At 32.5% G+C, this 288,358-nt stretch overlaps 8 protein-coding genes and 1 long non-coding RNA gene across 17 annotated transcripts; 6 read left to right on the forward strand and 3 right to left on the reverse strand.

Moving 5' to 3' along the window:
* Positions 1-419: 419 nt before the first annotated feature.
* LOC145324054 (neo-calmodulin-like) lies at positions 420-41,224 on the reverse strand. Its single transcript, XM_080166681.1, has 8 exons — positions 41,150-41,224; positions 34,979-35,037; positions 24,736-24,773; positions 8,440-8,477; positions 7,817-7,884; positions 7,398-7,458; positions 1,348-1,423; positions 420-1,028 (listed from the first exon to the last, which is right to left on the reverse strand). Exons 1-8 carry the CDS (start codon positions 41,209-41,211, stop codon positions 960-962), a joined length of 471 nt encoding a protein of 156 aa, XP_080022807.1. The 5' UTR covers positions 41,212-41,224; the 3' UTR covers positions 420-959.
* On the reverse strand, positions 15,366-18,143 carry LOC145324653 (uncharacterized). The gene is made up of 3 exons (XR_013881296.1): positions 17,267-18,143; positions 16,294-16,385; positions 15,366-15,508 (listed from the first exon to the last, which is right to left on the reverse strand). It is a non-coding gene; the product is annotated as an uncharacterized LOC145324653 (long non-coding RNA).
* Positions 41,225-65,664: 24,440 nt separating the features above from the next.
* Positions 65,665-110,726, forward strand: LOC145324654 (uncharacterized). 6 transcript variants are annotated; one of them, XM_080167237.1, is made up of 28 exons: positions 65,665-65,740; positions 67,143-67,238; positions 67,813-67,892; positions 87,553-87,615; positions 90,578-90,668; positions 94,760-94,818; positions 95,412-95,503; positions 95,908-96,004; positions 96,444-96,502; positions 99,793-99,875; positions 100,547-100,609; positions 100,787-100,867; positions 101,215-101,294; positions 101,821-101,921; positions 102,259-102,322; positions 102,875-102,946; positions 103,519-103,572; positions 104,014-104,073; positions 104,353-104,463; positions 104,928-105,080; positions 105,450-105,515; positions 105,748-105,887; positions 106,364-106,471; positions 107,217-107,267; positions 108,019-108,061; positions 108,485-108,523; positions 109,131-109,193; positions 110,169-110,726. In XM_080167237.1, exons 1-28 carry the CDS (start codon positions 65,684-65,686, stop codon positions 110,182-110,184), a joined length of 2,142 nt encoding a protein of 713 aa, XP_080023363.1. In that variant the 5' UTR covers positions 65,665-65,683; the 3' UTR covers positions 110,185-110,726. The 6 variants fall into 6 exon arrangements, with proteins under 6 accessions (XP_080023363.1, XP_080023364.1, XP_080023366.1 ...); XM_080167238.1 differs by lacking the exon at positions 108,485-108,523; XM_080167240.1 differs by lacking the exon at positions 103,519-103,572.
* An 8,321-nt stretch (positions 110,727-119,047) lies between these two features.
* Positions 119,048-137,503, forward strand: LOC145324656 (uncharacterized). The gene is made up of 4 exons (XM_080167243.1): positions 119,048-120,210; positions 120,591-120,891; positions 133,781-133,962; positions 135,188-137,503. Exons 1-4 carry the CDS (start codon positions 119,722-119,724, stop codon positions 136,352-136,354), a joined length of 2,139 nt encoding a protein of 712 aa, XP_080023369.1. The 5' UTR covers positions 119,048-119,721; the 3' UTR covers positions 136,355-137,503.
* A 2,426-nt stretch (positions 137,504-139,929) lies between these two features.
* On the forward strand, positions 139,930-154,881 carry LOC145324657 (putative imidazolonepropionase). 2 transcript variants are annotated; one of them, XM_080167246.1, is made up of 21 exons: positions 139,930-140,081; positions 141,164-141,225; positions 142,471-142,542; positions 143,000-143,066; positions 143,949-144,002; positions 144,882-144,934; positions 145,212-145,258; positions 146,386-146,427; positions 146,940-146,985; positions 147,550-147,611; positions 148,303-148,378; positions 149,010-149,065; positions 149,857-149,961; positions 150,749-150,839; positions 151,315-151,394; positions 151,782-151,815; positions 151,976-152,049; positions 152,865-152,882; positions 153,435-153,528; positions 154,072-154,131; positions 154,598-154,881. In XM_080167246.1, exons 1-21 carry the CDS (start codon positions 140,051-140,053, stop codon positions 154,652-154,654), a joined length of 1,281 nt encoding a protein of 426 aa, XP_080023372.1. In that variant the 5' UTR covers positions 139,930-140,050; the 3' UTR covers positions 154,655-154,881. The 2 variants fall into 2 exon arrangements, with proteins under 2 accessions (XP_080023372.1, XP_080023371.1); XM_080167245.1 differs by having other exon boundaries at positions 139,931-140,081; positions 154,072-154,127; positions 154,594-154,880.
* Positions 154,882-219,122: 64,241 nt separating this feature from the next.
* Positions 219,123-220,845, forward strand: LOC145324055 (uncharacterized). The gene is made up of 5 exons (XM_080166682.1): positions 219,123-219,170; positions 219,571-219,600; positions 219,932-219,998; positions 220,319-220,408; positions 220,578-220,845. Exons 1-5 carry the CDS (start codon positions 219,144-219,146, stop codon positions 220,742-220,744), a joined length of 381 nt encoding a protein of 126 aa, XP_080022808.1. The 5' UTR covers positions 219,123-219,143; the 3' UTR covers positions 220,745-220,845.
* Positions 220,846-224,096: 3,251 nt separating this feature from the next.
* On the forward strand, positions 224,097-235,307 carry LOC145324658 (uncharacterized). 3 transcript variants are annotated; one of them, XM_080167247.1, is made up of 22 exons: positions 224,114-224,167; positions 224,271-224,300; positions 224,426-224,489; positions 224,757-224,846; positions 225,184-225,576; positions 225,803-225,937; positions 226,097-226,228; positions 226,448-226,579; positions 227,142-227,276; positions 227,897-228,028; positions 228,237-228,368; positions 228,701-228,835; positions 231,776-231,907; positions 231,999-232,133; positions 232,269-232,400; positions 232,704-232,835; positions 233,002-233,139; positions 233,417-233,548; positions 233,635-233,769; positions 233,924-234,055; positions 234,613-234,747; positions 235,158-235,307. In XM_080167247.1, the coding sequence occupies exons 5-22, from the start codon at positions 225,450-225,452 to the stop codon at positions 235,202-235,204; spliced, it is 2,310 nt and encodes a 769-aa protein (XP_080023373.1). In that variant the 5' UTR covers positions 224,114-224,167; positions 224,271-224,300; positions 224,426-224,489; positions 224,757-224,846; positions 225,184-225,449; the 3' UTR covers positions 235,205-235,307. The 3 variants fall into 3 exon arrangements, with proteins under 3 accessions (XP_080023374.1, XP_080023373.1, XP_080023375.1); XM_080167248.1 differs by lacking the exons at positions 225,803-225,937; positions 226,097-226,228 and having other exon boundaries at positions 224,097-224,167; positions 225,184-225,313; positions 226,446-226,579; XM_080167249.1 differs by lacking the exons at positions 224,114-224,167; positions 224,271-224,300; positions 224,426-224,489; ... (2 more) ...; positions 227,897-228,028; positions 228,237-228,368 and having other exon boundaries at positions 225,424-225,576.
* Positions 235,308-237,310: 2,003 nt separating this feature from the next.
* Positions 237,311-239,596, reverse strand: LOC145324659 (uncharacterized). Its single transcript, XM_080167250.1, has 7 exons — positions 239,537-239,596; positions 238,751-238,780; positions 238,499-238,616; positions 238,314-238,403; positions 238,115-238,228; positions 237,882-237,998; positions 237,311-237,565 (listed from the first exon to the last, which is right to left on the reverse strand). Exons 1-7 carry the CDS (start codon positions 239,561-239,563, stop codon positions 237,393-237,395), a joined length of 669 nt encoding a protein of 222 aa, XP_080023376.1. The 5' UTR covers positions 239,564-239,596; the 3' UTR covers positions 237,311-237,392.
* An 8,873-nt stretch (positions 239,597-248,469) lies between these two features.
* On the forward strand, positions 248,470-250,920 carry LOC145324056 (uncharacterized). The gene is made up of 4 exons (XM_080166683.1): positions 248,470-248,517; positions 249,171-249,200; positions 249,930-250,052; positions 250,540-250,920. Exons 1-4 carry the CDS (start codon positions 248,491-248,493, stop codon positions 250,792-250,794), a joined length of 435 nt encoding a protein of 144 aa, XP_080022809.1. The 5' UTR covers positions 248,470-248,490; the 3' UTR covers positions 250,795-250,920.
* The last annotated feature ends 37,438 nt before the right edge of the window (positions 250,921-288,358 follow it).

The raw sequence follows: 288,358 nt of genomic DNA on the forward strand, positions 1-288,358 counted from the left end.
TCGTTTCAAACCATTCAATAACCTGAACCTGAAAATAAAATAGCTAGCTTAAAACCATCACAGGACCTATGTCAAGAATACCTTAAAAAAGAACCCAAAAGTGTTGGTAGTTATTGAGATTTTTAGCTTCAGACAAGATTATTACTTCTTTACATATAGGGACTAGCGGCTTCGACCCTAGTATCTAGCGGATCTGTATATAGAAAGATATACATGAAAAATAGACTTACCCCATCTAAAGGTTTAAATCTAAAAAAATAGACAAAACCAACACAGTTCCTATATGAATCATCCCTTTTAAAGGAGAACTAAATAATTTCAGTAGTTACTGAAATTTTAAGCTTCAGACAGAAAAACTTACTACTAGTATTGTATACAATAGGCTAACACAAATTTGAAAGCAAAAATAACAATTTTTCTATAAAATATATTTCATTTTTTTATATTTATATAAGTTATTGATTAAATACTGTTTAATATAGCGGCGTGCACAGAAATCCACCAGGGGGGGGGGTGTTAAACCATTAGGAAGTGAAAAAAGGAAAGACAGACCTTACCAATTTGAAACTAACGAGGGGTATTGACACCCCCTATCGCACGCCACTGCACTGGTTTAATATTATAATATTACTCAAACATATGCTTGTACATTTTTTAAATTGACAAAAAAATATTGTTTTTTAACTTTCAACTACTAGTAAATAAATATATATAGGTTATGCATGTGAACTTATAATTTAATTAAAACCCATTAAAGATACTTTATCCCCTTTCAAAAATTGAAAAAATATCTCTTTTTGTTGACAATAAGAGCCAAATTATTTTTAAAAGCATTGGGCGAAATTATTTTCTTCTTTTGAAGTATATATGTATATGTAAGCAATATAATTATAAATGTTATGATAAATACTGTATTTTATGTAAATTTTTGTTGTAAAAAAGTAAATTTGAATTAAGAATCAAGAGACCCTCCATTTGATGAGAAATTCTACAAAACTGACTCTTCCGTCTTTGTCTAGATCCATCTCCTAGAATATAATTTTCATTTTAATACTTCTAGTAATCTATTTATTCATCTAAACATAATCTATTTATAATCAATCTAGATCTATTGATAGATTTACCTTTGCACATATATATAGATTTATTTATAGTTCTATATATTGATTAATCTATAGATCTATCTATGGATAACTTATGGATTAACTTATGGGTCAATCTATCTATCAATCTATATTTATACATTAATTCATCTACCTATAAATCGATCTATAAATCTAGTAATAAATCAATCAATCACCAGTAAATCTATGTATTTAACAATCTAAAATCTAATTAAAATGCCACCTGTATACATTTTTCCGCCTCTTGATCTGCATCCTTTATGCTTCCAAGTCTGGTTAGAGCATTCACCATTTCATCCCTTAATAAAATCTTAATATTATAATATTAGGACATATGTTTTCTGTCTAAAATTGTTATGTTTATTATATTTGTGTTGAATTATTGAATTGTTGGACATACAGGCTGACAAACAATTTGATAAGGTAGCTTTGCCACTATAAATAGGTAAAATATAGGGAAGGGAGAGGACAATGGGCTGTTTATTACACTACTCCCACAAGTGTTATTTTAACGTTTTCTTATTTGTAGGTATTTGATTGGGTGGTTCATTAAGTTACATGCCTAAACGTTTCAATCAATAATTGTAATCTACAGAAGGGGTAAATTTGTGTATCATCATTGGGAATAAACATCAATTTATCAACCATTTTCTTATCCCTGTTAACATAGACTTAGATAAAACTAATCTTTAAAGTAACAAACATTATTTATAGAGTAGCTGCGCATCTCAAAATAGGTAAATAATACGAGATTTTGTATTTAGAATATACAATAAAGAATGCAATAACAAAAAAAATATCTGCAACGTTAATGGTGTATATTATTACGTTTCCAGGGTCTTTATTCCTTTGGAATCACAAAAAGGTAGAGCAAATACAGAACATTGGTACCCAAAGTTTTATATAAAAAAAAACTTGGGACAATTTTTTTTTATAAAATCTTGATTGGTTGCTATAAATTTTCACAAATAATTAGCTAAAATGCTAGGTATCCATAAGGAAAAAGAATTTATTTTTTTCTCTATATAGGTAACTTAACTATTTAAACACTTTTCATGTTAATAAGTTTTGACCAACTTTTTATCATGGTAGAAATATCCTAATTCTCTAAAACCTTTTTTCATTAATTCTTTAATTAGTCTTCAAAAGTAATATTGTTTTTGCAACTTAAACTACAATTTAAAAGTAAATTTTCTTGGATTATAGTCAATATTTTAGTTTAAGAATTTATAATGGCTATTGCTAATATAATTAAAGAACGGTCTTTAGAAATCACCAGAATCCTAGATGGTAGATTAAAGGTAAGTGCATAGTTAAGTCTGAATACCTTTCAGTAATTTAGGAAAAGTTATTGATAGTCACAGAAATAGAAATATTTGACAACTTTAAAAAGAATAATGTAATTATGACTTTAAAATATTGCAAAAGACATTCAATGGATTTTTTTGGGAGGGGTGCTAGTTTTTTCTTAGGGTAATTTCTCTTGAAGGCAGGCTTATTGAAATAGTAATAACATTTGCAGGATATATAAGAAGCTTCACTGTACAGGAGAACCATACAAGTCACATAGACATACACACAAATTAGTTTATACTAATATATAAATAGATTTGCTCAATGATATATGTAATTGCAATAATCTAAAACAATATATATTCTTTTCAAAAATCTAGTCAGGCTTTAAACTCTGTCTTTTCAAGTATTGAGTTGAAAATTTACCTATACCTACATTTTGTAGGTAAATATATGTATCATGTTGCTTTTATACCCTCAGATATAGCTAAAAATATCCTATTATTATAAATATAATAGATATATGAAAAAAGATTGTTCAAGGAAATTATTTGAAGAATTAGGGTAGGTACGTCAGACGGACCATTTTTCCGTATCAAATAGGTCTGATCATTTGAGGCATATTTCAATTGAACTCTAAAAACCAATCTTGTCACAAAGGCTCTAGCTACTTATAAAAGCGGGAAGTTTGTAAATATTTTACTCAACACACTAAATTGTTACAATTTTCATGAGAAATACGCATTTTATAAGGCATACAAAACGCTCTAATTTTCGTTCTATTTAACGTAATTTTGTAATTTTTTTTGCTGGTTATTTCATTTTACATATACTTTTATCATTTTATCAAAAAAAAATTTATCTTTTTTCATCATTTTTTGGAGAAATTAATGCTTAAACTAAGGGTATCTTTAAACGCAAAATTGACGCACTTAGAATTAATAATGCGTATTGGGTACAAAGGGGGGATAATTTCAAGACATGCATGTTCCAAAGATATCTTTTATTCCATAAGATTTTAATGTTTAGTCCACCGGAGATTACCCTGAAAATCATACATCAATTTAGGAAGATAATTTTTGTAGAATAGTTACTGAATTTACAACTTTATGTACTTTAAAAGTATAGTTAAGATCAAAGGCGTGCAAAAGGTTGGTATAGGGGTTGTTTACACCACCCTTGTAAAATTAAGGGGGATGGATACACCTCCCTAGGTGTCCACCCATGTCCACCCTCTTGACAAGAGCCTACACCCTCAGATACACCCCTCTATAAATTCCAAGGGGGTATAAAGGAAATAAATTTACACCCCTTAAAATAAAGTGGGGTTGGGGGTGTTTAAGGAGGGTGTATTTAAGCAAGTCACTGATTCAGATAATTCTATGCTATCTATTTTTAGGTAAATTAATTACCAGACTTTACTAAAAAAATCTTGCAATATTCTGTACAACTGTACTGTACAACTTTTAATTAGTAAATTGAGACATGAGGAAACTCTCATACATATGTAGGGGGAGGGGGGGGAGTTAATGCAACCATCCCATAATCAATTAATCCAAATTTTGTTATGAAAATTGGCATGTGTAATCCTTAGTAGGTCTGTTTTTCAAAATTTAACAAAAAGTTAAGCTTAAGGGGGGGGGGGGGGTTAAGGCAACCATCATGTAATCAATGCACAAATGGCACCAAAAATTCGAATTTCATTACAATACTTGGCATGAGTAATCCTTGGTAGATCTTTTTTCCCAAAATGGAACAAAAATTTGGAAAAGTAATGGCTAAGGGCTGTTTGCTCAGCTGTTTAGCCAGTTTTGGGCTATTTTCAGGGCAAATCCAGCAATAATTACGTAGGAATCATCCATTAGGGATAGGTTTTAAGTGGTGTTGAGCTGAAAAATACTACCAAAAATAGTGGCAGCTGGGTAATGGCTTATAAGGATATAAAAAATTGAATATTTCCATTGAATTAAACTTTTCTTAATTAACATTATAACTTTATGTCATGGACAAGGACATATTAATAAAAACACTTTTTTAATTTCTAGATTTCACTGCCAAAAATGGCTGAGAACAGCTGTCAACAGCCAAAAGTATATATTGTAGATTAAATCATCCCACCATGAAAAAATTTTTGCCCCCAGTAAAAATGTGGTTGATTTAAGCAAAAAAATGACCCATGCTAAATATTTTTTTCTGTGATGCAATAATTGTGACCTCACGAACACTTCAAAGTTTTTGAAATCTGCAAAAAGAATGTTTTTTTAGTTCTTTTGTGTGATCTCAATTTTAAAGATTTTTACAAAATTTCAATTCTAGTATGTCAATATAATCCTGAAATTTACCAAAAAAATGGAGCAGTCTCAATAATAACATATGAAGGTGTAGCAAGAAATCTGCAAAGTCAAATTCCATTTTTGCAGTTTTTCTTACCTAACTTAAAAAAAAATTTTAATTTTGTTTTTCTTTTAGATGCAGTAACTACTGGACCAGGTAGTTTAAAAATTTTAGCTCAATATATATCAATTTTGCCCACCCTCCAGCACCAAACCCCCCTTTATTGATAAGAAGACCATTAATTTTATTTTATTAACTTTTAAAATACCACAAAAAAATTCATTTGGCAGCTTGCTAATGGCCGCAGCACAGCTGGGAGCGGCCAAGAGTAGAATGAGTAGATAGGGCTTGTGACGTGTCTCTAGGTAGGTTTTTAACAGTCTGTGTAACAGCCCCAGCTGCCAAATGGATGGACCCCCACTATTTATAGTAGTATTTTTGAGCTCAGTAACAATAAAAACCTACCCCTAGACATGTCACAAGCCCTATATACTCTTCATACTCTTAGCTGCTCCCAGCCAGTTTCAGCCAGTTCTAGCAGCTGGTACAAGAAATTATAAAAATGGATATTTAAAGCAAAAATATGTTTCAAAAAGTTGATTCCTATGCAATTAATGATAGTTTCGCCCTGAATATAGCCAAAAACGGCTAAATGACTGAGCCGCCAGCTGTTAGCCGTCACTTTTGCAACTTTTTGTTCCATTTTGGGAAAATAGATGTACCAAGGATTACTCATGCCAAGTTTTGTAACAAAATTCGAATTCTAAGTGCAATTTGTGCATTGATTACGAGATGGTTGCATTAAGCCCCCCCACCCCTCAAACTTGAGTTAATTCCTTTAATGATCTTGATAGATATATGTTTATAACTTTTAATATATTTTACAATAGTTTTTAAAGTTAATGTTGGGAGGGAGATATATCCCAATCATCTTTTTATAAAAAAAAATTTTAAAATGTAATAAATTTCTTATGTAAAGTAGGTTTGGTAAAATCTTAATAAAATCACCCTTGATTTTAGTTAAAGGGGGCTGTTAAAAGTCATAAGTGGGGTGTCAAAAAATTTAGTTGTTAATAAATTAATGGAATATAACCTGATATTATAAATTTGAAACATATTTTTGATGTACAAAGAGAATAAAGTAACATGTATTACACTTTTTTTCATAGAAGAAATTGAATCATTTTTTATTTGTTTTTTTTCAACACAAGGTTATTTGTGTATCTCTTGGTACAAGATACCACCATATTATTAGTTAAATCTAATTTTTTATAAATTAAGTGAATAAGTCTGTTAGACCAAGGGTAGAAACTCAGTAGATAGACAGACAGACGGGCAAGAAGAATTATCAAAATTTTACTAAAATAGACAATTAATTAGATAAAATCCAATAGAGAACCTGTGAATGATCAGACAGACAGAGGGACAGACAGAGGGACAGGTAAATAGTAACAGAGAGTCTTTGAGGCATTAACAAATTACAATTAGGCTATGCTAGATGATTCATTGAAATCCAAAAGAGAGGCAGTTAGACAGATAGACAGACAAGTGGTGGGACAGACAGACAGAGGGACAGACAGACAAATGGGTATTGCCTAAAACAGTTTGGCTGCTATATGAATCATTAAAACCGACCGTAGAAAAGAAATTTACATTAGTTTCTTATTTCGATACTCAACGCCCACCCCCCCCCCGCCCTCCCCCACTCAAAGGGGTTTATTATTTCTTAATATCAATAAGTGACTTTTCAGCTTAATAAAATTGAATGTACTTTTTATTTCATCAATTTATCTTAAATAGAACGAAAGTTATAATCATTTTATTGTCTACAAGATATATGCTTTGAGTAAAAATCAACATAATTGTCAGTAAAAACGTCATATTTATGCATATTTACACAGTAAATACATTTTAAAATTGTATTTTACTGTAATGAATAACTTAAGGGGGTTGTATGAAATATCAAAAACCTAAAAAAAACCTAATTTGGTTAAATTAGTCCAAGTAATGATTGATTTAGTACAGTACGTATGAATAAGTTGTCTATTTCCTACCAGAGTCCTTGTGTTGTAGAATGATTTGTGAAACAGATAGGTAATTTTTAGAAAGCGTTGAAACTCTAAATTCTTTTCCAGAAATTCCGTGTGTCTATAATCAACACAGGAAAAAATAGATGAAAATATCTAATTATTACACTGTAAAAGAGTTTAAAGTAAACAAAATCAGTATAGACAGCATTTTAAGTATGAAATTTAAAAATAAAAATTACAACCAATACAATAATATGCTATGCCAGGGTAAATAATATAATAAATGAAAATTTTAAAAAGTAAAATATCTATATAGCTTAACTCTAATATTCAGCATCTAAGTTGCATGTTCAGACAAATAAAAGATACCAATGCAGAGAATATCATATGAAAAAAATAGTATACAAATTTTCCAAAAACCATTTAAACTCTTAAACAAAACATAGTTGCAGTTTAATTGATTAAATTCAAATGATTTTTCTTCATACTATATAACTACAAATCTCCCCATCAATTAATATATACACATCTCTATCATCCTATTAGTCTATCTATCTATAAAACAATCTTTCCATCTATCTATATATCTTTTCATCAATCTTTCTATTAATCTTACTTTGTAATATAACCATCACAGTCCAAATCATAACCTCTGAAAGCCTCCAAAATTTCTTCATCTAATAAAAAGAAGTAAATTTCAAAATTATAAGAGTTAACAAATTACCATTCTTCCCCTTCCCTCCAGATTTCCATCATAGAATAATAATATCTTCTTTGATTTCCATACAAGAAAATAGCTGAAAACAAGCCTAAGAATAATACACAAAATTCGAATAAAAAGTTTGACCTTGCTTTTGGGATATTTAATAGAACTTGAAAAGAAATACATGCAACTGATATGGTTTATTTGGTTTATTTTAAACTTAATTGCTTGAAAAAATGACCTTATAGCCAAAAATACTACATACAACAAACTCACTAATTCTTTGATTAAAAATAATTTTTCAAGGGTCATATACATTTTTTTCATCTAACCTGGTTCAAAATCTTCAGGACTGTCCTTGAATTTTCTCCAACATGTTAAAAATTGCTCCAAATCTAAGCTGCAATGATCTCCAATAATATATTATTTTAATTGTGCCCTACAGTTTAAGTCCCCTAATAAACAGTTTCCAATAAATTTAAATTTATATCTTTAGTAATTTCAAAGCAAGGATTTTAAAATGTCTAAGCTGAACAGACATTTAATATGTACAAAAGTTATAGTATCAAAAATAAAAAATAAATTTAACCCTAATAGCATTCCCAATTACTGAAATGTTAATTTATTGCTAAAATCAGGTAAATATCTGCGCCCCTAACGATCAGGGTCTCTGCATTCATGGGGGCAAGAAAGGGAACAAAAAATAGCCAACAGTTACTAAAAATAAAATAGCCAAAAACCATCATAAGACTTAAGTAAAGCTTACAAAAAAAGGAGAACTCATTCAGTTCAGTAGTCATCGAAATCTTAAGATTCAGACAAAAAAAACTTTAATATACTTTATAAAAAAGGATGTATATTAGACTTTAAGGAAAATTGGTACATTTGTGCTTAACTACATATTAAAATTGCCAATCTTATTCTAATAGTCTTTAAAACAATATTTTAAAGATTCCTTTTATCATCACTGATATCACAAGCTCGGATTAATTCCTGAAAGAAAAAGAAAAACATTTTAAAATCATTTTTATACTTAGTTTGAAGCTTTTTATTTAGGAAATTTACTTTTAGAACGACGGACATACTAATACATACTATGTAGATGCTTTTGGAACAGGTGACTTTAAAAAGTTATATATTTTCCCACACATAATTTCTTCTAGAAGGACAAACGGACGGACAGACATTTCTAATTAAGAAGAAGCTTTGCAGAAGATATACTCATATAGCAAGACAATGGACGATAAATTGATCTACATTCCTAATGATGATAAAGTATTATCCTTTCTGTCGCGATTAAAACTATTGTTTGAAAAGTTTAGACACTAGTAAATAGTTAACCTACAAAGCAAACTTCTATAATGTCATCAAAAAGTTTTGAGCTAATGAATAGGCTAATGTGTTTATGGGTACCAATATAAAATACAGTCCAATATCCCCATCCTCCCTGCCATATATTGACATTGAGATGTTTAATAAAAACAAACAAATCTGAATTTCTTTGTATATTCATAATTTTAGCAAAAAGGTTAATTTTTACAAGTAAAAACAAATTCTGAGAAAACAAAGAAATAATACACAAGGATAATTATGTCTAGAAGTAGCTGAGTAACAAGGTATTTGAATATGAAACAAAAAAATAATGTTGCATTTAAGTATTGTTAAATAAAAAATTGGAGTGTGTTTCTATATCAATAAAGTAACAGGATATTTTTTGTGTATCTGTCTGTAGCTTAAGATGGACCGATATGTTTCTAATTCATATTTAAGCTTCTTAAGGTCTAGGGAAGATTTATAATTATTTTTGGGGAAGGAACATACCCCATTCAAAGAAGTATCGCCCAGGAAACTGAAATTGCATGTCCACCTGTGTGGGCGTAGGCGCTAGTTTTAAATGAATACAACAAAATATTTGAGAATGAATGTACATACAAACAATTGTGGTATTCACCATCCAAGTTTATGTATCTCCATCCCTGTCCACATTCCTATACTTCTCTGGCTGAGTCAGACCTCCACTTGTAACCGCCACTATACTCCATCCTGCTGTGTTGAGGGCTAGTTGATTTTATGCAGGCCTTGTGAGAACATCTCTCCCTCAGCTTGCACTTGGTAGACTGTATACCTATATGCTAGGTTGTCGACAGTCTTAGTCCCATATTCCCGTGCACGTGGTTTTCTGTCCTGTACAGAAAACGAGACGTCCAAGCCTTTAATTGATATCATATTAAATATATCCTATAATAATAATCCCATTAATCTGCCTATTCTAACCAGTTTAATTGCTTAATAAATGTTGTATTTTTTAGAAATACCTTTGTTATATTATTGATATTTAATTGTATCGAAGCTACTCTATACTCGTATTCTGGTCTGTCTGTACATCCCCTCATACGTCATTTTGGCGCAGTCTTGTCTACCACTCAATTTTTGAGGGGGGAAGGTATAGATAATTATTAACGTACAGACAAAATTAAATTGTAAAGTAGCTTCGATTGCAAAGTGAAATTAATATTTTCCTGATAACTAAGTTTATTCACGGAAACAGTTTATAGTAACAATTTGTTACAGAATATTTCTAATAATTATTTCGTGGCAAACTGCCAAATAAAGATAAAAAGGAACCCGCCTTTTATTTTCACACTAGTATTTAATTTCACACATTTCCATATTTTCTCCCTAAAACAGGAAGAAAGGGATATTTCCAAGTTCTTAAAAAAGTTCGTGGTAGACAAAGCAGTGTTAACGAACACTACACTCCAGCACCATGACCGATAATGCCAAGAAAGGGGATAATGATAAAACCAAAAATCCGCCGCCTCCGCCGGCTCCGGCCGTCCCTGGTACCTCGCAGCAGCAGTCTGACCCGCTTTCCCCTGAAAAAATCAAAGAACTCATAACGGAAGCGTTAAATGTTAAGTTAAACGAATACTCGTCACATTATAGAGATATAATAAAACAAGAATCCGAGATTATGAAGCTCGAAATAGAAACAAAATGGGCAGGGTTTAAGGACACGGAATCACATCGCAGATTATTAGCCGACACCGACATCTTAGATCTAAAACGTAGAGTATCAAAACTCCCAGCGGACGGAAATCTTGGCCCATTGTTTGCGGAAAAAACGTTAAACGAAAGTCTTAACACGACTCATTTTAACACCATAGGTGATGATTCAATTAATGCCACTTTTTATGACCGGCTATCGGTCCAGCAAAAGATAAACGTGATCGAATGGGTTGCCAAGGATAGAATTACAGCCCCAGGTTGTATGGCCTATTCAATTGTAGGCTTTATAGGTCCGGCGGATAATGACAATTGGATGAATGTAAGAGAAACTTCTCTAACGGAATATGAAAAAACCTTATTAGAAAGGTTTCCCTTTATCCCTGATAGGATTAAGTCGTTAGAGCCCCTCCGTAGACCTACACGGTCTGCACCCAATGTAGCAACAAGACCCTCTACAAGAAACACACCAAACACAGGCACATCCGCGACGGCAACAACTAGCGCCGCCGACGATGATTTTATTAAAGAATGCTTTATTAAAGGACAAAAATGGGATTCCGATTTTGCGAGGGATGCCCCTAGGTGGGACGGCAGGGCCGACTTTGATAATTTCTTTTCTAATTTGTGGAGGGTTGCAAAGACATACAAAATCTGTGACCCAATCCTTTTTAAGGATATTTTATACCAGCGAATTTATGACTCTAGAGGGGAACGATTAGGAGACCTAATTACGCCTGAAAGAAATCAGGCCTTATCTGCCTTAAGTTATTACCTGATGATTAGGAGGCTGGTCACTCCTTTCTCGGATCCAGAAGTAGCCTCGCAGTACTTCTACAACCTAAAACAGGAGACTAATCAACCCCTTGACACCTATTTTGAAAACAAACTTAGGGTGTTCAAACTCATGAATCCTGGCCTCATACCTAAAAAGAAGTGGAAAGAATTCTATCTTAACGTTAGCAAAAATCTGCTGTATACCAACCTTGCCATGGACATGGCCAATTACGTTGAGAGTATGCAATTTTTGGACGATTACAACGCTTACTTAAATAAACTTATTAACCTCGGACAAAGATACGTTAATTGGGATGGGTCTGGCCATATTAGCAAGGAAAACCTTTCGGCTTGCTATTCCCAAGCCATGGAAATGTTCCTACCTAAAAATTCTGCGGAAACGAAAAAACAACCCATAATCAGCATTATCGAAGATAATACCCCCACTAACACGGCAATGTATAAGGAAAACTTAACCGAAGAACCTGACGAGGTTCCCTCTTGGGTAGATCATGAGGATGATCCTATTGCTTGGGATCAAATCGAGGGCGTTATAGGAGCCTTTAATGGGAGGAGTAAAAATATTAAATGCTGGCATTGTAATATCCCTGGCCATGTAGTGCAGAATTGCAACAAAAAGAAAGCTGGGGAGCCCCCACATCCTGAGTCCCGCTTTGGTAAAACACGGAGCAAATTCACACCACCTAGAAAAGCTCCAGGTAATAGTAATAAAATACCTGAGCAGTATGCACGTAAAACTATCAACCAAATGGATCAGGAAGCCAGTGAGGAATTTGAAATAGATAAATATGTACAAGCGATTGTTAAAAATCACGTCCATTAGATGTAAAAAAATAAGTGGATATATGCGATATTAATTGTCCCTATCCCAGAAAATAAAAATTTGCTGAATGAATTTCATATTTTGATATGAAAGATAAACAAAATATCCCATGTCAAGCTAAACTTGCAAATTCCTTAATATCAAATATCCCTTGCCAAGCAATGCTTTGGCGCGAAAAAAATAAAACAAATTGTTATTATTAAGTCTGACTAAGCAACACAAAATAAACTCCCTCCCCTCCTTTCCCTATCCAAATGTAGCTGATACAGGAAATTGGGGGAAATAGGGAGGTAACCTGAGGAGCATTTCACATGCACTTAATATTTCCATTTTTTTAAAATCTAATAGTCTTTATAAAGAAGCCAACAAGTGAATACCTATTTTCTATTTAGTAGTATTTATTTTTAATATCGCATGATCTATCTAAAATGTAAATATCGTATATTTAGAGTGTATATATATAAGAATCTAAAACATTCTAGTTCAATTTTTAACCGCTAGGGGACCTTAAGCGAATTATCTGTATATAAACAATGATTTTTGAGTTAAATCCTCAGTATCAATTTTATCTGAGAGTTGCACACTCTTAGTCTCTGATTTTTGTAGCTGAAATATTTCAGCAATTATGTATAATAACTTATTCATATGGATAAATATCATTGCATTTTGTACAGTGACAATAATAGAACTATATTTAATTTATTATGTATCCGAAAGATGTCGCCTAGAATGCTATCGCGGTCCATATAAGTAAATAATAAGAAGGGGGGGGGTCTACTGGAAAATCTGTATAAATACGAGCGAATTTCCAAATCTAATTCAGTTGTTCAGGAAGATTTTTAATTATCTTTTCCTCTCTGATTTTTTGAGCTGCAATCAAGCAGCAGTTAAAAATTAAAAAACTTTAATCACTTAAAACGTGATTAATAAAATCTTAAAACATTTTGATTAAATTATTTTCCGCTAGGATTACTAGCAGAATAAAATAAACTTAGTTCTATTAGCTTCCGCTAGGATTACCAGCGGAATAAAAAGTCTATATAAAAGTGAATGCATATTATTAATCAAGGCCAGTTACTATCAAAGCAGTTACTACAAACCACTTCTTATTTTTGAAGCTGACTTCAGCATTAATTATACTTTAGTAAATATATAAACTTGTTCTACCCCATAGGTGGAAAAATTAAGTATAAATACTAACAATATCAGAATAATAAATCAGTCATCATTGACCCTCTTTATTAGTCATATCTAATATTTTTTGAGCTGTAATTCAGCGCTAACTTTATATTATTTGATATCGTGAATCAAATACTAACTAGTAAAACTATATTTTGTATAAATACAGATATAAGTCAAAAAATAAGTCAGTCTGTTTTTAATGTCTTGTTAGTTGCAAGCTGAACACTTATTTTTAAGCTACTTTGTAGCCTTTCAATCTTTCGAAAACTTTTTAGTCCAATTTTATTCCGATAGGTTTTTATCATATATCCAAGTATATAAATAAGAACCCGTATTAAAGTTTAGTAGTCTCTTTAGAACTATCAACATTCTCATGCTTATTAAGAAATTTCTGGAGCTGAAAAGCGCTTAATAAAAACTTAATGAAACCCAGAAAGTTATATAAAATTATTTTAACAATTAACCATATTGTTAAAACATTTCATTATTTAAAAAGATTCGACAGACAACTATACCTGGAACACAGGAAATCTCTGTGTGAGGATTACCATCGTCTAACCGCTGAGGTGGGGATCTTGGAAAATATGCATCTTAGGCTTCGACTAAAAATATAATTTATTTTATAATGCCTATCTGTGCAAAACTAAAAGTTCTTAATCCCGTGGGGGGGGAATTCCTGCAACACGCTGTAGTGGATACAGGAAACAACTTTAGGTCCCTTATTTCTAAAGAAATCTTAGACGATAATAAAATCACATTCACCCCTGCCAATCTTAGCGCTCTGTCTGTAGATTTAAAACCAGTAAATATCATAGGACACGTAAGTTTAAAATTCAGCTTTGATGGGTCAGATAAAATATTCGAAGAAACGTTTTACATCCCTGAAACGACGTCTAAAATTATAAATCTAGGATATGAATTTCTCAAAGTTAATCGAATTAATTTGTTACTAGATAAGTTGTCCTTCGAGCTCCCCACTGGCGAGCAAATCCCAATAGAAAACTCGACAATTAACATAGTTGAAGAAAGTAAAAACATACCCTTGATTCCTACAAATAATGTTCATACGGAACAAAACTCCCTTATCCCAGGAATAAATTGGAGTAACCAGGGGGGGACTGGGACATTAAAACAAAATAAAACATGCGTAAAATTAGCAAAGAAAACAACATTCTTGCCGGGGGGGAATACAACGGTGATAACAATACCTATCCATCAAAAAAATAGGAAGCTGTATATATCCCCAAATAATTCTAAAATGACAAGCCATAACGGCTTGATGCTTATGGAGGGTATTTATAATGTAAATGAGAAGGGAGAATGTTGGGTAAATTTTGTCAATTTAGCAGGAAAAAATATTACCTTATTGAATAACATTAAAGTTGGATATTGCTTTGAATTTGAATCAGATTCCCCAAATTCCTGCAATAAAAATATTAATCAAATAAATGAATTGTCAGGAACTACACTTCTTAAAAGAATTAAATTCATTAAAGAAAAATTAGACTTAGAAAATAGTGATCTTATCAAAAATAACCCAGGGATGAAGGAAAAGGTAGTAAAATTATGCCTTGATCATTTCGATATATTTTCGGTTGACGATGCCGATATCGGTAACTGCGATCTCTTACAGTATAAAATAGACTTGATCCCCGGGGCTAAACCTATTAAGGCTAGAAACATTCAATTAAACCCATTATACGAAGCCAAATTAAAAGAACAAATTGAAAACTGGCTAAGGGGGGGCGTCATTGAGGAGGGCTACAGCGAGTGGTCCTCCCCAATCTTTGCGGTAAAGAAAAAACCAACGGCTGGGGGGGAAGGCAAACTTAGGTTCGTTATCGATTTTCGTGCGCTTAATAGTGTAACACGAAAAATTAATTGGCCCCTTCCCTTGATTTCTAGTAATTTAGAAAAATTAGGCACTGGCAATGTATTTACCACCCTCGACTTGACTAGCGCATTCCATGCGCTAGCCATTTCGGAGGAAAGTAAACACTTGACAGCGTTCACAGCCCTTAACAGGCAGTATCTTTTCAAGAAACTGCCGTTCGGACTGTGTAATGCGCCAAGTGTTTTCTGCCATTTGATGGACAGAGTCCTAACCCTTATCCCTGGCTTATACGAATTTATAATTTCTTACCTTGATGATCTTATTATATTCTCAAAGAATGTTGAGGAACATCTGAAGCATCTCAGAAAACTCTTCGGAGTCCTAAAAATAGCAAAACTTAAGTTAAATCTAGCCAAATGTAAATTTTTCACATCCGAATGTACATATTTAGGTCATATAGTCAGTTCCCAAGGACTTAAAATGAACCCCGCATATTTAGAACAAATTAAAAATTGGAGCAGGCCCAGGACAGGCAAGGAACTCCAGCGTTTCCTGGGCTTCTCCGATTATTATAGAGCCTATTTCCCATCCTATGCAAAAAATTCTTGTACCCTAGATGAACACAGAAACGATAAAGTTATTGAATGGACCGATTCCCTATCAAAAGATTGGGAAAATTTCATAAATATGTTTTCAAATTCTATAAGTAAAGGCTATCCCCAGTGGGATAATCCTAACCCCTTTATAGTAGATGTAGATTTTTCTACAAGTTATTTCGCTGGAATTCTCAGCCAAAACCAGGGGGGGGAAGAAAGAATTATTGGAATATGTTCCAAAAAATGTAACGGGGCAGAGAAAAATTATCCAAGTTATAAAGGCGAATTAGCATGTCTAGTATTTGTTCTTAAAACCTTTCTTCATTATTTAAGATTTAGAAACTTTATTGTACGTACAGATTCGATTTCCTTAGTTCATTACAAAAAATGGCAAAAAGGAACAATAAATGGTGTAACTCTGAGATGGATTTTCTTTATCCAAAGTTTTGACTTTACAGTAATTCATAGGAAGGGTAGGGACCATTGCAATGCCGACAATCTATCTAGAGGGCAATTTTTATGCAAAGAACATAAGGAAACCGATTGTGAAAAATGTACTAGCTCATTTACCTTGGATCCTTATGAACAGGATTGCCCCTACCAAGACCAGATTTTTGAGTTACATGCGGCTTCGGAAGTCGGTGTGCACAATGTTTGGCAATCTGAAACACAAAAAGATCAAGTATTATCTGACATTCGTAGGTGGATATTCGAAAAAAAGAAGTTGTCGAGTTTTGAAAAAGCTGAACTAACCGGCCGGAAAGAGGTCCTTTTTAAATTAATAGAACATTTATACGTTATGGAAGGACTTCTAATATTTAGACAACCTCTTAGCAATGGAACATTCATTGAAAGACCCGTCGTACCCATTGGATTATATAATAAAGTTTTTGAATTAGCACATAATAATATTATAGGTCACAAGGGGGTTAACGAAACAATACGCAAGATAAATGAAAGATTCTTCCTTATAGGAATTAATAAGTTTGTTGAATCACGCATCAAAAATTGTATCACCTGCCTAAGAAAAATAGGACAGGTACCTAAACATAAACAACCTATCACCCATTCAGCCATTAGTCACGAGATTTTTGGCCAGGTATCAGTAGACCTTATCGGTCCTTTAACCCCTAACTATTTCCAAGGACAACATGTCCGCTACATATTTATCCTAGTTGACCTATTCTCTAGGTACATAATCGCCCACCCCATCAAGGACGCCACCGTGGAAAGCACGGTGAAGGTCATCCTTGAACAGGTGGTACCCACCTACGGCTTATTTCGGTCATTGAGGAGTGACAGGGGAACAAATTTTACTGGGGAAGTTTTCAAAAAAGTTATGGATGAACTAGGTATCGAAACTAAACTTATTCCCCCAAGAAACCCTAATAGTAACCCATGTGAAAGGCATAATCAAAGCATTTATGCAGGTCTAAGATCTGATGACCGATTCGAAAGTAAAGACTGGGCAAGAAAATTAGCTTTGACCACTTTTGTAATTAACTCTAGTACGTCTAGAAGAACGGGGTATACGCCATATTACCTTATGTTCGGCAGACAACCAACTCTCAATCTCGATTTCTTTTCTCCAATCCTGCAGAAAAGGCAAGACATTGATTGCAGGTCTTACTTAAACTACCTAAAAAATTTGGAAGAAATTATTGCACAGGTTTCCAAAAAATCTAAAATCTATTTAGAGTTTCAAAATAAATCTAGAAAGGCTTCATCTCCCCTTTTCGTTAACGACGTATGCTTTGCTTTTTTTAACCTAGTCAAGATAGGGGTCAGTAAAAAATTGCAATCTTTCTATGGGGGTCCTTTTATTGTAACAAAAAAATTCTCAGAGGCCCTTTTTGAACTCAGTCCCTTTGGATCAAATCCAATAAAAACTAACCAAGTTGTTAGTAGAGATAAAATACGAAAAATAGATTCTAAAGTAGAATTATTGGGGGAAACACTTTCCTTTAACGTCTTTCCAATTGAGGAAATTGTCCCGTCTGAGGAAATAACCTTGACCATAGATAATACCGGGCAAACCGAAATAAACGATAATAAAGGTATGGAAAATGACGATTTTACCTACCTAGATAACGATGGTGACGATTTTATAGAAGAAAACCCTGAAACTAGTCAGGACTTACCCCAGGGGGAGGTGGATTGTGATGGGGGAGGGGATATAATGGAAAAAAACTCACCATTTGAGCCACAGCCCAAAGACCAAGAACCCCCTGGCGCAGATCGGTCATCCGGTCCTAACATCCACGTCGAAAATAGTTTCTTGGAAGAAACCGTCCCGTCCGAGGCTTCTTTCTTCGCACAAAGACCCAAACAATCCAGCCCTGAAAAGGTTATTAATGTTAACAAACAAAGCATAGTACCCAAGTATATATTAGAAGAAGAAAGAAAAACTAGGTCACAAGGGGGGGATAACCGCATACATGTCCAAATCGGACTGCATAACCCAATTAAAAGGAAGAAATAAAATGTATATAAAATGTATAATTATATAAAACCAAGGTGGCAAATGTATATAGCTTAATCTACGTATGTATAATAACGAAAATAAACAAAAAATATATGTTAAAACTAACTAATTAACATATTTCAGAGAAAAACAAGAAGCATAAAAATAAAATGCAGCATCATTTGGCAAAGGCACCAGGAGCTCGAGGTAAATTTATTTTGGGATTCTTGGGGCTTTTTATTATTTTGGCAAAATCAAATGCGTCCGAAATAATACAAATAGATGCGACTCAATGTGTAGCAAACGAAAATCTGCGTTTGAAAATCTCTGAATGCGCTGCGTTTCTTAATATTACCAATATTGAACAAAAACAATTTCACCTACTTCAAAAGGTTGAAAGAAAAATTATACCTGGAATTCGTTGCCACCTCCGAACCAGTACTCATTACTGGTATTGTGGCAGATATAACCACATCCACCTCGCTGCTCCAGCACTCGTGGAGATACCGAGCCTCGTAACTTATGAAGACTGTTACACCATGTCCAAAACTAAAATATTTAACTTTGAAGGAAAATCAGTCTCAGTGTATGAACACCAGATGTCATACACGCGTTTCCTGGTAAACGGGACGCTTACTTACCCCAACGACCTCCTTAACGGCATCGACCCCGCCTGCGAGGGAAACGGCGTAACCATTAACGGCATTTTTATCCCTGGGACATTTGAGGAAAAACAAATAGGGGTCCAGGCTGAGCCTGTTGAATTATTACAAACAAAAGCGGGCTGTTACCTGGGCAGTCACTGGGTGGGAAACAATTGTTTAGATCACAATCTTAGAATAGGCTACGATAGAATTATCTCAGATGATAAATCTGATAACGCACAAAAATTCACTTCTCCTTGGCGAACGGTAGACATCTTTAATATTTCATTGTTTACATTTGAAGGAGAACAGGGTGCCCAAAAATATCTAGTGATCGATCCCCAAATTACGCTAGCGCTAGAACTTAAAGATAAAAAACATTTTGAAAATCTAATTCCCGAATTATCTTATTACAAAACTAATATTGATAACTTAATGGTATGGTTCACAAACTCTGTAAAACCATATTTCCCACTTTTAAACGCTAAGGAAAAGGATGACATGTTACCACTAGAGATTTTCTATTCCTACCAACAATATAGTAAATTAATTGTCCCCGAAACTCGCTGTTTACAGAACCATTTTCTGTCTAAAAGTAGTATTCAGACTCATCGTAAAAAACTAGTTAGGGCGCTCGGTGAACTGGATTTAGTAATACAGTGCGATAGTCTTAAAATCAATGTTTCTTTGGGAGAAAATTTACCCTGTTTTGTGGATCATTTCTCGGTTTCAATCAATAATAAGATTATGGGAATATCACCATTTTCACGCAGATTGGTTAACACCACCCATTTAACTCCGACTAAATGTTCCGAAAATCCAATTTTCTTACATTTGTACCAAGGAAAATTCCTTGGGAATCAAGGGCAGGGTATGCAAATATTTAATGTAAACCAATATCTTATGGATAAACCGATTAGCCTATTTCTTTATCATTCTTGGCAAAGCCTAGAAAAAACTAACTTCTCAGAAAGTGCCGAGGAATTATACCTCAGCCAACTTGCCGCAGACTCCAATAATTTTGAAGTAAAAATAACTGACTCCTGGTTTATTCAAACGTATCATAAGGTGGTTGATTTTCTATCTAGTACTTGGTATCATATAGTGCTTGTAGTAGCAGCCATCCTTACAGGAATAGGGTCGTTATTATGCGTCGCTTTTATCATTTATATATTAGCCTGCACCAAAATTCATGCGTACAAAGAAGGAGGTACGAGTGAAACACACGAATTGCGGGATTTTACAAATAATGGGGAAAACTAATCTCCAAAAAACGGACGACCTGTAAACAGACATATATACCTATAGGATTGTCGTCCCTAAAGGTCGTCTTTGTAAAAATATTTCCTTATTCGGTATAAGGAATTAATGACCCTTAATTTTAAGTTTATTATTTTTATTTTAGGATATCCCAGGCGGAATTTTTCAAGGGGTTTCCACCACTCCCATGGGGCCGGTCACTCTTCATACCGTCGAGAATATGAAGAGGCACCCTTCTACAATGAAGAGGACTATTATTACGACAGCAATCATGGCTATCCCCAGGGCGGCCCTGAGGAAGCCTACTATGAACCTGACGAGAACAGGTATCAGCCGCGAGTAAAACCGCCACGCAACCCTGAAAACCTCAGTGAACTTCAATGCGTCTCAAGATCGATCCACGTCTACCGCACCGCGAGAAAAGATGTTCCAAAGGAACTCCTTGAATTGCAAGAAAAATTGCGGCAGGCTAAAAATTTAGAGGCCAACGAATATCCCGATAAAGCCAGGCCTAGGGCCAGGCCTCTAATGGAACAAAATAGGGGAGGGGAACCGCAAAAAAATCGGGTGGAATCGCCACCAAAACGTAGTGCCTCACCTGAACTGGAGGTAGTCGCCGTAAAATCAGCCCCAAAAGCGGTAGAAAAACGTCCGCCAACACCAACAGGCAGCGGCGGCCCAGCAGCCAAGAAGGCTAAGGTGGAAACTCAACCGCCACCATTACCCCCTAAAAAGAAAGAGACATTAGCAGAAAGCAAAATTGAGCCTAAGGCTTTTTGGGTGACTGCTGAGGAATGGAAAAAAGTCCTATCCTCCACTGTAAAAGAAGCAATGGAGGAAGCTCTTCTCCCCTTCCAGAGAAGCCTGGAATCTAAAATTGCTAGCAATGCTTCATTCGTTGAGAAAGCATATATACAACATGGCAAGCGCCTTTTTGAAATTTCCGCAGAATTACTGCGGAACCGCAAAACTTTGCGCGAAAAAATTCGCACTGTCTCTGAGGACTCGACCGTTGAGTTAAAATCACGAATGACCACGGTTATTGAGGCCACTAGTCGATTGTTGGACCAAAACTCTGACAGGGTAATTAAATATATTAATACTCGTTGTAATATTATGAATGTACCTGGGCAGAATGTGGCGACCATAGAGGCATCCCTTCCCGCTGAGGACGTATCCCGGCCAGATGATGATGGAGTTGAGCTGGTTTCCCACTATGGCGGTTCTGAGTGCTCTGATGAGTACAGGCCCACCGATAGAGAAGGCAATCCCGAGGTCCTGGATCCTGCAGAGGAAAACAGTGACACAGAGCTCGATGCTCAAATCAGTGAGCTCTTTCCATCTGGAATTGACCTGCCTCTTAATCCGCAGGCTGGCGCTGCCTCTGAAGATCCAGTGGCCACGGCTCCCTGTGAGGGCGTGTTGGCCCTCCAGAATGCTGTTGCTCCAGAGCTTCCAGCAGCTCCAGAAGATCCTACTTCCTCAGAACCCAATCCTGTTGATATCGTAAAGAGGGCTATGGCCGCAATCGAAGAACCTGCGAGCACAACAGCAACCCGCAGAAGCAGGCGTGCAGGTCAACTGTGAGGGAATATTTCATATTCCCTCAGAAGGGGGCGAGTGTGGTATTCACCATCCAAGTTTATGTATCTCCATCCCTGTCCACATTCCTATACTTCTCTGGCTGAGTCAGACCTCCACTTGTAACCGCCACTATACTCCATCCTGCTGTGTTGAGGGCTAGTTGATTTTATGCAGGCCTTGTGAGAACATCTCTCCCTCAGCTTGCACTTGGTAGACTGTATACCTATATGCTAGGTTGTCGACAGTCTTAGTCCCATATTCCCGTGCACGTGGTTTTCTGTCCTGTACAGAAAACGAGACGTCCAAGCCTTTAATTGATATCATATTAAATATATCCTATAATAATAATCCCATTAATCTGCCTATTCTAACCAGTTTAATTGCTTAATAAATGTTGTATTTTTTAGAAATACCTTTGTTATATTATTGATATTTAATTGTATCGAAGCTACTCTATACTCGTATTCCGGTCTGTCTGTACATCCCCTCATACGTCACAATTACAAACATAGAAAAGCTTCGTATTAATTGCAAGAATTTTAGTGTAAAAAGGTAGGTAAATTAGGTCAATGTGAATGTTAATTTCATTTTTCTGAAATCAACTTTCTCTCGTCTTTGTTAAGTTTTTGTTATTTGTTGTTAATTTGATTTTACCATAACATTTGATAATATAAATATAAACTAGGTAAGAAAAATAATCAGGATATTTTTATTTGTAAGGGGGGGGGGGGGGGGAAGTGTTACTTTTTCTTTATAAAAGATACAAATTATAAATAAAATTTTTGACGTCTTCTGACGGAAGATTAACCCTACTCTTTTAATTTTAGATATGAACTTTAATAAAACAAGCTAAACCTATTAAATTCAATCCATCATTACAAATAAACAAAGTATTTTTTGTATACTTAATTCAAAATTTCTAAGACAGACATATGTAAGTTTTATTTGAATTTTACTAAAAGCATTTTTCGCCTTAGGTCTCAGACAGCTTTCATCCCTGAAATTTATAAAATAAAAGACATGTCTGAGCTTTTTAATGCCTTTAAGTGCAATTTCCTTAAAACATTTCATAAAAAAATCCTAGAGATAAAGCTTAAATTATTTTAGAAAATTCTGTCTTAGCTATTGTAATGAAATAAAATAGATTTATTCGACTTCAATATTAACAATGTCTCTAAAATGTAATTTATTTAGCTTCTATATTAGGTAATGCATTGGAATTTAAATTTTATATTTCCATAATTAAGGTAATTTAGTTTTTAACTTATATTATCTTTTACATCTGTTTGGTTGATTGAGATTGACAGGTAATTATGGATGTTATAATCCTTGTTTAAACATATGCTAAAGTTCCTCAAAAATATTCGCATTATCTTTCCACGTATACTAGACAAAAAAACTAAATTTTCAGACACCAAAAAATGTGGATTAATGCTGAAACAAAAAGTTTGTAAAGAAAAATGGTTAAATAGTTTTCTACTTTCTAATATGTTATAGGTTTTTCCCATCTGATCGATTTAATCCATTTTTTTCTACTCTCTATGGCTTCGAAATCGATTAATATCCGCTGGATTAAAGCCGGTTCTTAGTCATACTGAAAAATCATCTAAAATACCGAAATATAGAAATTTTTCACGAATAATAAAATAAAAATAATAAATTTAATACCAATTTTGTTAGCCCCGGACTTCGACCCTTCGGAAGGTAACTAAACTTGTTTTTTTTTCATTTTAATATTTGCGAAAAGCTATCTTTAATACAATCCGATAAATAACAAATCTCCGTCATAAAATTGAATGTTTTAAAGTCAGTGACTTACTTGTTTATTGACGATAAAAAAATAAGAATCAAACTATATTAAATATAAATTTCGTTGATAAATAAATGATTTTAAAAATTGACACATAAATTTAGATTTTCTCTTACAAATTTCGTTTTTATAATGAATATAAGTTTTATGAAGTTAAATAATTTTATACAAAATTGTATTGCTTTTTCAACATATTCAATTAATTGCGAATGTAGGTGTCTGAGATCTTAATAAACAAACAAACATAATATTGAATGATAGTAAGAGCGTCCTGGAATGAATAGATGGGAGATTGCCTCCCGTTTAAATACCCTCACTTTAAATAATGATCAAAGTTTTAGGGTGGGGCGTGTGGAAAAAACATTAAATGTACAGGTGTCTTTAATTTATAGCTATCTATAATACAAAGTATAACGATGTCTGTCCGTCTGCCCCTTAAGATCTCGATAACCACTGAACCGATCGGATTCTACTCTTCAGGGAATATACCTACTGGTCCTGTGGTGGTCCTAAGCTATTTTCTTCAGGGTAGGGACACCCACAACCCTCAAAAACATTTTTTTAAAAAGAATTTTTACGAACTTTGCGAATTAGCTATTTATTCACGAAAATTTGACATCCATTCGCATTTTTTTCGGCTTGGTAGGTAAAAGGAGATGTAATTATACCTCTTGGGGCAAAGCCCCTAGAGGCTAGGGGGGAAGTACCTTAATATAAGTAGTAAGGTTTCTAGTCAGAAGCTTAAGATTTCAATAGCTACTATATTGTTTAAGTTTTCCTTTTTATAGAAGCTTCACATAGGTTAAGGGATGGTTTAACTTTAAAGCTATTATATTTTTATATTTAAAAGCATTAGAAGGTGTTAAGATATTTTTCTGACTCATTCTGACTCTTTTAATATAGAGCTCCTAGATGCTAGGGACATAGCCGCCAGTATAAATAACAGTATACGTTAAAACTTTTAATTTCCTGGTATTTTTGTTTATTATAATTTTTGGTATAAATCAATTTATCGTCCATTGTCATATCCATTAATATTTTTAATTTTTACCTGTTCAATGGAAATAGTTTACGTGGATATAGGGCAAAATTTGTTGTTAATTTAGGTTGGTAATATGAACCTCATTAATTAATAAAGTAGGAGGAGATAGGATGGGGTAAAGGGGGTATTTTTATTTTAGCACGCTGTAAGACTTTAGTAGAGTACAGAATAATCTCGTTCAACTTCCAAGAAATTATATATCTATTACCTGTACATGGGTTGAGTTTATTTGTCCTCCAAGAGATTCTAAAATTTAAGAAAATATAGGATCAAATTATATACAATTTTACACAAATATTATAATAGAAATCTCAAAATTAATAGGATTTTTGTTCACCCGCGCCTTCGTTCCCACGGGTCTAACAAAACTTGCTTAATCTTATTTTTCATAAAATATCCGTGGTAAGCTGTCTATAATACGACGGGATAAATAAAGACAAAACAAAGGAAGGTATATAGAAAGTGAGATAAAGAGAAAGAGAGATAGATAAAGACAGAGAAGGAAAATAAGATAAAAGGAGAGAGATATATAGAAAATAGAAATTTAGCGAAATGCAAAAAATCACGGATGGAAAGACAAAGTGAATTACAGAGCAAATATTCAGTGGTCATAAAAAGAGAGTTGGGAAAAGAATAGCAAGAAATGCTAATTTAATAGAAGAGAAAAGAAAAATTATGAAACTTTCATAATATACTTATATATTGTAATATGTCCGATGGACCGACTTGCCAAGTAAATAGTATACTAGATGTTGATTGAAAAGAGTTATTTTCACAACAACAAAAAGCATGCATCTATCTTATTTAGCAGATTAGAAAATTATAATTTCCCCATATCACAACGGACTGTCCGACTGACAGACAAAGGGAATTTTAGAGCAGCTTAAAAACACCAGAAGAAAATTTAATTCCCATACATCGTTTCTTATCTATAAAATAATTAAGTTTTTGCAAGAAAAAGTCATTAATTAAATTCAAATGAACTTTTGAGGAGCAAAGCTACTTTATAATTCAAAATATTATTTTATTTTATCGACGGATTCCTTCAAAGTGCATAGTCGAGTACAGTATGCTTCCATTCCTTATTTTAAATGAAATTGAAAAATAGGGGGTAGTGGTAGTTTTTTTTATGTATATAAATATTGCTATTTATTTACATAACTATGCTACTTGTGGATGTTGTCATCCTTTTACATGTTTTGTTTACATTTTTATCGGTCAGCTTTCGGCTAGAAATCAACCTTATTCGACATTCACTCAAAGCCCCAAAAATAATGGACTTAAAAGTGTATTAAACTGTATATAAGACATTTGCGAATATATTGATACCATTAATTTGCCTCTTAGATAGAAAAAAGTATGTTTTTTTAATATTTTTCTCTTGCTACAAATCAAATTTCAAATTTGAGTCACCAAAAATGCTAAACTAATTTTTGCTCTAGAAGAATCAATTTTTGGAGTAAGAAAGTGCTTAATACCTCATTTTAATCGCCTGGCATTGCTTTATAATATACAGGTAATGACTTGGTTTTTTATGGAACAGCTGACTAAAAAATCGAGGTTTTGTGATAAACCCACTTTTGTTGTTGCTCCATAAATGATATTTTTTTCCCCAATTTTTTTGGCTGTAAAGAAGCTTTATATATTCATATAACATCCACCTAAATTTGACTTTTGGTATTTTATTTATAACATCACCAGAGGCCATTGAATTTTGGAAAAGAAATATCAATTTATATTTTACGCTGCTATGCATTGTTCTTGTTCTTGTTTCTAAAAAAAATTATATTATAAAAAAGAGAATTATTTAACGCTTCTATAGGTATCTTTATCATTTTTCTAGGCTTAATATAACTATAATTACACCAATTTAAAGTTAGACATCATAACATTTTAACACAATTATTGAATCGGTCTGTATTATTAAGCTGGCAACTCTTAAAACAGCTGCATTTCATTATCCTATTATATAAAGTAGTAATCTTTGTTGTCTTTAGCTTAAGATTTTGACAATTACGGTACCTATTGAGTTCTGTGTTTTATGGATGCTTCCTATAGGACCCTGGATAGTTTTGGAATTTTGAAAATAATATCAATTTATATTTTACACTGCTATGCATTGTTCTTGTTCTTGTTTCTAAAAAATATTTTTATAATTAAAAAGAGAATTATTTCTATAGGTATGTTAATCATTTTTCTAGTCTAAATATAACTATAATTCCAGCATTTTTTAAACATCATTATATTCAAGTTATTGTAATTTTTAAATAAAATATCAATATCAAGAACTATTGGAACAATTTTTACCATGCAAAACAAGGTGTTGTAAAGTGTAGGATCCCTCATAATATCTATCTGTCTGTCTATAATGCATTACACATGTAATGCTAATAGAGAGGATGCTATAAGAGTGCTCTTATAATGTGAACTTCTCATAATTGAATGGGCTTCCTGAAACCAGAGACCATAAAGTTGGCCTAGTAACTACAAGGGGGAGTGCAGGAGTATCCAGGGGGAGGTGCTTGTAAAAGGGTAATTTTTTTAGGGATGGGGGTAATCACCCCCCTTAATATATTATGGGGGGTATAAACCCAGCCTTTTAAATTTTTTTTAATAGGAGTAAAGAAAATCCTTAAAACTTACAAATCTAGGAATCAAACTAGCACCCCAACCAATAATCGGTTCCATGCCAAATGTAGGAGTGGAAAAACATTGAAGGGACAAATGCATGAGTCCCAAACGTCAGAGTGAAACAAACGCAGGAGTGGGACAAACGTTGGAGTGGACAAACGCAGAATTTTTGGGACAAACGTAGGAGTGGACAAACACAGGAGTCCCAAACTTTTTTTTCAATTTTGAATTTTTGTTTACAAACACAGCCCCCCCTACCTTCGTCCCGTTACTTTTCTTAGTTAGGTTAGGTTAGGATATAGGCTAGGGGGCTGAGCGCTGCAGCCATAGTCATTATTTTGTAGACAGGGGTATAAAAAATTTCAAAATTGTAATATTATTAAAATAGTAGACACTCCTAGGTTTTATTTAAGCAATGTCCACTCCAATGTTTTCCACTCCGACGTTTGTCCACCTTGATGTTTGTCCACTCTGACGTTTGTCCCATTCTTACATTTGTCCGATCCGATGTTTGGGACTCCTGCATTTGTCCACTCCGATTTTTGGGACTCCTATGTTTGAGGTAGAACCCCAATAAGTAAATCTCAATAAAACTTGATAAAATTATGCAAAATATCAAAGTATTCAATCCCTGAATTTCAACCATCTATCTTGAATAGGAGTAGAGAAAATCATGAAAACTTGAATTGTAGGAATCAATATAGCCCACCCCAGTTTTTTGGCAAATCCTAATGAAACTTGATGAAAATATGGAGTATTGATAGAGAGAGAGAATATTCAATCCATGAAAATTTAAGCCTTCTATCTTTTATAGAAGCCGAGAAAATCTCGTTTTCCCATTTCTGTCTCAGACAGACAGACATACCAATGGACAGACATACAGATGAATGGACAGACAATGGACGGACAAATATTTTGAATTATAGAGTAGCTTCACTACTAAAAAACTAAATAGGATAATTGTTGTACACAAATTGATTTCAGTATGTTTTAAATGAGCTTACATAATCAAGGATGTCCAAGCTTTTTGATTTGGGGGGAAGGGGGGAGGGAAATTTGGGCATCCCCATGTTTATTTTGTGGGGTAATCTTTATATAAAAAAGGCAAGGACGTCAAAGCTTTTTATATTTTTTTTTTTGGGGGGGGGGGGAGAGGGGAAGATTAAAAATTAAAAATTTAAAAATTATGGGGTTGCCCCAAATTAATTAATAACCCTTAACCCCCTAACCCCCCCCCCCCCCCACCGGGACATCCCTTTACATAAAGTAATGATTATAAAGTTGCTAAGTACCTTACTGCTACAAAAATCATCTTCCAACATTTAAGATTAATTCTAAAACGACTGAATTAACAATAAGAGCTAACCATGCACAGTGCCTTCGAAGGTGCTTTGACTTAAGTGTCAGAACCTAAATTGGGACATAGTGCATTTCATTACCCTAGGTTAGGTAACTTCATTTCACTTTTCAAAAAAATCTAAAATGCAGAGGTTTTTGAGAAAATTAGATTTAAATATTTCTAGTTAAATTTTCACCCACTAGGAGTTACCGCATAATCATGACAAGAAAATCAAAGATTATTTATTTAATATTTTGAACAACTTTGCTTTTATAAAGTCAGTCATAAAACCTCCCTATATATGATTTATTTAAGGCTGAATTTCTGTGACCTTAGCAAAGCAATTGATAAAAATAGCCATTAATTACATCACTTCAGGAGTGGTTTTATGAAAAAATTTATTAGAGCAAACTTGTTCAAAATTAAAAATAAATAATCTTTGCTTTTCTTGTTATGATTATACAGTAACTCCTAGTGGGTGAAAATTTAACTAGAAATTTTTAAATCTAATTTTCTCAAAAACCGCTGCATTTTAGATTTTATTGAAAAGTGAAATAAAGTTACCTAACCTAGGGTAATGAAATGCACTATGTCCCAATTTAGGTTCTGACACTAAAGTCAAAGCACCTTAGAAGGCACTGTGCATGGTGTGGATATACACATCCTAATTGTAAAAATGTTTTGCTTTTTAAAATTGTAAATCAATTATTCAGGAATCGTTTTACTTTGTTTGTTTACTAGCAGCTGCGCTCCAAACATCTAGGAGCTCTGTAATTAAAGGAGTAAGGAAATTAGTAAAATAGCCTTATACTTTACCGAAATCTTAAGCTACAGACAAAAAAGCTTTATATAACATGTATTAATTTGTAAAACTGCAAATGATAAAATATGACCTATTTTTTTCTCTTTAAAAATTCTCTTTAAACACCTCCCCCTTTTTATATAAAGATGCTAATTCCCCCCTAACCCCAAGAGGATATAAGCAGTAAAATCCCCGCAGGTGGCACAATTTTCTAACACTTCTTTCTTATTTAGTCTTTTAAAAGGATTCAAAATGCATTGACATATATATATTTTTTTTAACTCTTATTTTATACATCTTAATTGGAACTGATGATCTATTTTTATAGAGAAACATATGTATTCCATCAATAAAAAGTTAAAAAATTAAGTGTGTTTCTACATATAATAATTACTATATATAATAGGATAATGAAATGAAGCTGTTTTAAGGGTTGCCACCTTAATAATACAGACCGATTCAATAATTGTGTTAATATGTCAAGATGTCTAACTTTAAAATGGTGTAATTATAGTTATATTTAGCATAGAAAAATGATAAACATACCTATAGAAGCGTTAAATAATTCTCTTTTTTATAATATAAATTGTTTTAGAAACAAGAACAAGAACAATGCATAGCAGTGTAAAATATAAATTGATATTTTTTTCCAAAATTCAATTCCCTCTGGTGATGTTATAAATAAAATACCAAAAGTCAAATTTAGGTGGATGTTATATGAATATATAAAGCTTCTTTACAGCCAAAAAAATGGCGTTGCTACAAAAGACCAACTCTACAAAAGACCAACGCCTACAAAAGACCAACTAGTCGGTTCTACAAAAGACCAACGCCTACAAAAGACCAACCCTACAAAAGACCAACGCCTACAAAAGACCAACGACTACAAAAAATCGTAGAGCTGGAAGGTCTATAGCTGCAACTGGTGTAGCATCATATTTGTATTTATCAAATTAATAAATATAATGAATATAATGTATGCTTTAAATAGATTTTAAGCGACACAATTACAAGAAAAAAATTGTAATTATTTTTTTGTATCAATGTAATCAAATAATGGCTTGAAAATCTTCTAAATTTTAAAGGAAAAATCTTCCAATTTTAATGATATCCAATATGGCGATTAAAACACAAGGACAAAATTCAAAACCGAAATTTCTTTCTTGAATAACTTTGTCCACAGGCTGAATTTTAAAATTCCGTCCGACAGTTTGTCCAAAGTCTGTGTTTGCTACGTAACGGAATAGTTTCGAACCCGATACAACCTTGCTTTTAAAAAATTGACCCTTTTGTAATTGTTGGTCTTATGTAGGTGTTGGTCTTTTGTAGGCGTTGGTCTTTTGTAGGCGTTGGTCTTTTGTAGAGTTGGTCTTTTGTAGGCGTTGGCTTTTTGTAGAGTTGGTCTTTTGTAGGCGTTGGTCTTTTGTAGAGTTGGTCTTTTGTAGCAACGCTAAAAAAATTGGGAAAAAAAATATCATTTATGGAGCAACAACAAAAGTGGGTTTATCACAAAACCTGGATTTTTTAGTCAGCTGTTCTATAAACAACCAAGTCATTACCTGTATATTATAAAGCAATGCCAGGCGATAAAATGAGGTATTAAGCACTTTCTAACTCCAAAAATTGATTCTTCTAGAGCAAAAATTAGTTTAGCATTTTTGGTGACTCAAATTTGAAATTTGATTTGTTGCAAGAGAAAAATATCAAAAAAACATACTTTTTTTTATCTCAGAGGCAAATTAATGGTACCAATATATTCGCAAATGTCTTATATACAGTTTAATACACTTTTAAGTCCATTATTTTTGGGGCTTTGAGTGAATGTCGAATAAGGTTGATTTCTAGCCTTTCATCAAAATTTACAATTAACAAAAAATAACTCATTTTATGTATACAAGGATAAGATAATGGAAAATAATCTTTTCTGAAAACATAAAAAGGAAGATAGAACATTTACTGTAAATTATTCTATAGCTAAAAATTTATTAACAATTGTTCTCTAATTGGCGCATTTTTGGTATGAAATTGGTTGGTAGTGCACCATAAGATTTATATAATGGGTTATTGTGTATATCATATTTTAATTGTCCATCAATTTATCGTCCATTGTCTTATCGCTTAAGATCCATTAGAACATTTATCATAAATAACCTAAAGCGTAATTTTATCTGTACCCGTTGGGGCCTTTGGGTTTTTCAAAAACCTTGAATAATTGAATGATGTCTAGTATTTACACAAATAAAATCTATGAATTTATGTAAAAACAAGAATGATAACATTCATTAAAGCAAAGCTCAACAAATCAGACAATCGAATGGATATAGAATATACTTGGATATTATGACAAGGGATTAAATTGTTGTAAAGTTAGGATGCTAATGTGGTACTCGTATATTGTTTAATTCGTTTATCAATTAGGATTGGAGGAGTTGGGGTAATGGGGGTTAATGTGAGATATCGTTATTTTAGCCCGCTGTGAGTTTCACTTTATTAGAGACCATGAACATCTGGTGTTACATCAAAATAATAATATATCCATTAGAATACATAATCGCCTAAAGCTTTAAAAAGTACGCATTGCTTTTTAAACAAGGATGACAACATCCATAAAAGCGAAGCACTGAAACGGTAGGACAAACGGACATTAACACTTGTAGAATGTCAAAACTGAATAATCAGAATATAAATGTATAAGAATCTAAGCAAAATTGTAAGTAAAATTGTTGAAAAACTGCTTGATACAGAATAATGTTTAAGGACATACTTACAACTTTAGGACTTGATTATTGAGTTGCTTCGCTTAAAAAATTGTACTTTGTTGTTCCAGGAATCAGTATACCAAAAATCAGATCAATCGGATTATTAGATTACATAAAAACTAGTTGTTAAGAAAGTAATAAAAATTAACATGTTTAAAATGGACGTACGGACATTCTGGTAATGATTATAGAGTTGCTACGCTTTCTAAATCGTACCTAACTACTACAGAAATCACCATGCAAAGTTTGAAATCAATAGGACAATTCTAACATGCCTAAATTAACGAATAAAGCTATCCGTTACGGACGGACGGACGGACGGACCGACCCTAATTATAGAGAAGCTTCGCTTTAAAAAATATTTATGTCTATAAAATTAGAGTATACCTAGCATTTGTTAATAACTGCTATCAGGGACGTCCAAGCTTTTAACTTTGTGGGGGGTAAAATGAGGGGTTTCAAAGGTTATTGGGAGATAGTCTTGTGATTATTTTAAAAATCAGAATGGTAAAATAATTTATATCAAAGTTGGGGGGTGAACACCCCTTCACCTCCACCCCACTCTGGACGTATATGACTGCTATATTTAGTACGAGAGTTGGCTCGATATAATTATCTCCCTATTGGCTAGTTTTCTATATGCATATATTTCTCAATAAATCTATTTTCCTCACCCAGCATTACTATCTAAAAGAAAGTAAATATTTAATAATTTAAATGATTTTTAAAAGATTTTTTTAAATTATATTTTTTTCTTTACATTACCATCACCAAAGGGTTAATGATGATGATTACAATTTTAGTTTAATATTTGAACACACAAAATGTCGCCACAATCGAATTCTTTTAAAACAGAGTTTTCTTAAATTTATCATATTATAAATTTAAATTTTCTTTTTTATGATTAGAAATTAAATACATCAATATAAGGTAAATAGCAACATGAAATGAAAAAAATGAATTTATTTTTAATAAAGTAAAATAATGGGTCTTATCGTTCTGGGCAATGAGAGTTTATTATGGATTATTGGAGCACTATGAGTTTTAATCATATATTCCTTGGAAAACTTGAGCTCGTTTATAGACATTTATTTCCTATATAGATCTGTCATGGATCTTGAAGCAATTAAGCAGGCCGTTTTGTACATGTTAAAAATTGGAAGATTTCATTAAATAAAAGTAATCGCAAATATACTTAGTAAATAAGTATTTGCATGCAGTATGGCTTTTGAAACTGATCAATAACCGCTGGATTATTATATTTAACATTTAACATCCTATAGAAACTAGTACAACTTTAATGTAAATTGACAAAATATACAGAACTAAAGTTCCTCAAAAGAAGTTGTATCAACTTTTTTGCTTTTTATTTAAGATAGCTAGCCGGTCCTTTCAGTAAGTATTAGATGTAAAATTTTTCATAGAATTCAGATATGCAATCGGTTTTTTTGTAGACCTCTTATTTTTTAAGTAATTTAAGTTTTTTATAAAAATAATTAAGTCGGTTTTAAGGTACTAAAACGCAACAAAATAAAAGAAGAAAATAGCCAGTATAAACAAAAATAGTAAGATCTTTAATTTGACACCTTACTTTTAAAATTCTGTTGAGTAATTGTTGAAAAAATCTATTTTTTTAACCTCGGTTTAATCAAAACATTAAACCTAAATATTTTCTCATACAGACATAAAAAATATGGGTTCATATATACCATTAGAATGAGAAAAATAATATGAATACATTGTAAGCAAAATTGAAAAAGTTTAAAAAAATTGTAATAAAAAATAGAAAAAATAAAAAAGTTATTTTAAGAATTGTAACTACTAAACTAGCCAATCACAAATCGCAAAAATTGACGAATCGGGAAGCTTAATCTATAAAATTAACCTATAGAATTGCCAGAAAAAAAGGAGAACGTTCATACAATATATACAATAGATACTACAATAAATATAGTGATATTAAAGAACATGTAAAGAATGAAAAATTATGAACAAATATGCATCAGTCTGTTTATAAACTTCAAAACAATGCAGTTAAAAATACATTATTGTTTCTTGTGTTTAAAAAATATCTGCTACATTGCATTGTCTTTTGTTTAGGTTTGGTTCAGGTTTGGTTCAAGCTAACCCTTTAAAGCCGAAAATTATGATTCTTAAAATAAACTTATTTTTTTTATTATAGTTTTATAAAACTTTTTCAATTTTGCTTAGAATAGATTCGTAATATTTTTCTGATTCTAATGGTATATATGAACCCATGTTTTTTTATGTCTGTTTGAGAAAATATTGAGGTCTAAAGTTTTTATTAAACCGAGGTTAAAAAAATAGATTTTTTCAATAATTACTCAATAGAATTTTAAAAGTAAGGTGTCAAATTAAAGATCTTACTATTTTTGTTCATACTGGCCATTTTCTTCTTTTATTTTGTTGCGTTTTAGTACCTTAAAACTGACTTAATTATTTTTTTAAAAAACTTAAATTACTTAAAAAATAAGAGGTCTACAAAAGAACCGATTGCATATCTGAATTCTATGAAAAATTTTACATCTACTACTTACTGAAAGGACCGGCTAGCTATCTTAAATAAAAAGCAAAAAAGTTGATACAACTTCTTTAAGCAATAATGTACTATTATATAAAGTACGAATCAAAAAATATTACAAATTATTATTTATATTAAACTATTTAAATAAAAAAGCAGTGTGCCATATATCATTTCTTTAAGAATATGATAAATAAATATTTAGGGTCTTACATAATTAAATTATTTATTAAAAAAAAATATTATTAAGTTAAAAAATATTTTACTTCTGATACAACTTTCAATAAGAAGAAAATACAAAGAGATACCTAGCGGCTGTTGATTAAAAAAGATAATTTTAACCCTTTATTGACGAAAAATAAAATATAAAAACATTACCTGTAAGTGCTAAAACTTCGTGTGCATTGATTTTGTTGTCTTGATTTATATCAAATAATCTAGAATAATAAAAATATAGTTTTTGTTTGTTCAATATGATCTCGCTACCCATTATAGAAATTAAAATCTATATTTACATGGAAAATCTCAAATGTCCGAGTTAGTTTCAGGCTATTTTTAAAAAATTTAATCTTGAGGTGGCTTTAGGCTATTTTTTTTACTGTCATCCCTCTTTCGGGGATCCCCTTTAAGTATTATTTTTCTATGTAGTTTAAGATTTCGATATTTACTAAGTTGATTTAATGAAAATTAGGATGGTCTGAGACTATTTATTAAAAAAGTAGTAAATTAAATTTAAGTAAATACTTAAAATGATGAAAAAATATATAAAGATAACTGAATAGATGGATCACGGCGGCTCGCTCACTTATAGAAATGGGAAACTTATAAAAGTTTTACTCAACACACGAAATCGTAACAAGGGAGAGGTCATTTTCTAGTAAATCCCGTAAAGGTGTGTGTTATAAGGCCTAAAAATAGTAGTAGAACGATAAGGTGCTCTAGATATATGTATTCCCTATTGAATAGAACAATAGGGAAATTTTTTTTTTTTTTTTTGATAACCGTACCTGGATTATCTAAAAAAAATACGAAATTTCTATCAAACGCTTTGTTTGGCTCAAACTGACAAAAATTTAAAAAAATATAATTATAATAATAATATTTTCTATAGGTACAAGGTAAAAGTTAAGAACAATCTATACCATTAAACAAAGGAAGAAGTCATTCTTTACAGGTTGATTTATTATAATTATATTTTTTTTTATTTGTGTCAGTTTGAGCCAAACAAAGCGTTTGATAGAAATTTCAGATATTCCAGGTACGGTTATCAAAAAAAAAAAAAAAAATTTCTTCCCTATTGTTCTATTCAATAGGAAATACAAATATATAGAGCACCTTATCGTTCTACTACTATTTTTAGGCCTTATAACACACACCTTTACGGGATTTACTAGAAAATGACCTCTCCCTTTTCATGAGAAATACGCATTTTATAAGGCATACAAAACGCTCTAATTTTCGTTCTATTTAACGTAATTTTATCATTTTTTTTGCTGTTTATTTTATTTTACATATACTTTTATCATTTTATCAAAAAAAAATTTATCTTTTTTCATCATTTTTTGGAGAAATAAATGCTTAAACTAAGGGTATCTTTAGACGCAAAGTTGACGCACTTAGAATAAAAAATGCGTATTGAGTACAAAGGGGGGATAATTTCAAGTCATGAATGTTCTAAAGATATCTTTTTTTCCATAAAATTTAATGTTTAGTCCACCCCACGTCACCCCGAAAATTATATATCAATTTAGGAAGATAATTTTTGTAGAATAATTACAGAATTTACAACGTTATGGACTCTGAAAGTATAGTTAAGATCAAAGGCGTGCAAAAGGTTGGTATAGGGGTTGTTTACACCACCCTTGTAAAATTAAGGGGGATGGATACACCTCCCTAGGTTTTCACCCATGTCCACCCTCTTGACAAGAGCCTACACCCTCAGATACACCCCTCTATAAATTCCAAGGGGGTGTAAAGGAAATAAATTTACACCCCTTAAAATAAAGTGGGGTTGGGGGTGTTTAAGGAGGGTGTATATAAGCAAGTCACAGATTCAGATAATTATATGCTATCTATTTTTAGATAAATTAATTACCAGACTTTACTAAAATAATCTTGCAATATTCTGTACAACTGTACTGTACAACTTTTAATTAGTAAATTGGGACATGAGGAAGCTCTCATACATATGTGGGGGGGGGGGGGAGTTAATGCAACCATCCCATAATCAATTAATCCAAATTTTGTTATGAAAATTGGCATGTGTAATCCTTGGTAGGTCTGTTTTTCAAAATTTAACAAAAAGTTAAGCTTAAGGGGGGGGGGGGGAGGGTTAAGGCAACCATCATGTAATCAATGCACAAATGGCACTGTTTGCTCAGCTGTTTAGCCGTTTTTGGGCTATTTTCAGGGCAAATCCATCAATAATCATGTAGGAATCATCCATTAGGGATAGGTTTTAATGGGTGCTGAGCTGAAAAATACTACCAAAAATAGTGGCAGCTGGGTAATGGCTTATAAGGATATAAAAAAAAATGAATATTTCCATGGAATTAAACTTTTCTTAATTAACATTATAACTTTATGTCATGGACATATTACTAAAAGAACTTTTTTTAATTTCTAGATTTCGCTGTCATAACAGCTAAAAACTGCCAAAAATGGCTGAGAACAGCTGTCAACAGCCAAAAGTATATATTGTAGATTAAATCATCCCACTCTGGAAAAATTTTGATAAAAGTTTTGCCCCCAGTAAAAATTGGTTGATTTAAGCAAAAAAATGACCTATGCTAAATATTTTTCTGTGATGCAATAATTGTGACCTCATGAGCACTGCAAAGTTTTTGAAATCTGCAAAAAAAAATTTTTTTTTAGTTCTTTTGTGTGATCTCAATTTTAAAGATTTTTACAAAATTTCAATTCTAGTATGTCAATATAAACCTGAAATTTACCAAAAAATGGAGCAGTCTCAATTATAACATATGAAGGTGTAGCAAGTAATCTGCAAAGTCAAATTCCATTTTTACAGAGTTTTTCTTACATAACTTAAAAATAAAAATTTTAATTTAGTTTTCATTTAGATGCAGTAACTACTGTAACCAGGCAGTTTCAAAATTTTAGCTCAATATTCAATCAATTTTGCTCACCTTCCTACACTAAACCCCCTTTATTGATAAGAAGACCATTAATTTTATTTGGGGTTTCCCTCAAAGTTTTTACACAGATAGTGTTAGTATTTATAGTAAATTGTGACCTAAAAAATTGTATTATACATATATATTTATGCAATTTTGACTTTGGAAGATGTGACATGTCTAGGGTAGGTTTTTTTTTAAAAACATACTTTTGCTTTAATGTATGTTAAATTATACCAATAACCATATTTTAATTTTCAGTACCACCCACTTAACAGCTAGAACTGGCTGGAAACAGCTGGGAGTGGTCAAGAGTATGATGAGTAGATAGGACTTTTGATGTGTCTAAGGGTAGGTTTTTATGGGTGCTGAGCTCAAAAATACCACACACATCCATATGGCAGCTTGCTAACGGCCGCAGCTCAGCTGGGAGCGGCCAAGAGTAGAATGAGTAGATAGGGCTTGTGACATGTCTCTAGGTAGGTTTTTAACAGTCTGTGTAACAGCCCCAGCTGCCAAATGGATGGACCCCCAATATTTATAGTAGTATGTTTGAGCTTGTACCAATAAAAACCTACCCCTAGACATGTCACAAGCCCTATCTACTCTTCATACTCTTAGCCGCTCCCAGCCATTTTCAGCCAGTTCTAGCCATTTAGCAGCTGGTACAAGAAATTTTAAAAATGGATATTTAAAGCAAAAATATGTTTTAAAAAGTTGATTCCTATGTAATTAATGATAGTTTTGCCCTGAATATAGCCCAAAAACGGCTAAACGACTAAGCCGCCAGCTGTTAGCCATCACTTTTCCAACTTTTTGTTTCATTTTGGGAAAATAGATATACCAAGGATTACTCATGCCAAGTTTTGTAACGAAATTCGAATTCTAAGGTCAATTTGCGCATTGATTATGAGATGGTTGCATTAACCCCCCCCCCCCCCCCTAAACTTGAATTAATTCCTTTAATGATCTTGATAGATATATGTTTATAACTTTTAATATATTTTACAATAGTGCTCAAAGTTAATGTTGGGAGGGAGATATATCCCAATCCTCTTTTTATAAAAAAATTTTGAAATGTAATAAATTTCTTATGTAAAGTAGTTTTGATAAAATCTTAATAAAATAACCCTTGATTTTAGTTTAAGGGGGCTGTTAAAAGTCATAAGTGGGGTGTCAAAAAATTTAGTTGTTAATAAATTAATGGAATATAACCTGATATTATAAATTTGAAACATATTTTTGATGTACAAAGAGATTTAAGGAACATGTATTACACTTTTTTTCATAGAAGAAATTGAATAATTTTTTATTTGTTTTTTTTTCAACACAAGGTTATTTGTGTATCTCTTGGTGCAAGATACCACCATATTATTAGTTAAATCTAATTTTTTATAAATTAAGTGAATCAGTCTGTTAGACCAAGGGTAGAAACTCAGCAGATAGACAGACAGACAGGCAAGAAGAATTATCAAAGTTTGACTATAATAGACAATTAATTACATAAAATCCAATAGAGAACCTGTGAATGATCAGACAGACGGAGGGATAGACAGACGGACAGACAGAGGGACAGGTAAATAGTAATAGACAGTCTTTGAGGCATTAACAAATTACAATTAGGCTATGCTAGATGATTCATTGAAATCCAAAAGAGAGGCAGTTAGACAGATAGACAGACAGGTGGTGGGACAGACAGACAAAAGGACAGACAGACAGAGGGACAGACAGACAGACAGACAAATGGGTATTGCCTAAAAACAGTTTGGCTGCTATATGAATCATTAAAACCCACAATAGAAAAGAAATTTACAATAGTTTCTTTTTTCGATACTCAAGGCCCCCCCCCCCCTCCCCCACTCAAAGGGGTTTATTATTTCTGAAAATCAATGAGTGACTTCTCAGCATAATAAAATTGAATATACTTTTTATTTCATCAATTTATCTTAAATAGAACGAAAGTTATAATCATTTTATTGTCTACAAGAAATATGCTTTGAGTAAAAATCAACCTAACTGTCAGTAAAAACGTTATATTTATGCATATTTACACAGTAAATAAATTTTAAAATTGTATTTTATTGTAATGAATAACTTAAGGGGGTTGTATGAATTATCAAAAACCTAAAAATAAACTGATTTAATTAAATTAGTCCAAGTAATGATTGATTTAGTACAGCACATATGAATATGTTGTCAATTTCATATCAGAGTCGCAGTGGGATAAACAGATACTTGAATAGATAGATAAATATATACTTGAATAGATGAATAAAGAAAAACTTGAATAGATGGATAAATAAATACTTGAATAGAAGGATCAATAGATACTTTATATATGGATAGAGATAGACCAGTGTAAAATACATAGAAAGATAGATAGATAGAAAATAAAAGTGAAAAAGGCCATATCTAGTTAATTTTTATTTGACAAGGCTGACATTTCTAATCAGTAGGAAGTATTCAGGGGAAAAGGTTTCCTCAAAAAATGGCCTCTAGAGGCCTCTAGGGGCGTATCCGCAAATAAATATAAAAGTAAAGAATACATTTATTCAATAAATATTTACTAAACAATTATGATCTAATCCATAAAGGCGAAAATCAACAAATAAAAACAATATTGACAAATATAAAATTCAATATTAATGATATCTTCAGACTTCAAAAATTTTTTTAATCAGTATTAAAAAATCAGATGTATATGCGATTACTAAATCATTATTAAAATTCTACATGGAATTACGATTATTCAAGAACTTAATTTAGAATTAATATTATAAATTTTAAGTAACTATTACAGGAATCGACATGCTAAGTTATGATCCCTTTATTCCTGACCGCAGAAAGTAAAAGTTTAAGGATAAAGTAAACAAAATGAAATAGAAAACGTTCAAAAAATGAAATTAAATCTGGCTTTTTAAGCCAAAGCGTTTCTAGTAAAATTTTGTTATCTTAAGGGGTAATACATTGGCCAATAAACTGATGTACATCCCCAATGATGATAAACAAATTCACCCCTTTCTGTAGATTATAATTAGTGGTTAAATCGTTTGGATACTCAACTTAATGAACCAAACAATCAAAGTTTACAATGTTGTTAAACCAAGAAATAACAAATAACAAATAGCAAATAAAAACTTTTGGGACTAGTATAATAAACAGCCTAAATTAAGAAAACAGTAAAAGTGTCGAACTATGACGTCAGAAAAAAATTAACAATTAACCAATAAGAGGCCGCTTTATATTTTACCACAGTAAATACTGGCTTCATATTGGTTAATTGTTAATTTTTTCTGACGTCATAGTTCGACACTTTTACTGTTTTCTAAATTAAATTCCAAATTATGAAGGAGCTTTACATATAATATATTGAGAAAATAAGGACGGTTTCAATCTAATATATCGATTCAATCACCTGAAAGCTTGTGTTAAAAGATCTTCACTGTTTAATGTTAACTTTCTTTTGGGTCCTGACATCTTGATTATCTTAAACAATTAAATTACATACAATTAAAACTTAAAAGATCGTGCAATCAAAGGATTGGTTATCTGTTGGATGCTAGATGATCACTTGAAATCAAAGGAGAATTCCGTCCCAACGAGGTAAATAAAGGTAATAAAATCCGTATTGTTACACCTATTGTAAACATGGTTTTATAAAGGTATTACATAACTGACTAAATTCAATAAAGCATTATATAGTAAAAGCCTGTTCCTTAAAAATATACAAAAAGCAGTATTGAAGTAATTTTATTGCATTTTTATATCTTTATATAATTGAATTTTCTTGTTTTAACCAATTTAAAATTATGATAACTTTTTTAAAATGGCCCATTAAAGAGTGTTAAACCTATAATATTTTTACAACTGAACTGAATTTAAAAATGTTTATATTAAAGTTGAGATTGCAACTTGTAAGTAATAGCAAAAATATATCTCAATGATATTTTAAGTATTGAACCCAGAATGTAAAAGTGTTAAAATTAAAGTGAAAATGGTGTCAAATAGCTTGTTAGTAATGTTAGTGCATTACTTTTTTCCTTTTAAGGGTTGGGATAAGGTTTATGGGAAAAAATATTTTTTATAGCATAGTATTTGGATGTATGATATATTCATAAACCATTTAGAATTATTTAAGAAACAAACAAATAGGGACATTTTTATAGAACTTTGGGGACCAGTAATCTCAAATGTCCTCTCCTTTCTTGGGGAGCTTTATAAATAAATAGGATTTAAATTTGTTGTACTTGGATCCTTATCCCAAGACTTAAGTATAAAAATGAAATAGCCTAAATCCATACCAGGACCTTTGTAAAGCTTCCCTAAAATAAAGAACTCAATCGGTTCAGTAGTTAATTTTTAAGCTACAGACAAAAAAACCTTACTACTTTATTTAATAACTTTATTTCATAAAAGATTCGCTTTTAATGACATAATTAAAAATGTTTATGGGATGTAAAAAAAAGTTTTCCTTGAAAACAAAGCTTGCTTTGTTACTGTTAATATGTTAAAGAAACTACTTATATTATACAGGGAGGGAGGGGACATTGGACTGTAAATTTTTCTAGTACCCAAAGTTTAAGGTCTGTGTTATACATTTGTTGGCTCAAACTGTGGGTACTTTCATTGAATTTTGATCGGTTATTTTCAAAAAAGTTTCCCAACTTTTTAACAAATGATTTGTAATTTCAAAAGGGTAATCTTGTTAATAATCATTGGGCATGGATATCAGTTTATTGTTCATTGTCTTATCCCTTTAGATCCCTGATATTATAAGTAACGCGGCACTAATACAAAAATTTCTCAAAACTCAAACAACAAATTAACTTAAAGTTGTTTTTAATACAATATTTTTCATTATGGTTTCAAATTAATACTTAATATGAATCAATGATTAATAAATGATTAAATGACAAGATTTAAAAAAAAACAAAGCTGGCTTTGTTGACTAAATGTGTTTAAAAAAACTTGAATTTATTTTGATTGCTTTTCTGCCGAATTATTTTTTCTGATGTTTTTTATTATTCACTGTAAAGTCTTTGTCCTGAAAGTATTAATTAATCGTCGGACCCACAGACAAAGTAATTTATGTACTGGATGGTCATTGGTGAAGGATTTTTTTAACAATAGATTTAGCTGCCTATCTAAAATAGCAGAAGAGAAAATCACAGTTACTTCACAGCGTACAGACGAAGAGACGAAGTAAATTATAGAGTAGCTTCACTAGTAAAAAGAATACTTTGTGTCGCAGATTTTGATAGTATCAATAGAAATTTGATACGCAATTTCTTTTAATACTTTGACGCCAAAGAAGATAAAGTATAGAATAGAATCCAGGTAGAAGATTATGCCTGGCTAGCCTGAAGTAAAATTGGAACTTTTGAAAGATCAAAACGGCTATAAGGCTGTTAGTAAATAACATGATTTCAGTAATTATTCAAAAAAAATATTCAAAATAAATTCCTTTTGCAATAATTTACTAACAGCCATGTAGCCAAGAATCCATCTTTCTCTTCCCTAGTCACAATGGATTAAAATGGAATTTTATGTGCAAAGACTTTAAAAAATTTAATCAAGTAAGAAAATTATTTTTAAAAAATGTACCAAAAATATTGGTCTTAGTATTTTTATTATAGGTTGCGCTCCTATGTTTGATTTCAAACAACTGATTATACATACTAGCAACTACATCCATACATGAACTTGAGGTAGGGGGGGGGGGGGGGTTTGACCCATTAAGCTGACCCTTAAAAATTATAAATGTGGTCAATCATATTTATCAAAATCAAAACAATAGTATGTACATTTACATGTAACATTTCATCTTTGTCTAAAACAATCAAGCATTATCTGCTGCTTTCACCCTCAAATGGTGTGTATCAGACGTGGAACTCTCTTAGTTAGACACTATTTTTTAAGGGTCATTGATTACCTTTCACTCATTGAAACTCGATTCAATATTTTCTAAATATAAACACATCACAAAATTTAAAAGCATGAAAATAAAACAAACATTTAACAGTATATATTAGAATTTAAAACAAAATAAATAATTCTAGTTTTGTCCAACTAGTCATTGTGATTTTTACTTTAGCCTCATTGTCTTTACTGCGCAAGTCAAAGATTCCTTCAAATTTCCCAAAAATACATAGGGTTTTCATTTCTATTCCTCCTTATTCTATGTTTGACGCTTCTTAAAGCGTAACTACTTAAAAGTTTAATCAAAGGGATTAGACAATGGAGGATTTGTTTCAATCCCCATTAATTATAAACAAAATTACCCCTTCTGCAAAACAATATTATTGGTTGTAAATTGTTGATACTATTAGTTTGGAAAAAAAACAACCAAAATTCAATAAAAGTACCCAAAAGTTTAAAGCCCACAAACAAAATAACTTTAAGTTGTATATAAAGGAAGTTGAAAATATCAAAAAGTAAATAACATGATAAACCCACTGACAATTTTTATTTACAAAATTGCATTTCAATAAAATAAAAAGCAGATAAAAATAATGTCCAAACTTTTAAATAAACCAATTCCGTGATTCATCTACATATAATATTTATTCACGTTTCGCCTTCCTTGCTAAACTGCTCACTCTGACCGCTTCGCAACAAATGACACTTAAGTCTAAACATACTTATACACTCACACACACATACACACACAAACATATTAGTTTAGATTCCTGTAGACAAATTTAAAAGAGCAATCACAGTAACACTTTGAAACCCATAAAAATTTGTTTTGGCATTATATATATGCCAAAGTTCATAGCCCATTTTTACAACCATTATGTTCGGTTGGTTTTATCTCTTAAAAAACTAATTAAAAAGGGTATATTAGCCCTCATCCCCCTCCCCATGTTAGTTTATCCGAAGAAATTATTTTAATAAAAAGTATAAATTAAAAATTTTATCTTTTACTGGATATAATTGTTTGTTAGAAACCGCCTAAGAATCGCTTTGCAGGAATAGAGAGATTAAGAGTAGCGACTAAAAGTTCATAATCATATACAACCATTCTATCTAATCATTTATTGGGGAAAAGTTTATTTTACCATCCATTGTCTATTCCCTACATCCCTGAGTAACACAGCAGTGTATACACCTCTGTTTATAAACACACGCAGGAATCTGAAGGGATAAGACAATTGCTGGTAATTTTATGCTCATCCCCAATGATGATATACAAAATTGCTCTTTCTGTATTTTTGAACAACTGAACTTTCAAACCATATTTCAATAAAAATGCCCAAAGTTGTTAAGCCAACAAATAAAAACGTTCTTATAACACTTTTGGGACTAGTGTAATAAATATCCCAATGTCCCCTCTCTACCTGAAACATAGTACTAAGCTAAATACAAGCAAAGCTTTTAAAGCCGAAAAAATTCACATATATATCATAGGCGTTTCCGGATTTTTAAACTTTTTAAAATACTGTGCACCGCAATTGTGACAAACAAAAATAACTTTTAATAAAATTTTATAACTATTTTGTGGGTGGGTACCTACACCTTCCCAAGAGAACTCACCCCTAGAATAAATGATTTTTACTTAATTTTTTTATTTATTTTTCTCTTTTAAACTAAAATTAGAGACCTCTAGGGGCATAACAGCTAGTTAATGACTGTAAAATAAAACATGCATGTAAACTATTTTTAAAAATATCATAAATAGGGAAACTGCAAATATAAACTGCGGAGGCTTTTTAGCTTTCTAACTGTATGTAGAGTCTCTGAAAATGCGTCTTCTCGCGTTTATTTGTTTACAAAGTCTTTTCAGGGCGTGGAGCGTTTAGAAGGGAAGCTACTCTACAATTAACTTTGTCTGTCCGTTCGTCAGTCCGTAAGAGAAATGCTGTTTAACCCTTAACGGTCGGGGAGGTGGGGAGGAAGGGGGGGGGGCTTCCAGCCTCCAGTTTTTTCAATCTCATTTTCCATGTGTGAAAGATAGAGAGATATAACTGAGTGACTTTTTAAATATAGGTATGACACATAACTGAGAGATTGAATTTTTAAATATCACCATCCTAGCGGGCACAGGATGCTAGCAAACCTTGCAGGGTCATCCTAGTAAAGAGCAAATATATTCTTTTTACTTAAAAAAAGTATTTTATCTAACCAAATACTAAAATATCCTCTAGTAGTAGTATATGAAATACATGTAAGATAGGAAGACGAAGAAAGTTGCTCAAAAAAATTCTGACGTCACAAAATGAGGGATTAGGAGGAGGAGTGGGAAAGAAAACCCCTAAAAAAGAGATGGATAATCCCTCATTTGTATGACGTCACATTGAGCGACTTTCTTCGTCTTCTAAGATAGACTGCATATTTCTTTTCTGAAGATACCACTACCAAAGCACATCAAGAACATAAATTTACTTGGACGGTCAGTTTGTCGGTCAAGCTACAAAACAAATTTATATGTAATGAAAGAGATAGATAGACAAACAGACAATGTTATACTTAGCATTATATATTATGGCAAATTGTTTCAAATTTCATATTATGATGACTATAAGACTGTAAATATTTTTATTAGAGTTACTCATATGGCACTCCTTTTGTTAGTAACAAACTACTTAATAATAATTCTATTACTAATTAGATTTAGATATTTAATTGAAGTTACACTAAGGATTTGTTGTCTTTAGGATATTACTAATCATATTGTCCTTAGAGGTAAAATATATTGAAAATAAGGGGACATTAGGTTTGTTTGGTTATTACTTCAGGTCGCGTTGGGTTAGGTATATATTCGTTACTAGGTACACCCGTAGGGTTAAAGCACCGCAGCTATGGTTCAAATTTTCATTAAATGCTTATATCAAAAATAATCATTAAACCTAACTTAAAATGATCTGTTTATAAAATAGAAATTTACATAATAATAATTATATAAAAGTTATGCTTCTATAAAGCAATCACTCAAATGATTTAAACATTTTTAGAGAAAACATTTTTTCAAAACATTTATTAAATGAAATGTTGCCCTCTAGCTTTATTATATTTACATGATAACAATTATACATAAGCTTCGCTTTTATAAAGCAATCACTCAATTAATTTGTACATTTTAGAGAAAACATATTTTTTACACATATATGTTAAATGAAATGTTGCACTGTAGCTTTCAAATGCACGACTAATATATGTAAAAGTCATAAACAAGAGTAAGTTCTTTTCAAAGAAACACAAGAAAAGTTTTCTGTTTATTTATATTATATTATTATTCTATTGTACTAGCGGCTTCGCCTGTATAAAATGAGGGGTTGAGGTCATTTATTCTCAAGGGTGGGTGGTTGTACCCTCCCTCAAAAAAAATATTAATCTTTCCAGGACATATGAGAAGCTACACTGTAAAGGAAAAACATATCGGTTTAGCGGCTTGCGATATCCTTCGGTGCACAATGACTTACATCCTGTATTTTCATATAAGGATTTTCCTCCATAAAAATAATAGTATGTCTGTCTGTCGGTCGGTCTATCGGTATAGTACTCTTTTGTTTGTCCAAGTGTCTGTCTGTACGTATGTATGTCTGTCTAAATATCTGTCTGTCAACATCTCAATATTTACTTCATATCTGTATATCTAGCTGTCTGTCTATCTGTCTACCTGTCTTTCTGTCTATCTGTCTATCTATCTAAATATCTATATGTCTGTCTATCAGTCTGTCTGTCTGTCTATTAACAAAATTAAGGAGAAGCTATGCTCAATCTATGCTCCATGTTTAAATGAATCACTGTGATGCAACCTATTTCAATGTTTACCTTATATTTGTCTATCTGTCTGTCTGTCTATCTGTCAGTCTGTCTCTCTATCTGTCTATTAACAAAACTATAGAACTGCTATGCTCCATGTTTAAATGAATCACGGTAATGCAACCTATTTCAATGTTTATTTCGTACCTGTCTATCTATCTATCTATCTCTCTTCTGTTTGTCTGTCACCAAAAATAAACTATAGAGAAGCTAGGCTCCATGTTTAAATGAATCACGGTGATGCAACCTATTTCAATGTTTATTTTAAATACAGGGATCTAAAGGGATAAGACAACTATAAATTGATAATCTCAATGATATAAAACAAAATTATAATTACTATGTCTATAGATTAAATATTATGTTGAAAAGATTGATTGGAACTAAGTAAGTTTTTGAGTTATTGAGTGGAATAACGAGGTTATAAATGTTGGGTAATAGTTTAATTTACAGCCCAATGTCCGCGCCCTCCCTGCTTAAATATAACTGCAGGATAGGCCGAGATATCACAGAAAGAGGGGGCAATGGGCTGATTATTTCACTTGTCCCCAAAGTTTTCTTATTCGTTTGCTTAACAACTTAGAGGAATTGAGGGATTTTGTTAGTTGGTTAATGAATTTCAATGTTCAAACATTTGAGTTACTTATTTTAATCTACAGAAGGGGTAATTTTCAATGTGTCAATTTTCTATTATTGGGGATGTACATCAATATATCGGTCATTGTCTTATCCCTTTAGATCCCTGCCTAGATGCAGGGATTAGACAATGGAATACTTATTATAAGATGCGTAGCATCTCTATTAGTATATGCTTCCCTCACTGACTAACAAAAACTATAACATTATACTTATTATATGTACTTAACTGTATTCAGAGTAAGCCAGAAGGGGGCATTTCAAGGGTTAAATATAATAAAGGTGGACTTTACAGGAATAAGGTAGCCAACAAGCGAAATACGTATAAATCAATATATGTGGGGCAAATATGTCGTCAATTCTACAAAAGATTTTGCCCCCTAACGACAGCTGAAAATAAAGTATAGGTTTTGTGATTATTTTTTCGGATAAATTTCATTCTTTGCATAAGCTGGGGGCATATTAGTATGAGTAAATGTTTAAAGATATGGTTTCCATTTATTTCCTTTTTTCTTCTTATTTCTTATTTTGTACATTTTTCTTCTAACTCAAATTTCAATTTATCATTTCCAGGATTTCAAATCTATTATTTTAGGGAGGGAGTGGACAACGGCGATGAATTTTAGTATACATCCCACATCCTATTACACAAAGTAGTAATGTTTTTTTTTTTATGCAGCTGTGTAAGTAATATTATATTGTTTAAATAAACTAAAGGGTCTTTGTTGTTATTAACCTCTGTAAAAGCTTTATTTCGTTCAAGGAAGATTTATCTCAGTCAAATACATAATTGTATACTATGTTGGATGCGTGACGTTAAGAGTTAGGGTAGTAGAGAAAGTAATGGCCAAAACAGACCGTTATGACTTCTAAACAATGGTCATGCAAAAAAGTTGTTGATTGGATAATAAATTTATCATCCATTGTCCTTTCCTTTCTACCTAATTCAACCGCCGATTGCCTATTTTTCGATATCTAAAATATTTATCCTTTTCTATCCTTACATATATATACAATATATTCTAACATGTATTTATTGGTTAGATTTAAATACAACAAAAGTTGGATATTTTGTCCAATTTTGTGTTCTTTATATGAAATCAACAGAATTTCTGTGAGTTTGTCTGTGTGTAATTTTGTCTTTACTGAAGGATCTTACTTATCACTGGAACGATATGGTCCTCCTAAGAAAAATCACCAATGATAAAAATACCCCCCCCCCTCTCAAAATAATTACTCTTTAACACTAAAATTTAAAGTAAAAGGGTCGAATTTTGTTTATTGTTATTGGGTATGTACATGAATTTATCGTCTATTATATTATCTTTGAAGATCCCTAATTTAGCTATTAAGAATATATTATTTTTGTTTGAAAATAAAAACATTTTTGTACATATTTTATACATAAATAAATATACAAATAAACCAATAACCATGGGCTTATATAGGCTAACTTTTAGATATCCACTCTAAAAAATATGCACAAAAAAGCCATTAAAAACACTGTAAAATAATATCTTTGAATATACATATAAAAATTAAAAATACTAAAACCAATATTAAACATAGGCTTATATAAAAAACAAGGATGACAACATCCATAAAAGCAAAGTTCTGAAACAGTAGGACAAACGGACATTAACACTTGTATAATGTCAGAACTGAATAATCAGAATGCGAATGTATAAGAGTCAAAGCAAAATTGTAAGTAAATTTGTCAAAAAACTGCTTGATACAGGATAATGATTATGGACATACTTACATTTTTAGGACTTGATTATAACGTTGCTTCGCTTATAATATTGTATTTTGTTGTCCCAGGAATCAGTATACCAAAAATCAGACCAATCGGATAATTAGGTCACATACAAATTTGTTGTTAAAAATGTAAAAAAAATCAACATGCTTAAAATGGACTTACGGGTATTCTGGTAATGATTATAGAGTTGCTACGCTTTCTAACTCGTACCTAACTATTACAGGAATCACCATGCAAAATTTGAAATCGATAGGACAATTCTAACATGCCTAAATTAACGAAAAAAGCTATTTTAAAAAGTAAAAAAATCAACATATTTAAAATGGACGTACGGACATTTTGGTAATGATTATAGAGTTGCTACGCTTTCTAAATCGTACCTAACTCCTAAAGGAATCTCCATGCAAAATTTGAAATCGATAGGACAATTCTAACATGTCTAAATAAACGAAAAAAGCTATCCGTGACGGACGGACGGACGTACGGACGGACGGACCGACCCTAATTATAGAAAAGCTTCGCTTTTAAAAATCTAAATAAAAATAAAATTGTATTTAAATTTTCTGCAAAATTGCCTAAATACCGGATTATGTTTAAAGACTTACTTACATTTTTGTGACTTGTTTATAGAGTTCTTATTTTACATTGTACCTTGTTGTCCTTAGACTCATAATTCCAATTGAAAAGAATGATTATGTGATACAATGAATCACAGATCAGAGCTATCTATTATAGACAAACAGACGTGCAGATGGACTGCTTCTTTATATAGAAAATTTTCATTTTTATAAGTTTCCTTGTTACATAAAAATAACAGGATGTCTGTCTATCTTGTGTATCTCTCTAATTTCTGAACCAATTTGGTTCTCCTTTACAATGTAGCTTCTCACAGGTCCGGGTATAAAACTATTTTGAGCAATCTCCTAAGAGAAATCGTTCTTAGAAAAAAATGACCTCTCAAAATTTTTAAAATTATTGTTTTTAAAACTCAAATATATATTGGGTAGGATAGTTTCAATTTCTCCTAAAGGCCTCTAGGGGCGTAGCTGCTAATCTCAACCAAAGTATTTCATCCTTGGTGTATCTATTCAGAGATCTAAAGGGATAAGACAATAACCAATAAATTGATGTACAACCCCAATGAGGATTCAAAACTTAACTCTTCTGCAGATTACAATAAGTGGTTGAAACGTTTGGACACTAAACTAAATAAACCTAGGAATCAAAATTCAATAAAATTCCTCAAACTTTTTAAGTCAGGGAAAAAGAAATCTTTATTGTAAAACTTTTAGGACTAGTGGAATAAACAGCCCAATGTCCCTTCCCTCCCTGATCTGAATTTATTTTCTTTATTCCTTTCCAATACGGAATAGATGTTAAAAATTATAGCCTGCTACAACATTTTATATTTGTAAAATGTAAGACCCGTGCCTTTTAAATTCAAATACAATTTATTATCTATCTTTCTATCTATATGCCTATTTATCTATCTATCTATACATTTATGTTACAAAATAAAATTTAAGTTTATTTTACCATGTTAATTCTAAAGTAGGATAGTATAGTATGATAAATTTGTGGTTTCCCCTAAAGTACCAAGTTAATCACAGAACCTATCCTCCATTTTTTAGGATGTTTATATTTAGCTTCTACTGTTTAAGTAATGCTTTTTTCCTTTTCAAAATTTTTAGATTTCAATGTTAAAAAAGTAAAAATCTTTAAATTTTATTTAAGTTTTGCGTTTTTTTAAACATAAAAAAAGAAAAAAAATTCGGATCATATGAATGAAATGAAGTTGCAGGTTTCGTGATATTTTCACAATAGCTTTTCTCCTAGTTCAAGCCCCTGCGGAGGGCTCTTACCCTGCGGGGCAATTATTAACATTTACATAACCTAAAATAACCTTTCAAAAGCTACTGTGAAAATACGACGAAACCTACAACTTCGTTTTCTACACATGACCCAAAAATCCTCATATGAAAACAACCAATAAGGTTAATCTTAATATTTCTAGTGTTCCGTGTTTAATCTTTTAAATAATGGTTTTTTTGTTTTGTTTTTTGCTTTTTCATTTACTTTTATTATATTTTCTTCTTAATGAGCTTTTTAGAAAACAAATATAAAGAAAAGTAATGTCTAGGGTAGCTTTGCTAAAAATTATGGTCACATAGATACATATGGAAAAAGTGAAAAGTTTAAGTTGTCAAAAAGCAAAAAATGTTTGGGCAAGGTCATTTTTTCTAGTTGCGATTTCTCTTAGTAGGAGGGTTGTGGTAAATTCTTCCAAAATAGTTATAAACCTTTCCATTACCTATGAGAGCTACACTGTAAAAGAGAACAATTTTGGTTCAGTGGTTAGCGTGATCCTTTGGTACACACAGACACATATCCTGTTATTTTATATAAGGTTATATGGCACACTTTTTAAAATCTATTTATATATCCCTACCATCCTAATAGAATAGAAAGATAGAAACACCCTAAAAATCGGCCTTGAAACACCGCCTTACTTAAAACTGATTTCAAACCTCCTAATTGTATAAAATCACAATATACTTAGTGCGTCAGAACTCATGTTATTCTTTTGTTATTAAATCAATTAAAAAATCTATTGAAACCGCTTTTGCTACTAACCCTGAAACTTCAAATTTCTGGTTTACTTTGAAGAAAACAGTCAAGGAACAACTTTTTCATATTAGCGAAACGTACTTTACAAAAGCTAGCAACAATAATTTCATTTTAATTGCCCTGTAGTATATTTTGTACAATATATGGGACAGTTAAATGTAAATTGTACTGGTCCCCAAAGTTTTATAAACATATCATCCCAATTTTAGGTCTGACAGATTTTGGGACGTTTGTAAAAGCATGATTGGGTTGTGCAAACTAGCAGTGCTTAAACTTATCCACCATTAACACTCTTGTTATGTAGGATGCTGTGTGTATGAGACTTTAAAGGACATACAAAATTATATAGATACTATGCTTTTTGCATCTTTATTAATCTTCGATCCTATTTTTTAAAAATCTTCTTCTAAAAACCAATTTTTGTCTGGTTTAAAAAATATTATACCTACTTGGTACAGGAATCTTAAAACTATAGAATGATTCTACCCTTATTTAACTTTTCATATGAACTCTCCAGATCATAAGCTTTACTACCCAGTTTTTCTGCTCCAAACAAATTGAATTCCCATATAACAATGCCTCCTTGTATAATGTTATAGAATATGTCAGTTTCGTCAGTTTATGTTGCTAATATAGTCCTCAGTTATTGATCAGTTCCTCCATTGTCATGGGGAGAGGAAATGGCAAAGTGTTTTATATTCATACAAAATCAAATCTTTCCTAATTTTGAAATAATTTTGGTTTATTTTAGTGAACATTTTAACAAAATTTGTAGGTGTCTGATACAGCTTTCAAATATGCTTCAACCCAACAACACCCGGGTGAACCATCACTCCCTCATATAAAGTTCAGAAGTGCAGAAAGACACAATAGCAAATAATAATAATTGCTATCAGTGATCTTAAAGGATAAGACAATGACAATACATTGATGCACAAAATTACCCCTTCTGATTACAATTATAGTTGTTGAAACATTTGGACCTACACCTTTAAGTATCAACTAAATAAAAAACAAAACAAAAATCAAATTCCTCAAACTTTTTAGTGTATAACCTTGGGGACTAGTGTATTAATTTCCCATCGCTTCCTGCATTGCTATACCTGCGCGTCTTTTGGATAGCGTGGGAAAATTCGAAGTAGCCATTGACGGAAGCTATGGTACACCAACTAAACCAACTTTGCCTTAAATATTAGAAGAATATTATATGTACATTTTGCGGAAATTGATTTCTGGAAATTTTGTATAAAATAATGATGACTAGGAAAAGAGGGTATAATTAATCTACACCCCTTTTATTCCCCCAATATATCAAGACAGTGATTTTAAAAGTACTCTATAAGTCAATCTTTTGAATAAATAATCTACATTTTTAATTTTCTATCAAGAATTGAAAAAATTATTATTATGCTTTCCAAGTATTGTTTAAAAACCAAAAGAACAAATCAATTATATCAAATTTCATATTTCTATTGTATCAAAACAAATTGGTCAAACGTTTTATTAATACATCAATGTTTAATAAATTGACAATTTTCATGGGAAATATTGTTTGTTCTATACATTTGCAAGCTAATAAGGGATCTTAAGGGATAAGAAAATGGACGATAAATCAAATTATGATAAACCAAATTACTCTTATGTAAGTTGTTTGTGAAAAAGAAAAACATTAAATTTAACTTACCTCAAAAGAATGAGAGAAGGTGTTTATAAAACTTTGGGAACTTATTAAATTTACAGCCCGAGGTCCCCTCTTTCCATGAACCGTGGTTAATTTTTTTTTACAGCTAATTAGATTACAAATTCTTCTTCTAACACACTGTTAGATATTGTGGAATTTGGTTCTTTTTATTCTTTTAGTTTAAAAAACATTATAAGAAATGTTTCATGTAAAACTTCTGAACAGAAGTCGTTTAATCAATAGTTAGAATGTAAATAAATTATGATCTATAATAAATAAATGCAATTAAGAAAAAAATATTCTTGTTTTATGTTTCTATAAATTTACTCTTTAAGTTACGATAGTCAAGGGAAAAACAGTATGGCTTTGAAACCGCTGGAAATATCCGTTGGATTAGTACCGGTTCTCAGACATACAGTAAAATCAAGTATAGTATCTTGTTACAGACAATTTTCCACGGATTGAAATACAATATTATCAATACCAGATTTATTTTAATATCCACGTATACAATAAAAAAAAATAGCTATTCTTTAAATATCAATACTTTACCACTAATCTTAATCAAGCTAGTTGTTTTATGCCATTTTTATGCAAATTAAAATATAACTTGATTGGCCATTTTCATAGATAATTCTTAATAATAGTATAACACCACAATAGCTGGCATACTTGGATATATATTCTATTGTTATTCTACTGTATCTGATAACTATAGGAATATATTTGTCATTGTTGTTAATTGGCTTTGATATACAAGTACTACTGTTATTCTAATCGTATCAACAATTTTAAGATTATATATATTTTTATGGGGGAGAGAGGAGACATTGGACTGTTATTAATGCTTACCCCTTATTTTTAAAAGAAACTGAAAATAAGGAGATAGGGTAGTTTTTTTTACACATGAACCCTGCGGGGAGGTCCTAACTCTGAGGGGGCCCATTCCTGCGGTGCCCTTATTATTTGGTGTTATACTGTACGCAATATAACCTAACCTTACCTGACCAAGTATAAAATTGCAATGATTTAAAAGTTTTGTGCTTTTGTGTATAACTGCTTTTCAGTATCTTTATTGTTTAGATTATCATTCTAGCTACCATTTAGCTATATATCCATAGCTAACATACTGACTATCTATCTAACTATCTAGCTAGCTATCTAAGTGCCTAATTGTTATGATTTACAAGTTTTGTTGTTTCTAAGTATAACTGCTTTTCTTAGTTTGACATTTTCATACTAAAATGGTCGGTTTTCAAAAAGTATTAACCATTTGTTAGTAGCGAAGCTACTTTAAAAAATTGAACTTGTATCAATATATCTGTCTAACACTTAATCATTCTGTAAATATTTTTATCTTTTAATATGTAAGTTCAAAAAGCGGATATTTTTCCTTTTTATATTGAAAATATTGGTTAAAACGTTGGCCACATTCAACTTAATGAACCAACCAATCAAAATTTTTGTGTGGGTAATAGCGCAATGAAAAGTCCATTGCAACCTCTCTACGTGATTCCAGGGATTTTAAGGTAAAAGACAATAAGTTGATAAATTCTTTTACCTTAATCATTATCATCCTAGTTGTTTTTTATGTCATTTTTATGCAAATCAAAATATACTTAGCCATTCTCATAGTTATTTAGAGTTAGAGTACTATAACATCACACTAGGAGGCTAACTGAGATATAAATTCTATTGTTATACTGCTGTAACTTAATTCTATAGGAATGTATATTTGTCATTGTTCTTAATTGGCTTTGATATACAAGTACTACTGTTATTTTAATCGTATCAAACAACCTTTTAAAGAATGTATAATATATTTATTAGGGACGGAGGGGACATTGGAATTTAGTTTAAGGTGGTCTCCAAAGTTTGATTTATACATTATTTTCTTAGACCTACCTGGCTATCTATCTGTCTAAGAAAAACTAAAACCCTCCTCACGCTTATTTAAAAAAAAATAAACTGAAAATAAGTTGATATGGTAAATTTTAATATTAATAGCGGCTTCGCCCCTTTTTTAATTTAAGTTTTAAAAAGATTTTTTTTGGGGGGGGAGTGTAGTATTTTTCATTTTTTTGGAGGGTTGGGTGTGTCCCACCCACCAAGAAAATAGCTTAAAACCATTACAGGACCAGCAGAAATATTCCCCGAAGAGTAGAGCCCAATCGGTTTTGTGGTTACTGAGATCTTAAGCTTCAGACAGACAGACATCGTACTACTTTGTATTATAGATACCTAACCCCTGCAGTGCGCCCTTGTTCTGACGGGGCTATACCTGAGATGTCATTACTACGTGGGGCTATTCTATACACAATACAACCTAACCTTACCTGACCAAGTATAAAATTGCAATGACTTAAAAGTTTTGTGCTTTTGTGTATAACTGCTTTTCAGTATCTTTATAGTTTAGCTTATCATTCTAGCTACCATCTAGCTATATATCCATAACTAAGATTTTGACTATCTATCTAACTATCTAGCTAGCTATCTAAGTCCTTATTTGTTATGATTTACAAGTTTTGTTGTTTATAAGTATAACTGCTTTTCTTAGTTTGACATTTTCATACTAAAATGGTCGGTTTTCAAAAAGTATTAACCATTTTTTAGTAGCGAAGCTACTTTAAAATTGAACTTGTATCAATATATCTGTATAACACTTAATCATTCTGAAAATATTCTTATCTTTTAATATGTAAGGATAATTTCTTATTTATTCTTTCTTTCATTCACCCCATTGATCTTAAGGACGATAAATTGATGGGCGATTCCAATGCTGATATTTTCCTTTGTTATATTAAAAATATTGGTTAAAACGTAGGCGACATTTAATTAATGAACCAACCGATCAAAATTTATGTATCGGTAATAGCCATCATAATGAAAAGTCCATTGTCCCTTCCCTTCCTGACTTTTTCATGATTCTAAGAATTTTAAGGGAAAAGGCAATAAATTTATAAATTACGAAAACTAAATTATCTTTTCCGTAGATAAAAAATATTTTATTAAAGTTTGCCCACTTCTAGTTTGTACCAACCAATCAATATTTTTTAAATACATTGACAATTAGAAGGGTTGTATTGAAAGCCTAATCCCTGCGAACGTCCTTACCCTGCAGGTTCTATACTGTACCTAATATAACCTAACCTAACCTGACCTAAAGTAAACAAACACACAAATAAGAAACCACCTCAATTTTTAGGGCCCAATCCTTGCGGGTTAGAAAATCTACTTAACTTAATCTCCCCATAAAAAGAACATGAAAAATATTTCTTAAAAACCGAGCCAAGGGTTGTGGTATAATTTTTGACCGTATCAAGTATCTACCACTAACCATAGATAGATAGATAGTTGGATGAATAGATAGATAGATAGATGGCAAGTGCAAAGGGACAAAGCGTATTAATCCCCCAGTTGAAACCGGGCGCTCCAAGCGTTCACATCATATTCATTCGTTGTGTGTGATTGAAACTTTGTAAGATTAGGGAATGTAATTATTAATACACAAAAAAGTTGTGATAAAATGCAATTCTTATAAAATTTTTATTCAATCCTTATTTAAAAGTAACAGGATGTCTAATTTCTATGTGTACCGCTAAACTGATATGGTTCTCATTTACACTGAAGCTTCTCAACGGTCCTTGAAAGGTCTATAACTTTTTTGGGAGGGGATACAATAACCCTCCCAAGAGAAATAGCCTCTATAAAAAATGACCCAAAAATAAAAAAAAGCAACTACTAGCTATATTTTGCAATTAGTTTAGAAAATACAGTGCAAACGATTTTTGTGGATTTATAAATATATAAGATTTCAAAATTTAACAATCAAAGAAAGGTATAAACAATGTTAACTAAAATAGTTTGACTTATATTGAAGATAAATTTTATTAAAACAATTTAAGTCAAGATTATCATTTTGAAATGTCTAAGAAGTTTAGAGTTATGAGTTTAAGTCTAATAATACTATAGAAATTGATAGATTCGTAGATAGGTAGAAATTTAGATAGATTGACTTTAAAAAAAAGATTGATATTAATGTACGATTGGATTGATAAATTGTTTTTAAAAAGTCAAAGAATTTCTATCCAAAAAGTTTAGAATTTTATTAGAAGTTGAAAAATCCTAATATTTAGCACCTTAGTTACACAATTGAAAAATACTTGACAAGTTTCTTTTTTATGTTTATTATGGTTGTAAAAAGTTTTTTAAAAATTGAAAAATTTTGTGGTGTAATTTTATCAAAAAAAAATTCAATAGTATGTTATGGATAAAAGAAAAGTTTTCTCCAGTTAATAAACCCCTCGCTTTATTGTTTTTGTACGTAATATTAATTAATATTTGATAAGCTATAATATAATATAGAAAGTGAAAATTATAGTGGCTATACATCTTTACAAAATTACACAATTCTAATAATTTTAAAGACATGTGCAATCATTTAAAGCCAAAGGAGTTTCCTAATGGAATATTTCAGTAAATTACAGTGTAATCTGATCTTTTTTTGTGGTGTAAAATCTCTTTAACGGCCCGTCTATGGGAATCCCATTTACTTTCATTTATTAAGCTACAAGCGGTGTGAAGACAAAAGTGCTAATTCTTATATAAAAAAGTAACATGATGTGTGTCTGTCTATTTATGGGTTTGTTGTTCATGTGTCTTTCTGTTCTTTAGTGTGTTTGTTCTGAAAAATCTCGAAAACAGTTGGACCGATTGGGAAGGTTTTCATATATTTTGTTGAATAGTACCACCTATCAAAGAAGTAGCAAATTCATTTACTGTATCATAGTTTAATGTTCTTTCTTGCATTATTGCATTTAGATTATTATTGTTCATTGTTCATTATTCATAAACTTAAAAATAAAGGAAAATTTTGGCTTTTTTGATGATTTATTTCTTTGTTGTTTTAAATGTTAACTTGCTGTAAGTTATTAAGCTGCTGTTCCCTAAATTGTTAAAGTTAAGATCTCACAAAATATCAAAATAGTCAGAAATTATAAAGAAGAATAAGAAGATATCCTTACAATATATTAAAACAGGATGTTTGTCTGTCTTTTTTTACAGAAGGATCTTGCGCTAACCGCTGAATCGATAAGGTTCCCCTTTACAAGGTAGCTTTTCATAGGTCTAATAAAGGTTAACGACTAATTTGTGGGAGGGTACCCACCTTTTCAAGAAAATCGCCCCTAAAAAAAAATATAAAATACTCAACCTCCCCAATTATTTTAAACTCAAAAAACCTCTCCCCCCCCCCCCCAAAAAAAAGTTGGTTTTTCGAACTCAGCTCCCCTCTCCTCAAGTTCCACTATAGGCCTTAGGGGCGTAACCGCTAGTTTAAGATAAACTAGTGATTTTTTGTGAAGATACCACACTCCAAAGATCATCTAATATAAAACTTACTTGGTCCATTAATTTGTCGGTCATGTTACAAAATACAATTTAAAACATGATTTGTAAAAGTTTCGTGATTTTCTATTCAAAATCTTGTCTTTTCATTTGTGACCACTGAAAATCTGCTCAATAACTCCTGTTGTCATCCAATTGCCCAATTGCTTATTTTCATATAAAGTATGATTGTTTGTTTATTTGATAGAGTTGTTAATTTTTAAATATCCTGAGACCTCTAGTCTACTTTCTTCTTACTTTAAATTTATACAAATGTGGTTTACACTACGTAGATAGATTGGTACATAGTGAATACAAAGCTTTTCTGAAAATACTGTTAAACTCTTCTTTTTATTTTGAGCTTTTCATGATGATTCCTTCAACAGTTTAGTACAATTAAGAAAGCATTATGCATTTTTAATAGAATTTTTGTTTAGACTTATAGATTTTGATTAGTAAAAATTGTTGTTACTTTTTTTATTTCATTCCATTTTATGGATGTTTTGAATTTGATAAAATATGATATATTGTGGTTTTTATCATTATTATGAAATTTTATTTACTAAAAACTGCTAGATTATATGTGAATTCAATTCCGCTCATGTAATACATTTTAGCGGGGTGATTTTTCCCGTGATTTTTCTTGAGGGGGTGTTGGTATTCTCCCCCAAAATAGTTATAAGCCTCCCTTGTAAAGAAAAGCTACACTGCACAAAAGAACCATATTGGTTCATTAGTTATCGAAGTCCTTCGGTACAAACAGACAGAAAGACAGACAAATCCTGATACTTTTATATAAGGATAAGGAACCAAAACTTATTACAATAGGACAAACTCTCTAATCCCCTTTGAATCCTAGTGCTGTTCTGTCATGTACACCTTATTGCACATATATAGGAAAATGCTTTGGCCCAAAATAGGTGACAACTATGCAGTATGTAATTGTACAATGATGTCTTTCTGACAAAGATTGTGCAATCACATGATGGTTTCCTGTAGGACTTTCAGAATCATGCGCATCATTAGCGGTTAACCTGAATATTTATTGCTATTGTGTTATTTTGCTATAATAAGAAACAATATGCGAAAAATATGGATATGTGGAAATTTATGCACACTCCAGATATCATGCAGAAATGTTGACCTTAACCATGACCAAATATTTCATAACATAAATGTTTTTTTTAGTCCCTTAAAATCTATCAAACAGACAAAGTTAAAACATAACTATTTTTAAGAGCAAGACGGTACACTGAGCTGTTTATTACTATTGTCCTCAAAGTTTGATAATAACTTTTTTCTTTTTTGTTAATTTAACAACTTCGGGGAATTTTGTGAATGTTGATTGATTGTTACATTGAGTTGAGTGTTCAAACGTTTCAACCATTAATTTTAATCTACAGAAGGAGTATCTTTTTTTGTATCGTCATTGGTGAACTACATAAATTTTTGGGCCATTGTGTTATTCTCTTCTAAATAGTATACTAAAGTTTTGGATTGAATCAATGAGACAAATTAAGTTCAAAGTTAATTGAAGATAAACAAAAATCTTTTTAAGATAAGTTTAAAGTTGGACGAATTATTGTACCTGATTGACCATCTAGGGTAGTTAAATGTATATTGTAATATATCCTAATGTACGAAGTAGTAATTTTTTTTGTCTCATTTTTTGTGGATATTATGACTAAGGCAAATTTTTTTTTTCAATCTTGGTTGCTGACATGGAAATCATTTATTGGTCAGCTGGTTCATCCATATGCAGGAGAGGGGATGGTGGAGATTCTTAATTTATTAAGCAACAACTTTATTTGAGTTATTGACAATCTGGCGTCTAGACCCAAGTAATGGTATATCCATTATTAGAGTAAAGGTCAAATAGCCTATTTTAACTGTAGCACAAATATTTTAAAACTAGAGCATGTCATTTAATCTATACGTCTATGAGTTAGATTTTATCTGCCTTGCTTGTTAGCTTGAATAGATTGCTTAAAATTGAACAAGCTTATTAAGAAATATGTCATATTTGATGATTTATTTACAATACCTGTCAGAATAATCAAAAATTAAATATTTTATAAGTATAGATATATAATACATATATCTACCCTGAATAGTAGAGACCATTTTTGTCTGCTTGCAAATTGTTTTCTTTTCTTTTGTAGGGATTTGGCTGTTTTATATTTACGACGCTATTAGCTGACCAATTACAAATTGGTTCAGGACCCTAAACCTGTGGGCAGATCTGATGCACCTTCTATATCTTTACTTTAATCCTTTATTACTCTGCTGCTTATGAACATGTTAATAGTTATTAGGTAAACATATATAAAGGCTAAAAGGTCAAATAGCCTTTACAGTGATGTCAAATGTAAGAAAAGATTAGGTCCCCCAAGGACATTTTTAAAGTGTGTTTACGTTTTAGCAAATTTATATAAACCATTGAAAAGTAATAATTATTTATCGCATAATATTATAGACAGCTTTCCGCGGATATGAAAAATAAGATGACTCCAGTTTTGTTGGCTCTGAGATACCGGAAGCCCAGGCTTCAGTATGGCTAAGAATTTGTTTTAATCTAGAGGAAATTAATTGGTTTCGAAGCAATACTGGAATCAGATTTTACATTTCTTTTCCTATGTGATTCATGCATGTTCGTATGTTTCACTAAGATCCCAGTAACAGCTGGATATAATCATAAAAAAAACCAATATCGTTTGTCTTATGCAGATTTAAGCTGTATAAAAATGTTTCAAAGACACAAAAATAAAGCTTTTTTAATAAACACTTTACTTAAGAAGAAATCCATGTAAAGAAAAAGCCAACGCCTTTTGGCTATGGTTGACATATATCTATATATCTAAATCTATTTATCTCTGGATGTATCTATCTATCTAAAGGTAAGAGCCAACGCCCTTTGGCAAGAGTTAACATTTGAAAATTATTTTTTCTAATGATTTATAAAAAAAAGTTCTCACACACATTCTATACTGTTTATCTCAGAGAATGAGAGATATGATATCTAAATAAAAACTATTTTTTTCTTGAGTTTCTTTCATTTAAAATCACTTCCTCACCCAAATGGAAGGACAAATTAAAAAGCTTTTTATAGTGCCTGTAAAAAAATGATGTCATACTAACATACCATTGGTCAATTAAAATGAATACTGGTCTGCCATTGTTAATTTACTCTGTGTATTGGCCTATCATTGGTCATTTTAATTCTAAATCATTAAATGTTTTATGAAATAAAATATATAACTGATTAGTTCTAAATATTTTTATTGAAACTGTAAATCCTTTTACTATGAATTCCCACATTACAATTTAAATGTAATTCTTTAAATTTTCTACAAAGATTGATCACAAAATTATCATTTTCGATAATGGATATAAAAGCCTAGATGAATTATACATTTATTGGGCCAATATTTTGTTAAAAAGTGTAAGCATTTATTTAATTTCCTACTTACTTTTAACCTTGTTTCACAGATTGTTGTGTCTGATTGACCATCTTAATAGTAATATATTTATTTTTGCTATAAATGGCAGTTTTAATAAATATAAACTATAGATGAACAAGCCATACATTTGTAAAAGAGTGGTAGGACAAAGACCAAAGTGTGTCAAAAATTAGCTATGCGAAGTCAAACAAAATGAAGTTAATGAGAGGAGAAGTGGGCAAGAAAACCCCTAAAAAGAGATGGATAATCCCTCATTTTTATGACGTCACATAGCTAATCTTTGACACACTTTAGGCTTTGTCGAGTGGTAGGAATAATCAGACCACACCAATTGTTAGAAAATGTAAACATTTCGTATGAAAAAGCCTATTCTATTCCATTTCATCGATCCTTATTTTTTAACGGATAGTTGCGTTTGATTGTGCATATTAATAAATCTGTTTTGTCAATAAAGAACATAATTAATGCATTTTAGTTTCAATAGTATATATTACAAGAATGATTTTATATTAGATGTTAAAGTAGGAATGGCTTGAATTTGAAAATGGGCATGTTTGATCCTTTTTGAAAAATAAACAATGATTTTGATTAGTAGATCAATATAAAGATTAAACACTAAATTTACAGGTTTTTAGAATTAAATTAAAAATTGTCAAACTTCAAATGTCATTAAAATTGCAAAATTAAAACCTGGTCTTTATGTTTTTAGATCAGATAGCAAAATTGCACCAAATAATAACAAGTAAATAAGTTCTTTATAAAATTGTTGTCATCCAATAAAAAAAGAAGATTTAATATTATGATTTTTGGTTCTTAATTGACTTTGGATCTTAGAAGCTATAATAATGGACAATAAATTCCCAATAATCATAAACAAAATTAGCTCCTCTGTAAATTTTAGTAGAAAAGCTTCTCCATATTTAGATTTCCGTTACTCTGTCAGTCTAACACTATATATGGAGAAAATAACATTCGGTGTGTTCGAAAAAACATTTATGTATGTATAGTTCTAAAAGATTTTCTTAATTTTCTAATATTTTTAATATAATTTTTCTTCATTTCTTTTTCATGATCTCTGAACATCTGCTCTTTATCTCAGTTTGTTCATTTGTTCACCCAAGATTATTTTTTAAATTTGCTAATTATAACTTTTGTCATCCTTATTTTAAAGGTTAAACTTATTATTATTTCTAGTATTTTCTCGTTTTGCAAAGCATCTGAACTGTAACCATATAAATGTGCCACATCTGTAAATACACTATAATTCATTTTATTAATTATATTCAATTATGTTTGCATATTAATTATTTAACAACAATAAATAAAACCAAATTTTAAAGCGGCTTAAAAGCAGTTAATAAGCGGTCCGTCTGCCAACGCTATTATTTCATCAACAATGCCTTAATGCAGTAGGATCCACTTTTAAAGTATTTGGTTATGACACGGTTTTTGGCCAAGAATCGAACCTATCACATTCCTGCTATTTGTTACGCCACAGTCGCTGGTTTAGGGGGACAAATTGGGAATCCCCAAAGTAGTATATATACATATGTTTAGTAGCCACTAAACTAATAAAGTAGACATATTATGGATACCAGGAAGTCATTATATTGATTAAATCTGCCTAACATTAGACCTAATAAATACGGATATGTATAATTAACTATGATGTCAATTTAAATTTACATATCGAAGCTTAATAAAGTGTCTTAAAAAATTAGCCATGTAACATCATAAAAATGAGGGATTATCCATCTCTTTTTTTAATGTTTTTCTTTCCCACTTATTGTGATGATAACCAATAGTATAATACTTAAACAACTACTCCATAGTTATTCCAATCTAATGTTAACATGCTATTAAATTTTCTTGGCTAACAAATAAGGTTTAGTAATATTAGTTATGGACAATGTCTAAAGACAATCTGTTGCATTTGTGTTACAGCTCAAAAGAATGATTACCTTTGCCATAATAATATCTTTATTACTTGCTCTTTAAAAGCGAAGCTTTTCTATAATTATGGTCAGTCCGTACATCCGTAACGGATAGATCTTTTCGTTAATTTAAACAGGTTAGAATAGTCCTATCAATTTTAAGCTTTTCAGGATGATTCCTATAACAGTTTGGTACAATTTAGAAAGTGCTGCAAATCTAAAATCGTTACCAGAAAGTCCGCATGTCCATTTAAAACAGGCTGATTTTTTTATGTTAAAATTATCTGACTTATCTGTTTTTTTTAATATTGATTCCTCTTATAACAAGCATCTCTATAATCAAGTCCTAAAAATGTAAGTATGTCCTTAAACAGTATCATGTATTTAAGCAGTTTTGCATAACATTTTATTACAATTTTTTTGGACATAAGAATTAATATTCTGCTTATTCAGCTCTGACACTCTACAAATGTTTAAGATCGTCTGTCCTTCCATTTCAGAGCTTCGTTTTTATGGATGTTGTCATCCTTGTTTTCATAAAATGACTGACATGATACTTGAATACAGAATATCTTAGACAAAATAAAAAAAACACAGTAATGTGTAATTATCTTATATTCAGCTGTTATTGATCTATCCACATGTTATTTAATTTTAAAACTTTTAAATTATTTATGTTTCAGACATGATATAGACTATAATGTTGAAAACAAGTTTAATATTTTCTGCCTGTTTGGCCAAGCTATCTTTAAGTCAGGTAAACAAAGGTTTTGCGATTAAAGTGGCAGTATTTATAGACTTTACACCATGTGATAAAGGTTTAAAAATCAATTACCTTACAAGTGTCTGTGCCCCTAATGTCTAGGGTAGAGGGCAAAGTAAAACATTTCAACCAATGAATTACAAAATAATCATATTTTGACAAATACAAAGCTTTCCTAAAATAGAGAACCCAATATGTAGCAGAAAAAGGATCTAGCTAACAGCTGAAAGTATATAGTTTTCTTATCGATCCAGGGAAGGTTTTAAAACTTTTTGGGGTAGGGCACCTCAACCCTTCCAAGAGATATCACCCTACCGATGTTTTCTTACTTTCATATTTTAAAGATGAAATTTTTAAAAGATTGAAATGTCGTCATCCCTCCATTCCCACCTCCAACAAAAAAGTCTCTAGGGTCGTTACCGCTATAAGAAATATAAATTGTAAGAATGAATATTACAATATGAACATGTAGGGAAATTAATGACTTCAGATCAATGCCTAGGCGAGAAAGTTAATGATCATATATTACGGTAATTTCCCTTTACAACGCAATTGGACCATATGATACCCACACTCTCCCAACCCAACCTTCTTAAATATTAGCTTCAGTTTCAAAATGTGTGACAAGAAGTTATAATTTAATCAGAAAGAACGGAACAATGGGCTGTTTATTACAATTGGCCCCAAAGTTTTATAATAGCGTTTTCTTATTTGTTTGCTTGACAACTTTTGGGACCTTAGTGAATTTTAATTGGTTAATTCATTAAGTTGAGCAAATACACCCCAAATAATGATGAACAAAATTAACCCTTCTCAAAATTAAATTCATTTGTTAGGAAAGGTTTGGTCAGTGAAGGTTTTACAACCCCATGAAGAAGTAATAAAAGTCCTTTATAAAACTTTGGGGACCTTTATTTCCTGTAATATTTTTTTGTTGTGTGGGAGGGGGAATGAGGGTCTGTTAAAGGTTTGGCCCACTAGTAAAATGCTATATTGATAATTTATTATATACTTTTTTTCTGTGTAATGTATATTAGACCCACATTTTTATATAAAATTTTTACATACAGATTATGTAATATTACTTTTAGCATTGTAGTAGCTTAATCATTCCTGTTCATTTGGATATATCTTCCAGATTTGGAGAAAAAAAATATATTTTTACCTATAATTTATGATCTATAAAAATTGTAAACATAAGTGTTTATTATTTATTCATTTCTGTACAGTATATGTTTATGTTATGTCCTAATTATAGTTTATTTTCTTTGATATTATAACATTTTTATTAATGTTTATGCTCACAAATAGTGCAGCTATCACAAAAAAGAAACAGAGCTAGTAAATTTAGTTTTGCACATTTTGTCAATAAATCACAATAAATGATAAATTTTAGGAGTACTATGATTATGTGTCTGAATGTCCTGAAGAAAATGGTTTCTTTGCTGATGCCATTCAGTGTGATAGATACTATGAGTGCCAGCTGGGAGAGGTAAGAGGGATAGATTTATATATTCTTAGTTAGTTAAACTATTTGATAGACTACCCATTAGATTTATTATTGAATTAATAGATACATTGATAGATTCATTGATAGATTTTTGGATAGATTCATTGATAGATTCATTGATAGATTCATTGATAGATTCATTGATAGATTCATTGATAGATTCATTAATAGATTCAGCGATGGATTCATCGATAGATTCATCAATAAATTTATCTATAGATTCAGCGATAGATTCAGCGATAGATTCAGCAATATATTCATCAATAGATTTATCAATAGATTCATCGATAGATTCATCAATAGATTCATCAATAGATTCATCGATAGATTCATTGATAGATTCATCAATAGATTTGTTAATAGATTCATCAATATATTCATCAATAGATCCATCAATATATTCGTTGATAGATTCATTCATAGATTGACCTTTATATATTTATGATTAGATTTTACTTTAAATTCATTGTTTAATTTATCTTCTTTAAATTTATCAATGAATTTTAATAACATATTTAAAAGCTAGAAAATACCTAATGAATATTTATCTATCTAGGTAACTGAAAAGTTGTGCCCAGATGGTCTAGTGTATGATGAATCCAGTACAGCATTTGCCAAATGTAGCTTCCCATTCAGGTATAAATATAGTGTTCCTATGTATAACGTTTCAAATGTATAAGCCCAAAAATTTGATATTAAACTTAATATTCTGGTAGTCTTAGGGACAGAGAGGGGGTAGAAAATACCTTAAAACCATCCCAAGATTTAAATCTGGAAATAGAATAGCATAAATAGAAAACCCAATAAGTACTTCTGTTATTGCGAAGTTAAGCTTCAATTTTTTTATAAGGATATGGGAATCACAGTGGCTTCTGAAATTCTGGTATTTTCCTTTTAGGAAATTTTTCTCAAAATTTGACAATTTTTATGAAGAAAAAAATTCCTAAGATGATAACGACGAAATTCTTTAACTTACTTTGTCCGTATGAATGTATATCCAAAAGAGTATGTTAGCAATTAGTGGCCGCCCCTCTATCATCTAGGGTCCAGTGTTCAAAGGGGAATAGATGGGTAGTCAAAATAGCCTAAAACCAAAACTCTAAAAATAAAATAGACCAAAACTTCGACCTTAAGTTTCCCTTAAATTGAGCACAGAAATTATTTTGTTTTGAAGTTACAGACAACAAAAAACCTTACTAATTTCTATAGTAGAATAATATTCCATAAAAAAATGTTCTTAGGACTCTAACTCTTCTAACCAATTGAATGCATCTTTGGACAATTTGAAAAGTAAAGGTTACAAGAAATTGTTTTGTGTTGGTATCAGGGATGGGATAATGAATTACAATTTAATAGTTTTACAATTATGCCTTCGGTAGCCTTAAAACTGTATTTCTTAGAAAAAATATTGTTATAAGAATAATTATAATAATCAATTTATTGTTGCTTTCCCCAAAGTGCATAGACCCATTGGAAATGAATTGAAAATAAAAGGGGTAATGTACTTTTTTACAGTTGTTGTTTGTAACCTACGACTAGGTTTGGTTAGGTTATATTGGATACAAGGTATTCCTGCAGGGGTAGGACTACCCCATAACCCTTATTTTCAATTCATTACACAATTAGTAAACAAAATTTTATGTATCCCAATTGGAAGGAAGCTTAATTTATCTTCTAATGTCACCTTTCCCTGGTTCAGTTGCATTTTTAATCAACTCAAATTCAACTTTCTTTGCAAGAGAAAAAAAGAAAGGGAAGAACAGGCAATTTTGTAATGCTTTGTGGTGTAGTTTTAGGTAGAAATCAAGGATAATTATGTCCATAAGTAACGCAACAACAAAAAAATAAAGAGGAAAATATGACATCAGTTCAGGTTGCTAACATGAACAACACTGTTTGGTTAGTTAGTTTATCTATTAAAGGCAAAGCCAATTAACGGCTAAAAGTTTCACTTTATTAGAGTACATGACAATCTGGTGTAAGATCCAATAAGTAATAAATCCAATATTTTTACAATCAAGGTCTAATATCATACAAAAAAGTTTTTTAAGCTAACAAATAGGAGAACGAGTTTTTAAACTTTTGTAGATTAAATTTGGATACCGCTATTTTGGAACCAAAAATCAAAATTCAATAAGTGTACAAAAAGTTTCAGAAACATTGAATAAGATAATGACGTTAAAAAACTTTGTGTACCAATTTAATTCATAGTCCAATGTCACCTTCCTTCCTACATACAATCAGTAGTAAAGCAATAGATAAATAGATTATTATAAAGCAAAATGGATGGATAGATAGAAAGCTTTATGGTTAGATAGATAGATAAGTATCCAGGATGCATCTGTTCTGTAACCAGCACAATTCTGATTGATGGAGGCAAAACTTTCTTTTCTTACCAACTTTATATCCTAGATAGATAGATAGCAACTAAATAGATAGATAACTAGCAAGATAGATAGATAGACATCCAGAACTTTTACTTTAACAAATCTTGATTTGCCCACAAGGCCTGGTTTTAAAGTTAAAATTTTCATTACTATTACGGTAAAATAGCAGGACTGTTAAAAGTAAAGCTTTTCTATAGTTAGGATATTAAAGTAAAAGTATACATTTATTGGTGAGTGGAGAAAGACGCTAAAAAAATCAGCATGTGACGTCATAAAATGAGGGATTATCTATCTCTTTTTTAAGTAGTTTTATTTCCAACTCTTCCTCTCCTCATCCCTCATTTTTATGATGTCAGAATTTTTTGGGGCGACTTTCTCCCCTTATCATTTTTAAAATGTCGCGCTGTGATTTGCTGAAATTTGGCGCACCCCGATCTGGTTCACCACTAAAATGATTTAAAGATCCAGCTCTGATAATTTCTAACTTAGCTATGTTATAGAGTTTAAACCCTAAAGGAGAATTCCTATATTATTCCAATACTACCAATAAATGTATAGAATTTTAAGCCAGATAACTACCCGGATCCAGTGATGCCTGGTAGGGACCTTTTTCGTCTACTAAAAACTGCTCTCTTATCTTTTGTAGCGACTTTACTGTGGTAACATTTCCGAAGTTATTGGCTGATGTTCAGAGACAATTGAAAGTCAACACATAGTTTACAGGGGGGGGGGGGGGACATACATTTGTTTATCCCCTTTCCCCTGTAATATTTTAATTTGTTCTACTGTTATTCTTCAAATGAATTATCTTTGGATTCTATATAAAGTTTAAAATGTGTAGTGTAGAGGCACAATAAACAGACATTGCAACTATATAAAAAAGTAACAAGGATGACAACATACATTAAAACTTTCTTTCAAAAACGAGAATAGAAGTTAATTTTATCACAGGGCATACAAGATTTGAATAGTTATTCAATCACTTACACCAAATTAAATATTAGTTTTTTAAAAGCTAAGCTTTTCTATAATTAGGGTCGGTCCGTACGTCCGTCCGTTAATTTAAGCATGTTAGAATTGTCCTATCGATTTCAAACTTTGCATGATGATTCCTATAACAGTTAGGTACGAGTTAGAAAGCATAGCAACTCTATAATCATTACCAGAATGTCCGTATGTCCATTTTAAACATGTTGATTTTTTTACTTTTTTAACAACAATTTTTTATGTGATCTAATTATCCGTTTGATCTGATTTTTGGTATATTGATTCCTGGAACAACAAAGAACAATATTATAAGCGAAGCAACTCTATAATCAAGTCCTAAAAATGTAAGTATGTCCATAAACATTATCCTGTATCAAGTAGTTTTTCAAAAAATTTACTTACAATTTTGCTTCGAATCTTATACTTTTATATTCTGATTATTCAGTTTAGACACTATACAAGTGTTGATGTCCGTTTGTACTATCGTTTCAGTACTTCGCTTTTATGGATATTGTCATCCTTGTTTTGTCTAAATCTTAGGATTGCATTAACTTCTGAACTGATTAAGTTACATTTTTAGGAAAGCTTGATTTAGATCCCAGAATGGTTTACAACTATCTTTCTGCAACCTTCTTACTAACCCTTTTGAATATAGAGCTCTTAAAAGGACTCTCCACAGAAAAATAAACTTTGGATTTTTGAAAATCTAACCTGAAATTATTATTCTCTGTTCAATTTTAGGCATTTTTTGTTTTTGTGGCATCGCGATCGAAGCCCTTTGAAAATTTTGACCGCCCATAAGTGAATCCTCCCGCCATTCAATTTGTGCTGCTTTAGTGATTTTTAGCTTCTATGTTGCCGCATTCATCGCCCTTCTCCGCCGCTACTCCGCTATTCATTGCTGTATGTCGCGGTTCAATACATGCTCCCCTCTCCCTTGTTCAGAAATTAAGTGGAGGCTGGGGGATTTTGTGTATAGCGATGTAAGCGGTGTATAGCATTGTATAGCGGAGTAGTGGCGGAGAAGGGCGATGAATGCGGCAACTGCGATTTTATTGGGCGGAGGCGAACACAAAAAAGTGGCGGCAATATTGTCCAGCAGTTAGGAAGCATGAGTAGAGTGGAGGCAAAATTTATCAACCTTAGATTGTGTATGGTCTGTATATGACGTGGTTAATATATCCGCGGTGTCCGCGGAAACGCGGTTTTGTTTTTTAGTGGTCCATGGCGCACACCAACAAATTCTCGTTGTGTGTGTGTAGTTTTTTTGGAGTAAAGATACAGGTTGACATAGGAAAGGGAAGGCAGGAATGTGATAGGTGGGAGGGAAGGGGAGGGGGGCACCAGGTATTTGCAGACCTGTAAGATAGAAAATATACAGGGATTTGACAATGGAGATTAAATTGATTATCCCCCATGGTTAGAGACAAAATTATTCCCCATGGTTAGAAACAAAATTATTCCCCATGGTTAGAAACAAAATTATTCCATCTATAGATTTAGATCATCAGTGCATGAAAAACTAAGTGGTAGTTTATACCAACCAATCATGATTTTTTAGTTTTTGAGAAATAGTGTTTGTAAAACTTAGGGTATTACAGTTGCTAGATACTAAATTACCCCATCTGTTTTTGGTATGAAACCAACCAATCAAATTTCAGGTAAAGTTTTGGGCCAATTAATAAGAAAATGTGGCAATACAACTCCCTGAAAATATTATAGAAATTTTAGATGATGTAAAAAAACCCAGATAAATAGGATGATTATATAACATAAAAATTGTTGCAAAAAAGTGGAAAATCAAAATTACCATTTCAGTAGATCAAAAATAGTGGTTGAAATAATCAAACACTCAACTTAAGGAATCAACCAATCAAAATTCATTGAAGTCCCAAAAGTAATTAATCCAACGAATAAGAAAACATTGCTGGGGATAGTGTAATAAACAGCCCATTGTCCCATGTCTCTCTGCATTTCTTATCTATCCCATGTAAACATTTTTCGTCAATTGTGCTATCCCTGTAAACAACTCTTCTATACCCAGGGAGGAGATAACATTGAACTGTAAATTAAAATTATACCCAGGGAGTGAGGAGACATTATTAGTCTTTACAGTTGTATATCACAATTGGTAATCTTGAAAACTTTGGGTTATTGAATTTTGATTGGTTCAAATTAAACCAATAATATTGATCCACATTAGGGGTAATTTTAATTATCATCATTGTGGATGTAAACGTTCATTATCTTATCCCTGAATTATATAAAAAGTTCCATTTTTATTTGTTACAATATAAATTTCATTTCTTTATTGAAGTTACTAACTACCAGGGATCTAAAGGGATAGGTAAGATAATAGCCGATAAATTTATGTTCATCCATTTGATTCTACACAAAATTACCCGTTTGTAGATTACAGTTAGTGGTTGATGGACACTAGGTATACTTAATGAACTATCCTTTCAAAATTTAATTAAATTTCTCAAAGTCTAAAGATGTTCTGCTAACAAATAAGAAAACTTTGGGTATTAGTGTAATAGACAACCCAATGTCCCCTCTCTCGTTATTAAAGTCCAATTGATCAATAATTTTGATTTATTTCTTTTGTCATAATTAGGAAATTTATTGTCCATTTTCTTATTACTGCTAAAAATTTAAAATACTAAATTAAAGTAAAACAGAATCATAGAATCCAAGAAAGTTGAGTACTGAGTACTGAAACCCTACCACACCCCAATATTTTGATTTAATTTGAGAATGCTGGGATGGAGGTAGCTTATTCTTTGTTTGTTTATTATTTAGTTATTTTAGTTTAGTTTAGTTTAGTTCAGAGAGTCGGGCTGAGAACACGCATTTTGCAAGCTCTCCCCCGCCCTACCCCATGTGTTAAGCTCAGTTCTACCTTCCCCCTCTCTCTCAACTAGTTCCCCTCTCCCCACTGCCCGTGGTCACTCCGCAGTTGGAGGAAAGGGAAGACACTGTAGCCAGAGGGCACCTCGTATTTAGGCCTGGCAAAGTGTATGTGTTAACGTATCGGTCAATTGTTAACACAAAAAAAGTGAAAATAAAACATTTATGAATTAAAAAATATTTTTTAACCTATGTGTAACCTAATCGCTTTAATTTAATGAACAATTTTTGGTGAAAACACTCTCAAAATTTTTTGATAATTTATCGGTCTGGCAACATTTTACCGGCGCAAAGTACTCCCGACAAATAAGCTCTCCCATTGGCTAACATTTTTTCGCGTCCCACCATTGGTCAGCTGACCCACACTCACTCAGCACCCTCGGATCCGCCATCTTCACTTCATCATGGCCTGTAGTACGTGTGACAACCCAGAATATTGGTCAAAATTTAAAACAAATTTGGACTCTGCTTTGGATGTTAAGTTTAAAGAATACGATGCGAATATAGCTAAGGTAAGGGATGAGCTTATTCATAGTACTTTTGCCAGTCATAAAACCGAAATAAACGATATTAAATTGAGAGTCTCAGATTTAAATGTTAAAATTCAATCTATCGAAGGTATAGAAAATTTCGTCGATGCTAAATCTGTTGCAAGTGAACAAAAAGCGATTAGGACCACGATTACACAACAAAAAGACTATCTAAACTCTGTCGAATCGTCGAGAGAAAATTTCGTCAAGTTTCAACTTCTACAAAACTCGATAAGAGAGCAAAGGTGCCGCGATTGGAGTTGTAGAATAGTGAACTTTCAGCAGCCGTGGAGCCGTGAAAATATTACAGAGTTTATCATATTTAGAAACATTATAAGGCCCACCCTTGAAGCCGCTCTTAAACGTGGGGAATTAGAATATATTCCCTCACATTTTTGTGATATCGTCGAGCGTGCCCATATGCTCCCATATACAAAGGACCAGATCCCCGTTTTTATTTTTCGTTTTATGTCTAGATCCTACCTCGACGCGTGGATGAACAATAAGAAGGCTGTGCTTGACCGTTACAACGCCGAGATCAAGAGGTTCAACCCCAGGAACAACGCGTCACCGGTCCCGTTCTTCCCCAATAGGTTAGTCCAGGCGAAACAAGATATGTCCGACCTCAACAGGAAGACCATGACCTTTGTATATGCCACAAACCAGATTTCGAGGGCCAAAGTCGCTGGCCAACATGTCCAATTCCAGCTCAAGAACGGCAGCCGCTGGATACGCTGCCTTAACCCATTTGGCAAAGACCTGAAGGAAATGGCCCAACCCATACCTGGAAGCGAGGATTTTTTTCTGTCGGAGGCACCGCCTATCCTTCGTTTCAACAAGCTAACGCCTGAGGAAAGGAAAACATTCTTCTCGAATCAGGCTGATTTAACAGAGGATGACTTCCCAAGGCAGTTTAGTACGATCACAGCCCACCCTACCAGCACGATTCAACATAATTTAACGTCTGCCCCTGCCCCAGTTCTCGGGGACCTGGCTGTGTTTCCTCCCATAGTCTCTGCCGCAACCGTCGCAACCGCCGCACCTAGTGCCGCACATACAGCCGCTGCACCAGCCGCACAGCCCGCACAGTCAGTACCTGCCGCCGTCGCATCCGCCGCCGCCGCTGCCGCTGAATTCACTGCCGCACCTGCCGCCGCGCTCACCGCCGCACCTGCCGCCGTGACCGCCGCCGCATCAGCCGCCACGTCTGCCGCACTTGCCGCCGTGTCTGTCGCCGTACCTGCAGCATCTATTGCCGCACCTACCGCCACACACACCGCCGCACTTGCCGCAACGTCTGCCGCTGCACCTGCCGCATCTGCCGCATTTACACTTACCGTTGACTCAGCACCTTCTGATCCTGTTGCCATGAAGGCATTTACCGTTGACTCAGCACCTTCTGATCCTGTGGCCACGAGGGCCAAAGCTAGAGACACCGCCAACAAAGCTAAGCAAAGCAAAGCAACAAAGGCGGTAATCACAACATGAAGTTAAGTATCTTATACGACGAAAAAAGGTACCTAACAAAATAAAAAACACTCAGCTTAGTTATTATTATTATTATCATTTTCAAAATGATTTATTTCAAAAAATTGAATGATTTATATCCACGTGAACTTTATAAAATTATAATATTATTATTATACATTACCTAAGTTGTTAGAATGCCTACATCGCATATTAATTTTAATCTATTTTTCTTTTCTTTTCTGCTGATTAGCATATAAAATACATGGAACTTGTATGAAAATGAGTAGGGGGAACTAAACTAGCTTTAAATGTGTTGCCACCCCCAACACACACATAAACTAAACGCTATCGGAATAACTATAGTAAATATGGTAATTTTTTTCGCTTCAACGATAATATATTGTATATTAACTATTTTTATTTGTCCACTAATATCTACTGTGTTTCAGATGTCCATACTTGATGTTAAGACGATTCCTCCTGCGGTGCTCCTGGACCAGCTCTGCTATGACAAACCTCCCTAATGATCAGATTAACCAGGATTACGGTAACTTAAACGATAACATTGGTCTAAATCTTATGAATCCGATTTACGGCGACTACTTTAACGATTTTGAGAATGAATTCGGAATAAATTGCGTTTTTTCAAGTGAACAAGGTATCGTACAGAAACTGAAAACATTCAATGAAAACCTTCTCAATATTTTTAGTATTAATTGTCAGTCATTACATTCTAAATACAATGATATTGTCTCCACTGTAGACTTCTTTAGGCAACATGATATCCACTTAAATGTTCTGTGTTTTCAAGAATTATGGCTAAATAAGGATGTAAATATGGATTGCTATGGGATTAATAATTACGATTGGCATGTTAAACTCCGCACAAAAAATAGGGGGGGAGGGGTAGGTATTCTAGTAAGCAAATATTATAAAGTAGATAAACTATTTGATAAGTTCTCATTTAAAGAAAATATTCTTGAATCTATTTGCTTAAAAATTTCCCACAATGGACTAAAGTTTTGCTTATTAAACTGCTATCGGCCACCCAATCAGAATAATGCTGAAATAGAAGAATTTTTTGAACTTTTTCTAGACTTAATTGATAGAATAGCAGCTTTAAGCATACCATACTTCATTGTGGGAGATTTCAATTTTGACCTTTTCAAAATAAATAATATAAATAGCAACTCCATGAGAATTATTGAGTCTTTTTCTTTTAACGGTATCATAAATACTGTTACCAGAGCTACTAGAGTAACTAGAACCACAGCAACCCTTCTTGATTTATTCGGGGTAGGTAACTTTATTCAAAACCTAATGTCTTCCTTTGTTTTAACATCAAAAATTTCCGATCACTTGCCAATTATTAATTCATTCCGAATAGACAAAGTAAATAAACCCAAACTTCCAGATTTCTTTGAAAAAAGAGAATTGAATGATGAAAACTTTGATGCCTTAAACTATGCACTCTACCACACTAACTGGAATCACGTTTTAAGTCAAGACAATACAAACATTGCTTATGATAACTTTATTTCAACCTTTTTGAGACTTTATAATGAAAAGTGTCCAGTTAGAAAAAAACGAAAAAACAAACGTACCCAGCCCCAGCAGCCTTTCATGTCAGATTACTTATTGCGTTGTAGATTGCATAGAGATATTTTGTACAGCAACTTTTTAAAAGACAAAACAATTGAAAATGAAAGTATTTACAATGTCTATAGGAATAATTATAATAGGCAAGTGAGAAGAGCAAAGATTGATTATTACAGAAAACAAATAAGGGATGCAAACGGGGATGGGAAAAAACTTTGGAAAACTCTAAAGGAAGTCATTGGGTTTAGTAAATCTTCCCCTGAGTGCACATACCTTCAAGTAGGCCCAAACAAAATTGAAAATGACCAAGAAATAGCTAACGAATTTAATCGTTACTTTAGTCAGATTGGGTCTTCCCTAAGGCCTGAAATTCCTTCCACCCCCAAAAACTTCTTTGAATATTTACCACCCCCATGTCAAGATTCCCTCTTCTTTGAGCCATTGTACCCCTTCAAGGTTATTAATATCATTCGTAGTATTAAACCTAAGCGTTCCACAGACATAAATGATGTCTCGATGTATGTTCTGTCTCGCTGTGCTGATACCATTGCCACTCCCCTAACACATGTTTATAATTTATCACTTCAAAATGGCACTTTTCCTGAAAAAATGAAAACTTCCAAAATAGTTGTCCTTCACAAATCAGGTTCACTCAGCGAGGCAGATAATCATCGAGGAATTTCACTCATTGACAACTTTTCCAAACCCATTGAAAAATATGTCTGTGATACGCTGGTTAAGTTCTTAGAAGATCGGTCTTTTTTTAGCAATCGTCAGTTTGGCTTCATGAAAGGGATCTCAACCTTTCACAATGTATTGAACTTAAGCACATTGATCACCCAAGCACTCAGTCGAGACGCTTCCTGTATGGCCATATTTTTGGACATAAGGAAGTGTTTCGACATGATAAATAGGGACATCCTTTTTAGCAAACTGGAGAATTCAGGGATAAGGGGGGTTGCACTTGAGTGGTTCCGTAGTTACTATGCAAATAGAAAACAGCGTGTATTTTTTAAGGGCCTTTTCTCCTCTACAATTGAATTCATTATCATTGGCGTACTCCAGGGGTCAGTCCTGGGACCAATTCTTTTTTTAATTTTTATCAATGACCTTGTTTCATGCAGTGAAGAGATCTTAATTAATCTCTTTGCTGATGACGCAGTGGGCTTCATTGAAAAGCAGAATATTATTCAATTAATTAACCTTGCAAGGGAGCTTGTCCCCAGACTGACCCAATGGTACAATGCCAATAAGCTTCTCATTCACCCCCGCAAGACCAAATGTATGGTCTTTTCCTCCCCCCGTGAGATACTCACCCCCGCTGAGCTCGCTGCTAAGACCAACTTTGAAGTCTATGTAAACATGAACAATCATAATGAAAATGATGAGTCAAAAATCACTAAGTTGGATCTTGTGAGCGGTACCAATGAGGGTAGTATCAAACACTTGGGAATTCAATTAGACGAGAAAATGAAGTTTTCTTATCATCTTGAGAAAGTCTATAGTAAAGTCTCTAAAATAATTTATAGTATGAAAGTAATGCGTCATTTGTTGGACAAGAAACACCTAAAGCTACTCTATTCTTCTTATATTAAGTCGAATATCGAATATTGTTGTCTCCTGTTCACTGCCTGTCCTATGTACCTGTTAGCACCAATCATTAAGTTGCAGAAGCAGGCCATTAGAATAATCGAAAATTTGCCAAGCAGAGCTCACACAGCTGAATTTTTTAAATCTAATGGCATACTTCCGTTTAACCTGTTAATTGAATTCAATGTTTGTAAATTCATGCACGCCTATAAATTAGGCATTTTTCCCAAAATCTTTGAAAGCACCTGGAATTTTGTTCAAGACAGACATACGTATGGCACTAGGAACAGGAACAACTTTGCTTACGAACCGGGCACCAATAGAAACTTTCTCCTGCACGCCCCTCTTAACTCTTTCCCAACTATCTTCAACAACCTTCCACTTGAAATTAAACTAATTGATAATAGGAATATTTTCAAGAAAAAATGTTTTACTTATTACCTTAACAAAATTGAGTTTTAAAAATGCAAAATATTTTATGTTTTTCTTCCTTTTACTTAACATTTTTTGTTGCAACTAAGTTTCTATCCGTATTTTTAGCCCTCGACTTTCTGTAAGCATTAAACTTCTTTATTAAAATCAATAAAACAGCATTTCCTTAACCTCAAATCTCAACGAATAGGTTCCGTAGGAACCGACACACATACCTATGTATAGAGTAGCTTGGCATAGTTTGTTTCTTATCCATTTTATTCATTTTACATTTTTATATTTTGACTTTGACTTTTTCCTTTATATTATATATTTTTATCAAGCAGCTAACGAATCGCGCAACCTCTACCTCTATCTATCCAATAAAAAATAACAAAGTTTTTTGAATTTTGACCGAAAATATATTTATTTATTTAAATTTAGATATCGAAAATTTTGTGATGACTATCGCTGACTGGTTAAGCTCTTGTAGTGGGCATAGCCATCTACTCGTCGTAGTCGCTGGAGTCGTCGATGTCGTCGGGTTCCTGTTGGAGGAGCTCCTCCACAAGGTCCTGCTGGACGGTGACCAAGCGGTCCATGGCGGCGATGGAATCCATGTTAGCCTGGAAGGAGCGGGCGTACGTGGGCATTACTGATATTAACCTCACGACTAACCCATAGTTGGAATACATCATGCGGAGGATTTCCTCATCGATGGCGTCATTGCGGAATCTCCTCCACATCAGCATGTCGCCCTCGTGCACAACGCCCATCAACCTCCTCTTGACCATAAACCAGAGGTCCAGACAGCGCCTGTCTACCCCCGGAAATGGGAGTAGATCAGGCACTGCCGCGAGGTTCAACAGCTGCTGGACGCCGTGCACGGGTACAGGATCATCGACTTCATCGCTAGAGTTAAGCATAGCGATGAGCTCCTGCACCTGTTCATGGAGGGGAACATTTTCCTCACCTCCAGCCTCCTCCGGAACTTCCGGCGCCCCATCTGGTAAAGCACCTTGGCCTTGTCCTACTTCCTCTTCTTGATCTGACATCTCTGAGACAATTGAACTTTGACCTTACCTACCCCATATTTATACCCCCCTTGTGTTTTAATACCATGCATTATGCAATCTTAAATTAACTTATTAATTAATTAGTAAATAACATTCCCCACTTCCGATTTCCCGCGTATTTCCCCTATGCTTTACAACCAATTGTCTCCCTCCCGCCCCTTTTTCCTTTATTCTACTGTGCTTTACCGGAAAACCACTCTTCCCCCCACCCCCTATTTTTTCTCCCCCCCAGTATATACCAAACGATAAGCGCCGCTCCGTCTGTCTGGCTGGTAGCCACGACCGCGCACAAACCACTCACCACGTCCCTTTTTCTCCCCCTCGTTTTTCCTCCCCCCCTCCCCCATACCTGTTCAATTCCTTGATCCATCTCCCTTATTTTAACTAGTTTCTCACTTCACCAACTTACATTTCTTATCCTTACTTTTTTCTTTATGCTAATGGTAAATTAATCCATAGCAAAATATTAACAGACATCCTATTACTTTATACATCCTTCAAATAAAAAATAAAAAGTTCATAGCAAGATATCTAGGATTTATTAAAAAACAAATCAATGAATTTTATGGTAAATTACTTTTTAATATTATATTTAGCTACTTTTTTTTTCAAAAACTAAACTATATCATTTCTCAAAACAATTTTATTTTTCAATAGCCATATCAGAAACATTTTGCAGCTTTTTTTTTCTGTTGATTCATTGTTGATTTTTGTGAACGTCTTGCGGACATCTCCGCGGTTGTTTTTGCGGATATTTTGCGGATATCTTGTATATAAAGTCGTAGAGAACTTGACCATAACTGGTCCTGACCGGAAATGGCCAACTTCTGGAGCTATAGTTGGAGACTAGCCCCCTCTTGTGCAGTTATCTGCTCAGCAATTTCACCCAATTTAGTTTCATGATACTCCATGTCCTTGTTTGGGTTGTATAGTGTGAGTGCCAACTCGGTTTCTAAATAACCCTGTTGGTATAGAAGACGGGCTACCTCACGACGCACTTCCTCACTGACATTGTCACCATTAACTATATTGAGAAGTCGTTGATATGTTATTGTCAATCTATTGCGTAACGGCTGCCACATTTGTTGGTATTCTTCCTCTCCGAACATTTTCGTGCCTAAACAACAGTAAGATTTAAACTCCACTAAAGCAAAGCTATAACCAAATTGTGCGCGCAATAGCACGCCACAGTCTTTTTTTAACATGACCCACTTTCACCCTTTACCTTCAAAAAAGAGTGAGATCAATGGATTAATGAAACGTTTTCACCTTCCCTCAAAACCCCCCCCCCCTCTCCCTCTCCCTCCCCCATATTGTTGCCCCATTCACAGCCATGCTGTGACCAGTTCTCAAAACATAAAAATCAGATTCCGGAGGAATCGAACTTTACATATTTAGGGACACACTCCCATTATCAAAATACCAAAATCAGATTCCGTAGGAATCGCATATGACCTATTCTTTATTTGTACAATTGTACAATTGTACATCATAGGATTATTATATCCATTCTCAAGAAATAAAAATCAGATTCCGTAGGAATCGAAACCAACCATTACACCTTGTTCACTTAAGTACATGATACGATTATATATTAGGATATCTTATTCATTTTTTGGATTTTTGGATTGGACCAAGTGTTATCGCGATATTTACCGTTATCCTGTAATTATTGGTGTGGAGATGTCCTTATACCCGGACAAAACTCCACTCTATAATGAAAATAATTTGTTATAAAGGAAACTGTCTATGTAGAGCTGAAAAGGGATCACAACGGGAATAGCGACTCCTTGTGGAGGTTTTGGTTCCTTAATTGTTCCGAATTTACGCTTGGAGAAGTTGCAACTGATAGTAGGAGGATGTCTGAAATACACAGCAAGATATTGTATTCTTTCATTGTTAAGATTATTATTTATTTGCACATATAACATTGTATCGGCTTGGCAAGCGTCAAAGTACACCAGTGGCTCCACAACCCTTAAAGGGTTATGCCAACTATCTGGTACAATGTTGCATGGAATTTTTATTGTAAAATGTTATCTTCATCTTATTCGAACTGGCCTGGTAACTAGGTGGAGACGAAGTTCGGCCAATTCCATGCTAGGTACTTAATAATAGTTATTATGTATATTATTATCAAACCTGCATCAAACACAACAAACCAGAAGAATCAAACAAATCAAGCATAGTAACATAATGTATGATATATATCTAATAAAATATGTTGTACCTTTGAGGAAAATAAATCTTATCTTATCTTATCTTATCTTATCTTATTTTAATATTTATATTTTTTTATCGTTCATTGTCTTATCCCTTGTGATTCCTTAATCAAAGTATTTGAAGGAATTCTCTAATATCATGGAAAAATGCATGTCGATAATATATCAGCCTTTAACATCTTATTGTAATTTTAAGGAAATTTAAGGGGGAGGAGGGGGTATTTTTTTCTATATGGGACTTATGGGAAGCTACACTGTAAAGGAGAACCATATAAGTTCAGCGGTTAGCAAGGCAGTACAGAGAAACAGACATATAATGATTCCTCTTACTAGGGTTATAAAATAAATATTTTTCCAGTATGGCTTCGACACCGATTAATATCAGAAGGATAAGATTAGGTTCTCATCCAATCATGTATAGCATCATATTCCAGATAATTTTCCACGGGGCTAGTAAACCTGGTATTTATCTTATAAGTATAATTTTTCATTTAAATCCACGGAAAGCTGTCAATGAATAGCTATTCGAGTATTAAAGTAATTTCTGCGGTTTCACAAATAACAAAACGAAGCATAAAGGGGAGGGGGTTAATGCAACAACTTCGTAATCAATGAGTAAATTGATTTTAGAATTCGAATTTTGATCTGAAATTTTGCATGAGTAATCCTTGGTAGGTCTATTTTCCCTAAATTGAACAAAAATTTGGAAAAGTAACAACTTGGTTTAATTCATAATGAATTGTAGATGCCGCATCTAAGTTTCAAATAAATTGAACATGTAAACGCTACTTTTAAAGAAAAGCTTCCCTCCCAATTAACTTAAGTAAGTCATAATTATGTATATGAATAATTTGATAAACACGCTGACCTTGACAGACACACTTCCTTTAATTGGAGCAGAGCTTGCCCTCTGACTTTCAAGGCGAAAGTCATAGCTATCACAGCTCAGAATTAGGCAACCTTTATGCACTATTTGGCCTGTTTCTTATCAATATACACATATATATGGACCATGTAGGCACACCTATTGTAATTTATCAATGTTGTATGTTTATATATAACCATATACCTATTGTTAATTATCTATTTAACTATTTCTGTATATAAGCCATACCTAAGCCTTTTTCTCAGATAACTTTCTTATCCAAAGTATCATGAACAATTTTACGCTCACGCTAACTTACAAACACAGTCTAGAGACAGACAACACTCTAAATCCAAGTATTTAGTTTTCTTTATAGCTTGCAAACACTTTAAAACTCAGTTATCATTTAACTCGCAAACCAACTGGTTCTCCCTCTTCTCTCCTGGCTTAAGAAGGTAAATGGCTTAGTTTATTTAGCATGCATTGTTTAGTTTGAATTTAGGTTCCTTTGTACTTGGCATGTATTGTGCATATGACTTATGTTAGAGGCCTAACTATATGCACAATCATGACTTGGACTTAGGCACTTCTCATCCTACACTACTTACACTTACTATAAGTATTATGTAACATTAATATCTGACTGATCTATATGTAAATACAATTAACTTAATTAAACTGTTTTCTTTCCTTTTTATACTTTACTATACTTATCTTATATTGATTTAACATCAAAAACCAACCTTTACTCTTAGGTTAAAGCACTGTAATACCATGCTTGGGTATTTATGAATCGCCACAGATTCAATAAATTCGTATTGTGGGAGTAAAAGGACAAAGCATTCTATACTGACACTGATGTTGAGAATACTTATGGGTATTTTATTTAAATTCTATTTTTAAGCAGTACTCATGAGAGAGCATTTCCCACATTCAAACCCATGGGCAAGCGCCCCATTCACACTACCAAAATAATAGTGTATCGCTGCGATATTACTTAAGATCTTGTACATTCAGTCAAAGGGCTGGTCGGATCGCCGCCAGCCGTACATCCGCTGAACCGCCTGTGGATGAGCTACAAAAAAGTGGTAATACATGTGGCTGAGCCACAAACACACAGATCATTCCCTTTTTATGTCAAATCATCTAGGATTAAGCTAGAAAGGTGTTTAAGGTGTCTATAGAAAGCTCTTTGCATGCCCTAACAAAAACTGTACAGGATATTGGTTCTATCTCCAATATTTAAAATACATCTTCAAGATTTTGTATTTTTTAAAATTCCTGTTGCATAAAATGTGTTGTAATATTAGAGACCCCATATCATTTCGAGTTTATTGTCAGGTAATAATTCTGCATCTTCAGACACCTTAACCACCCTTGTAGGTCAATCCTAGCCAATTTGAGACAAGAAAAAATGTATTGAGAACTGCTACAAAAACTGGCAGGATTTTTAAAATTAAAGATTTTAGGGAAAAAAATAACTTTTGTCAAAAAATTCCAATACCTGCGAATCAGAAATTACCTCTAATTTATGAATAAAGCTTAAAAAAACATAATGACATGATAAAAAGTATGATTTAAAAAAAAAGTTTGGATGAAAAAAAGGATCTTCTTTAGACTGATTTTTAACCAAATTCTAGTTGCGAGATCTTAATGGAACCAAGACAGGCATCATCATCATTGCCATATCATTCATTAGCGATCAAAATAAAAAGTTTTTTGGAAGTATGTTTTTTTTGGGTAGAAATAAAAAATTGACCAGAATAACCCCACGCTACCCTGGTTGATTCCTACATAATTAATGATAAATTTATCCTGAAAATAAGAAAAAAAACAGCTAAAAGGCTGAGCTGCCAGCTGCCAGCCATTCGCCATTTCTTTTTCAACTTTTTGTTCAATTTAGGGAAAATAGACCTACCAAGGATTACTCATGCAAATTTTCAGATCAAAATTTCAATTCTAAGTGCCATTTACACATTGATTACGAGATGGTTGCATTAATCCCCCCCCCCCCCTTTTTACAAATTTTGTATTAGCCAACAAGTCTGGAAATAATCTAATAATATATTTTTTTTTTAAAGCAAAGCCATTCTATAATTAGGGTCGGTCAGTCCGTAAGTAAGTCCGTCCGTCAGTCCATAACGGTTAGCTCTTTTCGTTAACTTAGGCATGCTAGTTGTCCTATCAATTTCAAACTCTGCATGGTGATTCCTGTAGTAGTTAGGTACAATTTAGAAAGCGTAACAACTCTATAATCGTTACCAGAAAGTCCGTACGTCCATTTTAAACATGTTGATTTAACCTTTTTAACAACAAGTTTTTATATGATAAAATCATTCGATTGAAGTGATTTTTCGAATACTGATTTCTAGGACAACAAAGCATCTCTATACTTAAGTCCTAAAAATGTAAGTATTACAGACAATTTTCCACGAATATCAAATTAATCTCATAAAAATAATACCCGTATTGTTAGGACGGACCTTTTAATATCCACGGAAAGCTGTCTATAATACGACGCGATAAATAACTATTTTTGTAAATTAAAGATGGTTGCGTATAGCAGTAGCGATAAACTGTTTATTTTATGACTATTAGCCAACTATGTTTTTTTTAAGCGGAGCTTTTCTATAATTAGGGTCGGTCCGTCCGTCCGTCTGGCATGTTAGAATTGTCCTATCGATTTGCATGATGAATCCTGTAGTAGTTAGGTACGATAGTTAGTAGTATATAGTTACGTAGCAACTCTATAATCGTTAGATTGTCCGTACGTCCATTTTAAACAAGTTGAATTTTAACTTTTTTTAACAACAAGTTTTTATATGATAGAATCATTTGATTGATCTAATTTTTGGAATACTGATTCCTTGGACAACAAAGTACATTGTTATAAGCAAAGCATCTCTATACTCAATTCCTAAAAATGTATGTTATCCTGTATTAGCGTAGTTTTTCAACAAATTTGTTTAAATTTTGTTTATAATTTTATACATTTATATTCTGATTATTCAGTTATGTTCGTTTGTCCTACCGTTTCAGAGCTTTGCTTTTATGGATGTTGTCATCCTTGTTGTTTTATTGTCATTGAAAACGGGACTGAGAAATTTTTCAACCAACAATTAATCTTTGGAAGGAGTAATCTTATTTAATATCATTAGGGATGTAATACATTTTTCGTCCATTATCTTATCCCATTAGATCCCTGTTCAAACTCTTCAATTTATTTCTACAAAAATATTAGTATTGTTTACAAGTTTAATCATTGTTGGATATTATTTAATTATTAAAAAAGACATGTTAGAATAGTCCTATCGATTTTGCCTGGTGATTCCTCTAACAGTTGGGTATCATTTAGAAAGCAGAGAAACTCGATAATCATTACCAGAAAGTCTGTACGTCCATTTAAAATCTGCTGATTTTTTAACATTTTGACATTTTTTTATATAGTATGATTATCCTATTCATCTGGTTTTTGGAATAATGACAACAAGGCACAGTATTATAAGCGAGGTGTCTCTATAATCAAATCCTATAAATGAAAGAATGTCCCTACTGTTTCCTAAATTTACGCAGTTTTGCATCAAATTTATGTACAATTGTGTTTAGACTCAATGTCCTGCTGTTCAAGTTCTAACACTCTACAAGTGTTATTGCTCTTTTGACCTTCCATCCTTTTGCTTTTCGATCTTCACTTTTATGGATGTTGTCATCCTTGATATGATGAGTAGATTTAATAGCATTGTAAACTTCTATCCTTATATAAAAGTAGCAGGTTGTTTGTCTGTGCAATGTGTAATAAAGTATCTTACTAATAACTGAACCAATATGGTTACCCTTTGCAGTGAAGCTTCTTACAGGTTCTAGGCCTTTTCTCTACTTCTCTAAGCTACGTTGTCTTATTTTTTCATTTGTAGCATGAATTGTAATGAGGGGAGAGAATATTGCGTATGAGAATGAATAGGGACGGCGAGTTAAATCTCTGGAATGGAGAAAATGTTCTTTAGCGGCGAACATATATTGAGTGGAGGTAAAGTGTAGAATATATTGTTATAGCGGTAGTACAAATAGGCGGCGGACAAAATTTTCAAAGGGCTTCGATCGCGATGCCACAAAAACAAAAAAAGCCTAAAATTGAACAGAGAATAATAGTTTCAGGTTAGATTTTCAAAAATCCAAAGTTGTTTTTTCTGTGGAGAGTCCTTTTAAATGGTGCAAGTATAGGTAAATTTCATATGTGTTATTTTTTCAGTGTTAACTGCACAGGAAGGCCAGAGCTCCAGCCCCCACAATCTGATACTCCTTACTGTCCCAGGTATATATAGATAGATAGATAGATAGATAGATAGATAGCTAGATAGATAGATAGATAGATAGATAGATAGATAGATAGATAGATAGATAGATAGATAGATAGATAGATAGATAAATAGATAGATAGATAGATAGATAGATAGATAGATAGATAGATAGATAGATAGATAGATAGATAGATAGATAGATAGATAGATAGATAGATAGATAGATAGATAGATAGATAGATAGATAGATAGATAGATAGATAGATAGATAGATAGATAGATAGATAGATAGATAGATAGATAGATAGATAGATAGATAGATAGATAGATAGATAAATAGATAGATAGATAGATAGATACATACATACAAAGATATATACATAGATAGATAGATACATAATAGATGGATGGATAGATACAGAATAGATAGATAGAAATCATCAATAAACAAGAAAATTGTGTAAAATATCGAAATTTGTACTATATGTAGTTGAAATTTTCGCCACTAGGAGTCTTAAAAAAAAGAGACATGTAAAACTGAAACAAATTTGAAAAAAAAAATTTACTATATAAAAGTTTTTATAAATATCAAATTTAAAACCAAATTGTTACATTTTTTTCTTACTTTTTGTAAATAAAAGAAATAAGCAGTATTTTACATTTTAAAATATTAATTTAGATTGTTGGGCTTAACTCATACTATTACGACCTACTTTACCAAGTGTTTTTATCAAGAATTTCTATAAGCGCAGATTTAATATATCAGCGTTATCTATAAATCTAAGTAGATATAAGTCTCTATGCCTGGATCTTAAGATCTTAGTTACCACTGAACCGTTTGGGTTCTCCTCTTAAAGTAATAAAGATAGATAGATATATCTTTATAAACATAGATAAATATATATAGCTATATGAATAGATAGATGAATAAATGAAATAATAGTTACTAAATGGGTCTAAAGAAATATGAAATGGTTGCTGTATGTTATGATATTTTAGAGATCTAGTTCCAAATATATATTTTATTAATTATTACATCATACTATGTGTCTAAAAGAAACATTATATACTAAAGTCAAAATGCTAAATTTATTGTGTTTGGAACCAGCTTTTGACAAATGATGTGTTATGCATTTCATAGAGGAATATTGAAAATAAAAAATGGTCTTTACAAATATGAAATAGAAACTGCAAAGGAACATTATTTGTCTGCCTGTAATTTTATATTTCAAACATTATACTACATATATATTGTAGCAATTTGTCATGTCATAATTTTATATATTTATAATTAAAGAACCTATTATAACATACAAAATTACCCTTTCTGTAGATTAAAATTATGAATGGAAAATTGTTACAAACTTTTAAAGAAAAACAACGGACAAAACGTTTATTTGACAACGAATGGAAGGTTGTGCATCACTAGTAAAATGTAGGTTTTTTAGCCAAAAAGAGGAATACTCTGGAAATTCGACCTGTTATCATTTATTTATACCTAAATAGAGAGCACCAAGTCTTTATTTAAATCATAAGTGCATAGCCTAATTTTTTTCATATTTTTATATTTTATACCTTATAAAACCCTCTATTTTCCAAAAATCTAACATCATTTCAACAAGTTTTATTCATTTATTTTATATGAAGTTCTTTTAAATCCACAATAATATTTGTTTTTTTTTGTATAGAAATATAATTTAATTAATTAAGATAGCATTCAAGATTTAAAATAAATTTCAAAATATATAAAGATTTCAAAAAAATTGTTATAGCAATTCAGATTCTCATACAGGACAATCAAACATTTACATATAACACAGTAAATGTAAATATTTTAAATGTCAAAACAAAATTGAAGTAAATTTGTTGAAAAACGAGTACGGACATTCTGGTAACGATTATACAGTTGCTACGTTTTCTAAATAAATACTTAACTACTAAAGGAATCACCATACAAAGTTTGAAATCAATAGGACAATTCTAACATGCCTAAGTTAACAAGGAAAAAACTATATGGACGAGCGAACGGACCGACACTATTTTTAGAACAGTTTTGCTTTTAATAGACACATCACTTTGAATTTATAATTCATAATTACAAATATGTTTTACAAGTATTACAAAGACCTGTTAGTTCCTTCATTTGCACTAGATTTTCAAGAACAAACAACGTTTCATTTTTCTCTTAATCTTGGCAATTCTTGCCTTTTCTTTCACAAATTATTTTGGATCTTTTACATGATCTATTGCAAACTATGGCATGTTTGTTATTATGAAACAATCAAACTAAGAATAAATTTTATTACTAAAAAGCTTCCCGGATTTTTCATATTTTGACTTGCGGATTTTTTTAATGATTTTCTTAGGTTAAAAACACATTTTTACAGCTTTTTTTCAAGAAAAAATATACTCAAGTTCAAATGCAATTTATTCTTTAGGCTATGCACTTATGATTTAAATAAAGACGTGGGGCTCTCTTTTTAGGTATAAATAAATTATATCAGTTCGAATTTCCAGAGTATTCCTCTTTGTGGCTAAAAAACCTACATTTTACTAGTGTGCATATAGAACTTTGGGTACCAGTATAATTTCCAGTGCAATGTCCCCTACCTTCTTTAATTGTATAATTGCAGCACTGGCAAAAAATTTGGATTGGTATGTATACACTCACAGCAATAATTGTAATATACTGAAGATGTATTTTTGTTTACCATGATTGGGGGTAAACAACAATGTATAATCCATATGATAAATTCACTGAGTGAAAAAGTCCTAGATACTTCTTAGTTATTTATTGAAATATATTTCAGTGAACATTGTATCCTCTTCAGTCTATATGTTATAGATCATATTAATTTAATTTACAGATTAAAAGATAAGTAAAATTAAAAAGTTTTCTAAAACTATAAAGGCAGAAAGTTAAAATCTAAAGTTGTATCCTTTAAGATCCCTGTTTTAAGGGACTTTTTATTTTAGGAAGAATGGATATTTCGCAGACCCTGATCCAGAAGTTTGTGATGTTTTCTATTTCTGTGTGGATGGTATCCCAAACAAAGTTACCTGCCCAAGGAACATTCAATGATTTAATAAACCTTCCAGTACGGCTTCGAAACCGATTAATATCAGCTGTATTATAAATGGTTATCAGTCATACTGAAAAATCATGTATAGCATTTTATTTTCCACGAATATTGGAATAAGAATCATAAAATTGGCTTTAAAATTTATTATCTGCGGAAAGCTGTCTATAAATAACTATGAACTATTTCAATTCTTGATTATGGGAACCTAATTTCTATTACTATTATGCAACTCATAGATAAAATCACAATCCTCCCTATAAATTGTATAAGAAGAAAAATGAAATTAAAATGTGTTCTTTTCCCAGCAAGCATTTATGTAAGCTAAAAGGTTAAAGTCTTTTTCTTACAAATATAACAAATCTAAAGATATACAAATTTTATTACTTTCATTATAATCTAATTTTCTTAAAGAAAAAAAAATTCCTAAAATGACTTATCCCTTACAGATATATGTTTAGTTGGTTGAATAAATGATAGTTTAAACTCTATATATGCCCCACTATATACCAAATGCAGACCTTTAAATACTTAATGATAGAGGTTTTGAAAGGGTAACCCAAAAATTTTATAATTGAAACACATACATATTTTATAAATATACTAAAAAAGTTGTTAATTTTTATATAAAATTTCATGTATTGATAAGAAATATTTTACATTTTTTATTGTATCTATTTATTTTTTTATTAAAAATCGAAATACTTGTACTTCTTTGATTCTGATAAAAAACATTGTTAAAAAAACAAAAGAATGGTTGCATAATAAAAAAAATAATATAGGAACAGAGTTTTCATAATATATATATATTGATTTAAAATAAGGATAATATTTGAATACACGTACAAAAATTTTGATAAAAATATAAAAATAATATTTCTGCTAACCTTGTTTACATAGCAATTTCTTAAACTATTTGATATTATGTAATTACAGTATATTTCACAAAAGTGATAGCTTGTAACTGTGTTGTCATACTTATAAAACCAAATGTCTTCAGAACCCTTATGTATTGAGTCCAATATTCAGATAACCTTACTTTGATAATAGTTTTATATATATTCAATAAACTGGATGCCAATACAGATTATTTAGAGAAGTTTTTTTCCTCAAATGCCTAGCTGTCTGTCTAATAGCCTGCTGTTTTTTTTGTCTGTAAAACGTTTTATATCAATATATGTCTATTTATGTCTTTCTCCTATTTAACTGTCTATATCTTATCTATCTGTCTAGCTTCTGTTTGTCTCCTATATAGCTGTCATTCTCCACTCAATAAATAAATTTTAGTCTGTCCACCTATGAATCACGAAACTCTGAATCTATCTGTGAAAAAGTATAACAAGCTTATCTATTAGTTTAAATATTGGTTCTATCTGTTTGTCTGTTTTTTTTTATATTGAAGCAGAATTGGAGATTTAAAAATCATCTACCTATAAAAAACAAATGAAATTTGAAATGAAAATATTAAAAATAAAATAAAAAATGTAGGTTTTTTTTTCTTGAAGGTTGAAAATTGTGTCAACAGAAAGCCTCCAAGTTTAGTATTGAATACCTGTATCTAATCCTCCATGTAATACTTGTAGATATAAGGACTCAAGGACAAAGGATAGTCTTTCTGGGCAACAATTCTAGGAAAATCACGAAACCTACTCTGAAAACCTTATAGGGTACAGAGCAAAAGAGAAGGTGCAACATACTTGTATTTTGTAGTATTGTTCAATTCATAAAGTATAATATCACCAAACCTCACCTCATTAACCGTCTGTTTTTAGAATCAAAACAAAGGCTTCTTACTAAACAATTTAGAATTAGGGAGATTTAAAAAATATTTTATAATACTTCCTGAAATTAAAATCTTTACATTTATTTCTTATTCATGATATTTGTAACTGTTTACAAACAAAAACAAAATATTTCACCAAATTTCTAATCAAAAGCACTTTGATTAACACCTTGATTAACCCCTCGAGGCAGGTTAAAGCAATAGTTTCAAAATGATTCAATAACTAAAAAATATCTCACTATATAAATCTATAAAAAAAAGAAATTGGACAAATTCAACCCTAACGAATTGGATCTTTACAGAAAAATTGAAAAGAATTAGAAAATAATCTAACTTATGCATAAAGCTTAAAATTAAATTAATTGTTCATTACTTATTAAACAAGGATGACACCATCTATGAGAACAAAGCTCTGAAACAGTAGGACAAATGGACATTAACACTTGTAGAATTTCAGAACTGAATAATCAGAATATAAATGTATTAGAGTCGAAGCAAAATTGTAAGTAAAAACTGCTTGATAAAGGATAATGTTTATGGACATACTCACATTTCTGGGACATGATTATAGAGTTGCTTCGCTTATAATAATGTACTTTGTTGTCACAGGAATCACATAAAAATTTGTCCATGTTTAAAATGGACATACGGACATTCTGGTAACGATTATGGAGTTGCTACGCTTGCTAAATCATACCTACAGGAATCACCTGCAAAGTTTTAAAATGATAGGACAATTCTAACATGCCTATGGACTGACCAATCCTAATTATAGAAAAGCTTCTCTTTGAAAAAAAATAACCCTAAAATATAAAATACTAAATTCTATTTGAACATCAACTTAATCTAAAATAAGCTAAAAAAGCATATATTGGTGCTTTACCACAAAGTTGCCTATCAAGCACTGTTCCCCTCCTTTTAGATTTTTTTTTGGTTACCTTTGCTATAACAAAAGGACTAGTGCCCCTTTGATCGTTTTCAATTTGCTTTACATTAATGGTAGGGAAATGGTGGGGCTCTGTGCTCTACAAGGCACTTTGGGGGAAATTACCCATATTTTAAATGATTAAAAAAGTTTGTAAGTTGTAATATTTAGAGAAGATTAGTAGTTTTTAGGTTTAATTATTGCAGTACTTAATAAATCATGATTTCAGGGAAGCTTTTTTATTTTACTTTCCTAATTCGCCACTTTCCTCCAACGTGTTTAGCCATTAGATACAAGAAGTTGCCAAGAAAGTCAAAATTAAACTACAACAAATATCATAAAATGTATGATTGTGAAAATACATAGATATGTAGTTCAGAATTTTATTGCTAGGTGTCGTAAAAACTTTTTTTGAATTTAAATTTGTAAATGAGATAAATATTTAAACAATCTTAAATATTTTTGAAAGTATTACAGCTATCCACTCTTTAGAATTTTTAATAAATTTATTCACTATTTAACATATAATTTACGAGTAGTTTATGATTTAGATAAAATACCTAAAAGTTGTAAAAAAGCTTTAAGTTTGCTCATACATCTTTAAACTGAATGTGCAGACAAACTCTGACAATCCTTTTAGCATGGCTTTTAGTAAACAGAGCAAAAAGTATTAAAATAATGCTTGAGTTTCTTATCAAATTCTGCTTAAAGTTGCTTTATCTCATCATCAAGTTTAAACTGGAAATCTAAGAAATCAGCTCTAAAGCATTGTTTGCCAGAATAGCCTTCCCTTGTCCCTGATAAGGACTTAACTAGGATAAGGGTGGAGCTATACACAAAAGCTAAAAAGATATTGCACAAAAAAAGATACCTGCACACTCAGCTAAAGGGAATAATATTCTGAAAAGGATTATGCAAAGATAAATGATTGTCATTTGAATATAATCACAGTTTTATTATATGCATTTTAAGATTTATTCTCTTAGATTTTAGTATAAAAACTTAATTTATTTTAACCATAGAAAAATACACAATTGGAAACATTAAACAATAACACTATGTTTAACCTGACCTAATCCAATTCATTTACATTACTGTACACATTGCAAAAAATCCTAAACTAGTTTTAAGAATTGTCTTCCCCCTGCAATCTGCAATCCCAATGTACTCAATTCACTTCTTTTTATCTAAACTTTTATTTTTTTTTGTAACTTAGACTTTTTATTTTTACAGATTATGTAAGGCTTTTAGGTTAGGCTAAAAGTTCCAAGTTGAACTTAAATGCAGTAAGAATAAAGTCTTAAAATACAAATTATAAACCATCTACCCAAAGTGTTTGTTCAGAAATTAAATCATTGTATGAAATCTGTAGTGGATTGATTTTTGATCCTAAGAGAGGACAATGTGGATGGTCTGATCAAACTGACAGGTAAATCTTTTTCCAGTATGGCTTCAAAACTAATTATTATCCTCTGGATTAGTATTGGTTCTTAGCCGTACTAAAAAATCATGTATTGCTTCGTTTTACAAAAATTTTTCCAAAAATTTTAAAATAAAAATCATAGAATAAATACAAGTTTTGTTATCCTGGGCTTCATCTCCTCGGGATTAACAGAACTGATTTTAATCTTATTTTTTCATTTTAATATTCACAGAAAGCTGTCTATAATAGCTGTGTTAAAAAGATATTATCTATCTATTCTTTGGGTCATCATAGCTAGTTTCATCATGTAGACAGATAGGCTATCCATACTTCTATCTATCTGTTTGTGTCAATTTATCTATTCCTAGAACTTTTTGATTAAAAATATATTTAGATAGAATATATCTATCCATCAATTTATCCAGATTCTAAGAATCTATAGATGTATCAAGTTTTCTTTCTATCTATTCATAACATTCTGAATTCTAAAAAAATAACATCCAACAAAATAAGATTTGTTTTCTATCTAGTTTTCTTATCATACATCTTTAAAACTTTAACTACTTGTCTATCAATAATTATATTTGTTTTTATTTTAGAAAGGGATGCAGATCCAAGGATCTCTTTGAATTCCAGTGTCCTAACCAAGATTTAAACAATGTAGATCATAGCAGACATGTTGATCCTGAATGTAAGTATAAATAAATCTGCATCTTTCTAACCAAAGGTCTATCTATCTGTCCATCTGTCTATCAGTATGTATTTATCCATCATACTATTTATCAATTTAGAACATAGCCAGTATCCAGTATTTATCAGTACATCTGTGTATCTATCTATTAATCTACAAAGATTTATTTATCTATCAAAATATCCATCTATTTATCTATCTATTTATCTATCTATCTATTTATCTATCTATCTATCTATCTATCTATATATCTATCTATCTATCTATCTATCTATCTATCTATCTATCTATCTATCTATCTATCTATCTATCTATCCATCTATCTATCTATCAATCATATATCTAGCTATGCTAATGTCTATCTATATGTCCATCCATAAGTTTATCTATTTATCTAATTTCAGCCTGTACCGAATTCTTCCTGTGCATACAGGGACGTCCCAGAAAGTCTGGCTGCTCCAAAGGCCTTGTTTACAATGATAATACTACCTCATGTGAAAGGTAGAAATTTTAGCAGCACTGCAATTCTATAATTCACTTTGTCTGTCCATTAACAAAGCTTTGAGAGTAATATATGAATTTAGGATAGACAGCTAAAAATTTGTTGAAAACTTTTCTTAATATGATTTACCACATATTCTCTCTCGTTTTAAACATTGTTTGTTTGTCCAACATGATTGTTTTATTCTTTGCTACTTATGGATGTTGTCATCCTTGTTTTAACCTGTGTTAATATTTGGTTAGGATTTTCTCAATCAATGAGCAAACCGTGTCGGTTTGTCGGCCATGCTCCAAATACATACAGTTTTTTTCTTATAAAGGTTTCTTCATTTATTTATTTGATTGATTCTGAACATTTGCTTTATAATCTAATTTGTCCGTTTGTCCTTTGCTACTTATGAAGTTGTCATCCTTGTTTTAAATCTGTTTTAATATTTAGACAAGATACTCTTGAAGATTTCCATCCTTGCAGGAACCATTTCAACCAAACTTATCTTGGTAAGCTTTTAATTTTTTTAGTAGCACAGCTTCTCTCTAAGCAGGATAAATGTGTAGGTAAGGTAATTATGTGTTACTTTTCAATGTGATCTACTACATGCTTATATCATTTCCATATTTATATTTACAACCTTTTCCAATTAAAGTCTCTACATAATTTGAAACTAAGATTAATTCTTTCTCATATTAGTTAAGGTGTGTCCCGACTCTTTATTTTTGAGGAAAATGCTTATATAGCCAACCCCTTCCCTGCTATCTTAGAAATTATAAGAGGCATCAGTACTAACTAAAACCTAAACTTGCTAAAAAAAATAGAAAGAGTGAAATTAATTATAACGCCCTTATTTACTGTTTAAAACGGTAGAAAGATACATAATTGGTCAAAGTTGTATAATAACAATAACCAATTATATGTAAAAAAAAATATGTATTTAGATAATGTTTTGAAAGAGACTACATCCTTGATTGCTTCTACAATAATTTACAATAATAATCTTAAAATTCACCATAATGATAGTAGAAGTATTGAATTTAATAGTTTAGCTTATTTATTTCAAAACATGGGTATGTTTGTAATTGTCATTTTTGCACTTTTTATTGATATTTTAACAAAAATGTTTTGATATTCTTGTATTGATTTGGATGTGAATTTTATTCTTTAGATTAATTAATAGCTTTTCAAGTTAAAGCCTTTTACATAGTTTCAGACCAGTTCAGGTGCTGCAGACCTCCAGGTTGTATCTGGAAGGGTAAAAATAAAGAATACACTTTTTTTTGAAGAGTTAGAGGTCAACTTATAAAACAAAATTTGCATCTTTTATCTTCAAATGTGTAAATAATATTCAAATAAATGTATATTTGGTTTTAAAAGTTGACCTCTAACCCTTTAATTTTTTTACCTGTCCTTAGACAACCTGGAGGCTTGCAGTACCTGAACCTGGAGTCCAAATAACTTATCCTCTCACTCCTAATACAAAGTGTATAACTACTGTTTAAGCAAAAGTGTCAGAACCCCCCCCCCCCCCCATCCTTAATGAGAATCTTAACTTTATTCCGTTAGGCCAAATTTAATCTTTATTCTTTGAAGGGGCGGCTTATACAGCTTCATCCTCCGCTTTATCAGAAACTATTAGAGATATTAAGACTACTTAAACCTTAAAATATTAAGATCATAACGATTAAAAGGTGAGTAATTATACAAAGTTGCCTTAAACTTCATCTATCAACCTATATTATTAGTAAATAAATCTATGTATTTAGATCTTGTTTTGAAAGAGACTACATCCACGATTGCTTCTACGATAATCGAAAATGACAATCATAAAATTCATATCAGAATTCACCATAATAATAGGAAAACTAACGTTGAAAATGTTTTTAATGATTCTGCTTCTTATAACCAAAGCATTTCGCTGTATTTATTTGTTTATTTGGTAATTTTTAATGTTCATTAAATTTATATTTATGTGCTTTTTTGGTTGTGATTTTTATGCTTTAGATTAATAAATATTTTGAAAAAATGTTTTTTATTTATTTACTGTTCAATTGAATTATTAACCAGGCATAAAAATTACAATTAAATAGGTTGAAAATATACCCAACAGCCAAAATATATTAATAACTGGAATTTGGCTTCCTTTAAAAGTTTAATTAAAAAAGTACAGACGTTTGGAGATTTTTAAACAGACAGGATGAAAGATAAACAATCAAACAGACAGACAGACACAGCACACATTGTTAAATCCAATATTATCTACATAAAATAAAATCTGTTTTCTGAGATCAAAAAAATTGTTTAAATCTAATACTTCAATAATATTATTCTTTGAAGGATTTAGACAAAAATATTTGAATATTGATTTGAATTTAAATTTGGTATAGATTGAGTTTAGAGTATGAGGATAAAAACATCCATAATAGTGATGCTCAATAATCATAAAAAGAAAAAAATATCGGAGAGCGGAAATTTGACTGTAAATTTCGCTGGTAACCAAAGTTTTAAGATAATGCTCTCTCCTTAATTTCGGTCCTTTTATTTAATCTTGATTGCTTGGTAGAAACTAGCCGTATCCAAACTTTTCAAACAAAAATTGTAATCTTTTAGTACATAGTAGAGGTAGTTAAGTTTATCATTATTGGGGGTGCACACTAATTTTTGTCCATTGTCTTATACCTTGAGATATAAACTACCTTAACTATATTTAGAAAAGCTTCGCTTTTAAAAATTTATTTGAAATACCTTTAACAATATATAAAATAACATCCATTTATTTATACAGTAAGGGAGTTGAATCCATTTTTATAGAAGCAGAAACATAATCTATGATTATGGTTTGGACCCTCTAAAACTGTAATCTACCTTTCCACTTTCCCCTCTCTCGGTGAAGATATCTTCAACGCCGATATGTTTTTTGAAATGTAAGATTCTACTTTCCCTTCTCTTGGTGAAGATATCTTCAATGCCGATACGATTTTTGAAATGTAAGATTCCACTTTCCCCTCTCTTGGTAAAGATATCTTCAACGCCGATACGATTTTTGAAATGTAAGATTCCACTTTTGACTCTCTTGGTGAAGATATCTTCAACAAGAGAGACAAAAGTGGAATCTTATATTTCAAAAATCGTATCGGCGTTGAAGATATCTTCACCAAGAGAGGGGAAAGTGGAAGGGTAGATTACAGTTTTAGAGGGTCCAAACCATAATCATAGATTATGTTTCTGCTTCTATAAAAATGGATTCAACTCCCTAACTGTTATATCTTTAATATCTTGAGACAAAATATCTAAATATTGATTTGATAAAAACAAAATCTTGAAAGCTGGACAATTGAGTTTTTACATGTAATATTGTCGGTAACAAAGGTATAAGACAATGTACGATAAAATTATTTAACCCACCCCTCCTCCAACCATATGAAACACTTCAAAAAGATTAAAATTATTGGCGGTTAAGTGTGTAAAATGTTAATTTAAACTATTCAATCATAATTCAATCTTTAAGTTAAATAATGGCAGAAACATGTTTATGATTTTTGGTGGACAATATACTTATTTTCTACATATTAAAGCATTATTCATATTCAAGAATAAAATCATTTTGATAGAAGTTGAATATAAAATTTCTGTAACTTGACTAAAATCGATATTCAAAATCTGTAAAACAATCCTAATGGCTTATGTTTTTTTTGTTAAAAGAGACCATTGTTGACACATAATCATATGTTGATGTTCTCTGAAATCCTAAAAAAACTAATTACCCAAGAAATCTAGAAAAAAAATCAATTTTTAGATGAAGTACTACCCAAGCCTTTGCCTTCAAGATTGCCATCAAGAGAGGGTTTCAACCAGGAGAGAAGAAATCGTCCAAACACGGTAAACTATATAATATCTATCTAACAAGGATGACAACATCCAAAAGAATATGGATGGACAAACAAAATTTTTTGGAACATATATTTAGTTCTTGTAACAGATATATAGTATAGATATCTATACAGACAACTACCTCCCTTTAAAGACCTCTTGTGTCTGCTTCTAAATTATTTTCTGCCACTTGGCTGTGTTAATATAAGCGAAACCATTAGTTGATTTACAATGACTCAATAAAAAGATTACACAAGGCGGTTGCGATGGGGTGATAATAGTTATTTAACCCTTTCTCATTCTAGTGTTTTACTCTAATGTTCTGGTTATAAAAGGGGAAGGAACAGAAAAAAAACTAGATTGATAAGATAAAACCTTTATATGTATACTTAGTGTAACAAGACAGACAGACGGACAAAGTTAGTTATATACTAGATTAGTAAGGGAAATCTTTACATTAAATGGCATCTGTCTCAATTGAACTTTGAACAGTAGTCGAGAAAATCACATTCCCCACCATGGCTTTTGAGAAGGACGGACTACCTGACAAACGGACGTACAGACAGGAATTTAAAAACAGTTGAACTGCTATACAAACGGTAGAATATTTTAGTAAGACTAAAATTTAATACAAAAGAAATTTAAATAACAAATATATTGACAATAAACATTTATTTCAGGAAATCAGAAGAAGACCTCAAGCGCAAGCTCCCCTCATTAATAGTAGACAACCACCCCAACCTGTAAGTATAAGGATAATAAATAGACATATATTACACTAAGTTTAATAAAAACGTTTTCTTATTCGTTGGCTTAACAATTTTGAGGACATTTACTAAATTTTAATTTGTTGCTTTATTAAGTTTAGTGTCTCAACGTTTCCACCACTAGTTGCAATCTTTTTTTTTTATCTATTGAAGGTTGTTAGTAGAGAGCCAGATTTCTCCAACCTTCCTCCCCAACTTCAAGATTTGGCTTCCAACTCTGACCTTGGATTTGTTGTGAGTATAATAAAGCTATTCTTTTAGTTTTGTAGTGCTTTCCCCAAAAGTACCTAAAGATTATAGGAATCCTTTATAAAAAATAATTTAAAAATAAGGGTAGACTTTTTTCATTCCTTTTAATTGCGGTGCTCTAACCCTTTGGGGTTTCTCTGTTCCATATATAACCTAACCTAGCACAAGTTAACTAAATAGTAATAAAGCGAGAAAAACTACTGCAACCCACCTATTATTTTCAATTTATTTCACAATAAGAAAAAGTGGGTTTCTGTGCATAAATATCTTAAAACTAAAGAAATAAAGTAAAAACCAAAATAAGACGACCTTTATCTATACAATATTTTTAGGAAAATGAAAGAGATCAATTCTTTGGAAGTTTGAGAGGTAGAATTCAAGATAAACCTGTTGCTACTACAACTACTACTAGGTATAACTATCTTTCTATTCATTTATCTATCTAGAACTTAGAAGTGGCTCCATTCTAGAGGACCATTTTAGGGATGGTGGTGGAGATACGTTTATTATTTAAAAGAAAAATATTTTACAAAAGAAATATGACCTTAAATTAAAAAAAAACGGGGTGTAGTCTCTTTCGTGACAACGCCTCTTAAGGGGCGATTCGTCGTATTTTCACAGTAGCATACACCTAACCTAACTTAACCTAACCTAACCTAAAATAACCTATCAAAAGCTACTGTGAAAATACGACGAAACGCCCCTTTAGAGGCGGTGCCACGAAAAAGTCTATACCCAAAATTTGTACACTTTCCAACCAATTATTTGGACAGATTGTTCCTCAAATGTTTTGGTATTGGCCCAACTTACTGAGTAGGAATCTAAATCTTATTTATTATCAATTTATCAAAAGAATATTTTATTGATTAATCAATTGGCCAATTTAACAATTTATGTATGAATCAATCTGGAAATTAATCTAATTTATATATTTTAAGTGCACCATTTGCCCGACCACCCTCCAGAAGGCGTCCTGTCGGAGCTGGAGGTCGTAGGCCTCCAAGTGCCACTTCTGACAGTGCTGAACTAGAATCTACAGGTAAACTTAGTTCCTGTATGGATTCAAATCCGATTAATATCCGCTATATAAAACATAATAATAAATCATGTATTGTATAATATTATAGAGATTTTTTTCTTTGGGATCAACAAGACCAAAATTATTTCTAATTTTTGCATTTTACTATCTGTAAACCGAATAAGTAAAAAACTTATAATTGTAAACCACGTCTCAACTTATGTTCAACAAGGCGTTGGAATACTAAATTTGCAAGGCTGTCCTTAACCTTTGCCTAACTAAATCTGCATAAATCATTTCGTTCATTATCATTAAGTTTAACTTAAAAAAATTTCGGTTTTGACTTATTTTTTTACAGGATCCAGATTTGCAGGAGCTGGAAGCGGAAGTAGGTTCCAGACTGGCACTAACGGTGGTTCAAGGTAAAAATAATAATCACTTGACCGATTCGCCTCTGTTTTTCAGGGAATATACATACTAGTGATACAAAGGTTTTAAGCTATTTCTTAAGGAATCGGACGAAATGGGAATGGTGAATGGACATGACAATCCATTTTCCTCTGTAAAAAATTACTGCCCCCCTCCCTCCCTCTCAACCCCTTTACCTTGCCTCAAGAGTGCACTGCCATTCTTTAGGTTTGGTTGAAGTTCTATAGGGTCAAGACTAAGTACACTTAGATATGAACAAATAATCCTTATAATTCTTCTTTAATGGGTACCTTCTCATAGGTCATTGGAAGGTTTATAACTATTTAGGGGGACGGTGCAAAAACCTCCTTAGAAAAACACGCCTTTACTTAAAAACGCCTTCCCCCAAAATCAAAATAATTAAGTGGAGTTGGTCGACCTCACATCCCTCTTCTAGGGTATTTAGAGGCCTCTAGGGACGTAGTATAAAGACCATTAAAATAAACTAATAGAGGTTTCGTGATTTTTAGATATTTTCCTGTACATTCAACCCTTCTTTATTTTAGGTTTGGAGGAAGTTCTATTGGATCCAGACTTAATACTCTTAGAGATGAACAGCAGTCCTCCAATGAAGACAGGTAGATTATAATTACCCCCCCCCCCTCCAATATTTTTAAAGTTACTCAAAGAAAGGGAAACAGCGTATAGTAACCCCCCAAAATGACGTCATTCAATAAAATGACCAATGATAGGCCAGTATACATTGTAATTGACCAATGGTCAAATTTATACTGGCCTCTCATTGGTCATTTTATTGTATGACGTAATTTTTTGAGGAGACTTTAAGCTGTTTTAAAGAAAGGGCTATCTACAGGGTTAGGTAAATTGAAGATTTTTTTTCAATCAAGTAATCCAAATAAACATAAATCTTTATAAAAGAATGATTATTGAAATAAAAACATAGATGACAAGGCTCAAATATTATGTACATACATACACTTTTTTAAAAATTGAAGATTTCTATCATCTATAGCAGTAAAGAAATTTTATATGCTAATATTTAGAATTGCAAAATTTATGTTTATTGCAACGAAAAATCCTCAAAAGAAATTGCACCCGCATGCCAAAGTTTGCACATTTATATATAAAGGTGACTGGCTAAATATTGTCATAAAAATGAGTAATGTATAAAGACAGGTACAATATTAAGGTTTACAACAGATTTTGGAAGCAGACGAGTGCCGCAAAGTAGAGTCCCTCCAAGGTATATAATAATATGTAAGAACACGTCCGGCCGTTAAAAAATAATTAAAAATTGGAACAAAAAGTGTGTTTCTTGATGATATTTTAGAGAAAACTAATTATACCACAGATTACAAGAGTATAAAATATGACTCAATCAATAGCGTGCACAGCATCTTGAGTGGGTAAAAAGGAAATTTAAACATCCTAGAAATCTTTTAGACCGTGGATTTAATTAAGAAACATGAATCTGCTTAAAGGGGACAAATGGTACAGATTTTGTTGATGTTTTCTTATAGAAGGAGATATGACGTCAATATTGATAGTTTGGTAAAACGCTGAAATATTTGTCCATTTTTTGAGACACTATAAGATGCTTATAGAAATACAAAATGAATATAAGTATATCGTCTTTGGAAAACTACATGATAGAAAATATGTTAAACATGAAATTTATTTTCAGAGTTGTAGCTCAAAGAGAACAATCTGCTGAAGCCCAATTTAGTTCTGAACAAGATTCTAGGTTGGTTTTATACCTCAAATAATAAAGTAATTTGTGTGGGTGTACTAAATAATCTGGCTAACCACTGAACCGATATGGATCTCCTTTACAGTGTAGCTTCTCATAAGACCTGGGAAGGTTTGTAACTATTTTGGGGAAGGGTTCCAATAGCTTTCCAAGAGAAATTGCCACTAGATAAAATCACCCATAAAATAAAAACAAAATTTGGATGTCAAATTCAATTCCCATCCCCCCCCCCCCCACCCACTCAAATGCCTATAATATATAAAATATATTTAGACTTGATATTCAAAACTTGGATTCTTTTGGTCCATCTGAATTCAATGCTTTCCTTACAAAATCTTCGTCTGCTGAACAAAATCAAATCCCCGTTGATCCTTTTCCAGAAAGGTAAATAGATAAATAGATGGATAAAAAGATTTATAGACACTTAGTTATACAGATAGATAGTTAGATAGACAAATATAAGGATAGATAGTTAAATATACGGAGAGATAAAAGAAGATAGTTTTATATGCCCAGTTCAAAAAAGACAAAGGTAAACCTCTGGAAATTTTAGGTCGACCTATAGAAGCTTTAGAAAACTTCGATTTGTTTATGCAGTTGAATAACCTTAAATACAAGTTAATCCTTTTTTTTGAAAAGGTTATGTAATATTATAAATTGATAAATAAATACACAAATTGATGTATAATGGTTAGATGGGTAGGCTGGAAATAAAAATTTATAGAGTGATAATGAAATTATAATAAATGATAGATTAAAATCTGTAAACTGAATACCAATTATCTATCTTTGAATTATTTTCTCATTCTACAAGTCTACAAGTCCATTTATCTATCTATCATATCTAGAGAGGCAGCAACAACAGAATCAACAGAATTCGGGGCCAGACGCCGTGTCCCCCTGACCAGGACTCGTACTGCCAGACCAAGACCAGCAGCAGCGGCCAGCTCAGCTGCCAGCCAACAAGATTCCGCTGAACAACAGGACCAAAGATTTAACAGGTAATTTAGTTCAGACAATAAAAAGTATTTTTAGATTAGCGGTTGTTGGAGTTAAAGAAATAATTATAAAGCATCTATAATACAAATTAGCTTGATGTCAGTCCATCTGAAGTTTAAGATTTCTGTAACCACTGAACCAATTGGATTCTACTCTTCCTGGAATATATATGCTGGTACTGTGGTGGTTTTAAGCAATTTTCTTGGGGGGTTAGCATTTGACAAACCGAACCCTCTAAAAAATCCTTACCCCAAATAAAATGTTATAATATTGAACTAACTTTTCTCCTAGCAATTTTAATTTACAAACGAAAGAATTAGGTTTTGATGTTTAGTTGTTTTTGTTGTTGTCATCATCATATTTATGTTTAGTTTCAGCCGTGGTGGATTACCCCCAAGGAGGTCTCAAATCCGTGGCAGTCAGTCTCCTAGTGATAGGTAGGTAGATAGATAGATAGATGGTAGACTTTCAACTTTCGCCACCATATTTTCAATTTTAGTTTTACAAACAAAAATAGATAATTTGAGAGTAGGTTATTTTTTCTAGATGCTATTGCTCTTAGGAGGGTAGTGGTATCCTTCTCCATAATAGCTAAAAACCATTTAAAGAACCTATGAGGAGAATCACAATCATTCTATTACTTGTATATAAGGATACAATTTTTTTTAGTGAGAGCAGCGGCTCAGTGGCTGATTTCAGCAGCCAGAGGCGACCAGTTGCTAGACGGCCAGCCTCCATAGCCGCTGATACCCAGGACAATAACAGCGGCGAAAATTTTGCCAGTCAGCTGGCCGTTGGGTCCGGCTCAGGTAATCATTTTAACTTAATAGAAAATGTTATTTTTTTATATTTTTAAACCCTTTGTCTCTTAAGTTATACTAGATTATTAATGGGCCATAAAAAAGTTTGTAAACAAATAAAACAATATCGATAAGTAGAAAAGAAAAAAAATCATGGATGAATAATAATATACATACAAAAACGATTCTATACATTCATGATAAATATACATTAAGTATAAGAAAAATTTCCTGTAAAGTTTTTACGTTTTTTGTAGCATAAGTAATAGATAGATGGCCCTAGATATACAAAGTGCATTTTGGAGTAGCATCGTTTAAAAAAAAAATCAAGCATTCTCTATGATTTAGTTCAATAAAAAAACACATCTTTTATATATCATATTTTGATTATCATGTACTCTAAGTGAAACTTGCAGATGGCTAAAATAACAACAATATTTCCACTGTCATAACATCCACGTATATTCTACATCCATTGTGTATAGGTCGTATCTCTGGTAGTGGGGCAAGGAGACGAGTGAGACCAAGGCCTGCTTCAAACCAACAGGACGATTCTTTCAGTAATGAACAACCTACAGCTGGTAGAAGGCCAGGTAAGATTAACAGATAGACACATAGATAGATAGATAGATAGTTAGATACATAGATTGATAGAAAGATTGATAAATACATAGATAATTACATATAGACATATTATATAATTTTTTAACTTTGGTTACTTTTATTAAATCTTGATTGGTTGGTTCAAACTAGCATTGTCTAAATTTTTTAACAAATAATTTTAAGCTACGGAAGAGTTAATATTTAATTATATCGCAATATCCCTAATAAATAGATAGATAGGCACAACATATCATTAGAAATTAAAAAAAACAAGGATGGCAGCATCCATAAAAGCGAAGCTCTGAAATGGTAGGACAAACGAATATTAACACAGGGAACTGTTAAAGGACATACTCACATTTTTAGGAATTGATTATAGAGATGCTTCGCTTGTAGCAATGTACTTTGTTGTCCTAAGAATCAGTACTCCAAAAATCACCTAAAAATTTGATGTTAAAAAAGTTAAAAAGCAATATGTTGAAAATGGACGTACGGACTTTCAGGTAACGATAATAGAGTTGCTTCGCTTTCTAACTCGTACCTAACTCCTATAGGAATTATCATGCAAGTTTGAAATCGATAGGACAATTATAACTTGCCTAGATTAACGAAAAGAGCCATCCAGTACGTACAGACGGACGGATGTACGGAAGGACCGACCCTAATTATAGAAAAGCTTTGCTTTCAAAGATACATGAAATATACCTTTGTATAGCTGTATGTTTTTTTGTATAGGTAGTGCAGATAATTTTGCTAGTCAGCTAGCTGTGGGTCAAAGGACTTCAGGTGAATAGATAGATAGAGGATAGCAATATTTAGAATATTTAGAATAGACAAACACAGTCTAACAAACAGCCAGGAAGTCAAACAAAAATTCAAACAGACAGTCAAACAGACAGTCAAACAGACAGTCAAACAGACAGTCAAACAGACAGTCAAACAGACAGTCAAACAGACAGTCAAACAGACAGTCAAACAGACAGTCAAACAGACAGTCAAACAGACAGTCAAACAGACAGTCAAACAGACAGTCAAACAGACAGTCATACAGACAGTCATACAGACAGTCTAACAGACAGTCAAACAGACAGTCAAACAGACAGTCAAACAGACAGTCAAACAGACAGTCTAACAGACAGTCAAACAGACATTCAAACAGACAGTCAAACATACAGTCAAACAGACAGTCAAACAGACAGTCAAACATACAGTCAAACAGACAGTCAAACAGACAGTCAAACAGACAGTCAAACAGACAATCAAACAGACAGTCAAACAGACAGTCAAACAGACAGTCAAACAGACAGTCAAACAGACAGTCAAACAGACAGTCAAACAGACAGTCATACAGACAGTCATACAGACAGTCAAACAGACAGTCAAACAGACAGTCAAACAGACAGTCATACAGAGAGTCATACAGACAGTCAAACAGACAGACAAACAGAATAACAGCCAAATAGAGAGACAAACAAACAAACAAATCTATACAACAGACAAACAGCTTACAGAGTTTTGAAAAATATGTTTTTTTAAGGCGGAAGATTAGAAGTATCAAGGCCTGCTTTACCTCCTCTACAGTAAGTTTAAATTTAATTTTTTTGCATTTTAATCATCCTATCATATCAAGTTGTTAGATGATTGTCTGTATTTCAAATAAAATTTCTCTAAATAGGTAAAATTCCCCTTATTGACGAGTGGACTCTTTGAACCCCAATTTACCCCCTCGATTAATTTGAGCTCATCTAAACCTAATTCAAAATTTACAACCAAAAAAATATTTTATTGTCCATTTTAAATAAGTCTTTTTCGAGAGGGTGGCGCTTGTATTAGAGATGGCCAAAAGACTAATAAAAAAATTAAACGAAAATCATAGCAATAAGGCGTAAAACGATAGGCATAGGGTAAAGCCATTAGTACTATCTAATATTCAAAAATTTTGAAATTCAACAAATCCTTTCTTAAAATTCTTCTTTTTTCATCCCATATTCCTTTAATTTTAGAAGAGAAACTCGTAATTTATCTTTGAAACATTCACAACAGTAAGTAAAAATATAAATATACTTACTTTTTTTTATTTCATTAACAATGCTTTATTAGATAGATTTTTATAAAGTCTGCTTTTTAACATTTTATTGCTTTTTAGGTTTTTAAAATAACTATTATCCTACAATATAGTATGTAAGGTTTTCTTTGTCTGCAACTAAATATCTCGGAAAGCGCTGGTCCGAATTGGTTGTACTTTCCATGGGAACTTAATAAATTACTTTGATAGTTTTAGGTTAAATTCCTGAAGCCTTATATAAAACTGCCTTATGTAAAATTGCCTTAAAAATCCATAAAAAAATTTAAAAAGCTTCTCTGATAAGTAATAACAATTCGCACTGTCATTTTCTGATATCTTTAGTTTAAGACAAAATTTGATATTTTGTCAAGCTTTTTTGTCTAAACATTTTTGTATCTTTTGTTACATAAGTATAAGTTTAGTCATATAACTAAACCTAGTAAATATAGTTTATTAGAAAATGTTCTAACTATAATAAAATATCTTTAAAAAAGACCATTTGACTACTATAAAAATCGACTTATGGACAAATTTTATTTTAGATTTAATGCTGAAAAAAACTGCAATTGAATTTTTCTTTCTAGAAAATTTGACGAAGATGACTTTGATTTTGAAAACTTTCCCAGCTTCAGTCAAACAAACGCCAGGTACTAAGCTATTTTTTTAACTGGTAACATCTAGGTGCTAGAAACTGTTATGGCCTTAAGTAATATGAAGTTACTATCTATAATACAGCAGTCTTTCTGTCCGTCCGTCCGTCTATCTCGGTAACCACTGAACCGATCGGATTTCTCTCTTTAGGGTATATACCTATTGGTCCTGTGGTAGTTTTAAGCTATTTGGGACACCCCCAACCCCCCAAAAAATGAAAATTCCCCACCCTCAAAAAAAAGAAAATTTTATTTTGAAGCTGCAGAGCCAGGGCCTCATTTTTTTTGTGATGATGCAAATGATGAAGATGAAGATCCACCCCATTTACTACATTTTTTTTAATTACTTCTTGGGGCAAAGCCCCTAGAGGCTAGGGGCGAAGCCGCTAGTGTATAATAAAACAGCAAATAGTTTTAATTATAAACACAACAATATTATAATATCTATGATTAGCGAAGATTATTTGTAGACAATGTGTTGTTTAGTTTATTACACTAGTCCCCAAAGCTTCATAATAACATTTGGGGACTTTTTATTCAATTTTGATTGGTTGGTTAATTTAGTTGAGTGTCCAAAGATTTCAACGACTAATTGTAATTTACGGGAGTGGTAATTTATTATGTGTATCATAATTTGGGATGTATATAAATGTATCGGTCAATGTCTTATCTCGTTAGATTCCTAAATGGCTCTTAAGGAATATAGAATACAAAAGACGATATATGATGAGCCTTCAAATATGATTAACAAAATTATCCCTTCTATAGATTGATACTAGTTTGGACACTGCTTATTTTTACTACTAAATCAGTAGTGAATAAAAGTCTCTAATGTTTTTAATTAAAAGTGTTTAGGGGCCAGAATAATTTACCTTTCCTACAAGATACCAAATTTCAACCTCGAAAACATTGTTTTGGGCAGACATTCAAAGTTATAGAGTAAGCAGCATATGTAACTTTTTAATATTTCAGAGGTCGCCAGGGCTAAACACAGAGAAGCTTTGCTCCAATAGTTACAAATGTCTCAAGAGTAACTATCAAAATTCATATTTGAATGTTTAAAAATAAAATCTTAAGGCAACTATTTATTAATCTATTAAGTATGCATCCAGTTTTAGGTGACTATTTTATTTTCTGATTCTATAAATATGCCGCTAAAACGAACCAATCACAAATCTCCTTTCTTAGAAGTCACCCAATAAAACGCTGGTATTTTATCAATGTGACACATAATTGGTTAATTTTGGCAGCAAATTCAGAAATTCCAAAATTTAAAAATATGTCATCCAGTTTTAAATATAAATTATAATAAAAATTGTTATTTAAGTCCAAAAATATATTGCTGATTTTAACTCTAGCTAATTTTGATAAAATATATATTTTCATTTTTCCATTAAAAAAAATTATTTATTCAAATCTAGCAAATTTAAACAACAAATTTAGTAAGACTCAGTATTGTGTTTGTCTATTTAACTTCTATAAATGTATTATGTATATTTTAAATAAAAACAAATATATTTATATTTGAAATCTGTTTTAAAATCACTTATAAATATCCTAAAATAAACACTTGTCTGTAGCTTAAGATTTCGATAGCTGCTGAACTGATTGAGTTCTCTTTTTTAGCTTAACACATGTTCCGAGATGTTTTTAGGTTAATTTATTTTTAGATTTATGTCTTGGGATGTTAAAGGCAATTAACCACCCTTTAGATGAACCTAGTAAAAGTGTCTGACTCTGATTATGAAGTAAAAAAAATAGCCAATGAGAGGCCAGTATACACTGTAATTGACCTATGGTAAAATTTATAGTGGCCTCTCATTGGCTATTTTTTACGTCATTATCAGACTCAGACACTTTTACTAGGTTCCTTTAGATTAGAGAGCCCCAAATGCTAGTTACAATGTCCTACTGAGAAGCAAACACTGAATGCACAACCTTTGTCTTTAAATCACTATTTTGCATGGATCCCTAGTGGTCACGACTAGAACTTGACACCTCCCTGAAAACCAGCTAACACGTTACTAATTAGGCTAATTGAGGTATGATTATGTGCAAGGCATTCCTACTATTATTACTACAATTATGTCACACTCCTGACAAAGTCGCAAATACTTTTAATATATTTTCTCGTATTCATTCGAATCTGGTGGATAGGAACCGGTTCTCATCCATACGAAAAAACTATGTCTAGCATCGTATTATATCCAGCTTTCTACGAATATAAAAATGTACAATCAAAAGATTAAAACTAGTTTTTTTAGCCCCGAGGTGCCGGAGGAAAGCCGTTTATAATACGATGCGAGAAATAACTATAATACATATTAGAGAGAGAGAGAGAGAGAGAGAGATAGAGAGAGAAAGAGAGAGAGAGAAAGAGAGAAGAGAGAGAGAGAGAGAGAGAGAGAGAGAGAGAGAGAGAGAGAGAGAGAGAGAGAGAGAGAGAGAAGAGAGAGAGAAGGGGGAAGAGAGAATAAGATTAAGATAGGGATAAGTAGATAGAATTATAAGGTGATAGAGAGAGAGGGAGCGAGAGAAAAGAAAGAAAGAAAAAAAAGAGAAAGAATAAGAGAGAGAAGAAAATGAGAGTGAAAGAAAACTAAAGATAAGATTTAGTAAGGGATAGCGAGAGAGAAATAAAAAATAAAAAGATTAAGCGAGAAAGAAAGAGAAAGAGAGAAATAAAAAGGAGATATTAATAAAAGAGATAGAGAAAGCAAAGTGATGAGGTAGAATATTGCATAAAAAAAGAACATAAACGGTCATTAATAAAGTTCATTTTTAACTGAATAGAAAAATATTGTTTCCCTTTTTACCAAGAAACTATTTTCATTAACCTATCCTTAGTAATAGTTTATTGGTTTTCATGGGTTTGTTTTAATTAGCTTCTTTGAAAATTACAGTGTAGATGAGAATATAAAAATTTAAAATTATTTATAAAATGCTTAATGTTAGGTTTTCATGAAAGGAAATGAACGTTTTATCAATTCTAATTATTAAATTATCAAAGAGAGGAGTAGGTTGTGCTAAAAATCCGTAAAGGTTGTGAGTTTTAAGTTAAAAACAGTACCGAGTAGAACGATAAAAATTTATTTTTGCTTATAAAAAAATGTCTATAGTTCTTGTCAATAAGAAATACATATGTTTAGTGAATATTATCATTCTACTACGATTTTAAGCCTTAAAACTCACACCTTTACGCAATTTTTGCACAACCTTCTCCTTCCTTTCTGATAACGTAATGATAGTTTTATTACTAAATATAAAAAGTCTAGATGAACAATTAAATAATACGACTATTAGCATCATAGTTTAGGAACAATCCAACTATATTATTGGTTAGAAACATTATAAATATTTTATTGCTAAATTCCAGTTGAAGTATTTAAGGTAATCAGACAGATTATTTCGCCTGATTGTCTTTTTAGAGTGTTAAATTTATTGTTTTAGAATGTGTGCTACTCTATAGTAATTGTTAAATATGTATATATCTACGATACGCTAACTATCTTGACCGATATGGTTCTCATTTTCTGTAAAGCTATTTCAAAGTTTTTAGGACGGTTTTTTAACTATTTTCTGGAAGGTACCTTCCTTCTCTCAAGAAAAAAAAAAGAAAATGGTTTTGCTATTAAAAATCAATAATTACATCAGTGCATATCCCTGTTATTTTTAAATTAAATACATTTATCAAGAAAAAATGATTGTCGCAATTTAAAATTTATTTAGCTATTCTTATCAACTTTAGTCTTGATTTGATTTGTGAAGTCTATGGTTATTTATATCTAACTTTATTTAGCCCAATTCATAATTTACCTTGATAATAGGATCTTTGTCTATCTGTCTGGTTAAAGGATCTCGCTAACCGCTGAACCGATTGGGTTCTCCTTTACAATGTAGGGTTATGGGAAGGTTTATAGCTTTTATATTCTCCCAAGAGAAATCGCCAAAAATTTTAATTAAGCGTAAATTAAGCTGATCTTAACATAGATTAAAAAAAAAACATTTTATGTGCCATTTTATTTCTTTACACTTATTTAGTTAACTGGGGGTGTCCCACCCTTCTACTACAGTTAGGATATTCCGTTAAGCGACGCCTATGCAGTCCAGCAGTTGCAAAATTTTTCACCTTGTATTTTAGACTGGTTGCATTGCCTCTAGCCTATAGGGGGTTTCCCAAAATTCAAAACATTATATTCTTTTGGGAGAGGGGGGGGGGGTGTTTAAGTGGCAAATATTTTCGGTAAAGGGTGTGGTCGATATTAAAAAACATGATACTAACAATAGGTTTTTTTAAAGAAGCAAATTACAGCAGATAATAAAAGCATCTTTTGGACGGACGAAGCGAATACCACTGTTCTACTTTCTATTATACTAGCGGTTTCGACCCTAGAGGCCTTACAAGAAAAAGTTTTGTTCTAAGTGAAGTCCACTAGTTCATATGTTTGCACCGCCCAGAGACACTTTGCGATTTGTCTTGGGAGAGTGGTGGTCCCATATCGGTTCAGCGGTTAGCGAGATCCTGCGGTACAGACAGACTGATGGATACACACATATCCTGTTTCTTATATATAAGGATTCAATCTAATTTTATTTTCTTATTTTGATACAATACAAATTTATTTATTTTTGAAACAATATATTTGTATTCCTTGAGGCTAAAGGCAAATAATTTTTTTTTGTATTTTCTAATTGTTAATATGATTTGTAAGAATCGTCAAAGTGAAGTGATTCAAATTATTCATGTGATACAATTATCATTGTGATTTGAGAGTAATGGTATGGTGATGACCAGAACGGTATGGGAGAATATTTGAACCAAAGCATCTTTAAAATCTCTAAATGTAAGTACATTCTGTATTTTTGCAATTTTATATCATATTAAGGAACTCAATATGATCACTAGGGTGGGTCGATCTTTGACATTTTTTTCTGAGACCTAAGCGGGGATCTGCAAACGATTCTTATGATTATAATACACCTCTGGATGATTTGAAATTTAAACCGCTGACGACCAGACATACAATTGTATAGCTATTTGTAAATAGGAGTAAAAAATTTATTGAATCAGAACTATGGCTTCATTGTGCTCCCAGGAAAGGCATTAAGGAGTAAAATCAGGAACTTTTGACCGTTTCAAAAAATCTCGTTCCTAGCCTGAGAAAATCTCAAACAACCTCTACAAATTGGACAATTCTCAATAAACCTGAAGAAATGGTGTTTTTTTGAAATTTCTAAGGCTAGGAACTAGATATTTTGAAACTGACAAAAATTTCTGATTCTACTCCTCAAGGCCTTTTCTGGAAGCACCATGAAGCCATAGTTTTGATTCAATTTTTTTTTAAATGTTGTCTTTGTATATTACCAAGCAATGAAATACATTTTTAAGTGGTCGCATTCTAAATCTCAATTTTTTAAAATTCTTTTTCATTCACAATTTTAATTAATTTTAATTTTACCTGTTGCATATCCCCTCTTTGTCTAATTCCTATATGAACCCGCCCTACTGATCACCTACCCCTACTACCCATCATTGTTGATATATGATCTATTTCAAGCCCCTTTAACCCTTAACGGTCGATGAGGGGGGGGGCCTTGAACTCCCCCCCTCCGGTTTTTCTCTATCTCATTTTCTGTGTGTGAAAGACAAAGAGCTCAAACTGCGTGACTTTTTATGTATGGGTATGACACATAAGTGAGAGTTAAAATTTTTTGAATATTCCCATCCTGGCGGGCACAGGATGCCAGCAAACCTGGCAGGGTCATCCAGGTAAAATATTTTTCTTTGACTTAAACAAAGCATTTTATCTCTAGTAGTATATTCTCATATGGTATACAGGTGTTCAAGTCAATTTCAGGTTCCAGGTATGATCCTGCAGGTCATGATCCTCCAGGTCTCCAGAAATCTTTTTTGACTTAGAGACTTGAAATTTTAAACTTAAACTTTTCCTATATGTCTACATAATGTATTAAAATTTCATAAAGATCCGCTGCTGTTTTGCCGCCGACCGCCGACTGCAGCGGCTGGCAGCTGCCAAGCGGCCGCTGAAATTTATATTTTGATATTTCAAATATAAAATTTACATAAAGATTTTCTGCACAAAAAATTTTCTTCTAGCTTCAAAAATAAGAAAATTACAGCCGTTAGAAATTTTTAAGTAAAAAAGGACCTAAAAACAAAGGTTGTTAAATAAAAGGGTGAAGGAAAAGAAAATTGACTTTGACTTTGACTTTGAACGCCCTCCCCAACCGATTAAGGTGCGGCAAGGGACCCGACTGTTTAGAGTTAATGGAGTCTAACCATTTTGGACCCATTTTCTACGAGATAATATTCTTGCAGAGCTCTTTTAACCCTTAATAACGCTAATATAAACTGCATGGTGTGACAAAAAATTAAATTGGACTTTTTTTCTGATTTGTAAGCAAATGTATGTAAAATCGTCAATTTGAAAGATTTTATTGGATTTTAAAAACTGGGAAGCAGACTTGGTATATGACTATTGGATTATTTTGAAAAATCACCGCCAGACACAATCACCGCCTATACCCAACCCCTGAACCGCCCACAGGCCCCGGTCACAATGACCCTGTCCAAGCTGGCGAAGTTCTTTTTGGCAGGGGCGTGTCTATTGGTTTATGCTTTAATGTAGCTCTAAGTCCAATAGGCCCTTGGATTAAGATGGTGGCTGCTCGGAGGCCACATCTCTTTAGGGATGTGAGTAAATGCAGGTTCCAAATTTACCCATCTTTCATGCTACCCTTCGACACGGCGGCTCTCATATGGGCCACAGTTCAGCTAGAAAAACGTTCTGTACCTTTTTGGAAATGTCATGAAGATTTAGCTAGGGTTGTCGGCGCAATCTATAGTCTAACAAGGATGACAACATTCATGAGTAATGAAGCACAAAAAAATAATGGATGGGAATACATGTAAGTAAAGTGTATTTATTAAAATCAAGAATAGATTTATTGGAGATAATAAACACATATTTTGTTTAATGATGACGGTCAAAGTAAATTACATAAAACAGTTAGGGAGTTGAATCCATTTTTATAGAAACAGAAATATAATCTATGATTATGGTTTGGACCCTCTAAAACTGTAATCTACCCATCCACTTTCCCCTCTCTTGAAGAAGATATCTTCAACGCCGATACGATTTTTGAAATGTAAGATTCCACTTTCAATAGAGGCGAAACTGAAATCATACATTCATGTTTACATATCAGCGTATTCATAAACATTGATTTCCTTATTTATATTGACATAATAGTAATGTATCATTTTACTTTCAATAGAGACAAAACTGGAATGATACATTCAAGATAACATATCATATATTTAAATCGACATAGTAGAAATGGTACATATCCCTAGTAATCCCAATCCGTGTAAGTAAGCAATTAACATTTTTTTTGGCTTACTTAAATGTGCCATTGTGCCATTTTTGTGGTAAATTACTGATAAGCCATAAAAATACTAATTGCTTACTTATATCAGCATTCAACAACAATTTGGTCTGACTTGTGAGTTAAAAGAGGGTGGAGTAAATAAATACTCAGTCATTTATAGTAAAAGTGGCTTATATAAGTTGAATTGAAGAAAAAGGAGGAGGAGTAATAATTAATCCCTTCCTTCCTGTAAGCAATTTATGAAAAAAAGAGAAGATTTGGATGATATAAGCCAAATAAGAAACAAATGTGATTGATTCCTTATAAGTAGTTTATCAAAAAAATTGCATGATTTGGTATATAAGCCAAAAAGGCAATAATTTTCATTGATTGCTTATAAGTAATTTATCAAAAAATTGCATGATTTGGTATATAAGCCAAATAAGTATTTATTGTGATTATTTGCATATAAGAAATTTATAACAAAAATACAATGTTAAAAAAAACTAACTTATATATAAGTTAGTTTTTTTAAATATTTTTATTAGTTTGAGATTTTTAAGAAAAAAAGGACCTAAAATAAAGGTTGCTAACACTTAACAATCAGGCCCATTTCCAGACCTTAATCGTTCAACGCTCCCCACCCCAGCCCCCCACATATCATCTCGGCTCCTATTAGAGTTAGATGGCAAACAAAAATTGTGCATGTTCCCTGTTAAATAATAAATTTCCCACTTTAAGTGAGACAAAGTCATTTTTCACAATTGACATAATTTCAAAATAGTATGGTACATTTCTATTATGTCGATGTTAGAAAATTAATGGAAGATTACAGAAACATAGATATTAAAAATGTATACCATGATTCAAGTTTTGCCTCTATTGAAAGTGGAATCTTACATTTCAAAATCGTATCGGCGTTCAAGATATCTTCACCAAGAGAGGCAAAAGTGGAATCTTACATTTCAAAAATCGTATCGGCGTTGAAGATATCTTCACCAAGAGAGGGGAAAGTGGAAGGGTAGATTACAGTTTTAGAGGGTCCAAACCATAATCATAGATTATATTTCTGCTTCTATAAAAATGGATTTAACTCCCTAACTGTAAAAGATGCTCATAACAATGGAGAAAATTATTTTGATACTGATATCCAAAAAAAGTTTTAAAATTGGACCAAAAGCACCAAACATATGGGGAAATAAGTAAAGCATATAAAAATAGCCAAATTCTGCTTAAAGGTAGTCTGACCGTCATGGTTGTTTTTTTTAGGAAATTTAATTTTGAAATCTATAAATAAAAAAAAAATTGGGAAATCGGACCATAATCACCATAAGTTTGGAGAAAAATAAGAAAAATACAAAAATAACATAAAACCTGCTTAAAGGCAGTCTGACCGTCATAGTTGTTTTCTTTAAACAACAGGAAATCTAATTTTGATATTTACAACTGAATAAATTTTGGAAATCAGACCATTATCACCAAAGATATGGAGAAAAATGTGAAAAATAAAAAATTGCCTAAAACCTACTAAAAAGCCGTCCAACCGCCATTGAAGTTTTATAGTTAATTGTGCTCCTTTATAATGGGATTGTTAAAGGACGCCTGAAAGAAATACCACGCTTTAACTGCTGAAAGACTGCTACAAGTAGACCCAACACCCCAAATTTAAAGCCTTCAGCTTCAATAACAAAAAAGTTCTAGGCATTTCAAAATAGCATTTTATGTACAATGAAAATTTTGGAAAATTTCCAATGCTCATAAAAGAAAAAAACCATATTAAATTACGTCGCCTAGACACAAAATTATAAGCTAATCTTTGTCAGAAACTTAGATTTCTGGTAACTGATTACATTTTTACATTAAAAACACCACATGTTAGTGTCAAAATCTATGAAAAACGATTTATATTGCATTTGTAAACGGAAATCGTAACGGAAACAAAGGGGGAAACTAATACAAGCTCAGCTGTGATTGATTGCTTAGCTGATTCAGCCTTCTGATTGGCTACAATACACTCAGGACAACGCAAGTTAAACTTAATTTTTTAAAATGATTTTTACTATAAAAAAGGGTAATTTTATTGTAAAAATATAATTAGTTACTGGCAACCTAAATTTATGACAAAAATAAGCTTATAATTTTGTTACTAGGCAACGTAGTTTAATTTAAAAATGTCTAACATTAGCATTGAAATTCTTTCAAAATTTCAATTGTACATAAATTGTCATTTTATAATGCCTAGAACTTTTTTGTTATAGAAGCTGAAGGGTTCAAATTTGGGTTAATGGGTCTACTTGTGGCAGTTTTTATGCAGTTAAAGCGTGGTATTTCTTGCAGGCGTCCTTTAACAAAAATTGTTAGCCCTATATCTTTTATAGGAGCCAAGAAAATCATGTTTCCCCAAACTAAGGTGGACAGACAGACATATCAAATTATAGAGTAGCTTTGCTACTAAAAAGAGTATGAATTATCTCTTTACTATGATAAATAAGAAAATTATATGACTGTTTTAGTCTTGTTATAGAACATTGACAAACTAGCGGCTTCAACATAATTTTTCAATTTTGGGGAGTCGGGGGTGTCCCACATCCCAAGAAAATAGCTCAAAACCATCACAGGAACAAGGTATATATCCTAAAGGGTAGAGCCCAATTGATATAGTGGTTACTGAGATCTTAAGCTTCAGACAGAAAGACGGACAGACAGACAGACAGACATGGTTCTACTTTGTATTATAGTTATGCTATTTAAAAAAGATATTTTCTGTTTTGTATTGGTGCTTTGGTTTTTAAACCCTTACGTTTTTACAAATCAGATGAATTTGAACATTTATCATATCTAATTGGATTGGTCTCCATCCTTCCTCAAAATTTTTTTTGGACTGCATCAGTTTATATCCTCAGTTTCATCAATGAACCTAAATATATGAAATAGCTATATCACAACCTCTTGTCAATTGCAATGAATTTTATGTATTATTTTTTCTTACTGCGTCTTTTGCCTTTAGCCTCAACATCAAACAATAAAAAAACTTTCATCACAAGCAAAATAATTAAATATTATAAATTTGGAAAACTCTAAAAATGAATTGAATGCATATTTTTTCGAAGATGTTATCAAAATGTAATTGAAAATGTCAACAAAAGAAGGTGAGTCTATTAAAAGTAGCACAAAACCATCAAATGAGGAACATGACACAAATTTAAACTCCAGTTTTTGCAAACATGACAAGAAAAGGGAATTATCCTTGGCAAGAGAAGTACTTGAGGTAAAACATGGTCCAGATGAAATGTTTAGACTTTCAGATGATTGTAAAATCATTGAAGGTACAAATAGATCAAGCCTTGGGAATATTCCAAATGATGAAATAGTTCAACTTGAAAATTCTGAGAAACAAAAAAGAATGAAAGATATTGAGATTACTGTTGATGACATAATCATTGGCCATAATGGATCACATGATTTTTTATATGAAACCAAAACTGAAGATGTTATTCATGATTTTGAAACACATGGAAAAGGAGGTCAATCTGACAAAGCATGTCAAACAAAAATTGAAGTTGATGATGTAGATAGTATTGATGTCCTGGGTGTAACTCAAAATGAGGAGAGTATTGATATGGTGAGTTTTTCAATATAAACAAATACTTAAAATGTTATAAACTTGCATATTTATTCCTCTCTTATTTAATGCCTGCTCATATTGTTTGTAATGTTGACATTTTTGTGGAGATCTTGAAACTAATTATTATAATTCATTTCCTGAGTAATAACATCTCACATCTTTTTATTGCCCTTCATCATTACAGTTCTAATTTAATTGTAAACACTTTACTTAAACTACTTGTAATTGTAAAAGAGGTTTTTTGTTTTGAATATCTAATAATCCAGCAGTAAATACATTAAACACTATAATAATTTGAGACAATAAATATCACATCAACAGATTTAACTATAAGTAACAATTAAATATAAATATAATGTAAACCATTTTTTCTTTAGGATGTGTTGAATTTGATTGATGAATTTCCTAAACAAAGAAAAGCTAAAGATAAGAATGAAAAGAATGTTGAGCCATGTGCTTTTCATTTGTTTCTTTTAACCATGCTGTTAAATCTTGCTACAAGAATGGATCAATTTTATCATGTTTGTCTAATGATAATCAAAAACCCGGTAAACTTTGGAAAATCCTTGCTAAAACTGGTGTTAAGTGTAATTCTTCCCTGTGTTGATATTTACTTTGACATTAGATTCACTGTAAATTGTTTTAGAGACGAAAATTGGAAATATGGATATGTTTCAGGTTTCTTTGTTTTAGAATTTATCATTAATATAAAAACTTAAAATGACAATTATAAGCATTTCCTTATAAGGGCGGGATTCTCCTTTATTTAAGTGATCATCTAGAGCATCCAGAGCAACATCCACGGGTAGTGTAATGTGATACTCTAACAGCCAAGATATTAGGTTAAGTAAAATCCATCAGACTACCAACCCTTTGATTGAATTACCTTTGTCTGAGAAGTCCTAAATGTGCATGGTAATGAGTTGCAAGTTGCAATGTGTCAAGGCATTCCCCCTACTCTTACTATTTATGTCATGTACCCGAAATAGCAGCAGTAGGAACCATTTTTTACATCTTTAGTTATGACGCGGTGCTGGCCCAAGATTCAAACCTAAACATCTTCTTCCCAGCAAAAAGTGATTGCACTACATGTTGAGCAACAGTTAAAAAAAATGACAATTAAAGGGACTGTGAACGTAAATTTTTCTCATCTTAATATCAAATCTTAACATTATCTCATTCATAATATCTCACAGATAGAGCAAAACGCGCTTTTGTTTGCTTAAAAAACGGCTTTTTCCGACGATTTTTATAAGGTACGGGGAAAGGAAGAAATTTGGGTATAGTCCTTTCCATGACATCGCTCCATATGGGGCGATGATTTTCTATAGCTCCTTCAAGGAGCTATAGCATAGCCTCTTATCATATGGAGCGATGTGATAGCCCCTTTTAAGGAGCGTTCATATCGCCTCTTATGATAAGAGGCTATGCTATAGCTCCTTCATGGCCTCTTAATAGCTCCTTTGAAGGGGCGTTAATATCGCCTCTTATGATAAGAGGCTATACTATAGCCCCATGATGGCTCCTTCATAGCCTCTCCATCGCCCCTCCATAGTCCTTTACCTCCAGTGCCCCTTCATCGCTCCTTCATCGCCCCTACATCGCTCCTTCATCTCTCCTTCTTGAAATTTATATTAAATTGTACTTTGATGGCCCCTACATCGCCCCTACATCGCCCCTACATCGCTCATACATCGCCCCTACATCGCTCCTTCATCTCTCCTTCTTGAAATTTATATTACATTGTACTTTGATGGCCCCTACATCGCTCCTCCATCGCCCCTTCATCGCTCCTCCATCGCCCCTACATCGCTCCTTCATCTCTCCTTCTTGAAATTTATATTACATTGTACTTTGATGGCCCCTACATCGCTCCTCCATGGCCCCTTCATCGCTCCTACATCGCCCCTACATCGCTCCTTCATCTCTCCTTCTTGAAATTTATATTACATTGTACTTTGATGGCCCCTACATCGCTCCTCCATCGCTCCTCCATCGCTCCTACATCGCCCCTTCATCGCTCCTTCCACAAATTTATATTACATTGTACTTTGATGGCCCCTACATCTCTCCTCCATCGCTCCTCCATCGCCCCATCGCCCCTTAATAGCCCCTTACCTTAATTTATATAAAAAAGCCCCTACATAGCCTCTCCATTGCCCCTTAATAGCTCCTTACCTTAATTTTTATAACATAGCCCCTACATAGCCTCTCCATCGCCCCTTAATAGCCCCTTATCTTAATTTATATAACAAAGCCCCTACATAGCCTCTCCATCGCCCCTAATAGCCCCTTACCTTTATTTATATAACATAGCCCCTACATAGCCTCTCCATCGCCCCTTAATAGCTCCTTACCTTAATTTATATAACATAGCCCCTACATAGCCTCTCCATCGCCCCTTAATAGCCCCTTACCTTAATTTATATAACATAGCCTCTACATAGCCTCTCCATCGCCCCTTAATAGCCCCTTACCTTAATTTATATAACATAGCCCTACATAGCCTCTCCATCGCCCCTTAATAGCCCCTTACCTTAATTTATATAGCATAGCCCCTACATAGCCTCTCCATCGCCCCTTAATAGCCTCTTACCTTAATTTATATAATCCTTACCTTAATATATATAACATAGCCCCTACATAGCCTCTCCATCGCCCCTAAATAGCCCCTTACCCTAATTTATATAACATAGCCCCTACATAGCCTCTCCATCGCCCCTTAATAGCTCCTTACCTTAATTTATATAACATAGCCCCTACATAGCCTCTCCATCGCCCCTTAATAGCCCCTTACCTTAATTTATATAACATAGCCCTACATAGCCTCTCCATCGCCCCTTAATAGCCCCTTACCTTAATTTATATAGCATAGCCCCTACATAGCCTCTCCATCGCCCCTTAATAGCCTCTTACCTTAATTTATATAATCCTTACCTTAATATATATAACATAGCCCCTACATAGCCTCTCCATCGCCCCTAAATAGCCCCTTACCCTAATTTATATAACATAGCCCCTACATAGCCTCTCCATCGCCCCTTAATAGCCCCTTACCTTAATTTATATAACATAGCCTCTACATAGCCTCTCCATCGCCCCTTAATAGCCCCTTACCTTAATTTATATAACATAGCCCTACATAGCCTCTCCATCGCCCCTTAATAGCCTCTTACCTTAATTTATATAATCCTTACCTTAATATATATAACATAGCCCCTACATAGCCTCTCCATCGCCCCTGAATAGCCCCTTACCCTAATTTATATAACATAGCCCCTACATAGCCTCTCCATCGCCCCTTAATAGCTCCTTACCTTAATTTATATAACATAGCCCCTACATAGCCTCTCCATCGCCCCTTAATAGCCCCTTACCTTAATTTATATAACATAGCCTCTACATTGCCTCTCCATCGCCCCTTAATAGCCCCTTACCTTAATTTATATAACATAGCCCTACATAGCCTCTCCATCGCCCCTTAATAGCCCCTTACCTTAATTTATATAGCATAGCCCCTACATAGCCTCTCCATCGCCCCTTAATAGCCTCTTACCTTAATTTATATAATCCTTACCTTAATATATATAACATAGCCCCTACATAGCCTCTCCATCGCCCCTAAATAGCCCCTTACCCTAATTTATATAACATAGCCCCTACATAGCCTCTCCATCGCCCCTTAATAGCTCCTTACCTTAATTTATATAACATAGCCCCTACATAGCCTCTCCATCGCCCCTTAATAGCCCCTTACCTTAATTTATATAACATAGCCCTACATAGCCTCTCCATCGCCCCTTAATAGCCCCTTACCTTAATTTATATAGCATAGCCCCTACATAGCCTCTCCATCGCCCCTTAATAGCCTCTTACCTTAATTTATATAATCCTTACCTTAATATATATAACATAGCCCCTACATAGCCTCTCCATCGCCCCTAAATAGCCCCTTACCCTAATTTATATAACATAGCCCCTACATAGCCTCTCCATCGCCCCTTAATAGCCCCTTACCTTAATTTATATAACATAGCCTCTACATAGCCTCTCCATCGCCCCTTAATAGCCCCTTACCTTAATTTATATAACATAGCCCTACATAGCCTCTCCATCGCCCCTTAATAGCCCCTTACCTTAATTTATATAGCATAGCCCCTACATAGCCTCTCCATCGCCCCTTAATAGCCTCTTACCTTAATTTATATAATCCTTACCTTAATATATATAACATAGCCCCTACATAGCCTCTCCATCGCCCCTGAATAGCCCCTTACCCTAATTTATATAACATAGCCCCTACATAGCCTCTCCATCGCCCCTTAATAGCTCCTTACCTTAATTTATATAACATAGCCCCTACATAGCCTCTCCATCGCCCCTTAATAGCCCCTTACCTTAATTTATATAACATAGCCCTACATAGCCTCTCCATCGCCCCTTAATAGCCCCTTACCTTAATTTATATAGCATAGCCCCTACATAGCCTCTCCATCGCCCCTTAATAGCCTCTTACCTTAATTTATATAATCCTTACCTTAATATATATAACATAGCCCCTACATAGCCTCTCCATCGCCCCTAAATAGCCCCTTACCCTAATTTATATAACATAGCCCCTACATAGCCTCTCCATCGCCCCTTAATAGCCCCTTACCTTAATTTATATAACATAGCCTCTACATAGCCTCTCCATCGCCCCTTAATAGCCCCTTACCTTAATTTATATAACATAGCCCTACATAGCCTCTCCATCGCCCCTTAATAGCCCCTTACCTTAATTTATATAGCATAGCCCCTACATAGCCTCTCCATCGCCCCTTAATAGCCTCTTACCTTAATTTATATAATCCTTACCTTAATATATATAACATAGCCCCTACATAGCCTCTCCATCGCCCCTGAATAGCCCCTTACCCTAATTTATATAACATAGCCCCTACATAGCCTCTCCATCGCCCCTTAATAGCTCCTTACCTTAATTTATATAACATAGCCCCTACATAGCCTCTCCATCGCCCCTTAATAGCCCCTTACCTTAATTTATATAACATAGCCTCTACATAGCCTCTCCATCGCCCCTTAATAGCCCCTTACCTTAATTTATATAACATAGCCTCTCCATCGCCCCTTAATAGCCCCTTACCTTAATTTATATAGCATAGCCCCTACATAGCCTCTCCATCGCCCCTTAATAGCCTCTTACCTTAATTTATATAATCCTTACCTTAATATATATAACATAGCCCCTACATAGCCTCTCCATCGCCCCTAAATAGCCCCTTACCCTAATTTATATAACATAGCCCCTACATAGCCTCTCCATCGCCCCTTAATAGCCTCTTACCTTAATTTATATAACATAGGCCCTACAAAGCATCTCCATCGCCCCTTAATAGCCCCTTACCTTAATTATATAACATAGCCCCTACATAGCCTCTCCATCGCCCCTTAATAGCCCCTTACCTTAATTTATATAACATAGCCCTACATAGCCTCTCCATCGCCCCTTAATAGCCCCTTACCTTAATTTATATAGCATAGCCCCTACATAGCCTCTCCATCGCCCCTTAATAGCCTCTTACCTTAATTTATATAATCCTTACCTTAATATATATAACATAGCCCCTACATAGCCTCTCCATCGCCCCTAAATAGCCCCTTACCCTAATTTATATAACATAGCCCCTACATAGCCTCTCCATCGCCCCTTAATAGCCCCTTACCTTAATTTATATAACATAGCCTCTACATAGCCTCTCCATCGCCCCTTAATAGCCCCTTACCTTAATTTATATAACATAGCCCTACATAGCCTCTCCATCGCCCCTTAATAGCCCCTTACCTTAATTTATATAGCATAGCCCCTACATAGCCTCTCCATCGCCCCTTAATAGCCTCTTACCTTAATTTATATAATCCTTACCTTAATATATATAACATAGCCCCTACATAGCCTCTCCATCGCCCCTGAATAGCCCCTTACCCTAATTTATATAACATAGCCCCTACATAGCCTCTCCATCGCCCCTTAATAGCTCCTTACCTTAATTTATATAACATAGCCCCTACATAGCCTCTCCATCGCCCCTTAATAGCCCCTTACCTTAATTTATATAACATAGCCTCTACATAGCCTCTCCATCGCCCCTTAATAGCCCCTTACCTTAATTTATATAACATAGCCCTACATAGCCTCTCCATCGCCCCTTAATAGCCCCTTACCTTAATTTATATAGCATAGCCCCTACATAGCCTCTCCATCGCCCCTTAATAGCCTCTTACCTTAATTTATATAATCCTTACCTTAATATATATAACATAGCCCCTACATAGCCTCTCCATCGCCCCTGAATAGCCCCTTACCCTAATTTATATAACATAGCCCCTACATAGCCTCTCCATCGCCCCTGAATAGCCCCTTACCCTAATTTATATAACATAGCCCCTACATAGCCTCTCCATCGCCCCTAAATAGCCCCTTACCCTAATTTATATAACATAGCCCCTACATAGCCTCTCCATCGCCCCTTAATAGCCTCTTACCTTAATTTATATAACATAGGCCCTACAAAGCATCTCCATCGCCCCTTAATAGCCCCTTACCTTAATTATATAACATAGCCCCTACATAGCCTCTCCATCGCCCCTTAATAGCCTCTTACCTTAATTTATATAACATAGCCCCTTCATAGCCTCTTCATCGCCCCTTACCTTAATTTATATAACATAGGCCCTTTATGGCTCCTGTACAGCCTCTGTAATTGTATTGCCCCTTCATTATAGAAGGTAGGGCATTAAGGTAAGGAAGGAATGTGACCCTCTACAGTTTTAAATTTAAGTTTTAAAAGGATGACAAGGATGACAACATTTATAAAAGCAAAGCTCTGAAACGGTAGAAAAAAGTTTAAAGGAAGCCTGCAAGAAATACCACGCTTTAACTGCTGAAAGACTGCCACAAGTAGACCAAATACCCCAAATTTGAAGCCTTCAGCTTCTATAACAAAAAAGTTCTAGGCATTTTAAAATGACATTTTATGTACAATGGAAATTTTGAAAGAATTGCAATGCTCATGTTGAAAACTTTAAAATTAAACTACGTGGCCTAGAAACAAAATTATAAGCTTATTTTTTTTGTCATAAATTTAGGTTTCCAGTAACTAATTATATTTTTACAATAAAAATACCCATTTTTATAGTCAAAATCATTAAAAAAAAATAAGTTTTACTTGCGTTGTACCGAATGTACTGTAGCCAATCAGAAGGCTGAATCAGCTTAACAACCAATCACAGCTAAGCTTGTATTAGTTTACCCCTTTGTTTCCGCTATGATTTTCGTTTAAAAATGCAATTTAAATCGATTTTTTTTCATAGATTTTGACTATGAAATGTGGTGTTTTTATTGTAAAAATGTAATCAGTTACAGGCAATCTAAGTTTCTGACAAAGATAAGGTTATAATTTTATGTCTAGGCAACGTAATTTAATATTGTTTTTTCTTTTATGAGCATTGGAAATCTTTCAAAAATTCCATTGTACATAAAATGCTATTTTGAAATGCCTAGAACTTTTTTGTTATTGAAGCTGAAGGCTTATAATTTGGGGTATTGGGTCTTCTTGTGGCAGTCTTTTAGCAGTTAAAGCGTGGTATTTCTTGCAGGCTTCCTTTAAACTTTTTTCTACCGTTTCAGAGCTTTGCTTTTATAAATGTTGTCATCCTTGTCATCCTTTTAAAACTTAAATTTAAAACTGTAGAGGGTCACATTCCTTCCTTACCTTACTGCCCTACCTTCTATAATGAAGGGGCAATACAATTACAGAGGCTGTACAGGAGCCATAAAGGGCCTATGTTATATAAATTAAGGTAAGGGGCGATGAAGAGGCTATGAAGGGGCTATGTTATATAAATTAAGGTAAGAGGCTATTAAGGGGCGATGGAGAGGCTATGTAGGGGCTATGTTATATAATTAAGGTAAGGGGCTATTAAGGGGCGATGGAGATGCTTTGTAGGGCCTATGTTATATAAATTAAGGTAAGAGGCTATTGAGGGGCGATGGAGAGGCTATGTAGGGGCTATGTTATATAAATTAGGGTAAGGGGCTATTTAGGGGCGATGGAGAGGCTATGTAGGGGCTATGTTATATATATTAAGGTAAGGATTATATAAATTAAGGTAAGAGGCTATTAAGGGGCGATGGAGAGGCTATGTAGGGGCTATGCTATATAAATTAAGGTAAGGGGCTATTAAGGGGCGATGGAGAGGCTATGTAGGGCTATGTTATATAAATTAAGGTAAGGGGCTATTAAGGGGCGATGGAGAGGCTATGTAGAGGCTATGTTATATAAATTAAGGTAAGGGGCTATTAAGGGGCGATGGAGAGGCTATGTAGGGGCTATGTTATATAAATTAAGGTAAGGAGCTATTAAGGGGCGATGGAGAGGCTATGTAGGGGCTATGTTATATAAATTAGGGTAAGGGGCTATTCAGGGGCGATGGAGAGGCTATGTAGGGGCTATGTTATATATATTAAGGTAAGGATTATATAAATTAAGGTAAGAGGCTATTAAGGGGCGATGGAGAGGCTATGTAGGGGCTATGCTATATAAATTAAGGTAAGGGGCTATTAAGGGGCGATGGAGAGGCTATGTAGGGCTATGTTATATAAATTAAGGTAAGGGGCTATTAAGGGGCGATGGAGAGGCTATGTAGAGGCTATGTTATATAAATTAAGGTAAGGGGCTATTAAGGGGCGATGGAGAGGCTATGTAGGGGCTATGTTATATAAATTAGGGTAAGGGGCTATTTAGGGGCGATGGAGAGGCTATGTAGGGGCTATGTTATATATATTAAGGTAAGGATTATATAAATTAAGGTAAGAGGCTATTAAGGGGCGATGGAGAGGCTATGTAGGGGCTATGCTATATAAATTAAGGTAAGGGGCTATTAAGGGGCGATGGAGAGGCTATGTAGGGCTATGTTATATAAATTAAGGTAAGGGGCTATTAAGGGGCGATGGAGAGGCTATGTAGGGGCTATGTTATATAAATTAAGGTAAGGAGCTATTAAGGGGCGATGGAGAGGCTATGTAGGGGCTATGTTATATAAATTAGGGTAAGGGGCTATTTAGGGGCGATGGAGAGGCTATGTAGGGGCTATGTTATATATATTAAGGTAAGGATTATATAAATTAAGGTAAGAGGCTATTAAGGGGCGATGGAGAGGCTATGTAGGGGGTTTGCTATATAAATTAAGGTAAGGGGCTATTAAGGGGCGATGGAGAGGCTATGTAGGGCTATGTTATATAAATTAAGGTAAGGGGCTATTAAGGGGCGATGGAGAGGCTATGTAGAGGCTATGTTATATAAATTAAGGTAAGGGGCTATTAAGGGGCGATGGAGAGGCTATGTAGGGGCTATGTTATATAAATTAAGGTAAGGAGCTATTAAGGGGCGATGGAGAGGCTATGTAGGGGCTATGTTATATAAATTAGGGTAAGGGGCTATTCAGGGGCGATGGAGAGGCTATGTAGGGGCTATGTTATATATATTAAGGTAAGGATTATATAAATTAAGGTAAGAGGCTATTAAGGGGCGATGGAGAGGCTATGTAGGGGCTATGCTATATAAATTAAGGTAAGGGGCTATGGTACACCGACAAACGTCCTACTGCGACAAACGTCCTAATGCGACAAACCTCCTAAGCGACAAACCTCCTAAGCGACAAACCTCCTAATGCGACATCTCTTAAGTAAAACATCCTAAAATATTTTAAAAATTTAAATCTTTCACAACTTAATTTAAAAATGTCCGAATATAAATTTTAAAAAAAGAATTTAAAAAATTAAAGGTCGTTTTTTGTTATGCATGATTGTATCGGGTTAAAAACCATGCCATTCGATGGCCAACGCAGACTTTGGGAAAACTGTCGGACGGATTTTTAATTTTCAGCCTGTGTGCAAAGTTATTCAATAAATAAATTCAATTAAAAATTATGTCCCTGTGTTTCATCGCCATATTGGATTTTATATTGTTAATTTGTATTAACGTTAGTGGATTTTGTTCTCAAATTTTGGAAGATTTTTTTATTTCATAATTTTTGAAAATTTTTAGGACGTTTTACTTAAGAGATGTCGCATTAGGACGTTTGTCCCTTTAGGAGGTTTGTCGCATTAGGACGTTTGTCGCATTATGAGGTTTAGGACGTTTGTCGCATTAGGACGTTTGTCGTGGTAGGAGGTTTGTCGGTGTACCGGGGCTATTAAGGGGCGATGGAGAGGCTATGTAGGGCTATGTTATATAAATTAAGGTAAGGGGCTATTAAGGGGCGATGGAGAGGCTATGTAGAGGCTATGTTATATAAATTAAGGTAAGGGGCTATTAAGGGGCGATGGAGAGGCTATGTAGGGGCTATGTTATATAAATTAGGGTAAGGGGCTATTTAGGGGCGATGGAGAGGCTATGTAGGGGCTATGTTATATATATTAAGGTAAGGATTATATAAATTAAGGTAAGAGGCTATTAAGGGGCGATGGAGAGGCTATGTAGGGGCTATGCTATATAAATTAAGGTAAGGGGCTATTAAGGGGCGATGGAGAGGCTATGTAGGGCTTAGGGCTATGTTATATAAATTAAGGTAAGGGGCTATTAAGGGGCGATGGAGAGGCTATGTAGGGGCTATGTTATATAAATTAAGGTAAGGAGCTATTAAGGGGCGATGGAGAGGCTATGTAGGGGCTATGTTATATAAATTAGGGTAAGGGGCTATTTAGGGGCGATGGAGAGGCTATGTAGGGGCTATGTTATATATATTAAGGTAAGGATTATATAAATTAAGGTAAGAGGCTATTAAGGGGCGATGGAGAGGCTATGTAGGGGCTATGCTATATAAATTAAGGTAAGGGGCTATTAAGGGGCGATGGAGAGGCTATGTAGGGCTATGTAATATAAATTAAGGTAAGGGGCTATTAAGGGGCGATGGAGAGGCTATGTAGAGGCTATGTTATATAAATTAAGGTAAGGGGCTATTAAGGGGCGATGGAGAGGCTATGTAGGGGCTATGTTATATAAATTAAGGTAAGGAGCTATTAAGGGGCGATGGAGAGGCTATGTAGGGGCTATGTTATATAAATTAAGGTAAGGGGCGATGGAGAGGCTATGTAGGGGCTATGTTATATAAATTAAGGTAATGGGCTTTTAAGGGGCGATGGAGAGGCTATGTAGGAGCTATGTTATATAAATTAAGGTAAGGGACTATTAAGGGGCAATGGAGAGGCTATGTAGGAGCTTTGTTATATAAATAAAGGTAAGGGGCTATTAGGGGCGATGGAGAGGCTATGTAGGGGCTTTGTTATATAAATTAAGATAAGGGGCTATTAAGGGGCGATGGAGAGGCTATGTAGGGGCTATGTTATAAAAATTAAGGTAAGGAGCTATTAAGGGGCAATGGAGAGGCTATGTAGGGGCTTTTTTATATAAATTAAGGTAAGGGGCTATTAAGGGGCGATGGGGCGATGGAGGAGCGATGGAGGAGAGATGTAGGGGCCATCAAAGTACAATGTAATATAAATTTGTGGAAGGAGCGATGAAGGGGCGATGTAGGAGCGATGGAGGAGCGATGGAGGAGCGATGTAGCAGCGATGTAGGGGCCATCAAGTTGCAATGTTATATAAATTTGGAGAAGGAGCGATGAAGGGGCGATGGAGGAGCGATGTAGGAGCGATGTAGGGGCCATCAAGTTGCAATGTAATATAAATTTGGAGAAGGAGCGATGAAGGGGCGATGTAGGAGCGATGAAGGAGCGATGTAGGAGCGACGTAGGGGCCATCACAGTACAATGTAATATAAATTTGAAGAAGGAGCGATGAAGGGGCGATGTAGGAGCGATGGAGGGGCCATGTAGGGGCCATCAAAGTACAATGTAATATAAATTTGAAGAAGGAGCGATGAAGGGGTGATGTAGGAGCGATGGAGGGGCGATGTAGGGGCCATCAAAGTACAATGTAATATAAATTTGGAGAAGGAGCGATGGAGGAGCGATGAAGGGGCGATGTAGGAGCGATGTAGGGGCCATCAAGGGACTAAGATATATATAATAGTGAAGGGGCCATGAAGAGGCGATATTTAATTAAATAGCCCCTTGGGATAAGAGGACATATCATCTCCTCTTTAGAAGGGGCGATAAAGGAGCGATAAAGGATCATTTAATCGCCTCTTAGGGCAAGGGGCTATCAAATCGCTCCTTTCAAGGAGTCATAACATCGCCTCTTGTTATAAGGGGCTATTAAATCGCTCCTTTCAAGGAGCCAATACATCGCCCTTTGTCATAAGAGGCGATCAATTAAAATCATCGCCACATATGGAGCGATGTCATGGAAAGGACTATACCCAGAAATTTTCCGTATTATATAAAATGTGCATTAAATTGCTTTTTTCTCCCATTATAGCTAAAATTAAACTTTTTCACATAGTTCTAGATTTTTCCTGACAGTTAAGCTGACATTTAACATAATCCTTGCTTTAATCCAATGTATAGTTACTTAGAAATTGATAAAATAAGCAATATTTTTTTATTGAAAACCAAATACAATAACAAAGCCAGAAACAGGTTTTTTATTAGTATCCAATTAACTTTAAATGGCCCATCTCTCGCCCACCTTTAATTACAAATTTGTAAATAATAAAGACGCAATATTTCTTTATAAACAGTCTGATAAAAGTGTAAACTAATTCTCCAAAGTGGGTTATTTATTGTTCAACACAATAAAAAAGGATATTTTTATTTTATATAACCTATGAGATTCAACCCTTTGTAGACAGTTAGGTATTTTTTTTGTCAATAATACGAATTTAAAATATGTCTTTTTTACCTAATTACTACGTTATAAAAAAACGAATTGGCAATTTTATAGCATAAAATAAATCCTTAACAGTAAGTAAATTGTTTCAACTATATATGACAAGTTAAATATCCCTACAAACATTATAAGAAACAAAAACGTTCAGATTTTCCCTGTTTTTTCCTTTTTCCCTCTCAAAATACTATAAAATCAAGGCATTATTTCTGGATATTTTTGTGAATAGGACATTTTTGGTTGATCAGTGTAGTGAAATGTGCTTAGTAAATGTTAAGATTTGATAATCAGATGAGAAATTTTTACGTTCACACTCCCTTTAAGTTATGGAAACAATTTATGGATTTTATAAATAAACATGTAGTTAATTGGTTTTCCCCTTCACCAGCTAAAGTTTATTTAAATTATAGTCTATTCTTTTTATGTAGATTTTGCTCTAAACTAATGAATAGTTACTTTACAAATTAATGAAATAAGCAACATTTTTCTTATCAGAATTAAGTCAGATCTTTTTTCATCAATATCTGATTCACTTTAATTATCCCCTCTAATGTCTAATTTCAAATACAATTTGTGAAAATATAGGTATTCTTGTTGATCTGCATAGCTAAAGGTTATTAAAAAATGTGTTTCTCTCCAGGTTTTAAGTTTAAAAAGTTATGTTAAAGTCCTTTAGATTGGTTTATTTGTAATATTCTGAAACAAAGAAATATACAGTTGCTATCCTGCTATTACCAATAATCTTCTCCATTTTGAAGACATATGCTGACCCATCTAAAAAAAGAAAACCAATGATATATGTAGAATCATTTCTAAACCCAATTTTGGTTCCAGTCTATGGATTGTGGTCATTTTGCTCTCCTAGTCCAAAAATAACTGAGAAGCTTTGGCATTTGAAGGTTATTTTTTTAATATTAGCATTTAGACTCATTTAGACTCATTTAGCTCTACTGCTTGAAACCTAGAACTGCCTTTTAAGCTGTAAGAGAATGAGATATCAAACTGAAAGTTAAATTGTACTAAAATATTGATAAACTAGGATATATTTAAATCTTGATAAAGATAAGTAAGATTTACCAAACAAATTACATATTTACTAAATTTAAAACAAGTAAAAATTAATTTTGAATGTAGATTCTTATTTAAATTAATCTGTACAAAAATGGATTTGATTATCTCAATCTCCTAAAAGTAAAGCTATTGTAGATAAGCGAGGCCCAAGAATGGACTCTTTACAAAAACTATTACTGAATACTCCATGTATATTGGAATTAAGAACTTTTCAATTTAAGTGATGATTGATTATATTAAAGTTTATACAAACAAGGACGACAACAGCCTTAAATAGCGAAGCTCAAAAATTATGGATGGACATCTAGAAAGAACTATAGAGCCATGAAATACAAAGTATTTTTTTTTAAATCACGAAACCTTTCATGATTTTTAATGTTAAAATCTAGGAATCGATCTAGCACCAAAACCAATAAGTAAATCTTAATGAAACTTTGTGGAAATATGTAAAAAATAAACTTATTCAATCCCTGAAAATTTCAGCCGATTATCTTGACTAGAAGTTGAGAAAGACCTTAAACTCTATAGAACTGTGCAGAATTTGAATATATATATTCCCTTAAAATTTTAGACTTCTATCTTGGATAAAAATTGATCTAGCACCCCAAATAATTGACATATTTTAATAAAACATAGTGAAAATATAAAAAATGAGAGCTTATTTAATCCCTGATTATTTCAGGCGTCTATCTTAAAAACAAGCCGAGAAAATCACGTTTTCCCAAAAAAGTTTCAGACGGACATTTCAAATTATAGAATAGCTTTGCTACAAAAAATGTATTATAATGATAAGGAAACTGGGGGTTAGTTAAATAATAAGGAGCAGCAGACACAATGGACAGATTCACTTAGCCACACATAAACAAGGAAAACATTATTTCCGAGGATCACAGCTACTCTATCAATCAGTCTGTCCTGCTACAGTACCACTGTTATTGAAATAAAATACATACCTAGATTATGACCACTAAACATCTCCTAAATAACTCAATTTGTCTGTTTGTATCTTTGGCTTTGATACTTTTAGATGGTGTCATCTTTGCTTATATTAAGATATGTGAGATTTCTGGCGAGGCTATGTTTCAACTACATTTACAACTATATGTATTGCTCAGTGATGGATTTGGAGATAATGATAGTGATACAGACAAGATTTTACGAATATGTAGCATCGGTACCTCTTTCTTGTCTCTGATGTATGGGATGGCCAATTACAACCTTTATCAGTTATATCAGAAAGAAATTGAGTTGAGCAAAGTATTTAAATTTCTTCTAGCAAATTTGATATGCCAAATGGTTATTATGTTACTACCACTTAGTAATGTTTGCTTTATGTCAATTGCAATCTTAGACCATAAAGCTAACACATTTAATAGCACAGAGGAAATAGAATTATTTGAGAACATTTCTGCAACTTATTCAAACAACCACACTAGAGAATACATAAAGTTTAACCAAGAAGAAGTTATTAGATTATCTGGGGCTTACATCGTCGGCAATCTCCTTGTTCCAATTCATATTATATATTTGAATTTTAGAAATAACAAAGAAAGAATATTAAATAGAATAAAGAAAACATTAAGACACATTATTGATCTTAACAACATTGCAAATCCTATGAACATGATCTACCGAGAAAATAGATACAATCTAAATAATTTGAGAAAAATAACTAATATTGCTCAAAGTTTTTATAGTGTCATATTAATGTTTTTTTCTTGTTTATCAGTATTAGGTTTTATAATTATAATGCAGAAATTAAAAGAATGCAATGGAAGTTATGAACTTTGTAAAGTTTTCAAGGATAAAATGTTGAGATTTGGAATATTTCAATGTATATGCTTCATCATTGGATTAGTTGGACTAGTTTTGTGTTTTGTTGACGAATTTGGTCCAAAATGTGGTATGCTATGTTACGAAAATTGTATAAAGTCTGCATACATTATTGGAGATGAGCTCCAATGGGATGAAACAGAGAGCAATGAGGGTGATGAACTTGAGGCCTCAAGAGATGGAGTTAATAATGATAACAATGCATTGATTCAAACTTTGTCCACTGAAGCCACAAATGAAATTGATGAATATGTAGAAATGCAACCTTTAACTAGTATTGGAGACACTGAAAACATGCCCACCAGGGTAGAAGTAGAGGTTAAGGACATACAAAGAAAAGAACCAACTGTTGAAATTAACAGTGCTGTCACAGACAACCAAGAATGAGAAAAGTCTATTCCAAAGTAATATATCAAAAGATTACCCTGAAATGATTTGAATTTTATCTAAAGAAAGAATTAATGTGGCAAAAAATTTCATTATCTAAAGAATTAACTGAAGCAGTGAAAATAACAATATTTGGTAACTAGTGAAATGAAATTATATCAAACACTCAAGCAAGTGTATATTCAAATATCTTTTTTTTAAAATTGATAATCATGGGCAGATGACAAAAATGATATTACTTTTTTTACTCTAAAACAATTTTATGATGACCTTTAACCTCAAACAACTTTAAGGGCATATGCCCAAGAGGCTTAAAGTTAGGCCCTTAAGTAACTCTTACATTACAAAGAAACAAAATAAATACTATTTGATTTTTTATGCTTTAAAAAGCACATTAAAATATTTGATTATTATAACCAATTTAGAAAAATAGTTTATTAGATGAAAGGTTTCTAAAAAAACAAATATGTTCTATATGTGTAAGTAATCAATTGTTATGCTGTTAGGTTTATTCCTTCATATTTTATTTCATCCATATATTTTTTTGGCATTTTCAAAGATAATTAAGAACTAGCTAGATTTGTATAGGTGAGTATTGAAAAGTATTTTTACATTTACGCAAAAATCTATAAAAGAAAAAAATCATGCAAAATCAAAATATTTTACTTTCTTATTTTATGTTGTATTGAAACATGAAACAGTTATTAATACTAAATAGTATATTTTTGTAGTAAAGGTTAATTTTGAGGGATGATTTAAAAGATATCATATTGCTAATTCAGTACAAATTTTGCAAAAATGTTTTTGGTCAAAATCTTTTTACTATTTTTAAACCCAATATTTTTAGAAGTATAATTTTTAAGTATAACATTTATAGGATTTTTAGGTGCTTAAACGTTTCACTTTGTATCTAATCATTTTGGACACATTTGTATGTTAGTTAAGTATATATTATAAGTCACAAGGATAGTTTTTTTTCTTAGTCAAAAATAGGTTTGAGTAATCTAAAATTTAATGGCAAAATAATTTTCTTAAATTATTTTAAAATGTATCTTTAATTGTTGTTTTTTAGTAATTTTTTAAATAAGTAATTAAATTTTGAGTGATTGATGTTTGATTTGAAAATGAAATAAAAGCTTTTTTGATAAATTAGTTTAGGTTTTTTATTAGGTATTTGAGACTGAATTAGAATAAAAAATACTTTTCATTTAGCATCTAAGGTTTGGAAGGTTTAGACCCTATATTTAGTAGCTGTTAATACATTTTGTATTACAATGGATCTGTCTGTTTGTTTTAGAGATTATCTACTCTTATTTGATCTTTTAATTTGCCTGTAATGCTCTGGAGGGCAAAAAAATTGATTGGACAGAATAAATATGTTGATTATCAATTAATTGTCTGATCTAATACTAGATTGGTCTGTTATCTGGATGACAATTTGCATTTTTTAGAAAATGAAATGTTATTTTCTAGACTGCTAAAAAAATAATTTTTTTTTTCGTTTTGATTAATTTTTTTTGCTTTAGAGTTTTTATTGGATTAAATCCATTAGCTTTCCTAGTTTATGGGTTATAGTTTACTAATACTTACATTTCTTATATGTGTTTGGTTACCATAACTCTTAAGCTAGCCTAGGATATTTTAGAGGATTTTTTTATTCGGTATATGTATGTTGGCATGTAAGACTTTACATAATTAAGGTCTGTGCGTCCATATCAGATGCGTCGTAGCGTTATTTTATGCCTGGTATAATCGTATTGTCGATTTCAAACTTGGAATGGTGATTTCTGAAACAATTAGGTTTTATGAAAAGAGCTTTTCGACTCTATACTTGTATAAAGAAAGTCCGTGACAGCAATTTCTATATGGTTTTATTTTTTATCTGACTTTTTAAATAACTATACCAAGGACAACATCTCTATAATTAATCCCTAAAAACGCAAGTATGTTTTAAAACACTTCTGTAAATAACAAATTTACGTTCTAATTTGTTATTTTGAGTTCTGATACTGCAATATATATTGTGCGGTTAGCCTATGTTTGCAATGGTTCGTTTTTCCGTCTGTTTTTGTTGAGTTTCGCTTGTTAAATATGTTGTCATCCGTGTTTTATTATTATTAGGAAGGGAGGGGGCATGGAACTGAAAATAAGCTCTATATTAGCTTAATTGGTAACGTGTCGGCTTGCTGCAGAAGAAATGGCGAATTTATGTAAGTGTGGACCACACCGTGTCATACTAGAGACTTCAAAAATACACAGTTAGGAGTTCCATACAAAGGTCGTGCAATCAAAGGGTTGGTTGTCTTTCGGCCGAATGGATGTTTTCATCGCAATTATAAGGCGCGGAGTATGTTTCAAGATGCATGGATCCCTCTAAAGTCCATCAGATAAACACTGGTACTCAAAGTTTTATGTCAACGTTGGCTCAAAAACTTTGGGTATCTTTAATGGATTTTGATTGGCTGGATACAAACTAGAAGTGTTTAAACTTTTTAACTCACAATCTCAGTCTGCAGAAGAGAAGAGGTAAATTTGTTTTTCATCATAGGGAATGTACATCAATTTATTGGCCATTGTTTTATCGGCCCTTATTATAAACTGTATAATGTTTTGTCAATTGTACAATTACATAGTAATATAGAAAAGCGTTGCTTTTAAAATTTCAAATGATTTTGTGTGGGGGGCTTGACAAACTTGTTTTGATCCAAGCAGAAGATAATTAAGATTTCAAGATACATATATTAGAAGTTAAATATATTCATTGCGATGTTTAAAAGTGAAACTTCTTACTTTTAAGGATCTATCTATCTATCTATCTATCTATCTATCTATCTATCTATCTATCTATCTATCTATCTATCTATCTATCTATCTATGTATCTAAGTATCTATCTATCTATCTATCTATTTATCTATCTATTTATCTATCTATCTATCTTACTATCTATCTATCTATCTATCTATATATCTATCTATCTATCTGTCTATCTATCTATCTATCTATCTATCTATCTATCTATCTATCTATCTATCTATCTATCTCTCTATCTATCTATCTATCTATCTATATATCTATCTATCTATCTATCTATCTATCTATCTATCTATCTATCTATCTATCTATCTATCTATCTATCTATCTATCTATCTATCTATCTATCTATCTATCTATCTATCTATCTATCTATCTATCTATCTATCTATCTATCTATCTATCTATCTATCTATCTATCTATCTATCTATCTATCTATCTATCTATCTATCTATCTATCTATCTATCTATCTATCTATCTATCTATCTATCTATCTATCTATCTATCTATCTATCTATCTATCTATCTATCTATCTATCTATCTATCTATCTATCTATCTATCTATCTATCTATCTATCTATCTATCTATCTATCTATCTATCTATCTATCTATCTATCTATCTATCTATCTATCTATCTATCTGTATTTGACATAAACTTTATCTCATGTTCTCTCTTCTCTCGCTATCTATCTTTCTTTCTTTAATTCTCTTTCTTTATCTCTATTGCATGCTATTATTATTTTGGCTACTTGCTATTTACTCACTTTTGTGTTGTCATTAGAAACTTAAAAATCAACTTTTAGTATGTGTGTGTGCTTTTAGTTTCACATAGGATTCCAACATTTATATATTTAAGAATTTTTGGATTGTGTAATCAAAATGGTTTTAAAAACAGTGGTTATTAATATAGGTAAGTGTTTTTAAATGCAAAGCGTTCTTATAATTTGGAACTGTCCGTACGTCCGTCTGTAACGGTTAGCCCTTGTCTTTAATTTAAACATGATAAAATTGTCCTATCGATTTCATCCTATTCATCTGATTTTTGTAATCTGTAATCTTCAGTATATTAAATTTTCTTAGAGGAATTGTGATTTTTAAGCTGTTATTAAAGACATATTTCTTTAAAAAATGATACCTACTGTTGCTATGTCAGGCACGTGTCATTGGAGGAATTTTACGAACACTGGCATGTACAGTTAGAGCTTCCAGACAAAGCTGGTGCGATCAAGGGCTAGGTTGTCTTAAAAAGGTGTTACTTTATATATTTTATACCTTGGATATTTGGCTAAATTCTCCCGTTTATTATCCATGGCTGATGTCATATAAAGGTAATTTGTTGATATTTTGATATAATCTGCTTTACTTAATAAAAATATGGGAATACTCTTCATTACTTGGATCATGGTTAGTATATTAGTAATGCCTAAATTTCCTTTGTGATTTTATTGGTTGTTATTAAACATAAATACTTTAATTTCATTTAGATTTTTCAGCTGACCAATCAATCTATACCCATTAGCTTGCTTTGTCCGTTTGTCTTTATAATACTTTTTTACATTTTTGCTACACTTGTTGCAATTTTGGCATGCTCTGCTTTACTTGATATAATATGTAAATGCTGTTTTTTACTTAATTTTATTATTAATGCTTAGTAGGCAAAAATGTTTTGTAATTTTCTTGCTTGTCGTTAAAGATATATGGCATAATTTTGTTTCAACTCATTATCTAACTTTGACCGTTTGTCTTTCTATTGCTCTTTTATTTTATTTGTTATGTTTTGCTACACTTGTTGCAACATTGCTTTGATTTATACAATATTGACATGCTTTGCTTCACTAGATGCTCAATAACATACCTTTCTTGATTTGATCCACTAAGACTGTATAAGTATTAAAAGTGTTATCACTAAAAATTCATATTTATTTGCTTCTTTGATATTGTAATCCTTATGTTTTAAAATTACGAATTTTTTACTTTGAGATAACATTTTAGGTCAACTTGTAAGAGTGACTGATAAAGAGTTTCTTGCCGGGCCTGATATGAACAATATTCAGGTAAGAACAGGGATATTAAGGAATAGGCCAAAGGATGATAAAGAAAGATTTCTTTATTTTTTTAAATTGAGACGGAAAGTAATGGAAGTAATATAAGTGGATATTATGAAAGGAGAAGTTTTGAGGTTAAATTAGGTGGCTACATTTATTGGTCAGTAATTCCCACTAGTAGTAGAGGAGGGAGTAGGGTAAAAGGGGTGGATTGGGGTTGTATTAGCCAGCTAAAAGTACCAATTTATTGGAGTATGCGAAAATTTGGTGCAATATGCAATTAATTATATGTCGAAAAGGCTAGTATTAAACACAAGTATTTCATAACCATATTAAAAAAGCTGATTCCATTTATATGGAAACCTTTTGTTTAAATGTCGTTGTGTTTGTGTTCTTAAAAAAATCCATTTAAGTTTATGTTGAGAATAGAGTTACAGAATAGAGGGGGGCAAGACTTAAATATCTGTATCTCTATCGATCGCTGACCCCATATTGTAATCGTATTGGCTCTCAAGATTTGTCAGCTTGCATTTTTAAAAGCGAAGCTTTTCTATAAATAGGGTCGGTCCGTCCGTCCGTTCGTACGTCCGTCCGTACGTCCGTCCGTACGTCCGTCCGTTCGTCCGAGATAGATAGCTTTTATTCGTTAATTTAGGCATGTTAGAATTGTCCTATCGATTTCAAACTTTGCATGATGATTCCTGTAGTAGTTGGGTACGATTTAGAAAGCGTAGCAACTCTATAATCATTACCAGAATGTCCGTACGTCCATTTTTAACATGTTGATTTTTCTACTTTTTTAACAACAAATTTCCAAGTGTTTTAATTATCCGTTTGATCTGATTTTTGGTATATTGATTCCTGGGACAACAAAGAACAATATTATAAGCGAAGCAACTGTATAATCAAGTCCAAAAATGTAAGTATGTCCATAAACATTATCCTGTTTTAAGCAGTTTTTCAACAAATTTACCTACAATTTTGATTCGACATTTATACATTTATGTTCCGATTTTTCAGTTCAGATACTATACAAGTGTTAATGTCCGTTTGTCCTACCGTTTCAGTGCTTCGCTTTTATGGATGTTGTCATCCTTGTTAGATTTTAGTTTTTAAACTACGCTCAAACGTTATAAAAACTTCTAAAAAATGTGGAAAATGTCGTGGTATTAATGGAACGAATCGTGTATAACAGAAATAAACAAAGGTGACCATCTAGATCTTCTATATTTATTACCTTATAAATTTGTTTAGGTTGAAAATGGATTGTTTGCCCTTGCTATTGATGAACTAGGAAAAATTAAATACATTGGAACTCAAGCTAAGGTCAGAGTGTGTAGATAGATAGAAAATGATTGATAGATAACCCGCGACATACATAGTTAGAGCAGGGGAAATGCCTTGCTCCATAAAAAAGAACTCATTATCATGTACGTGAAGGACTTCTCAGACAAAGGTCGTGCAATCAAAGGGTATATAGATAGATATATAAATAAATAATTGGTATAAAAAAGTGGAATAGATATATAGAAAAAGAGAGATAGATAAATAAATAATAGGTATATAAAAGTGGAATAGATGGTTAGATAGATAATAGATAATAATAATAAAAGTAGGTTAAATATATAGACACAAATGGATTAAGAAATAAAAGACTTTTTCTAAAAATTGGATAGTTTTAACGAAACTATACATGATTTTACAGTATATCTGAGAACCTGTTCTAATCCAGCAGTTGTTAATCTGTTTCGAATCCATACTGAATAAATCTTATTTATTGTAGATAAACAATAATCCCGATGTTAGATCTTTTCTGAAAGAGAACCCTGATGGAATTATCGATGCAAAGGGTATTCTTTTTTTTCATAAAAGCTCAAAGGGGGTGAAGGTTTTTTTTTATCCCCCTCAATCTTTGCAACCTGTCAGTTCAACCCCTCAAATTGGAAAATAAAACATTAAAGTATCCCTCTCAAATTGCAACCCTTTGATTTTACCCCCTCAAATAAAAAAAGCTTAGACGTCCCTGTTATCACGCAGGTACTCTATAGTAAGTGTTTATCGTCTGTCCATAAGAGTACAACACTAGAGGGAGAATGGGTTAAATAACTGTATCTCACCATCGCAACCGCCTTGTGCAACCTTTCTATTGGGTTATCGAAAAGCAACCAATGGTTTCGCTTATATTAACACAGCCAAGTAGCAGAAAATATTTTAGAAACAGACGAAAGAGGTATTTGAAAAAGGAAGGGAGGTAGTTGGCTGTATATACATCTATACTATAGATTTGTTGTCTGTCCATTAGTTATAGAAATTTGTCTGCTTATTGCAGGGAGGAAGGGAAGAATGCTCTGATACCCAAAGTTTTTTAAACACAATATCTTATTCATTATCTCTAAAACTTTGGGGACTCTTGTTTGATATTGATATTTTTGTACTAACCTTTATTGCCCAAATTTTCCAACCATCAATTTGAATGCAATCAATTTTTAACCAGTAATTTAGTCTGATTGTTAGTATACTTTGTTTCTATGGGTCCAATTACTGGATTGTCTATATTTCTATATTTATTGTAAGCGCTGGAAAAGTATCATGTGCGACGTCATAAAAATCCGTCTACTTACTATATTTTTTTTAGGGGTTTCCTTTCCTAGTTCTCCTCTCATCCATACTTATTGTACATATTTTTATTACGTCATACATTACACATTACAGCACTTCTTTATTTAATTTAGGAGGAGCAGTGCTGCCTGGCTTGGTAGATGGACACACACATCCAGTATGGGCAGGTCAGCATTATCAAATATTTTTGCAGGGCTCGGCATCCGCAGCACAATTCAGCAGTTCGTTTATTTATAAGCATCGAGAACTAAACAGCCAATTTGACCCGCATTAAGTCACAACCATTCTAAGCATTGTCAGCCGGTAGCTGTGTTTAGGGCCCTAGAAAAATGGGGATAGATGTCACTTCTTTTTGTCAACCTATTCTATTGACGTCATAGTAGAGAGAAACAGAAAGGGAAGGGAGAAAAAAACCTCCTAGAAAAGGGTTTGGGATATAGAGTATTTCCTGACGTCAATAGAATAGGTCAAAAGCAGTGACATCTATCACCATATTGCTAAGCTGCAGTCATATTCTTAGATTATTGTCCATTGTCTTAACCCTTTGATTCTTTTCCCAGCAAAGCTTCGAAACCTATTGATTTCCGCTGTATTAGAACCGGTCCTCAGTCATACTTAATATCATGTAAAGCATCTTATTTCAGACATTTTTCAGACACAATACAATCTGTCCCGATTTTGTATTACTTTTGCGGAAGGGGAAGGGAAGGGGGGAAGAAAAAAGAGGTGGGAGAAAAGGGAGAAAAGGGAGTTTTCCCCATCTCTTTTGAAGAGATTTTCTTCCCCCCTTCCCTTTTTCGGGAAAGAAAAATATGACGTAACTGGAAAAATGTGCCGCAAAAGTAATACAAAATCGGGACAGATTGTATTGTGTCCATTTTTCAACACATATCAAAATAATTATCATAAAATTAATACCAGTTTTGTTATCCTGGGCCTTTGTCCCTTTGGGGCTAACAAAACTGGTTTAAATCTTATATTTTTAATTTTAATATCTGCGGAAACCTGTCTATAATACGCTGAAATAACTAACTTTTGTTGTACAGGTGATAGGGTGCACGAGTTTGCTTTGAAGCTTTCTGGAGCTTCTTACATGGAGGTAAACAGTGTATTAAAGTAACAGGATGTCTGTTTGTTGCTTATAATCTTGCTAACAGCTGAACCGATATGGTTTTCCTTTACAGAAAAGCTTCATATTGATACTTTTTAATAGTAGGGAATTTCTAACATTCAGAGAAAAATCAAATTTTCATTTTTTGATTTTTTTTGCTTTTTAAACTTCTATCCCATTTTTTTGCTTATTATTTAATTAAGAACACACAAATAATATCTGATAAACATACAGAAATAAAATTTAATAAAATTGAAACTTTAAGGTGCATAAAGCTGGAGGGGGGATAAACTTTACTGTTGAAAAGACAAGGTGACAATTATTATTTATTACAAGTTACTTCGCCCTAGCCTTTAGAGAACAGATTATAGTTTAAAATTATCTCAAGATTAATAATACTTTTGCTTCAGACAAAAACCTTATTAGTTTATGCATAGGGTAGATAATAGTTATATGCTGGTACCCAAAGTTTTATTAATGATGGCACAAAAATTTTCTCAATAATTGATTAGATAGTTCAAAAAATAGTGCCTTAACATTTCAACCAATACTTTTAATCTTTAGAAAGGTTAATCTTGTTTATCATCATTAGGAATGTACAATGTTTAATCATTTTTCTCCATTAATAATAATAAACATCAAGTATTATACTTTTGTAGAGTAGATTTGCTACTTAAAATAGATAGATGGATACAATTTATGCTCTGAAAGAAATTCTGAATGCTTTAAATGGGGGGAGTAAATGAAATATCTAGAGTATAAAGAGAGAGATATTTAAATTTATTCCAGAAACTTTATGTAAAGATTTCTTACAATATTCTGGTTTTAAATCTACTTACTATTTTAGCAGGGATATTAAGGGATAAGATTATAAATTGATTTACATTCCCAGTGATGATAAACAACTTCCCCCTTTCTATTAATTAAAATTATTGGTTGAAAAGTTTGGATTATTCTAGTTCAGAACCAAATTAAAGAAACAGCGTATATTGTATTCAATAATAATGACGTCATACAATACAAATGACCAATGATAGGCCAGTATACATTTTAATTTACCAATGGTAAATTACATACTGTATTGTATGACGTCATTTTCATTAAAACTATACGCTGTTTCCCAATTAAACAAATTTGGGAGTAATAAAACTTTGAGTAAAGGTGTAAATTGCACTCCTATGTCCTTTCCCTCCCTGCTATTTCCTGCTTTTCATAAATTTAGGACAAACTAGAATAGTCTTTTTCTATCCTAGACTGGTCGAAAAGGGTTTCATTGGAATTCAACCCACACGAAGTAAGGGTTTCCTTAGCCTTTAACATGACTACGTAAATAAATCAACAATAAACAAAACATAGGCCAAAGCAAGCTTATAGGATCTAGCATTTGAAATACCAAAACAATTTTGATAAAGATATGTTTATTTTTGTTTATTTTGTAGGCAGGCGTCTGAATATGATCTATTACAACTGTTGATTCCAAGGTGACTCATTTTTTTTATCTTTTTATTTGTAAGCAAATATGTTAATTAATGTAAATAATGTAAAAAATTGCCGAAATCTATTATTTGAACAAAAAAATAAAGGCTGTTAGCTCCGTGTGCTCTGATTTGTAATGCATAGTAGGCTGGCTAAAGAAAATTCCCAGTTTTTTTCGCGCATGTATGTGATCTGCGCTATTACTGTACATTATTAAGCATGGCTAATCTAGATTATTTTTAGTTTTTCTTTGCTGCGGTTTGACCGCTTACAGCCTTTAAAGTTATGATTTAAAAATTGTACATACAGCTAATCCAAGTCATGTTTATTTAAACATTAAAGTAAAAGAATAGAGGGGTCATGAGCTATATGTAAATCTGTCCACAAAGCGGGGACCCTGTTCTGATTTTGTATGGGTTCTTTGAAATCAGCTAATAAATTTTCTAGCAGACAAAAGGGTCTCCAGCACTTGGGGCCAGTTAGACGTACGTATTATACATCTATACATATTATTTAGACTGGAAAGAATGATGAAATCTGGCACTACAACGGTGGAATGCAAGGTTACCATAGGAGCGAAGCAGCTATATAACTAGGTTAATCCGTACGTTCCTCTGTATGTTTGTACCTTAGTCATAATTAAAAAGTATTTTTTTAGTATATCTATTCTTAGTTTAATTCAACTATTTTTTTCTATAGTAAGGTTTTTTCGTCTTAAACCAAAGATATCGATCTGAACCGATTCTTTTAAAGGAAGCTTGATATGGGTCTTTGGGTGGTTTTAGGTTAATTTTAACCTTACCTTTAAATGCAATTCACCTAGATTCTTATGTCGTTATAAAGTAATATAAAGTAGCAAGGTTTTAAATTTGAAAGAAAGAGGATAACTCCAACAATTTCAATTAATCGACTTTAAAGAAATACTGGAAAAGTTATTTTTTGCATCGTATTATAAACATCTTTCCGCGGATATAGAATGTACAATTATAAGATTAATTTTTTATATTCGCAGAAAGCTGAATATAATACGATGCTAGACATATTTTTTTCGTATGAATGAGAACCGGTTCCTATCCACCGGATTCGAATGAATACTGGAAATACAATTAATTATATTTGTTTGTTAGAGTGGATATGGGCTAAACACAGAAACAGAGCTAAAAATGTTAAGAGTTCTGGAGCTAGCCAGGTTTAACATTTTTTTAGTAGCGAAGCTACTCTATATATTTCAAAATGTTGGTCTTTCCGTAAGTTTCAGCATAGGGGAAACGTGAAGTTATCAGCTGAAATTCAAGATAGTATTTGCCAATAAGCTTTTAATATATAACTTACTTGGTCCGTTGGGTTGTTAGTCATGCTACAAGTTTTCGAGATTTGCTGTAGCTGTATAACTACGTCCGTTTGTACGTACATGATTTTTTGGTGCTTATGATATAATGTCAACAAAGTTGCATTAGATCAGGATTGGGGCTGACCAAGTAACAGTGTCCAAACTTTTCCATCAATATTTTTAAACAAATGGAGTAATTTTGTTTGTTATATTTCGGACGGGGGGAGGGGGAGAACATTTCTAAATTTAAACCATCCCAAGGCTTAAAAGAAAAACAGAGTTAGCATTGAACCATAAAAGACCTTGCTTTATTATAATGAGTTCAGAAGTTTGCGAGATCTTAACAGATAGACAATAAAATATGATTAAATATATAACTGGACAAAGTGGCACAAAAATCAGCTATGTGACGTTATTAAAATGAGAGATTATCCATCTTATTTTAGGGGTGTTCTTTCCAACTTCTCCTCTCATCTCCCTCATTTGTATGACGTCACATGGCTGATTTTTGAGACACTTTGTCCAGTTACTTAAATTTGTTAATTTAAAGGAGAGAAGTGCCCATAGAAATTTCCAGCACTTTTTGTGGCGCTCATTCTGTACCCAAAGGAATGTCGGCGGAGGAGGTATTATTAGTAGCGATGCTACTCTATAACTATGCTATTTACGTACGTCCGTTCCGTATTTTAGAATACTGAAAAGAAATTTATATAGAATATATATGTATGTGTGGATATATTAAAATGGGGAAATTTGTCGTTAATTTTTCTTGCTAATATGGACCTATTTGATTGTTCAGTTCGTTCATCCAGTAAAAGGGGAGGGAATGGGATAATGGGGTTGATGTGGGGTATAATTATTTTAGCCAGCTGCGAGCATCCCTTTATCAAAATACATGAAAATCTGGTGTAACATATGAGTAATAATATATAGATTTCAAAAGTACTTTTTTAGATGTAATCTAATTTTACCTACTTAATATCTCCAAAGCGGATATGACGTGCCATAAATAGCCTAAACCCTGCTCAGGACAAATATATATTCCTCAAAATTGTGAAACTAGCCGTTTACAAGATCTTAACGGACATAGAGTTAGACAAACCTCCTTTATTTCAGTTTTATAAAAAAATCATTTAAAATCTATCTTTTTTTAAATTAAAATTTAATTTAAAATTTGTATTTTTGTCTACTTCTTATCAAAAACTTAAAATTAACTTGATATCAAATAATTAAAATTAAAATTTGATTAATATTTAGGCAACAAAAGACGTCATAGATAATCAACTTCCTGCCGTTATCAAAGCAAATAAAAAGTAATAATTTTTAATTATTTTATTTAAAATCAATATGATAATTTTGTAATTCAGTTTTATAATTGAGTAAAATGATGTCTCTGTGTTGGTGTTTGTGAGTAATGAAAGATCTTGATAACCGCTAGAATGAAATGGTTCTCCTTTACATTATAGCTTATTATTAGTCCCATGAAGGTTTATAACTATTTTAAAGAGGGTATCGCTGTCCCTTTAAAAGATCCTACACCTTTAAAAAACCTTTTTCGGGTCATGTTAAGGAAATGAAGTTTCGGGTTTCGTCATATCTTAACAGTATATAGCCTTCCTCCTATTTCTAGCATAACTCTAACCCTGCGGGGCAATCACCTAACCTGACCAAAAATAACCTTTTAAAAGCTACCATGAAAATACGATGTAACCCGCAACTTTGTTTCCTTCACATGATCCCCATTTTCTTTTAAAAACTAAAATAGAATGTGGGGGGTCGAATCCCTAACCCCTACATAACCTTAAGTGCCCTTGGAGGCTATTAGGGCCATTGTCGCATAATTTAAGTAAAACACTAGAAGGGGAAGGGGTTAAATTACTGTATGTCCCCATCCCGATGACCTTGTGTCGACTTTCAATTGGGTCTTTGAAGATCAACCAAAAGTGTCAGTAATATTAACACAGCAAAGAAGAAGAAAACAATTTGCTAGCAGACGAAAAATGTACTTGGAAAAGGGGGGCAGGTTAATTAATTAATTATCTGTATATATGCACATTACAATATACATCTATAGTTCTGCTGCCGCTAGTTTCCTTTATTTTAGTAATGAGCTGAATGTTGAGAATATTGATGTATTCTGTGAGAAAGGAGTTTTTGAGCTGGAGGACTCCAAAAAGATTCTAGTTGCGGGACAAAATCATAATCTCAGGTATCTGTTGTTTTTTTTGCAGTATGGCTTCCAAATCGATTAAAATCCGTTGGATGAGATTCGGTTCTCAGCCATACTAAAAAATCATGTAAAGCATTGTCTTACAGTCAATTTTCCACGAATATTAAAAAAATCACAAAATGAATACAAGGCCTTCGACATTTCATGGCTGACATAACTGGTTTTCATCTTGCAAATTTTCATTTTAATGTTCGCGGGAAGTTGTCTATAATGTTTTCTGTGAAAAAAACGTTTTTGAGCTAGAGGACTCCAGAAAGATTCTAGCTAGGGGTCAAAATCATAATCTCAGTATCTGTTTTTTTTGCAGTACGACTCCCAATTCGCTTAATATCCGCTGGATTAGAACTGGTTCTCAGTCATACTGAAAAGTCATATATAGCTTTATTTGTATTACAGCCAATTTTCTACGAATATTAAAATTCAAATCATAAAATCAATACAAGGACTTCGACCTCTTAAAGCTAGCAAAACTGGTTTTTATCTTAATTTTTTTATTTAAATGTTCGCGGGAATATGTCTATCATACAATGCAGTAATTATTAATCTTTGATAATTCTGTTTGTTTTTATTTTTCTCAGAGAGGAGAGAAACCTTGGACTGTATTTATTCTAGTGCCTAAAGTTACATAAACACTAAAATTCTAAAAAATTAACATTGTTTGTTCTTTTCCACCACTGAGTTTTAAAAAAAATTAAATAATTTTGTTTTGAATAACTTGGTGTTTATATAAATTTATTGTCTTATCCCTCAAGATCCCTGAATTTAGGTTGAATCTGCACGGGGACGAGTTGTATCCATTGGGGGGAGCTCAGATGGGAGCTAGACTAGGGGCTGCAGCTATTTCTCATTTGGAAGAGGTATAGTAGGACCATAGTTGTATTCATTGGGGGGGGGGGGGGGTGGGCTCAGATAGATGCTAGACTAGGGGCTGCAGCTATTTCTCATCTTGAAGAGGTATAGTAACACATTATCCATACCACACATCCATTACAATATATCCATTAACTTTTTTTTCTTCTAAAGATTAGGAATAAGACATTTTTTCCTTTTATGGAGCATTGATCCTCCCCCCCCCCCACAATGAAAGGGAGGATACAAATAGTTTTTAATTTAGTTTCTTTACTAAAGGTGGGACTCTTGGGGGATTAGGTATTGGAATGATTTTAAAAATAATTGGGGGTAAGATTAATTGGTCAAGGTAAGAGAAAAAAAATTTAAATATACATAATATAAAGGATAGAACGTAGGACAGAACAATAGACACAAAAATTTATAGTGTATCTTAACTACGAGAAATAGGCGATTATTAAAAAATTGTTTTATATTTTATAGATTGACGAAACAGGTATTACTGAGATGGCTAAATCTGGTAGTGTTGCCGTTATCCTTCCATCCACTGCTCATATTTTAAGGTAGCATTTTATTATTACTTGGTTGTAACATGAGATGTTTATGTACTCTAATAAAGTGATCCTCGTAGCTGGCTAACATATGATAACCCTCATCTACCTCCTTTACACACTCCCCTCCCCTCCAACTGTATGAACGGACTGACCACTAAAGCAACCACAAACTTACCCCTGTATTCTATATCTATTGAGGTAGCTATATCAGGGAGAGAGGGGACAGTTGACTGTTAATTATACTGGAATCCATAATGTATTAAAAATAATAATAAGACTTTGTAAAACCTATGAGAGGTAACATTGTAAAGGAGAACCATATCTACTAGCGAGATCCTTCGGTACATGAAAATTGTATAATCTGCTTATGTAATTTTATAAATTTATATTTTTTAGATTGAAACACCCTCCTGTTAGAAGAATGATTGAGGTAAACTAATAATAGATTTTTATTAAATTTATATTTGAATTAGGCCTTTTTAAATGCTAAGCTTGATTCTTGAGCGAGTAGGCAAAATGCACTTAATGAAGAATCTCAATTCAATATAATCTTTAAATTTAAATATGTCTAACTATGTTTTCATATTTAGAAAGTGATTGTTGGCCTTGGAACAGATTTCAACCCCAACGCTCACTGCCTGTCTATGCCTACCATCATGCACCTAGGAATATACATACAGTCATTATTACGACAAAATTAATTATTTTAGAAGCGCAGCTACTCTATATCTTATTTAAAGTTTTTTTCTTCAAATTTTTTAAATACCGAAGATACTGCATAGGTGTTTTGGTCTGTCTGTCTGTGTCTAATGTTAGTTTGGCCTGATTTTATTTGAAATGAATGCACATTTGCATTCTATTGCTTTTTGTCTTTTTCTTTTCTTTATCTGATAAACCTCTAAAGACACTTGAGGTAAGGGGAGGGGAGGAGGTTGGCGAACCTCCATTTTTAATTTAATTTTTTAAAATTAGGGGATTAATACCAATTCTTATTGTCTGTCTGTCTATATGCATCTAGGAATATACAGTCATTATTCAGACAAAAGGCATTAATTAAAAAGGCTATTTTTTATCTTAACTATTTTCTTTAAAATAAGTTTAGAATAAGTTTCAAATAAGAATGGTTTAGTCATAGAATAAAGACTTTTCTACTTTAGATTTAGTTTTTATAAGTCATTTTTTCTTTTCTTTTTCCAGAGGACTCTAAAGACACTTACAGTAAGGGGAGGGGAGGCGGATGTCGATCCTCCACTGAATTTTTTTAGTTTTTAAGCAACAAGTAAAACAAAATAGTGGGATTTGGGAGCTAGGGGTAATTTTTTTGGAGGGTTGATTATCCTACTCAAAAATAGTAATAAACCTTTCCTGGACCTTAAAGAATCTACACACAGACAGACAGAGAGGAAGATACATAGACATCCTGTTACTTTTATATTAGGATAATTATTTGAAATTAAGAAATGACTGTACACTGTTTTCAGCGTGTGTGAATTTGAAGTAAGTCCTTCTGTCAGTCAGTAACGCTATTGGGGAAAGATAATTTTATAAGCTGCTATTTGAGACTGCAGATATTTTTTAAAGCTTTTGTATAACTAATGAGCATCCAGTAAATAATTGGTCTGTTAACAAAAACATAGATTTATTTTATAATTTCTTTATTTATAACGTTGACATGCATTTATGTTTGAATATCTTTCAAAGTGTCCTATAGCTCCTATAAACTTAAATATTTATATAAAAAGAAATGTTAAAAAGATATGAGATAAAAAACATGGCAAAAAATCACGAAACCTTGTAAATTATATCTAAGAATTATTATCATAATGGAATTGTAGATTTTAAGAAAGGGGGAAATTTGTAGTCAATTTAGGTTGCTAACATAGACATCAATTATTGGCCAGTTCGTTCAGCCAGTAGGAAGTGGAGTGAATAGGATAATGGGGATAGTTGGGGAATCGATTTTTAGCCAGCTACAAATTTCGCTTTATTAGAATACATGATTTGATCTGGTGTAAGATCCAAGTAATAATATATCCATTATTTTCATAGGATGAGTTTGGCTGAGGCTCTAGCCGCTGCTACTATTAACTCTGCTCATAGCCTTGGAAGGGGAGCTACACATGGATCCATTCAGGAAAATAAGGTAAACAACTTTGTTGTCCATTGTCTTTTCCCTGGTAACAATACCTGAGATCGACGTTGTAATGTAATTTTGTTAGAACAATTAAAAATTAGATAATCTTGGTAATTGTTCTCATCTTTATGTTTACTATACATTCTCTTAGGTTAGGTTAAGTAAATTTTATAAAACGTTTTAAATATAGAATCCCGTCAGTATTGTCCAAAGCAGTTTTTTTTACAAATTAAATACAACTGGGTGTTGGTAAAATAGATTTTTAAAAAGCCGCCCCAAGAATTTTTATTTCCAGTAAGGCTTAAAAACCGATTAATATCCACTGTATTATAACCGGTTCTGATCCATACTGGAAATTAATTTATCGTATTATGGACAATTTTCCACGAATTATAAAATGTAAATATTAAATCAATACCAGTTTAGTTGGCCTGGCTGTTTCCTCGTGGCCAACTAAACTGTTTTCAACCTTATAATTTTTATTTTACTATTCACGGAAAGTTGTCTATAATACGATAAGTGATAAATAACTAAAATATTATTTTTTCATAGTTTGGAGATCTGATTGTGTTGAAAGAGAAGAAATGGGAACATCTTATCTATCAATTAGGAATATATGACTTACAATTCATAGCCATACTGAAAAAACTATGCATCGTTTTGTATTACACATTATGGAGAAAGATAAAATGAAAACTAAATCCATCCAAAACTAGAATTGTGTGTCTGTCTGAAGCTTTAGAACTCGCTAACCGTGCTAATGATATGTTTCTCATTTACAGTGAAGCTTCTTATAGGTCCAGAAAAGGTTTATGATATTTTTTAGAGGGGAACCTCTACCCTCTCAAGAAAAAGTAGTAAGTTTTCTTATGGGATTTTGCATTCTCTATCTTAGGGAAACTTCATAAAGGACTCATGATGGTTTTAGGCCATTTCATTTAAAAACATATTATAGTCTAGGGTTGGTTTCAGGTTAATTTTCCTTTCTCACTCTCTGTTAAAATACAGAGTCTTTAAAGTTAGGGTTGAAGCAGCTAGTAAAGTTTAAGAATAAAAAGTCATAAAAATGTTATCAGGGGATAACAATGTTATCAGATATGTTATCAAGAAGGGAGACATTGTCTATAGTGGTTAAAATAAACATTTTATATTAAAAAGGGTGGTTTTCCTCAAAGTGCATCGTTGAGCATAGAAACCATCTATTTGAATAAATTGAAAAAAGGGAGGGGGATGGAAGTTTTTGTTTGTTTATTATTTTAGGTTAGGTTAATATAAATTAAGAAAAGTGTTTAGTGCTCGGTAGGTAATTTTAGGGAAAGAACCTTATATGATTATTAAAAGATTAATTTTAAATATGTATTGATATAAATAGCTTTTGATTCTAAATAAATACTAATAACTATATATGAGATTTTTTCTTAGTTTTAAAAGTTCAGCTACTCTATAAATCACCATATATGTCTGTCTGTTCTTACGACTATTGGTTCTACAATTGGCGTCTAAAACAACCATTCATAAATAACTTTGTCAGTTTTCAAAATTATACCTTATTGTTACAGAAGTCTTCGTGCAAGGGTTTTAATCGTTAAGGGCTATTCTAGCATAAATTTACGGATGAAATTGAAAATCACCAATACGTAAAAAAGGATTCGCAATTAAATATTGTGAAGTCACGTATACATGTTTTTACAAGATTGACACCATCATCGAGAGCAAGGCTAATTGATAGAGACTTAATTACAAAAATGTTTGGTTTATAACTATGTCTAATCGTTGTAGGAACTAATATTAAAAAAAAATCATGTAAAAAGGACAACTTTACACCATGAATAATGGACATACATACTTTTCTGTTAACAATTATAGAGCTGCTAAGCGTTACGGACAGACGTGCGGACGGACGGACTGATCGAAAATATTCGCTTTTGAAAACATAAAAGAAAACGTTTTTGTAAAATAATGTTAAATGCACTTTTGCATAATAAACTGTATTTCAATACTATAAGTCTTAATATTTAAAAAGGGATTATAGAAGAATTTTTAGATACAAAAATGAGCCAAAACTTAGTTTTAAAAGCGAAGCTTTTCTTAATTTAAATACGTAGTGGATAGCTTTTTAAACTAATTTAGACATGTTAGGATTGTCAATTTGAATTTCCAACTTTGTATGATGATTCCTTTGTCAGTTAGGTACCATTTAGAAACCGCAGTAACTCTATAGTCTTTACCAAAAAGTCCTTACACCCATTTTAAATATACTGATTTTTAACTTTTGGACTACAAATTTTTGTATGATATAATTATCCTATTCGTCGATGCAATGATTGCGGTGTATAATAAGGTATACTATTTTAAGCGAGACAACACTATAATCGTGGCAAAAAAACTGTGCATGCCATTGGATAAAAATATATTTTGCCCATTTGCTGCTGCCTTTATCCATATAACAAGCGAGGCTTTTCTACTGTTAGGATCAGTTCGTCTGTCTGTATCAGAAAGAACTCGTTTATTTAGAAATGGTAGAATTGACCAATTTAAAAAAAAAAACTTTATATGTTGATTTCTAGAAAAGTTAGCTACAATTTAAGAAGTGCTTTTGGATATTTTAAACATAATTTCTTTTGAAAAATACATATATATACTTTAGAATACTGATTTCTAGGACGACTATTACCAATATATGCATCAATCATATATATGTTATCATCCTTGTTCTACGATATTGCACACACTGAAATAATTTCATTGTTTCCATTAATCGATATATTATGATCTGGATGTTGCATCAGATTATCACGTACTCTATAAAATAATAATCACAAATAGCTAAAATAACCATACCCCCATCCACTTTCCTCCTACTGTATGAACTGAACATTAAATGAGTGGATCATAAAAGATCCCAAACAGTTCTAAAACCATATTTCAATGAATAAATAACAAAGTATTAGTTTAACCTTTAAAAAAGAGAAAGTAATAATAAACACAGCACTAAAATAGCAAATTTCATGGAACTCGACCACGTCTTTGTTTATGGAGACTAAGAACATAAATAAAGCAAAATCACCCAACCTAAACAAAGGCAGAGACGAGTCCCTTTTTAACATATATAAGAAGTAACTGAGTTGTACACTTTCTATTTCTAGTTTTATCCAGTTATGTTAAAATGGCCTAGTTAAAATAAAACACAATGTAACTGTGGTAGGGGTGAAGCAGTTCAACCCTACTGAGCGAGTTCGATTCAAAAGAGCCCCTAGCCTTTAAGATCCTATCAATAAGAAACTACAAGTAGTTACTGTTAAAGAGATATATTTAAACTGAATCATTACAATAGATATACAGGTTTATATAGCAAATAGAAGTATAATAACAGATTATGAGGGATAGCTGGTGAGGGGTTCCTTTGAGCTGGGGCTGTGTCCACAGGCGCAAAGGTAGGAGGGAAGGCTGCCTCCTTGGGGTAGGCAGGTGATGGCAGAGAAAAGGGAAGGTCCGTCTGCGGAAAGGGGGAGGGGTAATCCCCTCCCCATGCCCAGGTGGTCATTGTATTCCATAACAATGGGTTGGGTGTGACCGCTTATCAAAATGACCGTCTTTTGATAGCGTATCTAAAGTTGATGGGTGGAGTTTAACACCTGCATTTGCCGGGAGTCCCAGAGCGTAGTATACTCTAGGAAAGGCTTGTCCGTATAATGCCGCCTACCACAACCTCCCCTTCAAGGGTTGTAGGACCAACGGGACATCAGGCCTTGAACCATGGTGGGCGGCAGACTCTCCCTGGGGCACAGCACGGTGTAGGACAGCTCGGGCCACACAGGCCCCTCAGGAAACTCGTTGCTCAGTCTGGCTGTGGTTGGTAATCCGCATGGTCAATTCCCGGTTGGCTTGTAGCTGAGGGTTGGTGACAGTCAAGCTCGGCGCTGGAAGTTAGACCTCGTCTGGAGAGCTATTTCTGTCTCAGCTGGCAGTTTGACATGGAGGCCCAAGCTCACTCGGGAGGTTACTGGGGGCCTTGGCTCCAACCCTGGTGGGTACAGCTGTCATCGGGAGGGGGCACATTGCTTTGGCTTCATCCTCAGGGGCCGCAACTTCCATCTCAGTGGCTGCTTCTTGTCCTGGGGACTCGCTGTTGGCTGGCAGAGGCTCCATGTCGGCATCTGGGTTCCATATCATGTCGGTGGGTAGCGCCGGAGGGGCTGTTCCCAGTTCTGCAGGTTGGCTGGTCAGGTTCTCTTCATCTCCTCCAGGGTGGTTGGTCCGGTTCTCAGGTATCTCAACCTCTAGTTGAGATACCTGAGAATTGGTGAATCCTTCCCAGGAACAGGCAGGTTGGTCGCTACTGGGTCTGTGCAGAGGCAGGTGGCTAGTCGTCTCACAGGGGCCTCTAGGCCTCTTGGGGAGTGGTGTTCTGCTATCCCCTTGCACCTCTGACCCAGTCCACAGCTGGGGGTGGTGGCCTCAGCTAAAGTCTCCTTCGGTTCATCTGGCTGGGGCCCCAGCGTCCCAGCAGGGTCTCCAACTTCTGGCAGATCCTCGTTGGCTGGTTTCCTGGGGGCAATGGTGGTCACTCCTTCTCTTGGCTCGTACGGTAGGTCTGGTCTCTCTGTGGCGGCAATGTTCGTTGCCCCTCTCCTCTCCTTGGTGGTGACAGGGCCACCTCTCCTCTCATCACATCTCCCATTGGGGGGCTTGTCCCTTGGTGGCACTGGTTCAGGGCAGGTTGGGATGCTGCAATGGCTGGCAGCCGCTCGGGGCTGTCCTGGTCATCAACCTCTGGTGGCCTCTGGCCCGTCCTGGGGGTCTGGTACCTCTCTTGTAGGCAACCAATTCTCTGGCATGGGTTCGAACCCCCTGAGCCTTGGTCAGGGGATCTGTGATGGCGCCGGATATGGCAACGGGCTGGATGCCTGGACTCTCCTACGCTGCCATATACCCCCGCTGCTGTACTCAGTCGCTGACTTTCCAATCCGGGTGAACATTTGTAAGAATATCAAGAGATGTAGGGGTAAGAGCCAGGTACAACCACTCAACATTAACAATACGATGACCGGCAGCCGACTTGACAGGCCCGGTCCCGGACTTAGCTGGCAGTGACTCGATGGGTTCGGCCTCTGGGGGCCCCTCGTAGCTTAACTCTCTCTTGGCGGTCTCGTGGTCCACTTGGGCACCGTGGAGGGGGATAAACTCCCCACGCACCCACAGGCAGGGGGTCTGCATGTCGAAACAAAGCCTAGTTCCGAACTCACACAGAAAGACCCCCCCTTAAGCTCAGTGGGTGCGAGAGATTCCTGACCACAGTCACGTGGTACAAATGGAGGATGAGCGAATGGCTCACTGCCATATAGAGCTCGCTTAGTTCGCCAATTACCTGGAGGGGCTGCCCCTTTTCATTGGCAGTTATCATACACGTACGTGTTGGAATCAGTAGTTTCTGCATGCCCATTGCGTGCATGAGGGACTGCAGACTGCAGACCCGGGCATACGGTTGCCGGGATCTATCATTGCGTTGACCTGGGTGCTGGGCAGGGTCGTGAGTGGGGAACCGCACCCTGATGTGGAAGGGTAGATCCTGGCCACTAGACAGGGGGTTCTCACGTTCCGCTGGCATCAGGCTGAATTTCGGCGGCGGCCGGGCCGTAGCTATGATGCCCTCTCCTACCATGGTGGGGGCACAGAGCTCTAGAAGCTGATTCTTGAAGCGGTGGTGGCAGGGAATGTCCGTCCTGCAAGCGCCATTAGTTTGTGTCCTGGGCTGGTCCCAGCGACACAGGTGGGTCTAGAAACAGTGGCGGCAGGGAATACCCGTCCTGCAAGCGCCGTGGGTTCGTATCTGGAGCGGTGGCGGCAGGGAATACCCGTCCTGCAAGCGCCGTGGGTTCGAATCTGGAGTGGTGGCGGCAGGGAATACCCGTCCTGCAAGCGCCGTGGGTTCGAATCCTGCTGTCCGCCACAGGTGGTAGGCCTTACTTGTGTGCTGGAGCTTCCCAGCCACACATTGCCTTCTCAGGGGGACCAGCTACGCAGCTGTCCGTCTCGGGGTCTGGGCTTACTCCTGTTGGGGCGCTGTCCAGCCAACACGTTGCCAGTTCGCAGCTATCTGGCCTGCTTCGGCCAGTCAGTGGGCATGTTTCAGCCGTCTACAGTTATTTGGCCTGCTTCGGCCAGTCAGTGGGCATGTTTCAGCCAGTCAGTGGGCATGTTTCAGCCGTCTAATGCACGATTCTTCATTAGATTTCGCCGCTCTCCGCGGTTCTGGAGGCCCGCCTTGTCTCGTAGATTCTTGGGGGGGGGGGGGGGGAGACCAGCTACGCAGCACTCTGTCTCATGGGTCTGGCCTAATTGTGCCCTGGGGCTTGTTCCCAGCTGTACGTGCCAAGTTAGAACCCGCTCTAACCGTATGGGCTAACACTTCCAATCACCGCGGCAGTGCCCCTATCGCAGCTACCCAGCGGTGTGGCAAATGCTGTACTAAGTGGTGTACAATTCCCCAGTAATTGCGGAAAAGTATGTGGACAACACTTCCAATACTGCGGTATCACCCCAATCGTGACTACCCAACAGTGTGGCAAATGATGGACACCTCTGTGGTGCAATACTTATGCTCCTTCCTAAGCACAGTTGTTACACCCCACAGAGGGTGCCCCACACTTCCGATAATGTGTTCATATGCTCCTTCCTAAGCGTAATCGCAGAACATTGCGGCTAATGTGGTCGTTTCTATTCAAGACTCCCCTCTAGGTTGTTTCTTGCAGGAGGCGACTGCAACTATGCTAGCATTCTCCCTGCTTTTAGGAGTGCCGGCTAGTGTAACTGCTTGGAAACAAGGCTTTCAGCTACAGCTGCATCTGGACCTTTAGTCTGTTGATACTCGCAGGAGGCGACTACAACTATGCTAGCATTCTCCAAGCTCTTTAAACTGAATCATTACAATAGATATACAGGTTTATATAGCAAATAGAAGTATAATAACAGATTATGAGGGATAGCTGGTGAGGGAATCCTTTGAGCTGGGGCTGTGTCCACAGGCGCAAAGGTAGGAGGGAAGGCTGCCTCCTTGGGGTAGGCAGGTGATGGCAGAGAAAAGGGAAGGTCCGGCTGTGGAAAGGGGGAGGGGGTAATCTCCTCCCCATGCCCAGGTGGCCATTGTATTCCATAACAATGGGTTGGGTGTGACCGCTTATCAAAATGTCTTTTGATAGCGTATCTAAAGTTGATGGGTGGAGTTTTAACATTTGCCGGGAGTCCCAGAGCGTAGTATACTCTAGGAAAGGCTTGTCCGTATGATGCCGCCTACCACATAACCTCCAACTCTTTTTTTTTCACAAACAAATTCATAATACCATAAAACAGACAAACATACTTTCTACTTTAATATACGTTTTTATAAAACAACGAATTTGTCAAAAATCTTATATTTTCTTCTTAAACTCTTTATAGGAAATTACACATGTAATAACATATTAATATTGTGAATTTTTATACATATAATAACATATTAATTTCAAAATATTGTGATTTTAAGAATATTTTGACAATAAATGTAACGACATATTGCATTTTATAATGATAATTTTTAGACCTTGTAATCATATAATAGTTTAAAATTATATTAGTACATTTTTATCTGACAAAGGAATTGAATCTATGCAATCTTGCTATTTATTATATTATCACAGTTTTGTAGGAACTTATTTCACAAAAGGGTTAGGCTCACCTTCGCTTAAGCGCACTTTCACTAAAAGATCTTATAAATACATGATACCACAGGCAAAAGGCATCAGTTTTCAGGTACCACTACTCTAAGTTTGATTTCTATACATCTCCATAAGGGCAGCCAATTGTGAAGTAAGCTCAAAATACAACAGCACCTGTAATAGAATAATTTCGGATTAATTTGACTCTTAGAACTTAAAATAAATACTAAAAATTGATTACTGGATTTCTTTAGTTTTTAAGGGGTTTATCCCCTACTTTATTAAAACTATGTAAGCAGAATATCCTCCGCTTTTGAACTATACAAACAACATTTTGGTTTAAACCATGCTAGAGGAAATAACGTCCTGGCAGCTTATTTGATAGTTTTTGAAGGCCAGGGATAAGGGAATTGGCAATTAAATTTGAGTAGGAAAACTGATAATTCTAAGGTGGATTGACACTAAGTGTAAATAATATAACTAATTTAGTCTTAATCTGACTTAGGATTTAGGGCATGGTACAAAAGGGAAAATAAAGCATTAATATTTCTGAAGGAATGATTTAAACTGTTGTATCTACGAGTAAGTGAGAGTTGTAGCTGGGTAAAATTAAATATCTAGCTCCTCGGGTACAGCGGTTTTCGTTCCACTGATGGTGAAACCGAAAAGGTAAAAATCCTCCAGTCTTACTTAATTCTTGTTTAGTTATACAGAGCTTCATAACCATCATCATGATTGATATCATCAACAGCATCTACACTCCTGTTATCATTATATGCTTCTCGGATATCATCAAATTCAGAATCAAGGGATGTTTAAAGATAATCAGCATGAATTATTATTCAAGATTCATTTAGATTATGTACAAAAGTATCTCTAAATGATTTAATTTTTTTTTATTAAAAATGAAAAATTTTAATCTTTGATCATTAATTACCTTAACCAATTAACCAATTGAGCCTTGAATCATGTCATGAAGAAAAGTTACTGAAAGATAGACGGACAACATCTTGTAAGTTTGAACATAATCTTAGCTGTTTCTTATGATATTGATAAATTGCAGTCACTTTTCAAGAACGGTTTCCAGGAAGTTGCCACCTCAAGACGACCTCTACCAACATCAACTGCAATGTCTAAACTTTAGAAGATTTAGTGTTTTTGTCAAACATGCTTTATATATGTAATAGGTTTGGGCTGGATACCGGATATCCAGCCGGATAACTGGATATCCGGCATTAGAAATCAGCCGGATATCCGGCCAAATCCTAAAATGTAATAATAGGTGTAAATTAATGGAATAAATGTTGTTTTGGATAACTTTTTTCTTAAAAAACTCAAGGATAAAACAATGAACAACAGATGGTAAACGAAATTAATCCTTCTTCTGTAGATAAGATTAAATAAATTAGTTTGATAAAGTTTGTATACTGGTAGTTAGGAAACAACCAATCAAATTTCAAAGTACCCAAAGTTTTGTGTTGAAACTACTGGTGCAGTTTATTGTCCAATATCCCATCCCTACCTGGAATTTTTTTTTTAATTTTTGACATAAAAATGGGTAAATTAGGTGGCGTGTGTGAAAAGAAATTTAGCAAAACATTAGAGTAACACACAAGCGGAAGATAGGGTTAAATAACTGTATTTACTTATCGCAATAACCTTGCACTGACTCTTGCACGAAAAATGTAATTAAAAAGGGGGGGGGGGGTGATAGTTATCTGTATATACATCTTTACTATAGATCTTTTAGTAAAACAAAGCTTTGATTTGATATTACTTTCAAAATAAGGAACTGAGAGGACGACATTTAATTACAAAAATGACATGTATTATGTATTTAATGATCAGGTATTTTAAATTTTCTTTTTAAAAAATCCCTACATTTTAGAATTGTTGGGTATAGTCCCATTCGTGACATAGCCTCTTAAATGGCGTTTCGTCGTATTTTCACAGTAGCTTTTGATAAGTTATTTTAGGTTAGGTGATTGTCCCGCAGGGTTTTGCAATTGCCCCCGCAGGGGCTAGTTTTGCACAAATATGTGTACTGTCTTAAGAAACAATATCAATAATGCAAAAATGTAGCAAATTACATGTAAACAATAGCTATGTACCACTCAACATTTTCATTATCAAAGGGGTAGAAAAGTGCTAGAAAAATAGCTTAAAACCCTTCCAGGACTTAAATCTGAAAAAGCCTAAAACCATCACAGAACCATATGAAGCTTTGCTAAAATAGAGAACCCAATCAGTTTAGTAGTTATTGAGATCTTAAGCTTCATACAAAAACACTTACTACTTTACATTACAGGATATGTTCAATGTTCATTGGTTAAAAGATCCTTAAAAGCAAACGTAAAAATCACGTTTCTTCTCAACCATTTCATGAAATATTCAGAAGACGAAGAAAGCCCCTCAAAATATCAGCATGTTACGTCATAAAAACGAGGGATTATCCATCTCTTTTTTAGGGGTTTTCTTTCCCACTCCTCCTCTAATCATCCCCCACTTCTATGACGTTATTCAGGGACTTTCTTCGTCTTCAAATATTCATTGTTCTAAATCCTATAAAAGTTTTAAGGCTAGCATTCAAATGACTTTTTTATTAAAAAATATATTTTTTCACTGTAAAAAATGGTGGGAGCGTAATTGCCTCAAAAAACCCGCTCATGTGTAAAAAAAGATCAGAAATAATATATTGTTTGTTTAGGAATGTTCAGGTTTAGACATCCAGCTGAATTTTAAAAATGTAATATGACGATTTTACTGAGGCAAAAACGCAGCAGACTCGCGGCTGCAGTCCTGCCAAAAATTTGATGTTTTGTGCTTCTTATATCAAACACAAATATAAATAAAAGTTTGGGATAGAAATAGAAGTATACTTATATGGTATATATCAAACTATATAAAAGTATACCATAAGGAAATATTGCCTCAAGATATTTTTCTGTGAACTTTACCCGCATTTATTTGAGTGGTAAAAAGGTAACACAGCAAAAAGTTTGTTTTTGTTTCCAATTGAATGTTGTTGAGTGTGCGTGGCATACAACCAAAATAATTATCTCAATTTTTGTCCTTCTGGCTTAAAAATAACAAGGATGACAACATCCATAAAAGCGAAACACTGAAACGGTAGGACAAACGGACATTAACACTTATATAGTGTCAGAACTGAATAATCAGAATATAAATGTATAAGAGTCGAAGCAAAATTGTAAGTAAATTTGTTAAAAAACTGCTTTATATACAGGATAATGTTTATGGACATACTTACATATTTAGGACTTTATTATAGAGTTGCTTCGCTAAAAACATTTTACTTTGTTGTCCCAGGAATCTATATACCAAAAATTAGATCAATCGGATGATTAGATCACATAAAAATTTGTTGTTAAAAAAGTTAAAAAATCAACATGTTTAAAATGGACGTACGGAAATTTTGGTAATGATTATAGAGTTGCTACGCTTTCTAAATCGTACCTAAACTACTAAAGGAATCACCATTTTTTATATCTTAATAATTTTAAATCGATAGGACAATTCTAACATGCCTAAATTAACGGAAAAAGCTATCCGTTACGGACGGACGGACGGACCGACCCTAATTATAGAAAAGCTTCGCTCTTAAAAACTATAAAGTTTATTTTCAGTAAAGAAAACCTTTTGACAAAGGTTGCTACGTAAAAGAGTAAAGGAAGCTGTATATTAACTTGATTATTTTACAGAACAAACATTTGGAACATTTATAACAATTTTATGCCCTAGCTGTAACAGAAGCTGAGATATTTTTAGATGATGTGTATCATTGGAGAAACACACACCGGAGTAAAGTAGATAGGTGTTTATTTGATCTGTTCAAAGTTTTCTAGGCTGAAGGGCAAAACAAACTTATTATTTCCATTTATCTTTCTCAGAATAAATTTACAATCTGATTTTGAATGGTTAATCTCAAATTGCCTTGGCGAGCACAGAAACCTCTTTTTAAAAAAATAAATTGAAAATAAGTGGAGGTATTGTAGTTTTTTTGGACTTGCAGGGTTTTCACATCACAGGTATAGCCCCTTCTTCCCAAAAGGGGGTAAGGACTAAAGAAAACTTTATACCGTACATATTACATATTGAAATCTAAATTGTTTTGACTTAAGAATCCATTCTTTGTTATATAAACCAGAGTAACAAATATTCCCTAATTTAAATTCTATTCATGCTCTACGTATTTTTATCCACTTTTTACCTACTTTATTTTAATTACATTTAGCTATTAAAAAGTGTTAAGATTAATATCTATCTCAAAAGTTTGTCTACAATAATTTAGAAAAATAAATGACAAAACATTAAAGATAATTGACAGAAGATATTTTAAAATAAAAGTTATTTGTACGTGTTAGAATTACAAGGGCTAATAACCAATCATATACTGCTTCCAAAAGTTAAATTGACATTAGTTCTAACAAGTTCTTTGTTTTATGTACAAATCAAAAGCTAAGTATGATTATTTAAGTTTAAAGATGCATAAATTCATTCTTTTTATTTCATTTTAATTAAGGGTGTTAATAGTTATTTCTCGCATCGTATTATAAACAGCTTTCCGCGGATATAGAATGTACAATTATGAGATTAAAACCAGTTTTTTAGCCTCAAGGTGCCGAAGGCACCGGCCTAAAAAAACTGGTTTTAATCTTATGATTGTAAATATTTATATTCATAGAAAGCTGGATATAATACAATGCTAGACATAGTTTTTTCGTATGGATGAGAACCGGTTCCTATCCACCGGATTCGAATGAAAACGAGAAAATAAAATATTCCTTTTTTAAATTACTCATTTGAAATATAGGTATTCTTCTATGATAACTAAACCTTCTTTACTTTTTCAATCAAGATGAATTTTTCGACCCCTGTATCTTCCCCAAATTATTCTATGTTCTCTATATGTTTGTTGTTGTGATATTGTCAATATTCTTTTTATATCTCTTCCATGGAGTAATCACAAAAAGAGACGTTGCAATAGTAATCAATAAGATTAATTATGATACACAAATGTAGATGATTTTATCCATAAAAAGCGCCAACACATTAAGTTGAAAAAGGTGCAGCAAACTGCGATAATTTAAAAAAACTGATTATGTATGTCTGATAGAGTATATGTGCTACTTGATAGGAAATTTTCGAAAACATCTTTCCAGTATGGCTCATAGAATAAGGAGGAATAGAAGTGAAAACCCTAAAAATTTCTGGGAAATTAGAAGGAATCTTTGACTTGCGCAGTAAAGACAATAATGCTAAAGTACAAATCACAATGACTAGTTGGACAAAATTAGAAAAATTTAATTTGTATCAAAATATAATAGATAATGTATAATGTTAAAAATTTTATTGATCTTCATGATTTAAAATTATGTGTTGTAGTGTAACACGCTTGATTTTAGAATTATTTAGAATATTCTCTGTAATCAGAAGGTAGGTGTTTTTCCATACACATAAGTATCTGATGGAGACTAAAAATCAGATACACACCTTGTAATGAAGTGAAGACAGCATTGTCGGCTTGGTAAGTTTAGACAATGACAAAAAAGTCACTTAACATAATGTTGTTTTAATTTTGGTAAGTATGATTGACCACATTTGTAATTTTCAAGGGTCAGTTAAATGGGTACAGCCCCTTCCTCCCCCCCTACCACAAGTTAATGTATGGATGTAGTTGGTATCATGTGTAAATCAGCTGTTTAAAAACATACTTAAGAGCGCAACCTAGTTTTACAATATAAATACCAAGACCAATATTTTTTGTCAATTTTCTTACATAATTAAATTTTTTAAGGCTTAAAATGTACATCAAATTCATTTTTAATCCATTGTGTATAGGGAAGAGAAAGCTGGAAGCTTGGCTACAAGGCTTTTAGTAAATTATTGCAAAAGGAATTTATTTTGAATATTTTTTCTGAATAATTACTGAAATCATGTTATTTACTAACAGCCTTATAGCCGTTTTGGTCTTTCAAATGTACCAATTTTAATTCAGGCTATCTAGGCAGAATCTTCTACCTGGATTCTATTCTATACTTTATCTTCTTTGGTATGGCTTTAAAACCGATTAATAATCGCTGGATTAGCACTGCTTCTCAGCCATACTGGAAAACCATGTATTGCATCATATTACATCCAATTTTCCAAAAATATTAAAATAAAAAAAACCTTGAAACTAACAAAAATGGTTTTAATTTTTTAATGTCTTCATATATATATCTGCGAAAAGGTGTCTACAATACAATGCGATAAATAACTAATATTATTTTGTCCCTACAGTAACTTGTATTTTATATCCTCTTTGTTTGTTTTCTCCGTGACAATTTCTTCCCCCCTCTTTTCTTCACTTAGAAATTGAATTTTATATTCTTATTTAGTTTACTTTAAGCATATATTGAAAGTCATCTTGGAGTAGTATATCTCCCTAAGAACATATCTAACTTCCTACACTATCTATCTATTCATCAAAATCTGCTAATTTCTTTCTATTTGTCTATCTAAATATCTATTTTTCAATAAATCTATATTTATCTATCTATTTTTGAAACGGTTATTGTAAGTTTATAAATAACAAGGATGACAACATCCATAAAAGCAAAGCACTGAAACGGTAAGACAAATGGACATTAACACTTGTATTGTGTCAAAACTGAATAATCAGAATATAAAAGTATAAGAAACGAGGCAAGATTGTAAGTAAATTTGTTGAAAAACTGCTTGATTCAAGATAATATTTTTAGGACTTGATTATAGAGTTGCTTCGCTTATAATTAGTTGTTAAAAGTAAAAAAATCAACATGTTTAAAATGGACTGGTAATGATTATAGAGTTGCTATGCTTTCTAAATCGTACCTAACTACTACAGGAATCACTATGCAAAGTTTGAAATCGATTGGACAATTCTAACATGCCTAAATTAACAAAAAAAAGGTATCTGTCTCGGACGGACGGACGGACTTACCGACCCTAATTATAGAAAAGCTTCGCTTTTAAAAACCATAAATTACAAACTGTCAAACATGTAAAAAAAAATGTTCCAGTTCTAAAGTGTCAAAAATAATATACTATAAATAACTCATAATTTTTCTTAAAATAAGACAACCAACATCAATCTCTTTTACTTATACTTATATTTAAAGAACTTTAAAAGTTAAAACAGAAAAGAAATAGATTATATGACATTTTTTAGACAACAATATTAAACTCATAATATTAAACTCAATAATATTGAACTCAAATAGATGGATTTCTAAAAAAATTTTGAAATTCTAATTAGTCGCCAATTGACTTATCTCTGAATAATTTGAGTTAAAGAATTTCTCTAGACAAATCTAGGACGAGTATGACAAATAAGCGAAGCTGTTCTGAGGACCATAAGGCCATCAAAGACATACAAGCTTTTTATTTGGAGGGGGGGGGGGGGGATTGAAAATTAAAATTTTGTTTGTGCCTATGGCACTCAATTTACTTGACTTGATACCAAAGCTAATGTAATGATACTCAAACAATAAAATAATCTAAATTCTGCCTTATATTACTATTCCAATAATAAAACATGACGGTCAGATCATGTCATTGACAATGCTTTACCAACTGACAAACTAACAAACCAATTATAGAGTAGATCCCCTGCTGAATACAAACCTATAACTGAAAATTTGAGTAGTGACAGGAGAATATAGAAATAATAAATCATCAAGAAAGAGACATTTAACTGCTAACATAATAAATCAAAATTTAGTCTGTGTTTCGCAGGAAAGGGACATTAGCTCAAAAATTGTTGTGACTTTTTTTTATTAAATATTGATTTGATTTGATATACAAGTAAGACCCCAATTTGTTCTCCTAAAATTTTAATCTACAGAAGAATAATTTTGTTTATCATAATTGGAACTTTACATCAATGATCTACGGTATTTATAGAAAATAGATTAATAGTAGACAGTATTTTCAATAATAAGGGTCTGTATGTCTGTATGTTCTTTTGTTAGCTAAACGTTAAATTTTTAAGCTTAGCAACTATGTTTTCGTTATCAGAAAGTCCGTACGAACGTGCATTTTTTATAACTTTTTTTTCAAAAAAATGTTTTAATGATATGTTTATCCAATTCATCTGAGTTTTGTAACAATGGTATTTTAAGCGAAGCTTCTCCATAACCAAGAAAATGAAAGCATGACCCTTAACAGAATCCTGTCATAACGCATTTTTTAACAAGTTTATAACATTCTGCTTTATATTTTTAATTCAATATTCTGCTTTGTAAGTTTTGACTTTATAAAAGTTTTCACGTTTCCAGAGCTTTGCTTTACTGGATGTTATCATCCTTGTTTAAAGAATAATTACCATTTCCTTAATTCTGTGTGTGTCTAGTTCTATCCAGGGATCTAAAGGGATAAGACAATGGCCAATAAATTGATATACATCCCCAATGATGATACACCGAAATACTTTTTTTTGAAGATTGCAATTAGTGGTTGAGACGTTTGGACACTCAACCTAATGAAACAACCGAAAATTCAATAAAAGTCTCCAAAGTTATTTAGCCAACTTGTGAGAAAACGTTATTATAAAACTTTGGGGATTAATGTAATTAACAGCCCAAAGACCCCTCCCTCTCTGAGATTTACCCCCTTCTCTGCCATCCAATTTGGTCCAGTGCAGTGGAAATAAAACTAAAAGTCATGTCTTATCTCTTGCTTGTAAAACGCATTTGAATCATAAGGAAAAAGGATAAGAGGATAAATGCTCACCCCCTTTTCATGGTAAAATACTACTTCCCCATCCCTAAATTTGTAAAGAAAATTTAGCAGACGAAAATCAAAAGCTTTTTGTATATCAATCATAAATAATAATGTGAATAAAAAGAAAAGCAATATTTAGCAAACAGCCGTGGGCGGTCAGAATCAGCTGAATGTTCATTATGAAAAAAAATTCCCCCTTTTTAGAAATTGAAGGATTCATCTTTCATGCACAATTATTTTTAAAATAAAAATAAAATTCTATATAATTTTTAATTAAAACATTAAAACGAATCTAATAAAATCTAATCTAATAGTCTTGCCCTAAATATGGAAATAGTAAAAAGTAAAAAAAATATTTTTTTTTGATAATTTTTAATCCTCCCATTTGAAAAGTGTTGGAATAGCAATAAAATTTAGCGCGGCAGCAGCGCTGAGTAGGCCTCTAGGCCCACTCCCTTTTTTCGTCTTCTAGTTGCTTTGATTCCTCTCTTTTATTTTTTTCTCTATGATTCGAATATAGATGTATCTATTATTTCTTCATACAGGGTGTACCAAATTAAAGATACCATAGATCCTTAAATTTGGCAATCAAACAATGAAATACAAATTTTACAGCTCATTTTTTAGTCTTTAAGAGTTTGTAAGTTTGAAATGTAAAAAATCTTTAACTATGTATTTTATAAGCCTCTTCTACCATGACTTATCTAATCAAATTAAGTTTTTTGAAGTATTATTTTGAAAGCAATAAATTGATCACTTTTGTAAAAACTACATAAATGTAAGGTAAGAAGAGAACAAAGGACTGAAAATTATACTGGTACCCAAAATATTCTTTCTCGTTCTTGTAGGTTTAAAACTTAAGGTACTTTTCTCCATTTTCCACCACATTTGAAGGCACTTCAACATTTTGTTGTCTCCACGAAAAAATTTTTTTTTTTGTCACCCTGTATTTTTATCTTACGCTATGTAATATGTCCGTCCAACATCCATGAAATAAAACTAAAATTGCTTTGACCAGAATCATGCACAGACATCTATTTTAAACATAAATAAAGAATAAATATAAGTTTATAGGAAGGATGTAGAAGACTTTATAAAAAAAGCAAGAGTTAGTGTACTTTTTTAATTGACATGTGAAAAAAGGTAATTTTGTATTTAAAATTTACAAGTTAAACCATGTAGTTTATTGTCATTGTATAAATTCTCAAATATTTCTTGCCTTGTGGTAAATGAAACCTTAACACGCCAGGCTACAATTGAATCAAGACAAAAGTAAGTGCCGAGCTCTGAGTCCTATGTATGGTGAAATTAGACATAAAACCATGATGATTCCAGGTAAAACCAAAATATTTCAGCAGGATCTTTTTGAGAAAATTAGATTTGAAAATTTCAGGTTCAATTTTCACCCCCTAGGAGTTGCCGTATAATCATGACAAGAAAAGCAAAGATTATTTATTAATAATTTTGAACAACTTTGCTTTCATAAAGTCTTTCATAAAATCTCTCTATATATGACTTATTTAGGGCTGAATTTCCGTGACCTTAGCAAAGCAACTGATATAAATGGCCATTAATTAACTCCCTTCAGGAGTGGTTTTATGAAGAACTTTATAAAGGCAAACTTGTTCAAAATTTTAAATAAATAATCTTTGCTTTTCTTGTCATGATTATGCGGCAACTCCTAGAGGGAGAAAATTGAACTTGAAATTTTCAAATCTAATTTTCTCAAAAAGATCCCGCTGAAATATTTTGAGTTTACCTGGAATCATTATGGTTTTATGTCTAATTTCCCCATACATAGGTCCCAGAGCTCGGCACTTACTTTTGTCTTGATTCAATTGTAGCCTGGCGTGTTAAATAAGATTAAAGTAAAACAATCCTGATTCATTGTCAAAAAAAAAGAGCAATAAGTAACTAAATTCAATGAATGATCTTTGTTTAAAACTACTTTATGAATTTATCATATGAATCGTATTTGTAAAGTGTTGACCATATCAAATGGAAGGGTTGTGTGTTTGTGTGTGTGTGTGTGTGTGTGTGTATATGTAAGTGTATATGAGAGATGAGACAGAATAAATGTAAAAATAATTGCATTTCCCCAATTCCTGTAGGTTAGTTCCAAACAGCAAAATTATTCAGTATTTTCGGTGCTCAATAAGGCACTTGTAGGGAAAACACCTGCATTTCTAATTAACCTGGCCAAGGAAGGAGACAATCGACCGTAAATTACACAGGTACCCAAATTTGTTAACCACTTTTTTGCTTTAAGCACAAAAACGCAAATACACATTTCTTTTATCGTTACGGAACATGATCCTAAACAACATTTTATTTTTTTTTTGCAGTAGCAAGCCCATTATTCAATAAACAAAGAACTTAATAAAGACTAGAAGATTTAGCGTATACGTTAAAGATAATGATAAAATTGATAAAATGTGAGCCGCAGCCTCAGCGTAAAGTAAAAAAGGGCTTCACATCTGATGCCATTGCCATTTTGTTAGTATTTTACGAATTTTCATAGCATACATATGTGATTTTCCTGTTTCTAAGAATTGATTTAATGCTATGTAGAAGCCTAACTATTTTATTCCAATTAGACGTTTTTTAACATTTTGTTCAGTGATAAGCCTCTTGTTGCTGATACAATTTTTTTTGCAATACTGAAAGATGTCCAAATCCTTTGTTAGTTTATCTAGTAGAATTAGGGAGGGAGGGAACATTAGACTAGAAAATTCACTCAAAGTTGGCTCAAAAAACTTAAGGCACTTAAATTGAATATTAATTGGATGATTCCAAACTAATTGTGGTAGAACTTTTCAACAATTAATTATTCTATAAAAGGGGTAATTTTGTTAATAATCATTGAGTATATATGTATAACAGTTTATCATCCAATTATAATTTGTCTTATCCCTTAGTATCCCTGAGTAGAATAATTTAACCATTCTCCACTGGATATTAAAGGGTTGTAAAAACACAGATTTTCCCTTTTAATTTCACATACAATGGGATAAATATTTTATAGTGGATTATATTGTACATCATTTTATCTAAACTATTTATCTTTTTTTTATAAATCTATCTAGGGGGGCAGTTGAGGACAGAGGGTTGGGGGTCGGGCAAACCTTACACTTTCAATTTTATCTATAATACAAAGTAGAACGATGTTTGTTTGTCTGTCTGTCTGTTTGTTTGATTGTAGCGAAGGAACTAATTGCTGAACCGATCGGGTTCTCCTTTACAGAGTATCTTCTCATAGGTCCCGGGAAGGTTTATAACTATTTTCTTGGTGGGTGGGATACCCCCAATCCCCCCAAAAAATGAAAAGTCCCCCCCCAATTTTTTTTTTAAAACTAAAATTAAGGATATAAAAATTAATTTTCCTGTCGTTTTAAGAAAACAACCATAGTGGTCAGACTGCCTTTTAGCAGGTTTTTGGCTATTTTAATATGTTTTACATATTTCCCCATATCTTTGGTGTTTTTGGTCCAATTTTAAAACTTTTCTGGGATATCAGTATCAAAATAATTTTTCCAATTGTTATGAGCATCTTTTATGTAATTTACTTTGACCGTCATCATTATACAAAACATGTGTTTACTTTCTTTAATAAATTATTTTTGATTTTAATAAATACACTTTAAATCTACCTGTACGTATTACCATCCATGATTTTTTGTGCTTCGCTACTTATGGATGTTGTCATCCTTGTTTAAAATGTATTGCGATTTATCTTTGAAGTTTAAAATAGTACTCTTCCTTTATATTTTCATATGCTTCACATTAACTTAGAACCATAGCGATTCAGCGGATAACGAGATCTTAAACAACATATAGACATCATGTTAATTATAAATAAAATAGTTAATCCAAAGAGATGTGTTGGTTGTATGTATATCTCTCCTCATCAGGGATTATCTAGCACGAGAAATTTATGTACACTCACAATTACACCTTAAAATCATTGGTGGAAAAGTGTGGGCACTGCTAGTAATTTATCAAATTCTACAAAGTTTTTAAGCTTTGGGGCCAGTATAATTTAGAGTCCCTAATCCCCTCCCTCCTCGACGTCTCTCTTGATTAAATGAATGGTCTCCCAGGGTTGAAACAATTCATTCAGATGGCTTTCATGTTGAGTTCATTATTTTAGAAATTAATTTTGAGGGATCATGGAAAGAAAACAAAGTCATTCCTAATTAGGACAGAAGTCACTGGAAATTGATCTAAGGAAGGCTACTTATGTCCTTCATCTAACAAAATCTAACTTAAGGGAGGTGACTTATGTCCTTTGTCTGACAAATTCTTACATCAGGAAGGCTGCTTATGTCCTTCATCTTGCAAAAAATAGCAAATTCTTGCAAAACATAGCAAATTCTTGGAAAACTTAGCTTTTCTGTCCTTCACATAGCTAATTCTTGCAAAACATAGCAAATTCTTACAAAACATAGCAAATTCTTGCAAAACATAGCAAATTTTTACAAAACATAGCAAATTCTTGCAAAACATAGCAAATTCTTACAAAACATAGCAAATTCTTGGAAAACTTAGCTTTTCTGTCCTTCACATAGCTAATTCTTGCAAAACATAGCAAATTCTTACAAAACATAGCAAATTCTTGCAAAACATAGCAAATTCTTACAAAACATAGCAAATTCTTGCAAAACATAGCAAATTCTTGCAAAACATAGCAAATTCTTGCAAAACATAGCAAATTCTTACAAAACATAGCAAATTCTTACAAAACATAGCAAATTCTTGCAAAACATTGCAAATTCTTACAAAACATAGCAAATTCTTGCAAAACATAGCAAATTCTTACAAAACATAGCAAATTCTTGCAAAACATAGCAAATTCTTGCAAAACATAGCAAATTCTTACAAAACATAGCAAATTCTTGCAAAACATAGGAAAATCTTACAAAACATAGCAAATTCTTACAAAACATAGCAAATTCTTACAAAACATAGCAAATTCTTGCAAAACATAGCAAAATCTTACAAAACATAGCAAATTCTTGGAAAACTTAGCTTTTCTGTCCTTCACATAGCTAATTCTTGCAAAACATAGCAAATTCTTACAAAACATAGCAAATTCTTGCAAAACATTGCAAATTCTTACAAAACATAGCAAATTCTTGCAAAACATTGCAAATTCTTACAAAACATAGCAAATTCTTGCAAAACATAGCAAATTCTTACAAAACATAGCAAATTCTTGCAAAACATAGCAAATTCTTGCAAAACATAGCAAATTCTTGCAAAACATAGCAAATTCTTACAAAACATAGCAAATTCTTGCAAAACATAGCAAATTCTTGCAAAACATAGCAAATTCTTGCAAAACATAGCAAATTCTTGCAAAACATAGCAAATTCTTACAAAACATAGCAAATTCTTGCAAAACATAGCAAATTCTTGCAAAACATAGCAAATTCTTACAAAACATAGCAAATTCTTGCAAAACATAGCAAATTCTTGCAAAACATAGCAAATTCTTACAAAACATAGCAAATTCTTGCAAAACATAGCAAATTCTTGGAAAACTTAGCTTTTCTGTCCTTCACATAGCTAATTCTTGCAAAACATAGCAAATTCTTACAAAACATAGCAAATTCTTGCAAAACATAGCAAATTCTTACAAAACATAGCAAATTCTTGCAAAACATAGCAAATTCTTGCAAAACATAGCAAATTCTTGCAAAACATAGCAAATTCTTGCAAAACATAGCAAATTCTTGCAAAACATAGCAAATTCTTGCAAAACATAGCAAATTCTTACAAAACATAGCAAATTCTTGCAAAACATAGCAAATTCTTGGAAAACTTAGCTTTTCTGTCCTTCACATAGCTAATTCTTGCAAAACATAGCAAATTCTTACAAAACATAGCAAATTCTTGCAAAACATAGCAAATTCTTACAAAACATAGCAAATTCTTGCAAAACATTGCAAATTCTTACAAAACATAGCAAATTCTTGCAAAACATAGCAAATTCTTACAAAACATAGCAAATTCTTGCAAAACATAGCAAATTCTTACAAAACATAGCAAATTCTTGCAAAACATTGCAAATTCTTACAAAACATAGCAAATTCTTACAAAACATAGCAAATTCTTACAAAACATAGCAAATTCTTGCAAAACATTGCAAATTCTTACAAAACATAGCAAATTCTTGGAAAACTTAGCTTTTCTGTCCTTCACATAGCTAATTCTTGCAAAACATAGCAAATTCTTACAAAACATAGCAAATTCTTACAAAACATAGCAAATTCTTACAAAACATAGCAAATTCTTGCAAAACATGGCAAATTCTTACAAAACATAGCAAATTCTTGCGAAACATAGCAAATTCTTACAAAACATAGCAAATTCTTACAAAACATAGCAAATTCTTACACAACATAGCAAATTCTTGCAATAAGGGTTCCAAACTCAAAAACAAATTTTCAGCGCGATCCGACCATCGGTTCTTGAGATATGGTGACCTGGTGTACTTGGTATCGACTGTAAGATTTGGGAAATGGTTCAAATCCTTAGTAAATTTGGCTAAGTCCAAAAATATTTTGACACTTTGTCAAATTTTTGAAGAAAAAATACCCAGGTGACACCAAGCGTACCTACTGAGGAGGAGAAGTGTCAAAAAATTTTTGGACTTAGCCAAATTTACTAAGGATTCGAACCATTTCCCAAATCTTACCGTTGGTACCAAGGACACCAGGTCACCGTATCTCAAGAACCGGTGGTCGGATCGCGCTGAAAATTTGTTTTTGAGTTTGGGACCCCTATTGCAAGAATTTGCTATGTTTTGAAAGAATTTGCTACATTTTGTAAGAATTTGCTATGTTTTGTAAGAATTTGCTATGTGTTTCGGTATGTTTTTCTTGTATTCCCTGGCAAGTTCGAACCCATTAATCCCTGATTCCTTACACCAAATTTCCTAGAGAATGAGTGTGTTACGCGGCATTCCTAACTATCTCCGCGCGGCGCGTGGCTTGTAAACGGACAAAAGAAACGCGCACTTATCCTTTGATTAGTCCCACGTGAAGAGCTACGTGATTGAAAATAATGTATTGCTTGAATATACATGTGCTCTGATGTGTGGAATATCTCAAATAAGCCTTCTGCTTAGTTTGACATCATAATGTGGTAAGAATTTATCTTAATTCTTAATAATAAGTGTAGTATGGTATATTTTCACGAAGAAATTTAAAACATTAATTTTTCAACAAATAGACCATTTAACTGCTAACTTTTGACATACGAATATTTTCCTTAATTTTATTGATCATTTGAATCTAAAATTATCAATTTCTGATGCTATTTAATATGTTTCGTGCCAATTTAAAGTTTTTTAGAAATTTTATATTTTTAATTAAATTGAAATCACGCAACCTCGATCTACAAAAATAATAAACCATTAATACTATGTAATTAATTTTTATATTTTTGTTTTAGATTCACCGTTTTCATGGTAATAAATACACATTTGTAAACATTCACATGTTGGTCATTCGGAGGGCTTGGAGATTAAGATTTCGTGTACGGCAAGGCATGCGTACCGAAACAATGAAAACGAGACAGAACAGATGCAGCTAAGAACATCCTGTGAAGTTTTGTGAATGTGTTGGTTGTGATACCTTACCACACATTATTATTATAGTCATAATCAGTACAGTTAACTTTAGTGACAATTATGGGTCCTAAAAAGAATAAAGGTGAACAATTGAGTAAGCGGCTGCGTCCAGCCGTTGATGCCCTAACCAGTGAGCTAAATAGAGTGATGAAGTTGGTCAGTGATACTTCAGAACTTAATGTTAGACATCTCACTAAGGAATCAATCCTTGTCCATGACAAGTTCGAGACATTTGACAGCATCATGGTCGGTGTTAGCAAGCTTGGTTTGAGAATCCAAGAGCTTGATGAGTTTAGTGACATTTATTCTGATATAGTTACTGTACAAAAAGACTATAGTGCCTTGAAAGACGCTCTTGATGCTATAGAAGAGCTTAGTGACATTCAAAGTGTTGTTGATGTTGTTGGTGATAATTTGCCTAACCATCAGGCTGAACTTTATGATCGATGTTTGAAGATTGTGAAAGTTATTAAAGGGCCATACTTTCCCTTGCCTGATGCAATTATAAACACTTTGTCTGCTTTGATGAAACGTCTGGCTGAGGTTAAGCTTGAACCTGTGAAGCCACCCACGACGACGGCGGGTGCCTCGACAGCATCGCCATTTGTGTCACCGTTTGGCACATCACAGTTCGTCGCCGGTTCTATGTTCACGCCAGGATATATGAATCGTGTCGACGAACGTCTTCTTCCATCTTTCGACGGCCTGGAAGCTTCCTATGTAAGTTTTAAAGACACTTTTAAAAAGCTTACTGTAGGACAAGACCCGTCGTATTTACAGTTATTGTTGAGCAGTGAAAAGGTTTGTAAAAATAAAGAGCTGAGACTCCAGTTAATTCAGATTCAATCGCATGAATCTCAGTGGGCCTACCTTGACGCACGTTTTAAGTCCAAAACACGTCAGATGCTCTGCCTTTTCAACCAATGGGAGAAGAAGTCTAAACCGTCGGACTCCAACCAGATTGTGACTGTGTTAGCAGAGTTTGGCGGAGCAGTTAGCCAGCTGGAGCAGCTGACTAAAGATGATGAAGATGATGAAGTTACCACTAGCCAGTGGTTGACTGTGATACTTCTTGAGATGTTATCCAAGAAGTTGCCACGTGATTTTCAAGATAAGCTCAATTTATCATTGGGCTCGATGGATGTCCCAAACGTCCCAAAGCTGTTAAAGATTATTGAAGAACAGCGTGGCGCCATTTTAATGAGGTGTTCGACTGATATGGACACCCCCTCTAAGAAGAAAGGTAACCCTGCGACAGCCGCTACCGCCGTAGGTAAACCTGGTAAATCTAAGATGAAGCAGTCATGTTTTGTTAATGGCTGTAGTGAGATGCACTTACTTTACAAGTGCCCAAAATTTCATGACCTGTCAGTGTCAGACAGGAAGAGTATTGTGGAGAGTGCTGGATGCTGTTGGATTTGTTTGCAAAAAGGGCATAAATCTGTGGATTGCCCGAAGGCAGATGTAATAGGCGGCTGCAAAGTGGACAATTGTGGTCAGGCCCATAACAACCTTTTGCATGAGAGTGTTGATATGGCTGCCGCCGTCTATGAAGTACACACTTCCCCTGAGGCGAACCTAATGTTAATGTTACAACAATTAGACGTTGTTGACATTAATCGCCAGAAGGTCCCAGTGAACGCTATGTGGGACACTGGTTTAACTACCACAATGGTAACCCAGTCACTTGTTAATAAACTTCAGTTACCTTTTACTGGACGTTCAGCAAGAATTTCTCTAGCTGACGGTGAAGTTAAACGTCTCCCGACGGTCAAGCTATGTTTAATTGATCGACACAAGAATTATCACATATTAGAACCTGTGGTAGTGCCTCTCATTGGTCCAAAAGAGGCGATCTGCTCCATAAATCCTGTGGAGGCAGCTGTTTTGTTTGATATGAAACCTGAAGATTTTACTTTGGTTGATGGGCAGGTTGATTTGCTCGTAGGGCACCTGCACCCATCGATGTTTCCCTACTCTGAACGTTCAGTAGGAGAAACCATGCTTTACTCCAGTCTGTTTGGATCTGGATATTTTGCTGTTAGTGCTAATGGTTTAGCAAAGAGTAGGTATGTTGTCTGCTCAGATGTTCAGCCGCAGCCGACTGTTGGTGCTGCTTGTGATGCTATTATTGAACCTGTTGGTTCTGCTTGTAACGCGGCTGATGAACCTTTTGGTTCTGCTAGTGCTGCAGCCGTTGACAACCTGGCTACGGCGGGTGCTGCCGTGGTTATTACTGATAATGATGTTAGTTGTGCTGCAGTTATTCCTGATGATATTGGTAACGATACTGTAGTCGTTGATAACTTTGTTACGGCGGGTGTTGAGCCGCTGAATGATTCGGTTCCAGCCGGACAAGAGCTGACGGGAGTTTCGGTTCCGGCTGGACAAGAGCCGATCAGAGTTTTGGTTCCAGCTGGACAAGAGCCGACGGGAGTTTCGGTTCCAGCTGGGCAAGAGCCGATAAGAAATTCGGTCTCGGCCGGACAAGAGCCGACGGGAGTTTCGGTTCCGGCCGGACAAAAGCCAGTAGATGATTCTAAGTTTTATGACAGCCACACTTTTATTACGTGCCCTGGTGGTGTTATGAATCAAGAATCGACTTGGTTGCTGCCAAGCTGGCCGCCCGACGCAGGGTAAGAGGCCTGCAAATGGCGGTTGGAAATATGGCGGGTGTTGCCGCCAGAAAGTCATTGAAATTTTCAAACCACACATATCTAATACAACATAAACTATTTATGTGAAAATGATCTTTAAAGAAAGAAGATTACAAGTTATATATTGAGCTTGTGAAAGGAACCTAAATCGGTTCTGTAAAGAATAAGTATTCATTATTCAACTAATTTTATTGTTCATACCTAAGCACAAAAATTCTACAACACTGTTAAGACTTTAAAGCAGATTTAAAAAGATTTTGTTTCTTTAAGTATGATTTTGAAAAGCAAAAGTTCGTGTGTAATAACTACCAAATGATTTTGCAGAATTAAAATACCTCGAAAAATGTATTTTTTTTATGGTTCACGTCTACTTAAAAAATGTTATTTCTCAGATTCTCATATGAAATAATGCATTAAATTAAAGAACACAACATGTAATATTATTATGATAATGTTTAAGATATTCCTCGTTATTATTTTAAAAGATTATCGCAAAAAATCAAGATATTTGTTTAAATTTGTAAGCAAATCAAAGATTTTCTTTCATTCCGGAGGCAGAGATTTTTAACAATTCATGTACAAAAGTTTTCTTTCACTCCGGGAGCTGGGATTCCTATTAATCCACGTGTAAAGATTTTTTTTCTTCATTCCGAGAGCAGAGATTCGTAGTAATATACGTACCTAGCGATTTCGGACAATTTTAAACCTTGAGAAAATACTTTAGCAATTATTTTCCTAGGTATATATATTTTTCGTTCATGTTTAAGCATTTATAATAATGAACACGATGTATGGTATTATTAAAATATTGATTATTATTTTATCTGAATGTCACAGAATTAATTTAAGATGAACTATGCATATTTTAAATTGACTCTACCTTCATTTTTATCGCATTTATTAAAATTGAAGTAGTATTTTTTAAAAGAAATGGGTAACATTTCTTAAGATTTATAAGTAACGCAAATTTTGATACAATTTCGTTTAAACTTTCAAATCGATGCAAGATTTTTTCATTTGAAATGCAAACTTAAGTTTTTTATACGTTTACGCAAGTTCTTTCAATGATTTAAGTCTTTCCGGGACCAGGGATTTTTTCGCGGAAAATTTCCTAGGTACCTGCACAGATATAAACATTTTTATCCTTGTTGGATTGAAATTTGATATGATAAGAAATTAACAAAATGAGAGTTTTACATCATTTAAATATTTCTTTATGATTTATTATAATCACATAAATAATTTAATATAACATGCATATTAAAATTATTACTATTTACCTTTGAACTGATGTACCTAAAGAGAAATTGCAGATTCAGCATTTTAAAGTTCTTTTCTTATATTGAGCTTTTGTTTTATTTTGGTAATTTAATTTGCATATTTCAATTGCAATTTTATTTTACGCAATTTTGATTCACGAAGATTTAAAATTATGAAATTTTAATTTTCCGATGTTAATGATTTTTATGGTCATATTTATTTAGATTTAAGTATCTATTTTATTAAAACATGTTAGATTTAAGGATCTTACCTATCTTATCTTAAAAATGTTTAGATGTAAGCCCGAGTATTTTTCCGCTGGAAACAATGCTAATTATTGAGAAGTTTTTTATGAAATTCTATTTTTCTTTTCTAGCAAAAAGATTTAGTAGAAAAAATGTCATTATTTAATCTTTCTTTCTTTTGATGAAAAAAGTTTGAGTTGATTATTTAATTATCGATGCGATTTTTAGTATAAAAATCATTTGCCTATTATTATGTAGATACCTAATCAAAGTTTAGGTACTATTGATTATTAATTCATGTATTCGCAATTACATGGTCTGTAATTCTAATTTTAATTGAGATTATGAGGCCATGATATAATGAGATGTGTGAGTGGTAAATGTGCAATTCATGAATGTTGAATGCTTTTCCCATTCCTTATTCCTATCCTTATGTGGTAGTGGACTCGGTTTGAGTTATTGTGGTATTCGCGAGTTACCATCATTAATTTTAGGCCTTATGGCCATAACATTTTAAACTCTTGTGGTTTATGTGTTGTGAGATTGTGATTTAGTGGACACTGTCTGCACGCATATTGCAAAGATGAGGTATTGTGTTCGATTCCCAGTGAATAGACGGGTGTGTTTCGGTATGTTTTTCTTGTATTCCCTGGCAAGTTCGAACCCATTAATCCCTGATTCCTTACACCAAATTTCCTAGAGAATGAGTGTGTTACGCGGCATTCCTAACTATCTCCGCGCGGCGCGTGGCTTGTAAACGGACAAAAGAAACGCGCACTTATCCTTTGATTAGTCCCACGTGAAGAGCTACGTGATTGAAAATAATGTATTGCTTGAATATACATGTGCTCTGATGTGTGGAATATCTCAAATAAGCCTTCTGCTTAGTTTGACATCATAATGTGGTAAGAATTTATCTTAATTCTTAATAATAAGTGTAGTATGGTATATTTTCACGAAGAAATTTAAAACATTAATTTTTCAACAAATAGACCATTTAACTGCTAACTTTTGACATACGAATATTTTCCTTAATTTTATTGATCATTTGAATCTAAAATTATCAATTTCTGATGCTATTTAATATGTTTCGTGCCAATTTAAAGTTTTTTAGAAATTTTATATTTTTAATTAAATTGAAATCACGCAACCTCGATCTACAAAAATAATAAACCATTAATACTATGTAATTAATTTTTATATTTTTGTTTTAGATTCACCGTTTTCATGGTAATAAATACACATTTGTAAACATTCACATGTTGGTCATTCGGAGGGCTTGGAGATTAAGATTTCGTGTACGGCAAGGCATGCGTACCGAAACACTATGTTTTGTAAGAATTTGCTATGTTTTGTAAGAATTTGCTATGTTTTGCAAGAATTAGCTATGTGAAGGACAGAAAAGCTAAGTTTTCCAAGAATTTGCTATGTTTTGTAAGAATTTGCTATGTTTTGTAAGAATTTGCTATGTTTTGCAAGAATTTGCTATGTTTTGTAAGAATTTGCTATGTTTTGCAAGAATTAGCTATGTGAAGGACAGAAAAGCTAAGTTTTCCAAGAATTTGCTATGTTTTGCAAGAATTTGCTATGTTTTGTAAGAATTTGCTATGTTTTGTAAGAATTTGCAATGTTTTGCAAGAATTTGCTATGTTTTGCAAGAATTTGCTATGTTTTGTAGAAATTTGCTATGTTTTGTAAGAATTTGCAATGTTTTGCAAAAATTTGCTATGTTTTGTAAGAATTTGCTATGTTTTGCAAGAATTTGCTATGTTTTGCAAGAATTTGCTATGTTTTGCAAGAATTTGCTATGTTTTGTAAGAATTTGCTATGTTTTGCAAGAATTTGCTATGTTTTGTAAGAATTTGCTATGTTTTGCAAGAATTTGCTATGTTTTGTAAGATTTTCCTATGTTTTGCAAGAATTTGCTATGTTTTGTAAGAATTTGCTATGTTTTGCAAGAATTTGCTATGTTTTGTAAGAATTTGCAATGTTTTGCAAGAGTTTGCTATGTTTTGTAAGAATTTGCTATGTTTTGCAAGAATTTGCAATGTTTTGCAAGAATTTGCTATGTTTTGTAAGAATTTGCTATGTTTTGTAAGAATTTGCTATGTTTTGCAAGAATTTGCTATGTTTTGCAAGAATTTGCTATGTTTTGCAAGAATTTGCTGTGTTTTGTAAGAATTTGCTATGTTTTGTAAGAATTTGCAATGTTTTGCAAGAATTTGCTATGTTTTGTAAGAATTTGCTATGTTTTGCAAGAATTTGCTATGTTTTGTAAGAATTTGCAATGTTTTGCAAGAATTTGCTATGTTTTGTAAGAATTTGCAATGTTTTGCAAGAATTTGCTATGTTTTGTAAGAATTTGCTATGTTTTGCAAGAATTTGCTATGTTTTGTAAGAATTTGCTATGTTTTGCAAGAATTTGCTATGTTTTGTAAGAATTTGCAATGTTTTGCAAGAATTTGCTATGTTTTGTAAGAATTTGCTATGTTTTGCAAGAATTTGCTATGTTTTGCAAGAATTTGCTATGTTTTGCAAGAATTTGCTATGTTTTGTAAGAATTTGCTATGTTCTGCAAGAATTTGCTATGTTTTGCAAGAATTTGCTATGTTTTGCAAGAATTTGCTATGTTTTGCAAGAATTTGCTATGTTTTGCAAGAATTTGCTATGTTTTGTAAGAATTTGCTATGTTTTGCAAGAATTAGCTATGTGAAGGACAGAAAAGCTAAGTTTTCCAAGAATTTGCTATGTTTTGCAAGAATTTGCTATGTTTTGCAAGAATTTGCTATGTTTTGCAAGAATTTGCTATGTTTTGCAAGAATGTGCTATGTTTTGCAAGAATTTGCTATGTTTTGCAAGAATTTGTTATGTTTTGCAAGAATTTGCTATGTTTTGCAAGAATTTGCTATGTTTTGCAAGAATTTGCTATGTTTTGCAAGAATTTGCTATGTTTTGCAAGAATTTGCTATGTTTTGTAAGAATTTGCAATGTTTTGCAAGAATTTGCTATGTTTTGTAAGAATTTGCTATGTTTTGCAAGAATTAGCTATGTGAAGGACAGAAAAGCTAAGTTTTCCAAGAATTTGCTATGTTTTGCAAGAATTTGCTATGTTTTGCAAGAATTTGCTATGTTTTGCAAGAATTTGCTATGTTTTGCAAGAATTTGCTATGTTTTGTAAGAATTTGCTATGTTTTGTAAGAATTTGCTATGTTTTGCAAGAATTTGCTATGTTTTGCAAGAATTTGCTATGTTTTGCAAGAATTTGCTATGTTTTGTAAGAATTTGCAATGTTTTGCAAGAATTTGCTATGTTTTTTAAGAATTTGCTATGTTTTGCAAGAATTAGCTATGTGAAGGACAGAAAAGCTAAGTTTTCCAAGAATTTGCTATGTTTTGCAAGAATTTGCTATGTGATGGACCAAAAACCAATTTTATGCAAGATTTTGCTATGTGAAGGATCAAAAAGCTAGGTTTTTTGAGGTGAAGGAAGGCTACTTATGTCCTCAATCTTGCAAAATCTTTGTTAAGGGAGGCATGTTATGCCCTTCATCTAACAAATTCTCACTTGAGGAAGGCTACTTATGTCCTTCCTAGGAAGGTGACTTCTGTCCTAATTTAGGAATGACTTTGTTTTCTTTCCATGATCCATTTTGAGTAATACTCAATGTTATATATGCAGGTCAATGTTTAAAAGTACATTTTATTAGTGGCGCAGTAACTCTATAGTTTAAAATGTCCGGCCGTCTGTCTTTAAGAAATGAATTTCTCAGCTACTATTCAAGATAGACGACTAATATTCTTTTTATGATCTCTTTTTTAGAATATAATTTACTTGGTTCGTTATTCTATCGGTCATGCTAAAAAAAAGACCAATACATTATTATTAATTTTTTACTATTTCGGAGTTTATTGATTTTTATGGCACTAAACATCTGTTGTTTTTGTGTCTTTTTGTCCATCAATAATATTTTATGCTACTGTTTTTACACAATCACACTTGGAAATTTTCCTAGATTAAGATGCTACAATATTCTTGAGACAATATAAATGTAGAAGATTATTCCCTCCCCCCCCCCCTTAAGAAAATTCAAAAAATTTTCAAAATAATATACAATGGCGTAATATATACTTAGAACCTTGTAATTCATCAATTTAATAAAACCATTTCCTTAAATGAGTGTTTTATGTTGAAAAGTAAGCTGGAGAAATGACTCATTTTACACATAAATAATGATTCAATATTTCTTTTAATACATTGTAACATTCTTTCCCTCTAATTGTCTAGCGTGCACTGTAGCCCTCCTGCTTTCAAATTTAAATGGTAATAAAGAACGAGGGATGTTGTTTTATTAAAGCCTATTCCATGCAGTGAACCCTAACCTAATCTGCCCAAATAGTAAAACATATAAAAAACAAGGATGACAACATCCATAAAAGCGAAGCACTGAAACGGTAGGACAAACGGACATTAACACTTATATAGTGTCAGAACAGAATAATCAGAATATAAATATATCAGAGTCGAAGCAAAATTGTAGGTAAATTTGTTAAAAAACTGCTTGTTACAGGATAATGTTTATGGACTTACTTACATTTTTAGGGCTTGATTATAGAGTTGCTTTGCTTATAACATTATACTTTGTTGTTCCAGGAATCAATCTACCGAAAATCAGATCAATCGGATCAAATTTGTTCTTAAAAAAATCAAAAAAATCAATATGTTTAAAATGAACTTACGGAATTCTTGTAATGATTATAAAGTTGCTACACTTTCTAAATCGTACCTAAGTACTATAGGAATTACCATGCAAAGTTTGAAATCGATTCTAACATGCCTAAATTAACGAAAAAGCTTTCCCTCTGTGACGGACTTACAGACCGACCCTAATTATAGAAAAGCTTCGCTTTTAAAAATACCCCACCCCCTTATTTTCAATTGATTTTAATTTGGAGATGCTGTAAGAAAGACAATTATTTGGATTTATCCTCCTTTATTCAATTTAATTGTATTTAATATTTTAAAAGTTGCGCTACTTGTAATTTAAATATCTATCTACTCGTTTTATTTTTACCTACAGTTAGAATGGATTTTTTGTACAATTCTCTAGTTGGAAGCTGGTAAAAATGATTAAAGAAAAAGTGAATTAAAAACTTTTTCCCTCTCTCTCATATTTATAAAGCTAAATTATCTTGAGTTTATTACAATCTACGCTACTTGGGATTATTTAGTTCCTTGATTTCCAGCCACCTACAGTTTGGCTGACAATGTAGTCCATCTATATTTAATGTGCTCAAATTCTTGTGATGATTGGGCAATATAAAAAGTAATCTGGCAAAATACTTTATTTGTGGTTAAACCATCAATATCCCCCCCCTCATACTTTTTAAATTAAATAAAAACTTCAAAATTTTAAGAAAAATTTTGACTTTTAACTGTTTTAGTAAAATGGATTTATTATTACTTGGATCTTTCACCAGATTATCAAGTTTTATAATAAAATGAAACTTGTAGCTGGCTAAAATAACGATCCACCACATCCCCTCCCCTCTTACTGGATGAAGAAACTGGCCAATAACTGATTTTCATTTTACCAATGTAAATTGACGACAATTTTTCTCTGTCATAATATCCACGTATATTCTATATCCATTTTTAGAGATTATATTAGACCTACTGAGGCATTAACACACACCTAACTAAATTTTTACATGATCTAATTATCCGATTGATCTGATTTTTTGTATACTGATTCCTGGGACAACAAAGTACAACTTTATAAACGAAGCAACTCTATAATTAAGTCCCAAAAATGTAAGTATGTCCATAAACATTATTCTGTATAAAGCAGTTTTTCAACAAATTTACTTACAATTTTGCATCGACTCTTATACATTTATATTCTGATTATTCAGTTCTGACACTATACAAGTGTTAATGTCCGTTTGTCCTACCGTTTCAGCGCTTCGCTTTTATGTTGTCATCCTTGTTTGAATAAGAATATATATCACTCAGTTTGCCTTGGAGTCTTTTCAAAACTTTGAAATCACTGAGAAAGAATAATTCAGGGTTTAAGGAATAAGACAATTGTATACAAAAACATTATAAAGATTAAAGATAAATTTAGAATCTACTTCTCATTTTTCTTTATATTAATCTATTTGAGTTCTTTAACCTATTCTAAATGCTGTGAAAAATAAAAATAAAATTAAAAAATTAATATTAATGAGTAATTAAAATTATATGAAATTCTAGCAAAAATGCGCTTTCTATTTTTCCATAACCAAATTAAAATGAATATCAACCTTTTTAATATCCTGATCCTTATAATAAAGTTACAGAATGTCTGTTTGTAACGAAGGATCTCGCTAACTGCTAAACCGATCGGGTTCTCCTTAACAGGGTAGCTTCTCATAGGTCCCAGTAAGGTTTGAAACTATGTTGGGGGAGGGTACGACCACACTTCCAAGAGAAATCGAGAAAAAAATTACCAGCTCCCCCCTCCCTTTTTTTTCTATTTCTAAAAATCGAAAATAAAAATTGTGTTGTAGGATTTAACTCCCCCTCCTCAATTGCCACTAGGGGTCTCTAGGAGCGTAGCCGCTGGAATACAGAAAAAGAAATATCAACGTCAAAGGCAAATAGCATTACGCGGCATTCTAAGGCAATAATGCGCTTCTATTTATTGGTATTTCAAGTATATTACAATGAATGAAAATTTTTTCTTATATTTTGCAATAATTGTGTTATTTGTTACTAATAATTTTATCATTTTTATCTGAGTTAAAATTCTTCTTTTATATTATTTCAATCTTATAGCATTTTCAGATTTTTAAAAGCGAAGCTTTTCTATAATAAGGTTCGGTCCGTCCGTACGTCCGTCCGTCCGTCCGTAACGGATAGCTTTTTTCGTTATTGTAGGCATGTAAGAATTGTCCTATCGATTTCAAACTTTGCATGGTGATTCCTTTAGTAGTTAGGTACAATTTTGGTTCGACTCGTATACATTTATATTCTGATTATTCAGTTCTGACACTATACAAATGTTAATGTCCGTTTGTCATACTGTTTGAGTCCTTCGCTTTTATGGATGTTGCATTCTTGCTTTTTAAATTTTATTTAAAAGTTTTTTTCAAGTTGAAAATCCATCTACCTCTGATCCATAGAGAAAGAATAATCGGATCCAAGTAATAAATCTGTCAAATTTTACATTATCTTTGACAAATTTTAGGGCTTTATCTTGTGCTAACACAGTATTAAAGAAACTTTTCTCCCAACCAAGGATTGGATTATAGAAGTTAAAAAACAGTTTTCCACGAAAAGACAAAGATTGAAATAGATAGTAAGGTAAATAATAAATAAATTTTCAGTATGGCTTTGAAACAGATTAATATCCATAGGATTAAAATTGGTTCTCAGCCATAATGAAAAATCATGTATATCATAGTAATACAGAAAATTTTTCATGTTAACTGGGGGCTTTCGACCCATAAGGGCTAACAAAACTGGTTATATTCTTTATATTATTCATTATAATATCTACAAAAAGCTGTCTATAGTACGATACGATCAATAACTATTAAACCACTTTGAAGCAGTAAGCCAAACAAAAAGGAGGTAGGTTAAATTTTATATGTATAATATAGTATATATAATAAAATATGTCATGTAAGCTATCATACATAATTTGTCTACAATTTTCAGGAAAGCTTTATATTGGGAAACAGAGGTATGTAGGTACATGGAAAATTTACAGTCAAATCCTGTGTTAATTTTAGATCTAATTTTCTTGGAAAACTTGTTTCTGTAGATGTTGTTAAAGTTTAGCTAGTTATGATTCTAAGCCATGGTTGTAAATATAAAGTTTTGCTAACAAATGGCCCTAGGTGCAGATATTATGTTGTTTATATTTTGTATTGTTATTAGGTTATGTTTCTATGTTAGTAGGTTAGGCTAGATTGCAAAATTTTAATTTTTAGTAGCGCAGTTTCTCTATAACTAGGGCTTGTGTTAGCGACAATTTCCAATTGATTAATCCTTGGAAAAATTACATTTAAGACTTGATTTTATGTTTAAAATAAGTGGGTAACAAAAGTTAAAGTCTCAAAGCAATAGAATAATCATGTTTGCAATTTGCATAGGTTTGTTTATAGTTATTCTACGCTTTATAAGTTATACCTAACTATTATAGGAGCCAACAAACATATATCTTTTGGCATATAGTTATTTATTCAATTTGAAGTGCTTTAAAACTATATTGAGACAGTTAAAACTTATAATATCTTTTCAAACTAGGATTAAATTATATGTTAAAACGCAGCTATATTGATAATATTCTGACCTTATTCCGAATACATACACTTCTTATAATGAAATAAGTTTTATGCATACAAAAATCATACATAACGGTGACTCAAATTGCTTTATTATAAAGTAGGACCATATCGGTTTAGCGGCCAGCAAGAACCATCGCTACACAGTTAAAGAAACATTTCAATATATCGAAGAAAAAAAACACCAGAGAGTAAATGATAGAGTAGCCGCTCCATCAATAAAACTTGGTAACAGGTGAGCGTTATGTACTACAGTCAATTCAAAGGGGCACAGACAAAAATAATAAAAAAAGCAAATTGTAAAATAAAAAGAAGTTAGTTCCATGAATAAATAAAATAGAAATTGATTATGATTGCAGTCTTATGTTGATGTAAAAACAGCATATAAATTTTCCAATAATTTAAAAATAATGTCCGCATGGTTCCAAATTGACAAATATCCACTGGATTAGAACCGGTTCTCGGCCATGCGGAAAAATCATGTAAAGCATCCTTTTACAGACAATTTTTTAAGTATTATAAAATAAAAATCATAAAATTTATACCAGCTTTGTTTGCTCGGGCCTTCAGGCTAACAAAACTGATTTTAATCTTATAATTTTTAATTTCAACATCGACATAAATCTGTTTATTATAGTGCGATAAATACCACTCTTTTGAACAAATGTCCTTTTTCTTGAACCCATTGAAAGTTTTGACCTTCTGTGCTATTATTGTTGAACATTAGGCATAAATTGAAGTAATTTATTTTCTTTTTGTTAGATTCATATAGTTCTCATACATATTGTCAGGAAGAATGGATATATTTGACTAAAAATGAGTCTTTCCACTAAATTAAACTATGTGACGTCATAAAAATGAGGGTGATGAGAGAAAACCACTAAAGAAAGAAAGTGGGAAAGAAAACCCCTAAAAAAGATAAGGATAATCAATCATTTTTATAACGTCACATGGCGGATTTTTTGAGACACTTTGTAAACCTCACCCCTTTGTACATGTAATAGGAAGGACATTAATTGATAGAATAAAATTTTGTCTTAAAATTCGTAGTCTATTTGAACAATCTATTGGTCATTTGTACAAATGAGTACAGCTATTGTCAGAATTCTATTCAACAAGGATGATAATAAACACGGCCGATGAGATAAACTCTTAATGTTCCGGGATCTTTAGAGGTAAGACAATGGATATTAAATGATAATAATCAAAATTACCCCTTCTTTAAATTTTAATAATTTTTAATTTTAGTGAAAAAAATAAAAAAAATTTTGTGGGTTAGTATTTTTCATTTTTTTGGAGGGTTAGGGATGTCCCACCCCCCAAGAAAATAGTTATAAACCTTCCCGGGACCTATAAGAAGCTACCCTGTTACGGAGAACCCGATCGGTATTGCGATTAGCGAGATCCTTTGGTACAAACATACACACAGACAAACACATATCCTGTTCCTTTAGTATAAGGATAACTAATATATTTAGACGTCTAAAGTTGTACTTACTTACTATTGCTATGTCGAAATGTGTGACATTAATAGTAAAATTAGGGGGAATACATTGGTCCAAAACAGGTTTAACTGATTTCATTGCATAGGTACGATTTCCGGACAAAGTTTGAGTAATTAAAGGGTTGGTTGTCTAAAAAGCTTGGATGTTATCGCCTATTACAAAGATCAGGCCCAACGTTATTGTCAAACATTACCAGAGGTACCACGGGTATGAGGTCAAGGACCAAGAGTCTGGCCTTGAGATGACAAGTTGACTGTTCAGTCCAGGTGCAACTCACCCATTCGACATTATTAGCATACCATAGGTAAAAATCAGGTATATTCTGTGCTAGAATTTTAATACTTTATTGTTCTTTTTTTTATATATTTGAATGTTTTTGCTGCACTACTTGCGTATTGTTCTTGTTTGATCTTCTTTCATGGAATAATGAAAGGGTAATGATACTTTACTTTATATTTAACAAAGAAGTCTATAGAAATCAGGGTGGGAGGGGACAGTTGACTGTAAATCATAATGGTACCAAAAGTTAGCTCAGAAAGTTATTGAATATTCATTGGTGGGTGGGGTAATTTTTACTAAGGGCAATTTTTCATGACAGTGTTGTCTTACTATCCTTTAAAATAGCTAAAAATATATATTCTTCACAATTGAATGAAACATTACCATTCCATTTTCTAATTTACTATAAAATCACCAAACCTTTTAAAGAAAAAAAAATCACCAAATAAATTTTTCTATAATTAATAAGTCTAATTAATTACACATTAGAAGAACTAAAACAAATAGAACAGTGAATGTCACATAGGACAATAATAAATTAAAACAAACACATAATTTCTTTAATTACCCACCCATCATAGCATTTTTAATGACCTTTAAGTCTAATTTGCCTTAATATAGCAAATGTAGCAACTCTAAAAAACAGTTTTGTTAGGCTTACAAACTGGTATTAATTTTATAATCTTCATTTTAATATTAGTGTAAAATTGTCAGTAATACGCTGCTATACATGATTTTTTAGTATGGCTGAAGACTGGTTCCAATCCAGCAGATATTAATCATATTGCAAAATATATTCTTATTATATCAAAACATAAATAATAGACTTATTAATTTTTTAAGCTATTAATTTTAAACTAGCTAACTTAGCATTGCTTTTAGTCGACATGACAAACACATAAATAAATATAAAGTATTTTATCTAAAGTGGTGGAAAGAGCAGAAAAATAGCCTAAACCCTTCCCGGCCCCTATCTTTAGAACCAGTAAAAAAATCTTCTCATCGACTAGCTGCGCTATTACTAAAAACAACTAATTAATAGTTAAGGAAAGTATTAAAACAAAATAAGCAAATGTTAAAAAGCTGGCAGTTGTACACTAAATTATATTTGATTTTATGCCTCCTATTGTGTTATTAATGTTATTTATTGTTTATTGTGGTGTTGTATAGCTATTCTAGAAATAATTTTGACAATAAGTCTTTGTTTTAACTTGAAGCTTTGTGTTTATTTACATTTGTAATGATTTTTTTACTAAAATGTAAAATGACGCATTCGGATACAAATTTATCAATTCAAATTTCCCGGGGTAAAATTCACCCCCTATTTTTTTTCCATGGTAGGATAATTCCAATATTTTGTGAAATGTAAAAAATTTACTTGATTTGCAAAATATATAAATCTATTGATATTTTTTGCGGGTTTTTGACTTCTTTCAACTTTGGTTGTAATATGATTTAAAATAACTCAATATTGTTTATAAATATTACTAGAAAACTTACTGTTTTGCTGTTATCATATCAACATGAGATTATAGTAAAAATTTCCATAGAATAATATCACAATAACGTATTGGAAAATAATTTTAAATTTGACATTGTTATTTCAATTGGCTTCGCTGCAAATGGATATAATATATTATTGTCCTTGTGTTTTTTGACAAATGTGTATAACTCTGCTTATATGCAGGGAGGGGACATTGGACTGAAAATTATACTGGTCCTCAGAGTTTAATATTAACGTTTGCCTAAAATATTTAGACACATAATTTACGTTTTGTTGCAAATAAGGAGTGTCCAAACATTTACACCAGTAAGGGTAGTTTTGTTTATCATAATTTGGGGCGTTCATTAGATTATTCTCCCTGGCTTTTATACATATTTTGCTAAATATTTAATAATGTATTTTATATTCTCTTTACACTCAGACTTTCTTTGTTAATGTTTATCAGGCCCCGTCAGACGCGCGTCAGAGATGGTTTTTTTTACAAGTGAATGCCGCGTTTTTTCGACATTTTTTGTACATATCGTCTTCGTTCAATCAATCATTATTATGAAAATGCCCTGTAGGATTTCAACAGTTTATACAACTTAAGAATTTAAAATTTTAAAATTATTATTTTAGATATTTGTATAATGTCTAATACAGCTCTAAAAAGATGCATTAATTAATATGCAGCAAAAGTGGATTTAAGATAATTTGTTTTTCTCCTATGATGGCCGTACCAACAAAAGCGAAATAATTAAATAAATAGTTGTATACTCAGTTTAATTCCTACGGGGCATTGATCTTGAAACGGTCAAATAATGATAATGAAAAAACGCGGCATTCACTTATAAAAACCCATCTTATTCGTCAATATTAACATATAACACTTAAGTACGAAAACCATAACTGAACATACGGATTGCAATATTAGGAACTAGCGGCTCCGCCCCTAGCCTCTAGGGGCTTTGCCTCAAGAGGTTTGATCAACTTAATTTTTCGTATTTTAGATTTAAAAAGAAAAAGTAAAAAAAAAATTTTTTTTGGGGGGGGTTGGGGGTGTCCCACCCCCCCAAGAAAATAGCTTAAAACCATCACAGGACCAGTAGGTATATTCCCTGAAGAGTAGAACCCAATCGGTTCAGTGGTTACTGAGATCTTAAGCTTCAGACGGACAGACGGACAGACAGACGGACAGACATCGTTCTACTTTGTATTATAGATTTAAATATTTAGCTTATTTTAAGGTATAAAAATACAATTTTCCTGCGGCTTATATGTGAGTTTGGCACGGCTGCCAAGCCCTTAAGAAAATTTTAATGTAAAAATGTTTCTTTACATTTATACAAGTATAAAACTAAAGTAAGATTGATGTGTGTCTTAAATCTGTTGCTTATACTTCTTAATGATAGAAAAAAATATTAAAATGTCCAATTAATAGTATTTAAATCATGTTATTATCTAAGAAACAACATAAATTCTAAAAATAATGTAAAAAAATACAATCAAAAAAACAATCTTCATTTTATATTCTTTTTTCAACTCTTAAATAAATGTAATCGCTTTCAAATTTTTCAAAGGCTTAAAGTACTATCATAGACTACAAAGTTATGATTTAAAATTAATTAGTTCAGCAGTAAGTGAGATTTTAATGGACCAACAAATTCCTACTACTCTACGTAATACAATATATTTTCTCAATATTTTGTAAATATTCCAAATATTTAGTTGAAATCCTTAGAAAAATATACAATAATTGCAAGACAAATAAAACCTGTATCTTAAAAAGTGAAACATCACAATAACATGAGGTATTTTTTTCATTGTCTAAAGTAAATTTATATCTGTCAAAGTATTAAAGAAAACATGTATGTCCACGTGTTCAATATCAGCCAATCGCGTCGGAAATACTGAGGAGCAGAAAGCAATTTGCTAGCAGACGAAAGAGTTACCCCCCCCCCTTCTCCCCCCCCCCCCAACCAATGGAAATTTCCTGGGTTATACATCTTTACTTATACACTTATAGTTCTATCCAATAACTTAATTAGTAATATTTGGTTAAAATGAACATTAAAATAATCTCCTGTATCCCGTCCTCTGAAGTCATCCTTGCAGTTTACTTTTATTACATTGGCGCCAGCATTGGCACATCATCTCAAAAAGAATATATAGGCTAATACAGGTTTCAATTTTGTACAGGACAAATTTTGTACACTTGATTTTGTTCGTGGTATGCTTAAGTATTTAAAAATATTGCCTTTCTGAAATGTATCAAACCAAATATCATTTTAATTCTGAGAAGTGTTTTCCTAGTAATTAAACGTATTGTCCTTTATACCTGCACAAATCCTCAGTCTACTGGGTATCTATGATTCTGAAAATAAGTATGATCAAAGAGCAGGGGTTAATATTCTTACACTTTATATGTGAATCTTCACATTTTTTTTGTTATTTGACAGTTGTTTTTACGGAGTGGATACAAAACCGCGACAGTTACAAAACCACCCCATAACAAAACCGCGACAGTTACAAAACCGCCCCATAACAAAACCGCGACAATAACAAAAAGCCAACATTCAAAAAGTCTTAATGGTAGAAGGTCATGGCCGCAAAGGTAAGGTTAGGTTAGGTTATAGGCAAGGGGGCCGAGCGCCCGCGGCTAGGCAGGCTAGGGGGCTGAGCTTTGCGGCCATGACCTTCTAGCATTAAGACTTTTTGAATGTTAATTTCTAAAAAATTTCTACATAGTTATATTTTTGTTATTGTCGCGGTTTTGTTACTGTCGCGGTTTTGTTATGGGGCGGTTTTGTAACTGTCGCGGTTTTGTTATGGGGCGGTTTTGTAACTGTCGCGGTTTTGTTTGTCGCGGTTTTGTATCCACTCCGTTTTACAAAGAACAATTTAAATTGTCTTGAGACATCTTTATAAACAATAAACATGGGTTGTTCAAATTTGCGGAGTCCATACTTTTCAACCAATAATTTGAATATACAGAAGGATCCACGATTAAATTGTTGTACAATAGTAAATTTCATGTGGTGTTTACCATAGCCGCAGCAGTTGGTACTACAGTAAAGTTTCAAAATTCAAGAGCAAAACTTAAATCTGGACATCCTTTGGTAATATTGTAATAATCCATATTTGTGTTTGCATTTCAAATTTTATTCTTTTAAACATTACAGTTTACTCTGGTACAAACTACAAATATAAACTTACATAGATAGTCTTTATGGTCGGGAAGTTTTTATATGTTTGATCATGTATTTGGCAATAACTCTGTCAAAAAAGCTTACAAAACAGACCTTTTTTGACCTAAGATACTGAAACAGTTCCTTTATAAGCCCAAGTGAAAGATTATCTTATTAATATCAAAACGAATAATTGGTCCTACAACAAAAGCTGGAGTCCCAAACGTCGGAGTGGACACTTAACCTAACCTAGCCTATTTTAGACCATCTTAAAGTTTTTTTTAATGCCTAACCACTGCGGGGGGTTTATTGGTTCATTCATATCTTAACCTAACCTAATCTATATAGAAATGCTTAATAAAATTAATATTTTAACACTCCTGCGTTTGTCCACTCCGACGTTTGGGACTCCTGCGTTTGTCCTGGAACCGAATAATTCAAGAATCTTTAGCTTAAAAGAAAATCAACTTTTTAACTAGAGAATAAAATTTCAGGGTTCAAAAGAGATAAGACAATTGCTTATAAATTGATGTACATTCCCAATGATATGCACTAAATTATCCCCTGAAACGTTTAGACACTTAAATCAATGAAACGACCAATCAAAATTCAAAGCCCCCAAAGTTGTTTAGCCATCTAATAAGAAAACATTATAATAAAACTTTGGAGACTAGTGTGATAAACAGCCTAAAAATCTAGATATAAAATAAGAATTTTGATTTTTTACTTTTGAAGTATATAATAAAGTAGTTAATCCAACCCAAATCTTGCTTGTTTTTCCTATAAATCTATCGGTAAAACACTTTTATGTAGTTTTTCATTTGAGTTAGAGCAATAGTTAGTAATAGTTATTATAGATTTTGCAATAAACTACAGAAAAAAAGAATTAAGGATGATCAGAAATAGTTATAAAAATATGTACAATATGTACTGATATTTCTAAAAACTACTGAACAAACAAGGTTTACATAATTGTAAAACAAACCAAGAATGGTTGCATAAATAAGTAGCTAAGCTCATAAATTTAAAACATTACAAGAGTCCAAAATTTTCCCAATACCCACCATAGAGGTTAAAATCCGGTCCAATTGATATGCGAACATATACTTTGCTCTTAGCTACTTGGCAGCTAGCTACTTTTAAAGGAATATTGTCAAAAAATGATCAAAGGAAAAAACATTTTTGAGGCTAATCGTGAAATATCTCAAGGGAAAGTGGGTTGAATTAAGCAAAACACTTATTCCATTAAGAAAAATCTGTACTGTATAATGTAAATTGGCAAAGTATTAAATGCAGTATAAATTAGGAAATTGAAAAATGAAAGGATAAGAAAAAATAAATAGATGGAAAAGAGATTTTGTCAAGGACATTTAACCAACTTTTATGTATTTATGCACTTTGCATATATATCTGGTCTAAAAATACTTATTTGTTACAATTTCGTATATTCCTTCATATGGATAATGACCTTCTCTCATTCGTTGGCTTAAACTTTAGGTACTTTTTCTTGATTCTTGATTGGTTATTTAAGCATTAATTTATTGACCATTGTCTTATCCCTTAACTGTTACTTTGGTTGTAAATTTTAAAACACTGAAATACCAGGTGCTTATTAATGCACTAAAGACTTTTAAATGTCACAAGTTAATATATTAACCCTTTACAGTCGGGCCCCTTGCCGCACCTTAATCAGTCGGGGGGGGGGCGTTCAACGCCCCCCCTTATTATCTCAGTTCCTATTAGAGCTAGAGGGCTAAATTTTTTTGTGCAAGTCCCCTGTTTGATAATGAATTTCCGACCTTTTATAAGTCTAAGTCAATTTTCGCTTCCTTCACCCTTTTATTTAACAACCTTTGTTTTTAGGTCCTTTTTTACTTAAAAATTTCAAACGGCTGTAATTTTCTTATTTTTGAAGCTAGAAGAAAATTTTTTTTCCAGAAAATGTTTATCTTTATGTAAATTTTACATTAGAAATATCAAAATATAAATTTCAGCGGCCGCAGCTGTACTTGGCAGCTGCCAGCCGCCGCAGTCGGCGGTCGGCGGGAAAACGGCGGCGGATCTTCATGAAATTTTAATACGTTATGTAGACATGTAAGAAAAGCTTAAGTTTAAAATTTGAAGTCTCTAAGTCAAAAATTGCGGCCACAGGAGCCTTTTAAAGATTTCTGGAGACCTGGAGGATCAGGACCTGCAGGATCATACCTGGAACCTGAAAGTGACGTGAACACCTGTATTTCATATAAGGATGTACTACTAGAGGATTTTTTAGTATTTTGGTATGATAAAATGCTTTGTTTTAGTCAAAAAAATATTTTTGCTCTTTACCTGGATGACCCTGCCAGGTTTGCTGGCATCCTGTGCCCGCCAGGATGGAGATATTCAAAAAATTCCAACTCTCAGTTATGTGTCATACCCATACTTAAAAAGTCAAGCAGTTTGGGCTCTTCATCTTTCACACACAGAAAATGAGATAGAAAAAACCGGAGGGGGGGGCGTTCAACGCCCCCCCCCCGACCGTTAAGGGTTAACATGTACAATTTGGACCCTTTTAATTCTTTGAAATAATAAAGTGAAACGTAACAGGATCTATTTCTGTCTTTTGGTAGAGAAGGATCTAACCACTCAACCGATATGTTTCTTTTTTAGACTTTGCTTATATGCTTTAGAATCTGTATAACTTTTGGTTGGTGGGTACCTCCACCCTCCCAAGAAAAACCATCAGTGTAGAAAAAAACACCACCCCAAATAAAATAAAAAAATTGAAAGTTGAATTACCCCTCATCCACTCTCCTCAAGTGCTGCTAAAAGCCCTAGGGGCGTATCCGCTTATATAAAAAAAAACAAAAAATTAACTTAAAGTTAAAATAATTTCTAAACTAAAAATGTTATTTGAAAATACCTAGTTATTATATCACCCCGCAAATAATGAGCAAAAATTAACTTGGATTATGCTAAAAACAGATGTTCACAAATTCCCTTTTTCCTGAAGAATGTCTTTCACCGGATGTTTTATAAACTGAAACAAAAACAAAGTACAATACAAAATTTGAAAACTCTTTTAGTCTGAATAAAAACAAGGAAGATTGTGTAGATTTAGTAAATGGACATAGAATATAGGTGGATATATTGACATGGAAAGTTTGGAACCTAGTAAAAGTGTCTGACTCTGATTATGACATTAAAAAAATTAGCCAATGAGAGGCCACTACGAATTTTATCATAGGTCAAATAAAGTTATACTGGCCTCTCATTGGCTATTTTTTTACGTCATAATCAGAGTCAGACACTTTTTCAAAGTTTATCGTAAATTTAGCTTGCTAATATTGACTTTATTTATTTGTCAGTTCATTTATGTAGTAGGAGGGGAGAAGATGAGGTAAAGGGGGTGGATGGGGGATATCATTATTTTAGCCAGCTGAGAGCATCACTTTATCAGAGTACATGAAAATCTGGTGCAACATCCAAATAAATAATATATCTATTATTTAGTAGCATATGCTGGTTTCATGTACATTTACAACTAATGAGTATTTTAGATATAACAGGGTGTCTTCAAGTGACATTTTGACCACTCCCCTATTATATTAGTCGACATTTTTAGAAAACTTAAGCAAAAATGTGTGTCCTTTTATTCATTACGATCACTATTACAGCTGTTTTACAGGTCACATTGATTAAAGAAAACTGCTTTTCGATAGATTTATTGGTCCTAAAGAATGCCTAATGTTTTTTTTATTATTTTTAGCAAGAAAAACATTGGTTATTAAAACTTTATTTCTTGATACTAATAAATTTTCAAACAAATATATATTGGTAAAAACCCTGTAAAAGAAAAATAGTGAATAAATTTAAATTGTGAAATGTTAAAAATGCGTGAAATGGGTGGACAATGTAAAATTCCGATGTAAAAATTCACGACATTTTTGCATCAAATCTGCATATTTCAAAGCCATGCTACTCTATAATCAAGCAATGTCCGTACATTTGGAGATAATGTTTTTTTCCTCATGAAAAGTAAAAAGAAAAAAAACTGGGAAAGATTGCAAAACATTAAACAATAAAATCTGCAAAATAATTATTCAAAAAAGATTTTTTTATAAACATCAACAAATTTGAGTAAAATTTAACTTTTTTTGTGCTCTATTTTATATGAAGCTACTATTTTTATGTTTTTCGTCATTCTTGTATTTCACGATTTTAAAGCATGGATAGAGAGTTTTAAAAAGTAAAATAAATTTAATGTTTAAACTATAAATCCTAGTTGTGTACATGTGTGTGTACAGTAATATCTCAGAAACAGAAGGACGGCTAGGTATACAATTTTCAGGAATCTAGTATAGTAAACTCTAGCCAGGTTTTTGGCTATTTTATTCAGTGTATGGGAGATTTATAGGAAGAAAATACAATGTAGGCACTAAAAGGTTCAATACATTTAAATTAAAGAAATCTTGAATATTTGTTTTCAAACATAATCCGTAGATCCTTGATTTTACTCTCTTCCTTATTTCATTGTTTTACACTCTCCTTGACCATAAAACTTTTCCTTTTATATTCCATTTTCAATAAAACTGTATCTTACATGTCTTCAATTTAGAATAGAGTTTTTTTTCTGGAAAGTTTGGACAATGATTTGAAATAGGTACCCAAAGATTTAAAGTTAACGAATAAGAGTTTTACAAACTTTGGGTACCAGTATAATTTATAGTCCAAGGTAATAATAATACTCACTTTGACTGTCTTTGTTTCTTTCAACTTCTTGTCATTGTTCTGATTGAAAGGCAAATTTTTGGGTCAGATCTTGTACAGCCCAAATTATGTACAAATGGATTTAACAAATGATATAATCTGATTTTAAGAAGAAGTATTTTATTGGTTGTTTGCACGTGTGCACTTTCAAATCTTGTGTACATCTTCTGATTACTGGGTATTTATCACCTAGAACAGACTTGAAACAGTATAAATTTGGCTGAGATTTGATTTGAGTATGCATATCACATAGTCTAATTTATTTTACATTCTGCATGTTATAAAGGGCGTGCACAAAAAGAGAGGGTGTTTCATTGACCCTCCCCCCATTCGATAGATTTCTTTACATAGCTTTTTTTGAGAAATGTTCAATAAAATGTATTTTTCTCTTCTTTTTTTCAGAATTTCTCTTTAAAGTATTTAGTTAAGCCCAGAACCTCTCTCCGTTATTTTGAAATAAATTTGTTACTGAATGGTTAGGTTAGTTTAAATTATGAAGGTGTTTAAATTTGCCAGATAAAATCTTTAAAACATTAAAGTTGAACCCTATGATAATAATGATACAAGTTATGCCCTAAAACTTGAATATATTGTCCTAATATTGAATATATGTAATAGCTTTCATAGATTTAAATACGACAATTTTGCTGTTATATGTATGTACTTTTTACAGGGTGTCCTGAATAGAATCATACAAGTTTTAAATTTTACATTTTACTTTGTATATAAATCTAATTTCAAATTTAAATAAAAAATAATTAAACAAAAAAATAATCAGAGCCTTGATGCAAAAATACATGTCTTTTATTTTCATATTTTCCTTGAAAAAAAGTTCTGTTTACAAAACCAAAGAAATTAAATATCATCCTGTATAGTGTATATACAATAGAATAATAGAATTCAGATTTTCAGATATTTATATTTTTTACATATACAATGAACATTTTAAATCTACATGTCTACAACTAGATTTTTATTCGAATTTTCAAATATCATTAAATTTGAGATTGCAACGCTCTCATATTGTAAAGCCAGCAATAGAATATATAATATTTGGATGTGCTGAATTTGAATTTCCGAATGTGCACACAGTTTCCTCGGTGTTTCCTCATCCTATCTCAATATTTACTACTAGCTAAAAAAGCTTCAAAAAATCAAATTTTAAACAATTAAAATTTTGAATGTACAATGTATAAATCGTTCATGCATTCAAATTTACATTTTTTGGAAGTTTAATTTTTTTTAGCTAGTAGTAAATATTTAGATAGGATGAGGAAACACCGAAGAAACTGTGTACACCTTCGGAAATTAAAATTCAGCTCATCAATATTTGATGTTAATAATTATAAAAATTTGTGTTTTATATTTTCAAATTAGTCTTAGCTTCTCTATAAGTAGGGTGTTTTAAAAGGAACAGTATCAATATTAGGTTGTCATTAAATCTTTATTGGTGTGTCCAAAATAAAAATCCAGGGCACACAAACATACTAAATCACTATCTACAGCGTTGCGGAGCCGTTTGATTTTGGTGCGGCTCCGGCTCCGGATTTAGCTCCGGCTCCGACCTAAAATCAAAAAAAAACTCGACATATTTTTTTCCCATGTCTATTTTGACTTTTCAAGGTTTTAAAAGTTCAATTTTTGATAAAAATAGACTTGAAAAACTTAAAAGGTGCATTTGCACATGAGAAAACAAAGTTACCAAATTATAATTTACTAGCGGCTTCGCCCCTAGCCTCTAGGGGCTTCGCCCTATATAGTTTTGGGAAGTCAACCCTCCATAATAGAAATATTCAAAAAAATATTCTTTGTTTAATTACTCTGTGATAAAATTAAACCCAGGTTGTGCACTTTATGCACAAAAATTTTAATTTGTACAAATTAAACCCAGGTTGTTTGCCGTATACAAAAAAATTTCAATTCGTAAAAATTAGACCTAGGTTGTTCGCATACACAAAAATTAAAATCAAAAAAAATATATTTTGATTTTTTTTTGGGGGGGGGGGATTCATGGGGCTTTGCCCCATGCTGCAGTGGGGTTCCCCCACCCCAATTACTGGTTTTTGTTTAAAAAAATAAAAAAAAAATAAAAAATTTTGGAAGTGGGGATTTTTTTATTTTTGGGGGGGTTGGAGTGTCCCACCTCCCAAGAAAATAGCTTAAAACCACCAGAGGACCAGTAGGTATATTCCCAGAAGGGTAGAGCCCAATTTGATCAGCAGTTACTGAGATTTTACAAAAAATGTAAAAAAAAAATTTTGGGGGTTGGATTTTTTTTATTTTTGGGGGGTTTGGGGGTGTCCCACCCCCCAAGAAAATAGCCTAAAACCACCACAGGACCAGTAGGTATATTCCCTGAAGAGTAGAATCCGATCGGTTCAGTGGTTACCGAGATCTTAAGGGACAGACAGACAGACGGACAGACAGACGGATAGACGGTCAGACGGACAGACATCAAGCTACTTTGTATTATAGATAAAAAATCGCTTTATTTATCTAGTCCGGAGCCGGAGCCGTTTTTAACGAAAATTACGGCTTCAGCTCCGGCTCCGACTCCAGCAAAAATATGGCGGCTCCACGGCTCCCGGCTCCGGCTCCGCAGCACTTACTATCTGTCATTTAATAATATTGTTATACAATTATCTATATCATCAATGTATTATAATTTACTGTTCTTTTTTATTTAAAAATTGTCAGCTTACTCATGATGCTAATGGAAATAATTGTCCTTGCTTTTTGTCATTTTATTATTAGATTTATAAAATCTATGAATATATTTATTGAATTTTAGTCTCGACTTTGGGATAATCTAATCTATTTTCAATATGCTGCCAAAATTATGCGAATTTTTGGGAAAAATTTGAATTTTTGCCTTGTATGGCAGAGTAGCTTCTTTAAAAGACCAATTTGTAGGTCAGCTGGTGGTGCTCAGCTGACCTTCATTGCTCTCTCTAATCAGTGAGGGCTTTTTAGTACACTAGTTCAAAAAGTTTTATAATAACATTTTCTTTGGTACATTTCTTGATATTTAATTAGTTAGTTCGTTTAGTTGAGTGTCCAAATGTTTCAACCACAAATTATAATCTACATAAGGGAAAATTTTATGTATCATCAATGGGGATGAACATCAAACATCTGCCATTGTAATTTCCCTATGTTCTCTAATAATCCTTTTCTTTTAAACAATTCATGTATGCAATTTAAGACCAATGCTTTGATTACTCTTTATAAAAGCTAAGCTTTACTGGAGTTCGATAGTAAATAAAATGCACTTTATTATACCTTAACCCTTAACGGTCGGGGGGGGGGGGGCGTTGAACGCCCCCCCATCCGGTTTTTTCTATCTCATTTTCTGTGTGTGAAAGATAAAAAGCCCAAACTGCTTGACTTTTTAAGTATGGGTATGCCAAATAACTGAGAGTTGGAATTTTTTGAATATCTTCATCCTGGCGGGCACAGGATGCCAGCAAACCTGGCAGGGTCATCCAGGTAAAGAGCAAAAATTTTTTTTTGACTAAAACAAAGCATTTTATCATACTAAAATACTAAAAAATCCTCTAGTAGTACATCCTTATATGAAATACAGGTGTTCAAGTCACTTTCAGGTTCCAGGTATGATCCTGCAGGTCCTGATCCTCCAGGTCTCCAGAAATCTTTAAAAGGCTCCTGTGGCCGCAATTTTTGACTTAGAGACTTTAAATTTTAAACTTAAGCTTTTCTTACCTGGCTACATAACGTATTAAAATTTCATGAAGATCCGCCGCCGTTTTCCCGCCGACCGCCGAATGTGGCGGCTGGCAGCTGCCAAGTACAGCTGCGGCCGCTGAAATTTATATTTTGATATTTCTAATGTAAAATTTACATAAAAATAAACATTTTCTGGGAAAAAAATTTTCTTCTAGCTTCAAAAATAAGAAAATTACAGCCGTTTGAAATTTTTAAATAAAAAAAGACCTAAAAACAAAGGTTGTTAAATAAAAGGGTGAAGGAAGCGAAAATTGACTTAGACTTATAAAAGGTCGGAAATTCATTACCAAACAGGGGACTTGCACAAGGAACTGAGATAATTGATAATTAGGGGGGGCGCCCCCCCCCCCCCCCCCCCCGACCGATTAAGGTGCGCTAAGGGGCCCGACTGTAAAGGGTTAAAGTAACCATAAAAATAATTAGTTTTTATACTATTAATAATTTGTGTATCATGTAGAAATCAATTTTTACACTAATGTTGAATATTAAATTAGTAACGATAATTTACAACACTTCCTGTACATAGGGCGTAATTGGAATTTATAATGAAGGGTTGATATATAAAATTGTATTCATAAAATAATAAATTCATCGATAAAAGAAGTCCCTGCCTTATAAAGCTAGAAAAAGTGGCTGACTCAGATTATGATGTAAAAAAATAACCAATGAGAAGCCAGTATACACTGTAATTGACCATAGGTAAAATTTATAATGGCCTCTCATTGGTTAATTTTTTGACCTTATCCCGACTCTTTATTGGGTCAAGATCAGCTCATAGCTTCTAAAATATAAACACAGGCGGGTGATCTGTAAATCATACTAGTCATCAAAGTTTAGTAAGCACATTATTTCTTTTTTGTTGGCTTTAAAACTTTGGTTACTTATAATAAGGTACTTTTTTGTTAATTTTAATTGGGTATGTACGATTATTTATTGTTCATTGACTTATCCATAAAGATATCTGTTTAAACAAGGTCAAATGCTACCCTTTGCCTTAGAAATTCAATAAATCAACACTTTTTAGAATAAGTAGAGCCGAACAGCTCATTTTTAAAAAGTAATTTTTAAATCTAGGGTTTGACGTGAGTTCAACTCTAAAATAGTTAAATTACTTTTCATTGGGAAACCAAGTACCTACCTGGTTTACGCTTACAATAAAATGTATCATTTGCAAAAAGTGACTGTTGTAAAGTCAAGCTTTGACCATTAAATTACAAGTTTAAGTTGTTCTACATGTCAGCAAAAAAATTGTAGCAAATTTATTTTCATTCAATGATTTTTTCAAAATCATTAAACTTTATAATGTAGAAAACTAGGCTTATCTTATTTATACAAAAGTAGCAATGTTTAAACTTTCCCACCAATATTTTAAACTACCGAAAGGGGTAGTATATATTTTTTAAAGTGTGCATCAATTGGCCTTTCACTTAATGTCTTATCAATAGGTTTATTATTACTAGGATCTTACACAAGATTTTCATGTACTCTAATAAAGGGAAACACTCAGCGGGCTAAAATAATGATCCCTTCGCTCCACCTCCTTTCCCCATCCCCTACCCTTCGACTGGATGCACGAATTGACCAATAAATACCAGGGAAAATAATAACCTAAATTGACGAAATTTTTTCCCCTGCCATAATATTAACGTTTATTCTACATCTATTCTCTTAGTACTCAAAATCCCAAGGTTTTTTTATATTGACTTTTCCATTATCAAAATAATGTTATTGGCTACTAATTAAAATATTTTCATATATTGAATGACTGTTTGTTGTATTAATGAATCAAATAATTAATCATCATCTATTAAGTGTCAATACTATAATTTATTAACATTTAAGCTCTAACCCTACAAGAAAGGTATAGATATATTTTATAAAATATAAATATTGATAGTATAGTAGTTATTTCTCGCATCGTATTATAAATATCTTTCCGCGGATATAAAAATGTTCAATTATAAGACTCAAAATCAGTTTTTTAGCACCGGGATGCCGAAGTATGATTGTACATTTTTATATTCGTAGAAAACGGGATATAATACGAAGCTAGACTTAATTTTTTCGCATGGTTGAGAACTAGTTCTTATACATAGGATATCAATCGGTTTCGAATGAATACGGAAATAGTTATTTCTCGTATCGTATTATAAACGGCTTTCCGCGGATATAGAATGTACAATTATAAGATTAAAACTAGTTTTTTTAGCCCCGAGGTGCCGGAGGCACCGGCTAAAAAAACTGGTTTTAATCTTATGATTGTACATTTCTATATTCGTAGAAAACTGGATATAATACGATGCTAGACATAGTTTTTTCGTATGGATGAGAACCGGTTCCTATCCACCGGATTCGAATGAATACGAGAAATGTTTTTATATTAATTTTTTATTTTTATTTGTTTTATTTGGAATTTACAAAATTGATTATAAAGTATTAATCATATAATTTCCATTATTTGTTTAATTCTATTTATTCATTTGATTTCATGTAGGAAGGATCATAACATCCGTAAAAAAGAAGTTCAAGAAATCAATTGGCCAGACAAACGAACATAAATATTTTATACCTTATAATACTAAGTTTTTTTTGTCTGATGAAACTGAACCGATTGAGGTCTCAATTTAAGGGTTAAGCTTGAAGAACAACAAATTTAATATTCAACCTTTTTTTTTAATTCGAACCAAAAGTTCGCTTACTTACATATTTACATTTTAGCACTTAATTTTAGAGATGCTTTACTCGTAAAGTGGCGACTTATCGACCTAGAAATCCGCGAAAAAAAGTAACACTAACAACTAACCGTAATTGTAAAGAATCTCTGCTACTAAAAATATTCCTTCTCATAAATATATTTTCTTTGTCTATTTGGTACAATATTTCTTTATTCTTTAATCAAAGCATCAAATTTGAAATCTGAAACTCCCCACCCACCCAATATAAGATGGATTTTATAGTCATTTTACATTTAATGTGTAACATTACACTAAGATGGTAATGTCGATGAGAGTTTTCTTTGTGATTTACTGATGTTAACAACTCTAAAAACATTCTTTCTTGTAGAATAATCTAAAAAAGGGTTCTGTCATATCAAATTCTACAATGATGACAACATCCCAAAGAAGCGAAAGCAATAATTCCATTCAAACATTTGTATTTTCTAGGATGTCTTATTGTCTGTTCTAACACTTAGTTACCCAGTTCAGAAAAGCTTGGTATTAGTTCAGGACAGGTTTTTAACTATTTTAGTTGGGCAAAAACAGATAATTGTACAGCTTTCAGAATTTTAAGAAAAAATGGTTTCAAAGTAAAAGGTTATAGTGACTCGTTATAAAATATTTATGTATTATTATTTCCAGTATGGCTTCAAAACCTATAAATATCCGCTGGACAGGGTCTTAGCTACACTGAAAAAAAACATGTATAGCATTGTATTACAGACAATGTTCCACGAATATTAAAATGAAAATCGTAAAATTATAACTAGTTTTGTTAGCCCGAGTCTTCGACCCATTGGGGCTTACAAAACTTTTTCATTTTTATTTTGATATCTGCAGAAAGCTGGTTATAATACGCTGCGATAAAAAAATATATTTCTTCATGTATATTTGCTTGTTAATCAACGAAGAGCTTAATCCAGGAAAATTTCTGTAAACCAAATCTCAAGAAAAAAGTAAGTTTCATTTCCTGATAATTACACACATACTATAAACTTTTGGTGCATTGTTACTTCATATTTTTTTCTTCTTCAAATAATGTCATCGTATATGTTAATGTAAGTGGACATTTTTTATCCAATGTTGTGTTGTATGAGAAAAAAGTCAACATTTTTCAAAATGGTTCTAATGTCCCTTGCCTACTTTTAAAAATAGAACCCCTCCCCCCCCCCATCCCCTTCATCTAAAAACCCTATCTTTATCAAAAATTGGATTCTAATGATTATATGTTTCAACAATTTTATGATCACCTTATGCAACTGTGGAACACTTTTTCAAATTAAGCCTATAGCCAAAACGTGTACCAACTGCGCAATATTCAAAGGTAAAATCTAAATTAGTATTTAGAACTCAGAGATTTAGTATTTTGATATAGTCTGAATTTTGGTTCTATAGGTGCTTAGCTTCCAAAGCAAAATTTTACAATTTTAGTAAGTTAGTTTACCCTAAATAACGAGTTCAATATGGTTTTTATGATATATATTAGACACCGTGCTGTTGACTTAAGTTCAAAAACAGTTTCACGGAAGCGTGTCTTAGCTAACTTGCAACAAAAGATATTTTGCCAAAATTCTCCTACTCTTGCTTCTAATGAATGCTTAAAATTAAAAGTTTGTTGAAAAGTTTTTGCAAAGCTACGCAACAACTTTAGTTTTCCGTCTAACAAGATCTTAGAAATGATGCTTATTACACACTGTTCTACTTCTCAAATAATTTTAGTAGTTTGATAAAAGTTTGTAGATAGATTTTTACGATTATTCTAGCGTTATGGCGTTCCCTTGGTCATCAAAATGAACAAACAAAAAAGATTTTCAATCGAAAAAAACTGCACTAAATATATATACAAGGAAAATAAACAATTAAATTTTGGCATGCATTGTGTAGTGACAGTGGTCTGTGAGCCCGGTGAAGCTCGGTAAGAGACGTAAGGATAATCTTTATTCATGTAGCAACTGATAGAGTTGCTACGCTACACGTAGTCAACAAATAATTGAACTTGAACAATACCTTTTTTGTGATAAAACAATTAGATACACTGCCATTTGTTCGTACAAAGGGAACGGATAAATATCCGCTGGAATAGAACTGGTTTTATTTTCCATAATAGATAATAGTTATTTCTCGCATCGTATTATAAACGGTCTTCCGCGGATTATGGAATGTACAATTATAAGATTAAAACCAGTTTTTATATTCGTAGAAAGCTGGATATAATACGATGCTAGACATGGTTTTTTCGTATGGATGAGAACAGGTTTCTATCCACCGGATTCGAATGAATACGAGATATAATCTTATATTTTTTTTTAATACAAAAAATATTACATTGGATATCTATCATATTTTTAGTAAAAACTAGGATAGGAAATCAATCTAGCTTCAGCACTGCTTCTATTTATGAACAAACTGTCTTCTTTTTCAAGGAAGATTGGATTACAAAAATTTGTCAACATTCATCAGAGAAAATAAACAAAAAGTCTGAGGGAACAAGAAATAACATATATACTTTATTAAAACTCAATTTCAAGCTAAATTAAATGTATTTTTCTTGTAATATAGTTAGATTTCTATATCAGGTCAGGTAATCGCAACTGCTAGTTATCGAAAAGGTGCTGGGCACGAATCTTGGTCCTAAACTGCATCAAAACTAAAGAGTTCAATAGTTAGAGTAGTGGGATTGCCTTGGCCCAAAACAGGGGCAAATCATTACCGACGAAGCCCAATCTGTCCCACTGTAAGGAAGACGATTCCCTTTTCTCCCATCTCTTTTGAATAGATTTTCTTCCACCCCCCTTGCCTTTTTCTTTTTCCTTTATATGACATGTAGGAATCGTCTTTCTTACAGTGGGACAGATTGGGCTTCGTCATCATTACCATACACAGTTAGGCCTTCCTGACAAAGTTTGTACAATCAAAGAGTTGGCTTTATTAGAAATATTTGGTTCAGGAATACACTAAAATAATATCTCGTGGTATATCCCTTCCTTTTTTATCAGAGAAAATCCATAAAAGCATCGCCAAACATATAAAACTACAAAAATTATCCCGAAAAGTTTGAAATCGATAGGGCATTTCTATTATTCCCAAATTAACTACAAGAGCTGAGGAAAAACAGACATAAACTCTTAACTATGAACAAAATAAAACAAAAATAATAATTTAGATAAAATATAATAATGATATTTACTTAATTAAAAATAGAATCTTACTACAGAGTTTAGTAAATTAATCTGAACTTGATATATTTTGTCTAGCTTATAATGAAGATAAATGAGAGATTCATTAATACAAAACATAATGTGCCACCAGGGAAAGGGCATTGGGAGATAAAATTTAATCAACAGAAGTCAAATCATCACAATTAAAAACTATTTCCCTTAGAAAAATATTGAATTTGTAAGGCAAGCCATTATTTTTTTAACATACTAGCGGCTGCGCTGCTAGCATTTAGGAGCTCTGTATTTAAAGGGGTATATTTAGGGAAGGAAATGAAATAGTTTAGAACCACCCTCGAGACTTAAAATCTTAAAGTAAATTAGCTTAAAACCACAATAGGACTAATGTGAAGCTTCCCTAAAATAGAAAACTCAATTGATTCAGTAGTTATTGAAATCTTAATCCTCAGAAAAAAACCTTTTTGCTTAATATAATTCATTTCCTTATAATTTTTCTTTGCTTTTTTTTCTACAAATTACTATATACAAAATTATCATTGTCAACTTTGTCAAATGCCATAGATATAATTTTTTTGGCTTGAATAAGGAAAGCTTAGATATGGTCCTTGGCAGTTTTATTTCATGAATATATTTATAATTCAAATAAATAAAATTGTGTTTTTAAAACTTTGGGGACAAATACAATTTTCAATCCAATGTCCCAAGCTTCTAAGTTAGTTCAATGGGAGATTTTACTTTTTGACTGTTTATTTTTAAAGGATGTATTTGTAAATGAAAATAAAATCAAAGCTTATTTTGTGTGTATGTAATTTCTAATTCTGTTCTAGTCTTTCTAACATGAATCTAAAACATGTCTTGGACAAAATAGGATTAAATATAAAAAAAAAAGATAACAAAAAAAAATATTTTAAGTAGCCAGTAAACAAACAAGTATGACAACATCCATAAGTAGCGAAGCTCAAAATTTATTGACAGACATCAGGAAAAAATAATCTTTTGGGAATGGTAAAAAGACATAAATGAAATAGATCACGAAACCTTTTAAAAATGTATAATGAATTTGAAGCATTAAGCTAATAATAAAAACGTAAAATCTAGGAATCGATCTAGCACCCCAACAAATAGCAAGTCTTTATCAAATTTGATGAAAATATGTATAATGTTGACTTAATTAATTCCTAAAAATTCCGGCTGTTTATCTTGAACAGGAGTCGAAAAAATCAGGAAAACTTAAAAAACTAGGAATCGATCTAGCACCCCAACCAATTATCATTTTTTGAAAAAACGTTATAGTAATGCGTAAAATGTTGACTTAATTGATCTCTAAAAATTCTAGGAGTTTATCTTGAACAGGAGTTGAGGTAATCATGAAATCTTGAAAAAACTAGGAATCGATCTAGCACCCCAATCAATATACAAATCTTAACCCTTAACGGTCGGGGGAGGGGGGGGGGCCTTGAACGCCCCCCCATCCGTTTTTTTCTATCTCATTTTCTGTGTGTGAAAGATAAATAGCCCAAACTGCTTGACTTTTTAAGTATGGGTATGACACATAACTGAGAGTTGGAATTTTTTGAATATCTCCATCCTGGCGGGCACAGGATGCCAGCAAACCTGGCAGGGTCATCCAGGTAAAGAACAAAAATTTGTTTTTGATTTAAACAAAGCATTTTATCTTACCAAAATACTAAAATATCCTCTAGTAGTACATCCTCATATTAAATACAGGTGTTCAAGTCAATTTCAGGTTCCAGGTATGATCCTGCAGGTCCTGATCCTCCAGGTCTCCAGAAATCTTTAAAATGCTCCTGTGGCCGCAATTTTTGACTTAGAGACTTCAAATTTTAAACTTAAGCTTTTCTTACATGTCTACATAATGTATTAAAATTTCATTAAGATCCGCCGCCGTTTTCCCGCAGACCGCCGACTGCGGCGGCTGGCAGCTGCCAAGTACAGCTGCGGCCACTGAAACTTATGTTTTGATATTTCAAATATAAAATTTTAATAAAATAAACATTTTCTGCAAAAAAAATTTTCTTCTAGCTGTAAAAATAAAAAAATTACAGCCGTTTGAAATTTTTAAGTAAAAAAGGACCTAAAAACAAAGGTTGTTAAATAAAAGGGTGAAGGAAGCGGAAATTGACCTTGACTTACTTAAGGTCGGAAATTCACCATAACACAGGGGACTTGCACAAAAAAATTTAGCCCTCTAGCTCTAATAGGAACTGAGATAATGAGGGGGGCGTTGAACGCCCCCCCCCCCCCGACTGATTAAGGTGCGGCAAGAGGCCCGACTTGAAAAGGAGTCGAGAAAATTACGAAAACAAAAAAATCTAGGAATCGATCTAGCACCCCAATTAACAAACAGATGGACTAAACAATATATAGATTAGATGCGCATATGTCATGGGAATCTTCACTAAAAATTTCAGCTGTCTATTTTTGATAGGAGCCGAGAAAATCACGTTTCCCCCACTCTGTCTCAGACAGACGGACAGATGGACGGACGGACATTTCAAATTATAGAGTAGCTTCGCTACTAAAAAGGATAAAAAATGGATAAAGAAGCTAAGTATGAAAATAACAAAAGTAGCTATACTGACTTAATAGGGTTGTAAATAAATCACTGAGTATGACATATTCATTTGATTTTGAAATATTAAATTTTTGGCTACTTTTGTTTCAAAGTTTTCAAAATCTGTCAATTAAAAAGGAATATGTAAATAAATTGCTAATAAAATTACACTATTAAAAGCATTTAATTTATGTAATTGTACTCACTCAATTTTGATTATAAAAATGCACAATCTGTAGGTTAAAAAAAATATTGGTTGTAATGTTTGAGCACTGCTGATTTGTACAACCTATTTACAGTTTTATAAAAGTACAGGCAATGTTTATTAGCGAAGCTACTCTATAATTCACTTTGTCTGTCCGTCAGTCAGTCAATCAGTCCGTCAGTAAGTCCGTAACGCTATGGGGGGAAACGTGATTTTCTCGGCTCCTATTTAAGATAGACAGCTAACATTTTAAGTGAATATTCTTATGACATATGCCCATCTAATCTATACATTGTTTTGTCCATCTGTCTGTTATTTGGGATGCTAGATCGATTCCTAGATTTAAAAGTTTTCGTGATTTTCTCAACTCCTTTTCAAGATAGAGGGCTGAAATTTTTAGGGATTAATTAATTTTACATTCTACATATTTTCACTAAGTTTTATTAAGATTTGTCTATTAATTGGGGTGCTAGATCGATTCCTAGATCTAAAAGTTTTCGTGATTTTCTCAACTCCTTTTCAAGATAGAGGGCTAAAATTTTCAGGAATTAATTAATTTTACATTCTACATATTTCCATCAAGTTTCATTAAAATTTGTCTATTAATTGAGGTGCTAGATCGATTCCTAGATTTTAAAGTTTTCGAGATTTTACAGGTTGCGTGATTTTAAAGGTTGCGTGATTTTTAAAGGTTTCATGATTTCCCTATTTTATCAAGTAGAATTTTTATTGTATTACACTGCTCTTTAGTAATTTTACATCCCAATGTCTCATTGAAATACAAATAGACAGTCTTTTTTTCTTGTGAAATAGTATAAAAGTTTAAAGTTGAATTATGTATATGGCATATAAAGTTATCTGTTAAACAGCAAAGTCTAAGAGAGTAAGAACAACAAAGAATAAAAGTTAAAAAGGGCAAAGTTGCCTGAAAATCAAAGGTCCTTAATGAAAAGTAGAAAATATTTAAAAACGCAAATAATATCAAGTTGTTAGTCTTTGCAGGGGAAGTAGGGGACTTTATTCTTTAAATTATACTGGTACCCAAAGTTTTATTAATTTGTGAATTAAAAACTCATAAAACTTTTATAAAAAATTGACTGGATTGTGTAAACTAGCATTATCAATTGTTTTTATTTTATTCTTCGGAAAAGGCAATTTTGCTCATTCTAATTTAGGCTGTATGTAATTTCATAGTCCATTGTCTTATCCCTTGAGATTCCTGAGTATTTGTATGATTGTCTATGTTAAATATGAAGCATATACCGTTTTATGCTAATTTCGTATTATAACAAAATGATCAAAATCATATTAAAATTTCTTCAACTGGAATATTTTAACTTTTATGATAGATACTTTGATTAAAACAAAGTTAATCCAAACTGTCTGAGAATATAAAATTTAGATAGGTCAGATAGATAGTTAGATAGATACATAGAAAGATGGTTACGTAGATGGATACATAGATAGATGGATATCTAGATAAATACATAGAAAGATAGTTAGTTAGATAGATACATAGAGAGATGAATAGTTAGATAGATACATAGAAAGATGGATAGTTAGATAGATACATAGAGAGATGGATAGTTAGATAGATACATAGAAAGATGGATAGTTAGATAGATACATAGAGAGATGGATATCTAGATAGATACACGGAGAGATGGATAGTTAGATAGATACATAGAAAGATGGATAGTGAGATAGATACATAGAGAGATGGATAGTTAGATAGATACATAGAGAGATGGATAGTTAGATAGATACTTAAAAAGATGGATAGTTAGATAGATACATAGAAAGATGGATAGTTAGATAGATACATAGAAAGATGGATAGTTAGATAGATACATAGAAAGATGGATAGTTAGATAGATACATAGAGAAATTAATATTACAGTAAATATAATGAAATAAGTCTAATGAGATAAGGAAAGAGATTTTTCATTATAATTGATGTTTGTTTTAGCCGAGTCTTTTTTTCTGATTATATTTGAACACCTTTTAGATATTTATCTTTATTATATGTTATACAAAAGACTATCATATCTTTTATGATAATCATATATCAAGTTATGTAAATGCGAAGTTTATTTTTACGTTTGAGAATTGTTTTTCCAACCGAATACAATTAGCTAATTTGATTTAAAAATATTACTCTCAATCATAATTTTTGGTTGTTTATAAAATGATTAAAGCAAAACAGATTAGAGGGAGAAAGGGTTAAATAACTGTATCTCTCCATCGCAACTGCCTTGTGCAACCTTTCTATTGGGTTATTGAAAATCAACCAATGGTGTCGCTGATATAAACACATCCAAGTAGCAGAAAGTAATTTAGAAGCAGATGAAAGAGGTCTTAGAAAAAGGAAGGGCGATAGTGTCTGTTAATACATCTATACTTTAGATCTGTTTTATAATGTTATGATTGTACTTTTAGAACTATTGACCATATTAACTTTCTTAATTTTGCCCAGTTTTCTAGTCTGATAAACGGACTGACATACAAATTGGGTTATAGAGTATCATTGAATGCTGTGGTAAAACAAAGCTTAAATAACACTTTTATTTTATTTATTTACAGTATAGTAATATAAATACAATTAACTTTTTATTAGTAGCGAAGATACTTTATAATTCAAAATGTCCGTCCATACGTCTGTCAGAAACAGAAAGGGGGAATAGTGATTTTGTCGGCTCCTTTAAAAGATAGAGAGCTGGAATTTTTATGAAATTAATTATGTTAATATTCTTCATATTTTCACTTAAGTTTCGTTAAGATTTGGCAATTGGTTGGGGTGCTAGATCGATTCCTACATATTTAAGGTACTATGATTTTCTTAACTCCTATTCAAGATAGACGGCTGAAATTTTCAGGGATTGGATACTTTTATATTCTGCATACTTTATCGTTTTATCGAGATTTGCTTATTGGTTGGAGTGCTTGATTCCTTGATTTTTAAGTTTTCATGATTATATTTACTCCTATTCAAAATAGACAGCTGATATTTTTTAGGGATTAGATAAGTTTACAACATACATATCCCCACAAAGTTTCATTAGGATTTGCTTATTAGCTGAGGTGCCATATCAATTCCTAGATTTTCACATTTTAAATCTTACAAGGTTTTGTGATTTTTTAGTTTAATGTTTTTTTTTATGAAACTGCTCTAATGTTCATTTTTCCGAAATTCCATCCATAATTTTGAGCTTCACTACTTATGCAAACAGACAGACTTGAATTAGACAAAAACTTGATCAGATAAAAATAGACAATGATTTTTTTCCACCTTTTCATAAAACAAATAGTAACTTGTATTTTTAGTTCCTATAATTATTATGATAATCATATTTATGATTATATTTTTTTAACAATCAGAATATGACCTTGAAGCTACACCCCTAGCGTCTAGTGACAGAAATTTGAAATAAAACCAATATAATAAGGGTCTGTATAACCCCCCCAAAAAAGTTCTATGAAATAGATTTTTTCTTACATGTATGTACAGTGTGTTTTTTTTATGAGAACTTTTTTGAAAGCAATTTTACCCCACTTTTAGTCATCAGAATTAAATGATTAATTGCTTATTTTCTTCGTTTTTTAATGCAATTAATAGAACAACAAAAAAATATTTCAGTTTTTATTTAAAAAGTACAGTAAAATCTAAAATTCAAAACTTAGGTGTCAACATCTAAAAATGGTTTTAGCGCAATTTTCTTATGCTCAAATATTAAACCTTTTGCAAGAATGGCTGCTAAACACTTCAAAGTTGCGATATAGAGCTAAAAATGTATACAGATACTATTAGGGACACGTACTAGAACATATCAAAGTTTGAAGGTCATATCTCAACCAGGGAGGGAGTACTGGCCCCTAAAAGTTGACTACAGAAAATCCAATTTTTTACTTGCAAAGAATAGAAGATTTAGGCACAAGAAAAATGCACTAAAACCATTTTTAGATGTTAACACCTAAGTTTTGAATTTTAGATTTTACTGTACTTTTGAAATAAAAACTGAAATATTTTTTTGGTGTTCCATTAATTGCCTTAAAAAACGAAGAAAATAAGCCATTAATCATTAAATTCTGATAACTATAAGTGGGGTAAAATTGCCTTCAAAAAAGTTCTCATAAAAAAAAACACACTGTATATGTATATCTTAGTTTTTTTTTCTTCTGGTTTTAAGATGTTTTGAATATTTACACCAGAATTTAAGTTATATTGTTTTTTTAAATTCTAAGAGTTGTATGTTTGTAGGTTTAAGAATGTATAGCTTTAATGATCAATTTAGTTTTTTCAAAATTATATCTGTGATTTCTCTGATTTAAAAGCACCAATTCTTGTTGATATCTTTAAATATGTTTGTGCTTTGCTAATCATGGATGTCATCCTTGTTATTAGGATATTACCCTCTTTACCATACCCCAAGTGTCATGGAACACAGACAGACATGACTGTTTCCGAGATCTGCTTGCTACAGAGCAAGATTCCTATACCTTCCCCGGAAGAACTAGGCGGTTTACGAATAGTAGTTTATTGAACAAACTATGAAAACAGTAATCCTGAAACAATATTAAAATTAATTACATATAATTTTCATTTGTTTTGAATTAAACATTCAAAAAATATAATGATAGGTTTTGTGATTTTTTAAATAGACAAAGAAATTCATATTATTTTAAAATAAACTTAAAACTCAAAATAAACATGTAAAAATAGAATAGAAATAAATGGCTTATGAATAAAATTATCATGAAAATGCCCCGTTTTAGCCCAGCACAAAAGTTGTCTTCGTGGGGACTTCATATAAGGAAATGAAAGGAACTTGGGGACAAAATCCCAAAGGCAGTCACACATCAAAACGGTATCAAAGTACCAAGACCCAACCCGAAGAAGTACTTTTTTATGAGCAGGGAGGGATTGATAACGTCTTCTAACTAAGATAAAAATTTAGCAGTTCTAAGTTTTAGTAGACTTCAAAGACATTAGTTTCTTTAGGGGGGGGGGGGGTTGTCGACTTCACCACCACCTTTTTATTTTATGGTAAAAAGTAAAAGTAAATAAAAAAAGTTTCTGGGGTATTTTTTTCTAGGGGTGATTTCTCTTCGGTGGGTGGAGATGCCCTCCCCAAAAATAGTTACAAATCTTCCATGGTCCTTAAAAAATTCTACCTGTAAAAAAGAACCTTATAGGTTTGGCAGTTATCAATATCATTTGCTACAGACAAAAAAAGCTTATTACAAAAAAAAATGGGATAGGATTGATAAGTGGAGCAGTGAATAATTATAATGTGGAGATAAATATATTTGTCTTTTTTCTAATCATTGAATATCATAACATCTGTGAATTGGGTATAAATAATGATCAGATAATTACTTACAATCAGTATTGAGAATACAAAGCAAATCATCATGAGGTTTTTTCTCCTTGTATGTTTGGTAAGAGTATTTTTTTACATTGCACTATTATTCTTAAAGTTGTATTATTATTTGTAAACTTTTATTATTCAAATTGAAATCTGTCACAAATTGTATTATCATTTTATATCACTTCAAGTCAAAGCTTCCAGATAAGGAATTCACAGATAAATATAGTGGGTGCACCACTATCCTCTAAGGGATTTATACTCTAAGAGTTGGGGAAGGGCAGAAAAATAGCCTAAAGCCCTTCCAAAACTTAAATGGAAAATAGAAATAGGCTGAACAAACCCGGGACCAATATTAAGCTTCCTTTAAATGTAGAACACAATTAATTTAGTAGTTATCAAAATCTGAGTTACAGACAACAAAAACCTACTATGTTATATAATGCGATTAAGTTGTTATTCTTGTTGTTCAGGTTCCCTTGATTGCAAGCAAAGCTGCAAATGTAAGTATATTTCATAGTACTATAACAGCATAGTTAAGCTTCATAATAAAGTTATAGTCATAGTCAAATAATGAGTTATATTTATGAAAAAAATTTATAATAATCTTTTGTTATATATGATACTTGATAATAGAAGTAAACTATTAGCAATGTCTCTCATATCCCTAATGGAACAAAAATTAACTTTTTAAAGAATGAAAACAAATTGAAGATTAGGTTATGTAGTGGTTAGAAGAGCCCCAAACAGTTAGGATTTTCAAAAATTAAAAATTATTGAAAGGGTTTAAGTTTTAAAAGAGGTTTTAGTAAGAGCAACATTTTTTTTATATAGAGAAGTCCTTGCAATCCAAATGAACTTGATTGTGGAGAGAATAGTTGCTTCCCCATGTTTTATGAAGGTTTGATTATCAATTACTTAATCAATAATCATGTTTTTTTTTGTTTCATTTGTACAAATCAATAGATTTATTGAGTTTAGCAGATTACTTAACATTTTAGAATTTTAATATTAATCCATTCAAGTAATACAAGCTAATTTAATCCTAAGAAATTGGCTTTTCATAGATTATTTATTATTTGTTTTATCATTTGCTTCACATTATACAAGGAAAAAAAAAGTACATTAAGTAATTTACCCAAAAAAAGCTTTATGGCAGGATTGTTGTTCCTATTGGCTGATGAAATGATTCTCTCTATAGATTATCTCTATTTGAACTAGGCAATAATGGCTCTAAATGTTTCGCTTCTTGTCCAGTAACCTGCAATGAAGGAGAAATGCACTGTCCTGGAGTTCAAGATCCTGTAACAGGTAATTAAACTCTCACTATCATCTGTATTGATTTAATAACAATTAGATCATATTAGGAGATCTAACACCCCAAAGTTCAGATTTTTATGGTAGAAAACCTGTGTTTACTCTCAATTCTAAGGACTTTGATTGTACTTTTGCAACATTAAATAAGTAATAACTACTTCAGGATGTATGAATCCTGATACTTGCATACCTGGAAGTGCTGGAATGTGTACTAGTTTCTGTCCAATAACCTGTGGACCTGAGGAGACTATGTGCCCCGGCAAGATTGATGAAACATCTGGTTGTGCTATGGACCCTGGACATTGTGTTCCTGTTGGAACTGAATGCTGAACATTTTAAATAATTATTAATCCAAAATATGGCTTTCGAATAAATATGAATTTCTCATTTACTGCACATTTATGCACTTTTGAATAAATATGAATTTCACATTTACTGCATTTTATTTACTGTTCAATCTTGTTTTAGCGTATCAATTTTAATGCATATTATCAGCTAAAAAAACAACAAAATTAACTTGTAAAAAAATCACGAAACTTATACATGATTATAAGCTATTGGGGGCAATACTTAGTAGAATTGATGACCTTTCTATCTGCCCACCAAATATTATTTTAAATTCATTTCGCTCGTTGGATAGACCTCATTCCTGGCATATCATAGATGAATTACAAATTAGTAGTGAATAGTTTAATAATAAAAAATTAATGATAATAGATATTGAATAACTGAAAGCCAGAATAACCATTAGATTTTATAGTATAGAACTGTACAAAAATCTAAAAGTACAACCAAGTTAAATATAAATCCATTTTACAAGAATTGTAAAATAAATTACAAGAAAACAACAAATGCAAGATAAGAAATGTTCACTTTTTTCTTCTAATTGTTCTCAGAAGACTTACAACAAAAAAACAAGATTTGTAAAATTTTAAGTAAAAGTGTCAAAAGATTTTAAGAAAATTAAATTAATTTTAATGTCATCTGAAAGTTGTTATTGTTTACTATAAAATTTTACATCAACTATTATTTGATGAAAAAAAAATAAAAGTTTCAAATTTACTACTCAAGGATATCCCAGTTGCAGTTGGAGCTAGAAATTGAAAATTTATGTAGTTAACTTTAACTTTTTGCACTATATCAACCCCTAACAATCGCTTCTTAATATCATTATAATATCAATGTTACCCCCCCCCCCCCCCTATTATCTCAGCTCCTATTAGAGCTAGAGCGCATGTGAAATTCAAATTTTGCTTCCTTAAGACTTGAAGTATCTAAGTAAAAAATTGCGGTTACATGAGCCTATTAAAGATTTCTGGAGATCTGGAGGATTAAAACCTGCAGAATGATACCTGGAACCTGAAATTGACTTGAACACCTGTATTTCACATGAGGATGTACTACTCGAGGAAATTTTTAATATAAATTGCTTTGTTTCAGTCCCAAAAACACCCCCCCCACCCCCTCCACGACCAATAAGGTTTGATAAACATAAGAGTTAATATCTACTTTTAGATATTAATTAAACTATCTTTTTTTATTGGATTCTCTGTGTCTAAGTCTCATAGCTCAACCATGAAATTTTGGTGTCTTTAATAATATGTTGCAAGCTCGGACCCACCATATATGAAGTGATGTTTTTTGGTTGTTCCAAAATTGTCCGTATTGCTGTAGAATATTTTTTACTTTAAGTCTAAAAACAATGTCATAAAAGCTATATAAAATAAGATTAGAATTTTTTTTATAAAGTATAATATAATTTAGTATTTCCACTACTAACAAAAACCATTGAAAATATTAAACCCAGGGGTAAAAAAAGCAGCCACATGCATAGCCAATATTGAAAAGATATTCAAGATTTTATTTTTAGTTTGAAAATGTTATTTTACATGTATTGACACCATCTTGGATTATGTTAAAATCCAATATTTCCTAATGAAAAAAATGTTTGAACTAAAATTGACAATAGATTAAAAGATATTTTAAATTTTGTTCAAAGATTTAACATTACCAATGTTTTTGATTTCAATGGAAATATAACCTTAATGCATCCCTCAAACCACTAACTGCACATTAATGATATTGATATTTCCAAAAAGAAGAGCTAAGGACGATTCCAATTAAATATGAAGCACTTTTCTTCAATTAATATGATTGAATAATATCAATTTTAAAAAGGAACACGTTTTTAACACTATTTATCTTAAGTAATTCATATAAGTATTTCTTCTTTAACTTTTTAAAAGTCATTATTATTAAGTAAAATTTTGCTCTCATAAATTTACGTCAAAGAATCAAATGTTTATAATATCTTAAGGAGCAAAGCTTTTCTTTATTTCTATTCATAATATCCTTTAGATTATAAAGCAATTTACAACAAGTTTACACATTGTTAGCACTTTTTTTGTCAGATTATAGAATTATAGCTAGTTAAAGTCATATTTAAGCACATAACTTTTAGGTCACAAGGAAAGTCTGAAAATGAAATTGAAACAAAAATTAACAGAGTTATGTTGCCTGTAAGATAATATTCTTGTAAATAAATATTGTGTCTGTGTCCTTCTTATTTGTATATTTAAAGAAATAGATTTTTTTTCATTAGAAACAAGTGTTTCTTTAAAGACATCTGAAAACATTAAAATTTTAGAATATTTTTAAATATAAGTTTATCTTAAAGAGAAATTACATTGTTTTAACAGAGCATGTTCTATAAAGAGCATGAAACAATGTGAGAGGCAATCTCACATATCTTTTGCTTTCAAAATTGATAATCATAAGGTGATTGTGAAGTTATATACATATACTGAATTTCTTCCAAACTCTTTACAATTGGCAGAAAGTCTTAGTTACCAGTTCAGAAGGGAATTGTAAGCTACAGTTACAAGTTCTATATTATTATTCCAAGGTATAACAAAAATATAGAAACACCTAAAAAGTAATGTACAAAAGAAACATTTTTTAGGGAGTTTAAATACTTTAGCAAAAAAACTAATTTTATAATAGTTATTTATCGCATCGTATTGAAAACAGCTTTCTGCAGATACAAAATGTACAATTATAAGATTAAAACTGGTTTTAATCTTATGATTGTACATTTTTACATTTATAAGGAAACTGGGTATAATTTGCTGCTTGACATAGTTTTTCATATAGATGGGAACCGGTTCTAATCCACCAGATATTAATCTTTTTAGAATGAATATGAGAATAAATTTTCCATAAATGTAAATTAATCCAAGTTTTACATGAACTAATGAAAACAGTTCAAATACTATTGCTATATTTATTATGCAATATATATACAGTTTAAGAAATTATTTAGTGGTAATGTAGAAATAAAATCTTTATTTTTTACTTTCTAATATGCAAACATATAGATATTGATACAATATTCAAAGATGCAAGGTATATACAATTGTTAATAATATATTTTTAAGTATCTTCATATTCATGCTTGCTCACCATACTTTAAAATTAATTAACTAAATCAGAATAATGGTGATGATATTTGATATTTTATATCAGTGATAGAATTATCATTTGTTAAGAAATAGAACAAAAAAATTATTGAAAAGAAATAAATTATCCTATGACTATATTTCTGTGTAAGATATAAGTAAATATTTATACATAAATACTAACATCTGTGATCTAAAATGGTATTAATAATGCTATGATATTAGATAAACTAAGTCAGTTTTAATATTATAATTCTGACAATCATTCATGTGGATTCTTTTTCTTCTGGGCTTGGTAATTATGCAGAGTTTTTTTTTTGATTCCTAATTCAAGAAATAGTAATATATATTTTTGTATCTTAGTGATCTTTGTATTTAAAAAGTCAATATTCTTTAAGGTGCCCTTTGAAGCTTGCCATGCTGCAAATGTAAGTAAATTTACTAATTTGTGGTTATTATAATTTTTGTTAAAAATATCTGAAGCAAAATCTTGATTGTACACATTTCTCTTTCTTGATATATTCTATGATTCACTTCCTTTTTCTTGTTCTAGAGCATAGTGTGTGATACAGACCAAATTAACTGTGGTGAAACCTGCTTACCAAAAATTTATGAAGGTTTGTAAGATTAACAAATAATCACAATCCACAGCGCCAAATTTTGATTGAGGTTAACATGTCTTTTTATTTTGCCAACTGCCTCTTAATGATAATATGTATAAACTTATAGAACAATACACGGCACTAAAGTTAAAAAGAGACTAACAACAAAAAAAAACGCAGCTCAAAATTAGGAATATATTTCAAATAGTTACATAAATCTTCTATAGTCCTTTCTGTACAAAGGTAAAGGTTTATTTGATTTTATAGTATATTTTAACCTAGGTTACTCTAATAATGAATGTCACACAAACTGTCCTGTTTTCTGTGCTGAGAATGAGATTCTGTGTTCTGGTTCTATTGATTCTTATACAGGTAATAGTTGGTTTTATCAATTATTCATTACATTTTTCCATTCATTTTTCAAGCATTATTTTTAAGTCCCAGGACCAATTTCTCATTTAAAAGATAGGCACATAAATTTCATTTTTGTAAAATTCCTGAAATGTCAAAAGGATCAAATATACTACCATAATTTATGAGAAAATTTTGATGTATACAAAATTGATAATTCTAATGTTTATTAGGCAATCATGATTTCTAAATATATACAACTACTAAGTCTTGTTCAACAATATTTTAATACAACAATTCTTATTATAAATAAAATCTAGGCCCAAACTAAATATTGTTAAAACATTATACTTAACAGGTTGTCAGAATCAAAATATGTGCCTTCCTGCTAAATACATTGGAAATGAAAATACAGAATGTTACACAAACTGCCCTCCTCTCTGTGGTATACATGAAATACAATGTTCAGGGGGTGTGGACCATAATACAGGAAATTATTGAGTATAAATTTCTATTATTATTAGTTGGATATGTAATTGTCTGAATAACTAATAACTTTTATTTATATCTTATCATTTTATTTTTGTTTTCATAGACAATCACAGACACACACTTTTAGGTTGTATGAATCTTGACATGTGTATTCCTTTTAACTACACAGGCTATGGAGATAATCAATGTTTTAATGCTTGCCCTATCAACTGTGGGTTGGATGAGATTCATTGTCATGCTGCATTCAATCCTTCTACAGGTTTTATTTTAGTTTCAAATTTTGAATTTTTTTGGTGTTTTGTTTTGTTAAAAAAGTGTTGTTTACATCCAACTCACCTTCCAGCATAATCAGAACTATTTTGTAATGCTTTTCAGAAATGCTGATTATAGCTCAATAAACTTACAATCTTCAACAGTGATATCATATCACTTGAAAATGAGACAAGTTTAAAGAAATTGATTATCTTGCAAAATCTACTTTACAGGTTGTAGTATGGGGTATGACACCTGTCAACCTGCAAAATATATGAGTCACATGAATAATGAATGTCACTCAAATTGTCCAGTTTTCTGCACTGAAAATGAAATACAATGTCCTGGGAGTGTAGATCCTTATACAGGTAATAATCTATTTTAGTTTAGCTCGTTATCAATTTATTATTATACATTTTGTTGATGGTTTGTGGGGCATGACTATCCATCTAGATTTTACATATCTACTCTTCCTGTGATTCTTTTCTCTATAATATTATTTGAAATTATCATAACTTTCTCTCTAGGATGTATGAATCCAGATTCTTGTATTCCTTGTAACTACACAGGCTATGGAGATAATGAATGTTACTCCAATTGTCCTGTTAATTGTGGTATAAATGATATGCTATGTTCAGGAGGAACAGATCCAAGTACAGGTAATTATATATTCCAGTATGGCCTAAAATGTTACAAATTTCTACAGGAACAATTCAACAGATATACATTAGTAATTCATGCCTTGATAAATTGTCTTATTACCAATAACAATCTCTTATCTGTTGAAGCCACTTTCTAAGTCAGCTTCATAATCTATTAGGAAATGTGTAAGGGGATTGTTCTCCTAGTTTTTTTGTTCACCAAAGCATACGTTTTAGGTTGTATGAATCCTGACATGTGTATTCCTTATAATTACACAGGCTATTCAGACAATCAATGTTTCAATAATTGTCCTATCAACTGTGGGTTGGATGAGATTCATTGTCCTGCTGCTGTTAATCCTTATACAGGTGTCAATTTGGTTTATTAAATTGTCCAATTCTATTTATGCTTATCTATAATACAAAGTAGAACGATGTCTGTCTGTTTGTTTGTCTGTCTGTCTGATCTCGCTAACCACTGAACCGATCGGGTTCTCCTTAACAGGGTAGATTCTCATATGTCCCTGGAAGGTTTATAACTATTTTGGGGGAGGGTAACACCACCCTCCCTAGAGAAATTAAATTTTTTTTAAATTTCTCAATTTTAGAAAGAGAGTTCAACGAAAAACAAACATCAAACGTAATTTTTTTTTACTTTTTCTTTTAAAATCTAAAATAAGAAATTGAATTACTAAATTCGACTCTCTCCTCCTCAAGTGCCCCTAGAGGCCTCTAGGGGCGTAGCTGCTAGTATATTTAAAAGCTTTTGTTCACAAATTACTATTCATCTTCCAGCACACCAAAACTATGTGGTGCTTTTATTGCTGGATTGCTCATTATAGAAAATATTAACCTTACAAATTACATCTTCTCTCTATAAACCAAAGTAAGTTTGTAGAAATAGATTAGCTTTTTGAAATCTATTTTATAGGTTGTAGTATGGGGTATGACTCCTGTTATCCTTCAACATACATGGGTCACTTGAATAACGAATGTCCCTCTACTTGTCCTGTTTTCTGCCCTGAGAATGAAATACAATGTCCTGGTGGTGTAGATCCACATACAGGTAATATTTTATTTTAGTTTAGCTCTGTAGCAATAAATTGTTACACTTTTGTTTAATGTTTGTATTAGTTGCAGTCACTTTTCAAGTGGGATTTCTGACTTTTTTTTTTGTAAAAGTGTGGGAGCTTATGGTTCTGTATAACTATATAACTGTAGTAGATTAAATGCATTTACATACTTTCTAAATACCCTACTCTACCTATTTATAATGCACACCTGACATAGTAGAAGTAAGAACCAATTTTTACATCTGTAGTTATGACATAATTTAGGGCCAACATTCAAATCCATCACCAGGGGCGCCAAAGCTTTTTCATTTTTTTTGGGGGGGGGAGTAATCTTTATATCATAGAGGGAAGCTTTTTCATTTGGAGGGGGGGGGGGGGGTTAAAATTTAAAATTCCAAAATTTTGGAGCTGCGGCACCCCAAAATACATTTGAGTAGGGGGGTTTTCACCCCTTTACCCCCCCCCTCGGTGGTCTATGCCCATCACCTCCCCTTCAATGAGTGGATGAGCTACATGTTTAGCTATGATCATGGGTTAGATCATCTATATCTACACTCTCTGTGATTTCTTTCCCTTTATCATAATTTTGAAATTATCATAACTTACTCTCTAGGATGTATGAATCCTGATTCTTGTATTCCTCATAACTACACAGGCTATGGAGATAATGAATGTTTCTCCAATTGTCCTGTTAATTGTGGTATAAATGATATGCCATGTTCTGGGGGAACAGATCCAACAACAGGTAATTATATATTCCAGTATGGCCTAAAATGTTACAAATTTCTACAGGAACAATTCAACAGATATACATTAGTAATTCATATCCTGATAAATTGTCTTATTACCAATAACAATCTCTTATCTGTTGAAGCCACTTTCTAAGTCAGATTTCAAAATGTGTAATTTTTTTTTTTTTTTTTTTTTTTAAATCACCCAAACATACATTTTAGGTTGTTTGAACCCTGACATGTGTATTCCTTATAACTACACAGGCTATGCAGACAATCAATGTTTCAATAATTGCCCAATCAACTGTGGGTTGAACGAGATTCATTGTCCTGCTGCTGTTAATCCTTATACAGGTATCATTCTGGTTCTTTTTATTCATATTTTCTCAAAAAGGGTTTTATCTTATTTTAAGCACAAATTTTAAATGCCAGTAACTAAATACATTTTTACAATGAAAACACCCATTTTCATAATTAAAATCTCTCAAAATCTTCTGTGACTAAACATAAAATCCTTTCGACAAAATAAGGAGGCTATCATTCAATCACAACAAATGAAAGGCTATCAAAGTGCTAAGAAATAATATGAATTATAATAATGATATTGCTGAATTGTGAGATTACTTTCCAGTTAGAAAATTAATTTTAAATAAGGCAAGTTTGTAGATATTATTTATCTCTTATAGGTTGTAGTATGGGGTACGAGACCTGCCAACCTGAAAAATATATGAGTCACATGAACAATGAATGTTACACAAATTGTCCTGTCTTCTGTGCTGAGAATCAGATGCAATGTCCTGGGGGTGTAGATCCTTATACAGGTTTTTGTTTAGTTTAGCACTGGCTAGAAGTTAATAACAGGGATTAAGAAGTAATTAAATCTGATCTGGTTATCAAACCTTTAAAAACAAATATATCATAAGCAAACGCTCTAAAAGCTAAGAAAAATTTACCCAAATAGGAATGACACTTAAAGTGTTCACGAAGCTGGGAAAAAGTTGATATATGTCACTGATTAATGTTTTTTAAGAGTACTATTTTGAGAATTAAGTCTTAATTACTTCCCATTTTAAAATAAATCAAACTTTAAAAAAACGAATTTATTCCCTTGAAAACATTGATGTATTTTGTGTTTTATTATACATATCTTAAAACCTATCAAAATCGACAAATAACAATCTTTTTGTTAAGGTTTACTTGCAAATTTAGAGTAGAATAAATTCTTTTGTTACATACATATCAAACTAACCAAAAAGGTTTATAATTTCTTTTTACGGGGAGATTAAACGATTTTTACGGATAATCAAAAAGATATTACCAAATATGGATATAAGGTCAGCTGATTTATAGTTGTCGATTGTAACATAGCATCCTCATCCTATCTCAATAATTACTACTTGCTAAAAAAGCTTCAAACTTCCATAAAAAATTTAAATTTTAAAAATTAAAATTTTTAATGTATAATGTATAAATCGTTTTGGAGGGTGGTATTCTCCTCCAAAATAGTTATAAACATTTCAAGAACTTATGACGAGCTACCCTGTAAAGGAGAACCATACTGGTTCAGCTGTTAGCAAGATCCTTTAGAACAGACAAACATACAGACATCCTGTTACATTATTTTAACAATTTATATTTAGGATGTGTGTATTACTTAAATATAATTTATTAACTTAAACAGAAAGAGGGCTACTTATAGTAGATATTCAAAATAAGCTTTAAAACACAAAATAATTTATAAGTTTTAGGTCATGGAAAGGAAACAAGTTTGCAGGTTTTGTTGTATTTGTATCCTTTCCATGAACCAAAGTTTTTATTATAAGCGTTTTCTAAGATAGGCATTTGTTGAGTATAACCCTCTCTCTCTCTCTCTCTCTCTCTCTCTCTCTCTCTCTCTCTCTCTCTCTCTCTCTCTCTCTCTCTCTCTCCCTCTCTCTCTGTTTTTCTTTCTCACACATTCAGATTTTTACCTGGGGGGTTAGTTGTTAAATAAATATTATTTAATGTATAAAAAGAAACCAAATATAAATTTATATTTTTCTATAAAAGGGCAGAAAAATAGCTTAAAACCAACAAACGACTTTTTTAATAAAAATAAAATAGCCTAAAACCTTTCCCAAAAACTATGAGAAGCTTCACTGTAAAAGTGAACCATATCGTTTCAGCGGTCCCTTCTCTACAGATAAAAAAAGCTTACAACTTTATAAATTAGGATATTGTTAAATCTTTTCATTTAAAACTACCCTTCTGTACAACCCTTCTGTACGTAATTGTATGCAGGGAGGAAATGGATATTTGGCTTTTTATTACATTAGTTCCCAAAGTTAATGACATTTTGTTAGTTGGCTAATTAACTTTGGGGACTTTCATAGAATTTTAATTGGTTGGTTTATTACTTTGAGTGTCCAAATGTTTAAACCACCAAATGTTGTTTACAAAATGGGTACCTGAGTATCCTGGTTATGGAAACAATACATGCCCAAATAATTGTCCTGTAAGTTGTGCTGAAGATGAAATTGTTTGTCCTGCTCCTATTGATCCAATAATAGGTAACACAAATATCCATTAATTTATCGGCCATTGTCTTATGCCTCTAATTCCCTGGTTATTTATGTAGCAAGTGGGTTCGTGGGTGGTGCGTTAAGTGTGTGTGTTTTATACTACGATAGTGTGTGTGTGTGTGTGTGTGGCAAGATAGGTAAGGTATGTGTGTGTGTGTGCGTGTGTGTGTGTGTGTGTGTGTGTGACAAATTACAATAACTTTTCATTGGAACAAACTTTGAAAAACTTTAATAAAATGATTGAATTTTTTGCTGAAGTATATAGCAAATATAATACATTTTTACTTTTTAAACAATTTAATTCTTAAATATCATTCTTTCTATAGAATTAAACACTTTTTCTATTGTCTTTATACCAGCTCAAGCATACCGTAATTCGGTCAATAATTTTATAAAATAAACCAAACTTTTTCATTACATTTTAAAGAAAGTTCGAAGACAAATATTATTAGAGATGTATTATAAAAATATTTCCTAAGTATTTTTTTTTTTGTTTTTATCTGTGAGCGAAGAAATAGCTTATTATTTCATAATTTAATTCTTGCACAGATTTTAACATTATTTTCATGTGGAAATACTCTTTGCATTTTAAACTGATTTTTTTCTAACTTAGTTGAACTTTTAAGGCATTATACTTTGAAAATTACTTTAAAAATACGAAAAGGTAAACGAAAATGCATTTTGAAAAATTAAATTCGCGATCACTTTAAATATTGAGCCAAATGGGTTGATTTCAAAAAATTTGAAAATTGATGTGGTTTATTATTCTTATTTTTAACTCTTCAGTATGATTCTACAGGTGAAGAGAGTATATTTTTATGCCCTTTATAAAAATCTTTCAAAATTACTTTAAGACTTATAGCTGAAGGTTTTTATTGGTTGCAGAAATTTCCAGGGTAATTTTTATTACTGCTTGTAACAGTGTTTGAGAAAATCATCTTACTCTGATTCAACCTCACTCATTCTTTTAAGAGACAACTAAATAGCAATAACTGACTTCAAGCATAATATCTTACTTGATTCTTTTTACTTTTTCTATTATCAAAACTTACTCTCTAGGATATATATGTATTCTGATTCTTTAGATTTTTGTTGAGTGTAGCTGTTTCCTAAGTTAGATTTATGATTTCTTTGGAAACGTTTGAAAATACTTTTTTTCCAGATCTTTATTGCTTAAAATTATCTAAAGTTACTTTTTAGGTTGTATGAATCCTGACACATGTATTCCTCATAATTACACAGGCTATGGAAATAATGAATGTTTTACTAACTGTCCAATTACCTGTGGTTTAGATGAGATTCATTGTTCTGCTAATATTAATCCTGATACAGGTATTTGGTTAAAAAGTAAAGGCTTATTATTGTGAAAATGATTATAATAATATCATGTACTTCTGAATAAGACATTATTATCTATTTATAGGTTGTAATATGGGGCATGACTCCTGTTTACCTGCAAAATATATGAATTGGTTGGATAATGAATGCTATCAAAATTGTCCTGTATTCTGTTCTGAGAATGAGGTCCTGTGCTCTGGTGGAACTGATCCTCATACAGGCACTTTAACATATTCTCATACTTTTGGTTTGGATAAATAAATGAATTTGTAGACTTTTATGAAAGGTTTTTTGGTAACATATATTCTATTTGATTTTATGATTTTTACTAAAATGAATGAAACTTGATTCATAGGTTGTCCATACCCTGATTCTTGTATTCCTCGGAACTACAAGGTTAATGAAGATCAAGACTGTTTCTCAAACTGTCCTGTAACCTGTGGTATAAATGAAATGCAATGTTCTGGGGGTGTAGATCATTATACAGGTGATCAATAACATATGTTTAAATCTCTAGTTTAAGGAAATATATGCATATTATTTGTGCTATTTGTAGTTTAGGAACTTAGTTGAAAAATGTAAGAAAATTTTAAGTCAGTTGGACCATTTTATCATGTAGCTCTTAAACTATACAGAGCACACGAATGATTCTTATATATCCAAAAACTAATGATGAATCTATTGGTATGAATAACATTTTTCATTTATCAATGGTATTTCGGTTAAATTAAGCAATAGTCTTGTCCTATCTATTTTTATCAATAATATTTTTTAAAAATTTTCATGATAGGTTGCCAGAATCAGGATGTATGCATTCCTGTCAACTACCCAGGTTATGGAAACAATACATGCCCGTCTTATTGCCCAGTAAACTGTGGTATAGATGAGGTTTTATGCCCTGCTCCTATTGATCATCAAACAGGTTATTAAGAGTTTTTTTTAGTTAACCATCCTACTTATAATGTCATAAGTTTAAATCTGTATGAAAAGTTTAATCAAATAAATATCACACAATAAAAATGAAATTTACACCTGTTAAAAGCCATAATGTTGGATTTTAAAGAAAATTATTATGTTATCTTTCTAAGGCTGTATTATTGGACATGATACCTGTCTTCCTGCCAAATACCAAGGTGTCAATGAATGTCAAGATTGTTACACAAACTGTCCTGTAACCTGTGGTATGAATGAAATGCAATGTTTTGGGGGTGTAGATCATTATACAGGTGATCATATTGAATCTCAATTAACTTTAATTTGCACTACTTGTAGTACATAAAGTGATTGTCCTTTTCTTTTCAATATACATTTTTAGGTAAATCCTCAAAATAATATATTTTTCTTCATCTAATTGAAAATCAGCTTTATATTTGTTAGTCCGTGTATTTCTACAAAATAATATCTCCCTGATTTATGTAGGTCTTCTTCTCCAAAAAGTATCAAAGGATCTATTACATTTTGATTTGCTTTAATCAATAACATTTGTAAATTCTTTGATAATAGGTTGCTATCATCAAGATATTTGTATTCCTTCTGAGTATCCTGGTTATGGAAACAATACATGCCCAAATAATTGTCCTGTAAGTTGTGCTGTAGATGAAATTGTTTGTCCTGCTCCTATTCATCCAATAATAGGTAACACAAATCATATCTAAAAAAAGAGGATAATTATCCTACAATTATTTCATAGATTTATTTACTAACTACTATATCACCTAAAGGTTGTAAAGTTGCATTGGATACCTGTCTTCCGGCAAAATATATTGGCAAACAGTATCAAGAATGTTACTCAAACTGTCCTGTTACCTGTGGAATGAATGAGATGAAATGTTCAGGAGATGTGGATCCTCACACAGGTAATAATACGTTATTACAAATCCACAATGCTGAGGAAAAAAAACTTTTAAATTAACAATTTGTCTTACAGATTCAAAAAGAGATATATATTTTTTAAAATTTCTCCTTTAAGTTTTGTTATCTTTTTAATTTCCTTAAAACTAATTGTTTAAGGTTGTTTTAATCCTGACATGTGTATTCCTAAGAACTACACAGGTTTTGAAGATAATGAATGTTTGAATAATTGCCCTATTAGCTGTGGATTGAATGAGATTTACTGTCCTGCTGCTACTAACCCTTCTTCAGGTATACTTTATTTTATTAATTGTTTTTACTGTTACTTTGTTGAACGAGAAAACATCATAAAAAGGTACATTAAGGAAATGCTTGGGTTTGATAAAAAAGATAAAGTATAATCAAAATTTTCTATCGTTAAGTGTTAAAATTTAATAACACCCAATTAAAGGGGACTATGCACAAACAAGAGCAAGTTATTTAATAACAATCAAGCATTGAAACTTAGTGAATATACTTGGTTTATGCTAAATATGGAGTAAAAAATAAATTTCACCACGGTTTTGAACAAAAAGAGTTTTTAATGCTAAGTATTTTTTGGCGCAAAATCATCAAATGTAGTATTAAGTTCAAAAGACAAATAAAACCACATGGTAAAAAATCATCAATTGCTGTAAATTGTAAAAGTACATTACAGTATACAAATAGTTTCAACTCAACAAAACATTTGATAATATTTAATATTTTATAATTTATTATTTTTTTATATAAAACCATGGTGAAACCGAATATGCATGACATTTTTTGCTCTCGTTCGTGCATAGTCCCTTTTAATTTATATTTATTAGGTTGTATGATGGGTTTTAGCTCTTGTTACCCTGCTACATATATGAGTCATTTAAATGAAGTATGTTACACAAATTGTCCTGTGTTTTGTACTGAGAATGAAATTCAGTGTTCTGGTGGCATGGACCCTGTAACAGGTATTACATAGTCTATAATATTTCAGTATTAAAATCATATTACTCTTCCTAACTCTTCCTTGTTGGGATTGTGAAAGGTTCGAATCTCGGGCCAACATTGCATCATAATCAAAGAAGTTAAAAGATTTTCCTATGTCAGGTGTGCAACATAAATAGTTAGATTAGGGGTAATGTCTTGGCCCAAACCAGCGCAACTCATTACCATGCACAGTTAGGACTTTCAGAAAAAGGTCATGCAATCAAAGGGTTGGTTGTTTCAAGAGCGCGTGACCACTGACCATATAGTCATGGACAGCAAGAATTATTTGAGAGATCATGTTGTTTATTCCATCCTCATAGACTATATTCATGGTAATATTCATTGATATATTTTTTTATGTTGTTTTTATTTATCTTTAAATAATTTACAGGTTGCTACAACCAGGACTACTGCACATCAAACAAAGATGAATGCTAAAGATTATCAATATGATATAATTTATTTGTATATTGATGATTAAGAATATGAATATTGACAAAGTTTTTAAAAACAAATAAATATTGATTACAGCAAATTTAAATGCTAAAATTGTTATTTTTCTTTGTAGACTAGTGAGAGCACGGTACAGATTATTTCCTATGATTATTAATGATACCTTTTATAAATATCCTAACAATAAAGTAACAAGATGTTTGTTTGTTTGTTTGTCACTAATCGCTGAACCATTGTAGTTCTCCTTTAATATTTTTGGGGGAGGGTATCACTACTCTCCCAAGAGAAATTAACCCTGAAAGTTGCCCCCCTCCCCAAAAAAAAAATATCTCCACAAAATTTTTGTTACTTTTTCTTTAAAGAAAATTTGTTTTTGAATCTAAACTCCCCTTAGAGGCCTCTAAATAAAGGGGGGTTACCCTTTGTTGTCTACACAACAATGTCATACAATATTCAATCTTTTCATGAAAGTAATAAAAATACAAATAATTGATTGGTAGTTAAGATTGTATATTTGGGAAAAGTACAAATTTTGCAGCTAAATCCCCTGAGCAACATTTAACCCGCTACCATCTAAATACTTGACAAAAATATCTCTTTTTTCCTCCTCGCCAATGTTTGGTTTAACAAGTATTAATATTATAACAATCTACTATAATATTAATAGATATTGTATAATATTTTGATTATAAAGTATTTTCAACACACAATCTTCAGTTTTCAATTTGGATTTCAAGTGTCACAATCACGAAATATAAAGTGTTCATACAAAGTAGTAAAGTATTGCAAATTTGGAAAATTTAACAAATCATAAACTAGATATTTTGCAACTTTAAGCAGTTAAATGTTTATTGACTTAATATGAATCAATTATTCTGATTGGTCTTTATAGTAACTTAAGAAAGAATATGTAGAGGTTGCCAGTTAATTTACATTGTTTCAGTTTTCATTTAGATTTTCATTCAAATATTAAAATATTTGTAATACATTTTTGTTCTTGATATGATTATTGATATAACACACTCTTATATTATAAACTAAAACAAAATATTAAAAATGAATTTTATAAAAGATGTGAAATTAATTTTAGTAAGTACAAATATTAGCTATATTATAATAGACATATAATATCAATTATCAGCTCTGCAATGGTGATAGGAAGGTTTATCCTCTATAATACAAAATAGAACAATTTCTGTCTGTCTGTTTGTAGCAAATGATCTCTCTAACCACTGAACCAATCGGGTTCTCCTTAATTGGGTAGCTTCTCTTAGGTCCCAGGAAACTTTATAACCATTTTTTAGGTGGGTGGGACACCCCCACCCCCCCAAAAAAAAATGAAAAATACCTGCCCCCCCCCCAAAGATTTTTTTCTTTTTAAAACTAAAATTAAAATAGTTGGTTCGACGAATTTTTTTTATTTTTAAATTTAAGATAAGAAAAATTAGTGTGATCAAACCTCTTGGGGCAAAGCCCCTGCGGCTAGTATATTAAAATAGCTAAAAAAGCAGGTGCTGATGTCTGCGTCCTTTCCATTTCATTAATTTTTGATGAGTGAAGCCACTAATGAAATAATAATTAAGTTTAATTCACAAAAATTTCTTTGCTTTCAAAGGACATTTGTCATTTTCCAATATCATTGTTTTGCAGCCAGAGAGAGTTTACAATAAGGAATCAAAAAGTGGAGGGGGGGGGGGGGGGTGGAAGAAAAGTGATAGTTTATTGGAAAAGTGAATTATGACACCAATGTTTGAATTGATTGATTAGCAGACTATAGTATGAATTATATTCATTATAATTATATTAAGCATGAAACACTTCAATGTGGAAATTATTTTCTATTATCTAAAGCAAAAAGTAGGAAAAATCTATTAAAATTTCTAATTATTGGGCTCTCATACATATAAAAGATTGAAGAGAAAAGAACCAATAAGTATGGAATTTGAAATCTATTTGATTGTTTTATATCAAAATTTTTTGTCTGGCTTCTAGTTTGAATTATAAAAGCTTGATCAAATTTTTTTCCTGTTAGAATGATGTATCTCTCTTTGTAAATTATTGTCAATTTGATTATGTCATACAAAAAATATGTAGATAATTGCATATTTATTGGCAAGAAAAATTTGTTTATATTGATAAGACGGACATAAATCTACATCAGAATCTGAAACATTTAAGGTTGTTGGCAATCAGTGCCAATGGGGACACAGTAATCAGGAAAACGTGGACATCCCATTTCATCAACCTCGCTTGGACACAGGGTCTCCTCAGGTCCACAGTGAACTGGACAGTGTACAAAACAGCCATCATTCTCATAAGGTATGCAAGTGTCAGGCCCAGAACATCCTATCACATTTACATAATTAGTAGGATTTCATTTAAAAATTAAGCTTTTTATTTATATCAAGAAATATTCCACAATTGGGTATAATTAACATTATTTCATTACCAATTCAAAAATGAGATTTATTTGCAATACAAATTGTTTCCTGTACAGATATTTACATTCCTCAGATGCTTATAATAAAATCATAGTTGTATATATACTAAATATCATTGTGTAGTTTTTATTAGGTGTATCTATGAAGTAAATGATTATGTGGCTATACCTAATATGGGGGAAAGCATTGTAAATTCTAACATTGTTAAGTGCTTTTTCTACCTGTAAGAGGATCATATGGTCCAGGACAGAACATTTCATCTCTTTTACATGAAACTGGACAGACTCCAGGACAATGTCCATCGAACAGTGGCATGCAAAAGTCACCAACAGAACAACCTAGAAAATTGTAAGAAATCTAATGGAATTTCAAGTAAATTTGGAAATCAAGAAATTTTTCACATTTGAGCATAACCAACTCAAAAGTATAGCATAAGGTTCTAACTTAGATCTACCTGTAGGATCATACAGTCCAGGGCAGAGCATTTCATCATCTTTACACATAACTGGGCAGGTTGCAAAGCAATGACCATCAAATGCAGGTATGCAAAAGTCAGGTCCATAACAACCTAGGGTATTAATTGATATATATAATAAATCCTAAGTTTAGAGAATACACACTATAGTTAAATATTTCATGATTATGATATCTACCTGAAATAGGATCTTGGTGTCCATGGCACAACCTTTGGTCTTCCATACAAGATTCTTGACAGTAAGCAGGGCATTCTGTGCCATTAGTGCCTAGGTAAAAAAAGATAATTATATTGTACAGCATAATTTTGAATTTTTCAAGGTTTAGTTAACAACTTTAATTTAAAAACTAAATACATATCAACCTGGATAAGTTGCAGGCATGCAATATTCATTCACACAATCAGTGAATGGATCGTAAGTTGAGCAGAAGTTTTCTTTCTCTCCACAAGTTGGACTATCATTAGCAGTGCAAAGAGACTTCTGAATAAAGTTCATAATTTATCTTATTGTTGTTCATAAATACATTTTCAAAAATGAAACTGAACAAAAGAAATTCATTGTAAATACATAACTCTTTAGTTTCTATAGTTAGTTTTGAAAGAAATTCTACTTACATCTGCAGCTTTGCTGGCTACAAGAGGAACCTAAACAATATTTTTTGTTAATGTAGATTTATTTTATTCTTGAACAAGACTTATGGTAAAGTAACACTTTGTCTGTGTCTGTACTGATGGATCTCGCTATTTTCCAAACCTATATGATTCAAATAAGATGTCTTAGGTCTTAGGAAGGTTTATAACTATTTGGGGGGGGGGGGGGGGAGGAGTGTGTACTACCAACCCCCAAATAGTTTCAATTTTACTATACGTGGAAAGGTGTCTATAATATGATGCTATTAATAACTCTTAAAAAATTAATGAAAATAAGAATTTTTAAATCTAAAATATGCATGAATACTTTTGAATCTATCTATTAGTTCAATAATTTGTCATGTAAATCTGCTATTTGATATTCCATGGGACAATTTCTATTAAATCTTGTAGAGTAGCTTTGTAACTAAAAGAATACAATTTTTAAGAAGATTCTTATGAAGATTTATAACTATTTTTTTTGGGGGGGGGGGGATTACCACCTGAAAGAAATCGCCCCTAGAACAGCACCTCCTCAAAAATAATTTTTATTATTCTAAAACTAAAGCAAAATGTGTGGAGGGTGGAGGGGTTGAGACTAACATAACAAAATTTGTTGTTGGTTTAACCTTCCCTCTATCTCAAGTGCTTCTACAGACACCAGCTTATCGTATAGCAGAAAAAAAATGTACAAAGAGAAAAAGAAAAAAAATATAGTAATATACTAAAAACACTTCAAGATAAACTTTGCCACAAAAAATACCCTCTCACCAAAGCCAGAAGAATAAAAGACCTCATGATGACTGTATGCAAAAGTCAATACTGATTCCAATAATTTATTTTCTTAATATTTATACAAGATTTACAAGTGTAACAATCTTCATAGAGGAAGGGGACATGGGGCTTTTTATTTCACTAGTTCCCAAAGTCTTACAATAATGTTTTTTTTTTTCCTTTTTGTTAGCTTTACAACCTTTGGGACTTTAATTTGATTGCTTGGATCATTTAGTTGAGTGTTCAAACGTTTCAACCACTAATTGTAATCTAGTGAAGGGGTTATTTAGCGTATCATTTTTGGGTATGTGCATCAATTTATCGTTCTTTGTCTTATCCCTTTATATCCCTGAACTATCTTATTTGCAGGAATAGATTAATATTCTAGATAAATTGATTGTGGTTAGGTGTGTGTTCTCAAAAAGTCATGTAAAATTCTTAACTAAATGTAAATTGAAAAAAAAACAACCTTAACCCTTTACAGTCGGGCCCCTAGCCGCACCTTAATCGGTCGGGGGGGGGCGTTCAACGCCCCCCCTTATTATCTCAGTTCCTATTAGAGCTAGAGGGCTAAATTTTTTTGTGCAAGTCCCCTGTTTGATAATAAATTTCCGACCTTGTATAGGTCTAAGTCAATTTTCGCTTCCTTCACCCTTTTATTTAACAACCTTTGTTTTTAGGTCTTTTTTTACTTAAAAATTTAAAACGGCTGTATTTTTCTTATTTTTGAAGCTAGAAGAAAATTTTTTTTCCAGAAAATGTTTATCTTTATGTAAATTTTACATTAGAAATATCAAAATATAAATTTCAGCGGCTGCAGCTGTACTTGGCAGCTGCCAGCCGCCGCAGTCTGCGGTCGTCGGTAACTTAATTTGGGACACCTGCCATACTCAGCGAGGGTGAGGTAATAATGAGTAACTCTCATGAGACAGCGTGTCAAGTCATAATGTGCTTGAACGTGGTGCTTGATAGAACTAGTGGCTAGACAAAAGTGTCTCAGCCTACTCCATGGCTACTTAGGCCCAAAACCTAAGAAACTATGGCTAATCAATCAATGGTCACTTATAATGAATTCTATTGAAAAGCATTTTAATTTAATTTTTCAAATAATACTTTGTTTCTCATTCATTAAACTTCTCTATTGTAATTGTTAAGATCTTTGTCTTCTATTAGTGTCACATCTGTTTCAATATTGGCAAAAAAAGTTAATTGTATTTGATGAAAATAAATTGAAAAATAATTGAAAAAGTTTTATAAAATATTCTGTAATAATTATAATATTTTCAGGGGCATTGTTATAATGTGTGAAAATGTATACGTGGATATTATGACAGGAGAAAAATTATAATCAATTTAGGTTCCTATTTCCCCTGTCATTCATTGTTCACTTCGTTCATCCAGATGGAGGGGAGCGGTTAGGGTAAATTGGGTTTGAAGGTGGGAATCGTTAAATTTGCCCGCTTAATGTTTTACTTTATTAGAAAACATGAAAATCTGTTGTTAGATGCAAGTAATAATATATCCATTATATATTAATATTTTGTATAATCGTATCATCTCTATAAGGTTACAGATCCCTCCCTTCCTTACCCATATCCTTATTTTTATCTAAATCTCATAATAAGATATTTGCAGGAAGATAGGGGGTAAATTAAAATGATCCTTAAAGGTTCTAAAGTTGACCTTGGGGTTTTACACTGAATCTTGATTTAGTGGTTCAACACATCAGTGTCCAAACTTTTTCACCAATAATTTTCATAACCAAAAGTCTAGTTTATTTCATCATAATTCGGGGGTACATTACTCATCCAGTAATTGTCCATGTCCATTGTCAATTCCCTAATATCCCTGCAGATGTACCATTTTATGCAAATCCAAGCAAGTTAAAGGTATTTCATCCATTGCAATTGGTCGTTTATGTTAGGTTAGGTTAGGTTGTAAAGATGATAAATAGTTAGATCAAAATTAAAGGTGAAATTCTAATCTATTTAGTATTTGAATAAAATAATGATTTTTTTATTACTTTATACACTGTACTGTTGTACTTTGCATAAAAAATGCAAATAAAAGATAATGAATATTTATATGAAAATAAAATATAAAGCATTATTTTTACACTTGTCTTAAAGGACAATAAGGATAATCACATTCAAAGAGTTAAGCAAATGTAAAATCAGCCTTACCCACAGACAGATGACGCCACAGGCAGACTCATAGATATCCTGTTAATTTTATATAAGTATAGATATTGATAATAGTAATGATCTCACAGAAAAAACGAACCAATCAATATCCACAAGACACGGGCTAAATCTTACTGTAGCCTAAGCAAAGCATTGGTTTAACCAAACCTAACCATAATAAATTTCAGCTAAACCAACTCTTATTCATTTTGTAGATATGCGTCGCTTTGACAAAACTAATTTGTTTTAAGACAAAATAATATTGTAATATCATTAAGCAAATACGAATAAAACAATTGTTAATTCATATTTTAGTAGCCTAGCTACTATTTAACTACATTGTGCTAAGAAATAGTGCAAGGCTCTTACTTTTTAGATTTTTAAATTGATACAAAAATTAAGTACCTAAAAATGTAATTTAGAAGAAGCTACCTTGAATGGTAATTTTGATCAAACGACGAAAAATCAACATATAAAAAACAAGGTTGACAAAAAGTATGGAAAAATCGACATAATACAGTTTTACAGCAGTTGTTAAAAATAAAGTTAGAGGGAGAATATGAGATAAATCATTATTTTTTGGAGCATGACTGACAGACCGATGATCCAAATAAATTATATACTAGTTACTCATTGGTACATGTAGTCTTCAAAACAAATTTCGGCTTTATATCTTAAATAGCAGCCGAGAAAATCAAATTATCTTAATAGCGTTATGAACGGACAATGAATTATAGAGTAGCTTCGCTTTTAAAAATCATCTCGTAATCAATGCGCAAATGGCACTTAGAATCCGAATTTCGTTATGAAACTTGGCATGAGTAATCCTTGGTAGGTCTATTTTTTCCAAAATCATACAAAAAGTTAGATCTTGAATACAAAATAAGATTCAAAATAAGTTTTATTTCTCAAAAAGTTGAGTATTTTACAACCAATGAGTATAGATACCACTCTAAAATGTCAACATAAAGTGTAAAGAAAATGATTTATTATCTACAAATGTATATAGTGCTCTATTGATTTTTTTGTCAATTTACTATTAAGTTAATACTGACCCAACTTGTCAAAATGCCGTTTTATAACTTAAATGCTGCCGAAAGTAATAAGAAAAATAGGTCTTATGACAAACAGGATCTAAAGGGATAAGACAATGACCGATAAATTGATGTAAAATTACATTCCCAATGTCTATACACAAAGTAACCCTCCTGTAGATTACAATTTTTGTTGAAACGTTTGAACACTCAATTATATGAACCAACCAATCAAAATTCAATAAAAAGCCCCCAAGGTTGTTGAAGCAACAATTATAAAACGATATATTAAACTTTAAGGACTATAGTAATAAACAGCCCAATGTTTCCTCTCTTCGAGATCAACAAATTTCTATTAATCAATTGTTTTTTTTTCAATAAACTTTCTTTGTTATTTTTGGTGTGTTATGGGGGGGGGGGATGTTAGTCCAAATTACATTAGAATGGAAAATGATGAACTTCCCCTTGGTAGTATAGTTCAAATATACAAGGAGTGACAATTCACTTTATATAAAATCATTTTTCATAATAACTGAAATTGGATACTTATTAAGATACTTTTAAGATATAAATGGATTAAACTCTTCGTATTATATATCATCACTTCATATCTAATTCAATAAAACTATAATTCACTATCTATCTGTACAACAATATGTTAAAAAGCTAAATTTCTTAAAAGTTTTGCGAAAAAGGCTCAAACCCCCATCTAAATTAATCATTAATAAAAGATTAAGAAATAAAAGAAGTTTAACTTTACATACAGCTTTCCGCGGATAATAAAATAAAAAATACAAAATAAATTCCCGCTTTGATAGCCCAGAGAGGCCATGCATTTAATTTTATTATTTTCTTTTTATTGTAATTCTATACGATACGTGATTTTTCAATGTGGCTCAGAATAGGATCTGATCCAGCGGATATTGATTGGTTTGATGCTATAACGGAAAAATTCTTTCTAATTTTAATAATTAAGTTTCTGTATCAATAAGAAGCTATAATGAAAAGTCGTTTTAACCTATATAAAATTCGTCCATTTTGGCTGTTCTACAAAAGATATTTTTGTGTGTTCACAATACAGTCAATATTAAAAGTCGATAGGAAAATATTTAGATCATTTAACTTCAAATTAAATATGCTATTTGTCCCATATCTACTGTGTTTAGATTTTGCTACCGCTAAAAGAGTTAAGTTTTAAGCTATTTTAGAATAGAACAGCACATGATCACCTATCAGAAAAATATTCATAAATTATTCATATTACAAACAATGAACGGAAAATCTTCATTAGTCAATAAAACCACAGCACATACAAAAAAATAATAAATGTGGATGTGTATCCCCTATTTTCTTTTTGAAACGGAGCCCCTTGCTTCTAGGGGCAAAGTAATAATATGAAATTTAAACTGCTTAAATGAAGAAGAGCTTACGTATAAAAAGGTATGTGTGTTTGTGAAAGTTAAGTTTCAACAAGAAATACATTAAAGACATTGTTTTAACCGTATCAGGCATTTTGGGAAGGTTAATATAGCAATAAACATTGTTAATTATCAGAGATAAAGGATTTTGATAGCCAAAAGTTTTTAACATATACATAAATGACATTGTTTTAACCATATCAGGAATTTTGGGATAGTTAATATAACAATAAAATTTGTAAATTATCAGGAATGAAGGATTTTGTTAATGAAAATTTTGATAAAAATACAATACATCAAGGTATTGTTATAAACTTATCATGGATTTTAGAATGAGTATTAAGTAGTGCACCAAAAGCAATGTTAATTATCAGGTCTAAAGTGTTTAGTCTGTAGAGTTTATAAGAAAATTCATTAATTAAGGACATTGTTTTAAACATATCAGGCATTTTGGGAAGGTTAATATAGCAATAAACATTGTTAATTATCAGAGACAAAGGGTTATGTTTGTCAAAAGTTTTTAACAAAAGACATTAATGACATTGTTGTAACCGTATCAGGAATTTTATACAACAATAAAATTTGTGAATTATAAGGAATAAAGGTCATGTTAATGAAAATTTTGATAAAAATACAATACATCAAGGTATTGTTATAAACTTATCATGGATTTTAGAATGAGTATTAAGTAGTGCACCAAAAGCAATGTTAATTATCAGGGCTAAAGTGTTTAGTCTGTAGAGTTTATAAGAAAATTCATTAATTAAGGACATTGTTTTAAACATATCAGGCATTTTGGGAAGGTTAATATAGCAATAAACATTGTTAATTATCAGAGACAAAGGGTTATGTTTGTCAAAAGTTTTTAACAAAAGACATTAATGACATTGTTGTAACCGTATCAGGAATTTTATACAACAATAAAATTTGTGAATTATAAGGAATAAAGGTCATGTTAATGAAAATTTTGATAAAAATACAATACATCAAGGTATTGTTATAAACTTATCATGGATTTTAGAATGAGTATTAAGTAGTGCACCATAAGCAATGTTAATTATCAGGTCTAAAGTGTTCAGTCTGTAAAGTTTATAAGAAAATTCATTAAGGACATTGTTTTTTACCATATCAGGAATTTTAGGATGGTTAATATAGCAATAAACATTGTTAATTATCAGAGATAAAGGGTTATGTTTGTCAAAAGTTTTTAACAAAAGACATTAATGACAATGTTGTAACTTGATCAGAAATTTTGGGATGGGTAATATACCAATAAAGTTTAAAGGGATAAAGGATTTTGTTTTAACAAAGTTTTTACAAAATACATTAAGGACATTGTTTTAAACGTATCACGGATTTTGGAATGGTTAATACAACAATAAAATGGATTTTAGAATGAGTATTAAGTAGTGCACCAAAAGCAATATTAATTATCAGGTCTAAAGTGTTTAGTCTGTAGAGTTTATAAGAAAATTCATTAAGGACATTGTTTTAACCATATCAGGAATTTTGGGAAGGTTAATATAGCAATAAACATTGTTAATTATCAGAGATAAAGGGTTATGTTTGTCAAAAGTTTTTAACAAAATACTTAAGGACAATGTTTTAACTGTGTCAGGAATTTTAGGATGGGTAATATACCAATAAAGTTTAAAGGGATAAAGGATTTTGTTTTAACAAAGTTTTTACAAAATACATTAAGGACATTGTTTTTTACCATATCAGGAATTTTAGGATGGTTAATATAGCAATAAACATTGTTAATTATCAGAGATAAAGGGTTATATTTGCCAAAAGTTTTTAACAAAATACTTCAGAACAATGTTTAACCTGTATCAGGAATTTAGTTATTATAATAAAAGTTTTTAGGAATAAAGGATATGCGGAGTAGAGTGTAATTTATGTAAGACATTCATTGAACACAGTGTTTTAACTATATTATTATACTAGGGATATTGGTATAGTTAATATCAGCAGTAAGAGTTTTTAATTCGTATTGCTCAATTCTTATTTACTTTCATTGTATCTTTGTGTGTTATGAAACGATCTAAAGGGATACGACAATGGCTTATAAATTGATGTATATCCCCAATGATGATTTACAAAATTAGTTGCTAAATATTTCGACACTCAACTTAAGGAACCAACCAATCAAAATCAAACCCCCTAAGTTTTAAGATACTGAATAAAGAACCGTTATTATAAAACTTTGTGGACTAGTGTAATAAACAGTCCAATGTCCCCTCCCTCCCTGGTAGTCTTTTACAAAACCAAGTATACTTTTTATAATTGTGTTGAAAAGTCTGGAATGGCACAACAGTTTCAGAACAAAAAGCTGAAGATTTATTGTTCTCTACCTATTGTGTCGGAAATGTATACTTTAGGTTTGGAAAAATTGAGGACAAATTAAGCAAATTTTTATTTTAATTTTCATTTTGTTACTGCTACAGTTGATAATCTGTAATTATTCCTGTTTCTATAATCTTATTAAAACTAGCGAATACGCCCCTAAAGGCATCAAATGGAACTTGAGGTGGGGTCGAGAGTCATCCCCCCCCCCCCATTTTTTTTAAATTTTAGTTCTAAAAGAAAAATATTATATGTATATTTGTTTTGAAGAACTTTTTATCTAACATTATCATTCAATAGTTATTTTTTTGGTTATTCCTTATGTTATTTTAGAAGATCCCGAAAAAACAGCCCATCAATAACAAATACAATAACAATTATAAAGTCAGTTTGACTAAAGCAAAACATTTAAGTACATACAAATCTTTAAGAATATTTAATCTCTTTTTAGGGGTTTCCTTTCTCATTCTTCCGTTTTATACGTATTTTTATGACGACACACATGACACTTTCCGCTGTCCCAAGAAAGTTTCATTTTGTTGCTAAAAAACAACACATAAATATTTGATTTTTAATTTGTACTTTGCTTATTTTTTTTAAGCTTATATAAGAAATGTTTTGTATAAAATTTTACAAGATTTGTGAATAGTTGGTTTTGCATACAAATTTATCATTTCTGCAGGACACAACAAGCAGAATTCTTTCCAGTGCAGTGATAAGGAATATAACTGTGCCAAAAAATTATGATTTACCGAATAAAAGCGAAGTTTTTTTCTATAATTAGAGACAGTATGTAACGGATAGCTCTAATCGTTAATTTAGGCATGTTAGAATCATTGTCCTTAAGGTACAATTTTGATAACAATTTTATTACAATTTTGTTTTGACTAAGAAATAGATGTTGTCATCTTTGTTTATTTATGTTTAAAATACACAATTTTAATCTATAAACCCTCAACGAAAATATAGTAAGTAAGATAAAGAAAAAAATCAATTGAGTTTGAAAGACTTCGTAAGCTCTAAACTTAAATTATTGAATGTTTTCATCCTTGTTATTCCAAGGTGTAAATTCTATTTAGCATATAAATGATACTTTATTTCTTAATCTTGGCAAATATCTACTTTACAAAGTAAAACTCATTTGTGGGGTTATGTAAACTGCATGAATTTAAATTTGCTTTAAATTATTTAATAGATAAGACGCTTTTTGTTACAATTTTTTAAGCCGATGATATCCTCCAATAACTCTACTGCTAAATTGTCTGCTTCAAACCAATGTAAAAAAACACACAAAATATCCTTGTTTTAAACGTTGTGAAGACAATAGCCAAAGCAAACTTTCCTGATTTTTTAGACTATTTAGTATATAGAATAAGGAGGAATAGAACCCCAAATATTTCCTGGAGTTTTGAATGAATGTTTAACTTGAGCAGTTCAAATCACAGGTACTAGTTGGATAAAACTAGAAAAGTTTCATTCTTTGATTTAGACAAGATAATTATCTAGAACATAGAAGGTAAATAGAAAATTAATCTTTTTTTGTACAAAAAATATTAGATAACACTTGTGAATTCTGTACAGTGGTGTGCATAGGATTTTTTAAAGGGTGTTATTAACTTGACATGGAGTTGGATACACCGATCTATGGGTTTTCCCCCTTTCATAATCAACAAGTCTCAAAAGCATAATTGACGTGCAAGTTTTTTTTCTTCACATTACCAATAAATTTAAGGGGGAGGGGGTCTGGGTGACAGTTTTCCTTGACATTGCTTTTTAAGGGGGGTGTAAACCCCTGTCAAGTGGGGTGTGAGGGGTGGACACCTACATGGGTTATATACCCCTCTTTAATTTTGTCAGTGGGATACATAACACCCCTCAACACCCCCTTTCTGCACACCTCTGATCTTGAATAAATATTAAGTTATCAACAGATAAGAATCAGTACTCACATTGCAATACAAATCATCATGAGATCTTATCTTCTCCTGTGTATGGTAAGAATTTTATTCTTTTAGTTGCAAAGCTACTCTACAAGATATAATAGAAATTGTCCCATGGAATATCAAATAGCAGATTTACATGAAAAATTATTGAACTAATAGATAGGTTCAGAAGTATTTATGTGTATTTCATATTCAAATATTCTTTCATTTTTCATTAATTGTTTAAGTGTTAGTAATAGCACCGTATTATAGACACATTTCCACGGATAGTAAAATTGAAATTTTGTAAGATCTATTTAAGTTTTGTTGGCCTTGAGTGGCTGAAAGTTCTAACCAACAGAACTGCTATTAATCTTAGGACTTTTAATTTAGTATTCGTGGAAAATTGTATTTAGTACAATTTGCATAAGATAAAGTCTTACTGGAAAACTAAATTCATAATTAAATTTAATATTTACATTGCAATATGAAATAAAGCCATTGATTGTAATTAATGAATATTCTTTACCTACTTATGACCTCTTTTTTTGTATCAAGAACTAGAAATCTCATCCTCCATTAGTTTTTTTGTATTTAATTTTTAATTAGATTTAGATAAAAAATATTTACAATAAAGATAAATTAGGTCACTTTTTTTCACTAAAACGACTATTTAGTAATTTTAATGTGAGTTAAATAATCAAATTTGAAATAATTCATTTTAGGTTTCCTTGGTTGCTGGCAAAGCTACAAATGTAAGTAAAAAATCAATCCTTATAATTTTAACTTTCATCTACCGACAAACCTCCTACCATGACAAACGTCCTAATGCGACAAACGTCCTAAACCTTATAATGCGACATCTCTTTAGTAAAACGTCCTAAAATTTTTCAAAACTTATGAAATAAAAAATCTTCCAAATTAAGGACAAAATCCTCTAACTGTAAAATTATTTAAGAATATATAATTTAAAAGGGCAATAAAACACAGGGAAATGTTTATTAACTGAAATTTATTTTTGGAATAACTTTAACCATAGGCTAAAACAGTATGATTTAAAACCCGATACAACCATGCATTACAAAAATAGACCTTCAATTTTTTCAATCTAAAAAATATTTATTTCCTCTTATTTTAGAACATTTTAAATTTGGAAAATTTTATTTAAAAGGTTTTACATAAAAGATGTCACCTTAGGTATTTGTCGTTTAGGAGTTTTGTCGCATTAGGACGTTTGTCACAGTAGGACGTTTTTCTTGGAGTGCTTGAAGGAAAGTTTTAGTTTTAAAAAAATGACTATTTTGGTGGAGTTTTTTCCCCTCCAATTAATTATTAGCTTCAATATTAAAAGTATCCATATGGGTCTAGCACAAACACACAGAGAGACAGTCAGACATCCTGATAAACCTATGTGTATGCTTTTATCTGTCATTCGGAAATTGATAATCAAAGGCAATCTTGGAATGAAATCTTCATATATTTAGAGAGCTCCTTGCGGCGGTTTAACTTTCCCTCCACTTTCTTGTGGAGCAGATGAACAACTGTGTCCTGAGTACATGGATCCATGGATTGGATGCATGTACTCAGAATTCTGTTATCCTAAATCGGTAAGCATATATTTATACTAGCGGCTAGGTGCATGCGGAGAAAGAAATAGGGTGGCCCTCCTCTTTTGAATTGATTTACAAACAAAAAACTTCAACAAATTAGGGATGGGGCATTTTCATAAGGGGCAAATTCTCTTGGAAGGAGGTTGGTGGTATAAACCTTCAGTGGTCATTTAAGAAGCTTCACTGTAAAGGAGAACAATGTAGAATTTAGCAGTACAAACAGACACACAGAGAGAGATTAGATCCAGTTAGTTTTATTTCAGGATTCTTTTCCTGTTTGTATAACAATTGATAAAAATAGAAATATTGGATCATGGAAAGAAAACCAAGTAGCAGGTTTCGTTGTATTTTAATAGTAGCTTTTGTTGGGTTCTTTTGGGTTTTCCCAGCGGGGTTAGAGCCCTCACAGGAACTAGAACTAGGAGAAAAATACAACAAAACTCGCTACTTCGTTTTCTTTCCAATGATCCAATACTATTACTAGGATGGTGCATGTGCACAACATTGTCCAATAACTTGTGACTGGTATATGGAGAAGAAATGCCACGCAGATGACCCCATAACTGGCTGCCCAATGCCAGATATGTGCATATCAAGGAATACTGCTGACGGGTGCCCAAATCATTGTCCAGTGTACTGTGGACCCGAGGAGACCCTGTGCCAGGACTGGGTGGACCCAACCTCTGGATGTAGACTCAACCCTGATTACTGTATGCCCAATGGAACACCATGCTTCTAATAATATTTGGTGATGAACTTTTGACTTTTTTATGAATATTAAAATTAAACATTTTAGTTATTTACTTTAATCATTATAACCAAATTATTGTTTAAAAGTTTTAAATAAATCTTTAATAATAATTAATCATTGATTGGTTGATTCAAAATAGCATTGTATAAACTTTTCAATCATTGATTATAATTTACAGAAGGGATATTACTTTTCTTTTGGATGTATTGTCCATTGTCTTATTCCATAATTTCCCTGTTTTTTTTATCCTTTATATACATGTATAAATATTTTGTTGGTATTATGTTTGTTTACTTTTGTTTAGCACTTGTATACAAACAACCAGATGTATTACATAGAGTTTTGTAAAGGAATAGTTTAAAATTTACCCTAATGTCGATTGTGGACCTTAAATGAACTTTCTGAAGAAAACATGTATTATTGACATTATTTATAGTAGGTTAGGTGAAATTTAAATGACCCAGCATATACCAAAAACGAAATTAATTCAGAAAAAAATCACAAAACCTATACGTAGTTTTCAGTTGTCGTTGGGGGGCAACACATCGTAAAATTGACGACCTCTACATTTGCCCCCCATATATTATTTTAGATTTATTTCAATTGTTGGTTATACCTTATACCTGAAATGAACTGCAGAAACTATTTATAATACAAGTAACGAATATAAACATACAAAGTAGATAGTAGATGTTTATCTTTACAAGGCAATTAATGAACTATTTCATAAGGCTGATAGCCTGTAGAGTATGAGATACATACGAGATTTTATTTTGGTGCATCTCTGAACCAAATCTTGCTTAATTGCTGTGCAGATTTTGTGGTCATACTCATACGCTCTTTGATTGCACGAGATTTGTCTGGAACAGGGGCGTCCAAGCTTTTTATTTTGGGGGGGGGGGGTAAAATTTTCTTAAGGGGGGGGTAATCATTTTTTTTTTTTTTTTGGGGGGGGGGTAAAATGGCGCGCGAGGCTCGCCGAAATTTTTTTTTACTCCCCCCAAAATTTTTACCCCGGGGGTAAAATTTGCTTGGGGGGGGGGGGGTAATTATCCCCCCTGAAATCTGTTGGCAGGGTAAAATCGTTTGGGGGGGGGTAATCGCCCCATTACCCCCCCCCCCCCCCCTTGGACGCCTATGGTCTGGAAGTCCTAATTTTGCATGGTAATGAGTTTCGGGCAAATTCATTACCCCTACTCTAAATATTAATATCGCACACCTGGCATAGCAGAAGTAGGAACCACTTTTATCACCTTTGGTTTAGACGCGGTGTTAGGCTGAGATTCGAACCCATCAAGTTCCCGACAACGAGAGGATACAATCTAATAAGGAAGCAAGAGTAAATCCCAGAAATTTTGGTTGCTTGCATATTTAAAAAAGCAGCCGACGAAACATAATCTTACTTTTACTATTACCTATTTGAAGACTGGCTTAAGAACGCAAATCTATCGGACTGACAGCTTATTGAGATATATTAGCTTTGCTACTAAAAATACAGGAAAAACGAAAACTAATAACTTGATTTGTCACTTGTGGTTGAAAAATCCCTGAATTCTAAAATGTCCTAGAAAACTTATCTGGCCTTTACAAGACTTACAAGTACAGCAAACATTAAAACAAGAACCAAAGTTTCAAAATAAAGGTGAAAAACATTTCTTGGCATTTATACATTAAGTATCTGGTTTAGCACTAAACCCTCACCTTATTTTTAAAATAGAATAAAAATAAGTAATTGTTTTTCGTTTTTTGTTAATTACCTATATTTGGTAGTTGGTATTAGGATTGGGGGACCAAATTCCGCTTGGTTATTACACCACGCATGGGTTAGACATATGAAATAAAACTAACCATCAGCAATATCTTTAATTAGAGATATCATTGCTCAATCTGCACTTTTTAAAAGCGAAGCTTTTCTATAATTAGGGTAGGTTCGTCCGTACGTCCGTCAGTCCGAAACGGATAGCTTTTTTCATTAATTTAGGCATGTTAGAATTGTCCTATCGATTTCAAATATGTCCATCTTAAACATGTTGATTTTTTACTTTTTTAACAAAAAAATTTTATGTGATAAAATCATCCAATTGATCTGATTTTTGGATTACTGATTCCTATTACAATAAGGTACAATATTTTGAGTAAACCATCTCTATGATCGAGTTCTAAAAATGTCCTTAAACAGAATTATGTATTTAAGAAGTTTTTGTATATATTCAGTTCTGACACTCTACAAGAGTTAATGTTCGTTTATAATACTGTTTCAGTGCTTCGCTTTAATGGATGTTGTCATCATTGTTTCAAATTATAAACCAAAAAACATATTTTATTTAGCGCGATATTTTATATAAAACTTTTAAAAGAAAAGTTAATAAGGCAAATTTCTATTCATTGAAAAGATTTTATTACTTTACTCGCATGTAATTTGTAATATTTATGTAAAGGATCAATTGTTATCTCAAATAGAGAGTTGTAACTTTGTCAATTACAAGTTCAGCTCTTCCCTAACTTCAAGTTTTTTGTTGCTGCGCTTCTTATGACCCTATATCATCCTTGTTAAAAGCGAATCTTTTCTATAATTAGGGTTGGTCCGTCCGTCCGTACGTCTGAAACGGATAGCTTTTTCGTTTATCTAGGCATGTTAGAATTGTCCTATCGTTTGAAATCGTTAATTTTTACCTTTTTTACAACTATGTGATAAAATTATCCGATTGATCTGATTTTTGGAATACTGATTCTTAGGACAACAAAGTACAATGTTATAAGCGAAGCAACTCTATAATCAAGTCCTAAAAACGTAAGTATGTCATTAAACATCATCCTGTATTTAAGCAGTTCTTCAGCAAATTTACTTAAAATTTTGATTCAACATGTATACATTTATGTTCTGATTTTTCAGTTCTGACACACTACAAGTAATAATGTTCGTTTGTCCTACCGTTTCAGAGCTTCGCTTGTATGAATGTTGTCATCCTTGTTTATATATGATGTTTACACATATAAATAAAGTTTATATCCAAACATACAATTATAGAAACAAAGATTCCCTCTCCACAAGTCGACAATCAACCCTTCAATTAGGAGGCCTCAAATTTTTTTCTCTAAATACTACTACTATATGCACTTGAAATGTATATTGAATCAATGAATAAGTAGATATATTGACAAAGGAAAAATTTTCGTCAATTTAGGTTGCTTATATGGATTTTCTTCATTGGTCAGTCGTGCATCAAGTAGGAGGGAAAGGGATAGGTAAAGAGTGTAGATGGGGGGTATTGTTATTTTATCCAGCTGGGAGTATCACTTTATTAGAGTACATGAAAATCTGGACGCAACCCAATCTTTCCCAATTTTGTATTAATTTTGTTGGAACATGATTCCAGTTACGTCATATTTTTCTTTCCCGAAAAAGGGAAGGGGGGAAGAAAATCTCTTCAAAAGAGATGGGGAAAACCCCCTTTTCTCCCATCTCTTTTTTTCTTCCCCCCTTCCCTATTTCGGGAAAGAAAAATATGACGTAACTGGAATCATGTTCCAACAAAATTAATACAAAAGTGGGAAAGATTGGGTTGCGTCGAAAATCTGGTGCAACATCCAAGTAATTGAATATTGAGTGCTAATGAAGTTGACATGCATAGCCAGTTAACACATAGACAATAAGTCTTTGATAACAACATATTTGACTGTTAGTCCTACCTATGTATGGTTCTGAGGTGTCTATGACACTGTAACGTCTGGTCTTGCAGCCAAGAATAATTAAGAGGAGAATTAATATTTATTTTCTGTTCAAACACCAAGTGTTAGGTTAAGTAACACAAACAACCAACCCTTTGATTGCAAGACCTTTATGAATAAGTCCTAACTTTGCATAATGATTAATTATCTATAAGTCCTAACTTTGCATAATGATTAATTATCTATAGGCCAAGGCATTAGCATATATTTTAAAATTCAACTTTGTATTTTATATTAATTGTTAAATTTATAGGACAGATTAAATTTTCGAGACACCCTATACACCCCTTTCCTTGCGTCTGTAAATAAAATAAATAAATAAGTCAAACTTTGGTCAATCTTACTCCGTCTTTTATTATTTTTCCCTCTCTCTTGCTCTCTCACTATCCATCTATTCTTGTATCTAATTGTATATTTTCTACTAGTTACTTCGCCCTTGGGCTCTAGGGTAGGGCAGGGGAGGTAAGGAAAATAGAATAAAACCACCCCAAGACATTTGTAAAGCTTCCATGATAAGTAAAATAAATTTTAACAAGCATTTTCCGAGACATTTAGCTTCATACAATAAACCTCACTACTTTATATCATAGGAGATTTTAGCTCCTAGAAATAAGTGGAGCTATGTATTTAAAAGAGGATTAGTTTTACTGAAAAATAAAATAGCCTAAAACCCTCATAGGACTCATAAACGACCTTTTACAATTAATTATATTAAAAATTTTGATTGTAAATGTTTGTTGTGATTAAAAACTATTTGTTACACTTTGGTCAACTTTATTAAACACAGGGATATAGGGATAGTACAAAAAGCAAGTTTTTCCAGAACAAAAACAAAAGATTATTCATTATCTAGTTGAATAATATTGTTGAACCACAGATCCTAAAATGGAATTTGTCCTTACTTAAAATGGGTTACTTAATTGGCCTATGTCTATTTTCCATGAAAATTTAAAAAAACAAATGCGTTTCCCTTTTTAACTTTTATAAAAAAAACAAGGATGACAAAACGAAAAATATAAAAAAGAGATATATAGATAGAAATAAAAAAAAATATATAGATATAAAGATAGAGATAAAAAAAGAGTAGGGTTAATTAATAAATAAATATAAAAAAGGAGAAAAAATGAAAGTTACAGTAGAAGTATCAAGAAACAGACAAATTAAAGACAGACAGAAAAACATTTACGCCTTAAAAGTTGCTTAAATATATTCAAATGTATACAATTATAGAAAAGCTTTGCTGTCAACAAATGAACATGGATTAATAGTCTTTATTAGTTAAACGTAAACATATCGATCAAATTAACCCTTTTATGACAAGGGGAATTAAAAAAGGGAAAGTGGGAAACATTTATTACATTTAAGTCTTAATTACAAACAAAAGTTGTAAATAGAAATAAAACAATAATAGTTATTTCTCGCATCGTATTATAAACAACTATCAACAAATATGAAATGTACAATTATAAGATTAAAACCAGATTTTTAGCCCCGAGATGCTGAAGGCACGGTTAAAAAATATTGTACATTTTTTATATTCGTGGAAAACTGGATATAATATAATGCTAGACATAATTTTTTCGTATGGATGAGAACTGGTTCTAATTCACCGGATATTAATCGCTTTTAAATGAATACGAGAACATTGAATACTTTTTATGTGTGCCTAAAATATCGAAAATGGCTACGTATTTCAACGGATTTCAAAAAAGGCAATTGACGATAAATCGATAAAAAAAAACCTATATTTTAATAATTACCCATTCTGTTGATGATAATTATTGAATTTTTGACACATTGAGTCAATTAGTGAGCGATGGCATTATAAAAAAATGAGAAGCAGTATAATGCACAATCCAATGACCCCTCCCTCCCCGATTTATTAAATATAAAACAATCTTTCCTAAATTGTTACTGTATTACAATTTAATGTAATTTTTACATGAGTCTAAGTTTATTTTATTGTTCTTTTGCTACTTTTGGACATTGTTGTCTTTTGTGTTTGTACATTTAAATATATATCTAAAAATAAGAAAAAGCCTATTTTGGCCATGACATAAATATATCCCAATAATCTTTGTATTTATTGGTAGCTTGACTTTAGAAAAGCATTTGACAGCAGAAATCATAAAACAAAAGAAGACATAATGCTTTTTCTCGTATTTATTCGAATCCGGTGGATATGAACCGGTTCTTATCCATACGAAAAAACTATGTCTAGCATCGTATTATATCCAGTTTTCTACGAATATAGAAATGTACAATCATAAGATTAAAACTAGTTTTTTAGCCCGTGCCTTCGGCATCTCGGGGCTAAAAAAACTAGTTTTAATCTTATAATCGTACATTCTATATCCGCGGAAAGCCGTTTATAATACGATGCGAGAAATAACTATTCTCGTATTCATTCGAATCCGGTGGATAGGAACCGGTTCTCATCCATACGAAAAAACTATGTCTAGCATTGTATTATATACAGCTTTCTACGAATATAAAAATGTACAATAATAAGATTAAAACCAGTTTTTTTAGGCCGTGCTTTCGGCACCTTGGGGCTAAAAAAACTAGTTTTAATCTTATAATTGTACATTCTATATCCGCGGAAAGCCGTTTATAATACGATGCGAGAAATAACTATTATATTTCTCAGGGGTGAAGGGGACATCAGCCAATAAATTACTTTGTTATCCTATTCATTGGCTAAAAAACTTAGGGTATTTTTATTGAGTAGAGTCCAAACTTTTCAACCAATAATATTAATCTACAGTATTGATAATTTTGTTTATTATTCCAATGTCATATCCCTTACGATTGCTGATTATTTCCTATTGTTAGAAAATGTATGATATTATATGGAAAATAAGGCCTAAAACATTTGTACGTCCGGATAACTCTTACGATTTGGCCGGCTCATCTTACTAAAATAAAAGGCAATTGTTGACGAGGTAATGTTTACCTCATGAAGGGAGGGAAAATTGGGCTGTGCATTACACCAGATCAAAAAGTTTTATAATACTGTTTTTTTTTTGTTGGCTTAACAACTTTCTTTAAGGCCCTTTTTTGAACTTTGATTTAACCATAAATTGAAATTTACATAAGGTGAAATTTTGTGTAGCATCATTGGGGATTTACATCAATTTATCGGCCATTGTCTTATTCCTTTAGATCCCTAAATTTACCTACATTTTTTAATCTTCTCTTGTATGAAAGTCCTAGCTATGTAAACACTTAAAATATTTGAATAGTTCTAGCTAAATTTACTGTTAATAACAGAGTTATAAATAAAGGAGGCAAATTGTAGACTATTATCACGCGATTGTAAATTTAAAGATTAAGACAATGGACGAAAATTCAATGTATACCCTCTAATATGGAAACAAAATTATCCCTTTTCTAGATTAAACATATATGAAAAGTTTGGACTACTGAGTACAACCCAAGCAGAATTATTATTAGATTATAAGGCCAACGAATTCAAGAAGGTTTTAGTTTAACTACAGTTTAAAATTTATATTTCAATTTCCTCCTATATTTATATAATTTGAAAACCCTTAAAATTTTCTTGGGACATATGGTAATTTCTCTAGACAATGTGTACAAACCTTTTACCTTAACATTAAAATTCTTAAGCCAAAGATAAACACTTTTACTTTTCTTATACTTTATTTCTGAGTTAAGCATTTAGGCAAACATGTACTTTTAAACTGTCTTTTTTGACTTCCATAGAAAATCTTCTTTTGACATTTTTTATTAAAAGCCAAGAATTTTTTCCTTTTTCCAGGCTAAAATCATCCTATTTATTTCAAACATTATACTTCTTTTAGAATGATAGTGTGTAATCTTGAAAATTTAGCAACTCCACAATCTTAAAGTAAAGTTAGTACCTCACATTTAAACATGTTAGTATTTTGCTATTTTCACTTACTATTTTAGCCATAAAAAACACCAGACATTGACTTAATTTATTTGTTTTTAAAGTTATAATTGAACGATAGCTCATGCTTATTCCTTTATTTAAATACCTGTGGCTTCGCCCCTAGGCTCTAGGGGCTTCGCCCCAAGAGGTAATGGGAAATCCCTCTTTGACGTAAAATCGTTCTTAAATCTATAGAGCCTCTTAGGGCTTGACCACTATCCATGATTCCATATCTCCAGTTTTCCCTATTTTGGATGTAATGCATATTTTTATTGCAACCCATTAAAAAGAAACTAAGCCACCCCTTTCACTATATCGTTTCATGGATAGGTATATTTCATCTTTGAATAAAAAGAAAGATTTCTATCTAATTAGAATAATCCACCGCCCCCTTTTTTTTGCCCTCAGGCCTAATAACTTAATATAAATAAAAACACAAAAAGTAATACTAATTTTTCTTTATCCCCTTTCTTCCCATAAAGGTTAAGGGTTTAAAATTGATACTTAAATATTGTTTTATTTTATTACAATACTAGCGGATGCATCCCTATAATCTAGGGACACTTTAAAGAGGATGCAAGAACCAGTTAAAGTCTTAAAATAAAATAAAAACCCAATCAGCTTAAAAGGTTGTTAGAGATATCTTAGAAAACAGACAAAAATCTTAATACTTTGAGTGATAGAAGTTTATCATACTTCGATTAATTTATCATAATTTGTATAGCATTAAAAACGTATTTTCAAATTAATTTTTTTGAAAACATTTCTCTTTTTTAAAATTATTTTTTCTATGAAAACATTTCTCTTTCTTTACTATAAACTGCCAAAAACTGTAAATATATCTATTTGTTATAAAAGCTTTACTCTAAATGCACCATCCGTCAATTTTGGCAACCAAATTGGGTAAACTCCCCTTAACCTCCAGAGACAAGGCATTGGTAATGAAAAAAATGCTATGACTTTTTATTAGTCTTATAGCGGAATTGCTACACGGCTGTCTGGGATATGAGTCCAAATGAAAAATAACATTAAACCATCAAAGGACCTTTAAGGAGGACATTTACCCTATTATTGAAAGGTATATCAAAAATATACTCTGACAATTGTACAATCATACTGCAAAGCTAAAAATACGAATAGTCCCACAATAACTTTTTGTGGATTTTAAAGTTTATTTTTTACTATAGATTGAGAAAGTTTTTAGAAATAAGTAGAAATTTAGAATCTTTTTTTTTTTTTTTGGGGGGGTGGGGGTAAAATTCTTGCTTATAAAGCATTTTTCTATATAATATGACTTAACATTTTTCAAAAATCTGCAGCCGCATCAGAGCTGTCCTAATATTGTAACTTACTAAAGTTGTTTTATATAATTTACCATATCCAAAACAGCAATTTTCTTTTTGTAGCTGTTCATGGAAAATCGTTTGTAGAATTTTTAATATCCACTAGCCCTGATTTACCCCTAACATATCAGCCATGATAGACCGCAATGTGTATATAATATAAATATATATTTATGTGTATAATATGTTTATAAATAAGTGCAACAGATCTTTCATTCGCACAGTTAGGGATTAGAAACAATCTTTTTTTAGAAGCGAAGCTACTCTAAATAACCAAATGTCTGTCTGTTTGTCTACATTATAAATGTTTGTTTTCTTGCTCATAAAAAATTTTTGAGCTTATTTTTATTCCGATAATTTGTATATTGCAATTATTTTTTGAAGGTTTAGGCACTGCACCAACCAGTTAAGATTTGATATTCGCCTTAGGTTTTAACCAATAAAAGATGGGAAAGTGTCTATAAAAGTAACAAGAGCTATTTGTCTATATATGATCTCGCTTTACACTGAAGCTTTTCATAAGTCCAGGGAAGGTTTAAAATCGTTTTTGGGGAAGGGTAACCTCTCAAGATAAATCTCCGCCATAAAAAAATCACCCCTCCCCTCGTAAAAGAAATATTTTTTTGTTTAAAAACCAAAATATAAATGAAGGGTTGATTCTATTATATCATGCTTCAATTTCCTAACTGATAAAACCTCAATGCTTATAGTCTGATATTACTTCATCTCCGGAAAGTCAAAAATTGCGGAGAATAAAAGATTTAATAGGCTCCCTGTCATATACTGATAGATAAGATTAAATCTAGGTCAATTTTAAATCTTCACAGCTCTATGACATGCTCATGTATTTTTTTTAATTCTAAGGACAGCAATCTTTTATATTAGTGTAAAATGACGTCTGCCTTTCTGTGACGATTTTAGTGGAAGTTTAGTTTGAGTTCGAGGAAGGTTTTAGTATATTTGACGTTGTGTAACTACCCCAATTATATATAAAAAGTATGTTCAGGACCTATGCGATTCATCACTGTTTAAGAAAACGAAATTGGTCCAGTGGTTCGCGTTAAAGGGCGTCAAAAGGGGAGGGGGGTTGAAAATAACCAATCACTAAAATTTTTTGAAAAATATTAGATTTTTAAGACCTCTCCACAAAAACCAATTCACCATTAACAAAACAATTTTATACACCAAAGTTAGCAAACATATCCTTAGTTATAGAAAAGCTACGCTATAATCAGTATGTATAAATGTATGAGAAATAGGCAATGTTACTACAATATGAAAATACGTCAAACATATATATGTCAGGTAGAAAGTTATTATTCATCAGAAAACATAATTACATATTCTTGAAAATCATAATATTAATTATAGGCCTTCTTTTTTTTAAATATCAGCTTTCTCTGGAAGGGTGAAGGTACCGTTCCTATAAATAGTTATAATGCTTGACCTATAAGAAGCTTCACTGTAAAGTAGAACCACATAGGAACTTTACTTTTACTTTTATTTAAGGATTGTTCTGCAACCTTGGGTGCACGTACCTAATTATAAAGAAACTATCATGAAAATCAGTAGAATATTCGTATTTTTCGTGTAGATACCCCAACCATGTATATTCCTGGTAAAGACATATTCTGATTGAAGGAGAGGAAATAGGTTTCCGGAGACATGAGAGAAAGAGAGATAATAGGAGAGGGGTGATTTAGGAACAAAACTTTACTAGATTATTGTGTATATCCTTTTATAACGTTAGTTTCTTTTCCCTACATTTTTTTTCAAATTTATAAAATGCATAAAAACCATAGTCGTTTTTAGCTATATTTAGATCAAGTTTTTAATTAAACATGATTTCCTGAACGATTTTATGTGGTATTCGGCAACCGTGAGCCATGCCTATGGCACCCCTGACCGGGGTTCGGGGGTGGGCCAAAGGCCCTCCCCCGAGTCCTGGGGAAGGGGTCTGCCGACCCCCTCCCTATGCCTAAAATTAATGATTGAATCTGACAGCCTTATTATGGTTAAGCTGCATTGTTAATTCCCCCCACCCTTCTCAGGGATGGGGGATCATTATTGCCCAAACTGACTATTGTATATGTATTATATTGCTTTTATTTATGATTATTTATTCCTATCTGTGTAGCTATTGTTTGTTGTATATAACTTTAGTAATCCTTAGACCTTCAATAAAGGAACAACTGAATAGATGCTGTTTGTTATTTAGTGATTGTTAGAGAAGCGTAGCTTCTCTATAGTAAAGGTGTCCACGTCTGTTCACACTGCCGTAGTCATTTTGAACTCTGGTGTCTGCCATTTATCCTAGGTGGATACCACAACTTTTGGTGACAGCTGTGTGAGATTACGGCAAACCACAAGTGTAGAGCAGACGCGCAGCTGAGGCTAAGGTACTCCCAGCAGTGAAACTGGCAAAACTGACACAAGCAACCTGAATTACCCACCCTGGATAGCAAGGTCTAACTCTGTATCCGGCAGTTGTGGAAGCGAGACAGCGAAACTTGACGGAGAGCCGCGAGAAGCGCCGACATCTAACGGAGAATTGAGCGCTCAAGGGCTGAAACAGGCCTGCGGACCTGCTGAAACAGGCCAACTAAGTGTAAACGGCTGAAAATAGGCCAACATTTACTGCAAGAGATAGCAGGATTCGAACCAGCGGCGCTAGCAGGACGGGACATTCCCTGCCGCCATCAGCCGGATTCGGATACACGGCGCTGCAGGACGGGACATTCCCTGCCGCCGATAGACTGAAACAAGCCAAGGACTCGAACCAGCGGCGCCACAGGACGGGACATTCCCTGCCGCCAGCAGTCAGATTCGGATATACGGCGCTGCAGGACGGGACATTCCCTGCCGCCGATAGGCTGAAACACGCCAAATAGCTGCGAGCTGCGAGCCAACATACGAGTGTAGTGTACCAAGCAGAAGAAACTACGTCAACTCCAAGTATCCTGAGAGGCTACAGCGCAGCCACCCATCTAGAAAAGCAGATATTATATCACATTGTAGGGATTACCACCCTAGTGTGATGGCTAAACAATAGATTTATGAGCAAGGATTGGCAAACAATTTGTTGTGTATTGTGATAAAACTAAAAATAGAACAGGCTTGGTAAGCAAATCTGTTATGTATTGTGATAAGGCCAAAAATAGAATCTAGATGTAATATAACAATGCCTTGATAAACAATCTAACCACCCAAGCCTCCAGCACAACAAATACACCCCTTATTCCAGAGGAAAGGGAGGGGCCCGCCATCCATTGAAGAGAATACAATCAAGGTGACATAACAATAAGCCCAGGATTAAGGAGAAAGGGCACCATTACCTCATCACACAGTTACCTCAAACCCACAGCACTCCCCCCTTCCCCACAGGGGGAACGGACGGTTTTACCCCGTCCCCTCACGCGCTCCCCCCCTCCTACCCACACTTGACTAAGTCCGCCCACGGTGTGGAGCTAGCGATCGGGAGAACAGAGCGCCATTTACGGGTCGCGCAACAGAGTTCGGGACATATCATAAAATTCAACGGACAAAGCGGACCAATGAGAGAGCGAGTTGAGGGATAAGTGCGCGTTTTACCTGTGTGCGCGGATTTGACGGTGCGTAAGCGCGCTGCAAGGAAAGGAGATTTCACGCACACACACACAGAGATATTTTTAGAAAATAAAGAATTACAAGCTTCTCCCTTCTATCTATAGTGTGATAAAGGAAAACCCAATCAGTTCCTGACAGCAGTTCAGACCCTCAACAGCTATCTACCCCTACCAGCCTACTCTACAAACTCAGAATAAAACTAGTGATAAGTACATCCAAGTTATATCTTTGTAGCTAAACTACCAACCTAGTGATAAACAGTGTTGGCTGCTAGGCTAGAAAGCCTCAAGTGTAAACCATTTATACTATTGTCTTACAGCTTTGTGTCCCGCCGCTGAACTGTTGACCCGATGGAGCAGCCGCAAGTGCCAGGAGGCGACCAAGCCCAAGGATGGCTCCAGGATGACCCCCAGCCGGCTCCAGCCGAGTACCGCAAGCTGATGCTGAGTATAGAGGACCGCCCAAGCAATCCTGGAGTTCCCACATCCGCAGACTCGAGATGTCATGGGCGGCTTACCGCGTGCCGCCCCATGACACCCTCAACCGCCGCAACGCCCTTTTACTGTCACTGGTAGGGCAAGCGGCGGAAATGGCTTCTCATCTGTTTGGCGAGGCAGGCCAAGCCTTGACATACGAACAAGTCAAGGCTGAGTGTGAAATGTTATTTCGTCCAGCCTTTGAATCCCAGACTTTGAAGCAAGCCTTCAGGGATTACAGGCAACACTCGACAGAACCTATACAAGCATACATATCCACAAAGTGTGCCTTGTATAGGGAGGCCTACAGCCATGAGGATCTCGAGTTATTAATCAATGAATTAAATCGTGGCATTCGTAACGCTAATGTGAAACGTGAAATGATGAGTCATGAGATCGCCTCTGTACCTGAGTACACGAGGCGAGCCATGTTCACCGTCACAATGATTACCAAGCAGCTGAAGGAGGGTGTGTGCCTAGTGGACGCCACCGACGGGCTCACGGGATCAGCCAGCGTCCAGTTGCCCAATTACGACGAGTCGGAGCCAATGGAGATTGGCGCCTTGGCTCCGGGTCTCCACCAGATGGGTAAGGTCGCTCCAGATGACAAGACTCCAGGCCGCTGTTTCTGCTGCCAAGGGAGAGGCCACCGAGCTCGAGACTGTCCGACGCCTATGGAAGTCAGCCTAGAGGAGAGACGCACCCAGCCACGCCGTGACCGTCCTGCCAAGTGCGAGTGTTGCCACTATGCTGGCCATACGGCGGCCGAGTGCAGAGCCGACTGGGACCAGGTAGCCGGCCGTAGGCGCACCGCCGACAAGGGTGCTCCCCCAGGAAAGCCCAGCAGAGTAGCCAACATGGAAGGGAGCGCGCCCCCAGCACCACCGCAGCAAGCAGCCGCCCCCAACGCAGCGGGCCGAGCCGACGGAATGTCGCAGTTTGGGACCGTTCCAGCTAGAATCAACGTACTGGGAGGCGCGGCTGAACCCAACCGGGTTGGCCTGGGCTTCAGTCTCAACCACCTGGGGCCGGAGTTTGTGCAGCCCAACAACATTGCCGAGCCAGAAGTTCTGAGGCCCCAGCCCTTTAGCCTAAACATGATGGGGCCTGCCCGACCGAGCCTACCCAGCAAGAGTGGAGGGGCGCTACCCAGCGTCACTGAGACGGTGTACGGGTAGGCCCTGGCGGCCGTTGAGCGAGAGAGGCAGGAGGCGCTAGCCAGCGCATCAGAGTCGATGTATGGGGCGCCACCCGGCGCCGCCACCTGCGATGACTGGGGGGTGCTATCCAGCGCCTCCAACCTGGTGCCTGGGGCGACAACCGTCGCCGCCACCGAGATACCTGGATCCTGGAACGAGCCAGCAGTCCCAGAGGAAGGGGTGACACCCGTCACCCCCAGTCAGCCAGCGCCACCAGCCTGTAGGGAGAGCCCAGCTATACACCATCCAGCGCCCCCTGCCAGCCGAGGGAACCCAGCTGCCCAGCACTTCCAGTCGAGCCAGGATAAGTTAAATTTAACAAATGTTTTGTATCCAAACTATTGTAAAACCCCAACCTTGCCTGTGCCCCCTGCACCAGAGGCTGGGGAGATTGAAATTTGGGGATATAAGGACTTGCCTGTGCCACATGCACCTGAGTTCCTAGGGCAGGGGAGGGACGTGAGTCAGGGCGAGCCTGTGCCACACGCACTTCAGCCCCATGCCACTGGGCATGCCATGGACAAGGGAAGGGACCCCTTGGGGCTAGGGGAGCCGACACCCAGGCAAGCGCCAGTCGTCTGCCAGTCTGTCATTGGGGAGGGTATCGGGGTGCCCCGAACACACAAAGATAACGCTCAATGGAAATTTGTATCTAGCCAGGAGCAGCCCAGCCGTGTCCAGCCCCAAGAAGCAGCCGTGACCCGAGCCGAAGATCCCCAGCCGCGTGCGCGAGGTAGATGGCTGTCTGGTAGCTTCTCACACTGGTGGATGGTCCTGTGGGGACTACTGCTGGCAGCCGTGTGGCCTACAACTAGCTACGTCCTGGTAGGGTGGGACTGCGCCAACCCCACCCACGTCACAGCCTACAATAAGGAAAAGATGTGTAGCACGGAACCGCTACACCAGGAGGTGCCCCTGGGCCATGAAGTACATGTCCTGCAGCAAGTCAAGATTAGGGAAACAACAGGATACAGTTGTCAGCTCACTGTGTCCCAGTGGACATTCAGGTGTGGGGTATGGGGTCACCTCAAGGTGACCTCGGTCCCCACCCTCATGAGGCCAACCAAGATCGATCCAGAAACGTGCCGAGACCTGGCCAGGAACCGAGTCTACACGCTGCCAGGCAAGACCCAGCCACTGACATTCCAGCTGAACCATCCCCTGTTCTTCACCCTCGATATGGTGGGCGCCCTGGTCAACAGCCCCGAGGGGGTGGGTTGTGAAGGGGAGGACGTCCACTTCGAGGGCCAGCTGTACCGCAATGAATTAGTGCTCCAGGAACGACGGCTGCTGGTCAAGGAAGAGACCTACGTAGTAGAGGATGGACGGGTGGAGTCCCAATCTGACCACCTGGCCTTAGAATGTCCCCATTCTGAGCTGTCTTGCATCACTGGGGAAGCAACCTACGTGTGGGACCACCTGGGGAGAGATTGCCCCTTGAGGCTGATCCGCAGCCTCCAGCCTAGCCTAGTGATGGATGCGTTCCTGGTTGACCATCAAGCCCAGTTTTTCATCAACATGACCAACCCCACCTCAATAGTGAACTGCGACTTTGAGGCCCATGCCACCAACCACCCAGCATAGTTCGTTGCAGCTGACCCGGCCGCGGCAGCGCTGCCCAGAGTATCGGCCAGGGATGTGGATGTCCCCCTGCAGGCCCAGATACATGCAGGTTACATTGGATTTACCCTGGAGACACGCATGAAAAGCACAGCGGCAGAAGAAGTAGCGGCCAATTGCTGGAAGCTCCAGCAACTAGACCCGGCCCACCCGGTGCGTGTCCAGGGGAGCACGTTCTCTGTGCTGAGGGGAGATGTCCTGCTCCAGCTTACCTGCCAACGCAACAAATACGTTGTCTGTGAAAGCAAGGAATGTTGGGACAAAGTACCAGTGGAACCCACAGGATTTGTAGACGCCGTGACACGGGTGTATAGCGGCCACGCCACCAAGATTCCCTGCTCCTCCACCTACCCCCTGACTGTGCACGCGGAGGAAGGCTGGATAGAGCTAACCCCCGCACCTAAGAAGAGGCCATCCCCGCTGGATACGCCCAAGCAGCTGCTGACAGAACCCTTGGATGACTTTAGTTCGGGAGGCTTGTATTCGCAGGCTGAGTTGAACGACTGGCAGCAGCTGCTAGCGTTCCCAGCATATAAATCCGCCATGCTGACCAGCCTGTCCTATGGCTCATGCGTTCAGCAAGGTAGCTGTTCGGCCACCGGAGACCATGGGATCGTGTCCTACAATATCGACCGGCTGGCGGAGGAAGGAGAGGCCGCCCTGGATGTCTGGGCTGGGTTCAGACAAGCTATTCACGAGTGGGGAGATGGCGCAGCCATACTGTGTTTGCTGTTGTTGATCCTCAAACTGCTGGGGGATCTGACCATCATTTCCCTGGCAGCCGCACAAGGAGGTGTACGGGCCGCCATGAATGCGATGTCACAAGTGTTCCTGTACCATCCAACCTTGTACAGGAAGGCCTTGGCCAGAGCCCGGCTCACCCATGCCAAGTCCCGGGACTTTTCAGTAGACTGGGATGCCATTCCCATCAGCCGGGAAGCCGCCGAGGAAATGGTGTCCATGCAATCAGCCGATAGCGGGCATGACCGCCCAGGCAGGCCTGGACCGCCCTCTGGACGACCCCGCGGCCCCTCGGGAGGCCAGGCTGCCGCTCAGACGGTCAACTTGGCAGCCAGTGCCCCAGCCGCTGCCAACAACAACCAGAATGCCCCGCTACTGACCGGCCCCGCAACAGCTGTGCCCCACGCCAACCTGACACCTGCCGGCGCCGAGCTACGTGTCCAACCAAAGCCAGCCTCTACCTTCTATCCCACGTTGGGAGCCCATCAGCCCTGAAAATCACCACTAGGATTCCATTGAATCATTATCATTTGTATATATCTTAGCCCTAAGGAGCGGGCCGAAGGCCTCAACCACTGTCGGAAGTCTGGCAGGGAGACCCTCTCCCAGCCTTCCGAGGGGAGAGTTGTGGTATTCGGCAACCGTGAGCCATGCCTATGGCACCCCTGACCGGGGTTCGGGGGTGGGCCAAAGGCCCTCCCCTGAGTCCTGGGGAAGGGGTCTGCCGACCCCCTCCCTATGCCTAAAATTAATGATTGAATCTGACAGCCTTATTATGGTTAAGCTGCATTTTTAATTCCCCCCACCCTTCTCAGGGATGGGGGATCATTATTGCCCAAACTGACTATTGTATATGTATTATATTGCTTTTATTTATGATTATTTATTCCTATCTGTGTAGCTATTGTTTGTTGTATATAACTTTAGTAATCCTTAGACCTTCAATAAAGGAACAACTGAATAGACGCTGTTTGTTATTTAGTGATTGTTAGAGAAGCGTAGCTTCTCTATAGTAAAGGTGTCCACGTCTGTTCACACTGCCGTAGTCATTTTGAACTCTGGTGTCTGCCATTTATCCTAGGCGGATACCACATTTACACAACCTGTTTAATTAGGACTTAAAGGTCCCTATAATAGGTATTTTTTTATTCCCCCCTCTCCACCCCGCATTTAAAATAAAAATAATTTGGTTTCCCTTAAATAATAAAAAAAAACATTTCCTTATTATAATATTCATAATAGTCTTACCCTAGTAAATTTCCCTATTATAAATATTGTCATCCTTTTTCTGAACATGTTTTCTGAATTATGCCAAATTATGAATCAATATTGAAAGAGAAAACCTGTTTGAAGGAACTAATCAATTAAATGGCAATTATTAATTGGCATTCATTGTGAAGGTGCAACTACAGAAGGGGAGAAATATTGTTGGTTTTATGGTAGGTAATGCACTGAACCAGCATGACTTCTTGCAAAAAAAAGCATTAATGTCTCTTATTCTTGCAATATAGGGTTAATCATATTAAAAGATTTTAAAATCTTTTTAAGACATTCAACAAATATGGTTCTAAAATTTAACACTATTATTTATATTATTTATTTATTTTATTTTGATAATGATTTCTGAGACAGCTGAGTATGATGTTAAAGCTTAAGAACTATATAATGGTTTCATTTTATACTCGATAGAGTCAAGAAAACCTTACATAAAAAAAAACATTTTTAGACATGTAAAAGACGTAACTGTAAAAAAGACAGACCGGTCCCGTGGTTAGTGTGATCTTTTTGTACAAAAATGCAAGGAAATATCATGCCTCTTTTGTATAAGGATAATATTATTTAATAATCCAAAATATGATTTTTTATGGATGTTTTTATCTTTGCTATAAATTTCAGGGTTTTGAATACACGTATTTCTATTTTTGAAGAATGATAAAAGACAATTTTTGGGCGAAGGAGACAAGATTTATTTTACTATTTTATTACTTAATAAGCTGACTTTAAAATAACTAAAAAAAATTTTTTTTGTGATTGTAGAAATATTATTATGTTACGATGTTAGACGTGAGCTCGTATATTAGCATGCTTGTCCTATTATAAAAAGTATTAAGGTTTTTTGTCTGTAGGGAAGAATCCTGTAATGTATTAACTTTGAATGTTATTGTTAAACTCCCTTATGACGATATCAACCATTTAAACTGTGCGACATCATATTTGTATAATATGGATTCTACATCAAAAAAATTGAAATATTAGGGTATGGGTATAAACCCTTTTCGTGGCAACGGCTCTTAAAAGGTGTTACGTGGTATTTTCACAATTTCTTTTTATAGGTTATTTTAGGTTAGGTGATTGCCCTACAGGGTTAGGCATTTGGCCCCGCAGGGGCTAGAAACAGGAGAAAAGCTACTGAGAAAATACGAAGAAACGAAAGGGACTATACCAGAATATTTTAAGAATTAAAATGACTTCATACTATGAGAAAAAATGTAGGTGAAAAATTATTGGAATTTGGAATGTTGTCAAAGCAATGTGACATATCATCTTTACATTATCGTATAGATAGATAGATAAATATTTAAATAGATAGATAGAAATATAGATATATAGATAGATAGAAAGATAGATAGATAGATAGATAGATAGATAGATAGATAGATAGATAGATAGATAGATAGATAGATAGATAGATAGATAGATAGATAGATAGATATATAGATAGATAGATAGATAGATAGATAGATAGATAGATAGATAGATAGATAGATAGATAGATAGATAGATAGATAGATAGATAGATAGATAGATAGATAGATAGATAGATAGATAGATAGATAGATAGATAGATAGATAGATAGATAGATAGATAGATAGATAGATAGATAGATAGATAGATAGATAGATAGATAGATAGATAGATAGATAGATAGATAGATAGATAGATAGATAGATAGATAGATAGATAGATAGATAGATAGATAGATAGATAGATAGATAGATAGATAGATAGATAGATAAATAGATAGATAGATAGATAGATAGATAGATAGATAGATAGATAGATAGATAGATAGATAGATAGATAGATAGATAGATAGATAGATAGATAGATAGATAGATAGATAGATAGATAGATATATAGATAGATAGATAGATAGATAGATAGATAGATAGATAGATAGATAGATAGATAGATAGATAGATAGATAGATAGATAGATAGATAGATAGATAGATAGATAGATAGATAGATAGATAGATAGATAGATAGATAGATAGATAGATAGATAGATAGATAGATAGATAGATAGATAGATAGATAGATAGATAGATAGATAGATAGATAGATAGATAGATAGATAGATAGATAGATAGATAGATAGATAGATAGATAGATAGATAGATAGATAGATAGATAGATAGATAGATAGATAGATAGATAGATAGATAGATAGATAGATAGATAGATAGATAGATAGATATATAGATAGATAGATAGATAGATAGATAGATAGATAGATAGATAGATAGATAGATAGATAGATATATAGATAGATAGATAGATAGATAGATAGATAGATAGATAGATAGATAGATAGATAGATAGATAGATAGATAGATAGATAGATAGATAGATAGATAGATAGATAGATAGATAGATAGATAGATAGATAGATAGATAGATAGATAGATAGATAGATAGATAGATAGATAGATAGATAGATAGATAGATAGATAGATAGATAGATAGATAGATAGATAGATAGATAGATAGATAGATAGATATATAGATAGATAGATAGATAGATAGATAGATAAATAGATAGATATATAGATAGATAGATAGATAGATAGATAGATAGATAGATAGATAGATAGATAGATAGATAGATAGATAGATAGATAGATAGATAGATAGATATATAGATAGATAGATAGATAGATAGATAGATAGATAGATAGATAGATAGATAGATAGATAGATAGATAGATAGATAGATAGATAGATAGATAGATAGATAGATAGATAGATAGATAGATAGATAGATAGATAGATAGATAGATAGATAGATAGATAGATAGATAGATAGATAGATAGATAGATAGATAGATAGATAGATAGATAGATAGATAGATAGATAGATAGATAGATAGATAGATAGATAGATAGATAGATAGATAGATAGATAGATAGATAGATAGATAGATAGATAGATAGATAGATAGATAGATAGATAGATAGATGGATAGATAGATAGATAGATAGATAGATAAATAGATAGATAGATAGATAGATAGATAGATACTGACCATAAGAGCGCAGCGCATGATCAAAAACAATATATGCAACTATCATTTTGGTAAACCAATACATATCAAATGTTTTTCTAAAGTCAAACTGTTGAAAACTGTGATTTATACAGTTGAGAGTTATACAGTATGCACATACATACATAGAGTGATTTGTAGAAGGTCAATAATCTCCTAAGATTATGTACACAAAAGTTAGCATTTCATAAAATTTCCAAGTACTTACACAAATTTTATAATATCATGATTTTTGGCATAATCCCTAAATGGCTTAAATGACATTAATAACATGTTTTATTGGATGTCATTCCTGCCAATAATGAATTTGAATCGATGTTAAAAAATTTTTTTCGAAAGGTATAAGTTATAATGTTTAGCTACAAAAATGTTTTAGGATTGTTTAATTGAAGATGAAGTTTCGGGTATAGTCCCTTCGCACCTTATGGGGCGATTCTTCGTATTTTTCACAGTAGCTTTTCTCCTATTTCAAGCCCCTGTTGGTTGCTCTAACCCTGCGGGGTCAATTACCTAACCCTGTAGGGCAATCACTTAACCCAATATAACCTGACCTTACCTAAAATAACCTATAAAAAGCCAATTTAAAATACGATGAATCGCCCATTATGGAGCGATGTTACGAAAGGGACTATTCCTGAAGTTTCTATTAAAGTCTAGCTTAGATCCCCCATCCTTCTTTATTTGAACGTAAAAAAGCAACAACAATATGATATTTTCCTGTATATTTGCAACTCTAAAGTAAGCACACCTTGCTAATCAGTAAGTTATCAAGATGTGGTTATCTGCCAAGCCAATCAACCAGTTGATTACAATGTCAGTAAGCAAAACTTAGCCTTACAGGGAAACAGCAATCAAAGATAGATTTTTTATATTACTTGATCATTTTTCCCCTGTTATTTGACAGGTTTTCATACGGTTAAATTTTATCTTGCAACAGAACTTGAAAACACTATCTAATATTTTTTATAAGGTATAGGATTCTAGGGAGGGAGGGGACATTAGACTGAATTGTCTTCTGCGCTCTTTCATGTAATTCTAAAATCTTGATTGATTGCTTGAAACAAAATTCAACCTATTACACCATTAATTTTATCACCATTGCATTGTCTCATCCATTAAGATCCATTAGATTGTTGAAGTATGGGTTAATATTGTCCATTTTTTATTAGGTGGCAAAGAAGATAGAAAAAGAATAGAATAGAAAACCCTAAAGTATAGAATAGAAAACCCTAAACATTTCTTGGAAATTTGAAAGAATCTTTGACTTGCGCAGTAAAGACAATAATGCTGAAGTATAAATCACAATGACTAGTTGGACAAAACTAGAATAATTTAATTTCTATCAAATAATATGAAAATATTAGTTATATCTCCATGCCTCTACTTTTCAAAGTTAAGATAAAGACTTCATATTATATTCTTAATAAATGTATTCTTAAATCATATTGTGTAGAAGGTACAGGTAATACATACCTCTTTTGGAAGTCAAAGAAGCAATACATGCTTGGTCGTTATAGACAAAGATGAAAATTATATTGTAAACCTCCTAAACCTTTGAAAATTTCAGAATTAACCGAATCAACAATAACTTGAGAGACATTATAATGTCAATTATAAAATTTAGATATAAAAAAAATGCAAATTTAGCATTTTGAAAATGCTATGTAAAGACGAAAGTTTAGCACTTATTATTCAAAAGTCAAGATCAGCATTTTTAGACAGTTTGTTAATTATGTCTTTTATAAAGAAATTTACATAAAATAAGAATTATCAGATCTTAAAGAAGTAAAGAATTGGAATTATACAAAAAATATGAAGATTATAATAATTTTCAAATTAGAGTGGATAAACATTCAGGCATAAGTTGTGGATATTTTTTCCAGTATGGCTTTGAATCCGATTAATATCCGCTTGATTAGGACCAGAAATGAATTCTTAAAAAAAAACTTTTGCCCCACTAAAATCAGTGAGGCAAACTAAAAATTTTGAGGGGATAATTTTGCCTCACTAAAATTTTAGTGGAGCAAACTTATTTTATTGGAGCAAAAGTTTTTTATTAAGAATTCACCTCAGTTTTTAGCCATACTAAATAAATCAAGCATATCATCGTATTACAGACAATTTTCCACGAATATTAAATTAACAATGTCCGTGGAAAGCGATGAATAATTGTTATTTTAAAAATTTTCCCAGAAGTGTAAAGACATATATTTATAGAGGAAAAAGACATTAGGACACTTATTGGCCTATTTTATAGTTTGTTAGCTTAATAAGCACTTTAAACCTCTACAAAAAGGATATTTTTGATTATGATAATTGGTGAGTATATTCATTATCGTCCTTTGTCATATCTCCTAATATATCTTTATTTCTGTTTCCAAAATGTAATAATAGAAGATTGTAATATTTATGTAATTCTAATTTAAATTCCGTCTCTATCTGAAGAGTATTTGCTCTGTAAGAAGACTACAAGTCATATGTCAGCAGTATTAGTATTATATTTGGATCAACTGCTGTTGACGGTAAAATATTCCTGGTAACGAATATTTCCAAAAATCTATGAATTTTAAAGACTGCTAGCTGCCAAACGGCTGAACGTACAGATCATGCCCGCACACCGTTTTAAGCAGCATAAGAAGCCCTACAAATAATCTGGAATAGCCAAGATCCATTTCTCCTCACTGCGAGATAATTGTGCATTATTGATTCATGGCTATTTCAGATTATTTGTAGGAATTCTTGTGCCACGGTGTGCGGGTATGATCTGTACATTCAGTCGTTTGGCAGCTAGCAGCCTTTAGAATTCATTGATCTTTGGAATATTTTACCGTGAACTGCAGTTGATCCTATACATTTAGAATAGGTTCAGGAACCTCTAGGGAAAGGACAATGGCAGATAAATTGAGCATATTTTCTAAAAGTGATATTGTTGTTAAAGATAGACATTGGAAGGACTGAGAAAGGTCCTAGGACAAACACTGGAGTCCCAAACGTCAGAGTGGAAACTTAACCTAACCTAACCTATTTTAAACTATCCTATAGTTTTTAAATGCATAACCCCTGCGTGGGGCTTATTTGTATATTCATATTATAACCTAAACTAACCTTCATAGAAATACTTGATTAGATTAATATTTTAACACTCCTGCGTTTGTATTGGAACCATTAGAAATGCTTATTTGTGAAGAAAATAATAATTTAATGTAGCCAAGTTAATCATAAGCTTCTTAATAATAGACTGGATGCTGTGAGTATTGGTGCAAAAAATATGACGTAACAAAAAAAATTAGCCAATGAGAGGCCACTATAAATTTTATCATTGGTCAATAACGGCCTCTCATTGGCTAATTTTTTTTGTTACGTCATATTTTTTGCACCAATACTCACAGCATCATAGACTGGCTAACAGACAGATGAATGTAACGGACATAAAAATGGAAAGATCCCACCGATTAACAGAAAGATTGTTAGACAAAGTTAATTATAAAGAAAAAAATCTAAAGATATTCTACAAATGCCAAATTATCTGACTAAATCTCCCCACCTCAATACTCCCCGTCACTTCTTTGTTATTGGAAAAATTTCAGGGATGAAGAAGTTGTAAGTGGGCAGCCCTGTTGAATATGAAAACTTTGTATTGACAAACAGTTTTATAACAATTTATGTCATTGTCTATGTGATCTATATAATCGAGATTGAGCTGTAAAAAGTAACAACTTATTGTGTCTTCAAAAAAGTGGACAAATGTTACAATGCTTAGACGAACTATCCTGATTGACGTCATATTAAAAGGAAATATGACATCAATCATAATAGTTCAGCCGTACGTTGAAACACTTGCCCACTTTTCTGGAGACACTATAAGTTGCTTTAATAAAAACCACTACTTAACATTTCAAATTTTTAAAGAAAAGACCAATTTAAATAGGTACTAAAACTTTTGTTTTTCCCTTCTTCCTTAAAATTTATATCACACAAAATTTAGATTTTATACAGAAAAGAATATTCAAATTATTATTGGAAAAATTATATTTCATTTTTTAATCAGCATATTTGAAATAATCAATATTAATATGTAAAAATTCACCAAGAATTGAAAATAATGAAGGTTTGATGTATTTTTAAAAGTGTTTGTTTGCAGTTTGACTATAAAACAGCGTTTAATGATTTTTTTACTTAGATCATTAAAAAAGGACATAAAAAATCGAAGATGTTTGAACGACTGTTGTTGAAGTAAATAGATAGATAGATAAAATGAGGAAATCTAAGTATATTTGTGTATATTATTTGTATATATTGTACATATTTGACAAAATCTACGGTTAAATACCTAAATGGAGCTTATAAACCTACTTTACCCCCCACCCTCACCCCCGTTTCTCTTGACCAGCTATTTATGGAATTGAATATGTCGTTTTTTTTAAAGCGAATCTTTGCTATAATTAGGGTCGGTCCTTCAATCCGTCCGTAACGGATAGCTTTTTTCGTTAATTTATGTATGTTAGAATTGTCCTATCGATTTCAAACTTTGCGTGGTGATTCCTGTAGTAGTTAGGTACGATTTAGAAAGCGTAGAAACTTTATAATCGCTACCGGAATGTCCGTACGTCATTTTAAACATGTTGATTTTTTACTTTTATGTGATCTAATTATCCGATTGATCTGATTTTTAGTATACTGATTCCTTGGAAAACAAAGTACAATATCATAAGCGAAGCAACTCTATAATCAAGTCCTAAAAATGTAAATATGACCATAAACATTATCCTGAATGAAGCCGTTTTTCAACAAATTTACTTAAAATTTTGCTTCGACTCATATACATTTATATTCTGATTATTCAGTACTGACACTATACAAGCGTTAATTTCCATTTGTCCATTTCAGAGCTTCGCTTTTATGGATGTTGTCATCATTGTTTTAATAAAAAAAAACTATTATTTAAGATAAGTGATATTTTATTGACGCATTGAGATCATAACAAAATAGATAGATTAATGCAATAAAAATTACATGCTTTTGACATATTAATTACAGACATTTTTAGTAGCGAAGCTACTCTATAATTCACTTTGTCCGTCCGTCCGTCCGTCAGTCAGTCCGTCCGTAACGCTATGGGGGAAATGGGATTTACTCAGCTCCTATAAAAGATAGAATGCTGAAATTTTTTGACAACATTCCCATTATTAAGGAGCACAATTGACTATAAAACATCATTTGCGGTCGGACCGATTTTTAGCAGGTTTTAGGCTATTTTTATATTTTTCACATTTTTCTCCATATCTTCAGTGTTTATGGTCAGATTTTTAAAAAAATTTCAGTTACAGACATCAAAATTAAAATTTCATGTCGTTTAAAGCAACAATCATGAAGGCCAGACTGCCTTTTAGCAGGTTTTAGGCTATTTTTATATTTTTCACATTTTTCTCCATATCTTCAGTGTATGGTCCAATTTTCAAATTTTTTTCAGTTATAGATATCAAAATTAAATTTCCCGTCTTTTAAAGATGACAATCATGACGGCAAGACTGCCTTTTCAGCAGGTTTTAGGCTGTTTTTTTTATATTTTTAACATTTTTCTCCATATATTCAGTGTTTATAGTCCGATTTTCAAAATTTTTTCAGTAGTAGATATCAAAATTAAATTTCCCGTCTTAAAAGGAAATAACCATGACGGCCAGACTGCCTTTTTGGCAGGTTTTAGGCTATTTATAAATATATACACCTTTTTCCATATCTTCAGTGTATATGGTCCGATTTTCCAAATTTTTAAAGTTTTTAAGGATTTAAAAATTAAATTTTTTGTCGTTTTAAGAAAACAACCATGGCGGCCAGACTGCCTTTTATCAGGTTTTTGGCTATTTTTATATGTTTTACATATTTCCCAATATCTTTGTTTATTTTGATCCAATTTTCAAACTTTTATGGGATATCAGTATCAAAATAATTTTTCCCATTGTTATGAGCATCTTTAATATAATTTACTTTGACCATCGTCATCATACAAAATAAAACAAGGTTTCATATTTATTTTATCCAATAAATCTATTCTTGATTTTAGTAAAAACCTTTTAAATCTACCTGTACGTATTCCCATCTACGATTTTTTGTTCTTCGCTACTTATGGATGTTGTCATCCTTGTTTTCTCTCTTGAAGGATTGTTTGTTGTTCTCTTTCAGTCGAAGGGCTGTTGCCAAATCTATTTCTTTCTATTTACAAATTCAATTTACAATATATTCTTTATGCTGGTGTGTTTAGAATTTTCAGGATATTTCTTATTTTGAAGATATTATTTGAAAATAGAGATTGGTTTGTTCAAACTAACTGTGTCTAAACTTTGGTCCAATAAATTTAATTTGCAGCAAGGGTGTTTTTGTTTTAAATATTTGATTAAATATATATCTACCATTGTCTTATCAGTGCTGTTATGTTTGAGGTTTTATAGTAAGAGTAGGGAGAATGCCTTGGCTCAAAAGTTATGACTTTTAGAGTAAGGGTTAGTTGTCTACAATTATTGAAATGTTATTGCACATGGACCTACTGCAAAAGGTCTGATATGACGTTGTCATCAATCGTCCCTAAAGGAATTTATTTGGCATATGAACCTAGTAAAAGTGTGTGACTCTGATTATGACGTATATAACCAATGAGAGGTCACTATAAATTTTACAATTGGTCAATTACAGTGTATACTGGCCTCTTAATAGCTAATTTGTTTTACGTCATAATCAGAGTTAGACACTTTTACTAGGTTCTTGGCATATGATGTTTTTCATGTTTTTTTTTTATGTTAGATTATGACGGACAAAAAACATGTATAGAAGATTTCATCCAGATTATCCCAAATTTAAAGGAACTATCCTAAAATTTGTTTTTCTTTTCTTTCTGATTTATTTACATAAAGTATTATAACTTGCGCAGGGTGTCTGTTATAAATATAAAATAGTAAAAATATGAGGAAAATAAAACAAAATTATCTGGGCTTGGAAGCTGCACGTTAGCCGCGACTAAGCCTTAAATTTAAACCCACTCGGATGTTTTGAATTTTTTTTAGATTAGACGGGGTTGCCTGTCATATTTGGATCAGGTTTAGACTTCCAGCTGTTTTTTAAAGTTCGATTGCCTTGAAGCTTTCAAGCGGCTGACGCGCGGTTGTCAAGCCCTAAAAATCATATTGTCTAGTATAGCCAAATTATGAAAGCCAAATCAAATTATTATTTGAAAAGATTAAGAATCAAACGTGTAAATAAAAAATTCAAAAATACACAATAACACAGATAGACTTGTATTGTAGTTATCACATTTTTTAGATCTGATTGCAAAATGTTTGACAACAAAAATAATCTAAAACTTATCTAAAATGATATTATACTTTATTAATTACTGATAATAAAATATATTTCAAGATTTTCTTCCTTAAATTGTTTTCTTCTAAAATAATATAATAATTTGTAGAACACACTGCCAGTATACAATCTTTATGTAAAGTAAGCTTATTCTTTATTCCTTTGACATTTTAGTCTTTATTGATTTCATGTAAATCCACTACACGGGGTATGGGAAAAAATCAGGGAGGGAGAGGACATTGGGCTGTAAATTATAGTAATACCCAAAGTCTAATAAACAACTTCTCTCATTTGTTGGCCTAGGCGCTTTGAGTACTTTTATTAAATCTTGAATTGTTGCTACAAACAAGTAGTGTTTAAACTTGTCAACAAATAAGCCTAACATACAGAATTTTGCAAACTAGTAAAACTTTTTTGCCTTTTTATTTTCTCATTTGGTTTGACCTGATTCAGATTATTATACTTAAATCTTTAGAAAAGAAGAAATTCAAAAGAAAACATCTAAAAATAGTCCGTGCATTTTTGTATGAACACTAATAAAAGTAAATCAATGTAGAAAAAATTGAATAGTTTATCTAATTTTAACGAAGGGATTTTATTTTTGTATAACTCAATGTCCTGCTGTCAGATTTATCACTTTAATTTTCATAAGGTTGACTAACCGCAGCCGATAAAAAAGGTATAAATTGCGGATTTAATTCATAAGAGATAAGATTAAGAAAAAGCGCATTAATGAATATTTTTCGGTTGTATACGTAATCACCATAAAACAAACAAATTAATCAAAAGTATATAGTCTATCTGTGTGTGTGTGTGTGTGTGTGTATGTGTGTGTGTAACTTAAGATCTTTTAACTTTTTTTTGTAGTAGTTGACCAATACCGCTAACTTGCAACCGCTGAACTGATATGGTTCTCCAGTAAAACTTCATAGTTTTATGGAAGGTTTATAACTATTTTGGGGGTAAAATAGCCCCTATTTTATTCTTTAATAAATAATATTAAAGGTGTAGTGTCGACTCCCCTCTTTAAGTGACGTAGCCGCTAGAATAAATATAAAGTGTAACAGCCAAACACCTAAAATGTTTCTCATTTTCGTCATTTTTATTTTAAAACATTGGCAGATGGCTATCCCTTATGGATTTAACTTCATCAATTTCTAAAATATTTAATAGGATATGTGTTTTAGGGATTTTAAGATTATTGAGTTTATGGAATCATTTAAGTAAATAACTAAATATATTTATGAAATAGATTCGTATAATTTCAACTAAAACAAAACTGGTTTTACACAATTTAGACACCTATACCATAATTTTGTTTATTATCATTGGGGAATGGATGTACTAAATTTTTTCTTCCATTTTCTTATACTGCATAATTCCTGATAAAACCATAATAGTTATTTCTCGTATCGTATTATAAACGGCTTTCTGGGGATATAGAATGTACAATTATAAGATTAAAACTAGTTTTTTTAGCCCCGTGGTGCCGAAGGCACCGGCTAAAAAAACTAGTTTTAATCTTATGATTGTACATTTCTATATTCGTAGAAAACTGGATATAATACGATGCTAGACATAGTTTTTTCGTATTCATGAGAACCGGTTCCTATCCACCGGATTCAAATGAATACGAGAAAAAAACTTATTGAGATTTATTTTAGAATTTACAAAAAGAAGGATAAGACACTTCCTAAAAAAAGTACTCCATTCCCGTAAGAAATAAACGTCACATTTCCCCCAAAGAGCCTAGTGAACACAGTTTAACCCCTCCCCCCTTTTATATATGATTGTTAAGGATAAAACCTTGCTGTTTTGAACTCATGCCGTGGGCCTAACTCTTCAGGGCTATCCTAAACCCAATATCACCTTACTTAGGAGGAGGAGGTGGTTGCTAGAGAATTTAAGGGAAAACTTAGTAGGTGAGAACTTTTGTTGCTTCGTGATAAATACTTTTTTATCAAAAATTATTTTTCAATACTCCCAATCACTAAAGAAATAACTTTTCCCCATTTTCTGTAGATTAAATAGCAAGAACAATTATGGCCATAGAATCTAGATTTTAATGCTGAATTTTGTAAATAGTTAAGATATTCTCAAATTCTGGTCTGTGACGTCGAATATGATGATATTATTCTTAAATAGTTCTTTCAAATTTACTCATTGTTTGCATTTACAAGCTTTAATAATGTTCGATAAAAAAGGTATTACATCAAAATATACAAATATAATAAAAATACTAGATATAGATTCCTAATCAGTAAAGTCAACTAATCAGAAAAGAGTGTAGGAATATTCCGTTCATATTAATGACAAATATTTTTTTCTTTTCATTCATATATAATAAGTCAGTTGACTTTCTTAGGATAAAGCTAGTTTTCATAAAATTATATCGGCCAAAAGCAATCATTGTAAATAAATATAAACACAAATCATCGTCTAATGCCAGAAATTACTTTTTATTGTGTCATTCAAACCATCAAGAGTAATAGATTTATTTCAAATATATAAGTTATAGTTGTAGAGAAGCTACACAACTTAAAATTGTATTCTGAAGAATAAATAATTGGCATATTACTGTAGGGGAAAAGATAAAGGATAACAAGGAAAGTAATATGCAAACTGAGCGAAGAGAAATACAGTTTGAACAATATCCTTGAATATAACACAATAATTTCTTTTTGTCAGAGGCTAAAACTTAGGAAATTTCTGGTCAGAATAGGTTGCAGTTTTCAGGGAAGTTTATAAATGTGGTTTTAGGTTATTTTCCTGTACTCACATTCCCAGAGGTTTATGGTGAAGCAACTAGCTTATGAAATAATAAGTATTACGTGATTAGTTCTGCTTACTAGAGGAGCTATCTTTCTTAGGATCCTAGATGATTTTATATAGCATGTTATTTGGATTAAAACTTTTAGAATTTGGGTCTATATTTCGTTGTTTTGATACTAGTGGCTGTTACTCAAGCATCTAGAGGCTCTGGAAAATTGAAAAAAATACCTAAAACAAGACTTTTAGTGATCTAAAAAATTTATTATTTCGGTATTTATGTGAAGTTTCCCTAAACTGGAGAACTTAATCGGTTCAGTAGATATGGAAATCTTGACCTACAATCCAAAAAAAACTTACTACTTTTTACAATAGGATTATATGGGGAAGATTCATCAATAACTTTACATGGTCTTTTGGAACCTGTATAATTTATAGTCTAATGTTGCTAGTAATGTAAATAGATTTAAGAGCAATTTTTATTAACACACAAAAGGAAAAAGACTAGACTTGTGAAGCAGCTATGCAACTGCAAAAACTAGATAAATCCTAAAAAGAATAAATAGTCTTTATCAATCAACTTTTTTATCTAACGGGGAATTTCATCATTTAATCAGAAAACAAGGATGATAACAACCATAAGCGAAGCGCGAAAAATAATGGATTAGACTACAGACAAGGAGATCAAAAGACTTACAGTCAAAGTAAATTATATAGCGGATGCTCACTCTCAGAGCAACGGGAAATTTTATACGATTATACAAAAAAAATTCAAAATCAGACCAAAACCAAAAAGAAATGGGGAAATATGCAAAAGATCATCTCATATTTGAATACAAAAATCCCTTAGATCGACAGAAAATTTTCAAAAATCAGTCAACCAAAAACACAAATGATATGGAGGCCAATGTGTAATATAAAAATAGCCAAACTCTGTCAAAAAACAGTCTGACCGTAATGGCTATTTTATAGTTAATTATGCTCCATAATGGTTGAAATGTTGACATGAAAAATTCATTTATCTTAAATAGGAGCAGAAAAAATCAAATTCCCCCTAATTCTTGTCTTAGGGACGGACGGACAGACAGACGGACATATGGAACTATAGTGTAGCTTTGGTACTAAAAAAGGAACTGAATAAAAAAGTGTAGACAAAAGAATCTACACTTTTATACCTAGAAAAGGGATAAGACAATGGAGGGAAAAAATATATAATCTCTCTATAATAATCAACATAAATCTACTGTAGATTCAAATTTTGGTGGAAAGGTTTGGGCAAGGCTCGGCAGCTGCGCGTTTGTTGCGACTAAGCCTAATATTTAAAACCGTTTGAATGTTTTGAATCTTTTTTGTGTTAATTATTGGATTGCCATTTTTCGTTGAGCTAATTTAATAGTTATTTCTCGCATCGTATTATAAACAGCTTTCCGCGGATATAGAATGTATAATTATAAGATTAAAACCAGTTTTTTTGCCCCGTGGTGCCGAAGGCACGGGCTAAAAGAACTGGTTTTAATGATTGATAAAGTTATTAAAGATTGATTATCCAGAGGTTTACAGGCGGCTGTCGAGCCCTGAGTTTAGGCACGTCAAGTTTGTACAAACAAATCAAGATTAAATGAAAAGAACCTAAAAACTTTGGGGACAGCCCAATGTTACTCCCTTCCTAATTGAAACAAAGTATGAAAACCTTTCCTGTCCTTTGTACGGATATCTGTAACTAATTACCTTCTAAATTAAGATGACAATTAATTTTCAAAATTTTAGAAGCATATGCACATTAAAACAACTATATGTATAACATTACCAGTGTTTTAACAAAAGAACTAATAAATCTAGGAGGTTACAATTTGTCTTCTATCAAAGTATCTTTTTCTGCTTTTGACATTAATAGGGTTACTATTTCAAACTTACAAATGCTAAACTATATTTCTTTATCTAATTAAATAAATGTTTAAATAACTGACATGGTATTTATTTATATTAAATTTAAGGTTGATTATGATTTATAAAATAAAATTATTGCTTTTAACAATGTTGAAATAAATTGATATTGATAAACATAAAGTTATATATCAAGAACTTTTTGACTTTTGGCTTAAATTTTAAGTATAATTTTCCGCCTTAAGTTAAATGTAATAGCTATTAAATTATTTTATTAATATTGAAAGAACACTAACAGCCATGTGCGCAAATTTTAAAAGTGTTGCAACGAGCATGGCTTATCTGAAATTAGTAATTTTATTAAATCATCCAGGGCCTTTTTGACAAAACAATATTAAATTTGGCGATAGGACTGCTTGTAACTGTGATGCTTTTGAGTCATTTTTCATCATGCTCGTTCGTATGTGAAATGTGTTACTCGACTGCTTATTGTTATGAAGTTATGAAGAATGTTATACTAACTTTTAAACCTAAAAAACACACAAGTCATACGATAAACTTGATAAAATTAAATTGTGGCTTTTTTGTTGCCGCACCTGCCTCTAAAATTGAAGAGCTCGCATTCATTGAATTCATTAGCTTTAATTGTAAGAAAACAATTAGCTTTCCCCCTGCAAGGAGGGTTTTAAATTTATTTTTTTCCTAATTTTCCTTTTAATGTTTAACACATAAAGAGTGTCAACATAATTTCCTTTTTTTCTGTACAAAAAAAAATATGTAAATTGTTCTGATAGTTGCTGGTACATAATAGGACCATACTTATATTTTCAGGCTTTATTATAGAATGATTAATATGTATATTGGAATCATTATTTTAAAAAATCAAAAAAATAGGTTGATTAATTCATGTAAAGAGTTGGTGTCATAACAACAAAATAACCATTTTTATGATTATGGAGTTGATTATTTAATAAATTATATTATATCAATACAAAAATCATCATGCATAGTTTGAAATGATAGGAAGATTTTAATATTCCTTAATAAAAAAAAATAGGTTAAATATATTATAAAAACTGTCACTCATCCTTTGTATTAAACATTAATACTGGAGTTTTAGCTTATTTAATAAACATACATATATCAAATACATATATAGGATGCCATTTCCTTTTCAATTATCCTATTCTACAAAGAAGTAAGTCTTTTTATTGTCCGCTAAGATCTTGGTAACTACTGAAACATTTGAGGTCTTCATTAAAGAGAAGCTTGCTAAAGATTTTGGGTATATTTCCTATACAAACCCTTTAAAATATAAATATAATTTTTTTGAAATCATTACAGATTGATATCTATAATACAAAGTAGCTTGATGTCTGTCCGTCTGTCTGTCTGTCTGTCCGTCCCTTAAGATCTCGGTAACCACTGAACCGATCGAAAGTCTACTCTTCACGGTATATACCATTACCTATTGGTCCTCTGGTGGTTTTAAGCAATTCTATTTGGGGGTCGGGTGGGACACCCCAAATGCCCTAAAAATGAAAATTTCCCCCCTTCCAAATTTGTTTTTTTCTTGGGAAACTAATTCACAACAAATGGCAGCACCAGAAATACTTTTTTTTAATTACCTCTTGGGGCAATGCCCCTAGAGGCAAGGGGCAAAGCTGCAAGTTATTTATAATTTAGTATGATTTAGAATAGTAGACCAAAACCATAGAATAATCACATGATGGTATATTCTAAATGCTTATATTTATTTAATTTTACTTGAATATAATATTCAAAACATCTTAACCTATTTTGTTAACTTTGGAAGAAATTATCTGATGTAATTGTTTTAAATTTCTTGTACGTCCATTTTCTTTGTTTTATTGGCCTGAATCCTCAGCTGCATTAGATTTATGGATTTAAATTGTTTTAATGTCCATTTTAGTTGAGAATTATACTATTATACACCACCCTAATTTTTTAAAGAAGCTTCTCTGTAACTTCTGAAGCAGACATATGTCTACTTGAAATAAATCCAATATATCTTTGACGATGGAAATTTGAAACCCACGGGTCAATATTTCTCAGATATTCCCCCTATCTACGAACGGTCCAAAGTCGTTGATAATAATTAGGGAAAGGGTTGAAAATGGACATGAAACAGAAATATTAAAATCTTTTCTAAATTTTTACGATCCTGAAAGTTAATATTTACTGATATTTTCCAATAAATTTTTTCGTTCCGTCAAAATTTGGAAAAATAGCCAATATAGCTGTCTAGAAAGAACACGAAACCTCTACACCTAATATTTTCTCAGTGTTTTTTTTTACTTTTTATACAAATTTTTTTTAAAAATTAAATATTGATGAGTTTTTTATTTTTATAGAATGAATTATAAAAAAAATAATATTGGTTGATTGGTTTTTGCGATATCAGAACCATATCAGTTTTACTTGTAAACAATTCAATAAATATGAAAACTTAGATATAAAATTTGTATAATAGATAAGACTTTTAAATAATTTATTCTCCCCTTTCTTTATTCCAAAAATCTCGATTTTTCTTTCATTGTCATATCCTAGTATTTATTATGTGTATTTGTATTGTGTGAGTATGTGTGGGGGAGGGGGTTGTAAACAACTTAGGAGATAAGACAATGGATGATAATCTTGTTATCCTTGTTTTATTTAGATTACATTTAATAGATGCCTATTGAGTATAGGACATGTCAAAACATAAATACAAGGATATTTTAATTGGTTGGTTAAAACTAGCAGTGTCTTCACTTTTTAACCAAGTGAAAATTTTAAATATTACCATTGGGTATATCTAACATTGGCTCAAATAAAAGTAAAATTTAATTTTTGTTTCTATAAATGCTCATATTTAAACTTCCTATTGCAAAGGATTATGGGGGTGGGGTGTTCACAGAGATTTTACCCCCCCCCCCCATATTCAATTGAATATGATTTACTTTACTACCATTCTCCGACAAAATAAAAATAGAAGGTGAAACAAGGACTATGAAATCTAAAATAATACATTTAGATAGTTCTTAGAAGCGAAGCTCCTCTATATAAGACAATGAGCAAAAAATTTATTTACATCCCCAAAGATAATAAACTAAATCACCCCTTCTGCAGATTAAATTTTGAAGTCAAGTCAAGATTTAATAAAAGTCCCCAAAGTTTTTGAACCCCCCCCCCCCTACGGGGAAATGCTAATAATTAGGACAATTCTAACATGCCTAAATTAATGAAAAAAGCTATCCATCTCATTCGTACGGAAAAACCTAGCTTTTAAAAAGGGAAAATGAAGGAAACCTCCAAATAACACCTTTATACAATTACTATATTATTACGGGATAAGACAATGGACGATAAATTGATTTAATATTTTATTTTTAATTGTAGAATTTCTTTGCTGTTTACAATGAGCAAAAATTTAAATTAGATAAAAGAATAGTTATTTCTCGCATCGTATTATAAACGCCTTGCCGCGGATATCTTATGATTGTATATTTTTATATTCGTAGAAAGCTGGATATAATACGATGATAGACATAGTTTTTTCGTATTGATGAGAACCGGTGCCTAACCACTGCACCGGATTTAAATGAATACGAGAAATAATTTTAAAATACTTAAATAAATTATTAAATAGAAGTATATATATTGGCGTTTTCACTCGAAGTACCCAATTGTGCAGATAAACTCCCCTTCTCCCATAAAATTGAAAACAAGGGGTAGCGAAGCTTTTCTGTAATTAGGGTCGGTCCGTCCATACGTCCGTCCGTCCGTAACGGATAGCTTTTTTCGTTAATTTATGCATGTTAGAATTGATTTTTGGTTTTCTGATTCATGGGACAACAAAGTACAATATTATAAGCGAAGCAACTCTATAATCAAGTCCTAAAAATATAAGTATGTACATAAATATTATCCTGTATCAAGCAGTTTTTCAACAAATTTACTTACAATTTTGCTTTGACTCTTATACATTTACACTCTGATTATTCAGTTCTGACATTATACAAGTGTTAATGTCCGTTTGTTCTACCGTTTCAGAGCTTTGCTTTTATGGATGTTGTCATCCTTGTTTTACTATAAATATATTTTTTATGGAATAGGAATCAGTATTTTAAGAATAAGATAAAGAGGATTATTATATCTATTAAAAAATTTATGTTATAAAGGGTAAAAGGCAAAGCTTTGATACTAATATTATGCATGGTTAAAAAGTTAGATATTTTAATAGCTTTATTCAGTGGTCTGTTTATTTATATGTCCATGAAATTTTGTCTTGTAAAAAATCTGGATCAGTTTAAAATCCAATGGCCGGCTCTTATGGTTTAAAATAAAAATACTCTAATTTTGATTTAGCAACAAAGCTTCGTTAGTACTTGACGTCATCGTTCTTGTCTATATAACAAGAATGGTTATATTTTGACTAGCAGCTAAATTTGTTTAATAAAATTTAAAGCTGTAATTAACGCTGTTTGATACTACCATTTAAGCTATAAAACAGGGATGACATAAACTCCCTAAACTCGAAGGTCTGGGACGGTAGGATAAACGAATATTAACACTTGTAGAGTGTCAGAAC

This window comes from Acartia tonsa, chromosome 7 (genome assembly GCF_053477335.1).
Source record: "Acartia tonsa isolate MP-2025a chromosome 7, ASM5347733v1, whole genome shotgun sequence".
Classification (NCBI taxonomy): Eukaryota; Metazoa; Arthropoda; class Copepoda; order Calanoida; family Acartiidae; genus Acartia; species Acartia tonsa.

Excerpts from the sequence above, each read along its gene's own strand:
- LOC145324659 (XM_080167250.1), bottom strand. The coding sequence starts at position 239,563 with ATGAGGTCTTTTATTCTTCTGGCTTTG. Across the intron at positions 238,781-239,536 it reads CTTTTATTCTTCTGGCTTTG|GTTCCTCTTGTAGCCAGCAA; the intron begins GTGAGAGGGTAT and ends AATATTGTTTAG. Across the intron at positions 237,566-237,881 it reads ACCATATGATCCTCTTACAG|GATGTTCTGGGCCTGACACT; the intron begins GTAGAAAAAGCA and ends TAAATGTGATAG.
- LOC145324658 (XM_080167247.1), top strand. The coding sequence starts at position 225,450 with ATGAATCTTGACATGTGTATTCCTTTTAACTACACAGGCTATGGAGAT. Across the intron at positions 228,029-228,236 it reads GGGAACAGATCCAACAACAG|GTTGTTTGAACCCTGACATG; the intron begins GTAATTATATAT and ends CATACATTTTAG. Across the intron at positions 233,140-233,416 it reads GGGTGTAGATCATTATACAG|GTTGCTATCATCAAGATATT; the intron begins GTGATCATATTG and ends CTTTGATAATAG.
- LOC145324055 (XM_080166682.1), top strand. The coding sequence starts at position 219,144 with ATGAGGTTTTTTCTCCTTGTATGTTTG. Across the intron at positions 219,999-220,318 it reads CTTCCCCATGTTTTATGAAG|GCAATAATGGCTCTAAATGT; the intron begins GTTTGATTATCA and ends TATTTGAACTAG. Across the intron at positions 220,409-220,577 it reads AGTTCAAGATCCTGTAACAG|GATGTATGAATCCTGATACT; the intron begins GTAATTAAACTC and ends TAACTACTTCAG.
- LOC145324054 (XM_080166681.1), bottom strand. The coding sequence starts at position 41,211 with ATGTCAGGACCCAAAAGAAAGTTAACATTAAACAGTGAAGATCTTTTA. Across the intron at positions 1,424-7,397 it reads TGTGATGGTTATATTACAAA|GGATGAAATGGTGAATGCTC; the intron begins GTAAGATTAATA and ends GATTTTATTAAG. Across the intron at positions 1,029-1,347 it reads AGGCGGAAAAATGTATACAG|GAGATGGATCTAGACAAAGA; the intron begins GTGGCATTTTAA and ends ATTATATTCTAG.
- LOC145324657 (XM_080167246.1), top strand. The coding sequence starts at position 140,051 with ATGGTTTTAAAAACAGTGGTTATTAATATAG. Across the intron at positions 142,543-142,999 it reads ACATTGGAACTCAAGCTAAG|ATAAACAATAATCCCGATGT; the intron begins GTCAGAGTGTGT and ends TATTTATTGTAG. Across the intron at positions 149,066-149,856 it reads GTTATCAAAGCAAATAAAAA|TAATGAGCTGAATGTTGAGA; the intron begins GTAATAATTTTT and ends CCTTTATTTTAG.
- LOC145324656 (XM_080167243.1), top strand. The coding sequence starts at position 119,722 with ATGTCAACAAAAGAAGGTGAGTCTATTAAAAGTAGCACAAAACCATCA. Across the intron at positions 120,892-133,780 it reads GAAATATGGATATGTTTCAG|TTGCTATCCTGCTATTACCA; the intron begins GTTTCTTTGTTT and ends AGAAATATACAG. Across the intron at positions 133,963-135,187 it reads AGAAGCTTTGGCATTTGAAG|ATATGTGAGATTTCTGGCGA; the intron begins GTTATTTTTTTA and ends GCTTATATTAAG.
- LOC145324056 (XM_080166683.1), top strand. The coding sequence starts at position 248,491 with ATGAGATCTTATCTTCTCCTGTGTATG. Across the intron at positions 249,201-249,929 it reads TTGCTGGCAAAGCTACAAAT|AGAGCTCCTTGCGGCGGTTT; the intron begins GTAAGTAAAAAA and ends TCATATATTTAG. Across the intron at positions 250,053-250,539 it reads AATTCTGTTATCCTAAATCG|GATGGTGCATGTGCACAACA; the intron begins GTAAGCATATAT and ends TACTATTACTAG.
- LOC145324654 (XM_080167237.1), top strand. The coding sequence starts at position 65,684 with ATGTTGAAAACAAGTTTAATATTTTCTGCCTGTTTGGCCAAGCTATCT. Across the intron at positions 67,893-87,552 it reads AAATGTAGCTTCCCATTCAG|TGTTAACTGCACAGGAAGGC; the intron begins GTATAAATATAG and ends TTATTTTTTCAG. Across the intron at positions 102,947-103,518 it reads CAGTCCTCCAATGAAGACAG|GTTTACAACAGATTTTGGAA; the intron begins GTAGATTATAAT and ends TACAATATTAAG.